Here is a 288,358-nt window from a genome sequence, read left to right as displayed (position 1 = left end):
TTGATGGCTTCCATTATACCAGTTGGTAGAGAACTCCTGTTGTGATATTCTTCGCCACCAGCAATAGCCACACTATGATTCACTTCCTTTCGGGCACAATTTGTAGATTGGGTTATTGTCTATGGACATTTTGTGGAAGTGTAAGGCCCAAAATGCTTGCTTCATATTTTTCGAGTCCCCTGTGTTCCTTGTTATTGTCAAGCCATAATGTGTCTGTAGCTTGTCAATTTCTGCATCTGTCAGTTGCTCTCTCCCTTTTAGTTCCTTCCCATCAGATAATTTTTTTCCTGACAAATCAACCTTCTAAGTCTAGTGCCAAATCTTTTCTGTACACGTCCCACACATTGTAACTACTGCATAATAGTCTCAGCTCCATATATATCACATTTTTGAACCTCAAAGAAAGCTTTACTATCACCATCATCAGGGTGCTTCATGTATCACAGGCCACAGAAAGCAACAGATCTGGTAAACAAGCTGATAACTCCTTGCACTTCCATACCTGCACTTGAACCTTTATAGTTCATATTACATTCATGATCTGGAATCCATTTTACACAACCATGACAAAATTTGCTCAACACTTCAACATTTACTACTTTGCCGGTGTCAAGAGATGTTGTTGTAACAACACCATTCAATTAAGTGTGCCCTCTTTTTTGCCAGGTACCATCGAAAGCGGCCACTATGTCTTTGTCACCATTGTTTGCGATAATAGATTCTTCTGCAGCACTTTTCATTGATGATTCTGCAACTTCTTTTACAGCCCCAAGTAGTAAGCCACAATATCTCTCAAATTTTGATGGAGGAGGTGGAAGAATCATCACTGCACAAAGGGTTCCTGCTGCCTTCTCTCCCCTACCAATATAGCAAATGCCATATGCTACCCTCAAATACACATCATAGCCTTTGTTTACAATTTTAGATGTCATACAAGATGCACCAGCGTTGCATTTGCTCCATATCACAGATAATTACGTACCAAGGCCTTTCCTGGGACTCCCATCTTTCACCACAGAAACACACTGCACACCAAAGCTGCGCTTGCACACAACGTTGTCCAATATTAATTGTGACACTATGTTAACATCAACAATAATATTACGTGAAGCTTCAGATTTACATCCATCATTATCATTAGCATCAAAAACAGGTTTCCTTCTTGAAGCAATCGGCGGTGGTTTGTTTACCAGCTCTGAAAGGTTGCAGTCTTGAGCCACTGGTGTAACATTTGTTGTAGCACCGTTTACTGTATATCTGTTGCCCTGGTGACGTTGTTTACGGTTGAAGCAAAGAATCTAGGCATCTTGTGCTATAATATGCCACAAGCGAACACAAAACAACACAGCCAAATGAAAATCATTTCGGAATTCGCAACACCACACTGCAAGCCTTCCAAAACAGAGAACAAATAAAATCAGCGATCGAAACAATGCACGGCGATAGTAGCAGGGAAAGTATCGATATCAATAGTCCCTTGCAGTGATCTCCATACTAAGTTAGTATAGAGATCACTGGTCCCTTGTTTCACGTATGACAATCTCTAGTGCAAATATGAACATTCGAATTCTACAGAGCGAAATACACTTATGTATGCCAGAAAACTGCTGTACAGAGGGGTGTGGCGCTGCATCATGGAACACTTAAGACTAAATAACGTGCCTTATAATCTCTCGAATATATATGTTTTATACACTCCTGGAAATTGAAATAAGAACACCGTGAATTCATTGTCCCAGGAAGGGGAAACTTTATTGACACATTCCTGGGGTCAGATACATCACATGATCACACTGACAGAACCACAGGCACATAGACACAGGCAACAGAGCATGCACAATGTCGGCACTAGTACAGTGTATATCCACCTTTCGCAGCAATGCAGGCTGCTATTCTCCCATGGAGACGATCGTAGAGATGCTGGATGTAGTCCTGTGGAACGGCTTGCCATGCCATTTCCACCTGGCGCCTCAGTTGGTCCAGCGTTCTTGCTGGACGTGCAGACCGCGTGAGACGACGCTTCATCCAGTCCCAAACATGCTCAATGGGGGACAGATCCGGAGATCTTGCTGGCCAGGGTAGTTGACTTACACCTTCTAGAGCACGTTGAGTGGCACGGGATACATGTGGACGTGCATTGTCCTGTTGGAACAGCAAGTTCCCTTGCCGGTCTAGGAATGGTAGAACGATGGGTTCGATGACGGTTTGGATGTACCGTGCACTATTCAGTGTCCCCTCGACGATCACCAGTGGTGTACGGCCAGTGTAGGAGATCGCTCCCCACACCATGATGCCGGGTGTTGGCCCTGTGTGCCTCGGTCGTATGCAGTCCTGATTGTGGCGCTCACCTGCACGGCGCCAAACACGCATACGACCATCATTGGCACCAAGGCAGAAGCGACTCTCATCGCTGAAGACGACACGTCTCCATTCGTCCCTCCATTCACGCCTGTCGCGACACCACTGGAGGCGGGCTGCACGATGTTGGGGCGTGAGCGGAAGACGGCCTAACGGTGTGCGGGACCGTAGCCCAGCTTCATGGAGACGGTTGCGAATGGTCCTCGCCGATACCCCAGGAGCAACAGTGTCCCTAATTTGCTGGGAAGTGGCGGTGCGGTCCCCTATGGCACTGCGTAGGATCCTACGGTCTTGGCGTGCATCCGTGCGTCGCTGCGGTTCGGTCCCAGGTCGACGGGCACGTGTACCTTCCGCCGACCACTGGCGACAACATCGATGTACTGTGGAGACCTCACGCCCCACGTGTTGAGCAATTCGGCGGTACGTCCACCCGGCCTCCCGCATGCCCACTATATGCCCTCGCTCAAAGTCCGTCAACTGCACATACGGTTCACGTCCACGCTGTCGCGGCTTGCTACCAGTGTTAAAGACTGCGATGGAGCTCCGTATGCCACGGCAAACTGGCTGACACTGACGGCGGCGGTGCACAAATGCTGCGCAGCTAGCGCCATTCGACGGCCAACACCGCGGTTCCTGGTGTGTCCGCTGTGACGTGCGTTTGATCATTGCTTGTACAGCCCTCTCGCAGTGTCCGGAGCAAGTATGGTGGGTCTGACACACCGGTGTCAATGTGTTCTTTTTTCCATATCCAGGAGTGTACATCAAACTACTTAGGAACATGAGCGCTACAAAATAAGCATATGTTTGAAGAATCGAATTTTTTTAAAATTCTTGACATCCTCCCCCCCTCTCCCCTTTGAGGTGTATTTGAAGAACTAGTGAAGTTCAATAATTGTGTCGCACTTTAAAGAAACCGAAAATTTTCTGTGTTATTTATCAACATGCTCTACTCACCAGACTTACCTACTAAAGTGCACTTGTCACCAATAATAGTTTGACCTTTGTGTCATATTTTAAAGAAACCAAATATTGTCTGTATTATTTCTCAAAACACATGACTCGCTAATTGGTACTACTTTCAGGTTGTATTGCACTTGTCAATATGGAATCTTGTATATGGAATCTTCGTACCACAATTTAAGTAACAACTAGTCCAAAATTAAACTGTAACACATTGTTCTTTGCACTGTAACCTCCCCACAAAATTGCATTCTTTCACATTTGTAACCTCCCTACAGAAATTCATTCACATTTAACCTCCACACAAAATTTCTTTCCCATTTAATGTACCCACAAAATTCTTTTCTCATTTAATGTAAGCTCGAAACACAAAAATTCCTAAACCTGGTAACAAAAAATAAATAAATTCGGTAACCTGGTAATAAAACAATGTAACTAACCTCTCAATTGAATTGTCGCTCACTTATGACTTTTCAATAATTCACTGTGAATTTAACCTGTTAAATTTTGGACGACAGCAGAGTTGCGTCATGGCCCTGTAAGATCATTCTGAATAAAAAAAAGGAAAAATTCTTACCTCAATAAAATTGCCGAATATATCTGCTCTTGCAATAAATTTTTCCGGCACAGCTCTGTGCAATGCTGGCCGATAGATTTGTCATTTATGAAAGGAAGCAACTGATTTTTCTTTTGCAACAATCGGAATGATCATGGATTGGAGAAATTAGTAAATTCTTTATATTGAAATGAATGCTTGTTAAAAATTACTTTACATGACAAAGATTATTATTAGGACATTTTTGAAACATTTACATGGGAGTTCAGATAACATTACTAGATATGCGCGACACTGCTTTTTACCTTATACAATAATACTCAGGCTCTGGCATCGCTGCACTGCAACCGGCCAGCCAACACGATACACCATACCAGACCAGAGCAGACTGCAGACTAGCCACTAGCAACAACTTACTGCTACAGCTGCACAGTACCTACTCAGTCAACACTGCTCTCTGGTCAGCGATTCTCTTATACCTTGCATATCGCAGGCAGCGCATGAGCAGTACATCGAAATTACATCTGCTCGGACCTCTTACATAACCCTCCACGGGGGGGCAAAAATTTGGCAGCGATGGTGAATCAATTGGACTTGCCAAGAGCAACAAATTTTTCTTAATTAACTAAGTTTACAGTCACAGAGTATATACATATATATAAGTGCAGAACATAAAATGAAATAGAGTGCACATGCACTGAGTACAGAACATATCAAGAAATTACAAAATGTATATGCAACGAGTACAAAACATATTAACAAATGACATAAAGTGCACACGCACTGTATATATTTTTACCATTTTACAAGAACTAGGATAAGAAATGGAAGGATTGCACCATGTTGTAGCATAGTAGGTTGCATGTAGCTGCACTGAAAGTCCATATCTTTCTACAGAAGCACAACACCAAGTGAGACGACCTGAAGTTCTCTTCCCTGAAGTATTAATCAGTGTAGCCAAGACACTGAAATGTCGTATTAATATTCAATGTCATCATTTTGGTAGTACATTAGGTATAACAAACAGTGGGACCATAATAACATCTCCATCGTTCAAGGTGGTGGACAGCATGATGTGTCAACACTACACTCTTTCGCCAACGTAGAATTAGTGCAAAAACCAAATATGGTGCTCCATGATCCTAAGGATGGACAGGACAAACGGATATTGCAGTATTTTCTGGTAATTAGGTCAGAAGGTGAAGGACATTAAGTCTTATGCTAGTCATCATTGAGAATTACACTAGTCTATCAACCGATTTGAGTAATTGGTGGCACTCATTGCCTAGTTACTAAACATTTCTGTACTATGTATGAAGTATTACAGAATATTATTCATAAGTCATCTGATTACAGTGAACATTGGCACTCAATGGCCAGTTACAAACCATTTTTATGCATTATTCAAAAGTGATCTTTGAAAGCAAGAGTTAATTAATGGCATACCATTTACATAATTCATCTAGTTATAGTAATCATTGGCACTCATTGGCCAGTTACAAACCATCAGAAGTCATCATTCAAAACAAGAGCTAATTAATGGCATAGCATTAACATAATTCATCTAGTTATAGTAATCATTGGCACTCATTGGCCAGTTACAAACCATCAGAAGTCATCATTCAAAACAGGAGCTAATGAGTGTAGCATCAAGCTACTGGTATTCATATATAATAGCATGTAAATGACATAAGACAAATTTAAAATATAAGAAACAGTGGCATTCATTGGCCAGTTACTAAACATATAGCAAGTATTGAATATTACAAAACATTTTTCATCATTCAAGTGACATAAGACATATATAAAATGTAACACACTGTAACTATTACTCAAGGTCTGTGGTTAGAAATCATTCAGTATTACTCAGAACTCTCTTAAACTGGTAGCATTATTTGGGACCGGTAATACATTTTTTTGTGCTAGCAATGCATTGCGTTGGGATCGATAATTAATTGCTGGGGCTTGAAAATATTTGCTTTTGACTTATTGCTGCAAATAAGGATTAGTAACGTCATTCGGCATGAGTCAGCTGTAGCAAGGTTACGAAACAAGTAGAGTATATGTGATCACATTCATGAATGACACACACAAATGGGTAAAAAAAATGCAATTACTAGAACAGGTTTAGTGACTAACTGCTTATAGCACATTAATTTCATGAATAGCTTCTCCTGGAAAAAAATACGAAATGGATTATTCAGCTGAAAGAAGAAACGCATATTATGCTGAAAAGTAGTGAACTTCAAATTAACAGGTAATGAAACGTGTACTCAACATTTATGTACTCTAGCTGTCCTCTCCAAAACATTCAGTCATTATACCATGCGACATAAGACATACTGTCAAAACTAACTGCAACAAATACTGAAATAACTACATAGCATTTCTTAACTAACAGTAAATATATAAACTTCATCATTATTCTCATTTGCAAAGAAAAACTTAAAAGTGCTGCGTTTAGTGGCCATATCAAATTTATCACTATCATCACCTGCAAAGAAAAACTTCATTATTCATATTAGCATATTCTTCATATAACTATTCATCACCATTCATTCTCATCTGCAAAAAAGACACTTCGTTATTCATATTACCATTTACTTCATACAACAATTCATAGTATAGAGTTTTTTATTTCTAGCATATTTCATCACTAAAACTAAGATGTGTAGTTCTGTCTGACAGCCTGCATCAATCGCCTCGTATTCTGAAAGAAAAAAATAGTTAAGACTGCTATCATACGATGTGTATAGTATATTCTAGTTAATGCTTGTTAATTCTGATCCATTTACTCTTCATGACGAGGTATTGCATCTTCTTTCGTTCATTCCGAAGGTGAAATTCCCATTTCATAGTAATCCACAGTGGTTTGTTTAATTTATTTCTTTTACACATTATTGCTTTCTGAAAATGATGAATAGGGATTAATATATTGCATTTATATCATATACTTATTAAATAAAAACTTGTTTCTAGTGATCTAATTAAGCATACAGCATAGCATGACAGAAAACGTATTATGTCAAAAACATAGACAGTGTTCAGGTGCAAAAATGTACACAGAGTATCATAATGTAGTAGCAAAAAAAAATGTAAAATAGTCACGATGTTGAGATATCATAAGGCAAAATGTCAAAGTCAACTGGTGTTTGCTATACCTTAAAGATTTCGTAGTGCATACAAACAAAACAGGAAAACATACATACACGAAAAATGGAAAATGTGCACGGTCTGATATATAACGACAAGAAATGACTTTCTTTGTGTTCATTTTGTATGTTGTGTAGTTGATAAAGGCGAGTGTTGAAGACTTTAATGGAGAAATAATTTGATAAAATTAATATGTCACTAGATAGAATTGCATAATTGGTCATAAAATATCTAAGTTTATCTGAAAAAATGTGCACGGTCTGATGTATAACGACAAGAAAAGCGACCTGCTAACCTTATTTTGCCGGACACTTACCAAGAAAAAATATGACAATCATCAGTAAGTAGTCACATAAATATAATTGCATAAGTGGTCATAAAATATGTAAGCTTATCTGGAAAAATGTGTACGGTCTGATGTGTAACGACATGAAAAGCGACCTGCTAACCTTACCTTGCCGGGCACTTCCCAAGAAAAAATATGATAATCATCGGTAAGTAGTTTCATAAATATAATTGCATCATTGGTCATATAAAAATCGGAAAATGGCATTACAATGTGATAAATCATAAAGTATGTTCATTCAATAAAGGGTTTAAGATTGGATACATGGTGATTGCCTTTACTTTTTCTGGTTCTCACAGTTTCGACGTGTACTACATTGGGATGAGGAATGCTGCGAATTCTGTATGGACCTGCGTATAGAAGCTCAAATTTACTGCATCTATTCTTTCCTCTGTTGGATAAATAATGTGTGCGTACTAATATCTCCTGTCCAAGGTGAAAGTCACGGCGTGTACAAACCTGTTTTTGCTGTCTTCTCCGGCGCTCTGCGGCACGTTTGATGTTGTTCAGCGCAATGTCAATTATTTCATGGTGTCGTAGTCGACGAGATGTAGGAAAGGATATTAATTCTTTAATTTTGTTAGGTGGTTCAACATTTTTCATTATAACAGCCGGAGATAGCATAGTAGATTCATTTGGTATCGAGTTAATTACATCCTGGAATGAGAGTATGTGTGTATCCCAATCAATATGTTTTTTATGGCAGTATATTCTACATAGTTTACCAATTTCTTTCATTAGTCGTTCACAAGGGTTCGAAGAAGCGTGGTACCTGGATATATAGATCGGAGAAATGTTTCTAGCTCGTAACATACGTGTCCATATAGCAGATCGAAACTGTGATCCATTGTCGGAAATTACTTTCAATACATGCCCTACATGAAATAAAAAATGTTTTACAAATGCATTTGAAATCGATTTAGCAGTAGCTTTGCGTAACGGAGTGAAGGTAACAAATTTTGAAGTGAGTTCAACAGCGACAAAGATGTAGCAAAAACCTCTATTAGTTCTGGGAATCGGACCAAAAATGTCTACAGCGGCCATGTGTCTCAATTTAACAGGTACAATGGGATGTAATGGAGGAATATGTGAAGTCGTATCTGACTTAGCTTTCTGGCAGATTTTACATGACGCTAAAACTCGTCGAATACGTTTCTCCATATTGGCAAAATAACAGTTCTGTCTCAGTATAAGAAAACATTTTCTGGCTCCATAATGTGCGTAACTTAAATGAGTATACCAAATTAATTTGTTAACAAGTTCGTCAGGAATGCATAGTAACCAATTGTTGCTGTCGGCGTGAGAGCGGCGAAACAGAATATTATTGCGTACAGTGTAATGGTTTCTTATGGTAACATTATTCCTATCTTGCCAAAGGTGTTTAATTTCTTTCCATACGTTGTCTTTACTCTGCTCTTGTGCTATGTCTCGTAATGACAACGAAATGAAATTTTCAAATGCAACTTCTTGAATATACATGACGCTGAAATTTGCTTTCCAGAAGTTGGTTGCGATGTCTTGCTGATTGTTGCTGAGAGAACGGGATAGTGCGTCTGCTACAATATTTTGTGTACCGGGAATGTGAACAATTGTAAAATTAAATTCCTGTAAATAAAGTTTCCATCTGCTTAACCTGTCGTGTGTAATTTTTTTGGAAAGTAAAAACTGTATAGCTCTATGATCTGTGTAAACGGTAGTGTCTTCCATAAAGAAAATGCCTAAATCTCGTAAATGCCCATACAACACATAATGTTTCAAGTTCTGTAACAGAATAATTGCGTTCAGCAGGTGACAGAATGCGACTCGCAAAGGCGATGTTTTTAATTACTGTACAACCATCTTCTTCAATTTCCTGAAAAATGTGTACGCCTAAAGCGGTGTTAGAACTGTCGGTGGCAATGGAGAAATTCCTAGTAAGATCTGGATGTGATAAAAGTGGTGCATTCAACAAAGCTTGTTTCAAATTAACAAACTCAGACTGTGCTTGGCTGTCACAGGACCAAATAGTGTTTTTACCCGTCAATTGACATAATATAGGGGTGTCTAAAGCAGAGTAATGAATAAATTTACGAAAAAAGTTAATTAAACCCAAAAAGCTGCGCAGTTGTTTCTTCGTCGTAGGAACAGTAATGTCACGTAAAGCTTGAAGTTTCTCCGGTTCAGGGGCAATGCCTTCTGCCGTGTTGTACCAGAAAATTCGTACCTAAAATAACGTCTGTTGTCAATAAGGGAACAATCCAAAAATTTGAGTGAAACGTATGACCTGCAATACAAAATTATAAGTGTGTCTGTAACTTTACCAGATACTGCTCCTTTTACTTTAGTTTTGCCTAATGTTAAGGTAGGATAGGTATTCTCTTTGTTATATTCGTTGAAAGTTTCCTCATTTATAACTGAGATAGGTGATCCAGAATCTATTACTGCTGAAAATTTGGATGATCCAATCTTTACTTCAATGACAGGGTGGGAAATGGTTTTTTGAATAACTGGTTTTTCCTTTTAAAGAGTGTCTCGGATGTCGTCAAAAGTAATAACATTTTCGTCAACAAGATTCTCTGTGTCAAAGTATTGCTTGCGTTGCTGGAAGATTCATTCTGCACTGTATCTAGTCAAATTCTTTCTGACGTACTGTCATTTTCGGGAGGATGCTGTGGCATTTCAACTATTTGTACTGTTCTGTTATTTCTTCCTGACGTATTACGTTCGGGATGATACCGACTGTCTGGTTCATTCATGATAATCTGTTGCGGATGATTCTGATGCTGGTAAGACCGACTGTTACGCTGAAAACTGTGCTCACTACTTTTACGTCTGTCATAATAATCATTGCTATACGGCCCGTTGCGATACGAGTTGAAATGATGTGTCTTCTGTACGTAGTGATTTCCTTGTTGCTGTGCGTTACTGTTTGGTGTGACCGACGCTATACGTGTAGGCGGCGAAACATTAAAGCTTGGTTGACCTTGCACATTACATTGTTGGTTAGGTATGCTAACCGGCTGGTTTTGTTGCTGTTGTGGGGAAAAACCTCTATTGTTGCCAAAATGTGTCTGCGATTGCTGAGAATTCGTAGATACTGATGATTAAAATTTTGACAGTTATTAAAATTATGCTGGTATTTCTTGTCATTTCGGGAGTGTCTAATGGAAACTATCACTTTCGGTAAAACTTGTCATATCAGGTTTTCTTTACTAATTCCTAATTATAGATAGATCGATAGTCGAAGAGCTGTTCTGATAGATATAAAGGATAGTAGAAGAGAAGGCAGCAGTGCAGAAAACTAAAGATGAAATAGCACTACTACGGCTCGGGGCCCTGTGCACGCTACGGCACATATTCATCGAAGTGTAATGAATCCCCTGAGGTCTCTTACGCGCTGCAAATAAATTTTAGTTTCTGCGTTACAGGTAATACCGGTAAAAATTCAAAAACAAATTGTTGTATCCAGGCCAATTCTAATTTCTGCATCACAGGCCAAGCTGGTGAAAATACGAAAGCAAATTGTCGTATCCAGTCCAAAGCGTGAATCTGTGTTCTGTCATTATTAAATACTTTAAATTTTTTCACGGATAGAAAGTGCTTGTAATCAAAATTTTCGGCTCTGAATGTCTGAACAGGTTCAGGATTGTATGCTAGTCTGTTTGTCTGTGACTGTTCGGAATCTATAAGTCACGTACTCTCTGTAAATTACCTAAATTATACTGGCTGTGTGAGTCTGACAAATGTTCGGAAAGTGGCGTATGCTGTGATGTGTTAAAGACTGAAATATGTTTCATCTTTGTCACTTCTTGCTGTAAAGTTGACAATTTTCTTCGTAATGTATTATTGGACGAACCTATCTCACTGATCGTCTGCTGTAAATTTTGGAATTCGGGTGTTTGATTAAGCGAAACTGGTGACGTATCGTGTGATTTGGTGTCATTATTACTTTCGATAACGTCAATACGACTGGCCAATTCATCATATTTTTCAGTCAGTACTTTTACCTGATCATCGTTTTTAGTATCACAAGCATTAATTTGTTTTTGTATTTTACGTTCAATTCTTTAACGTCTGCTTTGATGGCATCGGGATCCTGTATTAGTTCCAACTTTTCAAGTCTGTTGGTCATTGTCTGAAAGTCTAATGTGTGTGTATCTGTTTTTGTTTTAAGATCGGAGATTTCATCAAGCAATTCGGTGTCCAACTGTTTGATTTCCTCCGATACTGTAGCAATATTGTTGTCTACGTATGTTTTTGCTTTCGTAAACAATTTACGCTTATCTTCCTGTCTCTGTGCAGTGATTGTTTCCATGACATGTTGCTTTACTTTATTCTGTTCCTGAATAAATTTACTGTAACGCGTTTCACTGTTTTGTAGGTGGTGATTAAAACATTCGTCAATTTGGCTGTTATGTTGGACAAATTTCGCGTCTACTTTCGCATCCAGTGTGCGTGAAAGTTCTGCTGACATTAAATTAAACTCGTTGCGTAACTGTGTTGCGTTCTCAGAACATTGTTTAGCGACTGCACTAATTTCGTCTCTAAGTAATTTAGTTGTGGCTGCGTGAGTATTACTTAATTCTTGAGCCACAGATCTAATTTCTTCACTACTGTTCCTAGCACAAGCCTTAATTTCCTCACGTAATTGTTCTTTAGTATCATGACATTGCGCGGCAACGGCTGTAATCTGTTCACTAACTTGTTTGAAATTGTTGTCTTGTTATTTCTTCGACTGTTTGGAATTGCTGTCTACTTTTTCATTAAGTTGTTTGTGCTGGTTGTCGTATTTTTCATTGAGTTGTAGTAATAATGCCATTAACTTGATCCATGCCAAAATTAGCTGCTGTATTTTCTGTGCAGTGTGATAGTGTATGTGCATTTGTCACGTTTTGTGTAACCATTAGCACATCCTCTGATTGTTGAAAATGTTTACTAATCGGATGTGCATTGTTAGTCACTACACCGGAATCAAATAAACTTGACGTGTTTTTTGTATATTGTTCACCTTCGTTAGAAACAGTTATCTGTTCGTTACGTAAATTTTGCAAATCGGGTGTGTCAAGCTGGGCAGCGTTCATTGTAACGGAACGTGCCGCGTCATCAATTGTTGCATTTAATCTGGACATAATTGAATTCGTTTGCTCATCATTAGGATTTGACTCAATACTAGTGATCGGCAGGCATTGATTATCTGTAATTAGGGGATTATCATTATTACACTGAGTGTCGCAAGTATTATCAGTCAAATTATTCGAGTCGGCTATTTCACTCATTGCACATCGAGATGTACTGATAAGAGTTTTTCGCGGCATTTTTCACAAATCAAAATTAAGCACAAAATGAAACAAAGACAAAGCGAAATGGAACAAACAGTTACAACAAAGAGCAATAAATTGCCGATGATCTGTGAAAGAAAGAGTGACAAATTAATAAATGCGTTGCGCCAGATGCAAACTACATTTAAGTAAATAAGAGCAGCTATATGATTACTTCTCAGAGATTCACAAAGAAATACGATCCTGGCCGGTTGTCGCCAAGTGTAACCTCCCCACAAAATTGCATTCTTTCACATTTGTAACCTCCCTACAGAAATTCATTCACATTTAACCTCCACACAAAATTTCTTTCCCATTTAATGTACCCACAAAATTCTTTTCTCATTTAATGTAAGCTCGAAACACAAAAATTCCTAAACCTGGTAACAAAAAAAAAAATAAATTCAGTAACCTGGTAATAAAACAATGTAACTAACCTCTCAATTGAATTGTCGCTCACTTATGACTTTTCAATAATTCACTGTGAATTTAACCTGTTAAATTTTGGACGACAGCAGAGTTGCGTCATGGCCCTGTAAGATCATTCTGAATAAAAAAAAGGAAAAATTCTTACCTCAATAAAATTGCTGAATATATCTGCTCTTGCAATAAATTTTTCCGGCACAGCTCTGTGCAATGCTGGCCGATAGATTTGTCATTTATGAAAGGAAGCAACTGATTTTTCTTTTGCAACAATCGGAATGATCATGGATTGGAGAAATTAGTAAATTCTTTATATTGAAATGAATGCTTGTTAAAAAATTACTTTACATGACAAAGATTATTATTAGGACATTTTTAAAACATTTACATATGAGTTCAGATAACATTACTAGATATGCGCGACGCTGCTTTTTACCTTATACAATAATACTCAGGCTCTGGCATCGCTGCACCGCGACCGGCCAGCGAACACGATACACCATACCAGACCAGAGCAGACTGCAGACTAGCCACTAGCAACAACTTACTGCTACAGCTACACAGTACCTACTCAGTCAACACTGCTCTCTGGTCAGCGATTCTCTTATACCTTGCATATAGCAGGCAGCGCATGAGCAGTACATCGAAATTACATCTGCTCGGACCTCTTACAGCATCACCAGCTAGAGTTAAGCATCAAATGAAACTGCAACAAATTGCCCCATATGCTGCCAGTCACAAATAAACACCAAACGAAATACTGTAACAGATTGCGCCCTATGTCGCCATTTTACACTCAAATTATCATTTCTACGTGTTGAACTGCAACTTTTCCGAAATTTCATGCTGTGATGCTATAATGAATTTCTGATAATGAAAAAATAATATAAAATGGGTACCATTGGGCTTAATGAGTGCCAGCTGACATGATGAATATCATTACCCCAATCATACTGACTGTCATTTACCCAATGATGCTGACTATTATTGCCCAAATCTTAAATTGTATTCTAACACTAGAAACTTGCAGTCAAGGAAGAAGATAGAAGAATTTATCATGGATGCAACCTGTGATATGACATATAAATAAATTTGTTATACCAGTGTATCTTCATTCCACTATTGGAACTACTACACATTAAACTGTCTGTTACTACTCTTTATTCTTTTGACAGTCTTCACAGTCACATTGCTGTTTCCTTTGTAGTCTTCTTGTACACAGATATCGTACATCTCTGTGCCAGTATTATTATAAATAAGACAGATGAAAGTTTAAAAGTGGCAACAAGTCTCGACTTCTTTGACAACTTGCTGATTAAGCATATGTGTGAATCTTATGACTATCCACCTACCATAATCATGATATTCGCTTCTGGCTATGTCTCCTAAATTTAGAATGAGTCTTGAGTCATATGAGAGCTTGCTGACTTAGCACCCATACACATGTCAGCACAGTCTCATCTGAGGTACATATTTGCAGCGGTGAGGGAGGGGGAGAGTAGGGTAGTTGGGAAGGGCCACATGAGTGTGGTGTCAGAAAGACTGTACTAAAACATGTACATAATCTTAATCAGCAAGCTCTCAGATGAGTCAAGACTTGTTCTAAATCTAATTATAACAATATTGCCAATATCCTCACATACTTTTGACAGTCATTATAAGCAGTATGTAAGCACACACACACACACACACACACACACACACACACACACACACACACACACACATATATATATATATATATATATATATATACACTGATTTTTAAACACATATATACAATCAGTGTGTGTGGCTGTGTGTGTGTGCTTACATATTGCAGTAAATAATATAGACCTTTTAGATGTGTAAATACTGTAACATCCCTTACATATGACATGGAAAAACATATATATAATCAGAGTGTGTGCGATTACATATTGCAATAAATAATACAGACATCTAAGATGTGGAAATACTGCAAGGACATTCCTTTACATATAACACAGAAAGAGCGTAGATGCAATCAATGTGTGTGCTTACATATTTGCAACTAATAATATAGAAATTTTAGATGTGGAAATACTACAACTAACATACTTTACATATTTTTGACAGACAGTTTACATGTGGAAATGACATATACATAAACATTGTGTGCATATGTACGTATTTTTGATAATATACTCAGATATTTGAGACATGGGAATATTCCAGAATGAGATTTTCACTCTGCAGTGGAGTGTGCACTGATATGAAACTTCCTGGCTGAATCTGCCAGAAAGTTTCAAGGAAATATTGTAAGTTACACCATTTATGTATTTTTGACACAGATTTTAGGTGTGGAAATAATATTGAGACAAACATCATCAGTATGCTTACATATTTTTGCTAAATAATACAGAAATTTTAGTCATGGAAATATTATAAGTTACAGAAGTATTGTCAACATCTTAACACATATTTTACAGACATTTTATATGTGAAAGTAACATTGATATAAACACTGGGTGTTGCTGATGAAGCTTGTGTATTTTTGATAAATCATGCAAATATTTGAGACATGGAAATACACTAAGTTGTAGCAGTATTGTCAATATCTTGAAGTGTTTTTGATAAATAATTCAGGCTGTTCCAATATTTTTGAACATGATGCCAGCTGATACGTTTCAGCTAATCTGCATACTTTTGGCATTGTGCCAATTTGAATCGTAACATCAGAGGGATTACAATATGTAACAGGGTTAGTTCCACCATGCTAAACTTTTTAAATTTCCTACATGCACAAATGGGTTAAATCCACCATTTTGAATATTTCTGAATTTCCCACCATCATGATGCCATGGAGTCTACCATCTTGGATTGTGATATCATTGTCCTGCCCTTACAGCTAGGCAATCTGCAAGTGTGATGTCATGCAGTTAGCGTCAGTGACTGTGTCCAAGGTCAATGTGCATGGGAGAGAGTATATTCTGTTGCAACAGCTATGAGGGCTCCTCCAGTTGTATTCGTGTATGAAGCACAGGAAGAACGACTGTTTAAATTCCTTTGTGTGTGCAGTAATTAATCTAATTTTGTCCTCACAATCCCTATGGGAGTGATATGCAGGCGGCTGTAAAATATTCTTACAGTCATAACTTAAAACAGGTTCCTGATGCTCTGTAAGTAGGCTTCGTCAGGCGTTTGCCAGTTCAGTTTCTTCATCATCTCTGTGAATCTTCCCCATGGATCAAACAAACCCATCACCATTCATGCTGCTCTTCTCAGTAAACGTTCAATATCACCTGCCAGTGCCACTTGGTACGGATCCCACAAACGTAAACAATATTTTAGCATGGGCCACACAAGTGATTGTAAACAATCTCCTATGTACATTGACTGCATGTCCCTAGTATTCTGTCAATAAACGGAAGTCTGCTAACTGCTTTACCCACGACTAAGCCTATGTGATCGTTCCATTTCATATTCCTGCAAGCTATTACACCCAGGTATTTGTATTAGTTGACTAATTCCAATCGTGAATTGTTGATACTGTAACCAAGGATACTACATTGTTTACATTTTGTGAAGTGCACAGTTGTACATTTCTGGACAGTTAAAGCAAGTTGCCAGTCTTTGCTCCTCTTTGAAATTTTGTCAAGACCTTAATAAATATTTGTGCTACTTCTGCCAGAGACTACTTCATTATAGATAACCGCACCGTCTGTAAACAGTCTGAGGTTACTATTGATATTGTCTGCAAGATCATTTATATACAACATAAACAGGAAGGAACCCAACAAACTTCCCTGAGGTACACCCAAAGTTACTTCTACATCTGTCGATGACTCTCGATCCAAGGTAACATTCTGCTTCCTCTCTGCCAAAAAATCCTCAACCCAGCCATCAATTTCGTATGATACCCTGTACGACCATAATTTTGATAATAAGTTTAGCTGTGGTACTGAGTCAAACGCTTTTTGGAATTCGAGAGATACTGCATCTACCTGACTGCCTTGATCCACGGCTTTCGAAATTCGTGCTGCTTGGCATGGAGAAGGTCGTACTGTTCGAGATACTGCATTATATTTGAGCCCATACTATGGTCCAAAATTCTACAGCAAATGGATGTCAAGGATATTGGAAGATAGTTTTGTGAATCACTTCTGCTACTCTTCTCGTAGACGAGTGTGACGTGTACTTTCTTCCAACTATTGGGCACAGTTTCTTGTTTGACGGATGTGGTTCACCACCTCCTCCAAGAACCACAGAATCATAACACTCCCGGACCTGCAACAAAATCCACAAATGTAGATCTAAATCTCCGCCAAACATATCAGAGATGCTCCCGTTCTAGGAGTCAGTGGACACCGCTTATGATCGAAGATGTGATTAACTTTGCCACTCTTTATGAATGACCTCATCGTCGACGGTGCTTGAAACCCTAATTTTCCTTCCTTTTCACTTCTCAGTTTGCACAGTTGTTCAGATTCGTCGGTTACAAGCTCTGGTGTACTTCCACTTGTATTGCCTTTTCGAAAGGAAAGCACGAAAAACGTTAATGCTCATAGACTCGAAAGTGGCTCATATAATCATATGCTACAGGAAGCAATAAAACCAATACAAGGGAATGTAGCAACCACATGTTTGGTAACATACAGGCCTACCGCATTTCACCGTTCAGACTCCTATCTTCCAACCCGCATGCGACGCCACAGTTACACCGTAAATAATCAAATGGTTCAAATGGCTCTGAGCACTGTGGGACTTAACATCTATGGTCATCAGTCCCCTAGAACTTAGAACTACTTAAACCTAACTAACCTAAGGACATCACACAACACCCAGTCATCACGAGGAGGCAGAGAAAATCCCTGACCCCGTAAATAATCAATACTACCCAAGTACGACTCACGCCCCGTCCTCACAGCCTCACTTCTGCCAGTACCTCATCTCCTACCTTCCAAACTTCACAGAAGCTCTACTGCGAACCTTGTAGAACAAGCACTCCTGGAAGAAAGGATATTTCGGAGACAAGGCTTAGCCATAGCCTGACGGATGCTCCCAGAATGAGATATTCACTCTGCAGCGGAGTGTGCGCTGATATGAAACTTCATGGCAGAACCTTGCAGAACAAGGACTCCTGGAAGAAAGGAGTGCTTGTTCTGCAAAGTTCACAGGGGAGCTACTGTGAAGTTTCGAAGGTAGGAGACAAGATATTGGCAGAAGTGAAGATGTGAGGACTGCCCGTGAGTCGTGCTTGGGTAGTTCATAAAAAACTGAGTGAACGGATCATCGATGAACCTGAATGGGTGTCATCGGACGTCCGCCCCGAACAAATACAACGAACAATATGGAAAAAAAAGATGGTAGAGCAATTGCCCGGGAGTGGCAAAGGACTCGAGTTCGAGTCTCGGTCCAGCACACAGTTTTAACCTGCCAGGAAGTTTCATATCAGCGCACACTCCGCTGCAGAGTGAAAATCTCATTCTGTGTAGTTATTTTCCTCTGAAGTCACACATACCTATTCGAAAGATTTAAAACCATTTCAAAACATCTCCTTGCTTAAGATTTGCTTAACCGTGTTTCATTCTTTTAAAATACCTATCAGTACACTAAAAGTTTACTTGCTTGAAAAGAAGGTCACTCAGAATGAAAAAAATTGAAAAGACCTCGTATTGTCTCATAAACTTCTGATATACTGTATAAGACGTAAACTAAACTCAGTACTAAAGGTGTAATTTTTAACAGCACTTGTATTTTTTTGAAGCTATGGAATAGTGATCTGATACTGAAGTTCGGTGATTGAAATTCAGGTTTTCTTGGTTTCACAAAATATCTTAAGCCAACTGACAGAGTTATTTCCTTGGAAAGGGCGACGATGATTTTCCTGCCCATCCCCCTCTAATCCGAGTCTGACTTCGTCTTGTCGATATTGTGTCGAAGAACGTTAAACCCTAATTTTCCTTTTAAATCCACAAAACGGGAAGCGAGCGCATGATAGAAAGTCCTTCCAAAGAAACTCCATTTTATGTAAGAACAAATACACAACTATGGTTTGGACGAACCTACAAAAACAATAAAATAAATCACTCGCTGCAACAGCGTAGAAGACTCTTTCTGCATCGTCATGCGCATGGACAAAGGATAATTGCCATAAAAAAAACTTCATGCAACCAGTATTTTAAAAAATATGATCGTGACAACTGAGGAAACTGCAGAGGAATTAAAACACTAGATGCAACGTATGACGGATGTAATAGAATTATGAATAAAAACACTGATGAAAAACAAATAGCAACACCAAGAAATAATTAATGTAGAGTAATGAAATTGAGGGAATATGTTTGCCTAGGTAACATATTTAAGTAATCAACAATGCAAGATCACACAATAACGTAAGTGGCAGATAAGCCACTGCAAATGTGAAATGCTGGTAGATTAATAGTCGATATGACTGCCATAATGTTAAATCTCAGCATGCAAATGTGCTTGCACTGTGTTGTACAAGTGGGACGGAGTTTCATGCCTGTTGCACTTGGTCGGCCAATACAGGGATGGTTTAATGCTGTTTGTGGATGATACTGATAGATCTGGTGACCGAGCAGATCCAGGCAACATGTCGACACTCTGTAGAGCATATTTGATTACAACAGCGGCATGTGGGCGAGCGTTATCCTGTTGGAAACCTCCGCCCGCCTCCCCCCCCCCCCTGTAGTGCTGTTTGGGAATGGCGGCACAACAGGTCCAATCATCAAATTGACCTACAAATTTGCAGTCAGGGTGCGTGGGATAACCACGAGAGTGCTCTTGCTGTCATACGAACACCAGGTATAAATGTAGTGTGCCTAGCAAGCAGACAGGTTGTTACAGGCCTTCAACTGGCCTCCCTCTAACTAACACACCGACATCACTGGCATCGAACCAGAAGCACCTTTCAGCAGTGGCCGCGAGGTTCTAGGCGCTACGGTCGCAGGTTCGAATCCTGCCTCGGGCATGGATGTGTATGATGTCCTTAGGTTAGTTAGGTTTGAGTAGTTCTAAGTTCTAGGGGACTGATGACCTCAGAAATTAAGTCCCATAGTGCTCAGAGCCATTTGAACCATTTGAACCACCCTGCCCTCCAACGAGCTCTCACTTGACAGCATGGCGGTGGTTTCGGAATCAGTGGAATGCACGCTACAGAGCGTCTGGCTCGGAGCTTTCGTTGAAATAACCGATCTGTAACAGTTCGTTATGACACTGTGGTGCCAACTGCTGCTCATATTGCTGCTTCAAATGCAGTTACGATGCCATACGCCGAAAGAATGGACATCCCTCTCGGTAATGTCACGTGGCCGTCCGGAGCTCGGTCTTCTTGCGCCCGTACGATTCTCGTGACCACCGCTGCCAGAAATCATGTACAATGGCTACATTCCTGTCAAGTCTTTCTGCAAATCGCAGGAGGAAGATCCAGCTTTTCGCAGCCCTGCTACACGACACCGTTCAAACTCGGTATGCTTTTGATAATGGCATCTTTCTCGCCTTAAAGGAAATCTTGACTAACATCAGCTCACTACATTCAGTCTTAAAGGTAACTAACACTCACGACCGTCACAGCGTGTATTTAAAGCAAACCTGATTTTCATCCTCATTGTATGTATTGTACTGTATGTTAATTGGAGGCCTAGAAACGGCGGAGAGGCTCCGTCCCCGCCGCAGCCGCAATGGACCACAAGCCCACGACGACTACCGCAGTCCTCTTCACCCCTCCACCGGCCCACACCGTACCACTCTTGTAGGGTTATTGTGCGGTTCGGCCCCCAGTGGATCCCTCCAAGGAACGTCTCACACCAGAAGAGTGTAACCCCTATGTTTGCGTGGTAGAGTAATGGCGGTGTACGTGTACGTGGAGAACTCGTCTGCGCAGCAATCGCCGACATAGTATAGCTGAGGTGGAATAAGGGGAACCAGCCCGCATTCGCCGAAGCAGATGGAAAACTGCCTAAAAACCATCCACAGACTGGCCGGTTCACCTGACCTCGACACATGTCCGCCGGGCGGCTTCGTGCTGGGGACCAGGTGCTCCTTCCCAGTCCGGAAAGCCGTGCGTTAGACCGTTCGGCTAACCGGGCGTGCTTCCATCCTCATAGTGGCTAGTTACTAGTGCCACTCTTATGCGACTGGAGCGAAATATGAATAGACATCGTTTTTCAGATGTAGCAACACGGCTACTAGCTTTCTTTTATGTCGCACAAGTGCTTCTTGATGTGATTTTTTTCCGTCAGTGTAGTTAAAAGTCATATCAGGGAGACAACGGGAATGAGACTAACGTTTTGGGAGGGTCAGATAAACAATGGATTTTGCTTGAATAAAATTTGTACTATTAAAATATGCCGTGAACTTATTTAGCATCGGTAGCTCGAAGAAGAAAAAAATGGCTCTGAACATTATGGGACTTAACTTCTGAGGTCATCAGTCCCCAAGAACATAGAACTACTTAAACCTAACTAACCTAAGGACATCACACACATCGATGCCCGAGGCAGGATTCGAACCTGCGACCACAGCGCTGCAGTCTGGAACCGCAAGACCGCTACGGTCGCAGGTTCGAATCCTGCCTCGGGCATGGATGTTTGTGATGTCCTTTGGTTAGTTAGGTTTAACTAGTTCTAAGTTCTAGGGGACTAATGACCTCAGCAGTTGAGTCCCATAGTGCTCAGAGCCATTTTAACCATTTTTTTGCGACCATAGCGGTCGCGCTGTTCCACACTGTAGCGCCTAGAACCGCTCGGCCACCCCTGCCGGCTTCGAAGAAGAGTCTGATAATATTAGAATTGAGACATTTTGTATAATTATGAGTAACAGGTCTTACATAGAAAAAATAACAGTTGTTTTAAGGATTTGAGCTCTCAAGAAACAACAACAGCTCGGCAGAACACCCGGATTATTAATTCACACAATCATTACAAGCAATCGCTTCACACCTAGGCCGGCCGGGGTGGCCGAGCGGTTCTAGGCGCTACAGTCTGGAACCGCGCGACCGCTACGGTCGCAAGTTCGAATCCTGCCTCGGGCATGGATGTGTGTGATGTCCTTAGGTTAGTTAGGTTTAAGTACTTCTAAGTTCTAGGGGACTGATGACCTCAGAAGTTAAGTCCCGTAGTGCTCAGAGCCATTTGAACCATTTTTTTCACACAAGGATGTGGTGCCTTTTACTAAATAACTCCTGTAAACGAGTAATTTATAAATGAAATACTGATATTACTATCCACAACACCTGTTTTCTACATCTACATTCTGCAAATCATTTTGAAGTGCTTGGCAGAGGGTACGCCCTATTGTACCAGCCATTAGGGTTCTTACCTGTATCATTCACGTATGGAGCGGAGGAAGAAAGATTCATTGAATGCCTCCGTGCATGCTCTAATCATTCTAATCTTATCCTCACGACCCCTATGTGAGCGATTAATTGGAGGCTGTAGTATATTCCTAGAGTTTTCATTTAAAGCCTGTTCTTGAAACTTTGTTAATTGATTTTCGCAAGATAGTTTTCCATCTTCACAAGTCTGATAGTTCAGTTTCTTCAGTATCTCTGTGAAATTCTCCCACGGATCCAACAAACCTGTGACCATTCGTGTGCCTTTCTCTGTATACTTTCAACATACTCCGTTAGTTCCATCTGGTACGAGTTCCACACTTTTCAGCAATGTTCTAGAACCGGTCGCACAAGTAATTTCGGAACAATCTCCTTTGTAGACTGACTTCACAGTTAGAAGAGGGGCTAAGTCAGCCGGAAATTCAGTATAGAATCTGACAGGGATTCCATTGGGGTCCTGGAACTTCGTTCAGTTTTAATGATATCAGCTATTTCTCAACACCACTGACATTATTACTTCTTTCACGCTTCTTCTCAGTGACACGAGGACTAAATTGGGGCAATTATCCTGGGTTCTCCTTTATAAAGGAACATTTGAAACTGGAGTTAAACCTTTCAGTTTTTGCTTTGCTATCCTCAATTTCATTCCTGTCTTATTCGCTAGGGACTGGCTAGCTTTGATGCCAGTAATAGCCTTTATACACGGCCAGAATTTCTTTGGGTTTTGTAAAAGTTCGTGTGACAACATCCTGCTGCGGTAATCACTGAAGGCATCACGCACTACACTCTTCACAGCCAAACGCGTTTCGTTCAGCATCTCTCTATCTGCAGCCCTACGATTTGTTTTATACGCATTATGTGGTAATCTCTCTTCCTTGTTTTAAACTTGAGCGGTATTTCCTATAGATGCTCCTGCCCTGTGGTGAAAGTTTCTGGTTCCTAATTGAGATATGACACTATCGATTTTTTATCTAGTTTGCTGAAGATATATACCCTCATACTTGTTTTAATTGTTCTTTGTCCTTTGCTAAACATTGTTGCCACAATCGCGTCATGGACTCTGATACCAGTTTCGGTGTGGACATCCTCAAAGAGGTCAGGTCTGTTTGTTGCCATTAGATCCAATACATTTCCATCATGAGTGGGGTTCCGAACTACACATCAGAAAAAGTTTTGCATCACCGCAGTTCCCTGAACTCTAGATAGACGGTGACTGTGGATACTGTATCACAGACACACTAAACCCGCCCAAAAATGTAAAAAACCATGCATGAGCAGCGCCTATTAGACGGAGGGGGTCCGACACCCGATCATTTCAGTTCATTCCACCAGGAGGGAAGTACACGGCTCGTGTTGTCTGTAGTTCAACCATGCCTAGACGATCAATACCGAGGTTCAAACACGTCCGCATTGTTACTTTGTGTCAGGAAGGACTCTCAACAAGGGAAGTTCCAGGCGTCTCTATAGGAACCAAAGCAATGTTATTCGATCATGGAGGAGATACAGAGAGACAGGAACTGTCGATGACATGCCTCGCTCAGGCCGTCTAAGGGCTACTACAGCAGTGGATGACCGCTACCTACGGATTATGGCTCGGAGGAACCCTGACAGCAACGGCACCATATTGAATAATGCTTTTCGTGCAGCCAAAGGACGTCGTGTTACGACTCAAACTGTGCGCAATAGGCTGCATGATGCGCAACTTCACTCCCGACGTCCATGGCGAGGTCCTTCTTTGCAACCACGACACAACGCAGCGCGGTACAGATGAGCCCAACAACATGCCGAATGGACAGCTGAGGATTGGCATCATGTTCTCTTCACCGATGAGTGTCGCATATGCCTTCAAGCAGACAATCGTTGGAGACGTGTTTGGAGGCAACCCAGTCAGGCTGAACGCCGTAGACACGTTGTCTAGCGAATGCAGCAAGGTGGAGGTTCCGTGTGTTTTGGGATGGCATTATGTGGGGCCGAAGTACGCCGCTGGTGGTCACGGAAGGCGCCGTAACGACTGTACGATACGTGAATGCTATCCTCCGACTGATAGTGCAACCATATTGGCAGCATATTGGCGAGGCATTCGTCTTCATGGACGACAATTCGCGCCCCCATCGTGCACATCTTGTGAATAACTTCCTTCAGGATAACGACATCGCTCGAGTAGGGTGGCCAACATGTTCTCCAGACATTAACCGTATCGAATATGTCTGGGATGGATTGAAAAGGGCTGTTTATGCACGACGTGACCTATCAGACAAAAAAAAAGGTTCAAATGGCTCTGAGCACTATGGGACTTAACTTCTGAGGTCATCAGTCCCCTAGAACTTAGAACTACTTAAACCTAACTAACCTAAGGACAGCACACACATCTATGCCCGAGGAAGGATTTGAACCTGCGACCGTAGCGGTCGCGCGGTTGCAGACTGTAGCGTCTAGAACCGCTCGGCCATTCAGTCCGGCCCTACCAGATACTCTGAGGCTCCTATGCCGAGTCGCCGTTGAGGAGTGGGACAATCTTGACCGACAGTGCCTTGATGAACTTGTGGATAGTGTGCCACGAGGAATGCAAGCATGTATCAATGCAAGAGGACGTTGTACTGGGTATTAGAGGTAACGTTGTGTACAGCAATGTGGACCATCTCCTCTGACGGTGTCGCTGTATGGTGGTACAACACGCAATGTGTGGTTTTCATGAGCAATAAAAAGGGAGTAAATGATGTTTATGTTGATCTCTATTCCAGTTTTCTGTACAGTTTCCGGATCTCTGGGAACCGAGTCAATGCAAAACTTTTTTTGATGTGTGTACATGTTCTAGGTAGTTCTAGGTAGAAGGCATTTAGTAATGTTTCGCAGGCTGTCTCATAACGCCCGCTTTTAACAGAACTGTAATTTTCCCAGTTGATTGTTAGATGTTTAATGTCTCCACTGATGGTTACAGAATGATTGGGGAACTTGTGTACAAGTGAACTGAGGTTTTCTTTAAAGTTTTTGGTTACGTCAGGAGGTGAGTTTGGTGCGCGATAGAAGGATCCAATCACCATTTTACGCCCACCCCTGATACTGTGTCTTGCCCAAACAATCTCACATACAGCTTCAATTTCGATCTCGATGGATTCGTGTTTCTTGTCTATTGCGACAAATACACGACCTCAATTTCCCATTTGGTATCCTTTCGCTGTACACTTAGATTTTCTCCAGAAATCTCACTGCTGTCAATTCCATGTTTCAACCTGCTTCCTGTACCTTGTATTATGTGAACTTCACTGCTTTTCATGAGCGATTCAAACTATGGCACGTTGTTGCTAATGCTTGGGCAGTTAACAATTAGGATTTTAATACTCTCACCTGTGGAAGGCATTGTTTTTCGATCTTACAGTGATACTTCTGGGCTTCCTACAGCTATCGTTATGTGGACTGGATGGAGAGCCACCTAATCTAAAAGAATAATAACCATTGTATGCCCCTCCCCCTCCCCTAACTGATGTGTCGTGCACATATGATCCATTTAAGGGGACCCTACAGTTCTCACCCTATCGCGCAAGCCCAGGAAGTCGCAGCTTAGTATGTTACAGAACCTTCGAAATCTCCGGTCAGTCCTTCCACTCGACTCAAAACCAAAGGACCACAATCAGTTCTGGGGACAATGCTCCAAACTGTGAGCTTCGTTGAAACTCCTTGCCCAAGTTTGGTCTTCTTAACTTTCTCTGCCAGTCGTTGGAATGACCCAAGTAAGGTGTCGGAGCCCTGACGGCAGGTGTAATTTGTTCCAACGTGTACCACACTCTGCAGTTGGTTGCACGCTCTTCTCTCGATGGCTGCTGGAATATCCTCTTCAACATGTTGAATGTGGCCCCTGTCATACACACTGGGTGTACCTAGTGTCCATCCCTTTTTCTTGCTGCCACTTTCCTGGCGGGTACCATCATTCGCCACACGTTTGAACTGCCGACGATTAATGGACCACTATCCTTTTGTATTTGCCTCATCTTGACACAAGGCAAAACAGATTTCCACAAAATAGGGAAAGTGAGGCACACTTACTCAATTTCAGTTTCAGTGAATGACAGCACCTCAAACTATTTGGTTAGGGAGATCGGTACAACACCCTGAATCCTAACCTGTACATGATGCGTACTCTACCAATGAGATGCCACCAGCAGTCAAATGGACGAGTAATGAGAGACCCGTAGTTTCTGCAGAGGAGACAGGGTCCACAGGAGTGGACAGCACCCGAGGTACCTTTGGCACTGGTACCACAGGTAAACAACTCTCAGCAGCTCTTCTAACACAACTCGTCTGACGGTAGTCAGACCAATTTCCAACTGCTTACGAATATTAACCAACTCGTCCCGTATTCGACAACAGCATTCACATTGGGGCTAAGTGTAGGCGTGTGCACGGTATTACAGGATACTGAACACATAAATTTATATTAAGCCCGCTGTTTATCTTTTAATCTGTTGAGCTTAAAGGTTAATAGTTCCACACAGCAATGGAAGCAAATACGCTAAACGAGGTTTCTGTTAAGGCAACACCATGAACTGTGGTAAGAATTAGCAGTTATCTGAGGTCGACTATAGTTGTTAGCAAACTCGAAAACAAAGCTAATTTTCGATAAATATATAAAACATATTGGGATACTCCTCTTTAAGGGAAACTAGATGTATCACAATATGTTAGTTAGAAAATCTGCTACAGTCACAAAATTACAAATGACGATTTACTACAAATTATTCGTAGATTACGCACAGGAGAATGGTAGCTTCCGTAAATTCTCAGAAACGCACATTTATTTGCATTGATATACAATGAAGTTCAGGGGTGATATATTTCTTGCCAGTAACTGTGAACCACAAATACTGGTTTGCTAATGTTTTCATGTGAATATTTATAATGATGCATATCCGTTGGTAAATTATCTTTCATACGCATGTGGTATCATTTACTTGACAAAAAATGAAAACTCCGTGAATGGAGAAACCGTATCAGGGACAAGTCTGTAAACAATATAACTGCGAAATTGCATTCGTTGGACATCTCACTTTGTATTAACGTGTGACTTTACTTGAGAATATGAAAATGATTGATAACAAACTGTCATATTTCAGAAACGCTTGGGAAAGAGAAACTGCTAGTTAATGTACAAAAGAAGAGGACGATTTATGGCTGCTCGAATGCTGTTATACCGGAAACGGATTGTGGGTTACAAACAGACGACAAAAAACATCACACCGGACCAATTCAAAAGCTCTTCCTCCTTCCTTTCAAACTCTACAGGAAGTGCGCTGAAAGGAACCGTACAACGGTACATTTAGCTTATTCATCTCTGGTACACAGTTTTAACTTGTTACATACAATCATTGCAGTAAATATTACACTTAGAATAAAAGACCTAATTCTAAGCGCGCACTTAGTTGCTGTAACGCCGAACCAAACGGAGAGGAATGAAATGGGAATAAAATGTGGTAACAAAGAAATTGACATTTAGAATCACGTATTGCTCTGTATGCGCGTTCTTCCAGTTAACATAAGAAAAACCAGGGCGGTGTAAGCTTCCTCTCACCATTTACTATTATAGTTCAAATTCAGGTAGCGGACTCACATTGGTAGACTGCATTCGTTCCAATAATTACCGTGTGTCCAAACAAATACGACCACGGTTACGTTTTCAGTCAAACTATATTTTATACTGATCGTGAGAGAAACTTCCAGAGTTAAGTTTCACCATTCCTTTGATTTTAGTTACAGAACAGTAACTGTACCTATGAAGTCAGAGTGACACACATTCATTTTAGAAATCGCAACCCTGCATTGTTTGAGGGTAAGTCCGTTATCAGAGACATAAATTTATTAGTTCTCCCAACGTGGATAATGTGAGCTCGGCATCTTGAATAAGTCACTTGCGGTTACAAAATCTTCTGTTAAAGGTTCTAAGCTTCCTCGACAATTACTTATTGTCGTTGGGGCGCGCACATCGGCGAAAATCTTAATTGAATCCAACAAAGTTCGATTCGTCCGAAATAATTCGCGATACTTCAGATTGTTCGTATAGTTGACATCATGGATGAAGAACTTCGTCAAAAGTCACCTTTTAGGGAATCTTCACTATTTTGTTACTGGTCGTTATACCGACGGCAGTGCTCGAACCCATTGAGACCACGCATTGTGGTTCGGCGCTGCGACAATGTTAATGACACAGCAGCCCAAAGAGAACGTCTGGCTGAAAGCACAGGTACGCTTGCAACGGCAATTAATGTTTAACTACGAGATTTCATTTACTCTCCGTATCTTAATATTGTCAAATATTTTCACTTGGCTTTCGCCATGTTGCATAAACTTCTGCCCGATATAATTACTTACTTTAGCAAGACATTCAAATTGTTTCTCAGAAATGAATGCTCAAGTGACGAGACAACCTTTGCGAGGCATTGAGTAGTCTTCGTAATATGACCTCAGTATACGTAACGAGCAAGCGGCGTTCACTTTCTAATGACCTTAGCTGCAGACGTTGACTACCAGTTTCCTCCTAAAACTTTTGTTCTTCAACATACTGTGGTGAGCGGAATTTAAGGACGAAAGTAACTTCCGCATGTATCGCTGTCTGTAACAGACCTCGATGAAACTTGGGCCATGCGTAAAAAGACCTGCTACGGTATAGTACAGAAGGTAACACAAAATTTTGCAATGAGACGAATAGGTATGAAACATTTAAGCAATTGCACAGAAACCAGATGGCAGTAATAAGAGTCGAGGGACATGAAAGGGAAGCAGTGGTAGGGAAGCAGTGGTTGGGAAGGGAGTGAGACAGGGTTGTAACCTCTCCCCGATGTTATTCAATCTGTATATTGAGCAAGCAGTAAAGGAAACAAAAGAAAAATTCGGAGTAGGTATTAAAATCCATGGAGAAGAAATAAAAACTTTGAGGTTCGCCGATGACGTTATAATTCTGTCAGAGACAGCAAAGGACTTGGAAGAACAGTTGAATGGAATGGATAGTGTCTTGAAAGGAGGATATAAGACAAACATCAACAAAACAAAACGAGGATAATGGAATGTAGTCGAATTAAGTCGGATGATACTGAGGGAATTAGATTAGGAAATGAGACACTTAAAGTAGTAAAGGAGTTTTGCTATTTGGGGAGCAAAATAACTGATGATGGTCGAAGTAGAGAGGATATAAAATGTAGACTGGCAATGGCAAGGAAAGCGTTTCTGAAGAAGAGAAATTTGTTAACATCGAGTATAGATTTAAGTGTCAGGAAGTCCTTTCTGAAAGTATTTGTATGGAGTGTAGCCATGTATGGAAGTGAAACATGGACGATAAATAGTTTGGACAAAAAGAGAATAGAAGCTTTCGAAATGTGGTGCTACCGAAGAATGCTGAAGATTAGATGGGTAGATCACATAACTAATGAGGAGGTATTGAACAGAATTGGGGAGAAGAGGAGTTTGTGGCACAACTTAACAAGAAGAAGGGACCAGTTGGTAGGACATGTTCTGGGGCATCAAGGGATCACAAATTTAGCATTGAAGGGCAGCGTGGAGGGTAAAAATCGCAGAGGGAGACCAAGAGATGAATACATTAAGCAGATTCAGAAGGATGTAGGATGCAGTAAGTACTGGGAGATGAAGAAGCTTCCACAGGATAGGGTAGCATGGAGAGCTGCATCAAACCAGTCTCAGGACTGAAGACCACAACAACAACAACAATAATTACGCTGAAGTCATCGCGATTTAGAGTACGATGGTCCCCTGGACATTATAAACGACGGGACATGGTTCTTAACAGGTGAAACTTCTGAATAAAAATTTTTACTTTTACTGAAATAACAGAGAAGCTGAAACTTTTTACTTAAATTGCTTAATGCAACTGAACCTTCTAAAACTGCTCAGTGAAACTGAACGTGCTGCCACTTTGCTTGTCTTTATCGTTTCAACACTGACCTACAGAATTTTCCCCTGACAAATACAGCTCAAACTTATTCATTTATTACCCTCAATATACAAGGATAACACAGTCTAACTGCTCAAATAATTAACACAAAAGAATGGTCCTGAATCAGAAGAAATCCTAACAATAACCTACACATTTCATAAGTCACTTACCTCACAGAAAATCTTCATAACACAAACTACAGCAAATACAGAAAGTCTACAGTCAGCTAAATAAAAAGATTCTAACTGCTGTAGGCTCTAACTGCTAATAGGCAGATGATTAGCAAAGGAAAAACTTTGTTGCAGAGCAAACAATATATTTAGCAGATTTTACGTCAGTTATGTGACATTCAGTTCCAGAAATTATGTAATCGTCCGTGACATCCAGCTCCAAAAATTATATAATCGTCAATAATTCCATTACCCAAATTTTACAAGCCATGTCCAACCAATATTAAATCTCCGTGATGAACACATGTGCAGACCGTCCGCTCGTGCCAACACTGCAAACATCAATCACTGCTAACTATTAACTTCTAACTGCCATCACTGCTAACAATTAACTTCTCACCGCGAGTACGACCAGCCACAGAGCCTATTACAGAGAGCGCACAGCGCTGTCAGCGAAATTAATGCGGTCTAAAGCGCTGCCAACGTACAGACAAGCTACTTAAACAGTGTGTGTGATTGCCACAGATTGCTACGTCCCCCATGGTGGTTACAAGATTGTTAATGAGCTTGCAAGATCCCCCCACTCGTACTAAGTCTTCAGAAAGGTGTCAGTCTAGCCGGCGAGTCCGTAAATGGTGTTATAAGGGGTTACGGTGTAACGCTACGCTTTCCCATCCGAGTTTTGTGGTAATGAAGCCAGTCCGTCCTTGGACTGACATACAAGGAGAGGATGCATACTCGTCTTTGCCGAATTCATCCAAATTTATGGTACATGTAGGGTGTGGTGAGACAAGAAAGTGCTCCAAGTGGAAACTCCAGATGGCCAAACGTTTAGGAAATAACAGGAATTTTGATATGGATCTATCACCTGTCCCTGTGAGAGTGGGCCCAGCAAGCGGTGTTTGGCGCAGCGGTAACAGGTCGGATTCGCATTGAAAGGGGCTCAGGTTCGATTCTGCCTGGTGGTAAATATTTTTGTGCTCCTTGGCAGTGCATACACTACTGACATCACAATTAACCGCAGCATCACATACGTCAATTTATTAATTTATATAAGCACAGAAAGTATAGGCGTACGATGAAATGCGGGTTAATTGTGACGTCAGTAGTGAACACATTGCCAAGGAGCTCAAAAATATTTACCGCTGGGCGGAGTCAAACCCGCGACCCATTGAAGTTCGCTGGTGATCCTTTCACATAGTTTTTTTTATTACAGAGACCAGCCAGGTCTCTGACTGAACACGCTAAGCTACCATGCCGGGTAACCTTTCAACACCAATCCGTTCTCTTACCGCTGAGCCAATCACCGCTTCCTAAGCGCATTGTCACCGCGACAACTGATAAGGTGCACATGGTGACAGATCTGTATCAACATTCCTTTTATTTCCTAAATGCTTGGCCATCTGAAGTTCCCACTTGGGGTACTTTCATGTCTCACCACGCCCTATATGTACAATGAATTTGGACGATTTCGGCGATGACGAGTAGGCGTCCTCTCCTTGTTAGTGAGTCGCCGCGTAGTAATCCTCCCCATCTGTAATGCAGATATTCTCTCGTAGTTTTATGTCCCCTTGAAGAGCCGTAGCAGCGCCGTCGGATTCTGTAAGTGCACAAATTATGTCAGTGTTTTACACAATGAAGAAGGAAGAAGTTTTTTATGCAAATAATTTTTTACGGAATACCATTATGTTGCATTTATTTAAGAAGCTCTGTAAAATGAATTTATTCACACTGATTATAAGCTGACTATTAACGGTACAAGAGTATGTTCTACCACATGACTAGATCGACAGGTACCCTATCGACAACTGCCGACCGTAGCTAAAGTCTATAACTTGAGCATGCAATCGGTATAGTTCGTATGAGTTCGTACATCTTTCGCTATCCTAAAGTTATTCATTTATAGTATTTATGACCCGTAGACTCCTCCTAATCTCTGAACAGCAACAGGCAACTTTTTTACAAATATTTATTAATAAAAATTACTTGTTTCGTGCCAGAAATGTACTTAGCCTACATAGCTCTTTTCTGACGTCACGAGCAATTTCTGCATCGGCACCTCATCCGACTGGCTCTGAAAGCCTCAGATGGCCAACCACCTCTGCTAGCCAGCATGGGAACCTACTGCTTGCTCCTTACTCTCTACTTACTGCAGCAGAGATACATTTACTTCACGTATGTTAAATAGAAAACCTAGAAATAAAGTAAAATGCTCTCTTATCTGCAAGTAAGGGGTACCTTACAAGTCCTTTTGGTAATATAATGGTTCAAATGGCTCTGAGCACTATGGGACTTAACTTCTAAGGTCATCAGTCCCCTAGAACTTAGAACTACTTAAACCTAACTAACCTAAGGACATCACACACATCCATGCCCGAGGCAGGATTCGAACCTGCGACCGTAGCGGTCACGCGGTTCCAGACTGAAGCGCCTAGAACCGCACGGCCACATCGGCCGGCTTTGGTAATATATTCCATTCCTCCACAAGCACAGTTTGCAACTGCTTGATTGTCGTCGGTGCATGTGGGCGTGCCGAAATACATCTCCCCACCACATCTCATACGTGTTTGATGGGATTTAAGTGGGGTGAAGGTACATGCCAGCCAATTCGACAAATGTCCTGTAGTTCTAAGAGCTCCTCCTCCCTGTGTGGTTGGTTGTTGTCATGCATTGCCATCCATAAAAGTGAAGTCAGCGCTGAAAGCACTCCTGAAGAGCCACTCATGGGGAAGGAGTACAGTGTCACTATAATGTTGAACAATTAGTGCACCATGTTAAAAGATCTGGGTTCATTACACTCAAACAGTATTATGCCTTCCCACACCATAACACTTGGACCACCAAAACGGTCGTGTTCGACAGTGTTCCTGGGTCCATAATGTGTTCCCATCTCTCGTCATGTAAGGATATGTCCAGCATTGCTGAATATGATCGTTTTGGCCTTCCATGAGTTATAGTGTGGAGAGACATAGAGTTGCATGGGGCGTACTGGTCTCCAAATCTTCGAACGTGGTACACTCAATGATCGACACTGTATTCCTTCCCCCACATGCATGTTTTCAGGGTTCATTCGGCTCTGCCTTCATTTTTATGGATAACAATGCACGATGCATCGAACTGTGCAGGTGAAGGAACTCCTGGAATGAGAGGATATTCGGCGAATGGACTGACCTGCTTTTTTTTTTTTCTTTGTTGTAATCTCTTGGGGCAGGCGAGGGTTGGTAGTGCCGGCACAGTCCACCACTCTTCAGCCAAAGGATTTTACAACATACATGAAAGGGGAACGCTTACAAAAGAACAGGTGATAAAAGGGAAACATAAAAAACACAGCAAATGGAGATGATGGGAATTAAGATATACACTAATATGGGGACATGCACAGGGGAGACAGTTAAAAAGTCGACATAAAGTTAAAATAAGACAGCTGGCAATTCGATGTGCACTTAAAATCACAAGAGTCAAACACAAGTTAAAAGTCGGCCACAGTACAAAAATCACACAGAGCGAGACACTTAAAAAAACAAAACAACTGGAAACGACGGAACACTCACAAAGAATAAAAACCGCTGGTAGGGACCTGCAGAGGGACTGGAGGTCAGAGAGGAGGGAAAAAGAGGGGAGGGGGAATGGGGGTGGGAGGAAGAGGAAAAGGGGGGGGGACAGGGGGCGCACCAAGAGGCAGGAGACGGGCAGTGCGGGAGTTGAAGAGGGAAGACAGGACAGGACAAAGTGCAGAGACACTGAAGGGGAGCACGGGAGAGGCTGGCTTGCCAATTACCCCGACTTAAATTCAATCAAGCACATGTGGGGTACGTTGGGGGTGGCCAGAGAATACGTCGCCGTCCGCGTTGATCACACACTTTACTATGAACCATGTTGCGTCTTTTGTAATGTTCAGGAGACCACCTTACTCGTAAATCGCGGTGACTTCAGTGTAATTATTATCTTTGAATAAAAGTGTCATTGATATTCATCGCGTTACATATTTCTTTGAGTTGTCTTCCGTACTACACCACAGCAGTTCTTATTATATGTGATCCAAGTTTCATTGGGCTATTTTACTTGGCAATGTCACATCAGTGTAGAGCTGAAGCCTTCTGAGGGGAGGTCTTGTTTCGTAGCACATAGTTATGTCACTTCCATTGACAGACCATGTTGAGGGAAGAATTTCCTTTCAGGGGCTGATCTAACAGCACAATTAAACTTGCTTCTCATTGGACATCGATAGAAGAAAGCGCCACCGTCAAATCGTGGCGCGTTGACACTAGATGGAACGTCGAAACAATGTCATGAGTGACATAAAAGTAGATATCTTAGGTGTTCCGAAACAACTCAAATCACTTAAGAAAGGCAAGTCTTCCAGTCTAGATGGTATACCAATCAGATTACTTTCGGAGTATGCAGACACAATAGTGCCTTTCTTAGCAATCATATATAACCGCTCACTTGACGAAAGGTCTGCTCCTAAAGACTGGATAGTAGCACAGGTCACACCAGTATTCAAGAAAGGAAATAGGAGTAACCCATTGAATTACAGACCCGTATCACTGACCTCAATTTGCAGTAGGATTTTGGAGCATATACTGTACTCGAACATTATGAATCACAGTGAAGAAAATGACTTATTGATGCATAACCAACACGGATTCAGAAAATATCGTTCTTCTGCAACACAGCCTTATTCCCATGAAGTAATGAGTGCTGTCGGCAAGGGATCTCAGATCGATTCTAGATTCCTAGATTTCCAGAAGGCTTTTGATACAGTTCCTCACAAGCGACTATTAATCAAATTGCATGGATATGGAGTATCGTCTCAGTTGTGTGACTGTATTCGTGATTACCTATCAGAGAGGTCACAGTTCGTAGTGATAGACGGTAAAATCATCAAGTAGAACAGAAGTGATATCTGGCGTTCCGCAAGGTAGTGTGATAGGCCCTCTTTTGTTCCTGATTTACATAAATGATCTATGTGATAATCCGAGCAGTCCCCTTTGATTGTTTGCAGATGATACTGTAATTTACCGTCTAGTAAAATCATCAGGCGATCAATTCCAATTACAAAATGCTCTAGAGAGAATTTCTGTATAGTGATAAAAGTGGCAATTGGCACTAAACAAAGAAAAGTGCGAGGTCATCCACTTGGGTACTAAAACAAATCCGATAAATTTTGGGTATACGATAAATCGCACAAAGCTAAGGACTGTCACTTCCACTAAATACCTAAGTATTACAATTACGAGCAGCTTAAATTGGAAAAACCACCTAGATAATATTGTGGGGAAGGCGAAACAAAGGCTGCGCTTTGTTGGCAGAACACTTAGAAGATGCGACAAACCCATTAAAGAGACAGCCTACATTACACTTGGCCGTCCTTTGCTGGAATACTGCTGCGCGGTGTGGTATCCTTACCAGGAAGGAGTGACGGAGGGCATCGAAAAAGTGCAAAGAAGGGCAGCTCGTTTCGTGTTATCGCGCAACAGGGGTGAGAGTGTCACTGATATGATACGCGAGTTGGGGTGGCAGTCACTGAAACAAATGGGGTTTTCTTTGCGGCAAGATCTATTTTCGATATTTCAATCGCGAACTTTCTCTTCCGAATGCGAAAATATTTTGTTGACACCCACCTACGTAGGGAGAAATGATCGTCATAATAAAATAAAAGAAATCAGAGCTCGAACGGAAAGATTTAGGTGTTCCTATTTCCCACGCGCCATTTGAGAGTGGAATGGTAGAGAAGTAGTATGAAAATGGTTCGATGAACCCTCTGCCAGGCTTATAAGTGTGAATTGCAGAGTAACCATGTAGGTGTAGATGTAGATGTCACTTCGCTTAGACCATACTGAACGATGAAAGTCAGTTTAATTCGATGTTGTAAGTAAGATTTTACGTACTGTCGATAAGTGAAAGAATAGGAAAAGAGACGTTCAAACGTTTCAGAACATCGACGTTTATTTTCTCGAGAACATGTATACATCTATACACTCAAAAGATATCTAGGAAGAGATACATCTTATTCATTGTTTTTTTCTTCTTATAAGGACCAAATGCCGTGCAAAAAAGGAAACCTGTGATCATTCCCTGAGGACCACGCGATAGATCACCAACTGCCGTGTCATCCTCAGTCAATTGTCATCGGAAAATAGCGTGAAAGCAACTGTAATTTCTCCTTCAGTAGAGCTGTCTTTTTCACTGTTAATCAAGATTCGTCGTAGGATATCGCTACATCAATTTATGTCCTTTTTAATTCAGGCTTTTTCTTTTGTCAGGTACTGTAAAACCAAAACAGTTTTTCGCTTTCAGATATCTGGCCTGTTTTGTGGCAGAAATAGAAAAAAAATTGTCAAAATCTTCACAAAACCTGCGCAATTTCACAAAAAAGAAGCAAACAATAAAATAACGTTTAAAAGCAAAAATTCCACTACTATATAATGAGTGAACACGGCAAAAATGTGATTACTTTTTATGTCCGCAAACGACGTCACTCTTCCCCATGAACGACGTCAGAACTTTGTTCCCGAGAACCCTTGACATTGACGTTCCGTTCCGTCCTGTCACGCTCAGTTCCTTTGGCAGCCCGTGTGAATGCCGCCATTTGAAATGCTCTGTGCGTTTCTTTGAAGTTCCGTGACGTCGTGTGAGAATCGACCTTAATACGCATGGGACGTCGACGGCACTCTTGAGGGCGTTCACCTGGAGGGACCTCACGGCTGCCTTCCTCTCGCATCTACTGTGAGTCTGCGGTTTTCTCCAGGACTCCTAACGGCTTTTCCTCTCGCACGTATACCAGCCTTGCATTTTGATCATCAGGATGCATCCTGACGGTATTAGTATGAAGCTTTACGTTTCGAGCAAGTCACTGGCTTTGTTACACGCGCTAAAAGACCCACACGAACGCAGACCACAAGTTCATATTCATGTTCGGGAACAATGTTTCATAAACTAATTATAAAAATGTGCTGCTTGCGAAGTTTCCAGTGCAGCAACTCTGGGTTCCGTAAACGGCACCACGGACTAAGCAGACCAGGAATACACTAGATCTCAATTCAGTGTGGGAAAATCAGACATAGCCAGAAGCGTCGCACTGTTAAAGGCCAACTCGATGAACATTGACTTATCGCCGTAGTAAGTCAGCCAGAAAAATTTGCGATTTTTTTTACTAAATTTATTTGCCTTTATCTTGCACCATACAGCAAGTTCACGCATAAAATATACAGGTACTAGTGTAGCTCGCGTAGACTGTATGACCTGCAGAAATTTTTTTATTTAATGGAATTTTTAAGTTGTTCACAGATTGCTTTTAAGGCTAAATAAGGCCATATAAGCATGGTATTTTCCGAGTCTACTTCTGACCAAAAAGCGATTCTGGTAGCTGGAGTCGAAAGTTTTTGTTAATGAGCCTTTTGCGTTCTTGTGGAAATATTTCCATAGTAACTTTCATCCTTTAATAAATATTTCTTTATATGTAACGGAGAAGTGAAGTGAAACACCATTTTTCATAAATTTAGCTTTAAAATTTTTTTAATGTAATGAAATATTTTCTTAAAAATTTACATCTTGTTTTGCATACCTTTCGGGGTTGAATTTCCAGAAACACTGAAACACATGTTTTTTTTAATTGCCAACCGAGTAGTCAATTACTAATTGTAACAGATGTAGCATTAAAAATCCTTTAGTAGTTCTTCAGTAATTACTTATACTCAAAAAACCGTTCACCCACTATTTTTCCCCCTTAGTGGTGGAATTTCCAAAATTGCTGAAAGACGCATTTTTTTTTTTTGTTTTCTGACTCAGAAACCAAATACCAGTTTTCGTAGTTCTAGCTTCAAAATTCCCACAATAGCAAAAAACTTTCAAAAAGCGTTTGATCCCCTATTTCACCCTCTTAGGAACGTACACTGAAGCACCAGAGACACTGGTGTAGGCATGCGATTTCAAATACAGAGATATGTAAACAGCCAGAATACGGCGTTGAGGTCGGCAGTGCCTATAAGAGACAGCAAGGGTCTGGCGCAGTTGTTAGATCGGTTACTGCTGCTACAATGGCAGGTTGTCAAGATTTAAGTGAGTTGGAACGTGGTGTTATAGTCGAAGCACGAGCGATGGAACACAGCATCTTCGAGGTAGCGACGAAGAGTGGAATTTCCCGTACGACCAGTTCACGAGTATACCGTGAATATCAGGAATCCGGTAAAACACCAAATCTCCGACGTCGCTGTGGCTGGAAAAAGATCTTGCAACAACGGAACCAACGACGACTGAAGAGAATCGTTCAACGCGACAGAAGTGCAACCCTTCCGGAAATTGCTACAGATTTCAATGCTGGGCCATCAACAAGTGTAGGCGTGCGAACCATTCAACGAAACATAAGCGATATGTGCCTTCGGAGCCGAAGGCCCACTCGTGTACCCTTGATGACTGCACGACACAAAGCTTTACGCCTCGCCTGGGCCGTCAAGTTTGAGTTTTGGCGGGAAAGTGCCATGCCCCCCTCCTCCAGAAAAATGGCGCGGAGTTCAAATTCCAACATTATAATGCGTCACACCCCAGATATCTGTACTAAGCAAGGAAAATGGCGGGAAAAAATGACTTCTCTTTATTATGTAACCAATTTCAAGCATGTGTGTTCGCCACTGGGTCTGGACTCCAACTGGCTTAGTTCATATCGTCGCCACCAGAGAGCGCCAACATGACGTCATCCAAGTACTAGGGAAGCAATGTCATCCTGTTCTTTCTTTCTACAGACGCTGCTACACTCAACGGTAATAAACTATTTTACACTGATCACCATTTTGCACCGACAGGTCATCAAATACGTACCAGACTCGCAGGAATATTGGCGCTTCAAACCGATCTCCATCCAGGGAATATATCACCGAGTACCGTCTCGATCTAGTAAGCATGCAAGTCATATCCCCCACCATACCAAATCATCCCCTTTACATCAGCGAACAGAAGTCACTCTCGGAACTGATGCGCAACGAGAGGCTCATCTCTACTCGGCACAAACATGTTACTGTTTCCGCTTTCTTGCACGCATTTCTACAGACATCTCCAGACTCTTCGATTACAAGAACATCTATACTTTCGCTATAATATTATACCATTTTAGCTGTACTTCTCGATATCAGGCACCAGGCAGCATACTACCGATCATTCTTCCCGGGTTCGATTCCCCGCGGGGTCAGGTATTTTATCTGCCTCGTGATGACTGGGTGTTGTGTGATGTCCTTAGGTTAGTTAGGTTTAAGTAGTTCTAAGTTCTAGAGGATTGGTGACCATAGATGTTTAGTCCCATAGTGCTCAGAGCCATTTGAATTTGAACCGATCACTCACGCAACAATTCCGAACATATAGACTGGGAATTATTTCCTTACAAATCCGAAACTTTAGCTGAGTGGGGCCTGCTCTAGACAGCTCAATAACAAGAAACAAACAGACGTTGCAACCTCGTGATAAAATCGGTGAATTTTGAAAGCCATTCGGCTAAGGAACGCGGTATGTGATTGGTATCTGCAACTCCCTCACGCCGCTAGATATTTATCCAGTATGTGTAACGTATTCTGTCTCGATACCATGTCAGAGGTTCCGTTATACACTCCTGGAAATGGAAAAAAGAACACATTGACACCGGTGTGTCAGACCCACCATACTTGCTCCGGACACTGCGAGAGGGCTGTACACACGCACGGCACAGCGGACACACCAGGAACCGCGGTGTTGGCCGTCGAATGGCGCTAGCTGCGCAGCATTTGTGCACCGCCGCCGTCAGTGTCAGCCAGTTTGCCGTGGCATACGGAGCTCCATCGCAGTCTTTAACACTGGTAGCATGCCGCGACAGCGTGGACGTGAACCGTATGTGCAGTTGACGGACTTTGAGCGAGGGCGTATAGTGGGCATGCGGGAGGCCGGGTGGACGTACCGCCGAATTGCTCAACACGTGGGGCGTGAGGTCTCCACAGTACATCGATGTTGTCGCCAGTGGTCGGCGGAAGGTGCACGTGCCCGTCGACCTGGGACCGGACCGCAGCGACGCACGGATGCACGCCAAGACCGTAGGATCCTACGCAGTGCCGTAGGGGACCGCACCGCCACTTCCCAGCAAATTAGGGACACTGTTGCTCCTGGGGTATCGGCGAGGACCATTCGCAACCGTCTCCATGAAGCTGGGCTACGGTCCCGCACACCGTTAGGCCGTCTTCCGCTCACGCCCCAACATCGTGCAGCCCGCCTCCAGTGGTGTCGCGACAGGCGTGCATGGAGGGACGAATGGAGACGTGTCGTCTTCAGCGATGAGAGTCGCTTCTGCCTTGGTGCCAATGATGGTCGTATGCGTGTTTGGCGCCGTGCAGGTGAGCGCCACAATCAGGACTGCATACGACCGAGGCACACAGGGCCAACACCCGGCATCATGGTGTGGGGAGCGATCTCCTACACTGGCCGTACACCACTGGTGATCGTCGAGGGGACACTGAATAGTGCACGGTACATCCAAACCGTCATCGAACCCATCGTTCTACCATTCCTAGACCGGCAAGGGAACTTGCTGTTCCAACAGGACAATGCACGTCCGCATGTATCCCGTGCCACCCAACGTGCTCTAGAAGGTGTAAGTCAACTACCCTGGCCAGCAAGATCTCCGGATCTGTCCCCCATTGAGCATGTTTGGGACTGGATGAAGCGTCGTCTCACGCGGTCTGCACGTCCAGCACGAACGCTGGTCCAACTGAGGCGCCAGGTGGAAATGGCATGGCAAGCCGTTCCACAGGACTACATCCAGCATCTCTACGATCGTCTCCATGGGAGAATAGCAGCCTGCATTGCTGCGAAAGGTGGATATACACTGTACTAGTGCCGACATTGTGCATGCTCTGTTGCCTGTGTCTATGTGCCTGTGGTTCTGTCAGTGTGATCATGTGATGTATCTGACCCCAGGAATGTATCAATAAAGTTTCCCCTTCCTGGGACAATGAATTCACGGTGTTCTTATTTCAATTTCCAGGAGTGTATATCCACTGAGTTAACGGCGATGACTGACTGACAAGGATCACAGACAGTAGTAAAACGTATGCTTATTAAGGTCGTAAAAATGTACACTAGCTTTTCACACCTCTAGTGTTACGCTAACCGCTAGAAATGATGTCTATGATTTGGAATCAGGTCCTCCCATTCAGCCACATACCTGCGCTGGATTACAGCCACAAGTTAATCATATTTCTGGCGCTCTCGTATCTCGAAACGAGTCACCTTTCTCGAGCCTATCTGCTACAGTAAAAATCCAACATGGTCTTAGTCAGTCCCTACACACCCTGCAACTGCTTCCATTTCTACAGCTTTGCGCATGTGACCATTCCATTTTAAGTCGCAACTGAGCAGAAGTCGGATAAAACCATATCCACCACCTTCTGCAACCCATCTAGAAACAGAGCGAACTGAGTTAGTGCGACAGGACCGTGTTTTGACCATTCGGCGGAGATGCACTAATTGTGGTGCGTTCCCAAACTACGTACAAGTAATACAGATCCACGTCCATTCAAATCTGTCAACCCAACATGCTATCATCGTGATTCTCTACCCCTCCAGCAGAGAAAAATTAACAACTATAGAAGCTCAAATAACTTCATCCGATGTAGAACTCACATAGACGCCATTACTCGTGTGATGACACAAAGCTGTGCTGGGGGTCCAGCACGGAGAGAGAGACAGAGAGAGAGATTTCGCAATGCTTCAAAGAATAGCACAGCGTGCAGCCCTCCAAGCATTCCTAACGGCATACTTCGTCCCTCAGTGAATTTACCTGTCAAACTGCTGCTGCTACTGCTCCCTGTGTGGAACGAACCTATTAAATACACACGTATTGATACACTACAGATGGTAGTTTAAGGTTTCATCACCTCTACCCTAGGAGAATGATCGTATCCCACGTACTATACTGTAAATCGCAAGAAACGCCCACTGTGGCCCCGTTTAGTTGTTTGAAACACTGTTTTCTAACACGCTTTGTACACTGCCAAACTGCCAAACATTTCGTTTATCTGCCACGACTTTTAGGCCTACGCCAGGTTCTAAACTGACTTAAAAAAGTTCTGATCCAGGGGCTTTCGCAGGAAACTAGACGTTGTACGGTGTAAATCATGTTCTTAGGGCTGATACCATAACATGCCACACATCGGATGATTTTAAATAAAAGGCAGCTACAATGTAATGAAACCGGAAGAGTTTGCTCGCGTTGTGTAGTCTCCAAATTATAGTCTGAAGGTGATTCACAAGCTCTAAATTTAGACTCATCTCTCACACTGACGGAATAGCTGATAACTGTACGTTCCGTTTCCACTCATTCATCATACTGCACTCATGTACGTGGTCACTGTTTCGGTGCTATCCACACCAGAAGGTATAGCCCAGCCGCCAAAACTCTCCCTCCAACTCAAACAAGCATTGTCACTCAAACATTATTTCGTAACCAACAGCATGTCAGCAAACGGATGGGATGGAAAAGACGGCACCGATATAGTCTAATAATAAGCATCATAGTTGATAGTGTGAACAATTTTAGCACTTTTACACTAATTTCAACACCAACCGATGATGTGACAGCATGGCCCCCAATTTCAGTATCACAGCTAAACCACCCCTTTTACATCACTTTGCCAGTATGATTGAGAATGTGGATAGATTACGGTGCAGTACGTCCATTCATTGTTAATTCTCGAACAGCATACATGATCAAAGTACATCAGACAATGCTCTACATATTTGTAACGCCTCGAGCATAGTACTTAATTTACGATCTATCTCTAAGCTGATGGTAGTCACAGAGCATTCTCACAGTCTTAGGGTAAAATTAGACACTGAAAGACCCCCCCCCCCCCCTCACAATGTCATTAACCACCTGCCCTGCAGCACGGTTACTGATTTAATCTGCAACCGATCAAAAGTAGACCGCTAGATTCAACGTCTCGTGAATGAATGAAGCTTACCGAGTCCTCACCCATCCAAATGCACAATATTTGTCGAGATGCCCCCATGTCGAGGAGGTTAGCACTCCTTATCGATGTATATTAACATATTTTAAAGTGTCGTCTTGTAATAGCAGACAGTTAAGAAGAACAAGAAATGCATGATTTTTATGCACGATGGAGCTCCAGATGGATGGAGTTCGACGCATTTTTACCTGAATCAACCAAGCTATCAATTTTAAAGTATTACCCCAGAGTCTAGGATCATTACCTGGAGGGTATCAGTAAGAGAGAACATAAACAGACACACTCCTAAGGTTACAACGTTCTGCACTTAAAACGGGCTACAATGTTAGATCACTTCCGTTTCTGACCTATCGCTCGTATGGAATTTAGCGCTGTTAACACTCCAATGTAAGAAATATGTTTAAAGCGCATGGCATACATCCCCCTTCCAGGTTTCTCCACGATAAACTATGTTATCAAACCGTAAAATGAAATGAGTACTCCCTTTGGCTCTACGAACACAATATAGCTTTCCTGAGATGTATAGTGTCCACTGTTCACTTCTGATCACAGTTCAGAAATTATACTATGCATCCCTCAGCCCTATATATAAAACGAACGTCAGTAACGGGGAATACCTCTTGGCTCTTACAAGGAAACAGATAAACGCATAGCAGCAGCGTCCGACATGTGTAGATTACAAGTAATTCCACCACTAACTCCGTAAACAACACATCTGTCAGGTAAATGTATACACGAGAACTGTAGTGCCTCACAAGCACCTATCGCTAACTTAGTTAAGAAGCTGTAGTCGCGATTTTACACCCAAGATGCGACAGGGGCATGAAGTTCACTGCATAAATCAAAGTTCGTTTAGAGGAATGTGTCACGCTTCATCACACATGAGATGGAAGTCCTCTGATGACGGGGAGGTTTACCGTTAAAGTTCGCAAGTAGACAGTGTCAAATTAGATACAGAACACGTGGCTGTATACGAGTCGAACGCAGGCTATTTCATGCGACTGATGCATCCTGACAGAACAGTGGGAAAATTGACCTGCAGCAACTTCTTCCTCACTCTCTAGAATGCATCATCAGTCTACCATTAAATCGTACATCGTTACAGCTCCATCTCAATCGATCTCCCTGTCCACTCTATGTTATCCTTTAACGCAGATGGATGTAAGTTTAGAGGCGGATGGTTCTATGTCTTCCTGAAAAGCGTGAAATACGGTAGTCAACTTGCGTGTATCACTGTTACCTCAATAGACATACAGTAGAATGCTTCCTCGACGGAGAAACAAGTGACTGCTTGCCTGATTACCTTCGTTTCCATGTCAACGAGTTCTCGAATTCCTCCTGCTGCCGCATACTTGCCCTCACGTACAAATGATTTTGCGTGAAGCAGGAGATACGCAAGTACTTCCTCAAATTCCCCGTGTTTCGGTGTACATTCGGTCAAGTTATACCTATTCCCGGTAATTTATCGCAATTCTATCGATTTTTTTATATCAGGTCTATCCAGGCGCTCATGACATAACCTATCAAATGGTTCAAATGGCTCTGAGCACTATGGGACTTAACATCTTAGGTTATCAGTCCCCTAGACCTTAGAACTACTTAAACCTAACTAACCTAAGGACATCACACACATCCATGCCCGAGGCAGGATTCGAACCTGCGACCGTAGCAGTCCCGCGGTTCCGGACTGAAGCGCCTAGAACCGCACGGCCACCGCGGCCGGCGACATAACCTATCATTCAGTGTTCCAAAACTGCTTGTAAATGCAACACAACTGTCAACACCTGGCCCAAATGCACTGATCTGGAGCCTCAGAACAGATATTCCTCCGCTGTGGTTGCACTTAGAGTACAGCTATCTGTATCGCTGAGGTGCATGAGCCTCACAACCAACGGCAAGGTCCATGGCTCGTGGGTGAGTGTGTGGGTGGGTGGGGAATGGAGGAGGGGTTAGAACATAGTATGCAGCACTTAAATGTATGTAGCTTATAATACACTCTAAGAGAAAAGAAAGGGATTATTCGAATGGGACGAAAATCGGTAGAGTGGTGTATATGTACAGGCAAACAAAGGATGGTAATTTCAGAAAAGTTGATGATTTATTCAAGAGACAGAGTTTCGGAAATTGAGAAAATAACGTGTTGGTTCACTTCTGGCCTTAGGCAAACAGTTATTCGGCTTAGCATTGATTAATAGATTTGTTGGCTGAGGGATATCGTGTCAAATTCTCGTTTGAGAATCCTGCCAGTAACGCTCCAAAAGTTATCACATAGGTAGAGATTTGGTAAGGCTGAGATGGTTTGCCACGAAGGACAACAAAACAGAGCACTGAATGTTGTCCACGTGCCGCTGTGCTGTAAGGGTGCTGCGGCTGACAACCAAAAGGGTCCGGCTATGGAATGAAAGGCTGGCCAGACCATCACCCCTGGTTGTCGGGCTGTACGGCGGACGATAGTCATATTGGTATTCGACTGATGCCCAGGCCGTTTCCAGACGTCTTCGGCCTGGAATCTCATTGACTTGAGTAGAATTTTCTTTAGTGATAAGTTCCGCTTTGAACTGAGCCCCGATGACCAGCAAATATCTACCTGGAGATGCCCGAGATAGCAATGGGATACCAAACTGAATGTCGCCCAGCATGCGACCCGATATCCAGGAGACATTGCTCCTAGTCTGGGGTGCTATTTCATTTCATAGCAGGACCAATTTGGTTGTCATCCGCGGCATCCTTACATCGTATGCCATGATGGGCGTACATTTAAGCTAGATAATGGCCGCCCGCGCATGCCGAGATTTCCTGCTGCTTGTCTTCGTGCTTGTCATACCCTCCCTTCGCCAGAAAGGAAGCTTGATCTCTCCCCAGTTGAGAACGTCTAGCTCTAGAGCATTATGGGCAAGCCCTCAAACCAACTCGGGACACCCATCGCAGAAACGGTCTATCTGAGGACCTTGGTGCGTCGATCGTAAGCCATTCCAGACGCTGAAAGCCTGTCGAAGTAAGTGAGCCGCTTACGGAAAGTATTCAAGGAAAACGGCTACAACAACATACACATTTCGCAAGCCGTCTCTCCGAAGGCACGTAAGCAGCAGGCTTCCGACGAGGACACGAAGAGGCTCGCCTTTTGTCATTCTGTAGCTTAGTAACAGGAAAGATAGCCGGCTCCCAAAGCGAACTTCAGGTCTCCAGTAAAAATTTGAGAACACGTGAGGCCTGTGAAAGAATATAAAGGTCTCAGAAGGGCAGGAGAATGTAAAATATCCTGAGTTTGTGGACAGTTTTATGGTGGACAGACTCTGCGTACTATTGAACAGACCAGTGTAGAACACGATAACTGTTTCCGCCTACGATATCGTGAGAAATCAACGTTAGCAGAGCATGCTCTGGAAAACGGACAGCAAAATGCATTAGCTGAGATATCTGTCATTAAACGTACCAGTTATTTCTGTTATGGCATCATAAAAGAAGCTATCGAGTTAAAATTTTTTGATATCACTCCCCGGCGGTCTGCAGCAAAGGACAGCTTGGGGCGCGGTCATCGGAAGGGTGAAGCGGTCGCGGCGCTTGCGTAACAAAAACTTTACCATATATGGCGCTGGAGCGAGCACCAGTGACGTCACAGAGAACATCGCAGCTCCATAAGGACGGCAGCAGCAATTACACGACAGTTACAACTTACCACTTGGCAATCAATGGCCTAGGAGTACAAGGCCGATAGCTTGTAGATTTTAAACTCCTGCTGGAAGCCCGAGAGAATTTTATCAGTCTGTATCGCTGGGAAGCCAATCAGTCGTATATAACTATTCCCCAATTCAACAGATATCTGTCATTAAACGGACTAATTATTTCTGTTATGGCATCATAAAAGAAGCTATCGAGTTAAAAATTTTTGATATCACTCCCCGGCGGTCTGCAGCAAAGGACAGCTTGGGGCGCGGTCATCGGAAGGGTGAAGCGGTCGCGGCGCTTGCGTAACAAAAACTTTACCATATATGGCGCTGAAGCGAGCACCAGTGACGTCACAGAGAACATCGCAGCTCCATAAGGACGGCAGCAGCAATTACACGACAGTTACAACTTACCACTTGGCAATCAATGGCCTAGGAGCACAAGGCCGAAAGCTTGTAGATTTTAAACTCCTGCTGGAAGCCCGAGAGAATTTTATCAGTCTGTATCGCTGGGAAGCCAATCAGTCGTATATAACTATTCCCCAATTCAACACATGAAGAAGGCGAGCAATTGTGTCACCGGCATATTGTGCAGTTTTCACTGCACCATTCAACGAAGACAACAATTAGGGCAAAACAGAACATCTTCGGAGTGCGTCCTTTCATTTTAAAGCACATGTAAGAATTTTTATTCCTGTCATCTCAAACAGCCCTTCTTACCTTAGAATAGTGACTGAAGGCTATAAAAAGTCACCTTGAATTATGGCTGTCTTGGACGCTACTGACACGAAACATGCTCCAAGATTGTGATATTTACCCTACACAGCAATCACAGCGTCTGCTTTTTATGGATCGCAGCAGCATGAGGAATATAGATGGCTGTAACACATGTGTTACAGGCCTGTCAGGCTCCGCATTTACTGACAGGTAAATCAATGGCCTAGGAGCACAAGGCCGAAAGCTTGTAGATTTTAAACTTCTGTGCAGTCCATTTATAGGCCTGTTACAGCTGTAATGCGGTCTCCTTGTTGTTCTGATCTTCAGTACAAACGCTGATTTGATGTAGCTTTCCACACTAGTCTATTCCGTGAAAGCCGCTTTATCTATACTATTACAACTTACATTCCCTTTAACCTCCTTACTGTAGTCAAACCTTAATCTCTCTCTTCAGTTTTTAACCCCACACCTCCTCCATTATCGATTTAATCAGCTCTTAATGTCTCATAATCTTTCTTAATTGTTTCTTTAAACCAGTCATAAATTTATTTCTTTGCTACCTGATTCCATTCAGTACCTCGTCTCTAGTTCTCTGATCTGCCTCACTGATCTTCGAAATTTTTCTGTTCAATCTCATTATGGAAGCTTCAATTTTATTGTGGTCTGTACCTTTTATCGCTCTCGTTTCAGTTTCGTACAAGGCTACACCCAAAACACTTCCACAGAGCCGGCCGGAGTGCCCGAGCGGTTTTAGGCGCTACAGTCTGGAACCGCGCCACCGCTACAGTCGTAGGTTCGAATCCTGCCTCGAGCATGGATGTATGTGATGTCCTTAGGTTAGTTAGGTTTAAGTAGTTCTAAGTTCTAGGGGACTGATGACCTCAGAAGTAAAATACCATAGTGCTCAGATCCATTTGAACCAACTTCCACAGAAGACTTCCTAACACCTAAATTTATATTAGATGGCAGGCCGGAGTGGCCGAGCGGTTCTAGACGCTACAGTCTGGAACCACGCGACCGCTACGGTCGCAGGTTCGAATCCTGCCTCGGGCATGGATGTGTGTGATGTCCTTAGGTTATTTAGGTTTGAGTAGTTCTAAGTTCTAGGGGACTGATGACCTCAGATGTTAAGTCCCATAGTGCTCAGAGCCATTTGAACCATTTTTTATATTAGATGTTAAAATATATTTCTTTCTCGGAAACAAAGTACTCTGTTAACTGCAAGTCTACATTTTATGTGCTCTGTATTTAAGACATCTCCAGATAATTTTCTGGTTAAACAGCAAAACTCATCTCGGTCCTAATACTTTTAGTGTCTCATTACCTAATCTAATTCTCTGTATCGTCTGATTTAATTCGGCTGCATTCCACTATTCTTGTTTTTCTTTGTTGATGTTCATCTTATACCGGTAACGTCTTTTCAAGATCGTCCATTTCGTTCATCTCATCTTTCAAACCCTTGCAATATCATCGGTAAATCCCAAAGTTTATATTTCTGCTATCTATACGGGAATTTCCCTTTAAGTTATTAAAATGCGATTATGTAGGATATACAAATGACAGAAACTTTGTTACACAGATACGTAAACAATTCTGAAGACTATGCAAGTTGACTGGGGCATAATGGATTTCGTAATATTAGAAGCACTGATGTATCTTTCGTGTAAGCGCAAGAGCGCGCGAAATTTTGTAGCTTAATAATTAATATACCATTTGACTATACTAAATATATACGAAAATCATAGGACAATATCTATAAGGTAAAATTTAGATGTGGTTGTATCGTTCTCGAAACCACATTGCATTAGACCATAGATGGCAAAATACAGCGTTAACCATGGAGGTATATTGTACCTCCATGATGTTAACTATCTGTTAAATATCTAGGATCTTTGAAGTAAATTCCTTGCAATATTCCGTAGAGAGCGGTGTGCTCGTTGACAAGAAATTTTTGATTGTCAGCCCGGCGCAGAAATGTTACAATTGTCTCAGACTGTATTTTGGTGAGTGAAACATTCATTTCGAAAAATGTAAACGTATAGTAAAGAAGTAGAAAATAGTTGTGATCGCTGATAATGAGACAGGGAAGATTTGTTGAAGGAATCGGTTGCTTCCAGAAAGATCGACTCGTTGTGTGCGGCTATTATTGGTTTAAGGCTACTTATTGTCTCTCCCTACCTCTTTTCCTTTACCTACAATTCGTATTATAATTCGGATGAAATGGGCTGTGTGATCTGATAGTTGACCTTAAACGGTTACGATAGGAACTGGCTTGTGAGAAGCAGTAGCAAACCACGAAACAAATGTCAGCGAATTTCAAAAATTTCTTTACTTCGGCGTCTATGTTTTTTGACATCATATGTCTATATCAAATAAGGCTGATGCGTATTGATCTAACTTCCCGCTTCGAGAATTCGAGCGTTCGATGTACATCGCTCGCGGTGGGGCCGCGACTGAGACGTGTAAAGTTTCTAGGAAATTACCTCGTTTGAATTTTCGGTAAAACCGGAAATAAGATATACGATGAGAAATGCGTATATCGTACTACGCTATTTATCAGTCTGCTATGACAATCTTCAGTGCTGAGATTCGTTGGCTTCACCATCTCACAAATAAATTGTCATTCCAACCTAACCTAGACCTCCGTCTAAGATATAGATCATTCCGCTCACGCAACCACGTTTCTTTTTTTTCACATTCATTGGCTTCGCCAACTAACAACCAGACTGCCACATTCCAATCTAGCGTACATCTACGGCTGCGCTACAGCTCAGTCTGTCACTTCAACCAGTTTTTTTTTTTCACATTCGTTGGTTTCATCGACTCAACTAGCAAACTGTATTGTCACATGCAACGTAACCTACTACTCAGGTCTCGCTAACGGTCAGTCTCTTTTCGTTTCAGTCACCAAAGAAATAAGAAAATCAGTAAACGACCTTAAAATTCGTAATAACCAGATCTGTGAACGTTTTTCTGGTACTCTCCATATCGAAAACAAATGTAGTCATTTTGCATCTTATGCTGAAAGGACTCATTAGTTTCGACGATTCTCTTTGTCTACCATATACAATTGGCTACACGAATTGCCAACATCCTCACACAGCGCAAGAACTGTAGAAACAGTAAATGCACTTTTGCCTAATTCTACGTACTATCTTCCTTGCATTTCACAGTGGTTTCCAGAATATGTGCTGATCTGTATATAGTTAACTGTTAATCAGAATTTTTTTCTTTTCTTTTTAGTCTTATTACAATTACTTCTCAGGTCTACTTTTAAACTTCCTCCATTAATTTGTTTAATTACTTGTCGAAGTTTATCTGTGATGCTCAAAACGGAAGTGTTAACAGATATGTGGCCACTAATACGTAGTACCGCCTAGTTTCCCCAGCCTAGGAATCTAGACTTGCTGTGGGGCTTCTGAGAGTTGTTTCCGTAGTATGAAATCCGCTCACTGACTCCTTTCTTTGTTCAGAATTTCCCACTATGCTGATGAAAGCTAGACAAAACTGTAGAAAATACACTGCACAAAAAAAAAAATTGTACACCCTTTTAGAGGTTTCGAATTCACTCAAGATTTATTGTTGTAACAATGCATATGGTACATGACATGGTAATTTCCAAGAATGATTGCCTATCGAAGTCGCGGGGTCCAAACAATACATATAGAAAGTGCGATCCTAAGTCGATCATGCGACTCCAGTGGTGGGCGTTATGATCAATTATTTGTTATCGTCATTTTTATCTGTTTTCCGTCGTTCCCACAGATGCTCTAGATTTCATACCTCCGCGAATTATTTGTGAGTTGCAAGGGAAACCCAGACGATTTATGTCGGTAGTGAGTGGGATGTCTGGTATTCTTGACGTATCTTCGGCGGATTCTCTCACATGGAAAAATCTAATTCCATGCTTATCCAGCGTAGAAAATTATTTGACTTTTTGTCGCAAATATGGAGTACTATCGGACGAGGAATCGAGGGGCTGTGTAGACTGTAGTGGCCATCGTAAACATACTCATAACGCCCGCCACAAGAGTCGCATGATCGTTTAGGATCGCAAGTTCGATATGTATCGTTTGGACTTCGATAGGCATCATTCTTGGAAATTACCCATGAAATGATCACATCTACAGATCAATAGCACAAGCGATTCTGAGGTACAAGATATCGATCCATGCTGAAACACCCATATCAGCAGTTCGTGCAGCTTCCACGGGTGGCAATGCAAGCGCTGACTCTGTCATCCAGTCGATCGCACAGATGGCGAATACTGTCTTCGGATATGTTATGCCACACCTGTTCGACCTGTTCATCGTTCGGTAACAGTTGTTGGTTGACGAGTCGCGCGAATCACTTCTCGTCCTGTCGTACCTCACACGTCCTCGATAGGAGACAAATCCGGAGATCGCGTTGGCCAGGGAAGTTGCTGCACGTCTTGCACAGCACATTGAGTTTCACCGGCAGTGGGTTGGCGAGCATTATCCTGTTGGAACAACACATCTTCCTGCTGCAAGGACGGCAAAAAATCGTGTCTAACAATGTTCTGAACGTACCGAGCACTGGTTAGCGTCTGCTTCAGAAACACCAAAGGTGAATGTGAGTTGTAGCTTGTCGCATCCCAGACCATTAGGTTTGGGCTGGGACCAGTGTGCCTTGAACAAATGCGCTCTACGAGATAGCACTCAGCAAGTGTATGTCCTACCCGCAAATGACCATCACTTGCGTGCAGGCAGAATCTGCTTTCGTCGCCGAAGACCACGGCGCGCTATTCCAAATTGGTTCAAATGGCTCTGAGCACTATGGGACTTAACTTCTGAGATCATCAGTCTCCTAGAACTTAGAACTACTTAAACCTAACTAACCTAAGGACATCACAAACATCCATGCCTGAGGCAGGATTCGAACCTGCGACCGTAGCCGTCGCGCGGTTAGAGACTGTAACGCCTAGAACCGCTCGGGCACTCCGGCCGGCGCGCCATTCCATCTTCCAAATAATACTCTCACGGCATCAGTCGAGCCGTGCACGTCGATGTTGTGGCACGAGTGGAAGACGAGCTACAGGTGTGCATGTCCATAGTCCCATTGCTAATAACCGGTTCGCAGTATCTGGTGTTTACATTAATGGGCACACAAGCCCTCTTATCTGCGCTGTGGTAGCTGCACGACCTGCCACTGCTGTCCTTACAATACGACGATCCTGGCGAGCATCTATACTGCGTGGACGTCCAGAGCCTCATCTATGCGTGTGAAATGTTCACGTGATAACTGACACCACACTTTGTAAGTCGGCTGTTTAGGTTTTTATATTGGTAACGCCACGTAGCGCTCTGTATGAAAATCACTGGCTGTGCTGTGAGCAGTCTGTGGCTGGTTGGCATTGTTGTAATATTCGCTATTGTAGTGTTGGGCAGTTGGCTGTTAAGAGCGTGTAGCGTTGCGCAGTTGGAGGTGAGCCGCCAGCAGTGGTGGATGTGGGGAGAGAGATGGCGGAATTTTGAGAGCGGACGACCTGGACGTGTGTCCATCAGAAAGAGTAATTTGTAATATTGGAGATCATGGATTGATATATATATATATATATATATTATGACCTTTGAACACTGTTAAGGTAAATACATTGCTTGTTCTCTATCAAAATCTTTCATTTGCTAACTATGCCTATCAGTAGTTAGTGCCTTCAGAAGTTAGAATCTTTTATTTAGCTGGCAGTAGTGGCGCTCACTGTATTGCAGTAGTTCGAGTAACGAAGATTTTTGTGAGGTAAGTGAATTGTGAAACGTATAGGTTAATGTTAGTCAGGGCCATTCTTTTGTAAGGATTATTGAAACTCAGATTGCGTTGCGCTAAAAAATATTGTGTGTCAGTTTAGTGTTGATCAGACTAGGTAAAGAGCGAAATGTCTGAGTACGTTCAGTTCTGCTCAGCTGTTTAAAAATCAAATAATGTAAGAGGTTTATCAGCACAGTAAATCATTAATTTTTCTAAGGGGACGTTTCAACTTGTGCAGCAATTCTGAGAAAAGACCATCCCGCCACTCGGAAGGCCACAATTTGACCCCTTTCAAACTCGCTCAGTTGGCTATAGGGAGCTCGAGTGCGTCTCCGTGGTTCGGATGCCTGCGTGCTTAACACATTTGCACCACACTGAGACTTCTGGCTGTGAACATTCTGGCTGTGAACATTCCCTATAAAAGGGTAGGAGCAGGTGGCGCTCTCGTAGCTATGTTACTATGTGGCGGAAGTCTATGAAACCATTACCAGTACTTCTACCATCCCACAGGTGGCGTATGCCATCATCTGATCAAAATCGACATCATTTTTCCTGGTGTACTAATTTTTTTCCGGCAGTGTATATGTATTCTCTAATACAGCAAAGTACATTGGATCATTTATAGTTGCTCTACGATTCACAGTTTCCATTTTATCAAAATTTAACAGAAAACTTTCTCAAAAACAATGAAACCATGGCAATGCTCTATGTCTTACTCATAGTTGGATTTTACAATTTTTTTCAGGACTTGCTAATGGTCCATTGCACTATATACACTTCTAAAACCTTCTTGTTCCTTTGTCTGACTAAAATCTCTTTTTCTCCAAACTCGAATAATGACAGTTTTGGTCCTTGTACATTGCGGAAAAGAGCCTGACAAGTCTACATATACTGCATATGGGCTAGCGCACCACATTTTGCTACAAAAACTGATGATGTTTTACGAATAGACTGACTGTATAGCTAACAGATAGGTGGCACCGTACATGTAAAAAATGCAGAAATTTGTAAATTATAATTCAACTACAGAAGGGACATTTTTGAGGAGTAGAAATCATTATCAGAATTCCACAAGGCTCAATATTCAATCCTCTGTTGTTTCTCATGTATGATAATGATCATACATTTAATACACATCAACCAGAATTAACTTTTTGTAGATAACCTAAGTATTCTAATCAAAACAGGAGAGAAAATTGTAAATTGTGTCTGATTGGTTTTCTCCAAATGGTCTCTTTGTTAGAAAAAGAAGTATATTCAATTCTGTAAATCAAATGGTAGAGTACCAATGATAAATTTAAAGCGTGAGCAGGCGTTAGAAAGAAAGTCAGCAGTTTCAAAATTTTCAGGTGTTCATGTTGATAAGAATTTAAATTGGAATTAATCAACTTAATTCAGCCACTTTTGCACGTCATGTTATTGTAAGACTTGAAGAGGGACTCATCAAAGAGTCAAAATGCTTTGTTTGCTCCTACTTTCATTCATAAATGACATTGGGATAACTCATCTTTAAGAAACAAGAAGCCTTCATTTCTCTAAGCGTGTCATAATAATAATACACTCCTGGAAATTGAAATAAGAACACCGTGAATTCATTGTCCCAGGAAGGGGAAACTTTATTGACACATTCCTGGGGTCAGAGACATCACATGATCACACTGACAGAACCACAGGCACATAGACACAGGCAACAGAGCATGCACAATGTCGGCACTAGTACAGTGTATATCCACCTTTCGCAGCAATGCAGGCTGCTATTCTCCCATGGAGACGATCGTAGAGATGCTGGATGTAGTCCTGTGGAACGGCTTGCCATGCCATTTCCACCTGGCGCCTCAGTTGGACCAGCGTTCGTGCTGGACGTGCAGACCGCGTGAGACGACGCTTCATCCAGTCCCAAACATGCTCAATGTGGGACAGATCCGGAGATCTTGCTGGCCAGGGTAGTTGACTTACACCTTCTAGAGCACGTTGGGTGGCACGGGATACATGCGGACGTGCATTGTCCTGTTGGAACAGCAAGTTCCCTTGCCGGTCTAGGAATGGTAGAACGATGGGTTCGATGACGGTTTGGATGTACCGTGCACTATTCAGTGTCCCCTCGACGATCACCAGTGGTGTACGGCCAGTGTAGGAGATCGCTCCCACACCATGATGCCGGGTGTTGGCCCTGTGTGCCTCGGTCGTATGCAGTCCTGATTGTGGCGCTCACCTGCACGGCGCCAAACACGCATACGACCATCATTGGCACCAAGGCAGAAGCGACTCTCATCGCTGAAGACGACACGTCTCCATTCGTCCCTCCATTCACGCCTGTCGCGACACCACTGGAGGCGGGCTGCACGATGTTGGGGCGTGAGCGGAAGACGGCCTAACGGTGTGCGGGACCGTAGCCCAGCTTCATGGAGACGGTTGCGAATGGTCCTCGCCGATACCCCAGGAGCAACAGTGTCCCTAATTTGCTGGGAAGTGGCGGTGCGGTCCCCTACGGCACTGCGTAGGATCCTACGGTCTTGGCGTGCATCCGTGCGTCGCTGCGGTCCGGTCCCAGGTCGACGGGCACGTGCACCTTCCGCCGACCACTGGCGACAACATCGATGTACTGTGGAGACCTCACGCCCCACGTGTTGAGCAATTCGGCGGTACGTCCACCCGGCCTCCCGCATGCCCACTATACGCCTTCGCTCAAAGTCCGTCAACTGCACATACGGTTCATGTCCACGCTGTCGCGGCATGCTACCAGTGTTAAAGACTGCGATGGAGCTCCGTATGCCACGGCAAACTGGCTGACACTCTGACACTGACGGCGGCGGTGCACAAATGCTGCGCAGCTAGCGCCATTCGACGGCCAACACCGCGGTCCCTGGTGTGTCCGCTGTGCCGTGCGTGTGATCATTGCTTGTACAGCCCTCTCGCAGTGTCCGGAGCAAGTATGGTGGGTCTGACATACCGGTGTCAATGTGTTCTTTTTTCCATTTCCAGGAGTGTATGTGGTGCTCACCCTCTGTCACCTTGTGGACAACTTCTTAAGCGCTAGGTACTTAACTACATTATATATAACTACAGGATATAATTATTGTAAATAATCCGTTAATGATCAGATGGAATAATTACGGTACTACAAGAAAATTAACGTTAATTACTACTCATTAAAATTCATTTTAGCTCATAAATGAGTGAATAATGCTGCTACCTATGTCATTTTTACTGATTGATATTAAATACCTAACAGATAGCAAAGTTAAGTATGAAAGTGAGCTGAACAAGTTTCTTCTGGCCAAGAGCTTCTATTCTGCAGAAGAATTTTTGTTTAGAAACGTTTAGCTTACTTGCTGGAAAAGCGTGACATACTTCCTTGACGGATTTAACTCAATATTATTTTCTGTTATGTGAATCCATCAGTTAATGACCAGCACGCAGCCGCATTTAAAAAGCAATTAAATTAACATTCTGTAAACTGACCCGTTCCATGCCATTACAGTATATCGCGTAAAGTGAAACACGCAACATGTTTCTTATTAACTAACTCATTTACTCCTTTCTTTTAAAATAGAACACCCAGTTTTTTGGAGATTGTCTATTTTGCAGACATTCTGCATATAATTTTCCTTGGTATTTTGTATTAATATTCTTTTGGCCTTAATCATTACTGTTGAAACACAATCATCTTCAGGTGCCTTTCCTTTATTTATACCTCGTACGACTGTGTGCATCTTATCAGGTGTTACTGTAGAAGTATCATTATCAACCTACTTACTATCAATGTGACCTTCGAACAAAATTGTTTTATACATGAAGTGACTGTTACAGAACGCGAAACTCAACAAACAAACGAAATGGGAATGCACGTTTTACGAGTACCTGAAGTTACTCAACGAGAGAAACATACCGTTTGACGTACCTGCGTATCTCCCCGATGAGGCTCCCTTAAGTGTGGTAGTTTAATTTTACCGCTGCATTGCTTGTGTATTTACAGGCCATGATAAATTACTTGTCTCAACAAACTTTGAACGTTTAAAAAAAACGAGTAGTGTTTAATGTCTTTATTTACGTATGAAATCAAAACACTGTTGCACTCACGTGTTTTATTCCCCGAAGAGGAATAGAAAAGACATAACGTTACGTACTGTTTCTTACAATCTTACAGCAGTTTTCGTCGGTACGAGTTTAGAGGACTTATGGTGAAAAAGAAGAGTGCAAATAAAGTGAGCGTTGTTTTCGGAAAAAGTTTCTAACACAAACGCAAACCATTATACTCATTTCGTCAAACGTTGGCCTTAAAAGCAGAACACGAGAAATTCATTAAAAAAAATTCTGCCAGTTTACGTAGTTAGCCGTTTTCAGATCAAAGTTAAAAACATTACTCTTGCTGGCACAAAACACCAGGACTTGCTGTTCAACTCGACAGTGGTGCACGCCGGTCAACAATACTGTAATTGCATCTACGCCTGAGCTCACTCAATGAACAAAACCATTTTGACCCCACATATGAAGACTGCACGAAAAAACAGCGTTAGTATGTAATATGTGCACGAGCAGTGATATGACGCTGCCCCCTTCTCCCTCCATACCATACCTATCCAGTCATGCATTGTTTGAGTTCAAGTGGTTCAAGTGGCTCTGAGCACTATAGGACTTAACTTCTGAGGTCATCAGTCCCCTAGAACTTAGAACTAATTAAACCTAACTAACCTAAGAACATCACACACATCCAGGCCCGAGGCAGAATTCGAACCTGCGACCGTAGCGGTCGCTCGGCTCCAGACTGTAGCGCCTAGAACCGCACGGCCACTCCGGCCGGCTGCATTGTTTGAAAGTCAGTTGCACTCCACCCAATAATTTTTTTTGCAATTTTTTTACTGATAAGAACATAGTGACGTGTGGCTTGCAATGTGAAGTAGATACCTACGATTTTTTTTTTTTTTTTGGTTAAGGATGAGTAATTATACAAAGTTATACAGTTATTAGATACCATTTATTTTTATATATAGCAGGGGCAGAGAGCCAGTTTACAGATTGTACACCTACTCTAGCAATCAGACTATTCTGTTCTCTCCAGTAACACAGCAAAGGGAGTTGTACAGTCACTGTCAGGTGCCTCTCTGTTGCTACGTCAGCTGCGCAAAGCATTGTGCCAGCGAGTTCTCAGTAAGAATAGTTTACGGGCGTGAAACATTCTTCTATTTCAAGCAAAATCATAACTCTAGAACAAATTAAAATTAAGAACACATTCAGAAACACAGTTGAGAGCTATATTGCATGAGAATTTCGGAAGTTTTTGTTTATAATAATATTGGAGATTCAGGGATGGAGCAATACATATTAGGTCTTGAAACGTCCCCTTTGAACAATTTTACATGTGAAACGTCCACTTAGAACAATTATACAAGCCTTTGCTTAACCTGACACACAATATTATTTAGCGCAACGCAATCTGACTTTCAATAACCCCTACAAAACAATGGCCCTGACTAACTTTAACGTATACCTTTTACAAATCACTTACCTCACAAAAATCTTCGCTACTCAAGCTACTGCAAAACAGCGAGCGCCACTACTGCCAGCTAAATAAAAGATTCAAACCACTGAAGGTACTAACTACTGATAGGGATAGTTAGCAAATAAAAGATATTAATAGAGAACAAACAATGTATTTACCTTAATATTCATAATTGACATTCAGTCTTACAGATTATCAAAACTCCGCCATCTCTCTCCCCACGTCCACCACTGCTGGCGGCTTACCTCCAACTGCCCAACGCTATCTGCTGTTCACATCCAGCTATAGCAGTTCATGACAACAATGGCAGGCAACAATGCAAACTAGCCACATACTGCACACAGCACAGCCAGTGATTTTCATACAGAGAGCGCTACGTAACGTTGCCAATAAGAAAACATAAACATCAAACTTACATAAAGAAAACATAAACAGCCTACTTACATAGCCCCCATGCTCCCCACAAAAAATTTTACAAAATGTTTTTGGCCGGTGGCCAATAATGATTTGATAAAATTTTTCATAATTACACTAACAAAGATATCCAATGCACACACTTATTGATACAATGTTGGTCAAAAGCTAAAATTTTCTCACAGTCCATAAAGACAGTCCAGATTGTTCATCATAATAGTAATTACAGGTGTTTGTTCACAAAGTCTCATTAGTAAAAAAAATTGCACACAGAAGTAGTGGATTTCCATGCAGTCTTGAAGAAGTAGTGTTGTCCTTACAACGGAAAGACAGTGCTGACTCTTGACATGCTGACAAGTAATGGGCCACAACAGAGCAAACCCACAGCAGAGTCATTCGACGATTTGAAGAAGATTGGTAGGTAGGTCATCACAGAGCAGACCCACTGTAGTCCTGGTAGAGAGTATGGTATTGGTGGGCCACCAGAGGAGCAGACCCACTGTTGTCCTTGTAGAGATGGCCAGCAGCCATCTGTTGCGACTGTGCAGGTGCACAATCACCATTGAAGAGTCTTGCGGATAATAGAGCAAGTCCATAACCACCACTTGTGCACTCACAAAGTTTTTGGAATTGTCCTTAGAACCAGCAATGCTGTTATCCAGTCCCTTGCTGAATTATTAACACACGTGCAAACACTAACAGTCCCTACTTCTCACCTATTGTCCATATACTATGACCAACAGAAATGTGTGCAGTGAAATGAATGCTTACAAGTTACTTAATTTGAGTAACTGGTGTCAATTACAATTATATAACATAAGAATACAATTACAAAGATACAAAATACATCATTAAAAACATAACAATACAGATAATATTTGTAGTGCAGGCTTTACAAAACAATAGAAATAAACATATACATCAGTGTTACAGGAATGATGACATGAGTACATACATAAAAGATCAGAATCACTTTTAAAAATTCAACTTCACACATGAGCATTAAAACAACACAGAATAAATAATGTCTAAGCATCTTTACAAAGTAAATAACATATTATTAGAAAAAGTCTACAACAGAGCTCTCATCAGCTAAACACATAAAGACAGGAAAAACACAAATACACAAGGGTACCCAAACACATAGTGGGATAACACAAAAGGAAAGGACAGGGTTTGTTTTCAGTGTAACATTTGGTACTGCAGTCCACCCCACAACTTCATTCGATAGATCTTTCGTCTTATTTCAACATTTGTTTCCACCAAAAAAATCCTATCCAAGCATGCTTTCTGTATTTATATGTTCACACATTGCTTACCTCATCATTTATTTCCAAGAAAATCCTACCTATACCTCGTTCCTGTATTCTATCCATATTTCTTTCAAAATAATTATTTCTGATTGTACAATACTCATTGGGGCCCAAATCTTTCTTCGCAATGCATTCTTTACCTATTCTCCATAGTCAGTTTCTTATATAGTCTACCCCCTCTTAAGCTAACTTAAATCTACTGAGCTCAGATATATATACCAAAGGACGAGGCAATGCAGCATCACAACAAATCAACACAAACAGAAATGACAAAGAAATGCAAATTGGCAAAGCTAGCAGCATAAATTAGCAAAAGTCAAATTCAATAACACTATGCCTTGCAAACAGCAGCAACTTATACCTAAACATGACATAGCGCAAGCAGAAAAAATATTACAGTAAAAACAACAATGCAGACAAGGGAAATGCATATTCACATCTTAATGTCTATGTAATTAAAGTGGTCATCTTAATGTCTATGTAATTAAAGTGGTGCACCATAACAACTTATTGTAAAAAAAATATTACCATGTACCTGAAAAGAAAATTAAGTGTTACTGTTACGAGTTACTTCTTATTGTTCTTTCCTTTCCAAGTGCTCCTTTTTTAAAGAATGTGGATTACAAAATTATCATTTAATAGATCTGTTGACAGAAAGAGTTCACATTAGCAAATGCATCTCATTTTATAAAAGCAATGCTGCAACACAGCTGGAAACCAGACATCAAATGAAATAAGCAATTACACAAACCAAAGCATAAAAATGTCATTCAGTAGTCATGTGACATTTCATTTCATAAGTTAATTGCTCTCAACTCTCGTACAAAGACTCTTGTCATAATCAGGTGTGCAGATGTAAAAATATTTCTTGTCATTTTGTTAGGCATTTCAGTAAATATCATAAATTTTTAAGTAACGAGGGTGTCGCATTAGCGATGAAAGGCACATCCTAATGGTTTATTCTCCAGGTGTTTGACACAGCTGTGTGCCCACAACGCATTACAAAAATCATATGTTTTCAAGTAACGAGCGTGTCGCATTAGCGATGAAAGGCACATCCTAATGGCTTTCTTTTCTACCTGAGCGTCTGAAAAGGCTTGTTCTCCAGGTGTCTGACACACCTGGGTGCCCACGTCGCATTATGTGCAGGTGGTCACTTAACTTTCTTACGGAAATATTTACGACAGCAGTTTCCGCTACAGTGACAGTCTCATATAAAAACATTTCATAGGTCAAGAATTTTATTGACATAAACATACCTCAACAGCATAATACACATCGTCGTCGTAAAAATAACATCATAACACCTCAGTCAAATGTCAAAAACGTCGTAGCTTCCTCCAATGATTTCAAAACCTAAAGAAAATTCTCTGCTCATTTCAGTAGTGTCATCTACCTCAAACGTACTTTAAAAATTATACTCCCTTACCAAATACATCATTCAAAGTTCTCATAGTATCACAATGGTTCCAAAAAAATATGAACAGTGCACAAAGTACAGACAAAGTACAATTTCTTAAGTGTGAAGTAATCCAACTCTGTAATTGCGTAAACATGTGTCACTGACGTAGTAAAAGGATGTTTGTTTCTCTGTTAAATGATCAGATAGGTGTGTAATTTATGTGTTAGAGAAATATGGTACCGATGTGTAAAGTTGTATAAGCAAATACCATATTAGCTAGGGCTCCTTGTGCTTGCCAAACACATGGTACACAAAGTAGGTGTGTACCCCCCTGAGGTTTATTGTAATTGTATCCTCAGGTATTACAGCTTACAGCAATGAAATGAAATGTGTCACGAAAAACTTTCTTTGTAATTCAAAAATCTCTAAAAATAAATGTCTTAAGTACAAAATTAATCACTCAAATACGTGTCCAGTAGCGCTAAATGTGCGTCTTGCTCTAAGATAATCTCTGGGGAGTGTCGTAGTTATTGTCCTCCGAAAGCTAAGTTCTGCAGAAGTCAATGTACTTACCTCATGATACACAAAAGTGAAATGCTTTGCGTATAGATATCATACTTATTACGCTTATTGCCGTGATGAGGAAAGTACTGTGCTGTAACGTATTGTTGTCCTACGGAAAAGGCTGTCTCCTTGTAGAAATAGCACAAAAGTCACCACTAAAACATGTTTTACTTTACAGAAGAATTCAGAAAAACTGTGCAGATATCAAACAGATACACCGCAAAAGCAACATTGTAAATTGTCACTCATTAGTAACGTCGTGATATAATCGTGTAGCTGTCACACAAACCAACCACTGTGTCATCTGGCATTTCACAGAAAGCACCTCAAATCCAGAATCCACTCGTAAGCAAACCAAAATGTTGCATGTTAACAGTTTCTTAACTCTGACAAATTGTACAAGTAGCGTGAAGTGAAAATTGCAAAGACTAAGTTAAAAAGCAAATTATCTGTCAATAAATGGTTTGACATGAGAAATGTGGTGTAAACCTTTACTCTTCCTAGTACGCAGAGTTTCAACTTCAACGCAATTATCATGTGGTATACGTCGGATTCTGTAAGGTCCATTGTAAACTAGAAAGAATTTGTGACTCAAGTGTTTCTTCTTATGTGACAATGAATGAGCTTTAATGAGAACTTTCTGACCAATATATAATTTCTTTGCATTTGCTTTACCGTGTAGTTTTCTCCTTTTCTCTGCTGCAGATTTTATATTTTTAAGAGCCAAATCAATTATGTCTTTGTGTCGCAGTTTACGTGTATTCGGGAAAGGTACAAGCTCTCTGATTCTGTTCGGTGGTTCTACATTCTTCAGTACAAGAGTAGGTGGTAAAGCAGTGGAATCATGAGGCATTTCATTCAGCACATTTTGAAATAAGTGTAAATATCTGTCCCAATGCTGATGCTTTCTGTGACAATAAAGTCTGCAAAGCTTATTGATTTCTTTCATAATCCGTTCAGACGGGTTACAATGTGGTGAATACAATGAAATAAAAACAGGTTTGATTTTATGATTCCGAAGCATGCGTGACCAAACAGCAGATCTGAATTGCGGTCCGTTATCTGAAATGACTTTACTAACGTGTCCAACTTCACGTAAGAAATTTTTAACAAAGGCGTTGGATACAGACCGTCCAGTGGCTTTACGTAACGGAGTGAAAGAAACAAATTTTGAAGTAAGTTCAACAGCGACTAGAACGTATGCAAATCCATTAGATGTTCTGACAAGCGGTCCCAAGAGATCAACAGCAGCAAATTCTTTTAATTTAGAAGGAATGATAGGAAACAGCGGAGCACGATGTGAGATAGTAGACGGTTTCGCCTTTTGACAAAGTTTACAAATAGACAAGACTCTTCGAATTCGCTTTTCCATATTGTTAAAATAACAAGTCGTTCGAAGAATATGAAAACATTTTCGTGGGCCAAAATGTGCATAGCTGAAATGAATGTACCAAATGAGCTTATTAACAAAATCGTCTGGAATGCAAAGTACCCATAGCTTGTCATCAACAGTGCAGCGTTTGAAGAGTATGTTGTTTCTAACCAGGTAATAATGCCGAATCTGAGTGTGTGTCTTTTCATGCCATTTACTTTTTATGTCTTTCCAAATCGGATCTTTATCTTGTTCATGAGCAATGTCCTTTAAAGATGTGGTGATGAAGTTTTCAAAGGCGACTTTCTGAATGTAAAGAATACTGAAATTTTTCTCGAGGTTGCCTTCTGTGTTACTTTTCTCAAGCCCAGCCGGTGCGCGTGACAGTGCGTCCGCAACAATGTTCTCCTTGCCGGGAATGTAGACTATTGTGAAGCGGAATTCTTGCAGAAACAATGCCCAACGTTTTAACCTATCATGATTTAATTTTGAAGACATAAGAAATTGTAATGCACGGTGATCACTGTATACTTTTACGTGCTTACCAGAAAGAAAGAAACGGAATTTGTTAAATGCCCAAACGATAGCTAAAGCTTCTAATTCAGTAACGGAATAATTTTTTTCAGATTTTGTTAGCACTCGGCTAGCAAAAGCAATGGTTTTCTGAACAGTAATGTCATCTTCTATGGCTTCTTGAAATAAATGGGCACCAAGACCAACTTTGGAAGAATCAGATCTGGATGAGCTAGTATTGGCGCGTGAAGTAACGCTTCTTTCAAAGAATTGAATTCCAACTGTGCTTGTTCGTCCCAGTTCCAAATAGTATTTTTTCCAGTGAGAGAACAAAGTTTTGGTGTAACTAGAATTTGCATATTCAGAAAACGACGGTAAAAATTTACGAGACCTAGAAAACTGCGGACTTGTCTTTTTGTGGATGGAACTGGAATGGCTCTGATTGCTTCTAACTTTTCAGGATCCGGCTGAATGCCTTCAGAAGAAATAATATGTCCTAAAAACTTCACCTTTGACCTACCGAATTCAGACTTTTCCAAGTTAACTGTAATTCCAGATTCTGCAAAAATACGTAACAAACTGTTGAGGATGCGGTTATGTTGTTCCCATGAGGCTTCTGCCATTAGAATATCGTCCACATATAAGGTGATGTGACGTTTTAAGAACTCAGGTAATATGGAATTTAACCCGCGAATGAATGCTGCTGAAGAAATGTTCAAACCAAAAGGAAGTTTCCGAAACTGATAACAAACGCCGAAACAAAGGAAAGCTGTGTATTTTCTACATTCTGGATGTAGTTCGATCTGATAAAAGCTGGATCTGAGATCAATGGAAGACAACACTTTTACACCATTAAAATTTTGAAGAAGTTCTTCCATCGTCTGCGGCCTGTCTGTTTCAGGAATAATGATAGTATTGATTTGTCTCGAATCTAAGACAAGTCTGATCGATCCATTTTTCTTCTCAACAACATGTAACGGATTGTTGTATGAGCTTACTGCAGGCTCAATAATGCCCTCGTCAAGCATAGATTGTATTTCTGTTCTAACACGGTCCCTATAATGTGCTGGAATGACGTATGGTCTTACACAAAATTTAGTATGCTCACGAACACGAAATTGGTATTGAAATCCCTTGATTGTTCCTGTTTTGTGAGTAAAAACTGTGGAATGTGCTTGTAAAATCTCAAAAAGGTCCTGCCTATCAGTGTCATTACAATTCTCAATTGTTTGAATTTTATTCTGAATTAACTCATTAATTTCAAATATGCCGTCGATGTCATCCCTGTCAGTACTTGCAGAGTGATTGTTAGTGTCTAGTTCCGTAGAAAATTCCGAACTGTTATCTAACAGAAGGTAAAGCCGATTAATTTCCTCATCATGGTTTGAGAGCCAGTCTTCAAATTTCAAAGCTATTGACTTACCTTCTTTCTCTAAACTTATTTCAGCATCGTGAAAGCTTAAGATTGCTTTATATTCATTCAAAAAGTCTACTCCCAGTATAATTTCCGTCGACAATAATGGAACAATAAGGAAGTTCATAGAGAAGCTGTGGCTTTGACAAAAGAATTCTAAGTTGGTTTGCTGGCGTACATCTACACTTTTTCCAAAGATTGCACCTTGTAATTTAATCTTACGTAACGGAAGTGTGGGGCAATCGTTCGCTTTGTTGCATTTGCTAAAAGCTGTTTCGCTAATTACTGAAATGGGACTGCCAGAGTCAAGTACTGCCGTAAATTTTACGTCATTTACAGTAATATGAATCACAGGATATGCAATGTTGTTATGTTTTACGTCGTGTTCCTGGAGTAAGATGTCCCTAATGTCTTCCATCTTTACGTAATTACTAGCTACGGCAGCTGCGTCGTCAGTTTCATAAGTACGTCTTGTGGCTGCCAGTGGTGTGAGTCATCGCCTATTGTCTCTTTGTTGGCGCGCGTCGTTATTGGGATTTGGAGACCTAACTTCTACAAATTCATCGTGACGAGAGTGCTCTGCTCTGTTTAAATCTCGCCAGTTCTGATGCAATTCAGGTCTGTCGTTACGATCATATCGTCTGTCGTCATGTCGGTAGATTCCATAGTTTCTTTCTTGTCGGTCACGTGGTGGAGAATTTCTCCTTGAATCGTAACTACGCGCTGGACCGTTGCATCTAAAGTTATTCTGTCTCCCTTGATAATAGTTATTTTGGTTCCCATATTGTCTGTTTCTCTGATTGTCTCTGTGATAGTCATTACTGCGGAGAGGTGATCTTTCCCTGTAATTATTACTACTCTGCCAACGGTTGTCATACGGGTGGTGTCTGTTTTGGTCACGATTTGCGTTGTAAGAATAGACTTGTCGTGTCCAGTTATTATTTCTGTCGTCACGGAATTGTGACGGATGTGACCTGTAGTGATTGATTTCCTGTTTTCGCATCCCACGACTGTCTGTGTCAATTTCCAGTTCTTGTAACAGTCCCTGAAAAGCTTCAATGTCGTCTTTGCAACGTCCTGCTAAAATAATATGTCTCAAATGTTCAGGCAGTTTGATTAAGCAAATGCGGATGAGTTCTGAGGGGCTGTATGGGTTTGACAGGTACTGATTCTTGTGCAACATGTCTTCAAAATATTTCACAAGACTGGAAAATTCAGATTGTTCGAAATGTTTCATCATTATGATGTTATGTTTTACACGGTCTTGTGTAGCTTGAGACCAATATGCTGAGAGGAAGGCATGATAAAAATCTCCTTCACTGTGACAATCGTGAATGACCGATCGCATTCTTACAGCTGGTTCATTCTCCAAGTAGCCACACATAAATTCTAATCTGTGTTCTAATGACCAGTTGGGAGGAAAACAATGAGAGAATTGATGGAGCCACGCTTGTGGATGAATGTCGTTGCCAGAATTCTTAAATGTTTTGAATTTACGTGTAGTAATGAACAGCTTATAGTCAAAATCATCATGTCGGCGAGTAGCATGTCGGTCATTGTCACGTCGTTTCGGCGGTTCCATCTCAAAATTCGGTGTACCTTGCCAATTTCTTTCATAATTACCGAAATGCCCTGTGCTATTATTTTGTGGCTTTTCCGTATTTCTAAGTTCCTCTTCCCGTGTTGGAGCGCGAGTATCCTCTGAAATATGTAATTCTTGTATTACCTGTGTCAGCTGATCTTGTACTTCCCGGATTTCTCTTTTATACTGTGTATTAATTTGATTTTGATTTTGTTTGAATTTTCTTATTTGTTCATAGTCTTCTGTGTCAGTGAAGGCTACGGGTCTTGTGTCATTCAGATCATCATCTACCTTTGTAGATAAGTTAGTGACCTGATCCGAAAGTTCAGCTACTTTCTCCGATAGTGAACACATTTCCTCAGTGTGTTTTTCTGAACCAAGTTTCAGAGTGTCCATTTGTGTTGAAATCGAATCTACTGTGTTCTTTAAGTTTTCCTGAGTTTTTGCCAGTTGCGTAACCGAATCGGTAGATGCAACTGAGTCAATTTTAGCCCACAAGGTCTCATGATTTTCATGAACAATGGTTTGCAGTTCTTTTATGGCTGCTTCGTGATTCTGTAATACATTCTCATGACGCGAAAAAATAGGTTGGAAATGCTCACAAATTTGTGTTTTTACGTCATTACAGACTTTCTGACATTTCGATTCTATTTTATGTAACTCAGTAGTTAAATCTTCACGTGTTTGTTCAAGCATATGTTCCACTGAGTCTAACTTTTGAAGCTTTTGTTCCATTGTGTCTAACTTTTGAAGATTCTGTCCCATTTGTTTCTGATTTTGTTCAAGCGTTGTGTCTAACTTTTGTAGCCTTTGTCCCATTTGTTGCATTAACTGTAATAACAATGCACTGGTGTCTGAAACATGTTCCTCAGTGCTTTTCGGCAGTGAATTTGCACCGGCAACATTCACATTTTGACAAGCGGAAAATGTGTCTTGACTCATTTGAGAAAACGGTGAGGACGCAAAACCTGAATCTACAGTATTTGCAAAATTGTGTCCTATCATTTCAGATTCCTGAGGCGAGCTGTTGCCGACCGATCGATCGACAATGCTTCCCTGTTCACTACCTGTTTCACTGCCTACGCCATTGTCTGACGCCCGCTCCATTTCCCTATGCACAGTTACCAAATTACTACTTTGAATATTAGTTAATTCACTACCCAGTGGTGCTGATAAGCTACGCTCGTCGTCACTATTATTTCTCAATTTAGTTTGGAGCCTAGTGTTACGTTTTTCACACGCCATTATTGTCACAATATTTCACACGACAACACAGAAAAGCACAACTTGAATAGCAAAAACAAGAGAACACATTAACATAGCACTGAAAATAATATCTAGTTAATTGCAGCAGCGAAATACTTGGCGCAAAGCTACATGCATGCCACAACTGTTTTACTGTACAACAATGAAAGACTGCAACTACAAAAGAGATTCTCTCTACAATTACGCACTAGCAATAAACAAAAGCTACACTAAATACACAAACTACAAGAAAAAAATCAGAAGATTCCAGTGAGGTATCCTAGGCTAAGTGTCGACATATGAAACGTCCCCTTTGAACAATTTTACATGTGAAACGTCCACTTAGAACAATTATACAAGCCTGTGCTTAACCTGACACACAATATTATTTAGCGCAACGCAATCTGACTTTCAATAACCCCTACAAAACAATGGCCCTGACTAACTTTAACGTATACCTTTTACAAATCACTTACCTCACAAAAATCTTCGCTACTCAAGCTACTGCAAAACAGCGAGCGCCACTACTGCCAGCTAAATAAAAGATTCAAACCACTGAAGGTACTAACTACTGATAGGGATAGTTAGCAAATGAAAGATATTAATAGAGAACAAACAATGTATTTACCTTAATATTCATAATTGACATTCAGTCTTACAGATTATCAAAACTCCGCCATCTCTCTCCCCACGTCCACCACTGCTGGCGGCTCACCTCCAACTGCCCAACGCTATCTGCTGTTCACATCCAGCTATAGCAGTTCATGACAACAATGGCAGGCAACAATGCAAACTAGCCACATACTGCACACAGCACAGCCAGTGATTTTCATACAGAGAGCGCTACGTAACGTTGCCAATAAGAAAACATAAACATCAAACTTACATAAAGAAAACATAAACAGCCTACTTACAGTCTGTTCAAAAGGAAGCAAAAGAGTATGTGGTACGCAAATAGAATAGCCAATTCAGATGATAAAATTAAAACCGTATGGTCAGTTGTGAAGGAAGTGTCTGGTCAGCAGCACAAGGTTGACGATATAAAGTCATTCGTAGTAAAAATATTTCTGTTACTGATAAATCAGATATATGTGCAGTATTTAACAATCATTTTCTGAGAATTGCTGTTGGGTTAAATAAAAACTTAGTTTCCACAGGATATCATATTTCTCTATTGGCAAATGCCTCTCCGAGACTGATGTCTGTGATACAGACAAGGAGAAGATTGAGTCAATAATTAAATCACTGAAGACTAAGGACTCTCATGGATATGACGGAGTGCCTAGCAGAATATTAAAGTACTGTTCTGCATATGTTAGCCTTGTACTTAGCCATATTTGTAATTTTTCCTTTAGGAATAGTCAGTTTCCTGAACGATTAAAGTACTCAGTAGTAAAGCCGCTTTATAAAAAGGGAGAAAGGTATAATGTAGACAATTTTAGACCTATTTCTATGCCATCAGTGTTGGTTAAAGTTATTGAAAAGTCTGTATATGTAAGGATAATTGATCATTTTATGTCACGTTATTTGCTAGCAAATGTACTGTTTGGCTTTGGAAGTCGTTTAACAACTGAAAATGCTATAGTCTCTTTTCTCTGTGAGGTATTGGATTGGTTAAACAAAACGTGTCGAACGCTATGCATATTATTTTATTTAACTAAGGCATTTGATTGTGTTGATCACAAAATATTGCTCCAGAAGTTGGATCATTACGGAATACGGGGAGCAGCTCACAATTGGTTCACCTCTTACTTTAACAACAGACAGCAAAAGGTTATTATTCACAATGTTGAGAATGGCTGTGATGCTTGGTCTGAGTGGGTTGCGGTCAAGTAGGGGGTGCCCCAGGGATCAGTGTTGGGCCACTCCTGTTCCTTACTTATGTAAATGATATGCGCTCTATTATTACGGGTAACTCTAAAATAGTTCTGTTTGCTGATGATACTGGCTTGGTAGTAAAGAATGTTGTGTGTAACACTGGCTCGGTTTCAAATAGTGCAGTTCACGACATAAATTCATGGCCTGTAGAAAATACAGTAACGCTAAATCACAGTAAGACTCAGTTTTTACAGTTTCTAACACACAATTCAACAAAACACTATGTTTTAATTTCACAGAATGGGTATGTGATTAGTAAAACTGAGCAGTTCAAATTTCTATGTGTTCAGGTCCCGAGTTCGAGTCTCGGTCCGGCACACAGTTTTAATCTGCCAGGAAGTTTCATATCAGCGCACACTCCGCTGCAGAGTGAAAATCTCATTCTGTAAACATCCCCCAGGCTGTGGTTAACCCATGTCTCCGCAATATCTTTTCTTTCAGGAGTGCTAGTTCTGCAAGGTTCGCAGAAGAGCTTCTGTAAAGTTTGGAAGGTAGGAGGCGAGGTACTGGTGGAAGTAAAGCTGTGAGGACGGGGCGTGAGTCGCGCTTGGGTAGCTCAGTTGGTAGAGCACTTGCCCGCGAAAGGCAAAGGTCCCGAGTTCGAGTCTCGGTCGGGCACACAGTTTTAATCTGCCAGGAAGTTTCATATCAGCGCACACTCCGCTGCAGAGTGAAAATCTTAGTGTGAAAGCTGTTTTCTATTATGCGTTACTGTGCTCCACGCATCGTTCCGCTATAGGAGGTTTTGCTTAGCTTTAATAGTAGATACATATACTTGTTACGAGTTAAATAGTGACAACAATGCAAGAAAAAAGAAAATCGCCGTTTTCTGAAGCTTATCCGTTGTAAGAGCAATACGATAGAAAACTTCGAAAGATCCGTTGCCGACCAAGGTATTTTGGTAATCAACGACGAAAAGTATACAATTAGCTTTCGAAACAGTTTGTGATAGGATCTAAATTGTTCCCAGCCGTTTCAAACAAATAAACGTAGCTCTAGCCCTAATTAAAACTAAGAGTAGATTTTTTTATTCTCGTAGAAACATTACAGACATCCATACTATAGATGGCGTTCAGAATTTGTACGGGATTTTTGAATGGGATAGAGATTTTGAAGCCATTATCTATCACTACTGCAGTTACAACTACTCTAATCCTCGCAGGAGTATTATTATTGAGCCTTCCTGGCAAATTACAACTGCGTGCCGGACCTTTGCCTCACGCGGGCATGTGCTTTACCGACTGAGCTACCCACGCACGACTCACGACCCGTCCTCACAGCTTTGCTTGCACCACCACCACCACCTCGTCTCCTACTTCACAAAGTACACAGACGTTCTCGTGCATACCTTACGATATGAGCGCTCCTGGAGGACGTCGATTCAATCCCGCGTCCATCCCGATTTAGGTTTTCCGTGATTTCCCTAAATCGCTCCAGGCAAATGCCGGGATGGTTCCTTTGAAAGGGCACGGCCGACTTCCTTACCCGTCCTTCCCTAATCCGATGAGATCGATGACCTCGCTGTTTGGTCTCTTCCCCCAAACAATCCAATCCACTCCTGAAGTGGTCACTGTGGCTGTGAAGACTGAAAGAACAGAGATTAGAAATATTAGGGTCTAACGTCCCATCGACAAGGATGTCATTAGAGACGGAGCCCAAGCTCCGATTCTTTTGAAGGATTGGACGTCTGCGCTCCATTTCAAACGGACCGTCGCATCATTTACCTGGAGCGATTTAGGAAAATCACGGAAACCTAAATCCAGATGGCCGGACGTCGATTTGAAACGTCATTCTTCTGAATGTGCTACATTTGTCAGAGAATGACACATTCCGGAAGCTTAGTTGCTATCCGATGCAGGCCCTCGTCAGAAAGACAGGGAAGTTATTAAAAGATTTTTGTATGCCAGACGAAGTGATGAAGAAATTATTGCCACCTGACGCTAGACCTCCCAGGCTTTGACACGCAAGAAATGTGACCTTCTAAGATCCATCGTTAGTGCAATCAGGTCGCTTACCTACAGGCTGGTAACACATCTCGCAGGGTTATTAGCAACTAAACTAGGACATTGTGAACAGCATGTTGTTAAGTCACCGACATTTGTTGAGACACTAAAGAAAATGTAGATAGAGCGTAGCGATGTAATGATTAACCGAATGCAGTGTCATTTTTTACGAAGGTGCCAGTACAAGAAACATTCGAACTTTTAGCCCAACAGATTCCACCTGGGATCATCAAGTTGTCCCGTATGGCCTAACGACAACGTACCCTCTGAGATCAAGGTATCCGGACACCCGGCTGAAAATGACTTGCAAGTTTGTGGCGCCCTCCATCGGTAATGCTGAAATTCAATATGGTGTTGGCCCACCCTTAGCCTTGATGACAGTTTCCATTCTCGCAGGCGTACGTTCATTTAGGTGCTGGACGGTTTCTTGGGGAATGGCAGTCCATTCTTCATGGAGTGCTACACTAAGGAGAGGTATCGATGTCGGTCGGTGAGGTCTGGCACGAAGTCGGCGTTCCAAAACATCTTAGAGGTATTCTATAGGGTTCAGGTCAGGACTTTGTGCAGGCCAGTCACTTACAGGGATGTTGTTGTAGTGTAACCACTCCGTCACAGGCCGTGCATTATGAACAGGTGCTCGATCGTGTTGAAAGATGCAGTCGCTATCCTAGAATTGCTCTTCAACAGTGGGAAGCAAGAAGGTGCTTAAAACATCTATGTAGGTCTGTCCTGAGATAGTGCCACGTAAAGCAACAAGGGGTGCAAGCCCCCTCCATGAAAATCACGACTCCGCCATAACACCAACACCTCCGAATTTTACTGCTGGCATTACACACGCTGGCAGATGTCGTTCACCGGGCATTCGCCATACCCACACCCTGCCATCGGATCGCCACATTGTGTACCGTGATTCGTCACTCCATACAACGTTTTTCCGCTGTTCAATGCTTCAATGTTTACACTCTTTATACCAAGCGAGGCGTCGTTTGGCATTTACCGGCGTGATGTGTGGCTTATGAGCAGTTTTCTCAACCTCCTGCATAACTGTCACAGATCTTGCAGTGGATACTGATGTAGTCTGGAATTCATGTTTATTGGTCCGGATAGATGTCTGCCTATTACACATTACGACCCTCTTCAACTGTCGGCAATCTCTTTCAGTCAACAGACGAGGTCGGTCTGTACGCTTTTGTGCTGTACGTGTCCCCTTCACGTTTCCACTTCATCATCACATCGGAAACATTGGCTCTAAGGATGTTTAGGAGTGTGGAAATCTCGCGTACAAACATATGACACAAGTGACACACAATCACCTGACCAGGTTCGAAGTCAGTGAGTTCCGCGGAGCGCCCCATTCTGCTCCCTCACGATGTCTAATGAGCACTGAGGTCTCTGATATGGAGTACCTGGCAGTAGGTGCCAGCACGATGCACCTAATAAGAAAAACGTATGTTTTTGGGGGATGTCCGGATACTTTTGATCATATAGTGTACTTTTTGCCCCGCTACGAACTTTATGAGACGACGGATGGCACAATAATGTAGTAATGGGATCACCTTTGTCTCTGGCACTCACGAGCCCCTTCATGGATCACTCTGAGCTGAAATGTGTGACGTTGCGTCCGGTTTGCTCCCTGCTGTAAGTCAATGGCACCTTCCTGAATGGGGTGGGGTCATCATGAAAATGCACTGTAGCAGTTCGTCGATCACACAAACCGTATCCATCCCAACATTAAGTGTTCTATCGAAATGGAGAGGAATGGCAAGCTACTGTTCTCGGATGTTTTAATTGCGGAAGGCAGGAGCCTGGCTTATTCATTCGATGTACAGGAAACCAGTGTACTTGAACGCAAACTGTTTTCACCACCCTGTGCACAAGAAAGCGGTCATGAATACGTTGGTACACACAGCAAAGATTATTTTGCCGACGACCATCTACAATCTCAATTCCAGAATTTGAAACACCGAGCGAGGTGGCGCAGTGGTTAAACACTGGACTCGCATTCGGGAGGACGACGGTTCAATCCCGCGTCCGGCCATCCGGATTTAGGTTTTCCGTGATTTCCCTAAATCGCCCCAGGCAAATGCCGGGATGGTTCCTTTCAAAGGGCACGGCCGACTTCCTTCCCTAATCCGATGAGACCGATGACCTCGCTGTCTGGTCTCCTTCCCCAAAACAACCCAATTTGAAACAAGTCTTCAGAGAGAATGGAATAAGCATGGGACGCATTGCAAATGCTTGCAGGTGCCACCGATGAAAGACGCCTTGGAATTGAGAGAAGAGGCCAAGCTGACTGCATTCCCGGGCATGGATGTGTGTGATGTCCTTAGGTTAGTTAGGTTTAAGTAGTTCTAAGTTCTAGGGGACTGATGACCTCAGATGTTAAGTTCCATAGTGCTCAGAGCCATTTTTGACTGCATTCCAGCTGTACTGCAAGACAACGAGCGGCGGCAGGTTAGGATGTGCGCTGCACAGACACAGACTGAAACCAATGTTCCAGTCACCCCCAAAATATGTGATATGTTATGCCCTGTCAAAGATGACATAGCTCATAGCTCTCCGAGTGCCCAGTGCACAGGGCGTCCCCTACAAATGCTGTGACATCTAAATATCTCAAACTATTCACACTGTTGCAGAGTGCTGTACAGAGTACAAGTAATATACTATGCAAAGGGAGTTTGGCATGTTGGCCGTAGCTGAGCATTCCCTGGAAAACGGACATGAAACACAATTTTAAAAGACGTCTTGGTTCGTGCGCTGTCATGTTGGGACTCGTTTATAAAGGAGGTGGTTGAGGTTAGAATAGTCCGCAGCTCGTGGTCGTGCGGTAGCGTTCTCGCTTCCCGCGCCCGGGTTCGATTCCCGGCGGGGTCAGGGATTTTCTCTGCCTCGTGATGACTGGGTGTTGTGTGATGTCCTTAGGTTAGTTAGGTTTAAGTAGTTCTAAGTTCTAGGGGACTGATGACCATAGATGTTAAGTCCCATAGTGCTCAGAGCCATTTGAACAATTTTATTGAGGTTAGAACAAACTGCTACAGTTTTAACAGAGACGAGAGGTACACACTTAGTACGGCACAGGGGCGCGTTTTGAATATCGATCGAGAGCAAAGACGGATGCTTGATGCTTGTTGAAAGGTGGAAGCTGCAGTTTCAAACGTGGCGCCAGCCCCTCACTTCCCCTGACGTCACTGGTCTTATGGCGGTCGGGAGCTACTATGAGCCGCACAACTCGGCTTGCGTGCATGAGTCACTCCGGCCCTCTCTGAATGGTTCCAGACGCTGCAGTCGGGCCTATGTAACCGGAACTCCTCGCCAGTCCCGGCAGTCAGTGGTTTTTACTACTGACGACTGTGGGGGAGACAGCTGTCGAAAGGTCGAGAGTTTTATTCGAAATGTCGCGGATTGCAAACAGAGAAGAGTTTATTCACAAAAAACATTCATACAAGATGGGCATGAAAGATCCTCTCTCTCTCTCCTCCAAAAGCAAGTCACCATAAAATACAGGTACCTTGTGGCCTTACTTGCAGGTAATGTTCACAGTGTGGGTATTTCTGTATGAAATGGTTCTAATGGATCTGTTTCACGGTTTTTATTTGCTAAATGTGTTCCAAATTTCACATGAAGCTTCTGGAGAACAGTCTGCTTCACTGGTGGCCCACGATGAGGCTTGGCATTGGATGTTACAATGATTAGCATTTAGCGCAAGCACATAAACTAGGTGGTAGTAGCGCCATCTGTATTCTGTGTATAAGGAAATATTAGGCAGATTCCTCATCCAGAAATCACATTGGAATTTTGTTAGTTTGTCAGAATATCGTGCTATACCTCATGCAAGAAGGAGAAATGTCCATAAGCATGAGTCGGAGGAATTCAACAGCAGCGGAAACAAGACCTGTCGAGAATGTAGTTTTGAAACGTCCCCTTAGAAAAATTGTACATGACTGTGCTTAAACTGACACACAATATTTTTAGCGCAACGCAATCTGACTTTCACAAATCCCTACAAAAGAATGGCCCTGACTAACATTAACCTATACGTTTCACAAATCACTTACCTCACAAAAATCTTGGTTACTCGAACTACTGCAATACAGCGAGCGCCACTACTGCCAGCTAAATAAAAGATTCAAACTACGGAGGGCACTAACTATTGATAGGCACAGTTAGCAAATGAAAGATTGTAATAGAGAACAAACAATGTATTTACCTTAATAGTCATCAAAAGTCATAATATAAGTAACAGTTCATGACATCCAGTCTTACAAATTTCAAAACTCCGCCATTTCTCTTCCCACATCCACCACTGCTGGCGGCTCACCTCCAACTGCCCAACGCTACGCGCTGTTCACATCCAGCTGCCCAACACTACAATGGCAGACAACAATGCAAACTAGCCACAGACTGCACACAGCACAGCCAGTGATTTTCATACAGAGCGCTACGTAACGTTGCCAATAAGAAAACCTAAACAGCCTACTTACAGTTTATAATTCAGCAATATTTCTGCTTGCGTTAGTCGCTATCTGTCGTGCGGATAGTCCGCAGCTTGTGGTCGTGCGGTAGCGTTCTCGCTTCCCACTCCCGGGTTCCCGGGTTCGATTCCCGGCGGGGTCAGGGATTTTCTCTGCCTCGTGATGACTGGGTGTTGTGTGATGTCCTTAGGTTTAAGTAGTTCTAAGTTCTAGGGGACTGATAACCATCGATGTTAAGTCCCATAGTGCTCAGAGCCATTTGAACCATTTTTTTGTCGTGCAGATACGGAATTAATGGGTTCAGGGACGCCAAGCTAAATGTCATGGAGCGTCTCAAGAGATGCACGAGACTAGTCTTCGAGACGAAAGATATATTATTAGCTCTGCCGTACAGCGTCATACAGCCACAGTACATACAGGGTGTTTCAAAAATGACCGGTATATTTGAAACGGCAATAAAAACTAAACGAGCAGCGATAGAAATACACCGTTTGTTGCAATATGCTTGGGACAACAGTACATTTTCAGGCAGACAAACTTTCGAAATTACAGTAGTTACAATTTGTTAACATCGAGTATAGATTTAAGTGTCAGGAAGTCATTTCTGAAAGTATTTGTATGGAGTGTAGCCTTGTATGGAAGTGAAACATGGACGGTAAATAGTTTGGACAAGAAGAAAATAGAAGCTTTCGAAATGTGGTGCTACAGAAGAATGCTGAAGATTAGATGGGTAGACTACATAACTAATGAGGAAGTATTGAATAGGATTGGGGAGAAGAGACGTTTGTGGCACAACTTGACCAGAAGAAGGGATCGGTTGGTAGGACAAGTTCTGAGGCATCAAGGGATCACCAATTTAGTATTGGAGGGCAGCATGGAGGGTAAAAATCGTAGGGGGAGACCAAGAGATGAATACACTAAGCAGATTCAGAAGGATGTAGGTTGCAGTAGGTACTGGGAGATGAAGAAGCTTGCACAGGATAGAGTAGCATGGAGAGCTGCATCAAACCAGTCTCAGGACTGAAGACCACAACAACAACAACAATTTTCAACAACAGATGGCGCTGCGGTCTGGGAAACTCTATAGTACGATATTTTCCACATATCCACCATGCGTAGCAATAATATGGCGTAGTCTCTGAATGAAATTACCCGAAACCTTTGACAACGTGTCTGGCGGAATGGCTTCACATGCAGATGAGATGTACTGCTTCAGCTGTTCAATTGTTTCTGGATTCTGGCGGTACACCTGGTCTTTCAAGTGTCCCCACAGAAAGAAGTCACAGGGGTTCATGTCTGGCGAATAGGGAGGCCAATCCATGCCGCCTCCTGTATGTTTCGAATAGCCCAAAGCAATCACACGATCATCGAAATATTCATTCACGAAATTAAAGACGTCGGCCGTGCGATGTGGCCGGGCACCATCTTGCATAAACCACGAGGTGTTCGCAGTGTCATCTAAGGCAGTTTGTACCGCCACAAAGTCACGAAGAATGTCCAGATAGCGTGATGCAGTAATCGTTTCGGATCTGAAAAATGGGCCAATGATTCCTTTGGAAGAAATGGCGGCCCAGACCAGTACTTTTTGAGGATGCAGGGACGATGGGACTGCAACATGGGGCTTTTCGGTTCTCCATATGCGCCAGTTATGTTTATTGACGAATCCGTCTAGGTAAAAATAAGCTTCGTCAGTAAACCAAATGCTGCCCACATGCATATCGCCGTCATCAATCCTGTGCACTATATCGTTAGCGAATGTCTCTCATGCAGCAATGGTAGCGGCGCTGAGGGGTTGCCGCGTTTGGATTTTGTATGGATAGAGGTGTAAACTCTGGCGCATGAGACGATACGTGGACGTTGGCGTCATTTGGACCGCAGCTGCAACACGGCGAACGGAAACCCGAAGCCGCTGTTGGATCACCTGCTCCACTAGCTGCGCGTTGCCCTCTGTGGTTGCCGTACGCGGTCGCCCTACCTTTCCAGCACGTTCATCCGTCACGTTCCCAGTCCGTTGAAATTTTTCAAACAGATCCTTTATTGTATCGCTTTTCGGTCCTTTGGTTACATTAAACCTCCGTTGAAAACTTCGTCTTGTTGCAACAACACTGTGTTCTAGGCGGTGGAATTCCAACACCAGAAAAATGCTCTGTTCTAAGGTATAAACCATGTTGTCTACAGCACACTTGCACGTTGTGAACAGCACACGCTTACAGCAGAAAGACGACGTACAGAATGGCGCACCCACAGACTGCGGTGTCTTCTATATCTTTCACATCACTTGCAGCGCCATCTGTTGTTGAAAATTGTAACTACTGTAATTTCGAAAGTTTGTCCGCCTGAAAATGTACTGTTGTCCCAAGCATATTGCAACAAACGGTGTATTTCTATCGCTGCTCGTTTAGTTTTTATTGCCGTTTCAAATATACCGGTCATTTTTGAAACACCCTGTACTTTCAATCAGGAAATTTATTTGTTTGCAGCAAGACAAGTATCAGGACGGACAACGTGATGGCATATGAATCACCAGTCAGTCAGCGATTACTGTTGTGGTTTTACATAACGTGGCAGCAGAGAGAGGCGAAGCGACAGTGGTAAGCTCGACGACATCACTAGACGCGGAAATGGAATCAAGTCGTCTTCTCTAGCGAGTCTTGACCGTGCATGTAGCTTCAGCATGCACATACTATTTGTGGAGGATCAGAGGACAATGTGCAGTGTCGGACTGCATTAGTCATCGTTATATACAGGGTTATTACAAATGATTGAAGCGATTTCTCAGCTCTACAATAACTTTATTATTTGAGATATTTTCACAATGCTTTGCACACACATACAAAAACTCAAAAAGTTTTTTTAGACATTCACAAATGTTCGATATGTGCCCCTTTAGTGATTCGGCAGACATCAAGCCGATAATCAAGTTCCTCCCACACTTGGCGCAGCATGTCCCCATCAATGAGTTCGAAAGCATTGTTGATGCGAGCTCGCAGTTCTGGCACGTTTCTTGGTAGAGGAGGTTTAAACACTGAATCTTTTACATAACCCCACAGAAAGAAATCGCATGGGGTTAAGTCGGGAGAGCGTGGAGGCCATGACATGAATTGCTGATCATGATCTCCACCACGACCGATCCATCGGTTTTCCAATCTCCTGTTTAAGAAACGCCGAACATCATGATGGAAGTGCGGTGGAACACCATCCTGTTGAAAGATGAAGTCGGCGCTGTCGGTCTCCAGTTGTGGCATGAGCCAATTTTCCAGCATGTCCAGATACACGCGTCCTGTAACGTTTTTTTCGCGGAAGAAAAAGGGGCCGTAAACTTTAAACCGTGAGATTGCACAAAACACGTTAACTTTTGGTGAATTGCGAATTTGCTGCACGAATGCGTGAGGGTTCTCTACCGCCCAGATTCGCACATTGTGTCTGTTCACTTCACCATTAAGAAAAAATGTTGCTTCATCACTGAAAACAAGTTTCGCACTGAACGCATCCTCTTCCATGAGCTGTTGCAACCGCGCCGAAAATTCAAAGCATTTGACTTTGTCATCGGGTGTCAGGGCTTGTAGCAATTGTAAACGGTAAGGCTTCACCGTCGGCTGTGGTACGTTTAGCTCTCTGCTTGCTTTATTCGTCGACTTCCGCGGGCTACGCGTGAAACTTGCCTGCACGCGTTCAACCGTTTCTTCGCTCACTGCAGGCCGACCCGTTGATTTCCCGTTACAGAGGCATCCAGAAGCTTTAAACTGCGCATACCATCGCCGAATGGAGTTAGCAGTTGGTGGATCTTTGTTGAACTTCGTCCTGAAGTGTCGTTGCACTATTATGACTGACTGATGTGAGTGCATTTCAAGCACGACATACGCTTTCTCGGCTCCTGTCGCCATTTTGTCTCACTGCGCTTTCGAGCGCTCTGGCGGCAGAAACCTGAAGTGTGGTTTCAGCCGAACAAAATTTTATGAGTTTTTCTACGTATCTGTAGTGTGTCGTGACCATATGTCAGTGAATGGAGCTACAGTGAATTTATGAAATCGCTTCAATCATTTGTAATAGCCCTGTACAGGATTCGGGCAAAATATGAGAAGACAATGAAATATGCGTGCCTGAAATGTAGATGCTAGGCAAACTTGAAGGATGTGCTGTTGTATTTGACCACGAAAGGCACCTGTGCAATGTCCTCAATACGTTGCAGGAGGCAGCTGTGGTCAGAAAAGTGTTGTGTGTGGTTGTGAGTGCATTATATCGGAGCTAAGCGAATTCAAACGTGGGAAAATTGTTAGTGCTCGTATGCTAGGTGCTTCTGTAACCAAGGGAAGTGTTTGAAGTTTTAGGAGGCACCATATTGAACATTTATACTATATACAGGGTGGTCCATTGATCGTGACCGGGCCAAATATCTCACGAGATATGTGTCAAACGAAAAAACTACAAAGAACGAAACTTGTCTAGCTTGAAGGGGGAAACCAGATGGCGCTATGGTTGGCCCGCTAGATGGCGCTGCCATAGGTCAAACGGATATCAACTGCGTTTTTTTTAAATAGGAACCCCCAGTTTTTGTTACATATTCGTGTAGTACGTAAAGAAATATGAATGTTTTAGTTGGCCCACTTTTTTCGCTTTGTGATAGATGGCGCTGTAATAGTCACAAACATATGGCTCACAATTTCAGACGAACAGTTCGTAACAGGTAGGTTTTTTAAATTAAAATACAGAACGTAGGTACGTTTAAACATTTTATTTCGGTTGTTCCAATCTGATACATGTACCTTTGTGAACTTATCATTTCTGAGAACGCATGCTGTTACAGCATGATTACCACATTAATGCAGTAAATGCTCAAAATGATGTCCGTCAACCTCAATGCATTTGGCAATACTTGTAACGACATTCCTCTCAACAGCGAGTAGTTCGCCTTCCGTAATGTTCGCACATGCATTGACATTGCGCTGACGCATATTGTCAGGCGTTGTCGGTGGATCACGATAGCAAATATCCTTCAACTTTCCCCATAGAAAGAGATCCGAGGACGTCAGATCCGGTGAACGTGCGGGCTATTGCTTCGACGACCAATCCACCTGTCAAGAAATATGCTATTCAATACCGCTCCAACCGCACGCGAGCTATGTGCCGGACATCCATCATGTTGGAAGTACATCGCCATTCTGTCATGCAGTGAAACATCTTGTAGTAACATCGGTAGAACATTACGTAGGAAATCAGCATACGTTACACTATTTAGATTGCCATCGATAAAATGGGGGCCAATTATCCTTCCTCCCATAGTGCCGCACCGTACATTAACCCGCCAAGGTCGCTGATGTTCCACTTGTCGCAGCCATCGTGGATTTTCCGTTGCCCAATAGTGCATATTAAGCCGGTTTACGTTACCGCTGTTGGTGAATGACGCTTCGTCGCTAAATAGAACGCGTGCAAATTTATTAGTCACCGTCCAGTAATTTCTCTTATGCCCAGTAGCAGAACTGTACACGACGTTCAAAGTCGTCGCCATGCAATTCCTGGTGCATAGAAATATGGCACGGGTGCAATCGATGTTGATGTAGCATTCTCAACACCGACGTTTTTGAGATTCCCGATTCTCGCACAATTTGTTTGTTGCTGATGTGCGGATTAGCCGCGACAGCAGCTAAAACACCTACTTGGGCATCATTTGTTGCAGGTCATGGTTGACGTTTCACATGTGGCTGAACACTTCCTGTTTCCTTAAATAACGTAACTAACTATCTGGTGAATGGTCCGGACACTTGGATGATGTCGTCCGGGATACCGAGCAGCATACATAGCACACTCCCGTTGGGCATTTTGAACACAATAGCCACACATCAACACGATATCGACCTTTTCCGCAATTGGTAAACGGTCCATTTTAACACGTGTAATGTATCACGAAGCAAATACTATCCGCACTGGCGGAATGTTACGTGATAACACGTACTTATACGTTTGTGACTATTACAGCGCCATCTATTACAAAGCGAAAAAAGTGGTCCAACTAAAACATTCATATTTCTTTACGTACTACACGAATATGTAATAAAAATGGGGGTTCCTTTTTAAATAAACGCAGTTGATATCCGTTTGACCTATGGCAGCGCCATCTAGCGGGCCAACCATAGCGTCATCTGGTTTCCCCCTTCATGCTAGACTAGTTTCATTCTTTGTAGTTTTTTCGTTTGATGCTTATTTCGCGAGATATTTGGCCCGGTCACTACCAATGGACCGCGCTGTATACTGGGAAGCGGAAAAACATCATCCACTAAGTCACATCGTGGCCGAATGTCGTGAAAGACGGTTACTGATGAGTGTTCGACGAAAAACAAGAGGACGACAGCTGCAAACGTCACTGCAGAACTGAATGTCACATTTGCGAACCTTGTCAGCATCAAAACAACACAACGGGAGCTCCGTTAACAGGGAATTGCAGTGGGAGCTGGAATTCCAGAACCACTCATCAGTGTTGTAAATGGCCGTAACAGAAAAACGGGATGCCGAAGCCATAAAACCTAAACTATGGAGCAATGGAAGAATGTCATTTGTTTGGGAAGTCTTTTTTTCGCACTGTTTCCAACTTCTGGCCGAGTTTAGTCCGAATAGTGAAACATTGCTTGGGCAGCCACTGCGCGGTACTCTATGTGCCCCAGGGTTATTCTGCAAGGTCACATAACTGTTAAGGATTATTTAACCATTTGGGCAAATCATTTCCATCCCACTGTACTGTATTTGTTCCCCAATAGTTATGCTGTGTTTCAAGAAGACAGGTACCCTGTTCACACAGCCCACGGATACCCTGGCTACCAGGGTCACCAGATCTCAATAGTAATGATCTTGTATAGTCTACTTTGGAGAGAAGGCGTGTCATCGCTATCTACCTTCATCATCTGTACCTGAACATGCCACTATTTTGAGGGAAGAATGGCACAAGACTCCCTCTAAAACCACATGCGACTTGTATTTATTCGTTCCGAGACGTCTGGAAGCTATTTTCAACGCAAGCGGTTTTCTTACTCCGTTTTAGGCACAGTAATGTGGTCTTTTTTTGGTGTTTTCATATTTTGCCGGTCTCTGTATTAGCACGAACACTGTGACGACATACGAGTTCCACAGTCCGCCGGCTTTATTGTTGCGCTTTCTCATAACGCGGAAGCAGACAGAATGGTAAACTTAACGACAGTGGAAACACGTCGTCTTCTCTGACGAGTCCTGGTCCTGGCTGTAGCATCATGATCGACGTATCCGTGTGTGGAGGCCCCGAGGAGATCGTACTGCCGAAACAACATTTCTGATCGTCGTACAGACGCAGCACCTGGCGCGAGGGTATGAGGTGCCGTTGGGTTCACAACAAAATCACCTCCGATTCGCATAACGCATAATGTGAATGGCTAAGATGTTAACGCCCATAACTGTGCCCTATTTTCGTGGTTTCTGTGATGTTGTCTTCCAACAAGAAAATGCAAGGCTCATTTTTTCCCGCCAGTCCTGACCTACCCCGATACAGAGTGTATCCGAGTGTTTCACGTGTTGCCCACAGGTTGGCACATCATCATTCTGACACAGAGCTGAAGCAGCATGGTATGATGTAGACGTGTCTGTCATCCAAGCTCAGTTCGACTGCCGGGTTACCACCAGGGGTGCCAACTGTGTGCAGTAAGAGGGCGTGCTGAAATGTAATCTTTTATTGTGTTCTCAATATCGGTTGAGGTATTACATGTCACGCATATTACTTGGCTGACTTTCCCGCTTTGCTGAACTAAGTTGCAACCTTTCCCGCTAGAGGGCTCCGAATCGTAGTGTGTAACATGGCGCTGTGTAACGTCACTGTGTCCTTGCTTGAGAAACAGTCTGCTGTAATAGAGTTTCTAATTGCAGCAAACGTTCGCCCACACATAGAGCCCCTCCTTCAGCATGGCAATGCCATATCATACACGAAAAAATGGTTCCTATGGCTCTGAGCACTATGGGACTTAACATCCGAGGTCATCAGTCCCCTAGAACTTAGGACTACTTAAACCTAACCAACCTAAGGACATCACACAAATCCATGCTCGAGGCAGGATTCGAACTTGCGACCTTAGCGGCCGCTCGGTTCAAGATTGAAGCGCCTAGAACCGCTCGGCCACAGCGGCCGGCGACACCTTGGGTTCACTGTCATCGATCATCCTCCATACAGGGACGACTTGGCTCCTTCCGATTTTCATCTTCTTCCAAAACTTGAAAGATCTACTTCGAGACCTCACATTGGCAGTCATGAAGCGGTACAAACAGAGGTGAGGTAGTGGCTGCGTCAACAAAGTCAGATCTACAGTGACAGTGTCAACAAACTGGTCTCCAGTTGGAAGAGATTTGCTCGTCGCCAGTATGACTGTGTTGAGAAATAAATATATATACATGAAGAATAAAGATGTAGAATGTTAATAACGTATGCCACTTCAAGGCAAATATCTAAACCAAGCAGCAGAGGCAGCCAGATAGTCTCAAAGATGTCTTGGATAAAATGAATTTGTCGCAAGACATGGACTCGCACGGTTCTTCTCACGACCCTCCAGCTACAAACTTTGCATCGGTCAACAAGATACGTCAAATCAACACTGAAGGCGTAAGTAGATCAAAATGCCAAGTCTTACAGAAGATTTTATCAAAATATAACATTGATATTGTTGTTCAGAAAACTCATACAGAAAATGAATTTTTTTTTATTTTAGAAATTTGTGGTAAGTTCCTATGGGACCAAACTTCTGAGGTCATCGGTCGCTAGGCTTACACACTACTAAATCTAACTTAAACTAACTTACGCTGAGGACAACACAGACACCCATACCCGAGGGAGGACTCGAACCTCCGACGGGGGAGCTGCGCGAACCGTGGCAAGGCGCCCCCGACCGTGAGGCTACCCCGCCCGGCCAGAAAATGAAGAGCAAATGAGTCAGAGAGGAAAAATTCCTGGCTTTGAATCACTAGGAGCAGGGTACCACCGTGGTTACGAAGTGACAACTACGTACGATCGTCAGTCAAGAATGCATATCTGTGCTCTGTATCTTATCTCAATGACATCCACGAAGGTACAGTAAAAATAGGAGAACTAAAGGCAATTAATGTATACAAATTCCCAGCTATCTCTTGGCCTCCACAGGTCATCCAGGTATGATAACACCCCGCCACATACCTCGCAGGTTTCAGCTGCCATCATACTCAACGGAAGTGATGGAAATTGTGAAGCCATTGTAAACTGAACAGAAAACAATAGTTTATATTTGGTGTTTCATAGAAAGGATAAAGGAAGGTTCGCATCAGCAGCTTGGAGACAGGAGTATAATCCTGATATATGCTTTGTAACAACTAATGAAAATAAATTATCTCTCCACAGTTCGCGGTCCATATTTCAAAACTTACCACACAGCCAATACCGCCCAACCTTAATTGAAACAGGGACAAATATACCACTCGTTTCATCCTTTCCACGACCTAGATTGAACTTAAGAAAAGCAAAGTGGGATGTATTTGCTAAAAATCTGAACAAATGTCGTGGTTAGATTCCCCCAAAAGCAAAAAAGTATGAGAGCCTTGTTGGAGTTATGATAAGTGCAGCAAAGAAGGCCATGCCTAGTGGCTACCGGAAGCAATATACTCCAGATTTGAATGAAACTACTGAGAAACAGTATGATGAATTTCTAAGAAACGGGGACACGGAAATAGCGGATAACCTACTTCATAACCTCAATACAGCCAGACGAATTAGGTGGACGGAGACTGATGGCCGGCCAGGGTGGCCGAGCGGTTCTAGGTGCTACAGCCTGGAACCACGCGACCGCTACGGTCGCTGGTTCGAATCCTGCCTCGGGCATGGATGTGTGTGATGTCCTTAGGTTAGTTAGGTTTAAGTAGTTCTAAGTTCTAGGGGACTGATGAACTCAGAAGTTAAGTCCCATAGGGCTCAGAACCATTTGAACCATTTTTTGAGACTGATGGGTCATCCAGTTTTCAAACATCAAGTAGAAAAGTATGGTCATTACTAAGGAAGTCAGATGGAATCAAAGTTAAAATAAGGAATAACACTAATATATCAGCTAACAGGATTGCGTCACATCTACTGTCCACATCAAGAGCAGTAAAGGATGAAACTCATACAAGATAGATCAGACGCAAAATTACATTGCTCAATAATAATAATAATAATCATCATCATCATTTAAGACCAGTTATGCCTTTCAGCGTTCAGTCTGGAGCATAGTCCTCCTTATAAAATTCCTCCATGATCTCCTATTCAGTGTTAACGTTGGTACCTCTTCTGATGTTAAGCCTATTACTTCAAAATCATTCTTAACCGAATCCAGGTACCTTCTCCTTGGTCTACCCCGACTCCTACCCTCAACTGATAAACCCATGAGTCTCTTGGGTAACCTTGCTTCTCCCATGCGTGTAACATGACCCCACCATCTAAGCCTGTTCGTCCTGACTGCTACATCTATAGAGTTCATTCCCAGTTTTTCTTTGATTTCCTCATTGTGGACACCCTCCTGCCATTGTTCCCATCTACTAGTACCTGCAATCATCCTAGCTACTTTCACATCCGTAACCTCAACCTTATTGATAAGGTAACCTGAATCCACCCAGCTTTCGTTCCCATACAACAAAGTTGGTCGAAAGATTGAACGGTGCACAGATAACTTAGTCTTGGTACTGACTTCCTTCTTGCAGAAGAGAGTAGATTGTAGCTGAGCGCTCACTGCATTAGCTTTGCTACACCTCGCTTCCAGTTCGTTCACTATGTTGCCTTCCTGTGAGAATATGCATCATAAGTACTTGAAACCGTCCACCTGTTCTAACTTTGTTCCTCCTATTTGGCACACAATCCGTTTATATCTCTTTCCCACTGTCATTACTTTCGTTTTGGAGATGCTAATCTTCATACCATAGTCCTTACATTTCTGATCTAGCTCTGAAATATTACTTTGCAAACTTTCAATCGAATCTGCCATCACTACTAAGTCATCCGCATACGCGAGACTGCTTATTTTGTGTTCACATATCTTAATCTCACCCAGCCAGTCTATTGTTTTCAACATATGATCCATAAATTATATGAACAACAGTGAAGACAAGCTGCAGCCTTGTCTTACCCCTGAAACTACTCTGAACCATGAACTCAATTTACCGTCAACTCTAACTGCTGCCTGACTATCTATGTAAAGACCTTTAATTGCTTGCAAAAGTTTGCCTCCTATTCCATAATCTCGTAGAACAGACAATAACTTCATCCTAGGAACCCGGTCATATGCCTTTTCTAGATCTATAAAGCATAGATACTATTCCATGTTCCACTCATAACACTTCTCCATTACTTGCCGTAAACTGAAGATCTGGTCCTGACAACCTATAAGAGGCTTCAACCCACACTGATTATTATCCAATTTGTCCTCGACTAATACTCGTACTTTCCTTTCAGCAATACCTGAGAAGATTTTACCCACAACGCTCAAAAGTAACACAAATTAACAATCTGATTTCTCAAGAACTTCCCCTATAACTGAAATATCTGCTGCTCTTGAAACTCTCAAACCCGGAAAGGCACCGGGAATTGACGGAATCCACCCAGAATTTCTTCTGCATAGTGGAAACTAAGCAAAAAGATGGCCGGCGGATTTCGTTCAAAGTTCCTTGAAAGTATTCTATGCAATCGGATTAGTCCAGTAATCTTTCAGAACCTTCCTCTTGAGCGAGCTGGATTCTGTCCAGGACGGAGCTGCTCTGATCAAGTCTTATCTTTAACAACAATTATTGAAGCACAATACCAAATGAGACAGAAAACATCAGTTGCTTTCGTCGATCTAAGTGCAGCATATGACACAGTTTGGGGGCATTGACTCCTTTATAAATTATTGCAACTTGTCCCACGCAAACGGGCAACAAAACTCGACAACATGTTAACTGGAAGAACATTTACTGTAACTACAGGAAAAAGATACTAGCTGCCCAAAGTATTGAACAATGGCTTACCACAGGGATGCGTCCTTGTTCCTCTTTTGTTTAATCTATACATGCCGGATATCCCCCCCCCCCCCCCCTCCAAACACAGTCCAAAAAGTTTGGCTATGCAGACGACTGGGCAATAACTGCCCAACACAAAACTTTTGGAAGAACTGAAGAAATCCGCACTTCTCATCTGTAAATCATAAGCCACTGTTTCCACAAATGAAGGTTACAACCATACTCAAATAAAACAGAAGTTTCATGTTTTCGTCTGTCCAATAGATTGGCACACAGTGCCCTCGATGTCTGTTTTGAAGGAGACAAACTTCATCATAATACGCACCCAAAATACCTTGGGGTCACGTTAGATAGGACTCTTTCTTTTAAGGAGCACTTGACATCTGCTAAGCTCAAAACCAGAACCAACATTCTCCATAAACTCTGCGGCTCTCGCTTGGGATCGTCAGCAGAACTCTCTGGTAAACAGCACTCGGCTTGGTATAGCAGAGTACTGTGCACCTGTCTGGCTTAATAGTCCAGAGGTAAAAAAGATAACTTAACGAGGCCATGCGCATTGTTAGTGGGTCAATATGATCTACTCCCACACACTGGCTACCTATATTCAGTCACATTCCACCTCTTGATATCAGACGGAAGAGCGCGCTGCTGCGTGAATACCAGAAGACTGTTAATCCAATAATGGACGACGTATTCCCTGCGGAGCGAAAAAGACTAAGATCAAGACACGCCACTCTCATCACAGTCAGGAGTCTCAGGGGAACTTAATTCAATCCCATCGATGAATGGAATCGCTGATGGCAACAAAACTTTTCCCCAGAATGCCTGGAGCCGCCTTGCGTCCAGAAGAAACCCCTGGATTCTATCAGTCTCAGGCAGTTTGGACTATCTCGAACCGCATCCGAACGGGCCATGGACGATGTGCAGACACACTGCACAAGTGGGGCAGATCTTCATCACCATCGTGTGACTGTGGTGCGGAACGACAGAAGTTGCTCACGTTGTATCGCCACATCCCGCACGTGCCTACAAGGGTCCTTTCGAAGATTTCCTCACAGCGACGAGTGATGTTATAAAATACATAAAAGACCTTGATATCCATCTATAGCTGTTGTTATTTGTGTTATTTCATGCTGGAGAGCTGTGCTTAAATGTTGACGTGGAGTAGTTTTGTGATCTTTGCATATGTATTGCCATACAATAAATAAATAAACGTATGTTTTATTAAAGAAGCGTCAAGGATTTTCACATAAAAAGTTCGGAAGCATTACTTTTCAGCACGCCCTCATACATTTCGCACCTCGTATACCCTAACGCCACATGCAAATGTAATCGCGTCCTCTTCCTCCTACACTGTATTCGCACAAAAAGTAAAATTTCGCTATTTGCCATCCTTCGATGTATTGCAATTATAATGTCCGCTGTGTAGGAAATTAGTAGCGTAATGTCTGAATTTTACAGTGCATGTATAGTTCGATGCAATGTTCCCTCTGACATGTATGCATGTTCGAGTGAAGAAACATGATTGACTGTGACAGCTGTGTTAAATTATGAAGTGCGTCTGCAAATTGCGAATATGATTGCACAGCACCTAGACGATGTACTAGAAACATATGAAAATTTGTGCCAGACCGGGACTCGAACCCAGATTTACGCTTTACGCAAGCGGTCGCCTTAACCGCCTCTTTTGTGCCGGAATGAGATTCGAATCCGGAATGTCCTGCTTTATTTTTTTGAATCGCAGTATGCACTTTTTTCTTTTTTAAATTGGTACAAAACATCGTTCTGTTTACCTGTTCGCATGTCATTTCAAGAGAACATCTGTCAGACGCTTTTACTTAAACTAGAGACAGAGGTTTTAATCATCTGCAAGAAATTTCACTTTTCTTCTTCGGAGAATTACATCATCATTTAAACAAGAACAAAAGATAATAATAAAACTGCCTTTATGTAGCAGTTTACAGAATGAGATTAACAATTTTTATATAAGCTGAACAGTATTACAAAAAAACCAGACAGACACAAGACCAACATTGTAATAAATACTTTGGAAAGTTACACAGACAGAAATAATTGAAAAACACAATAAACTTATATTAGCAAAACAGTTCTGCAACCGTGCTTCAAATTTTAATGAATATCTTTCACATATTAAAGCAAATCATTTTACACATATAGCAGTTAAGTAAAGTTAAATTTCAGTAATAACCACTTCATTGTCTTACTACAAATCAAATTCGGACTGCTCACGATCTTCAGATGTCGTTCCTGTAAAAAGGTCCAAAAGTCCATCACGTTATTTGGATCATCTCTGAACGAATAGAGCACCGTCTGGCCTCGAAACAACATTAGTATGCATTCGTTTTAGTACATGGATAGTAAGTTTTGTCCGGGAAGAATACAATCCCCAGTCCAGTGGTGTGTTGTCCCATTCGAAGAAAGAAAGCGGTCATTTGTGTCGCCAAACGCCACATTTCACCTGAAGGGCCGCATAGGAGGCGGTATCATTGTTGTCCATAGTTTCACAATGAGTGCATAGTAGTGAATACGTCATATGAATCGCATGGAATCTGGATCGGGTGACATTTTTAATGTTAACTGTGGGGTACCACATTGCATGTGTCTCTGTGCCTAAGGAAACATCGTGTATCAATTGCCATACTACATGCCAATTGATATGTAGAAGCTTCCTCTCGATAGGATTGCTCTGTCATCCGGTCGTTTGTGTTCGATAGATGTCTCGCGCTGTCGCGGGTCTGGTTTCCTGCACAGCCGTCCGAACGTAGCTGTATTAAACAAAAAAGCGCGTGTATGGTGAAGTGACTGGGAAATGTACTGGACCTCCACTGGTGCCATTCATGAAACTGGTGACATGTCTTCTGTTAATATTCCCGTCAGACTTATCTGATGTCTTCTTCACAGTTTTAACATCGTTCTGATATACGAGGGGCATTTGAAAAGTCAGTGCAAAAATAAAAACTACTTACGTCTTTCGGGTAAACCTTTTTTGTTTTTCGACATATCCTCCTTTTAGACTTATACACTTCGTCCAACGCTATTCTAATTTGTTGAACCCTTCCGAATAGTAGGAATTGTCCAAGTCTGCAAAATAGCTATAAGTTGCTGCAATCACCTCCTCGTGTGAATAAAATCTTTGTCCCTCCAGCCATTTCTTCAGCCATTTCTTCAAATTGGAGAACAAGTAGTAGTCCAAGGGAGCCAAGTCTGGAGAATAGGGGGAATGTGAAACGAGTTGGAATCCTATTTCCATTAATTTTGCGACCACAACTGCTGAGGTGTGTGCTAGTGCGTTGTCATGATGAAAAAGGACTTTTTTGCGGTCCAATCGCCGGCGGTTTTCTTGCAGCTAGGTTTTCAAACGGTTCAATAACGATGAATAATATTCACCTGTAATAGTTTTACTCTTTTCCAGATAGTCAATGAGGATTATCCCTTGCGAATCCCAAAAGACTGTCGCCATAACATTTCCAGCTGAAGGAATGGTCTTCGCCTTTTTTGGTGCTGATTCTCCCGTGGTAACCCATTGTTTAGATTGTTGTTTGGTCTCAGGAGTATAGTAATGTATCCATGTTTCATCCACAGTGACGAAACGACGTTTTAAGTCCTGGAGATTCTTCCTGAACAGCTGCAAACCATCCTTGCAACACTTCACACTTCCGTTTTTGGTCAAGCATGAGCAATAGCGGAACCCATCTTGCAAAATGTTATGTACCCGTTCATTCGAGATGCCCATAGCACTAGCAATCTCACGCATCTTAACTCTTCTGTCATCCATTATCATATCAAGGATTTTATCAACGATTTCTGGAGTTGTAACCTCCACAGGGCGTCCAGAACGTTCAGCATCACTTGTGCCCATATGGCCACTCCCAAAATTTTGAAACCACTTATAAACTGTTCTAATCGAAGGTGCAGAGTCACGGTAATGTTTATCAAGCTCCTCTTTATTCTCCTGAGGCGTTTTGGCTTTCATAAAGTAATGTTTAAGCACCACACGAAATTCTTTTTCGTCCATTTTTTTTACAATCACTCGACTTCTTGATTCACACGAATGCCAAACACAAAGAAATAGACCAATATGGCTGAAACTTGGTATGTGTTCTTTCCAAAGATGCTACTAATTAAACATGTCTTCGATATGCGCCGGTGGTGCCGTCTCTCGGACTTTTCAAATGCCCCTCGTACAGCTCCCCTGCGCGACCGTGAACATGCACAAGACCCAGTCCAGTCGCCCTGGCCATCCGAACCCACCTGCAGGAACGACCCAAACTTCTGTTTGTCTACTTCCCATAGTATTCGCACACAAATCGTGTGATTCCCGCACATGGAGGGACTTTGGCATGAAATACAGGGCAGTGTCTGTACCTTACAATGTCTATAGTTCAATGCAATGTTCTTTCGTACATGCATTCCATCACACTGTCGAATACAGACACTGCATCATTGCACTTCGCGCCTGAGCCAAGGCAACCTCATCTACGACGCTTGTTCGGATGGCCGAGGCTCACTTAAAGTGGGAAACCCGGCTTCGAGTTCCGGTCTGTCACAAATTTTCATATTTTTCTACTAAATTGTATAGCTTTGTGCAATCGTATTCGCAATTTGTGAATGAATTTCATTAAAAAAATTAAGATTGCTTGGATCTCAAAAATTAGTGTAATACACCTTCGCATCAGTACAGAGAACATATCGTGATGTACAACACAGACCGGACAAGTTTTGTTTTTCAAATTATTCTAAGTCTTAAGAAGAAGATAAGGTACTCTTTATTCGGGCTTCAGACGTATCGCTTATGAGTAACTTAAATTGTGACTACTTCTTTTCTTCTGAAGTTACGTAACCGTTGATGAAGTAACAAGGGTAAGGAATTCATTAGCTTCCGCAAAGCAACTGACTCACACAGAGTATGATTCAGAGATGTGATTCACATGCCGTATTTCTGCTTAGGAGCACTGATATTCGTTCCCAGTAGTACATAGAAACAGATATCAGAGAAAGTAATAGCCTCTAGAACTGACATCGCTATGAGCTCTCTTTGTTTGTCATGTTCTGGTAAAAAGATATATCATCAACCCATCCTGGAATACGAGGCCGCCTGCAAGCGTGTTCTCGAACACGTCCAAGGACCTTCTTTCTGTTTCTCTGCCAAAACGTTCGGTAGTTATCGGCAACCTACTTTTCCGTTCTATAGCGTAAATACAATAGTCAGGAATAAAAATATATAATTCCTTTCCCTTTAGAGGACTGTAAGAAATCGATAGTGGAAAACATCTACACGACGGAAGAATCTTGAAGCAAGGTGAATTGGGACTCAATAGTTGTAAATAATTTTATTTCGAAGCAGAGACTTTCCAAAGACTTTGAAGATAATATTCACACACTACAGTCGACATAAAATAATATTTCATAAGTTAATATGCGTTGCACGTTGGTGTCCTGTTCCAAGAGTCATTTGCACGACATACGTATGTAAGAACGATGTGGAACGAGTTACTTTGCATTTTATTAATCAAAATTCTATTTAAATGTAGCTTGATGCTGATTATGTCCAGGTGAGTCCTCGAGCTATCAATTTCAATATAGAGCTGTGGAGATCACCTTTTATTCTAATGTTATAATTATGGCCATCATTAACCAAAGGATTATTTACAACAAGGGCAATCAGGGAAATTATTTATTGTGATATTATAGTTGAGTTTATAGTGTGACCGGTATTTACGATGTCTTGCCTTCGCCTGGTGAGTTTAAATTGGTGAGAAATATGTAGTTAGTATTGTATAAGAAATGCGAGAGTGATTTGAAAAGTTCTCGGAACAGGAAAAAGTACTTAAATCACTGAAACATTTTTTTTTATTTTTCAATCTAGTCTCCTTGTAGATTAATGCACTTGGTCCAACGATGTTCCAGTGTCTTGATCCCATCTCGAAAATAAGTTTCCTCCAGGCCTACAAAATAGTTGTCAACCTGGCTATCAGTTCTTCGTTTGAACAGAATCTTCATCCACCAAGAAAAATTTTCACTTTTGGGAAGAGATGGAAGTCTGACGGTGCCATATCACGTGAATAAGTCGGGTGTGGCAACAATTCATATCTTAGTTCGTGTAATTTTGCCTTGGCGACGGCACATGTGTGCAGGCTCGCATTGTCTTGGTGGAAGATAACTTTCTTCCTTGCTAAACCTGGCCTTTTTTCGCGTATCTTTTGTTGCAATTTGTCCAGGAGGTTAGCATAGTACTCTCCAGTAATTTTTTGCCCTGTGGGGAGATAATCTACAAACAGAATCCTCTTCGCATCCAAGAACACTGATGCCATGACCTTTCCCGCAGAAGGAATTTTCTTTGCTTTCTTTGGTGGCTGAGAAACAGCATGTTTCCACTGCTTTGACTGTTGTTTTGTCTCTGAAATATAGCAGTGCACCCAATTTTCATCTGTGGTCACTAACCGGAGCAAAAAATCTTGTTCGTTTCTCCTAAAACGGGCCAAACATTGTTCCGATATGTCCATTCTCATGCGTTTTTGATCCAGCGTCAAGAGTCGCGGCATCCATCTTGCAGATAATTTTTTCATTTCTAATTCTTCAGTTAAAATGTGATGACATCTGGCAAGCGTGAGCAATTTCACGCACTTCCAATCGGCGATCCTCCATGACCATTTTGTGCACTTTCGTAATGATTCCTGGAGCAGTGATAAATCTTGGCCGACCACTACGCGGATCATCATCTAAGCTCTCCCGACCAAATTTAAATTCATTTGTCCACTTGGCAACAGTTGATTATGAAGAAGCAGAGTCCCCCAGTGTATTCTGGAAATCGGCATGAATGTCCTTTGCTTTCATACCTTTCTTTTCGAAGTACTTAATCACTGCTCTAATCTCGGTTCTTTCCATCTTCGCAAATCACTATGCGGGAACAGCAACAGAGCCAAGTCACCGCCACAGCTCTCTTCTAAGAGCACTTGACGTGGCACGTGTTTACAGGCAACAGTCCAGTGAATATCACCTGAACAACTCGTTGCGCTAGCGCTGACCACTCGTGGTGATTACGAGAACTTTTCAAACCACCTTCGTAGCTGTAGCCTATGAATTTTCGAATGCCGAGAAGAGATTCGTCTCCGTCATGGCCATAGGCACTGATCTAGTGTTCAGTCTTGTCAGGATTGTCTTTTTATAAAAATACATACCTGGGTAACTTATTTCGTTTCATCGCTAGAGGATTGTGCACCTGTATCTATAAATGTCAACATTTGAGCTCTCAGGGGATTGTATGAATTCCAGTACCTAAAGGAATCAACGATCAACTTGAACGGATGTCTTGTGACGTCCGCCCCGACCAAACGCAACGAACGATATGAAAAAAAGTGCCGAATCCTGTTCGTTGTATTTTTTGCAGTAAGAGAACCTTTTCAGCGCAAATGTTGCAACAAACGCCATATCAGTGAAATATTGTCAACTACACGACAGTTATGTTAGCGACTTACTGATGCCAAAGTATTATACAGAAAATGCAACGCATTGTATGAGAGATTAAGTAATAGACATGGATTAAGAAAACGTCTCTAAGTGAAAAAGACTACTTCTAAACCTCTTTCCTTGAGAAAACTTTGTAGATGAGAAAACAATTTATGGTAACTTTGCAGTCAGTCACAAAGATTCTGCAGTCCATTTACATGACTGACGCTGGCAAATCGCGACACGCCATTCAAGTTCATTCTCAGTGTTACCCATGAGCCATACCGAGAACGTAACGCTGGAGAAATTACCGGTGCGCTCTTCATCCAACGCCTCCTCGTCTTCCCATTTCTAACTTTTATACACGAACAATTAGGAGGCTGAAAAATGTTTTCAGATTATTGAATAAAAACCTGCTCTCAGTATTTTCTAATCAAGCTTTTTCGAGAGTTTTGGCGTCTTTATTCTAGTGCCTGCTGGTTAAGGATCTTCAGTCCTTCCATCAAAAGCCTCTGATTATTTTGGGACCCTTCTTTATATTTGTTAGCTGTTCCGTGGTACTTCAACATGATACGAATCCGATCGACATAGAAGATTTTTACTTTACGCATGTCGCTTGAAGATGGTACGGTAAAGGCATTCGTCAAAAAAGGACGTTTTCTTCTTTTACATTAGCGAAAGTTTCTACTCAGACATGTCAACTTTGCAGCTGTTCTCAGTAAACTTTCCTGAAATTATATATCTACAATGAGTTGCTAAATTTGTCTAAATCCAGCTGCTAAGTTCTAAGGGGCGAAGCTACTGATGTAACGAAAAATCGACGAAACTCTGTCGATAAGAAATATATAGAAGGCGTAATATGGATACTTGTGAACAAGATTTATTTAAGGATTTCATATCTTTAAGATATCCTTCAATATACTGCAGCTTTGTGAACGTCCACAATTCCAGGTAAGACCAGATGGCATTCGGATAGTCATTTCCTGCACGCAAACAATGTGTGATTAGCGCCTCCAAATATAACATTCTCACAGTTGCAGTAAGGGGTGTCTTTAAATCTCATACTATAAACACAGGAGAGGGATTATCGTAGTAATTAAGTTTCACGCAATTGATAGTTGTGATGAAACGTATACTTGTTCTGACCTTTTTGAAGTGTGGCTGGCTCGGAATATGTGGTTACATGAGGGCTCCATGGTATAAATTTTATAATGTATTTAGAATTTCAGATAGATTGCTGTATTATTTATCTGGACATAAAAGCTAGAGCAAAGAACTTTTTCATTTACGTCGATCCTGCCAACAGTGGGTTGTCAGTGTCTGCTTAGACACAGCGTAGCGAAGTTTAAAGCCTGTGAGTTGGTCAACAGTTTCATTCTGCAACCATATCAGGTGAAAATGTCGTATTAATTGCCAGTGAATTAGCCTGTCACACAAATATTATCGCATTTGCTTTTGACAAACATGGTTTATATGACCGGACACGTATTTTGACGATAACTTGTGTCCTACTGAAGTCTAATGACTTTTTATACTTTAATACTTGATAGATTGTGAAGGGAGACGAAAATTTAATAGTCATGGGTGACTGGAATTCGGCAGTAGGAAAAGGGAGAGAAGGAAATGCAGTAGGTGAATATGGATTGGGGGTAAGAAATGAAAGAGGAAGCCGCCTGGTAGAATTTTGCACAGAGCACAACATAATCATAGCTAACACTTGGTTTAAGAATCATGAACGAAGGTTGTATACATGGAAGAAGCCTGGAGACATTGACAGGTTTCAGATAGATTATATAATGGTAAGACAGAGATTTAGGAACCAGGTTTTAAATTGTAAGACATTTCCAGGGGCAGATGTGGACTCTGGCCACAATCTATTGGTTATGAACTGTAGATTAAAACTGAAGAAACTGCAAAAAGGTGGCAATTTAAGGAGATGGGTCCTTGATAAACTGAAAGAACCACAGGTTGTAGAGAGTTTCAGGGAGAACAAAAGGGGACAATTGACAGGAATGGGGGAAAGAAATACACTAGAAGAAGAATGGGTAGCTTTGAGGGAGGAAGTAGTGAAGGCAGCAGAGGATCAAGTAGGTAAAAAGACGAGGGCTAGTAGAAATCCTTGGGTAACAGAAGAAATATTGAATTTAATTGATGAAAGGAGAAAATATAAAACTGCAGTAAATGAAGCAGGCAAAAAGGAATACAAACGTCTCAAAAATGAGATCAACAGGAAGTGCAAAATGGCTAAACAGGGATGGATAGAGGACAAATGTAAGGATGTAGAGGCTTATCTCACTAGGGGTAAGATAGATACTGCCTACAGGAAAATTAAAGAGACCTTTGGAGATAAGAGAACCACTTGTATGAACATCAACAGCTCAGATGGAAACCCAGTTCTAAGCAAAGAAGGGAAAGCAGAAAGGTGGAAGGAGTATATAGAGCGTCTATACAAGGGCGATGTACTTGAGGACAATATTATGGAAATGGAAGAGGATGTAGATGATGATGAAATGGGAGATATAATACTGCGTGAAGAGTTTGACAGAGCACTGAAAGACCTGAGTCGAAGCAAGGCCCCGGGAGTAGACAACATTCCATTAGAACTACTGACAGCCTTGGGAGAGCCAGTCCTGACGAAACTCTACCATCTGGTGAGCAAGATGTATGAAACAGGCGAAATACCCTCAGACTTCAAGAAGAATATAATAATCCCAACCCCAAAGAAAGCAGGTGTTGACAAATGTGAAAATTACCGAACTATCAGTTTTATAAGTCACGGCTGCAAAATACTAACGCGAATTCATTACAGACGAATGGAAAAAGTAGAAGAAGCCGACCTCGGTGAAGATCAGTTTGGATTCCGTAGAAATGTTGGAACACGTGAGGCAATACTGACCCTACGACTTATCTTAGAAGCTAGATTAAGGACAGGCTAACCTACGTTTCTAGCATTTGTAGACTTAGAGAAAGCTTTTGACAATGTTGATTGGAATACTTTCTTTCAAATTCTGAAGGTGGCAGGGGTAAAATACAGGGAGCGAAAGGCTATTTACAATTTGTACAGAAACCAGATGGCAGTTATAAGAGTCGAGGGACATGAAAGGGAAGCAGAGGTTGGGAAGGGAGTGAGACAGGGTTGTAGTCTCTCCCCGATGTTATTCAATCTGTATATAGAGCAAGCAGTGAAGGAAACAAAAGAAAAATTCGGAGTAGGTATTAAAATCCATGGAGAAGAAATAAAAACGTTGAGGTTCGCCGATGACATTGTAATTCTGTCAGAGACAGCAAAGGACTTGGAAGAGCAGTTGAATGCAATGGATAGTGTCTTGAAAGGAGGGTATAAGATGAACATCAACAAAAGCAAAACGAGGATAATGGAATGTAGTCGAATTAAGTCGGGTGATGCTGAGGGAATTAGATTAGGAAATGAGACACTTAAAGTAGTAAAGGAATTTTGCTATTTGGGGAGCAAAATAACTGATGATGGTCGAAGTAGAGAGAATATAAAATGTAGACTGGCAATAGGAAGGAAAGCGTTTCTGAAGAAGAGAAATTTGTTAACATCGAGTATTGATTTAAGTGTCAGGAAGTCATTTCTGAAAGTATTTGTATGGAGTATAGCCATGTATGGAAGTGAAACATGGACGATAAATAGTTTGGACAAGAAGAGAATAGAAGCTTTTGAAATGTGGTGCTACAGAAGAATGCTGAAGATTAGATGGGTACATCACGTAACTAATGAGGAAGTATTGAATAGGATTGGGGAGAAGAGAAGTTTGAGGCACAACTTGACTAGAAGAAGGGATCGGTTGGTAGGACATGTTCTGAGGCATCAAGGGATCACCAATTTAGTATTGCAGGGCAGCGTGGAGGGTAAAAATCGTGTAGGGAGACCAAGAGATGAGTACACTAAGCAGATTCAGAAGGATGTAGGTTGCAGGAGGTACTGGGAGATGAAGCAGCTTGCACAGGATAGAGTAGCATGGAGAGCTGCATCAAACCAGTCTCAGGACTGAAGACCACAACAACAACAACAGTAGCCTAAGGTCGAATTGTGGAATAAAACCTGTTGTACAGTCTATAAAATCTTTCAAATGTTTTCTATGACTGTGGCTCCACACCAAAGTAAAATCATTATTTATTAAAGAAGACTCCCATGTGCTAGGGTATCCAAATGAAGCGAGTCTTCTGTTGTAGTTGATGATTTGCAAGGTCTTCTGTAATAACACAAACAGGGAAAGGCGAAATTCTGCCGAGTAACACGTCATGGAAGACGCGGCGGACACGATAGACAAGGAGGCGTCGGCAGTACCTGTTCTGTACCAGCCGCCTCCGTGCAGTGACCTCGCTCTTCAGGCACTGGGTCGTGCGTCATCGAAGGAAAAGTGGCTGGAAATGAGGGTACACAACTGTAGTGGGGAAGACATGGCGCAGTTTCTTCCAAAAACACCGAGGCGAACAAACTTCTTGTTACTCGACTTCGGACTCGGCACTCCTCTCTGACGCAAAGTTTCCTTCTCCAACTGGATGAGCCACCAGCGCTTCGTGTTAATGTGGCAAGAACAGGGGTTGGATAAAAATATGAAAAAACCATGAGAAATGCATGCCTGAACATAACATGCTAGACAGGCCTGTTGTATACTGTACATGGTTATTGCAAATGATTGAAGCGATTTCACAGCTCTACAATAACTTTATTATTTGAGATATTTTCACAATGATTTGCACACACGTACAAAAACTCAAAAAGTTTTTTTAGGCATTCACAAATGTTCGATATGTGCCCCTTTAGTGATTCGGCAGACATCAAGCCGATAATCAAGTTCCTCCGACACTCGGCGCAGCATGTCCCCATCAATGAGTTCGAAAGCATCGTTGATGCGAGCTCGCAGTTCTGGCACGTTTCTTGGTAGAGTAGGTTTAAACACTGAATCTTTCACATAACCCCATCACTTCATCACTGAAAACAAGTTTCGCACTGAACGCATCCTCTTCCATGAGCTGTTGCAACCGCGCCGAAAATTCAAAGCGTTTGACTTTGTCATCGGGTGTCAGGGCTTGTAGCAATTGTAAACGGTAAGACTTCTGCTTTAGCCTTTTCCGTAAGATTTTCCAAACCGTCGGCTGTGGTACGTTTAGCTCCCTGCTTGCTTTATTCGTCGACTTCCGCGGGCTACGCGTGAAACTTGCCCGCACGCGTTCAACCGTTTCTTCGCTCACTGCAGGCTGACCCGTTGATTTCCCCTTACAGAGGCATCCAGAAGCTTTAAACTGCGCATACCATCGCCGAATGGAGTTAGCAGTTGGTGGATCTTTGTTGAACTTCGTCCTGAAGTGTCGTTGCACTGTTATGACTGAGTGATGTGAATGTATTTCAAGCACGACATACGCTTTCTCGGCTCCTGTCGTCATTTTGTCTCACTGCGCTCTCGAGCGCTCTGGCGGCAGAAACCTGAAGTGCGGCTTCAGCCGAACAAAACTTTATGAGTTTTTCTACGTATCTGTAGTGTGTCGTGACCATATGTCAATGAATGGAGCTACAGTGAATTTATGAAATCGCTTCAATCATTTGTAATAGCCCTGTATAACCACGAACGTCACTTATGCGATGTCCTCAGTGAGTCGTGGTCAGAACAGCGTTCAGTATAGTTGCGAGTGCATTATGTCAGTGCTAAGTGAATTAGAAAACGGGCAAATTGTTGGTGGTTGAACGGTCAGTGCTTCCGTACCAAGGGAGCCGAACTGTTTGGTGTTTCGAGAGTCACCACATCCAAAATTTATGCGGTATACAGGGAAAGCGGAGAAACATCATCCGCTATGTTACAATGTGGACGAAAGTGGTGTTGAGTGATCGTGAAGGACGGTTACTGAAGAGTATCCGACGAAAAGGAAGATGACGACAGCTGCAAACGTCACTGCAGAACTGAACGTCGTACTCGCGAATCCTGTCAGCAACGAAACAACACGAAGGGAGCTCCATTAACAGGGAATTGCAGTGCAAACTGCAATTCCAAAACCATACATAAGTGATGCAAAGGCAGATGACAGGAAAACGTGGTGCCGAAGTCAAAAATCTGGACTGTCAAGCGAGAGAAGAAAGCCATCTGGTCGGATGGATCTTGATTCACACTAACTTCTGGCCGAGGTTACGTCCCACCAGTGAAATATGGCAGGGGGTTCGGTTATGATTTGGGTAGCCATATCGTGATATTCCATGGGCCCCATGGATGCTCTGCAAGATCATATTACTACCAAGGATTATATGACAATTTTTACTGATCAGGTCCATCCCGTCGTACAATATTAGTTCCTCAATGATGATGCTGTGTCCCATGACGACAGGCCGCTGTTTACACAGCTCGCATCTTCCTGGACGTGTTTTGTGAGTTGCATATCTCACCGCATTCAACAGATCTCAATATTATCGAGGCTTTGTGGCCTACTTTGAAGAGAAGGGTGAGTAGTTGCTATCCGTCTCCGTCATTGTTACCTAAACTTACCACTGTTGTGCAGAAAGACTGGAATAAGAGTCCCTTGAAAACAATACAGGACCTGTATTTATCCATTTGGAGACGACTGTAAGTTTGTTTTAATGCAAACGGTTTTCCAGCCCCAATATCTGTACAGCATACACAGCAAGAGTGTATGATCTTTTCCAATTAGAGTGTAGCGTTTCATCTGGCTGGGGACTTCCTTAACGTCTAAACTAGGTTTCATCTGGGCCCAGTTATGCAATATGGAACCAACTCCAGATTTATAGTTTTGAGCTACATCATGTTTTGCAAAACATTAAAAATTAAATTCTGCAAGTACAATATAGACAAGGTGAGAATGCTATTACAGTGTACGCTTTAGATATCAACGTTTAAAATAAAGAAAGGTATAAAATATAGATTTCTCCAGGTGTAAAGGGCCTAAATGGGAGTTGGCACCTTATTGCTTACATCAATAAGTTAAAATGGCACTTGGATCTTTTGTGTTGTATTTTGAGGGACTGGGTAGTGTGCGTCAGCAGCTTGAAAAACCTGGCAGTAGTGATGTTTGCATGTATTAGTATATTGAACATCAATTATTTACCAAACAAAATGAACATAATACAATGAAATAGCAAGAAAAATAATTCATTTTGCACAATGAATCTGATGTTATTCCAAGGTGAATTCCAGCTCTCCATCAACCCCATCAATATCATCCACAATACCACAATCTACTGAAAGATTACTGTAAAACGTGGTAGCATCATTCAGAACGAGATGCATAATGTAGGCAATGTCGTCCAATTTTGACTGTGATGTAAGTTTTTCATTAGGGCACAAAGGTAACAGGAGCGATGATAAGTCTATTGCAGACTTTGGGCGATCAGCTCTTCTTTTCTTGACATCAATTCCAACAAAATTCTCATCTAATTCTGTATTCATAAATACAGAGAAGGGTTTGCTCTTTAAGATTCTAATCTGACGGACTTGCAGCTAGATTACTTTGTTCTGATGTATGTCTTGTTTCCTATTAACAATACTCTTTTCAAGTCGTGCGGAGCCTTTAAAGTCATGTTTTTGCATCCTATGGACCTGTAGGGGATTCTTCTTCCTTGCCCTCTGCATTACGCGGATATAGTCTTCTGGCGTATAGAGTCTATCCTGCATCTTCAGAGCGCGTTCTATATCGCCAAAGTCACTATCTTTGGGCAAAAAAGGATAGCTTCAGATAAGATATTTCAATGTAATTGTCTCCAAATAACTATGCTCTTCTAGAGATGGTCTTAACAGTAAAACTACTTTTATATTGCGGTTTTGTCCCTCACATAAATCGGACCACAAAACGAATTCCTTCACTCCATAATTTACATTGTTCAGTATGTGGCGCCGAAGGCATGACCCAACTTCTTGAGCCCTACGGCCGTCAGTGCCTTCAATCCAGGTATAGCAGTGCGCTTCATTACATTTGCCAGTATGGATTCCACAGTTGTACATCCAGAGATATCTTTTGTAAAAGATATTTGTTGGTATCCGTGGTAATGGCAATGATTTTTCTAGATCACAAGTGAATGTTTCAATCTGATCTTCCTCCTGAGCTCTAATCGTATCTTCTTTCAGCATTTTCCGAGCTTGTTCTGCTCTGTATATGTGTTTGTCATACTGATCTTTGAGCATTGCCTTATCCATTGCAGCATTTTCTGATACAACTTGTGCCTTACATTTGTCGCAAACATTACGTGTGTCTTTTGGTTCAAATGGCTCTGAGCACTATGGGACTTAACATCTATGGTCATCAGTCCCCTAGAACTTAGAACTACTTAAACCTAACTAACCTAAGGACAGCACACAACACCCAGCCATCACGAGGCAGAGAAAATCCCTGACCCCGCCGGGAATCGAACCCAGGAACCCGGGTGTGGGAAGCGAGAACGCTACCGCACGACCACGAGATGCGGGCAAATGTGTCTTTTCGAACTGTCTTTATTCTTAAATTAAACTCTTTCAGAAATGAAACTTCCTGGCAGAATAAAACTGTGTGCCGGGCCGAGACTCGAACTCGGGACCTTTGCCCTTTGCGGGCAAGTGTTCTACCAACTGAGCTACCCAAGCACGACTCAGACCCCGTCCTCACAGCTTTACTTCTGCCAGTACCTTTCAGGAGTGCTAGTTCTGCAAGGTTCGCAGGAGAGCTTCTGTAAAGTTTGGAAGGTAGGAGACGAGGCACTGGCAGTAGTAAAGCTGTGTAAACGGGGCCTGAGTCGTGCCTGGGTAGCTCAGTTGGTAGAGCACTTACCCGCGAAAGGCAAAGGTCCCGAGTTCCAGTCTCGGTCCGGCACACAGTTTTAATTTGCCAGGAAGTTTCATATCAGCGCACACTCCGCTGCAGATTGAAACTCTCATTCTTTCAGAAATACTTTCTTATACTTGGAAAATGTGTTTTGCATCAGTAGTGACTTACATATTGTGGAAACTTACTAATATGCTGTATAATGTCCCGTTTTTACTGATCTGTAATCTTCCTATGACCCCCACTACATCCCCTTTTATCTAACAATGCATTGTTAACTTTGGATCTGCTCTTCTCCATTGCTGTATTCACCCTCTTAGTTGAAATACGCAATGTCTGACAGAACAAATCCCTGCAAACTCTAATATCATTAATTGCGTAAATCCTACAGTAAGTATGTTCATTATTGTCTGTATTTCCTCTGTGACGGTAGACTTCATGTTATCTAATCATTCTACTTAACACTGCAGTTTGTATATTATAATCTCCACTTTTCCAATAATTATAAAAGCACAGTTTTCTCTCCAGTATGCATATTTTATCACTACATTTTCTTGAACAGTTGCAGTTGTGATCTCTAGGCAGTTTTGGCTCCACTGATTTCTTTGCAACGTTAACATATTTTTTGTTACTACTACTTAGGATCTTCCGCTGCTCTCTTGTCAGACCTCCGGATTTTCTCTTCCTTCCTTTTGTGCGCCTCCCTTAATGTTTACCTCTGCTACCATCGTCACCACTATAGCTGTCTTCTGCACCATGTTCCGTAACTGAATTTTCTGTATCTATAGATCCATTAATATCCACGACACCTTTTCCTAACCCACATATGATAATTCCATCTTCTTCCTGTAATACACAAAAGATAGGCTCTTGTTAGTATGCAGTACCATGAATATATCACCCAGTTCAATATCAATGACAGTCATAAAAAATAAGTGAGTTAAAACGTTATACAAACCTGACATTCTCTTGATTCGTTTTGGGCCCGTGGAAATTGTTCCGTAACATTCCCTTCGTGCAACAATAACAAGCAAGCCCTTGTAAGTAATATCATCTACAAAATACTGTGCTTCAGATGTGCACAAAGTATTAAATATATTATTTATTCCACTAACCTGCAAACTCACATCTTCATGTAAACACAAAGAGACCGGGTGCACAAAGTATTAAATATATTATTTATTCCACTAACCTGCAAACTCACATCGTCATGTAAACACAGAGACCGGGTATTTTCCTCTAGACGACTTGTTCGTTGTCATTGGTTTCTACTCAGGAAGTGTTTTAATATGAATAATATAAACCAAAAACACAATATTTTGTTTAATTCAGTCGTAACAAAAACACATACACATAGACGGCTCATGAAGACACGACTTGGTTCCGTACTGAAAATCACTGCACCTTTGATTCTAATGCTGGCAGTTGGTTCTTCACTCTCTAGATAACAGCGCGTTACAGAAAGGAGTTGGTTCTATTTTGCATAACATGTTACACACCTTCAAGCACATTTTGCAATATAAATCCAAAAATCCAGGAAATGGTGGCTGTATCCTTATTGCATAAGTAGGCCCAACTGTCCTGCCGGTTTATAGTGCATGCCAGATTTCTGTCGTTCATTGCCAACTAGTTATTTAGTTTATTATTATTCCATAATTTGCTTCCTGTGATGTCCTCTACTTCATCCACGTTTCCTTTACAGAGACGTAGCACAAACCTTCTGACGATTGGTCATACGAGGTACAGGTCCAGGGTAGCTAATAGAAATTTTGCAGGCAAGTTTTGTAGGCCCAAGTGAACCTTAATAGTACTCCCCAATGACTGACAACTCTTGTAAACGCTTAAGTCGTCACGCTGTTCCTCCAAAACGCGCTACTGTTATCGTAAGACGTTCATTTATTTTAGCCGTCACAGTTAATCGACCTCTGCAGCCGATGTCTCTAATGCACACTTTTGTGGTGGCACTCGACTCAGCAGTAATCAATTCAAATCTTGATGGCGGAAGAAATGAGCTCCACCAGGGAAGGTATTGTGTCGTCAAGTTTCGGATCGTCAGACTTTGTGGTGGTGTACTAGCTTAGATCGCAAACGTCTCCGCCGTGTCTGTTGGGGGTCGACATGTGACGTTGTTGGTAACGATCCCTACGTCGGATGTTGTTCGAGAAGAGTGGGCTATGAGCTGGCACCAGATTTCGCCCTCTCCCTTCTATCCACATATATAACAGCATAAACACATCAGTACATAGTATACAGTTTTATTATAGATAGGAGGAAGACAACGGCAAACCAGTTCCACTTTGACCTTGTCCAGGACTGCAGTTCGCTGTTTCCGCTCGCTGTCTGTCATTTCGTGAGAATGGGGCCAACTCTGGCAATTTTGAGTTTATAGTTAGATAGTGTCTTGAAAAGACGTTATAAAATGAACATCCAAAAAAGTAAAAGAAGTACAATGGAATTTAGTCGAATTAAGGGGGACCAAAAATGCGGATTTTTTTTAATTTGATCTTCATTTACTATATGGAACTGAAATTTCAATTCCCGAATATTACGTTCCAATTCCACTCCTAAGTGTGATAGAAATAATAACCGCCAGAAGCTTGCCCGGAGCCAAGCCACTTTCTTGTTCTGTATTTCTTCATATTATTTATTCCTGCTGTGTTTTATTCCAGTTTCCTACACTCACAATATGGGGAATATTTCGGTGTTTAGCAGATCCAGAACTTCTACAGAAGTATGTGCATGGAAAAACTCAAAATCCTAATGAAAATTACAACTCTTCGATAGGAAAACCATTCCTCAACACAAGATTTGTTTCTACAACTCCTGATAAGGTTGCAGCGTATGATGCTTGTTTAGACCCTCGGCTAATCGGCAGACTACGAACGCTGCAGAGGTTAGCATTTGCCCAGGAGCTTTCACAATGTCGATATTGATAACAGGAGAATTGATGCAGCTGACATTTTGGAAACATTATATACTTTTTCCTCACAAGCCACTGACGTTATAGTACTTAAGTTTGGCGTGAAAAATTCTGTGGAAATAATTTTTGTTTAATACAATAGTAAGACCTTTATGTAAGAGAAAACACCTAAAATTCGGCAATTTTTTTCACCGATATTTGAAGAGATGTAAAAAGATAGCAAAAGAAGATACCGAAATTCTGTCCCACAGATTTTTGTAATAATGCAATATAAAACTTTGTACAAAAATACATTACATTCGTCCTGATATATTTTTTAAAAATGGAACATTTGTACTCACCTTGCTGAAAAATTTCCATTGTTTATAATTAAAAGTATTCAATGTTAATAAGTGTGAAAACTTACGTATGTATGCTTATAACATTTCCAAACAACTGTGCCAAGTTAAGTTACATTCTCTCGAGAACTTTGAACTTTATAAGTTTTTGCAAAGTATTTCAATTTCACAATCGTCCCCCTTTAAATGAGATGATGTTGAAGGATTTAAATTAAGAAATGAGACACTAAAAGTAAGAGAAGGGTTTCGTTACCTGAACAGCAAAATTTCTGATGACGGCCGAAGTAGAGAGGATATACGAGGATTGGAACTTTAATAGTGACAACTATTTATTTTCAGCTCGTACAAAATAGATACGTTTCAAAGTTTTACTTACCTTCAAAGTAGTCACCAGAATTGTGTATAACCCGTTGCCAGCGCTGTGGAAGTCGTAGGATACTCTTAGCAGTGCCAGTTGTGTTGAAAGTTCGAGCGGAGCGCTCTATTGCCCGACGAATTTGTAGTACTTTTGAAGCGAAAGGCGTGAAGTGTTACCTTCAGTTTAGAAATCAAGTTGAACTCACGAGGGCTTTAGTCAGGGGATTGCAGTAGGTGGTATAGCCCTCAGCAGCCCCATCAGTCAAACAATCAGTAACTGTACGTGCTTGAGCATTGTCATGCGAAATGATGGTCAGGTCCTGCCGAAAGTGGCATCATTTCTGTCTCTATGCTGTTCATTTTTGGAACTCAACCTACGATCAGCTTAGAGACAGACGTAATGACACTTTCTGCAGGATCTGACCATCATTTTGCAGGACAATGGTCAAGCACGTACAGTGCAAGTTGTAACTGATTTGTTTAACTGATGGGGCTGCTAAGTGCTGTACCACCTATTGCACGCCCCCTGACTTAAGCCCTCATGGGTTAAACTCGATTTCTAAACTGAAGGAAACACTTCACGGCATTCGCTTCAGAACTGCTACAAATTCGCCGGGCAATAGAGCGCGCCGCTCGAACTGTCAACGCAACTGGCACTGCTAAGAGTATCCTACGACTTCCACACCGCTGGCAACGGGTTATACACAATGCTGGTGACTACTTTGAAGGTCAGTAAAACTTTGAAACGTATCTATTTTGTACGAGCTGTAAATAAATAGTTGCCACTATTAAAGTTCCAACCCTCGTCGAATGATGGCAGCTTATTCAACAGAAAACATTTTTGAAAAAAAGAAAGTTGTTGATACGTTTTGTAAACTGAAGTGTTAACAAATCTTTTCTGGAGGTAATTGTCTGCAGTGCAGGCTTGCATGGAAGTAAAACGTGGATGATAAGCGGTCCAGACAAGAAGAGATGGAAGCAGTTCAAGAAAAAAGAGAGTGGAAGCTTTTTAAATGGGGTACTATAGAAGATCGCAAAGCTCAGATAGGTGCATCGAGTGATTAAGGAAGTGGTACTGAATCAAACCGGGAAAGAAATTGTCAAATAATTATCTTGAGGCTGAAGCTCTTCTGTCCGTCTTTGCTTACAAACAGATTTGTTTTTGGAGGGGTCTGTGTTACAAAAACACAGTTTTATCTTTTCTTTATTTTACAGACATGTTTCGCTGAAGTTTCGGCCGCATCAGAGAACTTTTATTTTCTTTCTTGTTCGCACATGTTGTGGTTTTCCTGGGTTCTTATGTCTTTTATTGCACTTGTTTTCTTCCACAGTTTGCCATTTTTTGTGGTTTCCCAATTATCTTCACTGTGGAGCAAAGTTTGCAAATAGTGACAGTGAAAGTTACATTATGCAGATCTTCACAGTGAAGATACAAAGATAATGGGGAAACCAGAATAACGGCAAACTGTGAAAGGAAACAAGAGCAATAAAAACATTAAAACCCAGGAACACCACGGCATGTGGTAACAACAAAGAAAATAAAAGTCCACTGATGGTGCTGAAACTTCAGCGAAACATGTCTGGGAAATAGAGGAAAAGATAACAGTGTTTTGCTCGGGGGACGGGGGGGGGGGGGGGGTCGTCCGAAAACGAATGTATCTGCTCGGAAGTATCCTGGACACCTGTTAGCGTACATTAGTATGAAGTGTCTCCACCCTTCGCCTTTAGGATGACATGATATGTGCTGTGGACATTTTGAATGAGATACCTTGAATGTCTGTGGTTAAATGGCAACCTATTCTTCCTCAGGAGCCGAAACCAGAGAAGGTAGTCATGTAGGACGCTAGGGTCTGAAGAGAATTTGACGGTCTAATTCATCCCAAAAGCGTTCCACAGGGTTCATGTCTGGTCTCAGGGCTGGCCATACATTTCAGGAATGTTATTGTCCACAAACCATTGCATCATTGATGCAGCTTGATGATAGGGTGCATAGTCATGTCGACACAAGTAACCACTGTCTATGAACTGTACATCTACTCTACGATGTACACAATATTGTAAAATGTGTTCATAACCTTCTGTGTTTAGCGTTTTCATAAGCGCAACAGGGGGACCACTTCCCAACCATGGAAAACGCTCCAACACTGTAATACCATATCCGCACTTCACTACTGCCACTACGCATAATGGCATGCAACGTTCTCCTTCCATCGGACTGCCGAAAGACATAGCACGATTCATCACTCCAAATCATTCGTTTCTAGTCATCCACTGTCCAGTGCCATCGCCCTTTACACCACCTTAAGCGTCACTTCGCATTGGCTACAGAAAGGCCAGCCGTTGTGGTCGAGCGGTTCTAGGTGCTTCAGTCTGGAACCGCGCGAACCCTACGGTCGCAGGTTCGAATCCTGCTTCGGGCATGGATGTGATGTCCTTAGGTTAGTTAGGTTTAAGTAGTTCTAGGGGACTGATGACCTCAGATGTTAAGTCCCATAGTGCTCAGAGCCATTTGAACCATTTGGCTACAGAGATACCTGGCTTATGAAGAGCTGCTCGATCGTTCTACCCATTGTTTTTTAAGTCCCTAATCACAGTTATTGCACTATCACGACTGTGGTAGCATTTTGGAACTCACGAGTGATTTATTCCGCTGATTTCATGCCATTTTTATAACTACTTTCAGCAATGCTCGACCCTTGTTGCTGGGTCTTGGTTTAGCTATGATTGTTCCTCCGCGTTTCCACTTCACAATAAAATCACCAAAGGTCAACTCGGACGGCTTTAAAATGTTTTAAGTAGCCCTGGTGGATTTGTTACTCAGGTGACATCCAATGGCTACCTCAATCTGAAGTGACTGAGCTCTCCTGACCGAACAATTCTGCTCTTACCGCTTCTCTTCTGACAACACAATACTCCAGGCCTACTGTTACCCTGTCGGGGCCGCCTCACGTGAGCAGACTTACATATCGCACCCAAACAAAATACGAAGGGAGGGTGATGGATGGTAGCTACGTATCAGTGACAATTTAATTTGTGTGCACGCTCCCGGAAGAGCGACGCGTAATAACAGGTTCATAGTCTGTTTTGCAAACAGCGATGGTAATATAGTCGATGCTCTGTGTTTATAGAACATTATACGCTACGTTTCATTATTACTTTCCTCACAAAACGAGGGGAGAGCATCCGCGACAGTGTCAGAAGCAAAATTACATTCCGTGAGTAAATACTGAAAGATGAAACTCAGCGTAGCTGTTACATGGTTGTCAGCCATACATCCGGCGACAAAAATGGAGTGCGGATGATGGATAGCAGCAGCAGGTCTCAGTAACGACAGCTTGCGAGAAGAGCAGGAGAAACGAGAGACGGGTGTAATCCATCAGCCACGCTACCCCACCTGTCTCTAATTGCGAGCTGTTACACTGTGGATGCCCGCTTTTCGCGTAATTGTGATACTTTTCTTTTCGCGTCATCAGTCTTCGATTGGTTTAAGGCCGTCCACCTCCATTCCACTCCTATCCCGGCCCCCCTACCTCACAAGGAGATGTCCCCAGTGATTGGGTCGACTTTTTGAAAACGTCTATATCGAGATCTAGGCTGAAGTCTCAGTTACCACACCTACTAGCTATTCATCCTAGTGGCCCCTCGTTTGTGAGTAATCGTCAAAAAAAGTTTGGGTACTTTGCGTGATCCTCTGCAGCTTTAAAGAAGAAATGCTTAACAGAGTGGTTGCACAGTGTAATGAGTGAGGTACTGGCTTCATTATACCCAAACTGAAGGTGGAAGTGATGGGGAGAGAGAGATAGAGATAGAGAGAGAGAGAGAGAAAGCAAAGAAAGGGAAGAGATTACCGATGTCAGCTGCATCGGGACATTACGCGGAATCTGTGGGACGAGTGAAAATATGTACCGGACTGGGATTCGAACCCAGGATCTCCTGCTTAGTAGACACGCGCGTTTACCACTGCGTCATCCGAGACACAGTGTCACGGCACCTGTGCGGACTATTTCTGCACGCCTCAAGCCCGATCAACATTCCCACCGAGCGCCACGTATCCGAAATCCCTGTACATATACTGGTTTCACATGCAAAAGGTTTTGATTCAAGTTAGGTGCTTTAAAAATTTTTATTTTTAAATATTTCAAAAAATGTTCAAATGTGTGTGAAATCTTATGGGACTTAACTGCTAAGGTCATCAGTCCCTAAGCTTACACACTACTTAACCTAAATTATCCTAAGGGCAAACACACACACCCATGCCCGAGGAAGGGCTCGAACCTCCGCCGGGACCAGCCGCACAGTCCATGACTGCAGCACCTCAGACCGCTCGGCTAATCCCGCGCGGCTTTTAAATATTTATTGGAATGACTTTCGTCATTATTTTTATTCTGTAATTTGGGTTAAATATATTTCTCTGCATTTATATTCCTTAGTCACATCAGTTTCATCACCGTATTAAATTTTTAATTTGCTCTCATGTTTTCTTCTACAATTCAGTCTCCACATGGAATCTTTGTATATAATCTTTAATAGTTATGTATTAACTTCGATTTAATCTCTTCTCTTTTATCATCTTATGTTTTTGACTACGTTATTGCATTCATTATTTTAGCCGCGCGGTCTCAGGCACTTTGTCAAGGCCTGCGCGGCTTCCTCCGTCGGAGGTTCGAGTCCTCCCTCGGGCATGGGTGTGTGTGTATTGTCCTTAGGGTAAGTTAAAGTTAGATTAAGAGTTGCGTAAGCTTAGGGACCGATGACCTCAGGAGTTTGGTCCCATAAGACCTTACCACAAATTTCCAATTTAGTTTCTCACTTTGATTGAATTACATTTTATTTACAATTTTGCTCAATTAAACCCTCATCGGCATTCCTTTACCCACAGCGCAATAGGGATTTAGTTTTTAAATGTCTGTATGACAATGACCATCCAAACAAATCTACATCTTGTAAAAAAATAATAATAAAATAATTTCGACACCACTGCACATTCAATACAAATAGAGTATTTCGTTTTGTTTTTTAACAGATATATCGACAGTTTCAAATGGTTAAATGTTATGACAGGTGAAATAAGAAGAATTAAATTCACGTCCATAAAGATCCAAGCGAAAAATGAATGATAGGAAGAAAAAATGAGAGCAACTGAACAAGTTAACACAGTGATTAAAATAATGTGCCAAAGGTATAGAAATTAAAAAATTACTTTCAATCCAAGTAATGGAATAAAAATAATGACCAGAGCTGTTCCGTTTAAAATTTAAAAATGAAAAATTCGAAAACACCTAATAAGGTTCGCACCCGGAGTATTTTGTATGTTAGGCTTGTTCCTTAATTGTTACATAGCGCAACCATTCTGTTAAACATCCTTTTTATAAAGCTGTATAACATGGGACCACCAGGGTGAATGGCTACCTTAGCTACCTTAGCCTATACCACCGTGGAGACGATTTCAAAAAGTTGATCCCACTGCTGGGGACTTCTCCTAGTCAGTATAACACCTACGCAGAAGACGTGTCTCCGGTGGCATAAAGTTTGCCGAGGGCCTCTGGTTGCTTCTGGCCGGGGCAATTCCGCCACCTTCACTCTTTCACCCCTCTCCCACTTCTGCTTGCTTTTCTCTCTCAGTTTACTTGATTCTCGGATACAATAGAGTCCACTGGGATTGGTCTTTTGTGTCCTTTCTTTCTGGGGACTATTTCCGACTTGACACACAAAGGATCAAGCAACCGACGACCTCGTAGTTTGGGCCCTTTAACCCCATCAATCCATCCATCCATAATCGACAGGCGAAATACCCTCAAACTGGAAGAAGAGTGTAATAATTCGAATTCCAATGAGAGCAGGTTACCACAGGTGTGAATATGACTGGACCACCAGTTTAATAGGTCATTATTGCAAAATTAAGACACGAATTATTTGCGGAATAATGGAAAAACTGATGGAAGTCACCCTTGGGGAAGAGCATTCTGGATTCCGGAGAAATGAAGAAACATGCGAGGCAATTTTGGTCCTATGACTTGTCTTAGAAGACGAGTTGAATAAAGGCAAACCAACATTTATGGCAATTGTAGATTTGGAGGTTTTTTGAAAATTTTAACTAGACTGCGCTCTTTGGAATTTTAATTGTGGAGTCGGTGAGGTGTGGGGAGCGAAACATTATTTACGACTTGTACAGAAACCAGACGGCAGTTATAGGTGTCGAAGGACATGAAAGGGAAGCAGTCACTGAGAAGGAAGTGACAGGATTATAGCTTAACCCCAATGTTCTTCAGTCCGTACACGGAGCAAGCAGCAAGGGAAACCAAGGACACATTGGGAAAGAAATTGGGATATAGAGGAATGTTCAGTACGAGTCGTCGGCTTTGACCAGTGACATAGGAAACATGCGACAAACGCCGTAAACATATGGCGGCTATAACGTGATGTGATTGGCGATTTTTTCAAATGGGCTAAGCTACACATCAGTCTGTCATCACAACAGGTTTCTGTAGTATCATATTCGCTGGCTTCGCCAACTCACAATCAAACTGCCACCGTTCAACCTAACTAGATCTCGGGCACAGCTACAGATCAGTCTGTGTTACCTCAACCAGTTTTGTTTTACTGTCACATTCGTTGGCTTCGCCAACTTACAACCAAACTGCTACCTTCCAACCCAACCTATACCTCGGGCAAAGCAACGCGTTTTGGAGTGAGACCTAGTCATGAACACTGTAAGCAGATTCAAAAAGATGTAGCTTGCAGCAGTTATGCGTGGTGAAGAAACTTCCAGAAGATACAATACCATGGAAAGCTGCCTCGAACCATTCTTTGCTCTGAAAACCACAAAACAATTCGAGTATCTTCCAATCTTTGTCGCCCCCTGCAATTTTTACCATCTATGGTTCCCATAGTACCACGGAAATTACTACCGGTATTTTAACTCATATCCTGTCACCATGTCTTTTATTCTTATTAGTTTTTTCTACATATTCCTTTCCTCGCTGATACTATGGAGAACTTCCTAAGTTCTTATCAATCTATTTAATCGTCAGCATCCTTCTATAACAACACATGCCCAACGCTTCCATTATTTTCTTTTTTTGTTTTCCAGTAATGTTACGAGAACGAAAGAAAGGAGGAAGGAAGAAAGATTAGGGTTAAACGTTCCGTCGACGACGAGGTCATTTCAAAAGAAAACCTACATCTGAATGGCCGGAGGCAGATGTGAACTGGCGTTTTTCCACGTACGAGTCCACTGTTTCACCACAGCGTTACCTCGCAGTTGAATAAAAGATGCATTGCTGTTAGAAATGGTGTTCCGATCCGGGTCTCCAAAATAACTCCTTTGGATCAATGTTCTACTTTAGAAATATACTGAGCTTCCACTGCATTTATTATGATTGTGGTTTTGTTTGATGTACTGTAATATTGGGCCTTATGAGAGTAGATTGCGGTGCCCGCTTAGTATTTGTAACTATGGCAAGAATCGCAAGTCTGCTAGCTGAATCTAAAGTTGCTGTATTTGGTAGAAGTCCTCGTTATTATGAAGGATTGTTGTTCAGCGGGATTACCGATCTCCTGAATGGATCTATAATGGCGTTTTCTCCCACTATTTCTGAATTCTCATGCTGCTGACCACGATCGGTAGATGTGATACAGAAGCAATTCCCATACACCCAGTACGAGGGGCGCCTGAAAAGTCCGTGCAAAAATAAAAACTACTTACGTGTTTGTGGTAAACCTTTTTTCATTTTTCGACATAGTCTCCTTTTAGACGCATATACTTCGTCCAACGCTGTTCTAATTTGTTGATCCCTTCCCAATAATAGGAATTGTCCAAGTCTGCGAAATAGCTATTAGTTGCTGCAATCACTTCCTCGTTTGAATAAAATCTTTGTTCCACCAGCCATTTCTTCAAATTGGGTTCAAATGGCTCTGAGCACTATGGGACTTAACATCTATGGTCATCAGTCCCCTAGAACTTAGAACTACTTAAACCTAACTAACCTAAGGGCATCACACAACACCCAGTCATCACGAGGCAGAGAAAATCCCTGACCCCGCCGGGTCTTCAAATTGGGGAACAAATAGCAGTCCAAGGGAGCCAAGTCTGGAGAACAGGGGGATGTGAAAGGAGATGGAATCCTATTTCTATTAATTTTGTGACCACAACTGCTGAGTTGTGTGCTGGTGCATTGTCGTGATGGAAAAGGACTTTTTGCTGTCCAATCGCCGGCGTATTTCTTGCAGCTCGATTTTCAAACGGTCCAGTAACGATGAATAATATTCACGTGTAAAAGTTTTACGCTTTTCCATATAGTCGATGAGGATTATCCCTTGTGAATCCCAAAAGACAGTCGACATAACCTTTCTGGCCGAAGGAACGGCCTTCGCCTTTTTCGGTGCAGATTCTCCCTTGGTAACCCATTGTTTGGATTGTTGTTTGATCTCAGGAGTATAGTAATGTATCCATGTTGAAACGACGCTTAAAGTCCTGCAGATTCTTCCTGAACAGCTTCTAACCATCCTTACAACACTTCACACGATTCCGTTTTTGGTCAAGCGTGAGCAATCGTGGAACCCATCTTGCGGATGGCTTTATCATGTCCAAATGTTTATGCAAAATATTATATACCCGTTCATTAGAGATTACCATAGCACTAGCAATCTCATTCACCTTAACTCTTCTGTCATCCATCACCATATCATGGATTTTACCAATGATTTCTGGAGTCGTAACCTCCACAGGGTGTTCAGAACGTTCAGCATCACTTGTGCCCATATGGCCACTCCGAAAATTTGGAAACCACTTACAAACTGTTCTAATCGAAGGTGCAGAGTGACCGTAATGTTTATCAAGCTTCTCTTTATTCTCCTGAGGCGTTTTGCCTTTCATGAAGTAATGTTTAATCACCAACCGAAATTCTTTTTCGTCCATTTTTTTACAATCACTCGACTTCCTTGATTCACACGAATACCAAATACAAAGAAATAGACCAATATGGCTATAAATTGGTGTGCATTCTTTCCAAAGATGCTACTAACTAAATATGACCTCGATATGCGCCGGTGGTGCCATCTCTCGGACTTTGCATGGACTTTTCAAACGGCCCTCGTACAAGAGGGAGCCCTACTTCATCTCAGTAAAAACCTTATTACTCATGCCGGCAATCATTAGGTCCCAAACTATGAAGGCTGTCTTTGTGGGAGAGGTGTAGGTTATGTTCCTTCTTTGGGAAGGGATCTTAAAAGCATCCCCCATATACCTACGGTACGAAAGGCTAAATTCTAATTATATATACTAGGAAGAGAAACCATATTGGACATATTAAAAAAAAATCTGATTGCTACAAACCTAGAAGAGAAAAGAAGCAGAGTTATAAGGCGATAGAGAATCCTGACCGATATGAGAGAGGCAAGGAGTATTCTACCAAACCTTAAGAAAACAGCACACTGTGGAGAGCAAAGTTCAGCTCCAACCTGCCTTCTGACAGATTTATATATAATGATAATAATAATAATAACAAGTTACTCTTCGATTGGTTATTTGTACAATGATGGAGACAAGAAATTTTATAAAGAGGTACACAATTAGGCTCATAGATCTGAGATAATATTATAGGGAAACAAATGTAAGTATCTTAAATACGCATAAACAAACAAAAACAAACACCATCCGAAGTGGCCTTGCTGAGCGGGATTAGCTGAGCGGTCTAAGGTGCTGCAGTCATGGACTGTGCGGCTGGTCCCCTCGGAGGTTCGAGTCCTCCCTCGGGCATGGGTGTGTGTGTTTGTTCTTAGGATAATTTAGGTTAAGTAGTGTGTAAGCTTAGGGACTGATGACCTTAGCAGTAAAGTCCCATAAGATTTCACACACACACACACACACACAACTGGCCTAGAATGCCCAATGGCGGTGGACCGGCCACAGTGTCATGCCCACCCCTTAAGCCTAGTTTACACGACGACACTAGGTTGCAGGCAACTGCGCTACCTGCCAATGCGCATGCGCGCCGTGTGTTTGCGCAACTCGTTGGTGAAACTTAACACTTTCGGCATGTTCCAACTTTGGCGACACTAGTTGCGTGAGTTTTGAGGTTATGTGTGTTCGTAGAGTGTAGAAAACTGAAATATGAAGTGGGGAACGGAGAATAATGTTGGCTTTTTGGATATCTATGCTTTGCACAGGTGTTTGTGGGATTTCAGTGATGCTGATTACAAAAATAAGCAATATATTGCTGCTCCTGAGACCATCATGTGCGATTATAACATAGATGGTTTGACAATATCTGAGCTGTAGGGCAAAATTTATTGAGTTAGGAGCACGTATACAACTGAATTAAGAAAAATACAAGCAAGTGTAATTCTAGCTATGGCAATGCTCTCATCTACAAGACTAAAATCCCATCATTCGAGTTAACCAACTCTTTGTTAAGGAATATTGTTGACAGGAGGGAAGACTATACCAATTCAAGAAGCTGCATTCTTTATTCAATATTCATCTATTTAAAACGCCGCTGCAGTGCTCCTCAATCACATAATGTTAGAATTTTGAAATATTGCCATTGTAAAGATCTCTCTTCAAGAGAGTAGTTTGCAAACCATTCTCTTCTTAATGCGGCCTGCTTCGGGTAATTATTGTTGCTAATGTTAATAATTATTACTGTTAATGTTAATAATTATTGGTGTTAATGAAATAGCGTCATCGCCAACTAAAATCGCATCTTACAGCATGGCGAGTGTTCTCGATTCTAATGCACGCAATGTGATATGTAATTTCAGTTATGGCGACAGTGCTTCATGCATTACAGTACCTTTAGTCCTTATCGCATAACTAACTCTATTTAGAAGAAACGTGAACAGTTCTGGTGACATTCTAAGATAATTAAAAGAACTACTTGGATCTTCCGTTATAAATTATTTCAGCAAAGATGCTGAGCAACCGAGCTGACGTCTTTTCTTCAACCAGTCACGAATCGAAACACGTTTCTTATTTTTTTCTTATGCAGCGATTCCACACAACAATCTTTAACTCCATCACAACTCGTGCGACGTGCAGCTGCCAAAACTTTCATTTCAGACACGACTCAGGGACCCACAAAATGACAAAACTGAAGTGTACACTAGTGTCGCCGTGTCTCGAGTGGCGCAACCCAATGTCGTCGTGTAAACTAGGCTTTAGGCGTCACCGGATGCGGGTACGGGCAGAGGGGAGGGAGGGCCATGTGGTCAGCACACCGCTCTTCCGGCCGTTGTCTGTTTTCGTTACCGGAGCCGCTATTTCTCGGTCAAGTAGCTCCTCAGTTTGCCTCACAAGGGCTGAGTGCATCCCGCTTGCCAACAGCGCTCAGCATCCCGGACGGTGATCCATCCGAGTCATGGCCAACCAAGCGCGACAGCCTTCAACTTCGGTGATCAGATGCGAACTGGTATTACCACTGCTACAAGGCCGTTGGATTTCATTATGCATAAGGACAATAAAAACTCTTACGTTATAATCCTTTCACACATCTCAACACTTCTAGAGTCTGACATGTACCCGCAACAGTCCAAAATCTTTCGAGGCCGAATTAATAGAAAACAGATGAAAGTTAAGATGGTAGTTTTAATGCTTCAGGTATTCTATAAAGTCCCTCCCCCCACCCCCGGCTTGAGTACAACGCATAAAACATCCACGTGAAACTGTCAGAAAAGTCCATCTCTGGGATGTTATTCAACTCATACGTCACATTGGCACCTTCTTCGGTTTTGGCTAACCATCAGAGACCGTTGTCCAGTTTGTCATTTTGTGGTAGGTTCATGTTGATAACACCAAGTCTTTCCCAGAAAAGAACTGTACGCATTTTGGATTTCACTTAAGTCGGTGTAGGTGTCTACGAATCGTCGTTCTTTGTTCAGAGTGAAGGTGCGGGTGCCAAACTTGCACATTTTTTTGTCTACTTGAAAACATTCTAGGGACTGTCTTGAAAAATTTAGGAGATTTTCAGTTCGTCGCTCCATTGCGATCTGTGACACAACACTGACATGCTACGTTCACACGTCCACTACTTAACACTACCTGCACACAAGTGACTGGTCGAATGCACCTCTGTTGTTTACAATCGTTAGTCCCAGTTGCCTCGTCGCTTGTACACCTGGGATAAAATTAGTCTCGGAACATTTTTGGACGGACTGTGTATACACATAAATCTACAACACACACTTAGCTTCAGTTACACAATCGTTAGTGTTCTTCCAGAGGCAAGCAGAGTACCCTACCGCGCTGAAATACAGAAAACAGAGAAACAGCAGCAGAAATATTTGTTCTTTTTAAATCAAAAGTTGTAGGAACTATGTCTCACCTACAAAGGGCGTTCATAAAGTTTTGCACAGTCGTCTCTAATTTTTTTTTTATTTTTTGCAGGAGGACAATGAAATTTTTTGTGAACATACTTGGGACATTTATCTATACGTTGAGCTTACTCAATGTAGCCTCCATCAGCTGTGACGCATCTGGCCCAACGTTCTTTTCATGATGTAAATGCACTTTGGTAAAATTCTTGGGATTGACTTTCACACCATCGCTTGACACAGGAAACTAGATCTTTCTCACTATCAAATGTTTTACCGCCCAGGTGTGCCTTCGGACGATCAAAGAGGTAAAAATCAGACGGAACCAAGTCCGGAGTGTAGGGAGGATGAGGAACAATTTTACAACCTATTTTCCTGATTTTCTCCTGCGTCATAAGGGCTGCATGGGATTTGGCATTGTCATGGTGTAGTCTGATGAGCTGACCCTGAAGCTGTGGTCTGTGGGTCTTGATGGCACGTCGCAGCTTGTCCAATGACAAACAGTAACTGTCCCAGCTAACTGTGGAGCCATGTTGCAAAAAGTCAATGAAAATAACACCAGACTGATCCCAGAAGAAGGAGCCCATCACCTTTCGGCCTGCTGTTCGTGAAAGCCTTGGTTTCTTCTTCTGGGGGAAACCTGGATGACGCCACTCCATGTATTGGGTTTTGCTCACAGGTTCGAACAAAAACAACCATGGTTCATCCTGGATAATGACGCCGTCAAAACACTATATCCACTCTTCAGTAAAGGTCTCCATGAGACCCTCGCACACATTCTTCATCATCGTTTTCATTTTTCTTGTCAATAATCTAGACACCCAACGTGCACAGATTTTTCTGTACCCTAGTGACTGTACCAGTGATACCACACTACCCAATGAGAAACGAATCATTTCAGCAAGCTCTCGTGTCTTCACACATCTGTCATTTTGGATGATTTGAACAATGGTCTCCTTATTCACGTCACTCACTGCCGTCGATGGTCTACCGCATCGTGGATGATCCGGTAGAGAGAAATCACCATCTTTAAACTCTGAAACCACCGCTGGATACTGCTGCGATCCACTGTGTCCTCCCCATAAACAGGGAGCACCTTCCTGTGAATCGATGTGGCAGGGTCATCGCCGGTCTTGAAGAGGAACTCCATCACCGACAGTTGTCGCAAACTGCCTACTTCACGGTCCATTATGGCTCACGTGTAAATAAAAGAAAATACTTTTATATACCAACTTTTTGCTAAATGCTCCACATATGTTAACAAAAAATTTCATTCTCCTCCTGTAAAAAATAAAAAATTAGAGACGACTGTGCAAAACTTTTTGAACGCCCTTTGTATTATTCAACAAAGTGGCAGGCCCTTGTCAGTGAGAACAATTGGTACATTCTCCGGTGACTATGATGTTTCTGTGTCACAATAGCACACAGAGTTCAAGGGAAAACTTTCTATTCAAAATTTCGATATGCCAGAATTAGTAAACTTATTAATGGTGACAGGGAGGATTAAACAGAATTGTCAACGCTATTACAACTAAGGCAACAAAAGCGCCTTCGGCTAGGAGACAGATATTTCAAAAACTATCCAAGATATCGAGATAGTCTTGACGAGCGACGATACACCAAGATACGAGTAGTTACCTGTGTGGTTAATAACCTTGGGTTCATAATTGATCGACATACTTAAGAAATCATTTGTTTTGAAGTATTTCCTTGCGTTTTTTTAGGGGGGAATGGACAATCACTGGAAAGAGGAAGGCAATGAGACACAAATGCCAGTAATTGAGAACTATGCAGGATATGAAGCCGGCATTTCCCGGCACGATGATATTGTACTTCCTTCGCTCGTAAACATTACATAAGGGAGCGGAAGTACGTCGGTATTACGTTTAGCGTATTTTCCAACTGTTTGTAAAAAGAGAGAGCTATCGAAAACTGTTTAGGAAAGTACAAAGCTGCGCATTAAAACTGTAACACCACCAAAGCGGCAAGTAACAAACGGCAAATTGGCACAAAGTGCATTACGTGCTTGGATATACAAATGATTTAAGAGTTCAGCGCAACAGCACAAAGCAAATAGCAGTGATGCCATCTACATTCTGCTCATAAGGAAGCATACGTAGCGGGTATCTCATTCAGAAATGGCTACTGAATGTTCGTTCTTTTATGAAAGTATAGTGTATGTTTCGCGGGAGAAGGACTAACACCAGACGTTTTGAGGATAATGCAATTATCTAAAGGGCTTTTCCGTGATGATTTTACAAACTTTCAGCGATGGTGGAGAGGGATACATGCATCAACCTGAGGTAAGGGACCGCGAAAATTTCTGAGACATCTGACTGCGGAATACATGTATCGGTACTTTTATTGCGAACGCTGTAGGTTGGGGAACTTTCAGAGGCGGTAGAATGAAACAAAACAAGAAAAAAGTTTCCAGTAAACATGGGTTCTGTTGTTCGTGCCTTAAGAGCTATGAGCTCTTTTGCTAATTTGCTAATAAAAAAAAAGTTCAAATGTGTGTGAAATCTTGTGGTACTTTCATGCTAAGGTCATCAGTCCCTAAGCTTACACACTACTTAACCTAAGTTATTCTAAGAACAAACATACACACCCATGCCCGAGGGAGGACTCGAACCTCCGCCGAAATCAGCTGCACAGTCCATGTCTGCAGCCCCTAGACAGCTCGGCTAATCCTGCGCGGCAATCTGCTAATCTCTTCTACTGGACAAGTGACCCTAACTCTTAAGATATGCATTTTAAGGGCCGTTTTTAGAGGACATTTTTTCTTGTTTTGGTCCATACTACCTCCTCCAAAAATGTGGAAACCAAAGAGCTTGCAGTAGGAGAGATGTGTTTCACAGGAGCGAAGATGAACAAATGCTCATAGATCTTAAGCCACATATGTTTGAGATCCCATGTTTCTAGACATTGTTTTCTTGTTTTAGTCCATACTACCACCTCTGAAAGTTGCCTACCCTACAATCTCAGCAACGTCAGTACCGGTGCATGTATTCCACTTTATGAAATATCAGAACGACTTTTGTTTATAACTTTCGTGTCGGTCGTTTCCGGACCAGGCTCCTTTGCCTAAAATTGATACATATACCTTTCGCCATAATTCCTGAAAGCTTGTAACAGCATCATGGGATCACCCTGTACAAGGAAGTACTGTGTGAAAAAGTTGCACAAATACTCAGTCGGGTTATCCTATGGTTGCAGTATCAGTGAGTCACAGATGGAATCAATCATCTACACAAATACCTGTCTGTAACAATTTGTGGCGAAATGAAATGCTAACATAGAGGGTCCTTTGCCTAAAATTGATACATGTACCTTTCGCCATCATTCCTGAAAGCTTGTAACATCATGGGATCACCCTGTACAAGGAAGTACTGTGTGAAAAAGTTGCACAAATACTCAGTCGGGTTATCCTATGGTTGCAGTATCAGTGAGTCACAGATGGAATCAATCATCTACACAAATACCTGTCTGTAACAATTTGTGGCGAAATGAAATGCTAACATAGGCTCAGTCGTAGGTAAAGAAGTTGCCACACTTTAGTTCGTTAATAGAATACCAGCGAACTGCATTCAATCTGCAAATGACATTGTTTAAAAAACACTCGTGCAACCCATCCTTGAATACTATTCAAGTGTGTGAGACTCGTACCAAGTGTGTGGGACTCGTACCAAACAGGACAAACAGGGGATATTGAATATTCACAGAAAAGGGAACTACGAATGGTCAAAGATTTGTCTGACTCAGAGTGACACAGAAATACTGAAAAACTTGAACTGGCAGATGCTTGAAAGACGTCATCTATCCAGTGAAATAGTTACAAAGTTTCAAGAAACAGTATAAAGTGAAAAATATAGATATGTACTACAAATTCCTGGATATTTCTCTCGTAAATACATTAAACTACACAGAGCCACTTAAGCAGTCGTTCTTTCTGTGCACCATACGCGAATGGAACCGGAACAAACGGAATGAAAAGCTAATAAGTGACACGACTTTACAGTGGTTTCCAGTGCGTGGATGCATCTACATTCACACCTACATGATTACTCTGAAAATTACAATTAAGTGCCTGGTAGGGGGTTCATCGAACGATCTTCGAGCTACTTCTCTACCGTTCCACTCTCGAACAACGCGCGAGAAAAGTGAACACTTAAATCTTTGCTTACGAGCTCTGATTTCACTTATTTTGTTATCATGATCATTTCTCTCCATTTAGCTGGCGCCAACAAAAAATCATCACCGTTTGAGAAGAACGTTACTGATTGAAAATTTCACAAGAAGGTTCTGCAGCAAATTAAAACGCCTTTATTCTAATGATTGCCACTCCAATTCATGTTTCATATCCGTGGCATTCTTTCCCGTTCTTCGCGATAATACAAAACGAACTGTCCTTTTTTGAACTGTTTCCTTCATCAATACTATCTGATGCGAATCTCAAACTGCACAGCAAACTCCAGAACGGTGCGGACAGGCTAGAGCAGTTTACACTTTACCACACCTGTTGCATTTTCTTGACTGCTCTGAAACAAATCGCAGTCTTTGGTTTACTTTACCCACAACATTATGTGTGTAAAATTATTGTTATCCGTTACTAAAATATTGCAGACATCACATGCATATAGCTCGTACAAGACGGGTTAAAATGAATGTTTGTCACCAAAAATGCTCTGGTGTGAACTAATGCTCAACAAAGTTTGTTGGTGAAGCTGTGCAATGCTCTATATTTTGTTTGCTTCAACATATTTAATCGCTTCATCTATTTTTCTGTAAATACCCCTGTTCTTAAAATTTTCATTATTCAGTCACATCCCCAGCTACCAAGAATAATTGTAAAACAAAAGGCATGCGTGCTTTCTATTTTATCGCTAGTCATCACAAGTTTAGAGTGGTTATTACTGCATTCAAAATCAAAGATGCACATTTTGTTGAAATGTAGTACTACCGAATGAATTACTTTGTACAAAATATTATGGAGCTATAGGCAAAGAATATTAATGAAACTTTAAAACAGTTGTTCCAAAACTAATACCAGATATAATTTTTATCTCGCGCTTCTGGGTTCTGAAACTCCTATCGCCATACATCTACCTTTGTCTACAAAATGAATCGATAATTAATTAGTGATATGCGAAACTGAACTAACGTATCATAATTATAATAATATTTGCTGAAAAATATATTTGAGCTAGGAATCATCAGTAATTCTAGGACGTCGGTTTTCCAGTTCAGGCTTCTAACCTCAAAAATGTAGCCAATGAGCTTATTTTATTTCAGTGTTTTTGTAGACTATAGGACAGGTTCTTTTATACCAGAAGTAGAACTGAAATGTTTGTAATGAGTCTTATCAAAATTTACAAAAAATTATTTGCCTAAAATAATGTGTTGATATTTTCAGATCTTTCCATTAGCTGCGGTTTGAGTAGGAGAACTGGTACTACTTTATATTCCAATGTTTATATCATGTGCAAAAAATAGAAATTTTCATTTCTTGACTGCGTAAGTAGAATATCATTAATGTATGTAAATCACACCTCAAGACCAAAAATATTATCGAAGACTGATACCAGAACGCACTGCAATGTTCTGGAAATCGCTGCTAATGGCATTTAGTTGTCTGCAATGAAGTGACCTGTACAGAAACTTTTTAATTCCTGGCATTTGTCAGAGGAAAAAACGTTACGATTCCGATGTTCCAAATAGTAGAGATTTTTATTTTATTCACAAATAGAGAACATTGCTGTGAACACAAGTAACAAAACTGTTGTTCTAGTTTTCAAAGATTTTAGGTTTAAAATAACAGCTGTAAAAGAAAATCAAATAATAAAATTACGAGGCATGCATGTTTAACCTCATGTGTCTTTTAATGCTTTTACACATCTGCATTAAAATTTCTCGTTAGCAAAGGCATCCTGCTAGATCATTTTGTGAACTATGTAACGAGTGAGAAGAAAATTTAGAACTCGGTAACCAATTGATCAGTATGCCATTTAGGTCAAACATTTAGCGTGAATTTCAGTTTCATCCCAAGCTTAAGATTACCGGTAGATGAAACATCATTTCGTATAATGCTTTAAAATCCGTAGTTCACTTCATCCTAGCTAGAAGTAGTGAGAGACTGCACTGCTCTATTGTGCGATATCTGTGTCAACTCTAGCAGGGGCTTTTAGCAATTTACTAAAAAGAGCGGCACGAATGGTCACCGATTTAACTTGTTAGATAGTGTAATAGGGACACTGAAAGATATCCACTTATGGATACTAGAAGAAAGACGCGGAATAACGTCGCAAAAACAAGATTATACTACTCCAAACAACCGTTTTTGAACATGTGTATATTATATATCCTGTTAACGAATTTCTCCTGTAGGGGCTATGAAGCTAAATCTTATGGCAATGAAACTGGAGAACATTTCCGAAATCTTTGAACACCGAGAGAATTTTCTACAAAACGCTACCCGACAAAATAAAAATTTCACAAAGCACTTTTCGCAGAGCGGAGATTTAGATGTACAGGAGGTTCAAGCCAGATCAAGCAACGTGGAATAAAAAACACCTCGGTTTGTACTGCTTTACTTTTCTTTAAACTATGAAGCAGTAAAGGAATAACTTATTCTCGAATGTGCTCGCTTCTTTAAACTTGTTCAAAATACTAAACAATTATTTACATTCAACACTTATTGCTTCTGTATATCATATACACATAAATCTTTTTTCAGTATGTAAATTCCGTAAATAGTGCTACATATCATGAAGAGACAGCTTTCATCCTAAAAAAGGCCACTTCAAATTTTACATAGGGTATGTAATACAAACTGCTTTTCTTCACCTCTCTTCTTCATAATGCTGTACATCTCGTCTAAGTACAATCCGAGTAGCATGTATAACGCCCACCTACTAATGTTACTTGTAATATCCGCATATTAATGATTGTTATAACTTTTATTTTCGTATATGTTTGAGAAATAATAGGAGCGGGATGTATCTGTGTTTGCGGAACACAGAGTGTTCTTGTCATCCTTGTCCGAAGTCGTTTTACACCACACAAAACGTTTTTGCTATTGTCAGCGAGACCTTATTTTTATTACAAATCTGGAAATACTGATGTTTAAACAATAATAGTGATGACTCAAAAGTAGAATTACGTACTTCTACTTTTTCATTTCTAACCTATGTATTGCACCTTAAATTCTACTTTATCGCGTCGGTAGATCATTTAGCAGTTTCTGGGGCAGCCAGTCGGTGAAAGCTAGCCAAATAAAACATATGAATAATTTGCACATCAAACGAATTAACAATTAATGCTAAAATAATTGCAACAATATAAATACCGGTAGTGCTCTACACTAATTTCTAATCTTCGCTGTCATTTTTCAACGTATTAATATTTTCAGGTATATAATAAAAATTAAGAACTCACTGATGATGCCACAGACATTCTGAACGTGTAAGGACAAAGAAATCGAGTAGAATTTGTGTTTCATTCAGAAGTGGAAGGCGCTCCCGTGATCTCTTTATGCTAACCCGGCCACTTCCCTCATTGCAAACCAAAACTGAAACTCTTCCTTCTGCAACGCAAAGCGTATTTTCATATTTTCGGATACTCATACATGTTTCGGCACCTATGTGACACAGTCCATGGGTATCCACTTCTTTATTTTTGAATGTGCGCGTTATAGGCGTTACTGCCGGCCGCGGTGGCCGTGCGGTTCTGGCGCTGCAGTCCGGAACCGCGGGACTGCTACGGTCGCAGGTTCGAATCCTGCCTCGGGCATGGGTGTGTGTGATGTCCTTAGGTTAGTTAGGTTTAAGTAGTTCTAAGTTCTAGGGGACTTATGACCTAAGATGTTGAGTCCCATAGTGCTCAGAGCCATTTGAACCATTTTTTTTTATAGGCGTTACTGATTGGTACACTTAAGATCTAAACAAGCATATGCACCTCTGCTGTCGTTGCTTAACAAATGCCGTTAACGTCTTGGTATGTAGGGTTACAGTATAGGACGTTATAGCTGTTTTTACTAATTTTTGTCGGCAACTGTCATGTTTATTTGCTTTCACTTGTCATAGTATCTTTCCCTGCCGCCTCCTATTATTTTCTGCAACAAAAAGACAAGAAAATAGCTTTCACAATACAAAAGAAAAGAGAAAACATACCAGCAGAAGATATGACAAAACACAGCTTTTACCAACAAACATACAAGTCGATGTGACAAAAAATTGAAATATTTATGCAGAAAGGAGAGTTCGAAAAAAAGTTAATTTATGTATGCTGTCACCACTCGCGATTTAGCGAGAAGTAATTAATTACAAACAACATGCTGTACTGTGAACTATATGCGTGGCATATGATGTATAAGAACGCAACTGGCCATCTGCGCACAAGATGAACAGCGTGTTAGTTCTCCGCAGGTCGCCAGATAGCGTTGAATGTCGGCCAATGGGGCAAAGGCGAAGTTTCTGGAGTTCGCCGTTGCAGCGGCCGGCCGCCGTGGCGCTACAGTCGCCTACAGCCTATGTATATAACGTACGCCAGCGGCGCGTCAGTCATAGTTTGTTGTTAGCCAGCGCTCGTTGAAGAGGTTTCGAGGCATTAATTGCAGATTCTGTTAACCATGTCATTTAGGAGCTTGCGATTAAGCTTCCTGGGGGTGGCGGTATGCGCCCTGCTGCTGCCCCTCGCGGCTTCTGGGGCAGCGGGCGGCGATCGGCAGGAACGAGACATGAGCGGCTTCTTCGGACACGACTTCTGGAAACAGTTCGAGCGAGGGTAAGTGTCACATTAATAAATTGATAAACTAATTCGTAACAACTAAATGCTAGAATTTCAGTGCGTTGCTGTCCATATATAAGGTTAATTGTCTGCTACTGTAGTAAACTCTTTACTCTTCGTTGAAATTTAATCGTTATCTGCGATTGTTTTGCAGATCTTTTTTTTTTTTTTCTCCAATAAGACAGGAATTTTTAACCTCTGAACTATGTAAAACTAAAAAAAAAATAATTTTCTGGAAAAATTGAAGTATATTATCATCTGCAATGCATTTAGCAATAAACAAGTTCAAATTAGTGTATTGTTGACAAGTTTGCACATTGCTTCAATGGTTGACTAATTTCTTATTTGTGCTTGCAGCAAAGCTCATATTTTCGAACTTTTTTCACTCATATGTGATAGTGTTTCATCTTTGTAATTGCTAAGAAAAGACAACAAACAGCTCGTTACAGTCTACAGCGCAAAAGAGTAGAACTTGGTACAGAATGAAAAGAGTGGAACTTTGTTCAGAATGATTTTGGCGCTGTATTTATGTACAAGTTCGCTAGTGGTTGACGTCTTCGTACTCAGAGCGCAAGTAAAAATAAATTCTATAAATGTTCCACGAGTCGCTTCTCTCATACTGCCGTAAATAAATGTATTTAACAGTGCACTGCGTAAACGAAGACAACTTGGGTAGCTACAACACATATGATCTATGTTAACAGGCTTCGTTAATGAAACCAGATACTTTGCTGAGAGCCGTATTTACTGCAATTTTTGCATTAACTGATTACGCGTTTTCGATATACCAAAAGGTAACCGGGCTAACCGATCAAACATGTTACAATACCGATTCTCGTAAACATTTTCACATGTCATTGGTTTCTTTGTTCCCACATCCGTAGTTTCCATCCCGTCTGCTTCCTCTGAATTGTGTTTTTAAATTTTCAGATTTCAGTTTTACCGTAATTTGGTTGACGTGAATAATTCATGTCTAAATCTCGCAAATGAAAACAATGAAATAATTAGTTCGGCTGTGAAAATGTGGTTGTATACGGTTATCGCCGTGCCTACAGTCACACCTCAGATGCGAGTAACTGCAATTAGCGAGGTTGAAGGGGAATGTTGAAGCTGTTCCCGCCCACGTTATTATAGAGCGAAAATCGCAACACTAGCATGCAATTGTGAATTGAAGTCACCAGCGCAATCATTTTAAAATGCAATGAGTCTGTAACTACGAAATACAATCGTGACAGGGTTTTATGCCAATTATATGAGATAAGAAGCTAATATTTCGCCAAGCCATGGTTTCAGCACTGCGTGACATCTTAACATCGCAGGGACCACATAATGAGCAGAGTACAGGTTTCTTAGACGCCGACTTCGTTGAAAGCGACTGCAAAGCTGATACTCGAAATACAGGGAAAAGAATTAACAGTGGATCAGTTGTAGGCACAAAAACTGGTTGAATATCAGACATTTCGTGGCTATTACGGGCTATCTCTCTGCTCGTTCAAGAAATCCAGTAAGCAGTACATAGTATAGGTCAAGTCGTCGCTGTGTTACTTTTGGCTTTTGAGAACAAGTGCATGCGAAATATCCAGACATACTTGACTGAATTTGTCAAACTAACAGTGTTTTTCTCAAACGGCGAGGCAGCCTAAGAATCAAAGGTAGCATCCAACGTGCCTAAAAGTAGTGTGATAGGACTACTGCTGTTCACGATATAGGTAAATGACTGGGAGAATAACGTAGTAGCCATGTGAGCTCGTTCACAGGCTAAGTGGTTGGCTAAGGGAGGTGATATCATTAGAAAGTGTCTAAATGCAAAGATACTTGCAGATGATCAGCACCTACAGCAAAGATTGACAGCTTACTCCAAGCATGTGTAAACGTAATGAGACGCGTGTAAATAGGCTAAAGGATCAGATTTCAGAATGATTCTTTCATTCTGCAGCGGAATATGCGCGGTTTTTAGAAAATTCGTGGCCGCGGTTAAAATTTGTGCCGGACCGGGGCATTAATACGAGCATTTTCCACGAAAGGGAAGATGGTGGTTTTGTGTCCATGTTCGGCACTCTATTTAAATCTCCCAGGAGGATTCGACCCCTTATCATTTTACTACATGATCATCGAGCAGTCACTGGAATCAGTACAACCTTGAAGTAGCTCAGAGTTTCTGTCAGAGCGATATAAGGTGAAGCGACCACATACACTTTCTCATTAAAAGTATCCGACCTCCTATTAGCATTAATATAGGGTATGTGGACTCTTAGCCTTTATGACGGCTTGACCTCTGTTGGTGACATTTTCAGTGAGGTGTCTGAATGTCTGTGTACGAATGGCGGCCCATTTTTCCTCGAGAGCCGAAACCAAGAAGGTATTGATGTTGGACGCCGGGGTCTTGAGTGAAGTCAACGTACTAACTCATCCCTGGGCCGGAACTCGTGGCAGGTCACTCCATTTCAGGAATGTTATTGTCCACAAATCATTGCCTCTTAGATGCTGCTATAAGGTAGGGCGGACTGTCATGTTGATCCATACAATCAGCGTCTCCGAACTGTTACTGTACTGTATGCTGTACAGTTCTGCAAAAGGCATTCATAGCCTTCTGCATTTAGCATTTCTTAAACGCGATAGGGGATCAATCCCAAACACGGAAAAGAGCACATTCCATAACACCACCTCCTTTGTTCTTCACTGCTGGCACTACGCATGATGGCAGTTAATGTTCTTCAGGAATTCGCCAAACCCAAACCATTCAATTGGACTGGCACAGGGTTCATCATATAACATGATTCATCATTCCAAATCGCTCTTTTCCACTCATTCACTGCCCATTGGCGGCACTCTTTACACCACCACAAGCATCACTTACCAACAGTGACCACATAAATGTGTGGCTAATGAGGAGATGCTCCATCATTGAACTTCATTCTTTTTAAGTGCGTATGGACAGTCATTGTGCTAGCTGGGCTGCTGATAGCACTCTGCTGCTGCCGATTTTATACGATTCTTTTACAACGATCCTTCGGAGCACTCGATGGTCCCTGTCTGTCATTTCATAAGTTTGCTAGGCTTGGTTTAGCTGTGTTTGTTGCTTCGCATTGTCACTTCAGTCACATCACAAGCAGTCGACTTGGGCATATTTAGCAGAGTTGGAACATCACCGCTCGATTTGTTACCTAGGTGATATCCAATGACTAGTCCAAGTTCTAAGTCACTGATCTCTCCTGATCGACCCATTGTGCTGTTGATGCTTCTCTACCGCAACGCAATACTCCCCACGTCGTTTCATACTTGCGGCCCGATCCTCATGACATGTAGAGATCTATTCCACAATACGTAGGGGTTTTCACATACTTTTGATCAGACACTATAAATCTAGCCCTGGATAGAGACAGATGCCAGATGTAATTTTTTTGGAAAGATACTTTGGATGTGCCACTGGCGCGCGAAAGAATGTTTACAAATCCCACATGCGATCTATTCCAGAGTGTTGTTAGTCATTTGGCACCCTCTTGAGTCGTATTAAAGAAAGAGGTAAAACTGATTCAAAGAAGAGCCACACAGAAATGTACAACAAACTTTAGTGCGAAAATTTACAAGAAAGAAGTTGTGCATTGCGGAAAAATTACTCACTTTAATTCCGAGAGGCCACGTTCCGACGACGACACTAAGGTAGAGAAATTCTACGCGTAGATGAATTGTGGGGAGTTGGTATCGTGCCACGTACCGTTCGGTGACTTTGAATTCAGATGTAGTTGTAGAAGAATATTAATTTTGTTGTCATTTTAAATTGACGTAGTTATGTAGGGCTCATAGCAAATAAAGTTAACAGGGGTTATTGGAATTATACCAAGAAGGGAAGCAGGAGTGGTGATAGTTTTGTTGACTTACGTGTCACTGTGATGGAAATGTTGAAAAACCAGAATTGGCTCTCTCTTGAAGACAGATGCCTATCATCCCGTGAAGACCTCCAAACAAAGTTTATAAATTGGAAATTTGTGGCAAGGACTTATGGGACCAAACTGCTGAGGTCATCGGTCCCTAAGCTCACATACTACTTAATTTAACTAACTTACGCTAAGGAACGACACACACTCATGCCCGAGGGAGGACTCGAACCTCCGACGGGGGAAGTCCAAAGTTTATAAAACCAACATCAAGTCAAGAAAACAGGAACACACTTCGGCCCCCCATGTACCACTCTTGTAATAACGGCGAAGACAAGGTTCAAATGGCTCTGAGCACTATGGGACTCAACTGCCGTGGTCATAAGTCCCCTAGAACTTAGAACTACTTAAACCTAACTAACCTAAGGACAGCACACAACACCCAGCCATCACGAGGCAGAGAAAATCCCTGACCCCGCCGGGACTCGAACCCGGGCGTGGGAAGCGAGAACGCTACCGCACGACCACGAGATGCGGGCAAGCGAAGACAAGGTTAGACCAATTGCCCAGCCAAGCCGCGATGTTCATTTATTTCATTTTTATTTATTTATCTTTATTCATCTAAGGATCATCTCGGAATGATGTAGATCAAGATATACAACACACAGCATATATTACGTGTTTTTTTTTTTTCAGGATAGTACAGGTAATGTAAGAGGATAAGACATGTGATTCCAGACACATTTCGTCAAAGCATCGGGACAGCAGGGTCTCATTCCTTATGTCTGCGTGTAATGGCACGAAAAGGAGGTTTTAGGAGACTTTGCAGTATTTGATTGCATGTTGATGAGTATGACTACAACAGTGAGGGATAGTGATGTTCGTGGAGTAACTCATATCTCCTCCACTACCTGGGAGGGGATCAATGTTCCAAACGAGATGACACCACCACCTGAACTTACTACACGGGATAATACTGATCAGGCAATCCAAGCTCTCACTGACATCATTATGGAATGCTGTACAGTGGCTACATCTTCAGTTTAAGGGTGCACATGAAAAACATTCTGAGTGTCGAAACAATCAAGACAATGTATGCCTTTTTTACGCATAAAGTATTAGTATAAATGAGTTGGTCACAGGATTATATTGCTCCTCCAAAGCACTGCAAAAAATAGTGAGACAAATAGTAAATAAATAATAATTGAACATGTTTTTAAGTGCCGTAATAGGAAACTGGTTCTAAGTGCCAATAAGAAAGCTTTTTGTTCAAAGCGCCATTATTACAAAGACACTGTATTTGGGATAACACAAGTACAGAAATACAACAGAGATATTTTAACTAGTAGAACTTGCAGTGTTACGTGGCTTTATGCTTAGTTACATACTTATTATTTTATCAGTTCATTTGTTTTCACCACGTAACGCCCGCTGTTTACGTCCTTCTTCGTTGCTGAGCGATGTATCACTTTTCGTTGTGACGCCGCAACTCTTCCTTTCCTGTATCTTTACTACTTTTTGTCTATATAAATGATGAACTATTAGTTTTGCCGTTTAACAACTTTTGAATAACTGTGGAAGTATTACAGGCATCGGGTCCCACCTAATGAGTCACCCGCCTGTACGTTCTACATGAACCTTGAAAGACTCTATCGATCTGTTTACAAAGAGAAGGCAGAATATCTCTTCCTTTGACGTTGTCCAGCAACGACCTAGGAAGCTCGACGCCCTCGCGGCTCAGGTTTTTCCATGGCTCGCGGTAGTTTGCAGCATTCGTTTTATTCCTTGCCCACTTGTCGCTACGTCGAACTTTCGTGGTGATCGTTGGGAAACGTCTTCCACGTTATCTGCAACATAAATAAACTTTGTTCCCACAGTATTTCTGAAAACCCAAAAACAAACTTAAAGAACATAATAATAATAACAACTGTTCTTACAATTATTCGTATAAGTCTTGGTCTATTTAATAAGGGGTGAGACAGGCATAAGCCTTGTGACACCACAAACTGTAATCAACAAAATCAGTTTCTCATTTCTTTTACGTTAATGAAAAAATCTCTCAATTACACAATTCCATTTTGAATAAAAAGGCACTTAGAATGTTTTCTATTTCCACTCTTCAACTGTCCACCAGTCTGCCCGACAACTACTACGGCAACATAGCCGACGGTGGCAAACCTGTAGTGATCCGAAACACCTGCGTCGTATGGATAGATTAAGCCACAACGTCAGGCATCAATTACAGCACTGATGACCGTGAGGACATGGTCATCAGGTCCATTTTTTGAGCACTTCGAACCCGCTTGACAGCTTCATTCCCATGGATCACGTCGGCCATTGTGTGTGGACACATTAGACATGAGAAACAAAAATGCCCCTGAGTCTGATATTACTCCACTGAAACTGAAATATTTGCTGCCACACAGCGTCGTCTTTCTGAAGAATGTTTATAACACCTGTCTTCAGACACCTGTCTGTGGTGTTAATGCAGTCTTCCTTCCTGCGCCCAATACACGACTAGAACGGAAGCAACCCTGACTCGTGTTAGGATCCGAAGTATCCTCCGCCATACACTTCAAAGTGGTTTGCAGCGTACGTATGCAGATGTTGACGAAACTTCATTCTCTAACATTATCCACAAAGCGCCCTCAACTGCAGGCCTAACAGCTGTCCTAGGTTTATACGAGGTGCATTCAAGTTCTAAGGCCTCCGATTTTTTTCTAATTAACTACTCGCCCGAAATCGATGAAACTGGCGTTACTTCTCGACGTAATCGCCCTGCAGATGTACACATTTTTCACAACGCTGACGCCATGATTCCATGGCAGCGGCGAAGGCTTCTTTAGGAGTCTGTTTTGACCACTGGAAAATCGCTGAGGCAATAGCAGCACGGCTGGTGAATGTGCGGCCACGGAGAGTGTCTTTCATTGTTGGAAAAAGCCAAAAGTCACTAGGAGCCGGGTCAGGTGAGTAGGAATTGATTGAGCATAAGGAATCACTTCAAAGTTGTTATCACGAAGAAAGTGTTGGGTAACGTTAGCTCGATGTGCGGGTGCGTTGTCTTGGTGAAACAGCACACGCGCAGCCCTTCCCGGACGTTTTTGTTGCAGTGCAGGAAGGAATTTGTTCTTCAAAACATTTTCGTAGGATGCACCTGTTACCGTAGTGCCCTTTGGAACGCAATGGGTAAGGATTACGCCCTCGCTGTCCCAGAACATGGACACCATTTTTTCAGCACTGGCGGTTACCCGAAATTTTTTTGGTGGGGGTGAATCTGTGTGCTTCCATTGAGCTGACTGGTGCTTTTTTTCTGGATTGAAAAATGGCACCCACGTCTCATCCATTGTCACAACCGACAAAAAGAAAGTCCCATTCATGCTGTCGTTGCGCATCAACATTGCTTGGCAACATGCCACATGGGCAGCCATGTGGTTGTCCGTCAGCATTCGTGGCACCCACCTGGATAACACTTTTCGCATTTTCAGGTCATCATGCAGGATTGTGTGCACAGAACCCACCCACGAACACACTTTCGACACATCCATAACTCCATCACCACATGTCTCCTTCAACTGTCGATGAATTTCAATTGGTTTCACACCACGCAAATTCAGAAAACGAATGATTGCACGCTGTTCAAGTAAGCAAAACGTCGCCATTTTAAGTATTGAAAACAGTTCTCATTCTCACCGCTGGCGGTAAAATTCCATCTGCCGTACGGTGCTGCCATCTCTGGGACGTATTGACAATGGGACGTATTGACAATGAACGCGGCCTCATTTTAAAACAATGCGCATGTTTCTCTCTCTTTCCAGTCTGGAGAGAAAAAAAATTGGAGGCCTTAGAAAATGGCTCTGAGCACTATGGGACTCAACATCTTAGGTCATAAGTCCCCTAGAACTTAGAACTACTTAAATCTAACTAACCTAAGGACATCACACACACTCATGCCCGAGGCAGGATTCGAACCTGCGACCGTAGCAGTCCCGCGGTTCCGGACTGCAGCGCCAGAACCGCTAGACCACCGCGGCCGGCGGAGGCCTTAGAACTTGAATGCACATCTTAACATATCACGAAGACGGTTTCCTGTTAGTGATAAAGAAACGGAAATACGACACGGTTATAAGGCTAGACAAATTTGAGAAACCTCGTAGCCGCGATACAAGACTAACGGACTTTAATCCAGATCTCGGGATTTGGTTCATCTTCGCGTAAAAATTAACGTAGTCTAAAGGCTTTTAGGTCCCATTTGTCAGGATTTCGCAACCTTGATAGCTCACACACACACACACACACACACACACACACACACACACACACACATGCGGCCAGGAAGCACAATAAAAGGGTCGTTATGAGCTAGTACAACGTGCGAGAAGCTACCGATGTATTGTCCAAAAGCTAAAAGATCTCCAGCGTTGCGGCACTTAACGCTATTGTGTCAATTTTTGCTTCATGAAGTAGCTTCATCTGTGAGCAAGGGCTCCAGTTTTTACACCGGGGCATATGTTTTTTTTCCGGAACCGGTTGTTGCAACATGTGGGTTTGACAAGCATAGAGCACAATAGGGCAGAGAGAGCGTAGTGGCAGGTCGGCGGATGTGTCGATTACAGCTATCACGCTGCGGAAGTAGCGCACGGGGATCGCGCCCACCGAACTGCCCGCTGATCTGCGGGCGGCGAATGATAAGCTCCATACGGACGTCCGAGTGTGTCCAGTGATAGTGACGACGATCGATACTCAGCCCTCTGTCACTCTGTGACAAAAGTACTGCGCAGCAGGGGCTGACATAGCTGACTCGTAATGAAGCCATGTGAAGCTCGACTAGAGATTGAAGCCTCGCTGTTGCTGTTTCTGAAACCACTGCTACTCGTTCAGACGAGTAATTCGACAGAAGAACATTCGTAAGTCCCATACTAAAAACCGATACTAGGAATCCTGAGAAGGCTTTCGCGAGAAATTAGGAGTATTTTTTGTAGGCTTCCTTCCGGCTGAATTTTTTAGCACTTCCTATAAGAGTTTTTCCCGCACGTTTTCAGCATGAGACAATGCGTGCCGTCGCACTTCGTATCTGCTCGTTGCCCTGTGTTAATTCGATATAATCGTAGCTTAATCTTGGGTTGTACAAGTAGTGGGCTGGGCATCGGCAGAATTTTATTTGGAGATCTATCCAAACATTTGCTCGACACATTTAAGTAAACCGAAATTAACTGCACTGGTGTGAATGCACTTAGACTATTGCGCTTCCGAATACTAGTGCACTATCTCAACGTCTGTGGGCCTTATTGTGAACACAGCGGTCCTTTTCATGTGTGTGTGTGTGTGTGTGTGTGTGTGTGTGTGTGTGTGTGTGTGTGTGTGTGTGTGTGTGACAGTTGTGTTTGAAGTGTCTGTTGAGTGTAGATGGCTATTTGGAATTTGGATATGTCGTGTGTCATGTTTGTGTTGCGTGATGATGGGAGAAGAGAGAGTTTGAATCTGGTGCCGACACGTATTCTACTGCTCTCGAATAGCACCAGAGGGATCGCCGGACTTAACGACACTACCCGACGGTCAGGTCAGAACCAACATTAATCACATGCCTCCACGCCACAACAAATTGCGGAGAGGTTAGAAATTTAATACAGAACATTTGCGCAACTTCAGGTGATCGGGAACTGTAAGCCACCCACCTCCTTTTCTCCCATTACCTGGCAATGGTTGGCGATGGAAACTTTTTCTACCATCAAGATTCGAATCGTCCTGCCTCCACGATGAGCGCCACTGTACAGGCGTTACGGAGGTGGGAATCAACTTCTGTCTTTCTCTGGGATAACATGTTGTGGAATGCCCGTTTGACAATCTCACAATCTAACCGAAAATCTGGCTTTTAGGGCCTAATTAGGTGATAAAGTGGGGATTTCGCTTAATCTATATTGCCACTGCGTGGTGAATTCGCGTCTTAGAGGGTAGAGGTTAAAATTCCCGTCCGGGCAGATGAAGGTTGCCTGTTGGTTGTCGAAATGAGTTAAGGCAACAGCCGTGATTGTTCCTCTGAGAAAGACAATGCCGATTTCTATCAACCTTCCTTGCCCATTCCGAACTTTCGTTAAGTCTCCAATGACCTCGCCGTCTATGGGACTCTAAACCCTAATTATCATTTTTCTTTAGTTTTCACCACGTTCTCGTAGCTACATTTTACCAATAATATTTCCGCCCTGATAGCTGAGTGGTCAGCGTGACGGATTGCCGTCCTACGGCCCCGGGTTCGATTCCCGGCTGGGTCGGAGAATTTTCTCCGCTCAGGGACTGAGTGTTGTGTTGTCTTCATCATCATTTCATCCCCATCCGGCGCGCAGGTCGCCCAATGTGGCATCGAATGTAATAAGACCTGCACCACGGCGGCCGGACCTGCTCCGCAAGGGGCCTCCCGGTCAATGACGCCAAACGCTCATTTCATTTCCATTACCAATAATATGTCTTAGAATTCTGCTAAATGGATAATTCAACCGATAAGTAACACTACAACCGACTGAGTCGATAGTTTTCCAAAAACTGACTGCATGGATTGTTATCATCCGCTTGTTTCCCATCAGTCACCATGACGCCATAAGTAACGCAGCTGTGCCTCTGCAAAACATTGAAAGAATGAATCCTCTCTCCATATCGCCGCCGTACTCGCTGACGCAGGCCATGCTTTCCAATCACGGCAGCAATCCAATCTCAGCGGTTTATGTCGTGATGATAACGGCATTCAATGCGTGGAACGGTAAATCCCTAGTCCGGCTGCTGCTAGTCTCCGACCAATGATGACGCGGAATGTTGCAGGGAGTCCATTGCTTGACGTTCTACGTCAGTGCAGATATGGAGGGGCTACGATGTGGTTAGTGCACAATGTGCTGTTCCTCCCTTGTGACAGTTGGACGTGGTAGACAGAATCTCGACGACGAGTTTGCCTGCCCTCATGTTCCTATGCAGTCCAACATCGGGCCGTTGTCGTAGCCGAATGCCCCACAGATGTGGGTATTGCACGATCCGACCAGCAGGCCAAATGGAACCCCTTTCAAACTTCGTCAGCTGCTGTTAACACTGTCTCACCCAAGTCCGGAGCATCTTCGTATCCTTCACACTTGCACTCAACATCTCTGTTCACGCCAATTATACAGGGGGTTACAAAAAGGTACGGCCAAATTTCCAGGAAACATTCCTCACACACAAAGAAAGAAAATATGTTATGTGGACATGTGTCCGGAAACGCTTACTTTCCATGTTAGAGCTCATTTTATTACTTCTCTTCAAATCATGTTAATCATGGAATGGAAACACACAGCAACAGCGTGACTTCAAACACTTACAGGAAATGTTCAAAATGTTCTCCGTTAGCGAGGATACATGCTTCCACCCTCCGTCGCGTGGAATCCCTGATGCGCTGATGCAGTCCTCGAGAATGGCGTATTGTATCACAGCTGTCCACAATACGAGCACGAAGAGTCTCTACGTTTGGTACCAGGGTTCCGTAGACAAGAGCTTTCAAATGCCCCCATAAATGAAAATAAAGAGGGTTGAGGTCAAGAGAGCTTGGAGGCCATGGAATTGGTCCGCCTCTACCAATCCATCGGTCACCGAATCTGTTGTTGAGAAGCGTACGAACACTTCGACTGAAATGTGCAGGAGCTCCATCGTGCATGAACCACATGTTGTGTCGTACTTGTAAAGGCACATGTTCTAGCAGCACAGGTAGAGTACCCCGTATGAAATCATGATAACGTGCTCCATTGAGCGTAGGTGGAAGAACATGGGGCCCAATCAAGACATCACCATCAATGCATGCCCAAACGTTCACAGAAAGTCTGTGTTGATGACGTGATTGCACAATTGCGTGCGGATTCTCGTCAGTTGATTGTGAAAATTTACAATTTGATCACGTTGGAATGAAGCCTCATCCGTAAAGAGAACATTTGCACTGAAATGAGGATTGACACATTGTTGGATGAACCATTCGCAGAAGTTTACCCGTGGAGGCCAATCAGCTGCTGATAGTGCCTGCACACGCTGTACATAGTACGGAAACTGGTTCTCCCGTAGCACTCTACATACATTGACGTGGTCAACGTTACCTTGTACAGCAGCAACTTCTCTGACGCTGACATTAGGGTTATCGTCAACTGCACGAAGAATTGCCTCGTCCATTGCAGGTGTCCTCGTCGTTCTAGGTCTTCCCCAGTCGCGAGTCATAGGCTGGAATGTTCCGTGCTCCCTAAGACGCCGATCAATTGCTTCGAACGTCTTCCTGTCGGGACACCTTCTTTCTGGAAATCTGTCTCGATACAAACGTACCGCGTCACGGCTATTGCCCCGTGCTAATCCATACATCAAATGGGCATCGGCCAACACCGCATTTGTAAACATTGCTCTGACTGCAAAACCACGTTCGTGATGAACACTAACCTGTTGATGCTACGTACTGCTGTGCTTGACGCTAGTACTGTAGAGCAATGAGTCGCATGTCAACACAAGCACCGAAGTAAACATTACCTTCCTTCATTTGGGCCAACTGGCGGTGAATCGAGGAAGTAAAGTACATACTGACGAAACTAAAATGAGCTATAACATGGAAATTAAGCGTTTCCGGACACATGTCCACATAACATCTTTTCTTTATTTGTGTGTGAGGAATGTTTCCTGAAAGTTTGGCCGTACCTTTTTGTAACACCCTGTATACTCCGTGAGGCCTGGTAACAACACTAAACACAAACATCACTAAGGTACTCTGGTGACCTTCCAACCTGTCAGAGGGCCGGCCGTTGTGACCGAGCGGTTCTAGGCGCTTCAGTCCGGAACCGCGCTGCTGCTACGGTCGCAGGTTCGAATCCTGCCTCGGGCACGGATGTGTGCGACGTCCTTAGGTTAGTTAGGTTTAAGTAGTTCTAAGTTCTAGGGGACTGATGACCTCAGATCGTGTCCCAAAGTGCTCAGAGCCATTTGAACCATTTTGAACCTGTCAGAGGGCATTAAAACTTTTCACACACTCGCCGATAGTGTGTTCATGTAGAAAGTTACTTTGACATCCGATCATATCTGCTGGGTGATTGATGTCGGGCAGTGTATATTGTTCCTCGTGGGCCATTATTGTAGCAGGTGTGAGTGATGGCGGTGGAGTGCGCCAGCGTGTGGGGGTGACCTTGGTGCAAAGTGCAGCGCAGCCAGGGAAGCCGGACAAGAGCGGCTGCAGACGGAGCAGCTGCAGAGCTCGGCCTATCGACCGCAACAGCAGCCTGCTGCAGCACCGCTCTTCAATCTGTACCCAGCAAACCTCCCGCGCCCAGAGGCCTACAGCCGCGAATTTTCGGCGAACCTCTGAAGCATACCTGTCCTCATAAACCTTCCCTGTTCCACTGAAGCCTCCAGCAGCAACATCTACATCTACATCCATACTCCGCAAGCCACCTGACGGTGTATGGCGGAGGGTACCTCGAGTACCTCTATCGGTTCTCCCTTCTGTTCCAGTCTCGTATTGTTCGTGAAATGAAGGATTGTCGGTATGCCGGTATGCCTCTGTGTGGGCTCTACTCTCTGATTTTATCCTCGTGGTTTCTTCCTGAGATATACGTAGGAGGGAGCAATATACTGCTTGACTCTTCGGTGAAGGTATGTTCTCGAAACTTTGACAAAAGCCCGTACCGAGCTACTGAGCGTCTCTCCTGCAGAGTCTTCCACTGGAGTCTATCTATCATCTCCGTAACACTTTCGCGATTACTAAATGATCCTGTAACGATGCGCACTGCTCTCCGTTGGATCTTCTCTATCTCTTCTATCAACCCTATCTGGTACGGATCCCACACTGCTGAGCAGTATTCAAGCAGTGGGCGAACAAGCGTGCTGTAACCTACTTCCTTTGTTTTCGGATTGCATTTCCTTAGGATTCTTCCAATGAATCTGTCTGGCATCTGCTTTACCGACGATCAACTTTATCTGATCATTCCATTTTAAATCACTCCTAATGCGTACTCCCAGATAATTTATGGAATTAACTGCTTCCAGTTGCTGACCTGCTATATTGTAGCTAAATGATAAGGGATCTTTCTTTCTATGTATTCGCAGCACATTACACTTGTCTACATTGAGATTAAATTGCCATTCCCTGCATCATGCGTCAATTCGCTGCAGATCCTCCTGCATTTCAGTACAATTTTCCATTGTTACAACCTCTCGATATACCATAGCAGCATCCGCAAAAAGCCTCAGTTAACTTCCGATGTCATCCACAAGGTCATTTATGTATATTATGAATAGCAACGGTTCTACGACACTCCCCTGCGGCACACCTGAAATCACTGTTACTTCGGAAGACTTCTGTCCATTGAGAACGACATACTGCGTTCTGTTATCTAGGAACTCTTCAACCCAATCACACAATTGGTCTGATAGTCCATATGCTCTTACATCTGCGACTTTCTCATACACCATCTGATCAAAAATACCCGGACACGTATTAGCGGATATTAATGCAGCCACCCTTCGCCTTTATGACTGCTTGAACTCTGCTTTTGACACTTTCATTGAGGTTTCCGTATATCTGTATAGGAATGACAGCCTATTTTTCCTCAATAACCGAAACCAGAGAAAGTTGTGATGTTGGACACTGGGGTCTGGAGTGAAGTCACTGTTTTAACTCATCTGAAGGTGTCGGGTTCAGGTCGGGATCCTTGGCACGCGGGTCCATTTCAGGAATGTTATTGACCACTCATCATTTCCTCACTGATGTTACCTCATGACAGGGTGCGTCGTCGTGCTGCTACAGTTATCGTTTCCGAACTGTTCCTCTACTGTACGCAGTATATAAGGCTGTAAAGAGATCATGTCCTTCCCCACTAACAAGGGGAGGCCACTACGTTTGGAACGCGGATTTACTGCAAACTTCGTACACTCGTAGTACTCCATTAGGACAACAAAATGTGTAAGCAGTAGCGCGTACTTCTCAAGCGTTATTGAGAAAATCGCAAGATAATTTCGGTTGTCAAATATTTACCTGTGCGTGGCCGTTTCTACCAGGAAGAGGCGGCAGCCGAGTGGGTAACGTTCGAGCCCCGTAATTGCTGGATCGAGACCCGTTCGTCAGTTTTTTTATTTTGTTTTTAACGCAGTTATTTTCTTTACTATTTATATTACCATTGATATAATGGAAAAAAATACGTGTAATCGGATGAGCTGTTATTAAATTTACAAAGTTATTTGGCAGTCTACAAATTTTTACTATCACAAATAATATAATATTCATAACTATCGACTAGTAAACGACCAAACACATAAAGTGATACTGAAAATGTATGCTTGTCCGTGTCTTCAAAATTGTTCGTATTTAATTGAAAAAGAACGAGAAATTGTTTCTCGTGAAGACGCTGTTAAAATACACTCGATACTGCACGATCAATTATCAGCGCTGATATTTGCGTTATGCCTGGTTTGCTTCCAAATTATCGGCTGAAAGAGAGGTTTCTGAAAATGTTAACGAGGTTTGTTTTTCCACGGAAAACCTCAAAAGACCTTGTGTACACGGAAACAGCATTTATTCAATGCAGCTGGTGCCGTTTAACTTTGTTTTCCACGTTTTTACGAAAAATATCATCCTGCCATTGTACTCGTAATTTCGAAAGCGACGATTAATTGTACATTTTTCGAAAGCCATCTGTGCCGGTCAAAACTTGGAGGTAATAAGTCGTTTCGGGCTCCTTCCGGGTATAAGGAATTTCTCATAAATTTTTCAGTATCACTTTATGCATTTGGTCGTTTACTAGTCGATAGTTATGAATATTATATTATTTGTGGTAACAAAAATTTGTAGACTGCCAAATAACATTGTAAATTTAATAAAAGCTCATCCGATTACACGTATTTTTCCTATTATATCAATTGTAATATAAATAGTAAAGAAAAATGACTGTTAAAAAGAAAAAAAAACTAACGGGACTCGATCCAGCGATCTACCGATTGCGGGGCTTGAACGGTACCCACATGGCTGCCGTCGATTCATGGTAAAAACGGCCACGCGCAGGTATATATTTGACGACCGAAATTATCTCGCGATTTTCTCAATAACGCTCGAGAATTACGCGTTACTGTTTACACATTTTGTTGTCCTAATGTAGGACTAAGAGTGTACGAAGTTTGAAGTAAATCCTCGTTCGAAACGTCGTGGCCTCCCCTTGTAAGTATTTTCTTAAGCGCAGAGATGGGACCAGATGCTAACCGAAAAATACCCCCACACCGCAACATCAGCACCTCCGTTCTTCACAGTTAGCACTAAACATGATGGCAGGTGCGTTCTCTAACCAGTCGCTAAACTCAAACCATTCTCCCGGATTTCCACAGGGCATAGTGTGATTCATCTCTCTGCAGTGGGGTCCCTGCTTAGCCTCCTCAAGCGCCGCTTTGCATTGACTACAGAAATACGTGGCATATGAGGAGCCACTCGACTATTGTATCCTATTCTATTTAGCTCCCTGTGCAGTCATTATGTCAGCTGGATTCCTGGTAGCACTTTGGAACTCACGAGTGACGGCTTCCGTTGATTTTATGCTATTTTTTATAACCACCCCCCGCAGTCCTCGGCGGTCCCTGTCCGTTGGTACATGTCTTAGTAAAAGTACTGAAACATTCCTGAGGGATTTGACATCCAATGACTATTGAGCTTTCCTAACAAACCCATTGTGCTGTTACCACTTCTCTGCTGACAATAGAACTCTCACCGCCTCCTACAGCATCCGCCTACCGTGACATTTTGCTATCGCCGAAAGAACATCATGGCCTCCCTCAACCCCTGTAGTTTCATTTCGTTTCCTCTTCCCTTTCTGGTGCTTCGCTCTTCTTTTAAGGTAATGTATTTTGCAGAGTGTATGTGTAGATGTAGACATGAACAAGACAACTGAATTATAGACATGAACAAGACAACTGAATTATAGACATGAACAAGACAACTGAGTCCGCAGCTCGTGGTCGTGCGGTAGCGTTCTCGCTTCCCACGCCCGGGTTCCCGGGTTCGATTCCCGGCGGGGTCAGGGATTTTCTCTGCCTCGTGATGACTGGGTGTGGTGTGATGCCCTTAGGTTAGTTAGGTTTAAGTAGTTCTAAGTTCTAGGGGACTGATGACCATAGAAGTTAAGTCCCATAGTGCTCAGAGCCATTTGAACCAAGACAACTGAATTATAGACATGAACAAAACAACTGAATTAGTCTTCGGAATAGTATGTCCAAAAATCGAAAACGTTAACTTAGTTTTATACCCCTAATATTGCTATCCTTGCCTGGACAGCTCTCTTACCTACTCTTTCCACATATTTATCTGTTGAAGTGAGTAATGCGGTATGGTACAGGATATAGTTCGTAGTACTTAGCCAGAATACACGGATAGCTTCATCTGTTTGCCCCTAAGCACTGCTCAACACAATGTACGTACAGTCATGGGAAAAAATATTCATACCCCTTTGTTCGGATAGTTATAAATCAGAACTACAGAAGTTATTTGGTAAACTAATGGTATAGGATTTCCTTCTTAACCTGTATAAATAAAACGCTTAATTAATTGGCCATCTGCAAAAAGTAAAAAAAAAAGGTCTGTTCCGGCTGGCTTCACATAATGGGGGAAGAAGTATTCATGCACTGCTAAACATGTCAACATAGAAGTAACTTACTAACTCTTTGCAGCAAGGATCTCCTTCAGTGGCAAGCCGCATCTCGTGCATGTTAACTTCTGATACGGGGTGATTGAAGTGCAGCAGCAAAAAGGGCCGCAAAGGGAAGGAAACAACTGTAGACCAAAGGCAAATATACAGGGTCTTTATATATGAATATCGGGGGTTTAACGCTTTATAATATTTATTACATTAAACTTAAAGTTATAAATGATATGTCAAATGAAAGAGCAACTCAAACGTTTTACCAAGAACCTTATAAATGTTCAATGGGAGCTACATTAGTCACACGGCACACAAAGTCCTGAACTTCACTGTACCCAAGCGCTGGATAGGCCACAAGGGGCCCAATGACAGGGCTTGCTTTGCATGGCCTCCACGTTCACCAGACCTAACGCCATGCGATTTTTTCCTTTGGGGCTTCATCAAGGAACGTGTGTACGTGCCTCCGCTACCAGCAGACCTCCCTGAATTAAGAAACCGGATTGAAACAAAAATGGTTCAAATGGTTCTAGGCACTATGGGACTTAACATCTGAGATCATCAATCCCCTAGACCTAGAACTTCTTAAACCTAATTAACCTAAGGACATCACACACATCCATGCCCGAGCTAGGATTCGAACCCGCGACGGCAGCAGCAGCGCGATTCCGGACTGAAGCGCCGGATTGAAACAGCTGTTGCTACAATCACTGAAGACACACTTATCTACGTTTGGGAAGAACTCGGCTGTAGCCTTGATGTGTGCCGTGTGACAAATGGTGCTCGCGTTGAACATTTATAAGGTTCTTGGTAAAACTGTTTGAGTTGCTCTTTCATTTGACATATCATTTATAACTGTAAGTTTAATATAATAAATATAATAAAGCGTTATAACCCCGATATTCACATATAAACACCCTGTATATCTCCCTATGCGAAAAGGAAAATCGTTTTCGCAAATGTCTGATATTATTGCAAGAAGCCGGGCAACTGAAGTCTATAATATCCCCACTGAGAGAAAGAAATACTCTCATTAATAGCGAAATAGGATGTCGACTAAGAAGCTAACCCAAAGAGAACGCAATGTGTTAATAAGGATCGTCAAAGAAGATCCTTAATTGACAGTTTCTGCATTGTCTGCGCATATTAATGATCATTTCGGGATGAAAATCACAGCAACGGTTCTTCGCTACATTTTTAGTAGCATAGGTTATGGAGCTAGGGTACCTATAAGAAAACCAAACGTTAGCAAAAAGAATAAGAAATTGAGACTTAATTTGCTTGAGAACATATAAGCAAGAACGTAAGTTTCTGGGACAAGGTACTGTTATCAGATGGAAGTAAATGTAACATATTTGTAAATAATGACAGATGATATTGAGACGACCAAATACTGAGCTAGATGCCAAATACGTCCATTCCACAGTAAAGCACGATGGAGGAGGGATTATGGTTTGGGAATGTATGGCTACATCTGGTGAATGTCAACTTGTTTTTGTTGACGGTAATATGGATAAATTTCAGTATGTAAATATGCTAAAGAAAAATCTGCGAAAATGTGTTGATTGCTTGGTTTTAGGCACATGTTACTACTTTCAGTAAGACAATTACCCTAAGCACACAGCGGAAACTGTTCGTTGGTGGCTGTTCTACCATACTCCCCATGCACTCAAGTACCCAGCGCAGAGAGCAGACCGTAGTCTATTTGAATATCTTCAGAGAAAGCTCGAGAGAATGGCCAGAAAACATTAAATGTGAAGTAAGACTGCTCTGAAACAAATTCTGCAACAAGAATGGCAAAATATTGCCTCAGAGACTGCAGAAAAACGCGTTCATTCCATGCCAAAGACGTTAACAGAAGTGATACAAAGAAGATGAATGCCTACATGTTATTAATATTATCATTATATTTATGTTACATCGTAATTTTCTTTGAATTTGTGAATGCTTTTCCCTCCTGTGTGAAGTTAGCTGGTACAGAATTTTTATTTACTTTTTGCAAGAGGCTAATAAATTAGGTAATCCTTTTAGCAATACAGATTCTGAAGGAAATCCCATATTGTTAGTTTATCAAATAAGATCTTTAGTTGTAATAAATGAAGTCATGCTACATGATCAACTGTGCATGAATACTTTTTTCCCATGACTGTACGTCTTATACTATACTGGTATATGGGTCGGGTGATCCAACGTTGGCGCTGCACATAGCTGCTCCCCGACCTCCGCAACTGCTCGGCCTGTCGCCGCCGCTGTTGGCAACGCTGGCTTGGGGGCTTCGACCGCGTGCGCCAAACTCGCCGTTCTGTTAACGGCGTGCGAGTCCCTCTGTCCCTCTCCGCCGCCTGTCTCCAGACTCGAGAGGAAGTGCCCGAGTACTAGGCCGCTGACTCTGGTAAACGTAACGGTGCCGTCTTGTTCCCACTGTCACCGACTCACTCCTTCCCAGTTCGAGAAGTCTTGGACGGCGTTTCCATTTCCGGGATTTGCCTGATAAACAATTAAGATCTCCCGAAAACCTCGATCAGAACTAGAGAACTGGAAGTACTTATAATATATTTCTCGGATAGTATTGTCTGTTCTCCCAGACAGAAATTTAAAATGTGTCTTTGGCTGGGTGGCCTACAATGAGTTATTTTGTCTAACTATTTTTATTTCAAGCAATTGATTTTATTCAGCCGGCCCGTGTGGCCGTGCGGTTCAAGGCGCTTCAGTCTGGAGCCGCGTGGCCGCTACGGTCGCAGGTTCGAATCCTGCCTCGGGCATGGATGTGTGTGATGTCCTTAGGTTAGTTAGGTTTAAGTAGTTCTAAGTTCTAGGGGACTGATGACCTCAGCAGTTAAGTCCCATAGTGCTTAGAGCCATTTTAACCATTTGATTTAGTTTCCTTTTCACTTTACGTGTTTTTTTTAATTTGCTGTTTTTAATTATTTGTTAGCAATTTTTGTGATAGTAGGGCCAAATCTAAATTAGATGTGACTTATAGTACATTGGTTTGGCGTTATAGGTGATGGTACTTATGATTCACTACAATATGTTATGGTAATTTGTGATAAGATCACGTTACTTCAATCTGTGATGTGGTCTGTGTGTAAATGAGTGAGAGAATTTTGGCTGATGCCCTGGACATTAAGGATAAAGACAAACAAAACTAAAACGTTGGCAGTGAGTTAAATGGGCAGGGAACTGCGAGCAAACATTAAGAGAGCAATTACAACTTTATTCTGTTACTTAAATGGTGCGTTAAGTTAAGAGTTATGCTAACAGAAGCCTTAAGTCTGATGGCTGTTAAAAAAGAGAATCAAGATGGGCAAACAAGCCTTCAAGGGGGGGGGGGGGGGATATTAACAAACGACTACCTAGGTGTAATAATAAAAACGAAATTTAACGTATAGGTTTATTTGGATGTGAATGTCGCTTGTGGATCCATCGCAAACAGGCAAAAGTAATCGAACCGATAGAGAGTTGTTTATATGGGGGAGAATTAATAGAAAAATGCGAAATGATAATGCCGAAAGAATAAGGGATCTTAATTAAAATTTAACAGGAAAGAAAAATATACACTCCTGGAAATTGAAATAAGAACACCGTGAATTCATTGTCCCAGAAAGGGGAAACTTTATTGACACATTCCTGGGGTCAGATACATCACATGATCACACTGACAGAACCACAGGCACATAGGCACAGGCAACAGAGCATGCACAATGTCGGCACTAGTACAGTGTATATCCACCTTTCGCAGCAATGCAGGCTGCTATTCTCCCATGGAGACGATCGTAGAGATGCTGGATGTAGTCCTGTGGAACGGCTTGCCATGCCATTTCCACCTGGCGCCTCAGTTGGACCAGCGTTCGTGCTGGACGTGCAGACCGCGTGAGACGACGCTTCATCCAGTCCCAAACATGCTCAATGGGGGACAGATCCGGAGATCTTGCTGGCCAGGGTAGTTGACTTACACCTTCTAGAGCACGTTGGGTGGCACGGGATACATGCGGACGTGCATTGTCCTGTTGGAACAGCAAGTTCCCTTGCCGGTCTAGGAATGGTAGAACGATGGGTTCGATAACGGTTTGGATGTACCGTGCACTATTCAGTGTCCCCTCGACGATCAGCAGTGGTGTACGGCGAGTGTAGGAGATCGCTCCCCACACCATGATGCCGGGTGTTGGCCCTGTGTGCCTCGGTCGTATGCAGTCCTGATTGTGGCGCTCACCTGCACGGCGCCAAACACGCATACGACCATCATTGGCACCAAGGCAGAAGCGACTCTCATCGCTGAAGACGACACGTCTCCATTCGTCCCTCCATTCACGCCTGTCGCGACACCACTGGAGGCGGGCTGCACGATGTTGGGGCGTGAGCGGAAGACGGCCTAACGGTGTGCGGGACCGTAGCCCAGCTTCATGGAGACGGTTGCGAATGGTCCTCGCCGATACCCCAGGAGCAACAGTGTCCCTAATTTGCTGGGAAGTGGCGGTGCGGTCCCCTACGGCACTGCGTAGGATCCTATGGTCTTGGCGTGCATCCGTGCGTCGCTGCGGTCCGATCCCAGGTCGACGGGCACGTGCACCTTCCGCCGACCACTGGCGACAACATCGATGTACTGTGGAGACCTCACGCCCCACGTGTTGAGCAATTCGGCGGTACGTCCACCCGGCCTCCCGCATGCCCACTATACGCCCTCGCTCAAAGTCCGTCAACTGCACATACGGTTCACGTCCACGCTGTCGCGGCATGCTACCGGTGTTAAAGACTGCGATGGAGCTCCGTATGCCACGGCAAACTGGCTGACACTGACGGCGGCGGTGCACAAATGCTGCGCAGCTAGCGCCATTCGACGGCCAACACCGCGGTTCCTGGTGTGTCCGCTGTGCCGTGCGTGTGATCATTGCTTGTACAGCCCTCTCGCAGTGTCCGGAGCAAGTATGGTGGGTCTGACACACCGGTGTCAATGTGTTCTTTTTTCGATTTCCAGGAGTGTAACTAATTGGAGGTCAGTTTACCATAATAAATTGGGAAAGAGCATCATTAAAAGAAAAATCGTTGACAGTAAATCAGGAGCCAGAGCAATAACAATCACACTAACGAACGTGATAAATGAAATGAGACAATTATACCGAATGGTATGGATGGTGAGAGATAGAGAAGGGTGGTTTCGACAGTACGGTGGCACCTTTGGCGAGTATGATGATACAGCATCGCACATATTTTCATACGAAAACTTAGTGCGCACCATGTACCATGAAAAAGGTCGAATGCGTCTAACGAATTAGTATAGCGATCAGGGAGTCTGGAAAACTACGATGAGAGCAGGAAGGAGAACTAACACGTCATCGATGTCATTAGAGGAGCACCACTAATACAATTGAAGTAGTATTGGGAAGTTCTCATCAGTGTCTCGCTGAATGGTCAGTTCAAGCAAGAGCTCAGAATAATGTTGGAAAACCACCTTATTTATAGGTAGTCGGATAGGGACCATTCCTCCGTATATCTAGTGTCTTAAGCACTTTTTTGTTGGCGTAATAGGCCGGCCGGGGTGGCCGAGTGGTTCTAAGCGCTACAGTTTGGTACCGCGCAACCGCTACGGTCGCAGGTTCGAATCCTGCCTCGGACATGGATGTGTGTGACGTCCTTAGGTTATTTAGGTTTAAGCAGTTCTACGTTCTAGGGGACTGATGACCACAGATGTTAAGTCCCATAGTGCTCAGAGCCATTTGAACCATTTGCTGGCGTAATAACACTCGGATAAAACCGAAAACGGTTCAAATGGCTCTAAGCACTATGGGACTTAACATGTGAGGTCATAAGTCCCCTAGACTTAGAACTACTTAAAACTAACTAACCTAAGGACATCACACACAGCCATGCCCGAGGCAGGATTCGAACCTGCGACCGTAGCAGCAGTGCGGTTCCGGACTGAAGCGCCTAGAACCGCTCGCCACAGAGGCCAGCGGATAAAACCGAAGCCTGAGTATGACTGCATCGTCAAAGACTCATTCTGCAGGATGCTTTATGAGTCGAACTTTCATCTGCAAGAATGATCATCTATGTTTATCACCTAGCTGTCTGATTTGCTTTTCTCTCTTTGCAATCTTTCCAATTTCTCTTTTCCTTTTCCTCCCTATGTATACGTACGTACTGAGACATAACTTCTCCTCTGTCGTTTCAGCTGTATAGCGCTCGAGACCTTCACGTTACATTTGAAATTCTAACAGCTGGCGCACATTTGGTAGTCCAGGCTCCGTACAATGGAATCCAGCTGTGTGCAGTCGCATCTTTTGTTTACTTATCGCACGCACGATCGCGCTCTTCTGTGACGCGCTGTGCACACGATGACATGCACCACATACCAGATGCCACAGAGAAGATTATAGTTTCTGCAAGGTAGCATATCCACTGAAAAACTTCGTTTCTCTCCTAGCCAAACAGTTTATCATCATGCCGCTTATCTCTATCGCTTGCTGTTAACCGGTTTTTATCGGCTTCATCTTCCTTTGTACTTTAGGACACTTCATTATCGCGTCTGCCGTTAGATACATACAGGATGAGTTAGATGAGCAGGGCACCCCAAATATATCCACAAAGAGTAAACATATGGAGGTGGGTTTTGTGGGTTGTTGGATTGAAGGGACCGTACTGCTAGGGCCATCGGTCAGGTGGGTTGTGCGCTAAGTTATGAGAGACTGTGGCGTACACAAGTATTTTTTAACTGTTGTAGCTGCTGAGTTATGACATCGAATTCGTTATTACAATGGAACTATGTACTTTTTATGTTGCATTCGGAGGAGCCTTCAGGAAGAGGACTTAAACGACATAACATATGTGGAACAACAATAACAGTGCTGAAGACTACACCTTGATGTACCCTCTCGGATCAGAAGTATCCAGGCACCTACTAGTGGACATCAATGTAGGGTGTGTCCACTCTTTACTTTTATGAGAGCTTGAACTCTGTTGGGTACACTTTCAGTTAGGTGTCTGAATGTCTTTAGAGGAATGGCAGTCCAATCTTCCTCAAGAGCCAACATCAGAGAGAGTGGCGATGTTGGACGCTGGATTCTGGAGTGAAGTCGACGTTCTACCTCATCCCAAAGGCATTCCATTGGGTTCAGGTCGGGACTCTGGGCAAGTCAGTCAATTTCAGGAATGTTGCTGTTTGTTGTCCACAAACCGAATACGATCAGTCATCATCTCCAAACTATTCCTTTGCTGTACACAGCACACAAATTCTAAAATGTGTTCATATCCTTCCGCATTTAGCGTTTTCTTAAATGCGATAAGGGGATCACACCCTAACCACGAAAACAACCCCATACTGTAACATCAGCTCCTCCATACTTCACTTCAGGCAGACACTCGCCAAATCCAAACCGTTCCATTGGATTTCTACAGAGTATAGCGCGATTCACCAACCCAGATCACCCATTTCCAGTCGTGTGCTGTCCAGTGGCGTTGCTATTTACACCATCTCAGATATACGAGGTGTGACAATAAAGTAATGAGACTGATTTTCTTTGCAAGATGTGGCAACCCTGCAGGTTTGCGTAGGCACAGTATCTTTGACCTTGGTCTACAAGCGGCTTCTAGTCCAAGTGGCACTTCGATGCAACTGCTCAGTCGTGAGTTGTGCTGTAGTAAGTTAACACGTGTTTGTGTCTCTCGTCATGGAATGGAACCACGTAATATTGTGCAACAGTATGCCATTTCTTTTTGCGTTAAATTGGGTGAAAACGCGACTACAACTTATGGTAAGATTCAGAAGGCTTTCGGAGTGGAGGTTATGTCAAGAGCTCAAGTTTTTCGTTTTCATAAAATGTTCAGTGAAGGCAGAACGAATGTTGAAGATGAAGAGTGTAGTGGATGACCATGCATGCTTGTGTGCTTCTTTGATTCCAAGGGAATTGTTCATAAAGAGTTGGTGCCTCCTGGACAGTTTCCAAGGGAATTGTTCACAAAGAATAGGTGCCTCCTGGACAAACAGTTAACCAATATTACTACAAAGAAATTTTAGGACTTCATAAAAGAGTTCTTCGCATCCATGCCAACATTGCTGATGATTGGATTCTGCATCACGATAATGCGCCATCGCATACTGCTCTGTCTGTACAGCAATTTTTAACCTCAAAACACATTTCAGTACTACCACAGCCACCTTATACACCAGATATCGCTCTGTGTGACTTTTTTCTATTTCCAAGAGTCAAAACTGTGGTCAAGGGACACAATTTTCAAACAACACAAGATGTCCAAAAAGCTGTGACGAGGGTCTTGGAGGATATTACAGAAGATGAATTCCTGAAATGTTACCATCAATGGCAGAAGCGCTGGAAAAAGTGTGTGCAATCAAAAGAAAAAAAAGGAGACAACACTTAACTTGACTAAGACGGTAAGCAAATTTTTTTTTCACATCAGTCTCATTACTTTATTGTCGCACCTCGTAGCTTAGCACTGAGTATAGAAATGTATGGCTTATGAGGAGCTGCTCCACCATAGTACCTCGTACTTTTTAACTCCCTACGCATGGTCACTGTGCTAGGTGGACTTCTAGTAGCGCTTTGGAAGTCCCGAGTGATTTTTTACAACCACGCTTTGCAATGCTCAATGGTCCCTGTCCGTCAGTTTGTGAGATCTCCCTGGTGTTGGTTTAGCTTTGCTTTCCCATTTCGTGATCACTAACAGTGGACTTTGAGTGCTTTATAAGAGTGGAAATGCCCCTGTTGAATTTGTAACTGAGGTGACATCGGATGACTAGTCCACTGCCTTAAGTCACAGAGCTCTCCTAACCGACCCATTCTATTGACAACACAATACTCCCTATCTCCTTGTACACTGGCGTGTCTGGCTCTCGTTACATCTGGTGTACAATCCCGCATTACAAAGGTGTGTGCAGTTGTTTTTGGTCACATTGTGTATTTACACATTCTGAATATCCAGGGTGGAGCAGAGGAAATGCATGTTTTTCACTATTGAATGACTGGGACACGGTTTGATAAAAATAATAAAAACGAGCATTAAATGATAGATCTTTAATGCAGTTTTGAAATATACATACTTTAATTAGGCTCGAAAAATGTCTTGGAGATGACGTCCTTCTTGCTGGATACAAGTTTGGATCCTCACCCGAAAGTTACGCATGGCTCTCTCCAACATTTCATTCGGCACGGCTTCAATTTCCTGACGAATGGAATTAGTCGGCTCATCGATTGCGCGAGGGTTGTTCATGTAGACTTTTGATTTTAAACAGCACCATATCTCGAAATAACATGTCCTGGGAACACTTGTCGAACCACTTCCAAGGCTGCTCTCGCCGTGTGTGCTGTGGCACCATACAGTTGAAACCATATTTCTGTCATGTTCACTTGACGCCTTTCAAGTTCTGGAAGAAGAAAGTAGTTTAACATTTTAACGTAGTGTGCTGATGACACAGGAGCTGCAGTTCATTCCTCTTCAAAAAATAGGGTCCAACAATCCCCATCTTTGAAATGCAGCACAACACTGTTACTTTTAAACTGTGGAGAGGTCTTTGGTGTAACTCATATGGGTTCTCCAGCGCCCAATACCGACAATTTTGAACAGTGCTTCGTCACGAAGACTGTAGCATCTACATCTTCCGTAAAAATTTCGTCCATTACGCGACAAAACTCTCTGCGCTGCACAAAATTCCAGTCACTAAGCTGCTGGACGATCATTATCTTGTACGGGTGAAACTTAAGATCATCATGTAAGATGCAGTGAAGCGAACGACGTGACATACCCAGCGCCACAGCCTGTCGTCCAGCCGATCGTTTCGGACTAGCAAGAACTGCCGTTCTCACTCGATCTACATTTTCCCTTAGTACGAACTGTGTGACTATGTAATCATTGTTTCTAAAGTACAGGGTTATTACAAATGATTGAAGCGATTTCACAGCTCTACAATAACTTTATTATTTGAGATATTTTCACAATGCTTTGCACACACATACAAAAACTCAGTTTTTTTCAGGCATTCACAAATGTTCGATATGTGCCCCTTTAGTGATTCGGCAGACATCAAGCCTCCCACACTCGGCGCAGCATGTCCCCATCAATGAGTTCGAAAGCATCGTTGATGCGAGCTCGCAGTTCTGGCACGTTTCTTGGTAGAGGAGGTTTAAACACTGAATCTTTCACATAACCCCACAGAAAGAAATTGCATGGGGTTAAGTTGGGAGTGCGTGGAGGCCATGACATGAATTGCTGATCATGATCTCCACCATGACCGATCCATCGGTTTTCCAATCTCCTGTTTAAGGAATGCCGAACATCATGATGGAAGTGTGGTGGAGCACCATACTGTTGAAAGATGAAGTTGGCGCTGTCGGTCTCCAGTTGTGGCATGAGCCAATTTTCCAGCATGTCCAGATACACGTGTCCTGTAACGTTTTTTTCGCAGAAGAAAAAGGGCCATAAACTTTAAACTGTGAGATTGCACAAAACACGTTAACTTTTGGTGAATTGCGAATTTGCTGCACGAATGCGTGAGAATTCTCTACCGCCCAGATTCGCACATTGTGTCTGTTCACTTCACCATTAAGAAAAAATGTTGCTTCATCACTGAAAACAAGTTTCACGCTGAACGCATCCTCTTCCATGAGCTGTTGCAACCGCGCCGAAAATTCAAAGCGTTAAACTTTGTCATCGGGTGTCAGGGCTTGTGGCAATTGTAAACGGTAAGGCTTCTGCTTTAGCCTTTTCCGTAAGATTTTCCAAACTGTCGGCTGTGGTACGTTTAGCTCCCTGCTAGCTTTATTCGTCGACTTCCGCGGGCTACGCGTGAAACTTGCCCGCACGCGTTCAACCGTTTCTTCGCTCACTGCAGGCCGACCCGTTGATTTCCCCTTACAGAGGCATCCAGAAGCTTTAAACTGCGCATACCATCGCCGAATGGAGTTAGCAAGCCGAACAAAACTTTGAGTTTTTCTACGTATCTGTAGTGTGTCGTGACCATATGTCAATGAATGGAGCTACAGTGAATTTATGAAATCGCTTCAATCATTTGTAATAGCCCTGTACTACTCGACAACGAACACACGATGCTCTACGCTCCAACGCTCCATAGCGACTGAAACTGCATTGTATGGGCAGTCTGCCAACATCAATTCAAGGTCAATACCCCCTCTCCTCGCCGCGTACTAGCGGTTCAAAAAACATGCATTTCCTCTGCTCCACCCTGTATTTGTGGTGACCTGACATAGTTGCTTCACCCTGTATAACAATAATACAAAGGTGGATCCGTCTGTTGGCAAATTCCGTGCACTTGAGGTACAGTCTTTAATTATGTTAGTGTTGCACGCGTCTCATGGAACACCATGGATGTCGCCAAGCTAAATATGAGAAACAGCTACAGCGCACTGTATATACAGGTGCACCCTCTGCAAAAGCTCCTTCCATTGATGACATGTAACGCCGCATACGAGGCTCTTCGCCTCGCATACAGAGCACCTTCACGAAGCCTTGATGGTATCATATTTCCGGTGGCTGCAGCGAGGGCGTTCCATATTTGGGGTGGGGTCGTATTCGTATTACTTAGAGTACGCAATTGCAAATAGCCACCGACGCCGTGCATCCTGTACCCGGATCAGAATAACAAGTGATTGACAGCTTGTTGTTTGTAAGATGGCTACCACGTCAACAATCAGAGAATGAGCTTGCTCTTGCCTCCTATTATGTTCAACTGTCATTTCGCGTTACTACCTAAGATGCCAGTTGTCACAGTCAGCTACAGAAGACGCTGCAGCCCGTAGCGCAACAATTACTATTCCTTCTTGTTAATTGCATTTTTTTCTCCGAGCATCGTGTTTATTTTACTCGACACACTGCCTTAAACTAGTTGCGAAAGAGCGTGGAAAAGTTACTACGATGATAAGCAAACCTATTAGTGGACGTTAACGGGCAGCGAGTGAAATATTTCCAGAACGGAAACGCCCAGCTATTGCTGCCGCAGATAAACGTAAACCGAGAACATGTACCCTTGTTCGACTGTAACTGCCTTCGTTATTTTGATAACTCTATAGTTAGTGGATCTCATTGAATGGTGAACCTGTGGTTAAAATTTATTTCCACAGCCTATGAACAACTATTTGGCCCTCTGTATCCGACGGTTATATGGTTTCAATGCGGCAAAGATGTGTGTCCAACACGTGATACCTTGACGACATTCTACCAGTATATCTGCCCAAGCTGTAGTCTATGTTTGAGAGAAACTGCTAACTTCTTACTCCGAAATATGTAGTTGCCGATTATAGAGGGCAAAATTGGATAGCACAGCCACTGCCCTGAATGAGATAGCTGGTTCAGCCATATATTTTGGGTGAATACCTCGTATGTGCAAAGTTTACAGACTTCCGTAATTCAGTGTCGGTCCAACTAAAAACAATTAGTCCGTCTATGTCTGATAACCTATCTTTAGTAGTTGAGAAAAATGGTTCAAATGGCTCTGAGCACTATGGGACTTAACATCTGAGGTCATCAGTCCCCTAGACTTAGAACTACTTAAACCTAACTAACCTAAGGACGTCACACACATCCATGTCCGAGGCAGGATTCAACCTGCGACTATAGCAGCAGCGCGGTTCCGGACTGAAGCGCCTAAAACCGCTCGGCCACAACGGCCGGCTTTAGTAGTATTGCTGTTATTTATACAACTATGATTTCGCGCAAATTAAGAATTTTTCTGTGGATCGCTCCCCTGACATACGAATAGTTCCGTTAGGTTTTGGGGCAAAAGACACGATATTTACATCGAATGAATACATTAGTCATGGAGGTATAAGTATAACCTATTTCAAATACATCTCTGCAACTACAAAAAACGTGTACGTATTGGACTATACAGTTTGGTTTTAGATCATTTGAAAACTCGTCAGTGGTGGGGAATCATATTTACAGTTTTGGTTTTGATTCCCAAAATTGTAAGTATGTTTGATTCCGGGTCACCCACGATGTTTTAAATGAATAAAACGAAACTTATGTGGTACAATAAATAGAAATTTTTAGTGGCTGTAAAGACGAATTTGAAACACCTTTAATAACTAGATAGCAACTACGGACGCCATGGTCAAACAGATGACGAATATAAATTACGTACATAGGTCAGGTCATGATAAAATAGATGACACGTACAAAACAGATTGGCCAAAGTTTTCCTATCATATAAGATATGGTAAAAACATGTTAATCTGTGAAGCAATGACCCAACATAAGGTAATGCTACAATTCTATAGAAGTAATGAACTTCCCAACTTCAATTAACATGGTTGTCACAAAATAGGTGAATCCCTTTTCGAAAGACGAGCTACGTTTTCATTCGGGTCACGAGGTTTGCTTCCAAGCCTCAAGTATTTCTGAGCTGCCAATACAAAAAACCCTATCAAATGTGTTGGTACACAGTTAACCACATACTCTAAGCACTTCGTAGCACCAGTGGCCTACCCACTGGAGGAATGCGTTGAGTTGTATTACCTTTCGGTGTGGCCTTTTTGTAAAATATGTATTACTGTCACGTCTGTCTTTGCCGAGGCGAACAGAATAGCGTTGGCAGTATGAAATTCTTATTTTAGCACGTAAATCTGTCACTGAAAATTATTATTGCAGCTTTAAATATAATAAAACAGTAATTAAGTAAATTAATCTCCCTCGAGTACTCTACCGCATTCGTTGCACAGAAATCCGTACACATTGGCGGTGTTTAAATCAAATATTGTAAAAGTATTGACCGTTTGGCGCTGAGGCATTCATTCTTGTTGCTGACAGGGCTGCTTATTGTCAACACTGCTACTTTTGATGAAGTTGCCGCATTATTGTGTTCTTTTTGCTGTTTGGGATCTTCCTTTCTTCGTATGCTGATATGACGTTACGTGCCACCAAGTTTCTCTCTTCGAAAGAGCTACAAACATCGCTCTAAGCGTACTCGTTAACTTTTAAGTTGTATTTTTTTTATTGGGCCCAGAAATTCAGTAACTTAATATGTACAATAATGATAAACTAAAAATAGTCAACAATCAGTGTTAAAAAGTGATGTTAACCACATGAAATCAGAGAAATCAGCTTTTCAAATCTCACTGGAGAACATAACATACAAAATACTGGATTTTCCTGCAAAGATGTAATATCGCGGGAATAGTATTTTTGATTTGGAGCAATAGAAAGCACCACGTGTATTGCGTTTAGTCTGCTTTTCCTGGACGGATAAGATATTAAATAACAAAGTTTCATGAGATATGATGTGAAAACATAATTTTTTTATTAACTGTGTAGATACCACGTTCTCATTAGGCGGCAATACTAAGAGCACATTCAACTATCGTATGATTAACCGTCATGGTTTTCTAGTTGTTTTTGTGATTTATCACCAATTTGTGACCGAGCGAGGTGGCGCAGTGGTAAGACACTGGACTCGCATTCGGAAGGACGACGGTTCAATCCCGCGTCCGGCCATCCTGATTTAGGTTTTCCGTGATTTCCCTAAATCACTCCAGGCAAATGCCGGGATGGTTCCTATGAAAGGGCACGGCCGACTTCCTTCCCCATCCTTCCCTAATCCGATGAGACCGATGACCACGCTGTCTGGTCTCCTTCCCCAAAACCAACCAACCAACCAATTTGTGGCAACTAGCGCGTGAGGAATGTTTTCTAGTGTCCTAAGGCTGGGTGTAGAACTTCATTTCTATTTGTGGCCGATAGCGATCGCGCGGTTTCTCTGCTACGAAAAGTAAATAAAATAAATAAAAAAATAAATGAACCGCCAATGTTTTACGTTTCAAATTTGCTGTCGTTCTATTTCAGGACTCACATTTCAATATTTATGCGAAATTTGTGTTTCTTGCTCTCTTGGGAAGTAGTCGAACACGTACATATGGCGGAATACTAATGTAGCTATCATTTTGCTAACATAATATAGATCGTGCCTAAAATGTAAAGAAGCCTGTACACAAGCATCCTTACAGCAGCTGTCTACATCTACATCTAGCCTTGAAAATAATTCATTGACACCGTAAAAGTGATCGTAAATGAAGTTACATCTACAATTATACACGTTTTGCCACATTTGTTTTTCATACGTTCATCACCTATATTCTTCCTCCTCCGATATTCTAATTCACTTATGTGAGGAGTTTGCTAAATTCCTGTCTTTTGATTTTTGATGCTAAATGATGAGACTGTTTGTTAACGTTAGAAATAATCCCCAAAAGCAAAGCATTCCTGAATCATGTAAAGCAAAATCTTTGCGGCGCCTTCGATTTTTACAGAGTTAGATGGCACAGAGGTGTTGGCAGGAGCATGGTTCAGAACTCATTCTGGCCATCCAAAATTATAGGTTTTTTTCCAAATTACTTAGACTGAATACTGTGATGTTTCCTTCGAAAACGTTACGACCTATTTTTCTCTCGATTCTTCCCCAGCCAGTGTGTGTGCACCGCTTCTGTTAATCTCGTCGTCGTTGGGATGTTAAACGCTTAATTCTTCTTTTCTATTTTTAATGCGTTTGCGGAAATACCTTGTAGAAAAGCGGGAGAAACCTGTTTTACATTCGGAAGTGTCAGGAGGAAACATCAGTGATGAAAGTTTGAATGCGGGCTAGAGGCGTATTCAGATAGCATATATGGTCAAGACTACAGCTCGCGGAAAGCAGGAAATGCGGGTTCGTGTCTCGGTATGGCACAAAGTTTCATTTGACATGATTTGGTGGTGGTAAGTTCCTATGGGACCAAAATGCTGCGGTCATCGGTCCCTAGTCTTACACACTACTTATTCTAACTTAAACTAACTTACGCTAGACCCATGCCCGAGGGAGGACTCGAACCTCCGCCGGGGGAGCTGCGCGAACTGTGGCAAGGCGCCTAGACTGCGCAGCTGACATGTATTCAGTGCTTTGCAGCTCCAGAATTTCTGAATAGTTTTCACTGATATAATTTCATTCATTGCATCTTTATTGATTTCATGTGCATTGCCTCCATTCATTTGATTTCAGTGAGTTTAAATAAAATCAAATAAATTTCTTCTCCGAGGTATGAAAGAACCAAACTATAATATCGTTGGACCAGAAGTATTGAGCGCAACGGAAGTATCTTCTTAGTGTATCAGCTTTTTGTTTGCCTGCCATACATATTTCGTTTCATACATTTTGAAGGATTTTCAGTGGCCTGTAATACACGCTTTGTTTCTTACGATAGGTGCATAGTAGATAGAATAATTTTAAAAGTATTTCTTTACCGCTGTTTTTTTGCTTTAGCCTTGTATTATTGCAAGGCACAAAAGTTACTCGTGGTTTTAACATTTCCTTGATTTAATTTACGGTTCTGCATGAATCTTCCATAACATATGTGCGCTACAGAACTGATTTAGTTATCCTATACAGCTCAGATTGCCTTATTATACATAGTTGCAGGATCTTTTAGGTACATAGACATTTCGTTTACACTTTTTTTTACGTATATTGGCAATTTGCTTAATGTTTGTCGTGTTAACCAAATACAGCACTGCGTCCTTCTTTGTCGCCTTTCCTTTGTGCTGTGGTGGTTATATGCACTTCACGTTCATTTGTAGTGTATGTTTGTTTTCTTTTAATGAGGGTCAAAGCATAGGTACACGTGGTGGCAAATATCAAAACACTGCTTACAAAGCTTTTAAACGTCCCATAGCGGAATGTTGCTCAGATGTGCTGAACCCAAACCAAATAGGACTAACAAAGGTTACTGAAGTAGGGCAGCACGAACGGTCAAAAGTTTGTGTGACGGAAAGAAACCCTTATGGTTCAAATGGCTCTGAGCACTATAGGACTTAACATCTATGGTCATCAATCGCCCAGAACTTAAAACTACTTAAACCTAAAACTAACCTAAGGACATCGCACAACATCCAGTCATCACGAGGCAGAGAAAATCTCTGACCCCTAATTCCAAAGACAATTTTGTCGACTGTTAATATTACGAAGACTCAGCACAATGTGACTGCGGGAGAGAAAAGACAATGGATCACATGGGCCTCTGTTTATGCCGTCCTGAGTCATGCAGTGATGAACTGATGAGGGCAGGAGGCACTGCAGTTGTCGTTGCCCAATTCTTGGCGAAGATCATTTAGTTTTCTCGTCTTTTGTACAATTATGTTGTTGTTGTTGTTGTCTTCAGTCCTGAGACAGGTTTGATGCAGCTCTCCATGCTACTCTATCCTGTGCAAGCTTCTTCATCTCCCAGTACCTACTGCAACCTACATCCTTCTGAATCTGCTTAGTGTATTCATCTCTTGGTCTCCCCCTACGATTTTTACCCTCCACGCTGCCTTCCAATACTAAATTGGTGATCCCTTGATGCCTCAGAACATGTCCTACCAACCGATCCCTTCTTCTGGTCAAGTTGTGCCACAAACTTCTCTTCTCCCCAATCCTATTCAATACTTCCTCATTAGTTATGTGATCTACCCATCTGATCTTCACCATTCTTCTGTAGCACCACATTTCAAAAGCTTGTATTCTCTTCTTGTCCAAACTATTTACCGTCCATGTTTCACTTCCATACATGGCTACACTCCATACAAATACTTTCAGAAATGACTTCCTGACACTTAAATCTATACTCGATGTTAACAAATTTCTCTTCTTCAGAAACGCTTTCCTTGCCATTGCCAGTCTACATTTTATATCCTCTCTACTTCGACCATCATCACTTATTTTGCTCCCCAAATAGCAAAACTCCTTTACTACTTTAAGTGTCTCATTTCCTAATCTAATTCCCTCAGCATCACTCAACTTAATTCGACTACATTCCATTATCCTCGTTTTGCTTTTGTTGATGTTCATCTTATATCCTCCCTTCAAGACACCATCCATTCCGTTCAACTGCTCTTCCAAGTCCTTTGCTGTCTCTGACAGAATTACAATGTCATCGGCGAACCTCAAAGTTTTTATTTCTTCTCCATGGATTTTAATACCTACTCCAAATTTTTCTTTTGTTTCCTTTACTGCTTGCTCAATATACAGATTGAATAACAATGGGGAGAGGCTACAACCCTGTCTCACTCCCTTCCCAACCGCTGCTTCCCTCTCATGCCCCTCGACTCTTATAACTGCCATCTGGTTTCTGTACAAATTGTAAATAGCCTTTCGCTCCCTGTATTTTACCCCTGCCACCTTTAGAATTTGAAAGAGAGTATTCCAGTCAACATTGTCAAAAGCTTTCTCTAAGTCTACAAATGCTAGAAACGTAGGTTTGCCTTTCCTTAATCTTTCTTCTAAGATAAGTCGTAAGGTCAGTATTGCCTCACGTGTTCCAGTATTTCTACGGAATCCAAACTGATCTTCCCCGAGGTCGGCTTCTACTAGTTTTTCCATGCGTCTGTAAAGAATTCGTGTTAATATTTTGCAGCTGTGGCTTATTAAACTGTTATGTAAGCTACTTAAATTGTAAATCGCTTATGTTGTATTAGCAGTATCCCATGACACTGCAGTTGTGCAATGTAGAGTTTTGTACAGTTTCTAACTCGAGTGAATAAATTCTCAGTGGTTTGCAGACTACGTACCGGCATATAGGTGAAGATGAGGCAGGGAGAGTGGGTGAGTTATTGTTAAGTATGGCACTGGCCTATATTTCAATTCGTCATTGTTTCAGTAGCTAGCAAAATCATTGTATTATTACTTATATCACTTTGGTCAGTAATTGCTTTTTCTAGAAGTCAGGTGCTTTCTTAGGTTCCTCTTCTCACTATTTAATCGAAATTAGTAACTGGCTCGCAAGAAAACGCCCAAATTCGGAGTCTCCTCGCAAGTTAGGTGGGCGCCGTTGGAGCGTGACGGGTTCCATTGTGCGTTGGTTGTTGGTGTCCTGCCAGGGCGGAAACCCGTCCAAGGGCGGAGGCGAGGCGCATGCCAGATGAGCGTGCTCTGCGTCTGGGGATATCCCAGCAGCTCGAGAGTTCCGCCCATCTTCGACGTCCTGACCATATACAGATCGATGGAGACTAAGCTCTAGTTTAAAAGCAAATCACACAGGACGTCACCGGAACGGAACTGGTGACGTCATTGTCAAATGTAGGTGTGTTCATAAGACAGGATGCCAGACCCAGGATCTGAACTGGGGGGGGGGGGGGTGCGGGGAGGTCATACTAGTCTCAACTGAAGGGAGATTTTGGGTCTACCTTTATCGATTAATATGTTGTGAAAGAAGGAGATGTACTGAATAGCAGTGTCTTCGTGTTCTAAAGGAGTTTTTTTTTTTTTCTTTTGGAGAATATGCAACTTGCTCGTCAAAAAATCCGAACGTGCATTCCACTAGCACTCTAGCCGCCGATAATTTCTTGGTAAATAATCTTTCTTCGTCACTTAGTAACAATCCAGAAAATGGAGTCATTAAATTATGCAAGTGAGGAAGGGCTTCAGGCAGCCCTAATGGGGCTTTTACTGAAGTGCCCTGTAGTTTTTTCCGTGATGGCCAGTTTTGTGGAACGTTCTAAAAATTATTTTATAAATCACTTGCACTAAATGTCTCACCATCTACTGCTTGTCATAGCCTGCACGTCAACTGCTATTAATCTACAGTTAGCGTCAGCTGTAACTAAAAAATTCATAGTTTAGGAGCAGAAAAGCATTTGACATTTAAATATGGTAGGAGAAACGATGTTGTTCGTTAGAAACTTCACATAGACATAACCCCTTACTGCCTACAAGTGAATACGCTGTTCCTTGGCGACGTAACATGCCTGCGAATAGCAGAGCGGATCGCTTATCGCTAAATTTATTATTTCTATTAACTTCCCTGCCGACAGTAACGTGCCGAAGACTAAAAAATTACTCCCAGATCTGCGCGAACGAGTTCGAATATCTTCTGGGGGAGGGGGTGGGGCAGCTGCCCCCCCCCCCCCTGCCCCTCGCTGGGTACGCCCATGTATACAAAAAGTCAGAATACAGTATCAGAATAAAAGGACTACCAATGATATTTATTAATACGAAAGCAAAATGCATAACTAATGTTTTTGAAAATGGTTGTAAGGTACATTTTCCGCACTGCTGACAAGTGAAAGAATAGGAAACATCTACATTTACATGCCTGAAAATATCGCATACAAACACACCAAACAAGGCAAATCAGACAGCCTTTTTATATTATCCATTGCGATGTTTTTCCAGTTACCAAATAACGCCACAAGTATATTTTTCTCCTTCAATAAAGCTGACTTTTTCACAGTTAAAGTCTTTTTAATGAAAACTGATTAATCTGTTTACGAGGCGTATTCCGAGAGTAAGGTCCGATCGGTCGCGAAATGGAAACCACAGTGAAAATCCGATAAAGCTTTGCATAGGTGTGTTGGACAGTGTCTCTAGTATGCTCATTGGTCGCGTCACCTCTGTCTTTTCAGTTCTGAGCGCACGGTGAGCACGTAAAGATGCCTATAAAACAGTGTCTCCTGCCAAGTATGAGTGCCCGTCAGATTGCGCCTGATTTGATGCAGCCCACACAACATAACTGTCACGCATTTCCTTTTCATGAAGTTATCGGCCGTACTCTGCAGGGGCAATGAGGGCGATTTGGCACATACAACGAACTGCAGATCAGCGCAGAGAATCAGCGAAAAGTGCAGGTGGCTGCCTTCTATGACGAGGGTATTGGAAAGATGGTACAACGCTACGACAAATGTCTTAGACGGATCGACGATTATGTAGGGACGTTGCTGGAAAGTGTGGCAAACTATTGCAAATGAAACACTTTTGATTTTCATTGTGGTATCCATTTCGCTAGCGATTGAACCTTTCTTTCGTAATACGCCTCGTATGTTCTTACTTGTGCACAATTTGGATATATATTCGTAAAAATATTCAGGTCCTCATGGAACGTTTGCAGTGTGTCACGATAAAGAAGCAAAACTAAAGTAAAGCTAAGAAAACACACACACACACACACACACACACACACACACACACACACACACACACACACACACGAATCACTACCGGAAAGAGAAAAAGATGATTTTTAGTACTTCAGGTCTTCTGCATGGTCTCCCCACAATTGAGACTTCGCACTGAACCTTCATATAGTCAAGTGAAACTGCCAGAAAAGTCTTTTGTTCAAATGTGTGTGAAATCTTATGGGACTTGACTGCTAAGGTCATCACTCCCTAAGCTTACACTACATAACCTAAATTATCCTAAGGACAAACACACACACACACACACACACACACACACACACACACACACACACATGCCCGAGGGAGGACTCGAACCTCCGCCGGGACCAGCCGCACAGTCCATGACTGCAGCGCCTTAGACCGGGAAAAGTCTTTTCTTTGGTGGGATGTTCTTGAACTCGCACCTCACATTGGCTTGAATGTCGACTACGTTGTCAAACCGTTGAACTTCCATGTGAAATTTCTGCGTTTTGTTGTATTTTGGTAGGTTCGTATTGATGACTTTTTTCGGGAAGAACTGTCCGCGTTTGGCATTTCAATCAAGTCGCGGCAGGCGTCAACGCGTCGCTGTTTTTCTTCGGGAGTCAAGGAGTGCGAAACAAACTTTGCGCCATTTTTCTATTTTTCAAAAAATTCTGCAGGATGTCTTGAACACTTGATGTAGAGACGTTGCTCAATTTCCGATTTGTGACACAACAACGCTGACACAGTACGGCCGCACGTGCACCGCTTAACACTGCCTGCTCACAATTGCTGGTGAAATGCACATCTGTAACAACAGCGCTGGCATCACTTATACGCCAAGAATAAAATCAGTTGGAACTTTTTGGACAGACGGTGTGTATATACGGCACAACTCCTCTCACACTCCCCCGGCCAATTTCAGCGTCAAAATTTTCTCCCCGAGAAGCATTGACATTGTCCCGTACGAGCCTTCGAGTGCCTGCGTGAATGCCGCCATTTGAAATCTATCTTGCAATATATTGACGTTCCGTTCCGTTTCGTCAAGTATGTGACCTTTAGTGAGACGAGAATTGTGGGGGGGGGGGGGGGGGGTGGAAGAAATCGATCGTGCCCTGAAGAAAGCACAGCTGAGCCCGAAGCAAGTTTTTCTTTGTGATCCATTTACTATCTGTCACAACAGTAATAAGCGAAGTTCGTTGACGCTACTGACACAAACAGCATACTTGCCGACAAATGAATTCATGTGGTGAACTGATAACAGATTCTGATACTAAAGGCTACAATCAGTGAAACCACAAACACAATAGTAGTGTCGGTAAACAAGTGATCTGGTGGCAAGACACGGACAGCTTTCGTGCCATATCAGTATGCGCCGGCATAGACGCGGCGGGCTTGTGTCCTAAACTGCAAAAATTAATGAATGTGTGTTAATAGAACCACATTCATTTTGCATATGACATTTTTTCTTTCTGTCCACCCAGATAAACTTCAACAACAAATGGAGAGCTCAATAGATAAAGCTTGAAAGCAGGCGGAAAATCAATTACAATAGAAGTGGGATGAGGCGTTATCAACACATCACAAAAATAGAGCAAATCGACAATCAAGCTTGACGATGAGGAAAGAAAGAAATAGATGCTAAATAATAGACTGAAGTGCAACAGGTATATATGGTTTTCAAAACAGTTTCCGGTGTGTCCGAAAGGGAAAGTTTGCAATCAGTGAATAGTTATAGTGTTGACGTATGTTCGTGAGACGTGAACTTTCATTCAGAAAATCTTTGAAAAACGCTGGAGACTTGCTTAGCATGTAATGGAGAGTTTTCATGTCTGGGATCAATAGGCGAGACAAGGAAACAATCAGGGCTGAAGTGGGGTTTGTATTAATTTTTCACACAAAGAAGGACCTCGCCACCTTGCTGACGAGAGTAGCTGTTTCGATAGAACTCATAAGATGGCGTATGGCATGTAACGTCGGACCGATATTCACTTGTTTGCGCTCTCTACCAACCTTACAACCAATAAGCCCACGAATCTTTAAAGAATCGAACTCCCACGTATGAAACATCTTTAAACGTCTAATTTATTTACAGTTGAGTTAATTTGTTAAATATTTGGCGTTAAGCGTGAAGCGAGAAAAGGTTTAGAAAAGGTTCGAGATTGTTTTAAGTTTGTTGTAAGTCGCGAAGTGCTCTCATGACATTGTACGATGCTGGATGAATATAGTCTGGGTAATTGTCGCGCAGTGGCTCCAGACATATACAGTTTCTAACCGTAATACCTGACTTCTTGTGTTAATCTTTTAACGTGAGATTATATCTCGTAATGAGTAGATTATGACAGCATATTAAATTTTTAAATTCGGTCAATACCTGTACGGGATATTGAAAATAAAACTTTTGTTGCATCTTCAATCCTTTAGATAGGTAACTGAAACTGTGACACGGTGACCGTGTCCTGGGTTATCCGGTAAATAGATAGATACTGACATAGTTGTAGCTATATTGTTTATGTGGTTATGTTCACGTTGTTATTATTATCAACACATCCACTTCCAACAGTATAATATAGTTCAGTTTGTGAGAAACTAGACGCACTGAACAGTGTCGTCTGCTAGCTTATGTAGACTAGGTTGGATACGCCGAGAAAGTTGCCATTATCGACCGAGAACATTTTATTTCAATCGATGAAGCTACTACAATCGTCCATCGAACCGAGAGGCCTTTTAGCGTGAATAATTAACAATTCTGTCGTTGGTGAAGCTGAAATGGAGGTGGACAAGGCTTGTAACCAGGCGAATGGGTCGTAGAAGCGCAAAGAAGTTCTTTGCTGGAATCCGAACCGTTAGAGAAGATAGTGACGTCGTCTAATGGGTATGGGTACATGGCAGTAGATAAAGGTCCCCGTACACGAACAGTATGTTAAACTTGACTACGTTTGTGAACTAATTGACCGTTTTACAGTGCTGTTTGACATGTTTGTCAACATAGACGCTGTTTGGCTTGGTTCAAATGGCTCTGAGCACTATGGGGCTTAACATCTGAGGTCATCAGTCCCCTAGAACTTGGAACTACTTAAACCTAACTAACCTAAGGACATCACACACATCCATGCCCGAGGCAGGATTCGAACCTGCGACCGTAGCGGTCGCGCGGTTCCAGACTGAAGCGCCTAGAACCGCTCGGCCACATCGGCCGGCGCTGTTTGGCTTGTTTGAGAAAAATTTTGAATGGCGGTAGATTTGACAAGATAGCTGACGTTTTTGTATCTTTTTATTTCCACCACAACAGTGAAAGATACGACAGTGTGTTTGACAATTCGGGAAATTCATTAGGGCCAAGCTGTATCCTCGTATGAAGGTACATATGCTTAGATTTTTCACATTTGACTCATGCAGGCGATTTTCGTGTCACTTATGACGGTATGAAATTAGGACGACATAACACCTAATCCCCGAGCGGAGAAAATCTCCAACCCGGCCGGGTTAATCGAAACCGGCCCCTTCGGTTAGCAGCCTACCGAGCTGACGTCGATGTTTCGCCGGGCACGTTTAGCGAAAAGGAATTGTTTACAATTTATCTCACTGTATTGTGAGTTTCCACAACTGTGGAAAATGTGCCATCAAGATTAAAAACGAAGTAGCTCTGTCGTTTACCAGCATGGCAGATGCATTGCGTCTTTCCCAGCCATAGTTTACACAGCAAGAGGTTAAGAAGAAAATCAATATTCTACCCAAAACGTACAAGCGGAAGTGCAACAAAATAAAATAAATGGAAGCTCTGCGGCTCTTCCCTGGACGATGTGTATGTTCTCACATTGTGGTATTGTGAAGAACTGTCATTAAAAGACGAAGTGCCGGCCTCTGTGGCCGAACGGTTCTAGGCGCTCCAGTCCGGAACCGTACTGCTGCTACGGTCGCAGGTTCGAATCCTGCCACGGGCATGGATGCGTGTGATGTCCTTAGGTTAATTAGGTTTAAGTAGTTTTAAGTCTAGGAGATTGATGACCTCAGATGTTAGTCCCATAGTGCTTAGAGCCATTTGAACCATTTTTAGAAGACGAAATAGTAGAGAAAATATTTTCGTATATTTTTGTTCTTTTCAATGTTAAAGCGAAGTAACTCAGTCATTAAAAGTTTGACTATCTATTCAGAGAGACTTGCTGTAACCATCAGGTTCTACTTAATATTTCCTTTAGCAGAATTTCGTGGTTATATCAACCATTCCATGGAGAGCTGCATCAAACCAGTCTCTGGACTGAAGACCACAACAACAACAACAACAACAACAACAACAACATAAACCATTCCCTGGAGCTGCGGCTTGTTTTCTTCTTTTTCGTTAAACACAGTGCCAGAGTCAATCTTAGAAACGCTTTACCTACATTTGTAGTGATTGCCATTAGTGTCAAAATACTACACGACACGAAAAGCGTCCGCTTCAGAAGTGATGTTAAATTGACAGACATTGTTAATACATGTACGGACGCGTTTGACAAACCCATGGGTAGATAGTAACGAGTTTGACAAACACGTTTGATTGTGTACGGGCTGCTTAGAGTGGGTGCTATAAGGATTGCTATAGCTGAAGACATTAATGCGTGGAAAAGTCTAGATTAGATTAGTGCTTATTCCATAGATCATGAATACGGCACTTCGTAATGATGTGGAACGTGTCAGCTTAATAAAAGGTGTCTATACAAGATATTACATTACACAAAATATTACATGACACTTAATATTTTTTTTTTTTGTGGGGGTTGGGGAAATTACCCACTTACTATATCCAAAAATTCATGTAATGAGTAGGAGGAGTTGCCATTAATAAATTCTTTTAATTTCCTTTTAAATGCTGTATGGCTATCTGTCACTTTTGATGCTATTAGGTAAGTGACCAAAGACTTTCGTGGCAGCATAATTTACCCCCTTCTGAGCCAAAGTTAGATTTAACCTTGAGTAGTGAGGATCATCCTTTCTCCTAGTGTTGTAGCCATGTACACTGCTATTACTTATGAATTCGTTCGGATTGTTAATAACAAATTTTATAAGTGAAAATATATATATATATATATATATATATATATAGTGGGTGGACTATATATATATTGTGAGGTTACAGTGAAGATCCCTAGGTCTTTAAATAAGTGTCTGCAGGATGATCTTGGATGAGCTCCAGCAATTATTCTGATTACAAGCTTTTGTGCAATGAACACTCTTTTACTCTATGATGAGTTACCCCAGAATATGATGCAGAGAATGAAAATAGGTGTGATAAGCTAATTTACTGAGATTTATATCGCTAAAATTTGCAATGGCCCTAATAGCATAAGTAGCTGAACTCAAACGTTTCAACAGATCCTCATTGTGTTTTTTCCAGTTCAACCCCTCATCAATGCATACACCTAGAAATTTTGAATATTTACCTTAGCTACCGATTTCTGATCGAAGTCTATATTTATTAATGGTGTCATTCCATTTACTGTGTGGAACTGTATATACTGTGTTTTGTCAGAGTTTGAGAGCCCATTTGCAGAGAACCACTTAATGATTTTCTGATAAACATCGTTTACAATTTCACCAGTTAATTCTTGTCTGTCGGGTGTGATAGCTATACTTGTATCATCGGCAAAAAGTACCAGCTTTGCGTCTTCGTGAATATAGAATGGCAAGTCATTAATATACATTAAGAACAGCAGAAGACCGAAGACCGAACCTTGCGGCACCCCATTCTTGATTGTTCCCCAGTTTGAGAAATCACCAGTTTTTTGCATATGATTATCCGACAGTGCATCGCAGTGATGATGATGATGATGATGATATTCTGTGTGCAGGCTACCCATGTAAAGCCTCAGCGAGCGATAGATTTGAAGCAAATGCGTGCTCTTCGGTCTGACGCTGCACCGTATTAGCACAGTCTAACATAACAGTCGCGACACTCACTGCTGTAAAAGTTGTTGCCGTTTGACAGATGGAGCGTCACTAGCGCTCCAAGCGGCAGGTTAGGTGAACATCAGACGCGTTGCAGGCATAATGTTTGTTTACATCCATTTCCTACGTAATTTCCGAATTATTCGAGTTATTTTCTTGCCTCCAAGAGTTTGTTTAGTATCGGAAGGCATATATGTTTCTATTAATGATTCTAAAATAAGCGCAAGTATGGACAAAAACCATGAATAGAGTGGCAGGCTACAACACATTCGTGAAGAAACACTTGTGACATTGGACAGAATTGCAGCTTACCACGTTGATATCAAAAGAATATAAACACACAGATTCACATGTAAGAAGCACAGACATGTACCTCTACATGCATAAGCGATCGACAGCTCGTTTATCGTTCTGTAGGCCTACTGTGTGTGTGTCATTGTTTCCTGTTGCCACAAGTACGACCTTAATCTTTATATTATTCAAAGTGGGTAAAGCAACTGCCAAATAGTGGCAGAAATATGCTGAAAACATTATAATGAGCTGATTACATTACATTTCACGAAAAACCAAATATTTGAATAATTTTCAAACAATCTGTCTGTTGGCACTTTCCTCGTCCCGTAATAGTTTCGCTCGATCTGCACATTCTGACGCTTCACACGCTTTTGTAAGACATGAACAGCTGCACTTAATCTAACCACTTTATCGTCAAAGCACGTCTGTGGTGACGATTCGCACGAATCTGGCACTGATACATGGAGAGCTGAACTGGCTGCTTCTGTGTCATACGACAGTTTTACAGCTTTAGATTGACTGTCGAATCTTTGTGGCAGTTTCCTCTTCATCGTCAGTTGAGGTGGCTTATTTAGGATGTCAAACAGTGTGGGTACTGCATTCCACAAGAGTTTGTTATTGTCTGCGTTCATGAACTGGTTTTCTTCGAAACCTAACATTATTATACAGGTAAACTGGGTTTTTCTTCATCAGGTCTTCTCGTCTGCTATTAACAAGCCATTTTCTGCTCCTAAAACGATACATTAATCATTTATACACATATAGTTTGCAAGTGAATCCTAACGATACAGTTTAGTAACATGATGGTATATACCTCTCAGGATCCTTAGGAAACCTAAAAAAGAGACAGCTGTGGTGTCTTCTTCCTGTTGTTGCTGCAATTTATTGCGCTACAAACGCTCCCGATGGTAAAAACCATTGTATAAATCAAAATAATCAATCACTATTCGCTTTCACGATCGCGCCGAACTCACAGTTCAACCTACCAGCCGCTCGGGGCGCTGTAGGCAACAAAATCGAGGCGAAGTGTCGCGACTGTTATGTTAGACTGTGGTATTAGCGTGTTATGGCGTGACGTAAAGGCAGTCAGACGGTGGGTGACGTGGCTGAAGTGCGCGGGCGTCCCCAGGGTCGCTGCTAGCAGCTGGCCGCTTCCGGAGCCGCCAGAACAAAGCCTCTCTCTTCTGTGGGCGGTGCTGTTTGTTGTCCCAGGCTCTGTCGCTCCTGTGCCTTCGTTACCCAGCGCCCGCCGTCCCGTCCTGCGCCTTCACGTAGCTTGCTCACAGATTTTTGTGGAGGACACAACTTGAACACACAGGGGCCACTTCGTTAGGAAATTGTTGCGAAATCAGGGAAGACTTATGCACCTACATGTTCATGTATACACCGCAAGCCACGTTATGCTATGTGGCGGAGGGTAGTTTATCATAGTCACTTCTCTCCTTTTTTGTTCCAATTCCGAAAGCTGCACTGGGGGTACGAATGTTAAGTCTACGTCTTTTAATTTTGCTGTCGAGATCTTTTCCAAAACTATACTTACAAGGAAGCAATATCTTGATCGACCTTTAAGGAACGTACTTTTTTAGGAATTTTAACAGTTAACCACACCGTGATGCATAAAACCTCTCTTGTAGCGCCTGGCACTTATATTGGGCGAATATCTTCCGCTCCTGCTAAACGAAGTTGTCACAGAACGTGCTGCTCTTCTTTGGATCTTCTCCTTTTCCTCTATCGTTACTACCTCGTAAACGTCTTAGAAAGATGAGGAAAATTCAAATATCGGCCGGCTGGTCCCGGCGGAGGTTCGAGTCCTCCCTCGGGCATGGGTGTGTGTGTGTTTGTCCTTAGGATAATTTAGGTTAAGTAGTGTGTAAGCTTAGGGACTGATGACCTTAGCAGTTACGTCCCCTAAGATTTCATACACATTTGAACGTTTTTTTGAAATATCGGCCGAATGAGTGTTTTGTAAGCTGTCTCCTTCGTGGGTGGACTATACTTCCTATACTTTCTGAGGATTCTTCCAAGGATTGAGTCTGGTATCTGCCTCTACTGTGATTATTTTCGTGAGGTCGTCCCAGTTCAGATCGCTTCGTGTGCATATTCCAAGTTATTTAGCGGGTGTGACTGTTTCTGCGGGTTTTCCTACATTTCGCTAGTTTTCTAACGACTCATTCGATACGGCGGTCCCTTATTGGTCTAGTGCGGTATTCGTTTTATCGATATGTATTTGCAGGGAGAGTAGAACACGAAGAATAAGCAGCAAGCAGCGACTGACCCATAAGCCTCCAGATCTCAGACACTGAGACAGATACCAAACGTTGTGTGTCGATGAAGCATCGACCAGAAAACAGATTTAGTTCGTGCTGTGCACTGTCGTCCACTAGAACTTGCGTGAATGGTAATTAAAAGTAACACTAGAATTACACGGAGTGTATGAAAAGCCTATCTGTGAGATGTGAATATGATCTCTGGTAGGTGAGTTCGCAGAGCGTATCATTGTACTAATGTTCCCAAGTTCGAAACCCACAGATGGCGATTTTTTTTAACAGTTAACGCGTGAAATAGGTATATGCGAGAACGTTTTTCTGATATGTAGAAAGTCGTTTCGGAGTTTGTAGGAATGTTCTTTTGGCAGCAGCAAACCTATAACGTAAATTTCTACAGCTAACACCACACCTGTCTATACAAATGTACGCTATAGGTTTGCTACTTTCACATAACGAAGCGAAAGCAGACTGCCAAAAGAACATTGCTACAAACTCCGAAATGTCCCTTTGCCCGTCAGAAAAATGTTTTCGCATATAACAGTTCCACGCGTAAACTGTTAAAAAAATCGCCGTCAGTGGGTTTCGAACTCGGGACCCTTAGTACAACAATAGGCTCTGCCAGCTCACCTACTAGAGATCTTCACATTTACATCTCAGAGATACGCTTTTCATACACTCCGTAGTTTTAGTGTTACTTTTAATTACCATTTACACATGTTCTGCTAGATGACAGCATACAGCACGAACTAAGCGATTTTTGGTTGGTACTCTATCGACATACAACGTTTGGTACTGATCTGAGTGTCTGACATCTGGACGTTTGGGGTGTGAGGAGCGCTGTTGCAAGGCGGTAGCAGGCCAGGGCGGTGTCGTTACTGTTGGAGTACAGTCTGTTCTTCGTTTTTTTACTGCCCCTGTTAATACATATCGATGAAACTAATATCGGACTAGACTAATCTGGGAGCACTCTATCGAATGAGCACGTAAAATTCCGTTTTTTTTTTTTTTTAATAATTTTGTTTATAGCGGAAAACAAGCCGATGCTCCCCGTCGACACTGTGTGTCGCATGGAGGACGTGAAAAGCAGTATTTGCTCTGATTTCAGCTTAACGTTGCAAAAACGAAATTGCGAGTATCTGTCGAAGCACCACAAAAAGTGGTCGTGACGATTCTTATGAGGGACACCCTGAATAAATGGCAAAGCGGATAACTTATGTAGCCGTATTAGCAAGTCAACGGGAAGTTGACATCATTAGAAACTAATTACGAAGTTCAGAGAGATTTTCAGATGGTCAGCGTCTAAGATTGACAGCTGACGTTAGACGTAAACAGATATAGCTGTTGGAGAAGGCTAGTTCCATGTTTCTTCATCAAACGGTTTCGACTATGACAGATACACCTCTGTACTCCATGATGTGGATCCAAGAAGCGAGAGCGAGCCGACTTTCATTTAAAGAAGTTGTTCCAGTGGGAACATTATGAGATAGTTTGGCGGCCAAAAGTGGCCGTTGCTTACCTGATATCCAACTGAACGCAGACGTAGACAAAAAAGGCGGAGTCGGGTAACGATCACCGCCATGTTGATAAGATTACTAAATCCATGACCTGGGCGACATCCATGTGCAAGATTACCTATTCATGATATAAGACCAAAAATGGTATGTTGTTACAGTTGATGGGACGCATTTAGTAATAGCATGAAAGGCGGGCAACACGTCTCACAGAAAGTAATTGGTATGAGTGTGCAGATTAGGAGCAGTTTACCACGAGAGGAACTACATGAAATGTATAGCAGCGTCTGACGAAGTGTTCGGTCTTTCGACTCACTTTGTTTGTATTATCTTTTCATTATCATATTCAAAGAAAAAAGTTCCTCTTCTCTTCTAAAACACCTGAATGATGCGATCTATCACTCGAACACTTGAGAGTATTCAACTTTTGTATGGGGTATGTGTCTCCTAGGACCGTGGTCAATTGTGGAGTGTATATGGGAAGAAAGAGCATTTGCTAGTGTTTTTTAGAGCGTGGGTGTAGATGTAGAATTTATTTATACGTGAAAATGTTATTGGCAGATTTAGTGATGCTGACTTGTATTTGCAGATTCCGACACATGGAGGATTCCGTCCGTGACGATGCGACACGACTGGAAGGCATGTTCGACTCGTGGTTGTCACCCCGCCAGCAAGCATCCCAGAAGCACCACCACAGCGATGTCGAAATGCTGCCAACAGCTGAAGAACGCGATACCGGTATGTATCTGAGTGGTTTGCAACGAAACACCATAATTCATTCTGCTGTCAATCTTATTTTCGATATACAGCGCTTGGACAAAAATATGGAAACTCCGCGAGAAATGCGTGCATTAGCATAAATGCTGCTGCTAGACAAGCTTGCAGGTTGCGCTGTTATATATCACGACCAACGGCTCCTGTGCAATGTGCTCAATAAGTTGCAAGTTTCATTCGTGGTCAGAACAGTGTCCTGTTTAGTTGTGAGTGCATTATCTCGGACCTAAGTGAATTCGAATGCGGGAAAATTGTTGGTGCTTATATGGTCGGTTCTTCCGTAACCAAGGAGGCCGAATTGTTCGTTGTTCCAGTAGGTACCATATCGAAGATTTATGACGCATACATGGAAAGCTGAAAATCAAGACGACTTAGAAAAAATTTCCAGTTGGTGTGATGAATAGTAGCTAACCCTTAAATGTGGAAAAATGTAAGTTAATGCGGATGAATAGGAATATCAAACCTGTAATGTTCGGATACATTATTGCTAGTGTCCTGCTTGACACAGTCAAGCCTTTAAATACCTGGGCATAAGGTTGGAAAGCGAGCATGCGAGAACAGTGGTAGAGAAGGCGAATGGTCGATTTCAGTTTATTGGGAGAATTTTTGGAAAGAGTGGTTCACCTGTAAAGGAGACCGCATATAGGACGCTGGTGCGACCTATTCTTGAGTGTTGTTCGAGTGTTTGGGGCTCGTACCAGGTCGGATTGAAGGAAGACATCGGAGCAATTCAGAGGCGGGCTGCTAAATTTGATACTGGTATGTTCAAACAACACGGAAGTGTTACGGAGATGCTTCGGGAACTCAAATGGGAATTCCTGGAGGGAAGACGACGTTCTTTTCAAGAAACATTATTAAGGAAATTTGGAGAACCGGCATTTGAAGCTGTCTGCCGGACCATTCTACTGCCGCCGACATACATTGAGCGCAAGGACCACTAAGATACGATGTGAGAAATTAGGGCTCATACTGAGGCATATGGACAGTCGTTTTTCCCTTGCTCTATTTGCTAGTGGAACAGGAAAGGAATTGACAAGTAGTGGTGCAGTATACCCTCCGCCACGCACCGTATCTATGTAGATGTAAATGTACACTACTGACCATTAAAACTGCTACATCAAGAAGAAATGCAGATGATAAACGGGTATTCATTGGACAAATATATTACACTAGAACTGACACGTGATTACATTTTCACGGAATTTGGGTGCATAGATCCTGAGAAATCAGTACCCATAACAACCACCTCTGGCCGTAATAACGGACTTGATACGCCTGGGCATTTACGCAAACAGGTTGGATGGCGTGTACAGGTACAGCTGCCCATGCAGCTTCAACACGACTCCACAGTTCATAAAGAGTAATGACAGGCGTGTTGTGACGAGTTAGTTGCTCGGCCACCATTGACCAGACGTTTTCAATTGGAGAATGAGCGGGCCAGGGCAGCAGTCGAACATTTTCTGTATGCAGAAAGGCCCGTACAGGACCTGCAACATGCGGTCGTGCATTCCCTGCTGAAATGTAGGGTTTCACAGGAATCTAATGAATGGTAGAGCCACGGGTCGTAACACATCTGAAATGTAACGTCCACTGTTCAAAGTGCCGTCAATGCGAACAAGAGGTCACCGAGACGTGTAACCAATGGCACCCCATACCATCACGGTGATACGCCAGTATGGCGATGACGAATACACGCTTCCAATGTGCGTTCACCGCAATGTCGCCAAACACGGATGCCACCATCATGATGCTGTAAACAGAACCTGGATTCATCCGAAAAAATGACGTTTTGCCATTCGTGCACCCAGGTTCGTCGTTGAGTACTCCATTGCAGGAGCTCCTGTCTGTGATGCAGCGTCAAGGGTAACCGCAGCCATGGTCTCCGAGCTGATAGTCCACGCTGCTGCAAACGTCGTCGAACTGTTCGTGCAGATGGTTGTCTTGCAAACGCCCCATCTGTTGACTCAGGGTTCGAGACGTGGCTGCACGACCCGTTACAGCCATGCGGATAAGATGCCTGTCATCTCGACTGCTAGTGATATGAGGCCATTGGGATCCAGCACGGCGTTCCGTATTACCCTCCTGAACCCTTCGATTCCATACTCTGCTAACAGTCATTGGATCTCGACCAACGTGAGCAGCAATGTCGCGACACGATAAACCGCAATCGCGATAGGCTACAATGCGACCTTTATCAAAGTCGGAAACGTGCTGGTACGCATTTCTCCTCCTTACACGAGGCATCACAACAACGTTACACCAGGCAACGCCGATCAACTGCTGTTTGTGTATGAGAAATTGGTTGGAAACTTTCCTCATGTCAGCACGTTGTAGGTGTAGCCACAGGCGCCAACCTTGTGTGAATGCTCTGAAAAGCTAATCATTTGCATATCACAGCATCCTCTTCCTGTCGGTTAAATTTCACGTCTGTAGCATGTCATCTTCATGGTGTAGCAATTTAATGGCCAGTAGTGTAGTTCAGCCGCTAATTTACACGCGTCCGAGTGTGTGTTGAGGTCACTGAAGAATATTTAACGGAAAACGAGAGGACGACCGCTGCAAAAGTCACTGCAGATCTGTATGTCACACTCACAAACCTTGTCAACACCAAAACAACACTAAGGAAGCTCCATAAGCAGGGAACTGCAAGGCGAGCTGGATTTCCAAAAACATGCATCAGTGATAAAAATGCACATAACAGGAAATCGTGATGCCGAAGCCATAAAGCCTGGACTTTGAAACAATGAAGGAATGTCATTTGGTCGGATGAGTCTTCTTTCACTCTTCCTCCAACTTCTGGCAGAGTTTACATTCCAAGAGTGGAACATGGCGGAGGTTCGGTGATGATTTTGGCAGCAATAACGTGGTATTCCATGGGCTCCCATGGTTGCTCTGTAAGCTCGCGTTACCTGCCAAGGATTATGTGACCGTTTTGGCCGAGCAGGCCCATACGAAGGTACAATGTTTGTTCCCCAATGGCGATGCTGTGTTCCAAGAGTACAGGCTGCACGGTGACACAGCTCGAATCTTCCATGACTGCTTTTGTGAGAATGAAGACGAACTGTCGCATCCCCCTCGCCACCACAGTCACAATACGAGTGAGTCTTTGTGGATTACTTTGCAGGGAGTCCGCAGCTCGTGGTCTTGTGGTAGCGTTCTCTGCCTCGAGATGACTGGGTGTTGTGTGCATTTCATCATCATTGACTCGCAAGTCGCCGGAGTGGCGTCAGCTAAAAAGGACTTGCAATTTCGCCGGCCGAACACCCCGCATTGGGTCTCCCGACCAGCAATGTCGTACGATCATTTCATTTCACTTTGGAGAGAAGTGTCCGTGATTGCTATCCACCTTCACCATCGTTATCTGAATCTACGACTATTTTGCAGGAAGAATGGCATAAGAATAACTTCAAAGCCACACAAGATCTTCCTATCCATTCCGAGATGACTGGACCCTGTTTTGAATGCCAATCGTTCACCTACACTGTATTAGACGTGTTAATGTGTTGTGTTTTTGGTGTTCCGTATCTTTGTTCACCCCCTGTGATATTCTGCCGTCTGTCGTACCTCTACCAATTGTTTCACCGAGTTAATTATACTAGTTGACAGATTATAATGATGAATCATTCGTAGCGTATCCATAGGATACCTAGTTTTCTCATTTTGTGAAGTGCGCGGTTTTACATACCTCATCATTTCAAGCTAGTGATCACTCTGCACCACATTGAAAGCTTACCAAGGTCCACATATTTTTTCAGTCAGTACTTCATTACAAATAACTTTATAATCTGCGAGAAGTCTGACGCTTTTGTTTGCCCGATCTCTACTGTGCATCACGAGCAACAAGGGTCCCGACACACGTCTTCAGTAATAAACAAGAGTGATTCGATGTATAAGTCTGGTTGCACGGATGTTTTCAGAGCCTGTGGAGATAGATGGCGACATTGATGACATCGACGGCGATGTAGATGACGTGACCGACGACTTCCCAGGGAACTTCTTCAACATCTTCCATGGACCGACAACGAGATCGTGGTGGTCAGGGTGAGTACACGATAACCACTCATTTTACGTCCTCCACATTACAGATTCGGATTTGTTGAGAATAGATTGCTTCATTATTTAGTAATCTTCTCGGCAAATAATCAACTCCTGCCTTATTTTCCTTCTTACGTTCTACCTGGAGTGGTTTTTTGGATCTCTGTGGTCAGACGCAACAATTACGAGACTGGGATATTAGCTGTTTCAAAATGCACGAGTGTAGGGACAAAACAGCTGAAAATGAGATTATTTTGGCATTATCTTATCCGTACAGAGAGGTTTCATTGTTACACAATTGTTTGTCAAAAATAGTGTCGGTTGCCTCGTATCTATTTTTGAATCATATGCCATGCATGGAGGACTGTTGTTCCTTTCTTTGTCTATGCCAAAAACATGTGGTCCACAACTACTTAATCTTTCGCGTAGCTGCGAATGGGGCGACATGGTTATGTAGCTCTGCAAGTTATGAGTGTCGGTGTTTGGCCTCTGTCATGTGCTCCATTTGTCATATCAGGCTATTGAGTAATGTGGTATAATTTGTCTCCTTTACACTTGGCGTGGCCTTCTTCAATAAAAACTGACCTCGCCGACTATCATACTGTAAGAGTTTCCTGTTGTGTCGACCTTCCCCGTAGTGCTTTATGTATTGATTTTAAACTCTTCCAATATTTATACAGATATCAGATAATTTTCCACTGACTGCCCTAATTAAATACTCTTACTCCACGGTAGCTCTTCAAAATTTCAGTGTTCTCGCACTCGGTATGGTAACACATGGTACGGAAACAAATTATTTTTAAAATTCGCGAAGTTAAACGCCTGTTTCTTGCTGCAACTTATGTTCTAGGTGCGTTTCGCCTTTTACATTGAAGCATCTTTTAGTGTGTTTAATCTCGAACAATAGTTTTATTTTAGTACACGATATTTATAGATTTGAAAACGGTTCACGTCAGAATTTTTACATGAACAAATTTTTACTTAGTTATTCCTTTTCCGGCCGAAATGTGCGTTTCCTCTCATCTGGTCACAGGCCAGAGGTTGCACATCGTCTCATTTTCACGTCGAGGTCTTTCTGTTTTTTAGCTTACGAAAAATGGCAACTTCAAAACAAAAAACCAAACTGCTCTATTCCAGATTAAATCCACTGAAGATGCCTTAACGTAAAAGACGAAACGCGTCAGGAGCATAAATAAATGTATATTGGAGCAATAAAAAGGTTGTTCATGTTATAAAATAAATGAAGGTTTTAAACATGGCTGAAACAGCAACTGTTGAAATTCTTCACGGTAAATGATGACAGCCAAAAGTTGCAGGATAAAGATTTATTAAAATTCTTGACCACGGTTTCGGTATATATAAATAAATACTTCATCAGAAGTAAAATACCTAAAATTACATCCTGCAATGGAGATTAGTAAAACAATTGTGCCAAAGGCGTCGTCAGTAGTTAAAACATCATCTCCATTTATACAACATGAGGGTCGATGCGAACGCAGCTTAGCATCAGTACTTCGCCTATTCTTATAAATGGAGATGATGTTTTAACTACTGACGACGCCTTTGGCACAATTGTTCTTAGTGAACCATTCCAGAACGGTGGTTTTCAAATGGCTCTGAGCACTATGGGACTTAACAGCTGTGGTCATCAGTCCCCTAGAACTTAGAACTACTTAAACCTAACTAACCTAAGGACATCACACACATCCATGCCCGAGGCAGGATTCGAACCTGCGACCGTAGCAGTCGCGCGGTTCCTGACTGCGCGCCTAGAACCGCGAGACCACCGCGGCCGGCAACGGTGGTTTTCGACAGACATGCTGTCCAATACACATTCTTCATTCTCTGATGGGTGTGGATATGTACTGGTGTTTGTTCTTCGGCAGCCAATAAAAGAATAACAGCGCGTTGATCCTGTTTGGGCGCATTTGGTAATAACACCGCCGTAGCTCACGTTTCCGCATTTACCGCAAGCACGTCGGAAAGACACGAATGCAACACTAATCCCTTGCCTACATGGCGGTGCTTATATTCCCGCATCGTAGACGCTTTACGTTGCTTATACGATGCAGCAACGCCCTCAGATGAAAACTTTTCTTATACTTGACACAGATAATAGGTACACCGACAGACTTGTAATTTTTGAAATCCTTCTGAAGCGAAAACCTTGCGTTCGTAAGTAAAGCGAAAAACTGCTGTTTAAGGCAGGTAAGTATTTGTGTAGAATTCGCTCATAGAAACGCATCGCACATTTTATTTTCCCAAATTATAAACAAATACTCTACAACAAAGAGTGATTGAAAGGAGCGCCTGGGACAGTGAACTTGCGCTGACCTATCAGGTTTTCCGGACGCCGCATAGCAATTGTGCTCTGCGCTGCTAGCTCCTATCTGTGATCCGAAATGACGAAAAGACGTTCGTTCCATTTCCTTGCCATTCACAAAAGTTTATTTGTTTTCACATAATACGCGTATAAAAGATGCCTGTCACTGTCACATACCTCGCTATAAGTACGTGTGTTTCTCTTCATGCCAGTTAGAAGACTTCTAAAATTCGTTTTGTGTGTGTCGCACATGCGTGTGCGCACATGTCATGATAAACTAGTTTGCCCTTGCCACTCTACGCCATGAGAGATGCAGGCTCCAGAAGAGAAACGCAAGTGGGAGGAAGATTAGTACAGCAAATGTTGAGATACACTGGACTCCGATGCAACACTCACTGCAGACTAAACAAATGAAACGTAAACAAACACTCAGAGAAGGTCAATCTGTTTTAAGATACAGTGCATTTTCTATTTCGTAGCCAAATGTGTTTTGGTTACGTACCATCTTCGGCGAGCATTACAGTTAATTTTGAAAATGATACTTACATGCATATATACGAAATAGGTCATGGTCTGTGAGAGTTAGGATCACACATTAGAGCCGATTTTTTATTATTTTTTATCAGCTATTATGTCCAATATAGCTCCCTCATAGCCGGCCGGAGTGGCCGAGCGGTTCTAGGCGCTACAGTCTGGAGCCGAGAGACCGCTACGGTCACAGGTTCGATTCCTGCTTCGGGCATGGATGTGTGTGATGTCCTTAGGTTACTTCGGTTTAAGTAGTTCTAAGTTCTAGCGGACTGATGACCTCAGAAGTTAAGTCCCATAGTGCTCAGAGCCATTTGAACTCCCTCATAAACAAGGATTCTCTAGGTTCTAGAGGAAGTGTACATTTCTTCATTTTGTTCAAAGGATACGTTACTCTGTAACTCAGGTTTTATTGAGTTTAGGCATACATGCCATCCTTTTGTAATATTTAATAGAAACGTGACTGAAAACAGATTTAACTGTTCTTGCATATAGCTTTGGGTTTCTCCTCTTGCACTTGCTAGGAACGTATCAATAGCACTTGTAGATCAGAAAATAGAAGTATTGTTACTCACTTTCGAACTGAAGCGAGTTTCACACGCTAATGTACCAACGGTTTTGTTTTGAGCCTTTATCACGCTTATAGAGTTCTCTTTGGAAGTTTTACACCCTATTCAATGGCGACATTTCGTGCAAACCCGTTATTTTTCTCCTTTTTAGTGGTTAGCAGTAACACTGAGATGTAGCTGTGATATTCCACTACATAGTATCCAGAGATATGTTGAAAAATACTTGCTTTTAGGAACACGAGATTAATAAACTACAACTTAGCCTAGGCGATGTTATAAGCAGTTTCGATTAAAGGACCGATTTCCTAGTTAGCTCCCGGCGATGCGGTGGCTCATTACAAAATCTTGTTTGCTGAAGCGGAAGAAAACAATACCAAAATTTATCTCCTCTTTTGGGATCGGATGACATCGGAAATTAATCTGGGGACTGGGAATTAGACGGGGAGCCATCGCGAGATACTTATTAGCAGACCAGTCTGCCGTCGCTCCTGCTTTGGGGCGTTTTATCGACTCTGCTGTTACCGTGCCACACCCTGGGCGCTATCGATTACCGGCAACGACGTTGTCGACCACACCCTCGACCAACGATGACTATACTGTAGAAATGTAACGCGTTTTCGTTTGCGTTAAGTCCTTGCAGACAAAGAAACCAATTCGAACTTTGTGTGGAATATCGCAGTTACCCATTCTCCGGCTACTGAACGAATTTCTCAGACATTTAAGGGGGACATTCATTTGACGTGGTACGGCCACCAAGTAAGAACTGTCGATTTTTCACGTATGGAAATTATTGATGGGAGTGGAAACCGGATCTACAACACTTGGCTCTACTTGGGACTGAACGTAGCAAAACTACAGAACAGTATTGTGGATCAACGCTTAATTACGAGGGGGTATCCAAACGAAGCCGAATTATTTTTTAAAAACTATGTATTTTCAAATCGTTTGCAAGACAACCTTATCCCTTCCAAAATACTCGCCATTGCAACTAATACATTTGTCCCACAGGTGCTTCCACTGTTCGAAGCATTTGTTGTAGTCATCTGTAGAAATTGCTGACAGCTTCCTGCTTGTTTTTTCTTGACTTCTTCAATATGTCAATCAGTGTCCTTTCAAACCCCTTTTCATGTGTGGAAACACGAAAAAGTAGCACTGAGCCAGGTCAGGCCTGTACGGTGCGTTGGTCAGCGGAACCATCCCATTTTAGCTAAAAACTGTCTAATAGAGACGGCTGCGTGTGCAGGTGAGTTGTCGTGGTGGAAGAATCAGTCTCCTGTCTGCCACAAATATATTACGAACACTGTTGCGCAGTCTTCTTAAAACTTCAAAATAAAAGGTTTGATTGACACGTGGTGAAACAAGCTCTGAATGAACTAAGCCCTTGGCATAAAAAAGCATTGTTTTGATGTTTGATTTGAGTTTTTTTTTTGACCGAGTGACAATGACGTCTTATGTTGATTAGACTGTTGTTTTCTTTCTGGGTCGTAACTGTAGCGCCATGACTCGTCATCAATAATGAGATTTGACAGAAAATCTGGATCAGTTTCAGGCTGTTGTTTCAGAGCATGACACGTTTCAACTCGTCGTTTCTTTTGCTTACTAGTCAGAACCCGAAGAACAAACTTGGCAGCAACCCTTTTCATTCCCAGATATTCTGTTAAAATTCGCCGAACCGAGCTCCAAGGTAACCCACTAATCTCTGACAGCTGATCAATTTTCTGTCGTCGGTCTGTGAGCACAAGCTCTCGAATTTTTTCAATATTTTCGTAGACTCGGGCAGTTGATGAACGCCAATGCGAGGTTTGTCATCAATCAAAATGTCGCCATTTTTAAATCCAGCAAATCACTCGTACACTTGAGTTTTTCCCAAAGTGTCATTTTGCCAAGCTGTTTCCAACATTAAAACCTTATCGGCAGCACTTTTAACCGTGTAGGAAACAAAATTTCACAGCTGCACATTGTTCACGTAAACGTGCTGGCATGAAAAAAGGAACAAGAACAAAACAGCGTTAGCAATAACAGTGAACAGAACAAGCCAGGTCGACAACACAGGCGCAACTGAACCAGGGTTGTGATATCCAGACAGCGCGATTCTCGTACCAACCTCATGAAATTCTCGTATTTTAGTAAAAATTCTCGTACGTTTTGAAAATTTTTTATTCGTAGTAATATATATATATATATATATATATATATATATATATATATATATATATATATATATATATATATATATATATATATATAATCTTTACAAAACCTTATTTACAAATGAATAAAACTATGAATAAGAATTTGTAATTATGAAACAAATTCGATGTCTACATCTTCTTCTTCCTGTTTCGTTTTATAAAGTGTGTCTGACGTCATTTTCTCATACATTTCGTGTGTTGGCTCAAACGTTACACATGTTCCGTTGTTTCCTGGTCGTTCTTTAATGCATTCAGAGGCAAGAAGTGCTCCGTTCAGTGTACTGGTTTGGAGTCTGTTCCTAATTTTGGTTTTCATGAGGTTTACCTGAAGTTGAACATGAAACTTCAATAACCTGACAAGTATGAAATCATATTATTAACTAGTTATTAGGTTCATTGCTTTACATACCTTAGAAAAAAACTCTTTCGCAGTCTGCATTTGAATGAGGTAAACTCAGAATTGAGAGAGCGAAAACGCTCAATTCCTTAAATTCTTCAGATTCGTTATTTAATATATTCCACATTTTATCCGGTGATTGTTCCTTTTGTAGTGAGTCTGGGAGACATGCCATGTATAGAAAACAATAAAACACAAATTATATATGATTTCAGGCAAACGAGGTGTACTCACCACAAGAAAGTTCCTGCATCGATGATAAAAATCCTTGATAAGATGTGGGTGATTCTTTATCCCTGGTGTGCCAACGTTCTTCAGAATTTCCACACCCAAATACAGTTGTGAATCTTCCAGATGATGAGCTGCATTTTTTTGGGTCAACATCACTGAGATTTTTTCCCATGACACAAGTGCGTTTCATGAAATACAGACGTATTTCTGTATAGAGAACTCTAATCTTGTCATGAAGGTCAACAATTACTACTGCTCTAGACTGAAAATACTCGTTAAAAGTAGTAAATTTTGGTAGAATCCACTCTAAGAACATATAATACATTTTGCAAAGGAGTCATGTAAACAGTTAAAAACTTGTTCAGCACTTAGAACGCGCTCAGAAAGACATTTTTGGTTAAAAAGTAGAATTAGAGCATCCCAGTTTTCCAGCACTGTCCTAACAACCGCGATTATTGACAGCCAACGTGTCTGTGAAAGATGTAGTAATTTGTGTGGTTCCAAGTTTAAAAATACCTGGAATAAAACATAATGTTTAGCCTGTTTCCACACGATCGGACGTAAAATAAAGTCTGTGAGATATAAAATGCTACAATACCTGAAATTCCTTGAACTCTGCCTGCCTCTTCGCACTGAGTTTGAAAAAACCATAAATATTCCTCGCGAGGTCCTCACAAGCTCTTGGAAGGTTCTTGCAAACACACTTCATTACAAAAATTCCCGGGCAGCTATCTAGGAATCTGCTTGCTACAGAATTACGAACTCCCATCATAGTATTACAACTATCTGCCCCAAAGCCAATAATATTGGCAAATGGAATGTTATGCTGTTGAAACGATTTTACTACACCATTGTAGAGATTTTCTTCCAAGAGCTTGTGAGGACCTCGCGAGGAATATTTATGATTTTTTCAAACTCAGTGCGAAGAGGCAGGCAGAGTGGGGACTGGTCCCAAACTTCAGTAGTAGACTATGTACTAGTGGATAGGCAGATGATGAGCAGCCTCACAGATGTTAAGGTCGTTCCATCTGAGGCCTTAGACAGTGACCATCGGCTGTTGGTAGCCACCCTGAGAGAGAAAAAAGATAGGAGGGCAACAGATATACAGGAGAAAAGGTTGAAGACATGGATGCTGAAAGAGGATGAACGGAGGACCCAGTACCAGACACTGATCAGGAAGAAGCTGCCAAAGGAAGATCAGAGAACAGTGGAAGAAGAATGGGGAGATTTTAAGAGGGCCCTAGTTGAGGCAGCTGAGATTGTGTGCGGAAGAACTAGCACAAAGAGGAGAAGTAAGGAAACCCCATGGTGGAACAACATATGTAAAGAGGCAGTACTTCGAAAGAACAAAGCCTTCAGAGAATGGTTCCAGACCCGAACAGAGGAAGCTAGGGTAAAATATAAGGAAAGCAAGAAAGCGGCACAGACCATAGTAAGGGCGGAGAAGAAGAAGTGGATGGAAAAATGGACAAGAATGTTAGAAGAGGACAGTGAAGGGAACAAAAAAGTACTTTACACCATGGTAAGAAATAAGAGGAAGGACAGAAGCGAGTGCCTGAGGATCATGGATAATAATGGAAGAGTTGTGGAGGAAATGCATGAGCTCAAAAAGATTTGGAAGGAGTACTTTGAAGATCTGTTGAATGCCGCCAAGCGGGTAACTAACAGCGATGGAGAGCCTAAGGCAGCAGACGATGATAATAGTGGGGAAATTGATGATCTAACTTGGAATGAAGTGGAAGAAGCCATAAAGAGGATGAAAGGGGGCAAGGCACCAGGTTGGGACGAAGTAACAGTGGATATGATACGAGCAGCAGGAGAAGTAGGAACCCAGTGGCTATACAGAGTGCTGAGGGTGGTGTGGAAGGAGAACAGAATTCCTGAGGATTGGAAGAAAGGAATTATAGTCCCGATCTTCAAGAAAGGGGATAAAAGGAGATGTGAGAACTACAGAGGAATCACCCTGCTATGCCACTGTGGAAAAATCTATGAAAAGATCCTGGAGAAGAGAATAAGAAGCAGTATTGAAAGTAGACTGCAAGAGGAGCAGTATGGTTTCAGACCGGGAAGATCAACAACGGACCTCATATTTGCGGTAAGGCAACTGCAGGAAAGGCACTATGAGTACGGGAAGGACTTAATCATGGCCTTTTTAGATATTGAGAAGGCGTATGACAGTATCTGTAGGGACAAGCTCTGGGATGTGCTGAACGCAAAAGGGATAGATGAAGAGATAACACGAAAAGTCAGAAAAATGTATGAGGGAAGTGAGAGTTGTGTGAAAGTGGGGAGGGAATGTACTGCATGGTTCAAGCTGGAAAATGGGCTGCGACATGGAAGTGCACTTTCGCCTTTATTGTTTATTATTGTTATGGATGAAATCCTACAGCAAGTGTCAGATGCAATTGGAGATCATAAAATGAAAGCAGTGCTTTTTGCCGATGACCTGATGTTATGGGGAAATTGCGAGAAGGAGGTGCAAGAGCAGTTAGATGCATGGGAGGCAACGGCAGTACAGTATGGAATGCATTTCTCTGCAAAGAAAAGTGAAATAATTGTCACAACAAGGAAGACGAATAGGCCAAATGTGGATATAACTTGTGGAGGGGAAAAACTACAAGTGGTAGAGAACTTCAAGTACCTGGGAAGCGTGATTGAAAGTAAGGGGGGAAACGCAATGGAAATAAATGAAAGGTGCAGAAAAGCAGGGCAGTTCTACAAATGCATTAGGGGGCTTATTTGGAGCAAGGAGGTGCCACAGAAATCCAAGGGAATTATATACCGAACTTACTTTGTCCCCATATTGGCATACGGAAGTGAGACATGGGTAATGCACAAAAGCGACAAAAGTAGAATACAGGCTAGCGAAATGAAGTTCCAGAGGAGCAGGTTGGGTGTAACAAGACGAGACAGATTGCGAAATGAGTATGTGAGGGAAAGACTAAAGGAGGAAGGACAGGATAGAAAAATCAAGACTGCAGTGGTATGGACACATGAAGAGAATGGATGAGGGAAGAATTCCAAAGAGGATGTTTGATCTGCAACTGGAGGGGAAGAGGCCCAGAGGAAGACCAAGAGATAGATGGGTGAAGGGAGTGAAGGAATGTGTGACGAGAAGAGGAGAGAACTGGACGAAGGTGGAAGAGGGGGAATGGTGGAAAGACAGAACACGATGGAGAGGCTTGTGTTCCCGACAGACCCAGCCAGTGGCTGGAAACTGTCCAAGATGATGATGATTGTAGAGATTTTCTGCAGTAGAAGCTTTCTCAACATTTAAGTCTCCATCTTCATAAACTTTATATAGCTCCCAAAACTTACTTTCAATATAACCTGTAAAAGGAGAAGTGATACAAAGTGGTAACCTTTCAGGAAAATTTATTTTAGAATTTATTTGGTTATTATTTCAAAACTAGCTCCTATTATTACTCACCTGAATCTTTGTCATAAAAGAGGATCGCCAAGCAGGAATTTTTCACAGTTGCGATATCGGTGGACTCGTCCGTCATTATGCTAAATTTGGCGTGTTGTAGTTTTTTCGCCAACACTTCTTTGTGTAACGTCCCAATAACATTAGAAACAATGGCACGTACTTTGTGCCGTTTAAGAGTCATTGCCCTTGCAATATCCGAACTGGAAAAATATCTTTTAACAAACCGGATAAATGGTCAGCAGCTAAAAATGCCACATTATGTTCTGTTAAGAATGCTGATAATTTGATTTCAGCTTTAGCAGCCTTCCTCTTATGCGTTTGTGATAAATTGAGCAACTGAAGGCTGTCGCACGGTAGCAGACTGCACCATGTTTAGGTGCTTCTTACTTCTGGAATGGTTTTTAATATTCTGGATTTCGGAAACCATGCTAGTATTGCAATATCTGCATCGCGCCCTGAGCGGATCACTATCGCGCACCAGCCAATTATGTAAACCTGGCATATGTAGCCACTCATCACGAAATTTTAGTTGTCGATGGACAGGACGTTCTGTCTTCGAGATTTCACCTCTTTTTAGACGTTTTTTCTCCGGCGTGCACGAAAGTTTCGTGCTTGTGTTTCCATATTAACTGTCACTTTCCATTTCTCCACTCACAGTAACACACAGTAACCCGAAACACTTACAAAAAGAAACTACACAGTAAATGAATTCAGCTAAACGTACTCGTAATGACTATATGAGAAATACGCATTGTTAAGAGTATCGTTTGTTGAAGACAAAACAATACCGTCTGATGAAATGTCTTTCGTTTGTACTTAACAGTTCCACAATATTGTAAAGTAATTAGGTCTACTGTTAATTGTTTTCCGATAATATTCGATTAAAGTTCCATTTAGTGCTTTGAGATTCATTGGCTGCTCTATTTATGAAACTTAACAATTCGAACTGAGTGAAATATGTCATGCAAAGCAAAGTGATTCGTTATTGTTAGCTTATTTAATTTATTTTCCAGGGCCCGGCTTTGAACTAAACCTCATTCTCGACTTTAATCGTTTTGTCAGGTCGGTAGTTTGGCGCGCTCTCTCTCCTGCCTGAAATTTGCTGATTGCCAGAGACTGCATGGATTCGTAACAGTTTCTAATCATTTTAAAAATATAACAGATGAACTGATTATTTTCCAAACAAATGTGTATAATGTACGAGGTGCATTCAAGTTCTAAGGCCTCCGATTTTTTTTCTCTGGACTGTAAAGAGATAGAAACATGCGCATTGTTTTAAAATGACGCCGCGTTCATTGTCAATGTCCGAGAGATGGCAGCACCGTACGGCAGATGGAATTTTACTGCCACCGGCGAGAATGAGAACGGTTTTAAATACTTAAAATGGCGACGTTTTCGTTACTTGAACAGCGTGCAATCATTCGTTTTCTGAGTTTGCGTGGTGTGAAACCAATTGAAATTCATCAACAGTTGAAGGAGACATGTGGTGATGGAGTTATGGATGTGTCGAAAGTGCGTTCGTGGGTGCGACAGTTTAATGAAGGCAGAACATCATGTGACAACAAACTGAAACAACCTCGGGCTCGCACAAGCTGGTCTGACGACATGATCGAGAAAGTGGAGAGAATTGTTTTGGGTGATCGCCGAATGACTGTTGAATAGATTGCCTCCAGAGTTGGCATTTCTGTGGGTTCTGTGCACACAATCCTGCATGATGACCTGAAAATGCGAAAAGTGTTATCCAGGTGGGTGCCACGAATGCTGACGGACGACCACATGGCTGCCCGTATGGCATGTTGCCAAGCAATGTTGATGCGCAACGACAGCATGAATGAGACTTTCTTTTCGTCGGTTGTGACAATGGATGAGACGTGGATGTCATTTTTCAATCCAGAAACAAAGTGCCAGTCAGCTCAATGGAAGCACACAGATTCACCGCCACCAAAACAATTTCGGGTAACCACCAGTGCTGAAAAAATGGTGTCCATGTTCTGGGACAGCGAGGGCGTAATCCTTACCCATTGCGTTCCAAAGGGCACTATGGTAACAGGTGCATCCTACGAAAATGTTTTGAAGAACAAATTCCTTCCTGCACTGCAACAAAAACGTCCGGGAAGGGCTGCGCTTGTGCTGTTTCACCAAGACAACACACCCGCACATCGAGCTAATGTTACGCAACAGTTTCTTCGTGATAACAACTTTGAAGTGATTCCTCATGCTCCCTACTCACCTGACCTGGCTCCTAGTGACCATTGGCTTTTTTCAACAATGAAAGACACTCTCCGTGGCCGCACATTCACCAGCCGTGCTGCTATTGCCTCAGCGATTTTCCAGTGGTCAAAACAGACTCCTAAAGAAGCCTTCGCCACTGCCATGGAATCATGGCGTCAGCGTTGTGAAAAATGTGTACGTCTGCAGGGCGATTACGTCGAGAAGTAACGCCAGTTTCATCGATTTCGGGCGAGTAGTTAATTAGAAAAAAAATCGGAGGCCTTAGAACTTGAATGCACCTCGTATATTGGTAAAAAAATTGGATCCGCCTCCATACCCTCACGACTTGGTGTGGTGTCACGAGCCCGCAACTACTAAGGTTCGAGTTCCTCTGTGGGCATGTATGTCTCTGTGATGTCTGTAGACTAAGTTAGGATAGGATAGGGTAGAGTAAGTCGTCTGTAACGACTCCAGTTATCGATCGGATTAAACGCAAAAAAAAAAAAAAAATAAAAATAAAAAGTTTTAGGCAAAATTCTCGTATGTTCGTGTACGATATCCACTTTTGCCTCGTACATCGTACAAATGACGAAATTCTCGTATGCGTACGAGAATTCTCGTACATATCACAACCCTGCAGTGAACGGGCAATGAGTTGCGTTATACACGTCTAGCGGCAGAAATGCGTACTACACAAGCTCCGCCCACGGCTGTATTATTCCGTTTTTTTCCCTTTTTTTTTTTTTTTGAACCCCCTTGTATGTTCTCACTCCTTTACAAAAGTGTGAAATTTTGATTCTCTATAAATCTCGGTGGTTCAGCAGTTAAATCTCAGCTTATGAATCAGAAGTTCCGGTGTTGGATCTCCAGTCAGTAGCAGTATTTTTATCTGTCATCTATCGTTCCTTTCGCCTTTGGCAATGTATTTCGATATGAAAAACGCAGAGTTGCACCGTGATTCGAATCACGGATCGATTACACTTCCCGAGGATTCCCCCAGTGATTGAGTCTGGGTATCTGCCTCTCCTGTGATTGTTTTCATGTGATTGTTCTACTCCAAATCGCTCTGTATGCTTATTCCAATGTTTGTTTCATATTTTTCGGGCTTGTATCCGGGATATTTTTAATTCATGTGTATGAGGATTCACTGATTCATCAAGTTTAGTGTATGACTGACGCCCTTGTTACCAGTAGTTCTCTTTGGAGGACCTCTGAAGCGTTTACTCCAGAGTGTGTAAAGTGATTAAAAACTTGCAAACTAATCACCTTGAGAATGGCTGAAAGTTTGTCAGTCGAAATATCGGAACATGAGTTACAAATTTGCCGGCTGCACATCCGAAAATTGTTGAATATTCGATCCGCCTGGAAAACTTCAAGAAACTCGTAATCCTAGGTATTTAGAGGATGTGACTGTTTTCAGTAGTTGTTCAGCATTTGTGAAATGAAAGAAAAGTATCAGGTTTTTCCGCGTGTTAAACTTGCTTATGCTGGCAATCCCTGCACCAAGAGTCGATTCGTCGCAAGTATTCATACATTTCGGTACAATTTTCTATCGCAGCGAATTCTTCGTATGCAGTAGCATTATCCGCTAACATCCTCATCGATCTCTGCCGTTACCCGCTACGTGATGTATTTGTAGTGAATAGTAATGATTCTGTAATATTTCCTTGCGGTGCGCTCGAAGTTACTCTTACGTCTGAAGATTTCTCATCGTTAACAATGGCGTGCTGTATTTTATTTGCCAGAGACTCTTCAGTCCACCCTGAAACGTGACGTAATAATACGTACGACCGTATTTTCTTCACTGGGCGACAGCTCGGAACTGTATCGAATGCCACCGGTAAATCAAAGAACACATCAACCTCACCTCCGGCATTACTGCCTTGTGCGTCTCGTTCACGTCCAGAATGAGCTGGGTTTCACACTACTATTGTTTTTCGCAATCCTTGTTTATTTCCAGAGAGGATCTCCAGAAAGTGAACACGTAAGTCTTAAGAAATAACAAATCTAAAACTTAAGAGGAACACAAATTACAACGAAGCACATGGTAACACAACGGGACGAAACAATTGCGAAAATTACAAGAGAAACAACGAATAGAAAATTTTAAGCTCTATGGGAATGGACAAATGACGAAATATGACGAGTCATTATTAAATTATTGCTTAGCCACGAATTTTAAGTAGATATCCACGTAAAATGGGAAAATATGAATAAAAAGTAGGGCAACTATGACAAAGAGAAGGAACCTGAAAGTATGAAATTACAAAGTCAGTGGCGGACACCTGGACCACGTCACAACGTTTAAATATTTGGGGGTAGGCCTGATAAGCGGTATGAACTGGAACGAGCACCTAAAATCTGTAATAGACAAAGGAAATGGACGACTTATTGGAAAGATTCGGGGAAAGCGCAGTGATCTATAAAGGAAACATCATAAAGGCTGGAGCGACGAGTTGAAGAGTATTGCTCCTGCGTTAGGAGTCCTTATCAACTAGGCTTGACGACAGGATTGGAAGAATTTAAGGACACTTTGTTAGGCTCGTAACGTGTCAGTATTGGCCAGACGAAAGTATAAAAGAGATGCTTGCGGGACTTTTCTTCAATCATTGACTATTTTGGACCAGTTTTTATGTCCCACTTGGGAAAAAAATCTGGGTATCCAAGGTCGCAGTATCAAACAGAATCAACAAAATTTATCAGAAGGATCCCGATTTTTCTAGGTTATTTTCTGCGTACTTTCACCAATAATGATCGATAACAGATTAAATGTGCAGGTACAACCAGACGCTACTAAAGACAGGATTCTAACATGACTGCAAGGCAGTTATTTGTAAGGGATTTTCCCAACGTACTTCGAAGAAAGTCGGGTTCTGAATGAAGCTTTTATGAGCCTGTACTTTCCAGAAGATGATAGACGGATGTCCCCTTCAGTAATCATGTAGGAGACACCACGTAGATGGTACACGCTCCCTGCAATTACTAACAGGACACACGGAACGGAACGACACGCAAGGGGCGTCTATGCCTGTAATTGTTGTTTGCGGAAACGACGGAAGGTTCCATCTGGTTAATTTTCCTCTGTTATGCCCCGACATAGCGTGAGTTTACAGTCTTCAGATAATATGCCAAAGGTCTGCGCAATCAGGGTGACATTGACAGCTCGTGCTTTCCTTCTGAAGACACGAATTGTCTGGTACGTCCTCTGAAGCCAACTCTGATTCAACTGGAAAATGTAAGAATTGACACGAAATTGATCATTTACGCCATCCAGCATTACACCATGTAATTCTAGCTCAACAATGTTATTGCGAGAATCACTCCATAAGTCATGGCAACAATGATATATCGTGCGAACGTGTGGCATCACCGTTATCGCAATAAATACATTCGAGCCAGTGGCAGACATTACCGAAAGTAACTGACAGATTGCGACGGCATGCGAGGATGGATCGGTACCGCCTGAAACTGTGAGAGATTGGCCGTGCTGCATCACGTATCCTCCGGACCCTCCACTCCTCCGCCCCCCCCCCCCCTCCCCACCGCCCTACTCACCAGACCTCAGTTGATGGGAGTTCGACCTAATTCCACAATCGAGGAAACCATTACATGCCGGGGGCTTTGCAAAGGGGTCGAATGTCTCACGGCAATTTGGCGGCAGGTGGCACATATTGATGGCAATGCCAGTGGCATTCAACGCATTTTTCAACTTTGGTAACGCTTTCTGTGTGCACTGGCGGACTGTTTTGATGCACAGCAGTTGATTTTGATTAACTTTTGTTCCATTTTTACTCGTGCACAATAAATTTACACAGAATTCCAACTTGTGTGTTTCATTTGAAACTTTACCGTAACCTCAACTCTTATCTTCTGCTGGCATTCACATAATACACTGCCGTATCGGTTGAGTGCAATCGCGAAATTCTGATGTTGCCGCATTATCACGAGGTATACCACAGTTGCATGACGTACGGAATGACCCTCATGTAAATGATAGGTGTCGGCGTGTTAATTTTAGTATTAGTGTCTCTGTTTTCGAATTAATCACTTTTAAGAGGATTTTTTTAAATTTTTAACAAAATACAGGAATTGTGTAGACGATTTTTGCACTGGCTTCTGGTAGCATATGTCAACGCGAGTGACATATACGCATGGTTTTTTGCACTCTTATGTTGGCAGGCTGTAAGATATTTTGGCAGCTTCTGCTGACAAACAATGAAGCTCAGAGAAGGAGGAGTAGGAGATTAGCGTTTAACGTCCCGTCGACAGCGAAATCATTAGAGGCGGCGCACAAACTCGGATTAGGGAAAGATGAGGAAGCAAAGCGCCCGTGCCCTTTCGAAGGAACGACCTTCAGCGATTTAATGAAATCACGGAAAACCTAAATCAGGACGGCCAGACGCGGGTTTGAACTGTCGTTCTCCCGAATAAAACATTAAGTTTTACAAAAGTTCTCGAAACTGAGATAGCTTAGTGGTCAAGACTTTTTATGTGTTCATCGAAAGCACTACTGGAGAAAGATAGTATCAGTTTCTTCTCCCGTATTTTTGCAACAAAGAAAGCATCCTGACTATAATCACATTGTAAGAACATAAGAGGCCGGCCGGTGTGGCTGTGCGGTTAAAGGCGCTTCAGTCTGGAACCGCGTGACCGCTACGGTCGCAGGTTCGAATCCTGCCTCGGGCATGGGTGTGTGTGATGTCCTTAGGTTAGTTAGGTTTAAGTAGTTCTAAGTTCTAGGGGACTTATGACCACAGATGTTGAGTCCCATAGTGCTCAGAGCCATTATGAACATAAGATTCCAATCTTCTATCGATCCTTAGGCCATAAAAATAAGTTGTAGCAGAATTCGTGATGCACCACTTGTCGTAATGTTCCATAAACGTGTTTATTTGTACGGTTCGCCGACCGGGGTGATCGAGCGGTTCTAGGCGCTACAGTCTGGAACCGCGCGACCGCTATGGTCGCAGGTTCGAATACTGCCTCGGGCATGGATGTGTGTGATGTCCTTAGGTTAGTTAGGTTTAAGTAGTTCTAATTTCTAGGGGACTGATGACCTCAGATGTTAAGTCCCATAGTGCTCAGAGCTATTTTTGACTACGAGAAACCGAAATTAGGATAACCAGAAAGGGGATTTTAATGTGAGTCCAGTGCGTCACCTCTCATGGAGGAGTAATAAGGTACACAAATGTTGCAGCGAACTACTTCCCAAGAGTGCTGATACTAATATTCATCAGATCGGGAAATACTACACTATGATAAAACTACACAAGTTTGCCGTAATTTTCTTGGCTGATTGTCTGCCTGTTTATCCAGACATAAGCTTTTGGTTTTGTTAGGTGTTGCGTTATTTGCGACTTTTAACGACTAATACTCTTAGACATTTACAGTAATGTGATCAATCTGCCAACAGTTTAGAATATCAGATACGCTTTCGTCAACTAGCAATAGATTGAAGAAGTAAGTAAATGTAAAACAAACTGAGAAAATGCGGATGTTTTTAGTGAAAATCACGTACGTATACGCATTGCTTCAGCTTTTTCCATAGCGTCACGGTTTCAATCCCGTGCAGCTAGTTTGCAGAAGGTCTCACAAAGAATGCCAAATCAGAAGATTCTGCAAAAACGAAGTGGTACAAGTACCCAAGCACTTGTAGCATCATCGACAACAGTGTAAACGTACGTTGTTATTAAATAATAATTTTTGTTTGCTTCTTGCGCATTTTTGGCGACTATGAGAAAACCGCAATACACTCTCGGATTATTGCTACCTTTGTAATACAGTAGTAAATATTGCGTACATAGATTTCGATAAACAGCTGAGTAAAGATAGCGAGGTTCACAGTCATGTAGATTTTTTTGTAACACATTATATTTGCCATTGGCCGTAGAAAATATTTATTTTCACAATTACAGTTCCGACCTTAAGGCCATTATCAAGTGATACATAATCAAACTTTAAAAATCCACCGACATATAAACACGTGATCTTCGTATCTGAGCCTTTTAACAGTGTTAGCATCAGAATGAAATTTTCGCTCTGCAGAGGAGTGTGCGCTGATATGAAACTTCCTGGCAGATTAAAACTGTGTGCCGGACCGAGACTCAAACTCGGGACCTTTGCTTCTCAAGTAGAGCACTTGGCCGCGAAAGGCAAAGTTCCCGAGTCCGAGTGTCGGTCCGGCACGCAGTTTTATTCTGCCAGGAAGTTTCAATGTTAACATGCTTAATACAGATCTCAATAAAATACTGTTGTCGTTTACTGTTTACATGCGAACTACGATTTCGTAACTGACGTCCTTCGCGGATGAATTAAGTTCCTTGGATTTCTTCCGATGGAGTGTGCATCTTCATTCCTGAAGGCAATAGTTATTCCACCTTAAGCCGCTACCTATTGGCACACCTTGGCGTTTGTGGCTGACAAGTGAGTGATCACCAGTCGCGCTATCAAAGGTCATCGGGCCTTTTTGATTCCTTACCCGTACTTTATTACAGTTATTTGGGTCGTAGGACACATCTGTCAAGTCTTACCATCAAGCGCTTTTCATCTCCTAGCCTTTACGCAATTTATAACAACGTTGTTGACTTCGTAACCTCAGTGTGTGCAACTATGTTGTCTGCGAACGTTATCAGAGAGCTAAAAACGTTGTCTACTACGCTGTTAGTGTAAATGAATGTCTACAGTAACACTTGTGGAAGACTGCAGCCGCAGTCTGAGGGCTGCCTCGGCGCTGGCCTTGTTTGCTTCTAGAGAAAACAATAGTGGAAGTTCCCGGTTGTCCCTCACCCTTTTCTTACATGCTCGCCCCTTTGTGTACGGAAAAGGGGACGGTGTTTCTTTCCGAAACGTTACTCGCCCTTCTCCGAACTGCCCGCAGGGGTGGAATTTCTATGTTGCGAGCACAAAACAACCTGTTGTTTCTCATTCACGAAGTTACGTTTCAAACGAGAACTTATTAGGATTATAAAAGACCTTCGAAATTCTAATATAAATGATACATCCTCTGTACTGTAAGTTACATATTTTGAATACTGTAGTTTTTTTTCAATATATTTACAGTTTTCTGGCCTGTTACGTTGTGGTTTCATTAATTCCGTTGAAAATCCTAACGTTACGTTCGTGTTGACAGAGGACGTCGTAATGTGTATCGAGAGTCTTTGCTGTGTGATCCCCCATGAAGATTCCACGGATGGAGCAAAAAGTTGGGATTTCCTAGAGCAACAACGCAACCACGACGTTATAGCCAGTAAAAATATTAAAAGTTAAAAAAAAGTATATTCTCTGCCTTACTGCGAGCAAAATATGAATCTCTCAGCCGTACCTGTCTTTGAACTGAAGCTCGTATCAGCTTTTTGATACTTCTGTCGAATTCCATTGAATATTCTTGAACACTGACCCGTTCCATCCTTTTGCACACCGCTGGTGACAAACTGAGATCTTTAGTGTCCTCCATAACAAGCTCCATATATCAAATTTCAGTGCTACTGACCTTGACCACTCAAAAAATCACAACCAACGGGGTAGCTCAGTATGTAAGGCGGAAAACACTTTTTGGGAGGAAGTATGTTTTAAATACTTGACCAGACATTCAATTTTAAGTTCTTCACAGCTTCCTTTAAACCATATACTTGCGGATTTACTTTTAAAAGCCACGACCTGCTTCATTTGCCCAGTTTGTACATTCCAGGTTTGCGGCTCATCTCCAACGACTTTGTCGTTGACGGAAAGTTAATTCCTAATCATCTTCACTTACCGGAACTTCTGTGTGCGTCCACAGATCACTCAAACTCACTCCCAGAGGGCGGAGACTTTGAGGAGGGAGAATGAGGCTGGTTGAATCTTTGATTCAGTCTGTGAGGGCTCGCAGCCAACAGATTGTGGAAGTAGAGATTTATATTGCAGGCACGCTCCATTCAGGAATACAAAGCAAGAAAAGCTGGTGTCCAGAGTCAGACATCTTGATTCTTATAGCGTAAGGTTTATCTGGGGAAATCAACAGTTTCTGGATGATTTTGTACAATGAGAATGACGTTTTTGTCGGTCATTTGGACATGGCGCATTACACTATCCAGGGGGATTAGATTGGGAACAGAAAATGGTGCGTCAGTTAAAGTCTTGTCAGCGTAGAGGTGATTACGGACGGAGAGAACATTAGATAAGCTGGAATTGACAGACGAGGAAGACACTGTGACATTTTTTAATGGACAGTTGTTTTTGTTGTGGTCTTCGGTTCTGAGACTGGTTTGATGCAGCTCTCCATGCTACTGTATCCTGTGCAAGCTTCTTCATCTCCAGCCTACATCCTTCTGAATCTGCTTAGTGTATTCATCTCTTGGTCTCCCTCTGATTTTTACCCTCCACGCTGCCCTCCAATACTAAATTGGTGATCCCTCGATGTCTCAGAGCGTCCTACCAACCGATCCCTTCTAGTCAAATTGTGACACAAACTCCTCCCCAATTCTATTCAATACCTCCTCATTAGTTATGTGATTTACCCATCTAATCTTCAGCATTCTTCTATAACACCACATTTCAAAAGCTTCTATTCTCTTCTTGTCCAAACTATTTATCGTCCGTGTTTCACTTCCATACATGGCTAAACTCCATCAAATACTTTCAGAAACGACTTCCTGACATTTAAATCTATACTCGATGTTAACAAATTTTTCTTCTTCAGAAATGCTTTCCTTGCCATTGCCATTCTACATTTTATATCCTCTCTACTTCGACCATCATCAGTTATTTTGCTCCCCAAATAGCAAAACTCCTTTACTACTTTAAGTGTGCCAATTCCTAATCTAATTCCCTCAGCATCACCCGACTTTATTCGACTACATTCCATTATCCTCGTTTTGCTTTTGTTGATGTTCATATTACACCCTCCTTTCAAGACACTGTCCATTCCGTTCAGCTGCTCTTCCAAGTCCTTTGCTGTCTCTGACAAAATTAAAATGTCGTCGGCAAACCTCAAAGTTATTATTTCTTCTCCATGTATTTTAATACCTACTCCGAACTTTTCTTTTGTTTCCTTTATTGCTTGCTCAATATACAGATTGAATAATATCGGGGATAGGCTTCAACCCTGTCTCACTCCCTTCCCAACCACTGCTTAACTTTCATGTCCCTCGACTCTTATAACTGCCATCTGGTTTCTGTACAAATTGTAAATAGCCTTTCGCTCCCCGTATTTTACCCCTGCCACCTTCAGAATTTGAAAGAAAGTATTCCAATCAACATTGTCAAAAGACTTTCTCTAAGTCTACAAATGCTAGAAACGTAGGTTAGCCTTTCCTTAATCTAGCTTCTAAGATAAGTCGTAGGGTCAGTATTGCCTCACATGTTCCAACATTTCTACGGAATCCAAACTGATCTTCCCCGAGGTCAGCTTCTACCAGTTTTTTCATTTGTCTGTAAAGAATTCGCGTTAGTATTTTGCAGCTGTTACTTATTAAACTGATAGTTCGGTAATTTTCACATCTGTCAACATCTGCTTTCTTTGGGATTGGAATTATTATATTCTTCTTAAAGTCTGAGGGTATTTCGCCTGTCTCATACATCTTGCTCACCAGATGGTACAGTTTTGTCAGGACTGGCTCTCCCAAGGCTGTCAGTAGTTCTAATGGATTGTTGTCTACTCCCGGGGCCTGGCTTCGACTCAGGTCTTTCAGTGCTCTGTCCCATTTCATCTTCATCTACATCCTCTTCCATTTCCATAAAATTGTCCTCAAGTACATCGCCCTTGTATAGACCCTCTATATTCTCCTTCCACCTTTCTGCTTTCCCTTCTTTGCTTAGAACTGGGTTTTCATGAAAGCTCTTGATATTCATGCAAGTGGTTCTCCTTTCTCCAAAGGTCTCTTTAATTTTCCTGTAGGCAGTATCTATCTTACCCCTAGTGAGATAAGCCTCTACGTCCTTACATTTGTCCTCTAGCCATGCCTGCTTAGCCATTTTGCACTTCCTGTCGATCTCAGTTTTGAGACGTTTGTATTCCTTTTTGCCTGCTTCATTTACTGCATTTTTATATTTTCTGCTTTAATCAATTAAATTCAATATTTCCTCTGTTACCCAAGGGTTTCCACTAGCCCTCGTCTTTTTACCTATTTGATCCTCTGCTGCCTTCACTATTTCATCCCTCATAGCTACCCATTCTTCTTCTAGTGTATTTCTTTCCCCCATTCCTGTCAATTGTTCCATTATGCTCTCCCTGAAACTCTGTACAACCTGTGGTTCTTTCAGTTTATCAAGGTCCCATCTCCTTAAATTCCCACCTTTTTGCAGTTTCTTCAGTTTTAATCTACAGTTCATAACCAATAGATTGTGGTCAGAGTCCACATCTGCCCGGGATATAATAGTTGAAAGAATATTGGTATTGGACTGGAGAGGTTATGATAACAATGGGAAACCTACATTACGATAGCTGGACGGAATTAGGATGCTGTATCTAGCTAATAAGACCTATTGAGATGACAGTCATTAAGGCACTGGTCTCGTAGACGGAGTTCAGATTCTCTTTCGACTGTCTAGATTTAGGATTTGAGCGAAAGAGGATTACTGGACTGGCCTTCATCGACCTGACAGCCGCATATGACACTGTCAGCTGCAGAAATTGCTGATTAACTGTGAAGTCTGACGAGAGGCCATCGTCTGAAATTCATGGTTTGCATAACTCTCCACAGAAGATCCTGTGTTAGCTTCTATGGATAAAAAAGTAGGCGAAGGAAACAGAAGAACGACTCGCCACAAAGGAGCGTCCTGGCACCACTACTGTAAAAGATGTACATATATGACCAAGCAGTACCAAATAACACCAGGTAGTTCGCGTACTCGACGATACAGTACTGGTAGCTCAAAGTTCGACCTCGTCAGAGGCAGAAGGGATACTGACATAACCTTCGATCACTCTCTCTCCTACGGTACTACCACCTGAAGCGAAACCCCAGCAAGATACAGCTCTTTCGCTTTCCTCACCAATAACACACAACTGCAAATTTATCCTTTGCAGTTTCGTTCTTAATCATTTTAGGTGGTTTTAATAATTTTTGGAATGCTAAGTTCAAAAATGATAAGGGTTTCCCTCTATCACATAAGTTTTTTTCTCAAAGTAATGATGAAGATCCAGAAAATTCGTTCAAAACATACATTCAAAAACGCTCTTTAAGAAAACACGATAAAATAAGATACTCCTAACGCTATAATGAAGTACCATATTCTTCAGGTCTAGTAGAAAGGCATGAATCTTAATGTCCCTCGTCTGGAACCGCGCGACCGCTACGGTCGCAGGTTCGAATCCTGCCTCGGGCATGGATGTGTGTGATGTCCTTAGGTTTGTTAGGTTTAAGTAGTTCTAAGTTCTAGGGGACTGATGACCTCAGAAGTTAAGTCCCATAGTGCTCAGAGCCATTTGAACCATTAATGTCCCTCGCTTTCCTCTCAAGTCTCCGTTGCGTATTCTGACTGAAGACACTCCCCGTCATCCAGCAGTAGTCAGCTTCCATACTGACGTCCCGTCGGTCCTGGTACACCCGCTCTGTTTAATGTCCTAATGAGACCTTTCTTCTTGTTCCTCACACGCAACACCTAGATTTTCTAGAAAATAGCTGACGTGGAAATCCATAAAGTGCAAATACAAATACGTTGAGGCGTCCAATGCTTTGAGGTTGCCCAGCATGTTTTTTTTACTAATTGTTGTACTCAAGGTCTTTCCATTTGCCAAGAAACTTGACAGATTCTTTAAAGGATCTCCAAGAAGGTATTTAAATTTCATTCATTTTGTCTTCAAATGTGGCGTCTTTCATTAGTTTCCGATCGTCAGGCGAGAACATAGGACCTGTCGAGGCGAACGATTCCGGTGTTCTTCACAGACGAAAGATGTGGTCCTGACCCTGGACCGCACCCTCGCGTTTAAATAGCATTACATCGCCATCAAAGCCTAGGTCTACGCCAGGAATAACATTATCACGTTTCTCGCGAGCAGGGCATGGAGTGCCGATCCGGTACTGCTGCGGATGTCTGTTAGTCTGGCACTGTGTATGTTTGTGTGTGTTTCATGGCACGCACATTGATCGACACTTCCCAATAATAAATTGCGGGACGTGAAAGCTCTTCCCTGTGCTCGGACCTCTTCCTCCCGAACGCGTCGTCGGGAGGAGGTAATTTTAACTAGACTCCGGATAGGGCACTGTCTTTGTAGCCATCGACATCTTTTAAGCGGCGATCCTCCCCCACTCTGTCCCCACTGCTCTCAACTGTGGACGGTGAGACACCTTTTACTTGAGTGCCCCTATTTAACTCCGTTACGCGCCCGTCTACAGCTGTCGCCTGATATACAGGGCTATTACAAATGATTGAAGCGATTTCATTAATTCATTGTAGCTCCATTCATTGACATATGGTCACGACACACTACAGATACGTAGAAAAACTCATAAAGTTTTATTCGGCTGAAGCCGCACTTCAGGTTTCTGCCGCCAGAGCGCTCGAGAGCGCAGTGAGACAAAATGGCGACAGGAGCCGAGAAAGCGTATGTCGTGCTTGAAATGCACTCACATCAGACAGTCATAACAGTGCAACGACACTTCAGGACGAAGTTCAACAAAGATCCACCAACTGCTAACTCCATTCGGCGATAGTATGCGCAGTTTAAAAGCTTTGGGATGCCTCTGTAAGGGGAAATCAACGGGTCGGCCTGCAGTGAGCGAAGAAACGGTTGAACGCGTGCGGGCAAGTTTCACGCGTGGCTCATGCCACAACTGGAGACCGACAGCGCCGACTTCATCTTTCAACAGGATGGTGCTCCACCGCACTTCCATCATGATGTTCGGCATTTCTTAAACATGAGATTGGAAAACCGATGGATCGGTCGTGGTGGAGATCATGATCAGCAATTCATGTCATTACCTCCACGCTCTCACGACTTAACCCCATGCGATTTCTTTCTGTGGGGTTATGTGAAAGATTCAGTGTTTAAACCTCCTCTACCAAGAAACGTGCCATAACTGCGAGCTCGCATCAACGATGCTTTCGAACTCATTGATGGGAACATGGTGCGCCGAGTGTGGGAGGAACTTGATTATCGGCTCGATGTCTGCCGAATCACTAAAGGGCCACATATCGAACATTTGTGAATGTCTAAAAAAACTTTTTGAGTTTTTGTTTGTGTGTGCAAAGCATTGTGAAAATATCTCAAATAATAAAGTTATTGTAGAGCTGTGAAATCGCTTCAATCATTTGTAATAACCCTGTATCTTCCATTTTAGCAGATGACACGCGATCAGCTGATCGTGTTCTCGAGTTCATTAATGCCAGTGAGATGACGTCAGTAATTTGAAGTTCTTTTTGGGGACAAACAACCCCCCTTCTATAGTGGTTTTTTAAGCTTTCCCTCTGTTTTTGGTTTCCCCACTTTTTTTTAGTTTTGCTCCCATTGCTGCTGGTTTCCAGTTTCGTTTTTTTAGCTTTTCCTAAGCCACGTACCGGGCGCTAATGACCGTAGCAGTTTTGCGCCGTAAAACCATAGCAAAAAAAACTGTATGTTTGCTGCTGAGTACGCTACTCCTATGTGGAGTCATCTGCATGTCCGAAGAAGGTGGACATCGCAGCGAACGAGTCAGTGCGGACTGCAACAGGGTGCCTGAAGCTAACACCACTGTAGAAACTCTGTCCGCTCATTGGCACTGTAGCCTCTCATGTAGGCTAGGACATAGCGTCAGATATGGAAAGGACGAAGATGAATACACATTTCTCCAGCCAGTGCGTGGATCGCAATCCAGGAAAAGCTTCTTGCAAAGAAGGGAAAGATGGAGGAGGCAACTGGGGAACCCCGACATCCTCCAACGAGAATAGCCAGACTCTGGCAGTGAGCTGCCCCACCTGTGTGGCGAGCTTGGAGCGGTGTGGGGATAGGAGTGCCGTTCTGTAAGAAGAACATGCAGAAGTGGGGCCTCCTTCCGGATGCAGATCTTCTGTGTGAATGAGGCGAGGTGCAAGATCCAGGCCACCTGCTGCAGTGCCGTCTCCTAGGTGAACCCTAGCACGCTAAGCTACCGTTCTGAAGTTAATAAAAAGGCCATTTCGGCCGCGATTTTCCGGAAACGTGTTTAGACGTGCACGAAAAAGTAAAGTAAATTAGTTGCATATGAGACTAAGTATTTGTCGCATTGCGATTATGTGGCGAAAGGAGAGAAAAAAATTGACTAATGGGGAGAACCAGAACTGAATCAAATTAAAATTTACGATCTGTGCAACTGCAACTGGTTCTGTGTAGAAGGCACCTCTTACCGCTTCGTTCCCGCTCAGCAGTGATGCAGGTACCAGGAACTGGTTTGCGCTTCGACCTAAGGTTTCGCTTCCTCCTTGCCCCTGTTCGGCAGACATCAAACTCAGGCAACAACATATTCGGTTGGTGGCGACACAGATAGCTTCCTTTTCTGGTGCGAGGCGTGCTTACATACGTTTTCAGTTCTGTGAACGCCTGACTTTTTCGTATTTTAAGCACCTAAAGCTGCAAACAGCTGTCTCTTATTTGAAGAGGAGCTGACTTTCCTTATCCATCGACGGGTAGGATCTGAATAGAGGTGATCATCCAAGTCATTAGAAGTGCTCCATTAACGCCGAAAAATACCAACATCCACTTCAGTGGTTTAGGGCATCCACGGAAAGCGTAAATGAAGGGAGTTGGTCTGGGTATCAAGACCTTCGTCCTGAATATAAATTCCGTCTCGTTATCGCTGCACCACCATAATCGCTCCGGAAGACGAGCGACGGATCTCGTCCCGTGTTTTACTTGGCATGCTGAGGTCGCGATTTGTCTTCTGACTGAACTTCGTCGTTCTGTGAGAAGATGTTCTCGTATATAATATAATATCGGAATTAAGTGTTAACAGATGTGGATCTTTTCTTATGCATCTGACTGACTGGTAGCTTAGTCCACCTGGCAAAAGTATCGGGAAACCCCTAAGTGATGCGGAATTGACCGCTAGATGTCGCGAGAGGCGGATCCACGATTATAAAGTGAGACGAGAATTATTGTAGTGTGTTGTTAGTAGAGAAGCAGTAACGGCGGAATTGACCATAGGATGTCGCGAAAGGCGGATCCACGATTATAAAATGAGACGAGAATTAGTGTAGTGTGTTGTCAGTAGAGAAGCAGTAGCAAAAGAATGGGTCGGCCAGGAGAGCTCAGTGACTTCGAACGTGTAGTCACTGGATGTCAGCTGAGAACAAATCCATGTGGGACATTTCAACCCTTCTAAAGCTGTTAAAGTCCGCTGTTAGTAATCTGATTGTGAAGTGGAAACGGAAGGAGCAACCAGCAGCTAAACAAGGCCAGGCGGACTTCATGTACTGACGCAGAGGGATCGTCGAACATTGTGGAGTGTGGTTGTAGAAAATCGCATGAAATCAGCGGAAGCAGTCACTCGTGAGTTCCAGTCCAGCCAGCACAATGGGTATGCGTAGAAAGTTAAAAAGGAGGTGCAGCGGTCGGGCAGCTTCTCATAAGCTATACGTTCCTGTAGTCACTACGAAGAGACACTTTGACGTGGTGTAAATGGCGACGCCACTGGAAAGTGGCTGACGGGAAGCGCGTCATTCGCAGTGAAGAGTCACGCTATACCGTGTGGCAATCCGATTAAAGAGTTTCAGTTTGGCTAATGCCTGAAGAGTTACCTGTAGTGACAACAGTCCACTGTAGGGAGAAAGTGGTGTTAAGGTATGTATGAGAGTGCTCTTCAAGGGTAGGTACTGGTCCCTTATTGCGCTTGACAAAACAAAGAACTCGGAAAGATATGAACACATTTTACTGCATTGTGACCTGCATGCAATGGAGGAACAGTTCGGAGACTATGGTTGTTTGTAGCAGAAGGACAATGAGCGCAGTCGTAAAGCAGTCATGTGTGAGTGAGTGGTTTGTAGATAACATTCCTGACGTGTACCGCCCTGCTCAGATTCCTGACCTCTGGAACGCCATTGGGATGAGTTCAGTCCAGGCTACAGCGTCCAACATCACTACCTTCACTGGTTTCGGCGCTTGAGAAAGAATGGGCTGTCATTCCTCCACAGACATTTAGACACCTCACTGAATGTGTCCTGAGCAAATTTCAAGGCGTCATATAGGTGAAGGGTGGAGACCTGTACAGTGGGATCGATCTTTACATCACTTCTAATGTCGCTTAGCATTGACTACACAAGTGTGTGGCTTATGAGGACTTGCTCCATCACTGTACCCCAATTTTGAATTGTCTACACGAGGTCATTGTGATAGCTGAACAGTTTGTAGCACTTTGGAACTCACTACTGATTCTATCTGCTGATTTCGTGCGACATTTTACAAGTACACTCCGCAATATTCTGTCTGTCAGTACATTAGGTCTTGGTCTTGGTTTAGTTGCGATTGTTCCCTTGCGTTTCCAACTCAATCACCGAGCGAGGTAGTGCAGAGGTTAGCAGACTGGACTCAAATTCGGGAAGATGACGCGACGGTTAAAACCCGCGTCCGGCCATCCTGATTTAAGTTTCCCATGATTTCCCTAAATCGCTTGAGGCAAATGCCTGGATGGTTCCTTTGAAAGGTCACGGCCGATTTCCTTCCCCAATCCAATGGGACCGATGACCTCCCTGTTTCGTCCTCACCCAAATCTACCAATCGACCAACCTCACAATCACATGACCAACAGTCATCTCGGACAGTTCCAGAAGAGTTGAAATGTCGCTGATGGATTTCTTACTCAGGTGACATCCAGTGACGAGTCCACACTCGGAGTCATTGAGCTTTCCTGACTGACCCATTTTGCCGTTACTGATACTCTACTGACAACACAATAATTCCCCGCCTCCCTTTACACTCATGTGTACACGTTTCGTGACATCCAGTGGCAAATTCCGCATTACAATAGGAGCAACTTTTGACCAGATAGTGTGCTCAGAAAATATTCCTGTATAACCTCCGAAATTTTGTCTGTGGAGTTCGGAAATACCCTGAAGATGACTTGCCGCGGAATCCTGAATTCGCACATACTTTTAACTTCTTTGGCAGCGGTCGGATCCTACTTGTTAACACAGTAATTTCAAGGAATCCGTAGACCCACCTTTCCCGCTCATTATTGTCGTGGTGACATGACGCTTCTCTAGTGATTTGCTGGTGGGAGTGTATTCTCCTCCTGATGCGTATCCACGTAGTCGTGAGTCGCGGGGCATTATCATTACCGTGAATGCGGGTCAGCTGCAGAGGAGCGTGCGGCGGTAACGGTGGCGAGATTACCAAAGGCAGCGAGCGGGAAACTCCGCCGGGAGGTAACGGGGCTGACGGCCGCAATGTGGCGCGGGTGAACGCACCGAGGACGGGACAACCGCGCTCCTCTTACGCCAGTCTGCACGTCTCGGAGGCGTGCGGTGCCTCAGGCTCTTAGCACTTACAAAGAAACCTCCCCGTCGCACCCCCCTCAGATTTAGTTATAAGTTGGCACAGTCGATAGGTCTTGAAAAACTGAACACAGATCAATCGAGAAAACAGGAAGAAGTTGTGTGGAACTATGAAAAAATTAATAAAACATACAAACTGAGTAATCCATGCGAACATAGGCAACATCAAGGAGAATGTGAGCTCAGGAGCGTCGTGGTCTCGTGGTTAGCGTGAGTATCTGCAGAGCGAGAGGACCTTGGTTCTAGTCCTCCGATGACCGAAAATTTTACTTTCTTTATTTTCGCAAAGTTATGATTTGTCCGTTCGTTCATTGACGTCTCTGTTCACTGTAATAAGTTTAGTGTCTGTGTTTTGCGACCGCACCGCAAAACAGTGCGATTAGTAGACGAAAGGACGTGCCTCTCCAATGGGAACCGAAAACATTTGATCGCAAGGTCAACCGATTCCTCCACAGGAAAACACGTCTGATATATTCTATACGACACTGATGACGCCATGTGCGTCACATGACAGGAATATGTTGTCGGCCCACCTAACTTGTACACTTAGCGAATGGGTAAAAAGATTCTTCTACCTTGCCCGATTTAGGTTTCCTTGTGGATGTGATAATCACTCCCAAAAAAGTGATGAAAACATAAGAGTTTGTCACATAAACTGAAAATAAAAAATTAAACTCATTCACTCGAGGGAAGACTTGAACCTAGGACCTCTCGTTCCGTAACTGCTCTCGCTAACCACGGGACCACGTCGTTCCTTCACTCCTACTGTCCTTGATGTTGCCTATCTTCGAATGGACTACTCAGTTTGTATATTTTACTAATTCTTTTCATAGTTCCACACAACTTCTTCCCGTTTTCTCGATTGATCTGTGTTCAGTTTTTCAAGGCCTATCCACTGTGCCAACTTATAACTAAATCTGAGGGGGGTGCGATGGGGAGGTTCCCTTGTTAGTCACTAGTCTGTCTGTGGACTGGGAGCCTGAATTAATTCTCGCTGCTGACGAAGAGAGGGCAGCAGTTCTACGTCGGAAATTCTTTGGAGGATTTTCGTGTATAATGCTGTTGTGTACGGAGAAGTCGCGACGCTAGAGAACTGTAGGGAAATGCAGGAGAGACTGCAGAGCATTGACTCTTGGCAATTGACTCTCAGCGTAGATAAATGTAACCTTTTGCGAGTACGTGGACAGAAAGGCTGATTATTGTGTTATTAGATGACCGCAGAAAAATAAGTGGTAACAATTACTTCTATGAAATGTCTAGGGACGATTTTAAGTGGAATGAGCAGGCAAAAGTAATCACATAAAAGGCAGATGCCAGACAGGTTCATTGGAAGAAATGTAGGCTGTCAGCGAAGGAGATAGCTGCAAAACCTTTGTTCGACCGCTACTTGAATATTGATCTACAGTATGGGATCCGTACCAGATACAGTTGATAGAGGGAAGAAGAGCATCGCGTTTCGTTACAGGTACATTTAATAAGCCCAAAAACGTCACCGAGATGGTCAACCAACACTGGTGGTAGACGGAGAAAGAGACCGCGTTCTGCATCACGGTGTAGTTTACTGTTATAGTTCCGAGAGCGTCCTTTCCTAGAAGAGTATAGCTTCCTCCTACGCACATCTCGCGAAAATACCGTGAAGATAAAATTAAAGAGATTTGAGCCCACACGGATCGTTCATCCCGCGAACCGTTCGCGACTGGAACAGGGGAGGCGGGATGTGACAGGACCCTCCTCCACACACTGCAAGGTGACTTGCGGAGTGAAGATGCAGCGAAGGATAGCGGACGACACGAAACCGATTTAAACATCAGACTTTCAGATCGGTATGTGACCTAGCGAAAAGAACGTACTTGTTAGCCCGTTGAACAGGTCAAGTTTTGTATCTACTACGAAGCACTTGCGGGAAGTGTTATTCTACTTCCATCTCAAAAAATCTTGGAAGGCATCGTTTGCTACTGGAAGCGTATGGAGATAATTGTCTGCCGGAAACAATATGCAGAGATTGATTTCGACGATTCCAAGACGACGAGTTTGAGGGGCGTGAAAAATGCGTCCTGGTCGCCGTGCTGTAGCATGAGTTGCTGCAAGCCGCTCCAACGGTGAATGCTCAACCCTGCGAAGCTTCCGTAGCATTACACTGTGTCCTCCCATCTGCTGCCGCAGCCAATGGTTACCCAATTTTTTTTCCCTTTACTTGTACAGTGAAACCTTGCTTCTTGCCAAATTTCATGATTCTACATAATATATGACATAAATTACCGTATCCTTTGATTGAACTCACTTAGACGTTAACGTTTATTATACCGTCGTGGGACCACCCACCTCAGAATGTGACTTAATTTTCACCTTGGTACGTCTAGCCGTTCATGAGAAGCGGGGTTTTAGCAGACAGATGTGACAGTCTGATAACGAATAAAAAAAATTTTTTTTCGCGTGAGATAATTCCAAATTAAAAATTTTCGGCCTTTTTCCTTTGATTGTACTGTGAAATGTTGCTTCTTTCCAAATTTCATGATTCTAGACCAACGGGAATACCGTACAGGTTTTGATTAGTGAGTTGAGAATCAAAATATGACGTAAATGACCGTATCTTTTGGTCGCATTCAGTTAGAAGCTTACATTTATTTCGCCATCAAAGGTGCATGGCCTTAGTATGTGACATATATTTCAGCTTGATACGTATAACCGTTTCTGAGAAAAGGGTTCTGACGGACGGACACGTTTGATGTAATTACTACTTAACGATTATCGGATTTTTTTCCTTTGGTTGTACTGTGATACCTTCTTGCCAAATTTCATGATTCTAGGTTAACGAGAGGTACCCTATAGGTACTATGAGTGAGTTTGCGGGTATCGAAATATGTGGCGTAAGTGGCCGTATCTCTTGAATGCGTTGACTTACAAGCTATAGTGTTTTGCACCGGCAAGGGACCATAGCTCTTTGTAAGTGACTTAAATTTGAACTTGATAGGTGTAGCCATCCCTGAGAGTAAAGGGTTTTTAACAGTCGGACAGACAGACAGACGGACAACCAAGTGATCCTATAGGAGTTACGTTTTACCGATCGAGGCACGGAAAAAGTCTGAGCAGAATTCGAAGCCCGCACACAGTAATGCACTTCCGAATGCTTGGTAAGATTCCCGTACCATAAAAGCAATCTCGTTGATAATCTACATCTACGTGATTACTTTGCTATCCACAGTAAAGTTCCTGGCATAGGGTTCAATGAACCACCTTCAAGCTGTCACTCTACCGTTCCACTCTCGAACGGCACGCGGGAGAAACGAGCACTTAAATTTTTCTGTGCGAGCCCTGATTTCTTTTATTTTATCGTGATGATCATTTCTCCCTATGTAGGTGGGTGCCAACAGAATGTTTTCGCAATCGGAGGAGAAAACTGGTGATTGAAATTTCACTATAAGATCCCGTCGCAACGAAAAACGCCTTAGTTTTAGTGATTGCCACTCCAATTCACGTATTATGTCTGTGACACTATCACCCCTATTTCGCGATAATACAAAACGAGCTGCCCTTCTTTGTACTTTTTCGATGTCATCCGTCAGTCCCACCTGATGCGGATCCCACACAGCACAGCAATACTCCAGAATAGGGCGGACAAACGTGGTGTAAGCAGTCTAGTAAGTAGACCTGTTGCACCTTCTAAGTGTTCTTCCAATGAATCGCAGTCTTTGGTTTGCTCTACCCACAACATTATCTATGTGATCGTTCCAATTTACGTTATTTGCAATTTTAATCCCTAAGTATTTAGTTGAATTTACAGCCTTCAGATTTGTGTGACTTATCGCGTAATCGAAATTTAACTGATTTCTTTTAGTACTCATGTGAATAACTTCACACTTTTCCTTATTCAGGGTCAATTGCCACTTTTCGCACCAGGGGGCGGGAGGGGCCACTGACTCCTGATCCCCGAAATCATCACCGCTTTAAAGCACGAACTCCACAACCCCAAGAGCCCACTACTTGCGTTAAAAACCCCACGAAAGTTGCGAGATCACAATGTTTCAAAAAACTATTTTACTATTACGATTTCTTTATTCTCAAATTGCAAATCCAAATGTACTTCAGCTGCACTATTTATTAGTGACACATGAAAATTTGTGCCGTAACTGCACTCGAACATCAATTGCCCGCTTATCGCGAGTGTTCGCCGTAACTACTTCGGCCACCCGTGCACGCCTTCGGGACTGACCCGAACCTCCATATGCCAAACTTCTCCACATCTCCTAACGCTCTCACACATTATGTGACTCTCGCAACAGGGAGGTATATTCATTATGATTGTCGTTTTAACTCTTAGAGACATGTAATACTTATTATTTTAATTGTAGAATGTCTGTGCTTACAATTCATATTAATAAGTATTTCATGCCTAAACGGGTTAAAACAACGATCACAACGAATGTTCCTCCCTGTTCTAGTTCTATGACTTCACTCTTAATTTGTACTATTTTTGATAGATGTGTTGGGAATCACATAATGTGAGTGTGAGCATTAGGAAAAGTCGACAAGTATGACATATAGAGGTTTCGGTCGGTCTGGGAGGTGTGCACAGATAGCAAAAGTGGTCAAGGTGACCGCTCGTGATAAGCTGGAAATCTGGGTTCGAGTCCCGGCCAGGCACAGATTTTCATTTGTCACTAATACCTAGTGCAGCTGAAGTCAATTTGGATTTGCAATTTGTGAATACAGTTTCGTAATATTTAAGGAGCAGCCGTGGAACGTCAGCTTGGATAATGTGAATTGTAAACACAGACGCTGTACAGTTAATTATTTAGTTCTGGCTGTCCAGCCAACCCCAGTCTGGAACTGAATGTATGTACGCCTTCTCAATGTGTAGTTCCTACTGCTGTTTACAGCGCTTCTTTAAGGTGTTGTCTTCTGGAAGAACTCTGAAAATTTTTGCTGCAGACGTTGGAAACACCGGCCTTACAGAGAAATTACTTTCCTTGTAAGCCACTCATGTAGGTTCCGACCGCAGTCCACGTAGGAGGATTCGAGAAGATCCATCAGCTGCACGCTGAAGAAAAATTCCCTTCCCTATGTAGCCAGATAGTGCTCCATGCGATTACTAAACCGAGCTGGGCACGCTACGGTCGCAGGTTCGAATCCTGCCTCGGGCATGGATGTGCGTGATGTCCTTAGGTTAGTTTAACTAGTTCTAAGTTCTAGGGGACTGATGACCTCAGATGTTAAGTCCCATAGTGCTCAGAGCCATTTTTGAACGAGCTGGGCTAGCACACATGACCGGCTAGGAAACGATAAGGTACGATCCATCCATTCTTGTATGGTTTTAGAATTAATGTTCCATGTCTTAAACTGCCCTTAGTCAAAAGCAGCAATACACACTAACTGCGAACTTTCGTTTTCAGACACATGGGAAGCTTCGTTTTGAAAACCCTGTTTGCTTTAACCAAAACCACTCTAGGGTAGTTTTACTACAGTGTTTATTTCCTTTTGCTCTACAATCAATATTCATTATTTTCAGCTGCTACACATGCAGAAACTGGTTCTATGACTTCATTCTTAATTTGTACTATTTCTTCCTCGGTATGTTGGTAATTGTGTGAAAGGAGTAAAAAGAGAAGACCATTCTTGGACACAGCAACTTCACTACCATCTACTTATCTCGCTGTTAAACACCTGAATGCACGAGAAAGTAGGTGGGCTACCATGTTGTAAGTAGGCCCTTCCGCGAACTGAGGTCTGACCTACTGTGCCCTTCCTGTTTGGCCTGCAGTTTGCTGGACGTCAGAAACCTTTCCCATGTCGGCAGAACCGTGTTTGGTTGATTGTGAATCACGATGGTACTGATGTATCGTTCACTTGCACCTACATAGTATCAAAATTGTTTCGAGAAGGTAGGTTCTGATATTTCAAACGAAAAGATATCAATTTTCGCTATTGATCTACACTGAAGCGCCAAAAAAACTGGTATTGGCATGCGTATTAAAATACAGATATATGTCGAGCGGTCTAAGGCACAGCAGTCATGGACTATGCGGCTGATCCCGGCGGAGGTTCGAGTCCTCCCTCGGGCATGGGTGTGTGTGTTTGTCGTTAGGATAATTTAGGTTAAGTAGTGTGTAAGCTTAGGGACTGATGACCTTAGCAGTTAAGTCCCATAAGATTTCACACATGTTTGAACATTTGTTGAACAGATATATGTAAACAGGCAGAAAACGGCGCTGCGGTCGGCAACGCCTATATGACAAAAAGTGTTTGGCGCAGTTGTTAGATCGGTTACTGCTGCTACAGTGGCAGATTATCAAGATTTAAGTGAGTTTTAACGTGGTGTTATAGCCGGCGCACGGGCGATGGGACACAGAGTGTAGCGTGAATATCAGGAATCCGGTAAAACATCAAATCTCCGGCATCGGTGCGGCCGGAGAAAGATCCTGCAAGAACGGACCAACGATGACTGAAGAGAATCGTTCAACGTGACAGAAGTGCAACCCTTCCGCAAATTGCTGCAGATTTCAGTGCTGAACCATCAGCAAGTGTCAGCGTGCGAACCATTCAGTGAAACATCATCGATATGGGCTTTCGGAGTCGAAAGCCCACTCGTATATCCTTGATGACTGCTCGACACAAGGCTTTACGCCTCGCCTGGGCCAGTCAACACCGACATTGGATTGTTGATGACTGGAAACATGTTGCCTGGCCGGACAAGTCTCGTTTCAAATTGTATCGAGCGAATGGAAGTGTACGGGTATGGAGACAACCTCATGAATCCATGGACCCTGCATGTCAGAAGGGGACTGTTCAAGCCGGTGGAGGCTCTGTAATAGTGTTGGACGTGTGTAATTGGAGTGATATGGAGTGCCTGATACGTCTAGATACGACTCTGACAGGTGACATGTACGTAAGCATCATGTCTGATGACCTGCATCTATTGTGCATTCCGACAGACTTGGGAAATTTCAATAGGACAATGCGACATCCCACACGTCCAGAATTGCAAAATAGTGGCTCCAGGAGCATTCTTCTGAGTTTAAACACTTCCGCTGGCAACCAAATTCTCCAGACTTGAACGTTATTGAGCATATTTTGGACGACTTTGAATGTGCTGTTCAGAAGAGGTCTCCACCCCCTCGTACTCTTACGGATTTATGGACAGCCCTGCAGGATTCATGGTGTCAGTTCCTTCCAGGACTACTTTAGACATTAGTCGAGTCCATGGACACGTCGTGCTGTGGCACTTCTGGGTGCTCGCTGGGGCTCTACTCGATATTAGACAGGTGTACCAGTTTCTTTGGCTCTTCAGTGGCTATCACGGGAAGAACTACCACCAGGAGACATATAGGAGTGGGGCATATGGAGATTTTGGAAATACTATGTTCCAGAGTTACAAGAACCATAAGCAACGTGAACAGATGTTGATTATCAGACGAAGTGGTTTTATAGATTGTGAACAAAAGCATATGCAGTGCGAGCTATGCCCAAGCACCTGGATTGTTGAGGAGCTCATGAAGGGTACCCCAGATGCGCTACATGTGGGAGGCTTCTGATCCAAAATTTCGTAGCCCTATAGTGTTACATTTTTGTTTATACACACCTGTTAGTTTACAAATTTCATCCATTATTTGTTGTTGCATACAGTGTTTGGTGCGTCTGACACGATTAAATTAACAAATAAAACCATTTTTGTCATTGACATGCGTGTTATATGTGTAGAAAACATGAAGATAGGATACTCGCGTGAAATTTTGACGTGACAGGTCAGTGTGCATACAATCTGATTTAAGTTGTGCACTTCTATAACTGAGTACTTTTAGTTTTTAGAGCATAAGGGGGCTGGATTGAGAGGGCAGACTGAAGGAGTTCGGTGGCGCGCAGCTAACTTTCCGATTGAGTTGTCCAATCAGTACGACCGTAGTTCTTATATGCTTTGGGAGAAACAAGACATTACTTTTCACGAAATGCTATTAGGGAAGTTTTATGAATTGGAATTTGAACCTGGCTGTAAAACGGTTCTACTACCTCCGTCGTATACCTCCAGCAATGACTCCATAAGTTCAGATAAGAGATTACGGCTACGGCTCAAGCGGAGGCGTAAAACAGTACGTACTTTTCTCCGCGCGTCGTTAGCGACTGGAAAAGGTGGAGGGACAAATAACTTCGGTGAAGGTGAAAATAAATAACCACCTTGAAGGTGAAAATAAATAACTGCAAAGTGCTCACCACTGTGCGCATTATTGTGGATTGCAGCTTACGTATCCAAGGATATCGCATTTACCCCACAGGCGTAGGATACTAATTCACCGAGGTGGGTGAAAAAAAAATCCTGTCTAATAAGCAGTTGGGCTTTTTATGAATTGGATTCTTGATGAAGGGAATGTATGATGTGGCGTTCCAGTTCTTTCGTATGAGAGATAAGGTAACGACTTCAGTCATGTAGATGTATGGTAAAATGCGTGGCAGTCTTGCTGCACAATAGTTTTTCGCCGAATTCTCTTTCATTCTGCCTGTGATTTTAGTCAGTTCTGTTTTACCTTCATCACTCAGGGATTTTCGTCTTAACGACTTTTAGCGAGCCGGAGTGAACGGAAATGACAGACGTAGCGAGAAACAACGCATTTCCTACGCTTTTTTCACGAGACTGTAGGGATTCGCTGCGGATTTGCCACAGTGGCCAAGGTCACTACGCAAACTGCAATGGTGGTGACCTTTTCTTTTTGCGGCTGCTGCTTCAGTCACTTCTTTTGTGAGTACAAGAAATAGTCAAAGGTAGGTTTTAAAATCAGAGTGCCCTGTCTGACGTTATATTAGAAGTGACACGGTTTTGACTTCCTCGGAGATGAGTACTGGCTCACCAGTCCCGTCGCAAGTGCATGCACTGCTTAATGTGAAATACGAATCGCGGAGCAACGTATACAAAGTATGGTTAAACGTAAAAAAAAGCATAAACTATCAGAAAATGATGATGATGTCCCATACTCCGAGTAGCATAGAGGACGATGCGGGAGATCCGCACCGCCGACTAGGCAAGGTTATCAGAAAATTGATACTTGATGAGAATGGCAGAGCGAAGATGGTCTCAAATGTATGAAACTGGAAACCATCAAAAGATGAAAGAGACTGAGAAGAACACGGGGCAAAGCAAGCATAATGATAAGCCAAGAAAGAAGACAGGAGAGAAGGTAGTTAGAGACAGAATACAACTCACTTTGCGGAAAGTATGGTGAGAAAAAACAATTTTTAGCAGTTTCGGAAAAATAGCGACGTGGCATCAGAAAGCTGGGGCGGTAATGGTTTCACCTGCCGGTGTCACTTTCTCCGACATTTTTGTACCATGGACATCATGAGAAATGACTCGCTTTCGAGCGTTCGTTAGTTCCTACACCTCCTCAAGCACCGAGAACATCTTCGTCTCTCCTAAATCTTCTGTAAACCTGAGTGTATTCTCCGCCATCTTTGAGAACCCTCGAGTGCTGTTGCCTCTCTGTCAACACGTCCCACCTTTCCTCCGTATCCAAGCACTCCATGTCCTTTCCCAGCGTAATTTCAATCACCTGTCCCTTCCAAAAGAAGAAATCATCCACTTCCTTGCAGTCATAAGCTACTGTACTCATCCTATTCCAAATGAAGGCTCCACTCTATCCTTTCGTTGCCCAGCTCGCATCTCCTAACAGAGACATCCCACCTATCAGCACCTTCTCCTGTAGACATCTCACATCCTTCTCCATACAACATACGCTCCAGTACTTCCCGCATCACAGTACATACCTAAAGGTACCATGAGCCCCAATCATATCATCCTCATAATGAAGAAAATGTACTTAAAATGGCCACCGTCTTAGCATAGACATAATTATTTTAACTTCTATTAAATTTTTAAATTATATAAGCCATGACTGAAGAACGGCAGTTTGGACCCTACCCCCCGCCCCCAAGAAAAGAGGATAAGGACTTAACTTCCCGTCGATGATGAGGTAATTACAGTCGGAATACATGTTCGGTTCGGGGACGGACGGGATAGGTGACTCTTCAAAGGAACCAGTATGAATCGTCAGACGGGAATTCATATCGCCGTCCTCCCAAAAGGGTAGTCCAGGGTCTTAGCACAGGATCATCTCGCTTGGACTTTTTAGGTGGGAGCGGGGTTCGAATCCAGAGCAACCATAATGGTATAAGTTTCACGTTGTTCTACTATTTTCTGTCGAATGCAAGCTCGATTGCTTCGTCAGTGACGAAGTCAGGATGTTCCAATAAAAATGTTGCAACTTCTTCGTGACGTGACGTTCAGTAGCCTTATCGTTTTCTCCTTTAAAATCTGAACCACCGTGATGGTGTAATGAGGCGTGTCCCAATGTAAATGTGCTCATTGCACGGAGTTCAAAAATGGTTCAAATGGCTCTGAGCACTATGCGACTTAACTTCTGGGGTCATCAGTCGCCGAGAACCTAGAACTAATTAAACCTAACTAACCTAAGGACATCACACACATCCATGGCCGAGGCAGGATTCGAACCTGCGACCGTAGCGGTCGTTCGGTTCCAGACTGTAGCGCCTAGAACCGCACGGCTACTTCGGCCGGCATTGCACGGAGTAAATTCAAATTCTTTGTAGTGAAACCGAATATTTTAGTAGCACGCAAGTTTAAAAGCTAAAACCATCAATTACGGCACTTAAGCTACACAAAATTGTAAATCATATATGAGGGGCGTTCAGTAAGTAACGCAAGACTTTTTTTCTCGACCAGTTTCGGTTGAAAAATGAGGAATTTGTTGTGGTACAGAGTGGAATAATATTCCTGCATCAGCCCCTGTAGTCCCATGAAGTTCGGGCAAATGGCGCCGTTACAAGTAGCCTCCAAAATGGCGTCTCTAACGAAGGTGCTTTCCAAATAGAGAGTTATCATCGACTTTCTTTTGGCGAAAAACCGGAGGATTCCAGACATTCATAAGCACCTGGAGAATGTCTACGGAGAGTGAACAAAAGCACGGTGAGTCGTTGGGCAACAAGGTCGCGCAAACTTGTCCGATCTCCCGCTTGCAGGCCGGCAGCATACAGCTGTGACTCCTGTAGTGTTGGGACGTGCGGACACTCTCATTCGAGATTATCGACGGATCACAATCAAACACCTTCCTGCTCAACTGGACGTCCCTGTTGGTAGTGCTGACACACTTGTCCATCATTTGCAATTCTCAAAGGTGTGTGTCTGCTGGGTTTCTCGCCGCCTAACGGAAGACCGTAGAGCAGTGAAGGACCAACTGTGCAGAATTGCTTGCGCATTACGAGGCTGATCGTGGCATCATTTTGTCGAACATTGTCACAGGCGATAAAATATTATGGGTTCATCACTTCGAACTGGAAACAAAACGTCGATCCACGGAGTGGCGCCACGCCACCTCTACTCTGACGAAAAAGTCCAAAGCCGCACCCTCGGCCGATAAAGTCATGGCGACGGTCGTCTGGGACTCTGAAGGGATTATTCTGTTCGATGAGCTCACAAAACTTCATTGGATTGTCTTTCCTCATCCACCCTACAGCCAGGATCTCACACCTTCCGACTTCCATGTGTTGGGCTCAATGGAGGATGCACTCCGCGGGAAGCAGTGCGTAGATGATGGTGACGTTATTAATGCAGCAAGATGTTGGTTCCGACGCTGACCAGTAGAAAAAAATAGTTCAAATGGCTCTGAGCACTATGGGACTGAAGTCATCAGTCCCCTAGATTTAGAACTACAGGGCTATTACAAATGATTGAAGCGATTTCATAAATTCACTGTAGCTCCATTCATTGACATGTGGTCACGACACACTACAGATACGTAGAAAAACTCATAAAGTTTTGTTCGGCTGAAGCCGCACTTCAGCTTTCTGCCGCCAGAGCGCTCGAGAGCGCAGTGAGACAAAATGGCAACAGGAGCCGAGAAAGCGTATGTCGTGCTTGAAATGCACTCATATCAGTCAGTCATAACAGTGCAACGACACTTCAGGACAAAGTTCAACAAAGATCCACCAACTGATAACTCCATTCGGCGATTGTATGCGCAGTTTAAAGCTTCTGGATGTCTCTGTAAGGGGAAATCAACGAGTCGGCCTGCAGTGAGCGAAGAAACGGTTGAACACGTGTATCTGGACATGCTGCAAAATTGGCTCATGCCACAACTGGAGACCGACAGCGCCGACTTCATCTTTCAACAGGATGGTGCTCCACCGCACTTCCATCATAATGTTCCGCAGTTCTTAAACAGGAGATTGGAAAACCGATGGATCGGTCGTGGTGGAGATCATGATCAGCAATTCATGTCACGGCCTCCACGCTCTCCCGACTTAACCCCACGCGATTTCTTTCTGTGTGGTTATGTGAAAGATTCAGTGTTTAAACCTCCTCTAACAAGAAACGTGCCAGAACTGCGAGCTCGCATCAACGATGCTTTCGAACTCATTGATGGGGACATGCTGCGCCGAGTGTGGGAGGAACTTGATTATCGGCTTGATGTCTGCCGAATCACTAAAGTGGCACATATCGAACTTTTGCGAATGCCTAAAAAAACTTTTTGAGTTTTTGTATGTGTGTGCAAAGCATTGTGAAAATATCTCAAATAATAAAGTTATTGTAAAGCTGTGAAATCGATTCAATCATTTGTAATAACCCTGTACTTATATCTAACTAACCTAAGGACATCACACACAGCCGGCCGATGTGGCTGAACGGTTCTAGGCTCTTCAGTCTCTAACCACTCGACCGCTATGGTCGCAGGTTCGAATCCTGCCTGGGGCATGGATGTTTGTGGTGTGCTTAGGATAGTTAGGTTTAAATAGTTCTAAGTTCTAGTGGACTGATGACCTCCGATGTTAAGTCCCATAGGGCTCAGAGCCATTTTGAACATCACACACATCCATGCCCGAAGCAGGGTTCGAACCTGCGGCCGTAGCAGCAGCGCGGTTCTGGACTGAAGCTCCTAGAACCGCTCGGTCACAACGGCCGGCGCTGACCAGTAGAGTGGTATCATGTAACGTGACGTAATGCCGTCACATTGAACGGAGAGTATGTTGAAAAATAGGGTTTTGTAGCCAAAAGAGTAGGAAATAATATGGTGTATTGGAAACCCGACTAAAACCAACCTGCTTTCAGGAAAAAAAGGTGTTGCGTTACTTATTGAACGCCCGTCTTTCTTAACATTTTGCGTCTATCAGCCAACACACACCACAGGACGTGTGCTTTCATATCCTACCGTTCAAACTTTTGGCAGTAGTGCTGCGACTAAGGAATCCATTGTGGCGTCGGTGTTTATTTTTGCGGAGAGCAGAGACCTCCGAGATAGCATTGAGGCGCCGCGAACCGTTGTGGCGCGTGGCGTAGGCCAAGCGACCAAGCGATCGACCGCCTCACTGAGAGGTCACGTTATCCATGTTCTTCACCGCCCTGGGCGGTGGAAGAGGGCAAGTCGGAACATTAGATGCGAAGTTCGCGTTTCACGCGCCGATAATGTGCGAACGTGGATCTGCTTTTAATACGGTTATGAAACCGTCATCAACTTCGAAAACTTTACACCAAATGTGTTTGTTGGTCACTTTCTAACCTCCCAAGACAAACTGTAGGTGGTAAAACCAGTGATGACAAATAGACAAGACTAGTCACTGGCCAGCCGGCCGGGATGGCCGAGCGGTTTTAGGCGCTACAGTCTGGAACCGCGCGACTGCTACAATCGCAGGTTCGAATCCTGCCTCAGGCATGGATGTGTGATGTCCTTAGGTTAGTTAGGTTTAAGTAGTTCTAAGTTCTAGGGGACTGATGACCTCAGAAGTTGAGTCCCATAATACTCAGCCATTTGAACCATTTTAAACTAGTCATTGAAGAAAAAACTATACAAATGTCGCCTTCTGCACAGAGGTAGAAGTATAAAAATCTATACTAATAATAAAACTGAAAAACTATGCTGTCTCTCTGAACAAGCTTCTCCAAAACTAGTAGAGGAATTATCATGCGGTGTTCAAAGACAATTTGAGGCCAGCCTGGGACACTGTATAGGCTGATTTTATCAAAAGCGAATCACGGAAAAAAGATATCCGTATATACAAAAATGTTTGTATTTAGGTTTGTATGTACTGGTATGTACTAAGTACACTCTTTACTTGGCTTCCGAATGAAGGATGCCGGGAACTGAAGCCTGCGATCGACTCGTAGCTTGTTGGCTGCTGAGACAAGCCCTGCCCCCTTTTCCCAGAGCAGCCAGCTCACAACGTACAAAAGAAACGAACATGTAATGGATGCATCGCAGAAGTGACACGGAAGCTTATGGCGAGTCGCTAGAAGGATCAGGTGCAGCGTCTTTCTTTATTTTTGTAGATAATATTAACAGTCAGTACGCACAGCAGCGCACACGGTTCAACACTGCAATTACTCAAAACAGCTACTTATGGTTACGGCGCACAATACTGTTGCGTAACGAAGTTTGATGATTAGCGTAAACATTCCGGAGCGACACGAAGTCAACCGATTTCTACAGATCACAGAGGCCAACTGAAAATGTGCGACCAGTATGTATGTTTGTTCCACACCTCTTCCGAAACTTCTGGGCCGATTTCAATCAGACTTGGTGCAAATATCAGTACTTACTGTCTGGAAAGAATCGCTGTGGGGATAAGAACTGTCTATCAATCAAAGGAATTGGGGTGGGGACGAAAAAAAAGTGCAGACCACGACGCGCGAATACCCTGATCTTATTCAGTCAGTATTTGATAATCAGAGCATTTGGTGACTTGCAGTAAACTGTACACATAATTTCAAACCTTTACACACTTTTCCTCGCAAACAATTCCCACAAAATAATGGAAGGAAAAAGGTTTATCACCTACTAAATTTTCGCTGTTCATGCAGGAAAACTTCGCGTCAGGTACGGCGTTTTAATTAATTACTTCTTCAGTTCTAACTGTATTTGCACCACATTTTGCAGACAGTGTCTACGTATAACACTGAAAGTAGCTGCAAAATTATGCCATTGTACGATACAAAGTTGACGACATATGACGTCATAAAAAAAACACTGATGTGCGCGAGAAATTGCCGCATTATGCATTACATTTAAATTTATTATTTGTTTGCTATTAACTAAATACGCAACACATTTCGCAGACAGTATCCACACATGCCGTTGAATGTACCTACAGTACTGTATCATCGTACGACTCATAGCTCAGGAGATACGACTTTATAAACACTGAACTGCGTGAAAACGCAACTGTAAGGACGATAAATGATGAGTTACAGATAGAAAATGTATTTTAATAACAATTTCTTAAATTTAGTAGAAAGAATAAGGAAAAACAGTTAAAGAGTAAAAACAAAGCAGTGCGTTGAAAAAGTAACTCTCATAAAATTCAGTCATATGAATGTATCACCAACTTCTCCTTCCGAAATTAAGAAAATCGTACATTCTCTCAAAAATAAAAGGTCATTTGGTTTTGATGGTGTTTACAACAGAGTACTAAAGATTTGTACCCCATAATAAGCCCAGTCTTTACGGAGATATGTAATGCATCATTAAATCAAGCTATTTTTCGAGAGGGACTGAATTATGCCATTGTTAGACCCTTATTTAAGAAAGGTTATAAGAGAAATGCCAATAACTACCGATCTACGGCAGACATCGTTTTCGAAAACTTTTGAGAAGAAGTATTCTAGAATAGTATCTCACCTTAGCAATAGTAATATCTCAGCAAATGACATTTTTGGGTTTCAGAAGGGTTGCTCAACTGAGAATGCCATTTACATATTCACTCACCAGATTTTACAAGCATGAAATAGTAAAATAGCGCCAAATGCTTTTTTTTCTTCAACCTAAGGCATTTGACTGCATGGATCACAGTATTCTCCTAGATGAATTAAAGCTTTATGGGATTACCGTTATAAGCCAACCAGTGGATAATGTCACATGTAAGCAAAAGAATGCCGAAAATTGTAATTAGTAATTCAAGCAATATAGGCCGCAAACCCTAATTCTGACTGAAGAGGAATCGTGTATGGGGTCACCCAAGGCTCAATCTTAGGTCCACTACTGTTCCTCATACACGTAAATGATATTCTGTGTAATATACAACAAGCAGAATTAGTTCTTTTTGCAGCTAACATTAGTATTGTAATCAATCTAAGCATACATACAGAAAGAGAAGAAATGGTAAAGAAAGTTCTTAGAAGTATTGTTGGCTGGATTTCTGTGAATGGCCTCACCATCAGTTTCAAAAAAGAAGCAATATATTCAGTTCTGCACATCTAGGTGTATTACACCAATAAGTGTAACACATGCTGAGGAAATAATAAATGGGTTGGAAACTTCAAAATTCTTAGGTCTCATTAGTGATGAGAATTTAAATTGGAAAAAGCATGTTTTGGAACTCAAAAGACAACTTAGTCCTTCCACATTTTCACTTAGAATCATTGCAAATCTTGGGGAGAGACAAATCAGTAAGTTGATACATTTTTGCAGATTTTCTTTAAATAATGTCGTATGGAATAATGTTTTGAGATGACTCATTAATAATAAAGAATGTTTATTGTGCAAAAACGTGCTGTAAGAATAATATGTGGTGCTCAACCAAGACCATCTAGTAGACATCCGTTTAAGGAGTTGCGCATTCTGACTACTATTCAGTGTATTTATTTCCTCATGAAGTTTGTTGTAAATAATCCACTAAAGTTCAGAAAGAACGATGATGTACATAATTTCAATAAAAAAAACCACATGAGAAAGCTTTTATTCCCTAGAGTAATTTCTTTTATTGTAATGTCTAAGAAATGGTGGGCAGGAACTATTGACTCACATTTGTATATTTTATTTAAAGTCCACTTAGATACGTCCAGAAAGTAACCCTATGTAAAAATTAATTTGCCATGTGACTGTAAAATAACTCATTCCGCATAATTACGATCTACCAGGCAAAATGATTCATGGACTATGTAACTGACTAACCAACTAAATAACTAACTAACTGTAGAATGAAATTCATTAGAGATACAGGTGAAGTTTGTATACACTCTTTGCATGAAATTTGGTATGGAGATAGTTTGAAAAATGAGGATGAATATAGGCTACTTTAAAAAGTGTGCAGTACAAGACACTTATTGATTTGAAGAATAGTATGCAAATTAGGGAAAATGATCTGAATGGCATCAAACCATGTGACACTATTTTTGTTTGATGGATATGATAAAGACTTTCCTTTCAAAAATATGGGATGCAAATAATTATGCCACAGAGAACCATCTAGCCCAAAACTAAATCACTATTCACTAGATGCAGCTTGCCTCAATGGAAAGAGAAAAGCAAAGAAAAAATATGTTTAGAGTCAAATTTCTGTCATTTTGCAGTGGATCTCGAATGAGATCAGGATTCATATGGAGGAGTCATGGCTGGTTGACAGAGGCAAAGCCCCTTTGTCTCTCTAAGCAAGAGATGACACACTTGAAAGATTTTGATGCCTCTGTACTAAGGGATGGTGTCAAATGAAAGTATGACTTCAGTGGGGAGAATGCCACAGGGGGTCAAAGATATTTCTCAACGACAAAAACCACACCTCATCCCTTCCCTGCATAGCAAGTTGAGCAAGTTGCAAGTTATGGCTGTAGTAGTGAACAAGCAATGTTAGGTGACTGTATGATCTCTGTACCTGCCTTCCTGAATGGAGCTGTACATAGCAAGACTCCAACCAGCCTTATCATAAAGCTTTCCTGAACATTTCTACTTTGTGGATATTTTACTGCACACAGCAGTTATGGCTGTCTGCAGAGATATTGAGAACTTCATCAAAGGTAAGAATTATGTCTTCTGAAAGTGGGACTGAGCACACATCTCTGTACTGCTACAGGATACATTTTAACCTTTGATCTCTTAATGATCTCTCATGAACACTGCTCAATGGGAAGTGGTGGACTATTTGCTCTCAGATGTCCACTTCTCAACCAGGATATATCCTGCATATTGAACACTGGCCAAAATAATAATTTCAAAATGGATGCTTAGCAATGCTAACAGGACACTACACAACTAACTGACTGTGTTTGAAAATTGTTAACAGTGTTCAGAAATAGGTGTAGCCTGTGTATCACATCTTGTAAAAATTCTTCTGCTGAATAGAAAGTGATCTAATAAGATGCCCAAGGGTGTTACAAAAAAGTGAGACTGATGAAATAATTTGCATCTTATGTTACACCATTTGTAGTAATCAAACAATGGAAAATCCAGGATGGAATGGAACAATATTAGAGAAGGAAAGTTGCTACTCACCACATAGCAGAGATGCTAAGTCACAATAGGCACAACAAAAAGAATCACACAGTTATAGCTTTTGGCCATTAAGGCCTTTGTCAGCAGTAGACACACATACACATACGCACTCACACAAAAACAACTTGCACACATGTGTGCAGTCTGACAGCAGTGTGGTTTCAGTTGTCTGAGACTGCAGACATGTGTGGAAGTTGCGTTTGCATGAGTGTGTGTGTATTGGTGTGTGTATGTGTGTCTACTGCTGACAAAGGCCTTAATGGCCGAAAGCTATAATTGTGTGAATCTTTTTGTTGTGTCTATTGCAACTCAGTATTTCCACCATTTGTAGCAAGTTTTAAAAGGTACACCCAGTAGTCTTACTGACGTGCTGTGGAACTTTTCTTTTGCCATGGATCATACTCATTGATATAAAAATTTTTTACTTATGTCTTTTAAATTCCTTCTCACATATTTCAAGTTTCTAGTGTATCTGATACACTCAGTTTAATAGCTTTGTCTGGTGAAGCCATAACCTCCTTCATTGTGGAACTTAACCTCTTGTTTCATTCCGAATGTTGTGAAGCACTTGAAGCTTTCCATTCTTGCTAGGACTGAAATTTCTACATAATTGTGACCAATTATAAAAAACATATTGATGATGTTTACATTGGAAAAACTTTTCAACCAGAATTTTCTAGATGGTAGTAAAACAACCTTCTCTTTTGCAGACCTAATGTGTGTGTGGACAGGGAGGAGATTAATGAAAGTCAGCGACACAATGACACTGAGTCAACAGATGAAGATGATGACAGCATCCTCGGCAGCTTCCAGTTCTCCAGCTGCCGCCAAAGTGAAACTAAATACACATGCACAACAAAGTAAGTGCTGTAAATAAATGAATTGTGAATTAAAATGTGTTACTGTCGATTTTTTTCTCTGTACTGTTGAAATTGTGTGTGTCTGTGTCTGTGGAGCATTATAGTGACAGGCAAGAAAAGTTAATAATAGCAGTACACAAACCAAGAGAATACAAAAGAGTTATTTTGTGCACTAGGAGGTTTATTCGTGACTATGGGAGTGTGTAAGTAATGTATTGCACAAGGTGTCTTTGCACCAAACATCTGGGGGTGATGGTCACATCATGGGGAACAACTTGTTTTAGAGACAAAATGTTCATTTACACTTCCAGCAAGCTAATTGTCCTTTTGTACTGGTTATACCTCTGAAAGGCAGCATGGTGAAGGCATTCTGTGATGTGCGTATGCTTTGTATCACCTATAATCCAGTTAACTGCTCTGTATGAAAGGGAATAGAAACAGCAATCTTGAAAGTTACAGATTCTCTTCTAAAATATCTTTCTCCGCTTAGAGACACTGACTCTTATGATTTTATTGTCGAAAATCACTCTATCAATTTACTGGGGTAGGTAGTATGCAGCACACATTGTTATAGATCCTGCTAGTTCAGTGAAATCTCTTCATCTAAGGGCTGGTGAATACTAATATCGAGTGTCTCCAGGAAGCATCCACAAACATATTGTCTCTAACAAAAGTTGTTCCCCATCACATGGTTTATCATCCCTAAACATTTGTTGCAAAGTCTGTACACCCTATATCTCCAGGACAAAACTCAATGTGAAAATAAGAATTACATTGGTGATAGACATCAATAAAGAGTCGTACAAAAGCTTGTTGGTAAAAGTGACAAAGACATTTGTTTGAAAGTTTGTTTGCATGACCATAATCCATAGAGAGGATATAAATATTTGCTTTATAAGTTTAAACAGCTTTATCTTGCTGCAGTCTATTTTATTTGCTCTGGATACATTTCACCTTTTGTAGTAAAAAACTAATCTTAAAGGAATTTAATCTAGAATTTTACATTTTTATTTTTGTATGCAATATTTGTAGATTAGAAGACAGTTCACACCCTAATTTTTATATAAATAAATTACTACTTTCGGCTGGACAAACAAATAACTGTAAGTAGTAATGTATTTGTAAAAAATTCTGACTTGAACTGTTTCTCAGTCTACAAATATTGCATATAAAACCAAAACTTTATCATTATACATTAAGTCCACTGAAGATGCTATAAAGGAAAAGCTGAAATGCATCTGAGCAAACATCTGGGGGTAAAGGCATTTATATTTATAAAACGAACATATGTGTTATTATTGATGTACTTTGTGGTTATCTCATTATTCTTCATACTGGAGGAGAACATGATTGCATTTTAGTACTCTCCCAGCTTTAGACAATACTAACAGCACATTATTAAAATAATTTATTGCTAACAGGATTCGCAGTCATGGGATTCGAAAGACCTTCATTGTGAGGTACCAGTGCTGTCATGGTTACAGGAGAATTCCAGGAAAACCAGGCTGTACAGAAGGTCTGTATTAATTTTATCTTAAGGATTAGACTGCTGTATGGATTTTACTTTCTTGTTTATATTGCTTCCTTCTAATTGCCATGACTGTTACAAGGCAAGGTGGCTTAGTGAAGAGACACAGAAAACGCATTCGGGAGGTTTAGGGAACATATCCCTATTCGGCCATCCAGAGATAATTTTTCCAAAGTTTTCTTAAATTCCTGGAGACAAAGGAAGGAATAGTTCCATAGTAAAGGATAAAGCCAATTTCTTTCCTCATATCTGTTCAATCTGAGCTTGAACTCTCTTTCTAACGACCACTTTGATGACAGAACTTTAAACACTGATTGTCCTCCTTTTGTCATAGTTGTACTAATATTGTGCCCATCATGTTTCTAAATTTTATTTCATTATTTTAGTTGTGTTCTTTTAGATCAAAGTGAAAAAATGAATTTCAGATTTGAGCATTTTCTTTATCTTTATAGATATATGGTTGTAGGGATATAGTTTTATGCCGAATATAGTATTCTTGCCCATAAGTCATGCAATTTTGGAGAAACAATGTCCCCTGATCAAACAAAGTAAAAATGTTAATTGTCTTACAGTGAACTTGAAGCCAATGGTGCAAACAATGGAAGAATTAGGAGCAAAGGTCTTCCCAGAGATGGCCCGTGCAACAGGTGTTGCTGAAAAGTTATCGTCTGAGAATCTGACAGTATTTACTCCTACTGATGAAGCTGTACGTGATTTCTCAGAGAGTCTTCAGGCTGCCAACCAAGTAAGTAGTGTCTCTTGTACCAGATGTTCTAACACTGTCTTGGGTGGAACCAGTTACATTCGTTGTTCTCCTATATATTTGTTTTTATAAACACTTCATGAATGGTTAACTGCAAACATTCTCTTTGTGATGTAGGTGGATTTTTACATCCCCCCGGGGCGCAGCCGACGAGATACAACAAACTGGGAAAATGAAGCGGCATCTGGTGTCAATATGAAAGAGGTGGTTCTAGGCCACATGGTTCCAGGTTTCCAGGACATTGGAGATCTTGTTGATGAGCAGGTAAGCATAATAATGGAGAAGTGTATCTGAAGGAGTATCTTGCTTAGGATTGTCAGTGTTAATGGGTAAAGCATTAGTACTTGAAAGAAACCAATAAATACATCATTCATTTTATTTGATTCTATTACAGCTGATTTTTGTGGCTGTTACTGCCATATAATGTGTAGCTGGATTGATGAACATTATATGACTGATTAGCAGAGGTGTTGGGGTAAAGTCTGAGGTACCAAGGAAAAATGACACCTGAAGTTACTGGCATGCTCATGTAAAGTGCAAAGAAATGCAGCTACATTTTTTTTTTTTCTTTTACGTGCCTACGGATGAGTACTGAGTGCAGCTCACAAGGAGCTGCTGGGTGTTTAAATGGAAGACCCATATGAACCAAAGCAGTAACTTCATATGAAGCAGTCTTCAAAGACTGTTTTGTCTGGTGTCAGAGGAGGCAAATGTAAAAGAATAGGGTCTGTTAATCGTTGACAGTTCAAACGTAAGGCGAATGATGCCCTTAGGGAAACGGTAGCAAGGGGCAGGAAAGGACACCAGGTACACTCAGTGTATATGCCTGGGGTCCTCATTCAACTTGCATAAGAGACTATTCTACCAGCTATTGAAGGAACAGGGTGCAACCAACTGCAGATTGTGGCACATGTTGGAACAAATGATGTGTGTTGTCTGGGCTCTGAGGTCATTCTTGGGTCATTCCAATGATTGGAAGAGGAGATTGAGAAGACGAGCCTTGTGCATGGAGTTCCAGTAAAGCTGGCAATCTGCAGCACTGTTCCCGGAACTAATTGTGGACCTTGGTTCTGAGTCAAGTGGAAGGACTGAGAGGCTTCAAAAGCTCTGTGACAAGCTAGGCTGTGTCTACCTGGGCATGTGCCATAGGGTTGAGAACTGTAGGGTCCCTCTAAATGGGTCAGGTGTGCACTACAAATCAGGGGCTGCTACTCTGGTAGCTGACTGTGTGTGGGGTGCATACAAGGGTCTTTTTGGATTAGGTGACTCTCCATCCATTCCACATAACGATAACTGTCTGATACCCAGAAGTATCAGTGTAAAATCGAAAGAAAGGCCTCCCACAGGAGAGAGTATTAAAATCCTAAAGGTTAAGTGCCAAAGCATTCGCAACAAAGTGCCAAAGTGTGAAGTGCTCATGAAAAACAGTGAAGCTCGCATAACACTAGGTACAGGAAGGTGGTTGAAACCTGAAATTGACAGCAGTGAGATTTGTAGAGAAAATCTGAGTGTATATCGAAAGGATAGACAAATGGGAAATGGAGGTGCTGTGTTTGTCGCAGAGACAAGAAACTCAAATCCACTGGTAAAAACTGAAGCTGCATGTGAAATTGTTTGGGCAAGACTCAGTGTCAGCAGTGGGCATAAAAAGACAATTGGATCCTTCTATCGCCCACTAGACTTATCTCGTGATATAACAAAAAACTTTACAGAAAACCTCAGTTAATTTGTACAAAAGTTCCTCAATCGTACTGTAATCATTGGTGAAGACTTTAAGCATCAAACAATGAATTGGGAAAATTGCAGTTTTCTTAGTGGTGGACATGGTGAGACCTCCTGTGAAATTTTACCAAATGCCTTCTCTGGAGACTACCTAGTACATATAGTTAGGAGCCCCACTCATGATGGAAATATATGGGATCTAATGGCAAAAAAGGTAGACATAATCTCTTTGAGGATATCCATGTCGAAACTTGTATCAGTGACCATAACGTGATTGTGACAACAATGATTAGCAAAGTACAAAGGACAAGTAAAACAAGCAGAAAGATGTGTTTGGTAAACTAGATAAGAAAACAGTAGTATTATATCTCAGCGAGGAACATGAAACTTTCAGCACAGGGAAGGGGCATGTATAGGAACTCTGGCTCAAGTTTAAAATAATAGTTGTCCAGTCAACTGATCATTCATAGAACCAATATGTAAAGGCTGCTAGTAGAACCAAAGTTAGTGTCTAGTCCCTAATGAATGAGATGGATGAGACAGGAACTGAAGTTGAGTGTAGCAAAGCAAAAGCTGAAATGCTTAACTCTTGTTTTCATATGTTCCTATACAAAGGAAGACCTAGGAGAATTGCCCCAGTTTAGTCGTTGTACCACTGAAAAGATGAATGAAATAAGTATTAGTGTTAGTGGTGCTGAGAAAAAGCTGAAATTTTTAAAATTTAACAAAGCTCCAGGGCCTGATGGAATCCCTGTCAGATTCTATACTGAATTTGCCACTGAGTTAGCTCCTCTTCTAACTATAATCTATTATAGATATCTTGAACAAAGAACTGTGCCCAGTTCTTGTAAAAAGGCACAGGTCACACCCATCTGCAGGAAGGGTAGTAGAAGTGATCCACAAAACTACCGTCCATTATCGTTGACATCAATTTGTTGTAGAACCTTAGAATATATTCTGAGCTCAAACATAATGAGGTATCTTGAACTAAATGACCTCCTCAATGCCAACCAGCATGGATTTAAAAAACGTTGATCATGTGAAACCCAGCTCGCTCTTTTCTCACATGGCACACTGAAAGCTTTGGATCAAGGCCAATACTGCATTCCTTTATTTCTGAAAAGCATTTGACTCAGTATTATACCTACACTTATTGTCAAAATTACGATCATATGGCATATCAAGTGAAATTTGTGACTGGATTGAGGACTTTTTGGTAGGGAGGACACAGCATATTGTCTTGGATGGAGAGTCATTGTCAGATGTAGAAGTAACTTTGGCTGTGCCCCAGGGAACAATATTGGGACCCTTGCTGTCTGTTTTATGTTAATGACTTTGCTGACAATATTAATAGTAAAATCAGACTTTTTACAGATGATGCAATTATATATAACGATGTACTATCTGAAAGAAGTTGCATAAATATTCAGTCAGATCTTGATGAGATTTAAAAGTGGTGCAGAGATTGGCAACTTGCTTTAAATTTTCATAAATGTAAAATTTTGCACTTCACAAAATGAAAAAAACGTGGTATCCTATGAGTCACTATTGGAATCTGCGAACTCATTCAAATATATGGGTGTAACAATTTCTAGAGATATGAAATGGAATGACCATATAGGTTCAGTCATGGGTAAAGCAGGTGGTAGACTTTGGTTTATTGATAGAATACTGTAGCTTGTAGTATATAGTATACTTGGCTCTTCTGTTAAGTCTATATACTATAATTAGTTATTGATCTGCTCTTATAATAATAGTCTTGGTCTTATAGTATGAACTATAATATGCAAGAAATGAAAAATTAATACTGCTGATAGAAATGTGGAAAAATACCCTATACTCTCCCACCATTTTGGAACCATTAGTTCTGTCATTGAGGTAAAGAGAGAGGGATAGGCCAAGGAAGGTTAGAAAAGAAGAGCATGTCACTCAGACCACAGGATGAGAGGGATCTACCTCTCTTAAGGATGAGGTGAATCATTTGCATACTGGGGTCCGAATAACTTTCTCTTCCTTTTTAACCATCCCCAACCTATCCTTCTCACATTCCCATGCAGGGACTAATAGTTTGGAATGGTAGGATAGTGTTCTGTATTTTTGTATGTACCTCTTGACAGCATCAATATTTTGCCTCCTGAAAATAACTGACCAGCAATTCTCTGTTATATTTTTTTTTTCCTTGAGTGAATTTTCCTTTTGATAAAAATATTGTTTTAAAGACAAGAAAGTGACAAATGATACGAAATGTATCACTTAAATATTACAATACAAATTTTAAAAATATATCACAGGTGCTCTACAGTGACAACAATAATTCAACACTGCGATTCAACATGTACGCTGCACCTGGTGAACGACTTCTGACTATCAACTGCGCTCGAGTCACATCTATCGACAATTATGCTGAGAATGGCATCGTGCACATCATTGACCGTGTCATCCGACCTGTCACTCGTACTATTGGACAACTCATTACAGAAGATGCCCAGTTTACTCGACTCAGAGAATGTGAGTATCCATATCACTTACAGGGGATTTCTTTCAGATACTAAGGTAATCATCTGTGTTATTTTGTACAGAGTATATGCGACAACCATGAGGCTGTGAAAAAACTAAAATCCCATGAAAGAAGCCTGTTAAATTTCCATTAAACAAGAAATCTCACAAATCTAAAGGCTGTCAATTCAACTAAATACCTAGGAATTACAATTACAAACAACTCAAATCGGAATTATTTCATAGATAATGATGTGGGGAAGGCAAACCAAAGAATGTGATTTATTGGCAGAATACTTAGAAAACGCAACAGGTCTACTAAAGGGACTGCCTGCAGTGTGCTTACCTGTCATCTGCTAGAGTATTGCTTTGCAATAGGGAATCCTTACCAGATAGGACTGACGGAGGACATAAAAAAGTCCAAAGAACAGCTCATTGTGCATTATTGTGAAGCAAGGGAGAGCGTGTCACAGATATGATAAACAAGTTGGGGTGACACCCATTAGAACAAAGTCATTTTCCATTGCAGCAAGATGTTTTCATGACATTTCAGTCACCATCTTTCTCCTCTGAATATGAAAATATTTTACTGTCACCAACCAACATAGCAGGAAATCATCCTCGTAATAAAATAAGCAAAATTTGAGCTCATATGGAAAGATTTAAGTGTTCATTTTTCCAACGCACTGTTAGAGAGTGGAACTGAAGAGAAATAGTTTGAAAGTGGTTCGAAGACCTTTCTGCTAGTCTTTTATATATGGATTGCAGAGTAGTCTTGTAGGTGTAGATCTTCCAACTTATTATCCATGATCCACATCTTTAATTATTCTTACAGGAAAGACACAGTTTGTGCAATAAATTGTATAATCTCAGTTTATTATTGGATATATTCACTTTATGTCAAAGCCTCAAGTGACATACAAAGTTATTTTATCCACAAAAATATATACACAATTATGATCATTCCATTTAGAATAACACAGAATGATTAAACGAATTAAAAACTTAAGATGAATTTTTTTTTTTACCACACATCAATTTTATATGTAACTAGCTGTGCCCAGTATGTGTTGCAATGCCTCTTTTACTTTCTAAGTAGGTACACATAAACAAAGCAGACACATTTACATGTTGTTGCTGGCAACTGATTTCTCCATTGTTTTATACCGTGGGACTCTTAAAGAGGACGTTAAATGTATCTATAGCACTGAGTCATGTGGCATGATCTTTGACCCTGAAACATGATTTTGCTGATGCAGTGAGCAATGAAAATTAGAGACTGAGGGCACTTCATACTTTTAAAATAATCCAAATCAACCAATCACAGGAAAGCCATTCCAACAGATCACATTTGGATGTTTCTACATGTCACCACTTCTCATCATCATCTTTTGAGGCTGAATTAGCCCCTCTTTAACACTAATATACTGTAGATCCCTTGAACAGAAAATTGTGCCCAGTAGTTATAGAAAAGCACAGGTCATATCTGTGTATAAGCAGGGTAGCACAAATGATCCACATAACTGTCATTCAGTATCCTCAACATCCATTTCTTGTAGAAACTAGAATATAGTTAAAAGGTTGTGAGGAATCTCAAACAGAATCACCAACATAGATTGTGAAAACATCATGTGGAACCCAACTTGTGCTATTCTCACATGGTATCCTCAAACCCATGGTTCACGGCTGTGAGGTAGATGTAGCATTTCTTGAAGGCCAAAAAGCATTTGTCTCTTCAATGGTTGTTACCAAAAATATGTTCATATGAGATATCGATCAACATTTCCTTGGTAGGGAGGACACAGCATGTTATCTTGGATGTCGAGTTGATGGCAGACAAAGTAACTTCTGGTGTGGCCCTGGAAGTCTGCTCGACTCTTGCTGGTCATGTTGTATATTAATGACCTTACAGTCAATGTTAACAGTAACCTCAAATTTTTCACAAATGATGTGGTTATCGACAAATTAAGTGCTGTCTGAAAGAAGCCATACAAATACAGTCAAATTTTGATATGATTTTAAAATGGTGCAGCGATTGCCATCTTGCTTAAGTTGTTCTGAAATTTAAAATTGTGCATTTCTCAAAATGAAAAATCTGCATCCTTTGACTACAATATCAATGAGTCACAACTGAAATCGAAGAAATGCATTTAACCTACTAGTGCAACCAATCCTAGAATTTTGTTCAGTGTGTGGGGCATATATCAAATAAAACTAACAAGGAATATTAAATGAATAAGTAGACAGGCATGAATAGTCACAGGTTTGTTTGAGCCATAGGAGAATGTCGTGGAGATGCTGAGGACAGTTGAAGGTAGATGGAAACTATCCTGTGAAAGCTTGCTTACAAAGCTTCAATAACTAGCTTTAAGTGATGAGTGTATAGATATACTGGAAGCCTCTGTATAACCATCTTGGATTGTTATATTGTAATTAATGACATTTGTCCAAGTTTATTTTATTATTATTATTATTATTATTGTGTTAACACTAACAACACTAATTGTTTGTAAATATGCTTAAAGGTGGAATAAAACATTTGTAATATCATTCCCATAGGAATCACTAAGGCAAGATTAGACTAATTACAACATTAGACTAATTACAACATTTATCTTACCATAAAATAAATTGCAGCTACTGTGGAATAAGTGTATGTCCCTAAAATTTACAGATGTTGCAAAAATCAGCATACAGAAATCATTAACTATATTGTATTAATTCCATGTGAAGTGCTGTAGTTGACAGAATGCGTATTTTCAGTCAAATTGACATCACTAACAGAAATATTTGTCCAACCACTAAGAAGGAGGCTGATCTACAAAGAACTCAGAATAGCGATAACATCAAGAAATTAATGTTGTTGTTCTATTGGAAGTCCACCTTGTGAAGTGCTGTAGTTGTCAGACTGTGCATGTTCAGTCGAAGTGACATCACTAACAGAAACATTTGTCCAAACATTGTTCTTTCCAAGAAGGAGGCTGATCTACAAAGAACTCAGAATAGATATAACATCAAGAAATTAATGTTATACTACATATAAAAAATGAATATTTGTTTGTTTGTCTTCCACACATTCCCAAACTATTCATGTTTTGTTTTGTTGTTTTTTTGTGAGTTGTTGCCCTCTTGCCTGCAAAGTTTTCTGTTGGGGTAAGAACTACCTACCCCACCTGTAGGGGTGGGTGTGAAAAGGGGTGATACAGAAGCTTAATTCTGGATATTTGGAGAAATTTAAATCAGATTCTGTATATACATGCCTCATTATTTGTATAAAAATAACATACAGTTAATTTACCGCAAACTCTCCTTGTGGTGAGAGTGATGCTGAGAAGATAAAATGTGTAAAACATATTTAAATATTTGATATTGACAGTCATGATGACATATAACTCCTAGAGTTGGTGTGGGAGGGAGAAGGGGTTGGGGGGGGGGGGGCAGTGGTGGTGGTTTGGATGTGAAGTCAGAGACATACCAGCATATTTCTATAAAGCATGAAGGAATTTCTACCAAAACTGTTGCCCGTTTCACTTGCCATCTGGAAAAATTTACTATTATAGTAAGACACCCTTGGCATTCCTATGGCTGTGGGTTTCGGGTGAAAAGGTGCAACAGAAAAGCATAAGTCAGGAATGTCTGGAACAATCCCAATCACATTTAGTATATACATGACTCATTATTTCATTGAAATACTGTGGGAGTAAGATACCCCTACTACTGGTGACTGTACCTTTTTGTAAAATGTGATCCACATCCAGTATTAGTTTATTCATGAGTGATATGTATACAAGGTGCTATTGGGAAACGGTGCAAGCTATTTTAGTCTGTATTCCAAGCAGAGTCCAGTCCAAGTCATATGCTTGTATATAGTTGAGACAACTAAATACCTCCAAAACAATATATCATATGAAAAAAAGGTTCTAGGTGAAAAGTTAAAATAGTAAAGGGGACATCTGTCTATGCTACAACTGACCACCTCCTAACTACCTGCCCTGCGTTGGTGGGATCAACCTTGTATTTTCAAATGGATCACCCCATTTTTATTGCATATTTGAATTCTGCTCCAAAGAATACATACGGTTTACTGAAAGAGCTGTTTTTCATTCATGATAGAAGACACTGTAATCGACAAATATCAAGGGTGCCTGTTTTTGCAAATAAGAACTGATGCATTTGATTCTATTCATTTATGATGTAAATGTAAACCTTTGTGTTCAGATGGTTGATATTTATGTTTGACATTTAGTTTAGTGTTGCTGTTTGATTGTGCAGTACAATATGGGTAGCTGTTTCGATGTCTGGTTAGAAACTGTAGCATTATTCAGGAATGACATGGATGTAATAGTTTTCTATTCCCATCGGGAAGATTGATTCCTGTGAGTTCCTATGCCTCTCACTGCTGGTGTGCTTCATTTTGGTGAGTATCCATGGCAGGTGCACCTGTTACTATCACTTCATGGACATTTTACGTTATCGTAATGGTTGCGGGTTGTATTCTGCCAGTAGTCATGTAGCAGTGAGTTCAGGAGTTTGGCTGTTGGATGAAAATGTACCAAAATTAATCACCCTGATTGTGGGATTTAACAATGCCCACCAAAATGAAGCATTCCATTGGTCAGGGCTCATCACAATCGACCCCATAGGAAACAGCAGTCTAAAGCAAGTAGCTTATTTGCCAGAAATGTCACATTTGCAACACTCAAGTAATTTTTTTAATATTGATATAAACCACTAGAACACAAAGATTTGCATTTAAAACATAAATAAAATTTAGTCAAATCAAATTTGTCAGTTCTTAATTGCTAAACAGCCACACTTGATATTTGTTGATTAGTCTGTCCACCATGATTTGAGTAAACCATATGTATTTTTTGGCATAGAGTTCCAATATTCAATAAAAATAAGGGTTTGCCATTTGAAAATACGAAGTTGACTCCATCCAAGCATGAGGGGTGGTTAGGAGGTGGCCATTTGTAGCACAGACAGATGTCCCCTTTATTGGTATTAACTTTACTCGTAGAACTTTTTTTTTTATATATACAGTACATTGTTTTCAAGATATTTAACTGTCTCATGTTAAAACAAACTGCCTGTATTACAAATGGAATCCACCACAACAGCACCATCGCCAATACAACAGCACTAGGAATGTGCAGTCCACTTCTTGCAGCATACACACAGGAAAGAGAGTCAGAGCTGCCGTGCGCCACTTTATTTGCTTAAGTCTGGCATGATCCCATCGGAGCGTGTGCATGAGCATCAGAGTAGAGGTGCCACAGTGGTTGATAGCAAAGTTGCATCAGTTTCTCGGTTTCCATGGAACATCAGGTGGTGTCACAACCCCCCCCCTCCCCCCCTCCCCCTCTTCGTCCCCACTCCTCGATCATTGACCACAGGGAGAGAACAATGTAGATAGTGCAGGGTCCAGAGGAGCTGCCACTGGGAAAGATAGTGGGTCGATGTCCGTGGGTGTCTCTGCAAAAAGCCAGGGCAGGATGACACTCAGTAGGAGCTTTGAGTCATTCCAGCACTAGAGGGTCCACCAGGTACGGGGAAACTGGCAGCCACTTACCAGGATGGTGGAAGCAAAGTTGATGTTGCTGGTGCCACAGAAATCTGTAGGCAGAGGGAAGGCCATGGGATATGTCATGGACTCATAGTGGCTGGTGGTTGTACCACAGATAAAACTCAGGGGCATCTGAGCTTGTGGGCCCACGCAGGGATGCCCAGCTGGAAGGGAGAAGCATCAGCGGCAGACACAAAATATTCAAGGGACAGCCATGAAGCTGCTATAGTGTCTTATGAGTTCCCAGAAGACCACATTGGGTGTTAGGCATGCATTGTCAGACATCATTTTATTGCATGTGGTGGTCATGACATAATATTTCATATGTTTGAGTCCATTGGCCGAGTGGCCAAAAATCAAGTATATCCCTAGTTGTTGGCTGTAAGAACACTTGTACAAGTTGCATTTTAGTCCTTTGCTGCTTTACAAACTGTAAATCCAGAACTGTGAAGAGAGTCCATCCCAAAAACACTGTCCACTGTGGGATCAGCTATAACAAGGAAATTTACTGGACAAGTGACTTTGTTGTAGGTGAGTGAAACCAGAATTTTCCTAACAAGGGCCTCTGATAATGTCCATAGCTCCACAGGTTTGTCTCAATTCCCTGACACCACTACAATATCTATATTGTGCATGGTCACTGTTCTTTCAAGTGTGATAACTTCTATATGTTCCTGTCCAGAACTAAATATTAAGAGTTCCTCTTTGATATATCCCGCTACTGGCTCTATTCCTAGTTTCCACAGACATTGAAGAATAAAGAATTTGCTTTCTTTGTATTAATCGCATTTATTTTTGTTAAATTACTTTACTGTTGAGTAATGAAAGTCCTTTTGTTCAGACTCTTGGGTACACTGTTCATTACAATGTGTATTTATTTTCTCTTCTCTTCTCCACAGTCCTGGAGCGTACAGGTCAAATGCAGATTTTGAATGAACCTGGTCATCTGACACTGTTTGCACCTATTGATGTAGCTTTTGACAATATGGATCCTGCCATTCGTGACAGGCTGCTTTCCTCAGCATCCAATACCTGCCTGAAGAGTAAGTAACCGTGTTCATTGTTATTTCAATTGGAGTAGTTCTGTGGGTCTAAGTACAAGAATTTAAAGCTATTATCCTGTTGCAGAACAGTGTATTACTTACAGAACCAATAACAGTATCTAGAAATTTATACATTCCATTGTATTAAGAGAACCTTCTCCTTTCCCTTATTCACATGTTTTCTTTGATGTTTGTCAAGTGCTAATTATATTAGGGGATGATTTTCTGAAAAAGCACTGTCTTATTCTTAATATGAATATTGATTCAAATGAAAATGTCAAACTATTGACTGAGAAATCTAATGACTTTTTTTAGATGTCTTGGGTCACCATTTGCTGACACACACGCTGTGTTCATGTGCTGTAACACAGCGAGTAGCAACACACACTTCTGTTGGAACTCCTTTGATGTTAGAACGTTCTGAGGATGGAAAGCTATTTGTGGGTTCTGGAACTCAAGTTGTGGCTCGTGATATAATGGGTACAAATGGAATTATACATGTTATTGAAGAAGTTCTTCTTCCTGACTCAGGTATGACAAGAAATTGTAAATACATCTTACATTATATATAGATGGTAGTATATGCTCCCTATTGAGTAATAGTATACTGATCATATGACACTGTAAATTCATAAATTTAATTACTTTGTATAGTGACTATTACTTGTGACTAATACAAACAAAGTTTACTATTTATGTGTGTTGAACCATTATAAATGAAGAGTTGTTGAAATAAATCTGATAAAATGGCGGTGGAGTTATAAATGTAGAAAACACTTTGTGGATGCATTGTATAACTTAATTTCCCAGGCACTAGGCCATATAAGAGATTTATTGTGAATTAAGTTTTTGAGTGAGAGTGAATAGGATAGTATGGAATGAAGTACTATTTCTGGTGAGTTCAGCAACTTATATCATTTTGTGTTTGTGTTCAGGACTGCCAGTTACAACAGTTTTGGAGCGACAGAACCTAACACAGTTTGCTGGCCTGCTGAAGGAAGCTAGTCTGGCTGGTGTAATTGATTCAGCAGACAATGTGACTGTATTTGCACCAAGTGATGATGCCCTGCGACGTCCTGAAGCAGTTGCTGCAATTGAATTAGCAAGGAAAAGTCCTGAGGATCTGCGTAACTTGCTCCTCTTCCACACAGCGAAGCCTGAGGTGCATTCATGTGATATCACAAACAATAAAGAAATTGCATCTGGTTTGGAAGGCCATAGCCTCAGGATAAACCTGTATGCTACTGTGAGTACTCATATTAATATTGTGCTTTCTGCAAAATTAGCTTGCATATTTTTTTGCTTTTATTTTATGAAAGTTGTATACTAGAATATGCTTGAGCAGGATATTGCTGCAGTCGGTGGGTGTTTATTTCTCTTTAAATGGGCTTAGGTATTTACATCAATTATCAAACTGCTGTCATGATATGGGGTTCCTTTGTTGTTCAATTTTTGCCTTGACTTCGGGGGATGGTTCTTTATAGTATTTTTTTTTTTTTTTTTGTGTTTAGTCAGTCATTGTACAAGAAGAATTAATTTACTGTTTTCTAAATACTGACCAACTGAAATGAGCATATTGGATCTGGTGGGACAGTGGTTAAGAACTAGATAGATGGAGGATTTGCAGCTTCATCTGATTATCCTACTTTAGGTTTTTCCTAAATCACTTCAAGCACATTCTTGATTAATTATCATGACTGCACCATCAGTGGCTTCATCATTTTTTATACTGTGTTCATCATAAAAACAAACCTGATGTAAACATTACAATATGTAGTCTTCTATGTTCGCTAGATTTCATTTCACGTAGAAACCAAACTATCTCAAGTATGGTAAAGAACATTTTATGGTATGTGTTATGCACACGTTGACTGCAGGAGAATATGGAACAACAGCTTTACCACCTCATTTAACTAACCTGCTGTGATGTGAACAGCTCCAATTAAGATGTAAAAGAAATGAGCAGAGAAACAATATAGCTTCAGATGTTATTTAATTTTAAACAGAATGTGGCAAAACTCCAGCAATATGCTTCTTGGGGGACCAGACAGAAAACATAACGTGCCCTCGTTCCTAGCTAACATAGTATTGTAATTAAAAACAAGAGTGATGAAAATTCCTAATTGAAACACAAGATAATTTTTCTGTGTGAGCTATGTGTGATGTAAAATCATGTTGCAGGGATTTTATTGTATAGTGAAATATTGAAGCCACTGAAGGTATTACTTACAGTATGGAATTCCTTTCATATGCAATTCTGAGGAATACAGCACTGGAACTGTCATCTGTTATGTTGATAATGAGGTGGTTACTAATAGAACCCATGAAGCCATGAAAGCACTAAATTTTCTCCTCTTCTTTTATGACGTGATGTTGTATTATTCTTATACCTAATAGTGATACAGTCAGAAATGAAGCACGGCAATTGACTAGATTTTTAAATCTAAGATGACTCTAATTTCCGTGCAGAATGTAATGTACTAAAGAGGGGTCTGCAAAGATTTTCAAACAAAGAAAAATTTTTGCTAAACTCTCGTTCAGAACATCTTCTAACATTCGCAGTCTATTATTTGGTTCTTGTTGATCATTATCAAAGAAAGCAGCAGTGTAAGTAACAACAAATAGCAGTCTCTTGCAATTGTTTCGCTTATGAGACAATTCCTCTTTTTTTTTTATTTTTTTTATTTATTTTTTTTTTTTTTATTGTAAGCGGCAGCAGCGTGCACAAAAGCAAGCCATGCGACGAGCGGCAACAGGCCGTAAACACTCATTATCAGAATACGACAAACAATGCATGACACAGTATAGTAATGCATTTTCAGCATAGAGTGACGGAAACACCTATAACAAAGAGAACGGCACTAATCGGATCAAAGAAAAATAATCAATCAATTCAAACCAGACGAAGCACGTGAAAAAGGAAGGGTACCCGAATAAATACGGACGGAGCGCTTGACGCATAGCAATGGCTACCTGCTAAGCTTAAGACTCTAACCAAACTGCTGTAGCTGTATCGTCATTCATTCGACCTAAATTGTGTCTCATATTACAATGGACCAACTTTGTTTCGATTTGGAGGTGCGGCCAAAAACTTTTCTCTCCCCTTGAATTTCGAGTCTCAAATTTCAGGTGCAGCTTAGATTACGGAAATTTTCTTTTTCCTTGATTTCGAGTCTCATTTTTCAGGTGCGGCTTAGATTCAAGTGTGGCTTAGATTCGAGTAAATAAGGTACTTACAGAAAACCTTTGATTAAGGAAGATGAGCAGTTCTGAACTGATTATATCGATGAAAATAATCAACTCACCAAGCAGTGGCTAGAGAAACTCACTCAAAAGGTATTATGTGTACAAGCTTTTGGAGCCAGTGGCTTCTTCTTCTGGCAGAAAGGTTGAAGGGGAAGGAAGAGGGGTGAAGGATAAGGACTGGTAAGGTTTAGGAAAAGGGGCTCACCATTCCTTTTCATCAACCCTTCTGTCAGAAAAAGGAGCCAATGGCTCTGAAAGCTTGCATATGTAATATCTTTTATGTATGTGTTTACCTGCTGCTGCATGGCAAGTAGATTTTTGATTAGTATTTCTGACAAACATTCTTGCTAGTTGAGAAATATTTCTTTGTAAATATTGAGTTTTACAGAAGCAGATTGAAACCATTAATTTTGTAAATATGATTTTATAATGATGTGAAGGCGCTTGTGATGCTATATTTATTAATTTTTTCCCATGAAAGAAATTAACAATTTTTGTGACAGCTTTGAACCATGTAAAATGGTCATCTTCAGGTCAGGAACAGTGCACAGGTCTTAGCCTTGTTATGGATCACACATTGTCACTCACACAGTGCGTGACAGTACACTGTCCTCAACAAGACTAAGACTGGCCATTTGATACGGTTGAAACTGGTAGTTTAAAAATTTAAATGTGAATGTGTCAAGAAGTAATTTTTGAACTTTTTAAAACATTGTATAACAAATGACCTCCTGATAGATGGGAATCGAAGCTGTAACTGGAATATAAATAATGTAAGGCACCCGGAAAATATGGCTGCTTTCAAAAATTTGATGAAACTGTTGTAAATACTTTGGGTAATAGAAGAAATTTCAAAAGAAATGAAGAATGTGCTCTTTTGCTATGCAAAGGTGGTAGAAAAGATGCTACTGATAATGCAGATACCTCATTCTGGCCCTTGCCTTGAGAGATTTTGTAATAACTCTTCATTCTACAATGCAGACTGAGCTTGATAACCAGCTGTATGAATATTAGACTGGGCCCAGAAAGGACATACAGGCATAGTACAGTTTTCCAGCTTAAAGTCGTCAGGCCAGAAGAGATTGATAATTCCATAGCATTCGAGGTGATATTATTTGGTGAACCATAATCCTAGCTAGAGTCCAACAAATATTAACAAGAACAAGAACATACTCCAAAAATATTTAGTCATAAAAAATGGCATTGAGACAGAGGTAGTGTTTCTTCACTCTTATTAATTTTGACATATCCCTAAAACACATCAATCTCTCTCAAACATTGTATTCTTATTTCTTCCACTGTCCTTCAAGAGAGCTACTACTGATGATATCACTGTTGATGGAAATTGAAGATAACATTCAAATTAATGTGTATTGGGTAAATAAGAACTGATTTCATTTGATTATGATCACCAGTTAGGTTGTTCATTTTTAAGATGATCCTGAAACAAATTCATACCCTGTGACATGTATCTTTAAATCCCAGTGTAAGCATCTCATTAAAGAATAGAGTACACAGACTCGGAGAACAAAAAGAAAAAAATAATAATAATGTGATGTATCTAAAAGACCGACACTGCACCTGTTACTGATTGGAAGTTAAATAGCTAGATGATATGTTCACACCCGGTATCCAATTCCTTTCTCCATGCTTCTCCAACTGGCCTAATTTTTTCCTCCAGTGATCTCACTGTCAATGAAATGCTTCACCCTCAATGCGGCATTGCTTCTAAGTTTCATTTTCCTAGCAGCAGTGACAATGGAACATTGACTGAAGATGGAAGTGACATTCAAGCTTTTACAATACACACAAATCTAGATGCATCTTTTTCCATGTATAATTAAGTTTCTTCTGTATCATAGTTAGTTATTGATAAATTCAACATTATTTGTATTTCATTTGATAAAATAGAAATACATGGGTTTACCTCCTGTCTGAGTTATCACAAGGAACTGTATGAGAGAAATGTCACTACCATGCAAAATCTGCTGACTATTGATAGAATGGTACACAGAAGAAATGTTAATCCCCTTCCTACTGATTGGATGAATGCTGGGAGAATGAATGTATGTCTTATTAAATCAAGATATTTTAAGGTGTAGCAAATTAAGCACAAAGAAGAGGCACAGAAAGGAGGGGGGGGGGGGGGGGGTTGGACTGACAACTATGTATTTTAATGCATCAATTACAGAAGAAGAGTGAAGAAGTGAAAATTCATTGATAAAGGTTTAAGCTTCTCACTGACAAAAGTTAACTGTTAGTTTGGCTTACAGCTTACATTTTTGTTTAATATAAAACAATACTGATGATAAAGGAAGAAGAAATATATGCTCACATGTCTGTACTAAAAATCAGTTTAGAATCATTGTTGTCTGATGATAAAACATATTTCAGATGCCACATTTCACATTGCTGGGGAAGCGAGCCACGGTTCAATGTGCACGCATAACAAACCTTGATGAACATGCATGTGGAGGACTGATTCACCAGGTGGACCGTCTTCTGGTACCACCTGCAGGTGATGCAGTACAGCTTCTTGAAGCTAGTGGAAATTTCAGCACATTTTTGAGACTACTGCAGGTATGTTTAGTAAATATTAAATTTATGATAACTTACAGTATATGAAGATGTTTTTATTTTTTGTAGTAGTGTGGTTATGCTGGTTGTGCCAGCTGAGGATGAACTGGAAACCTAAACTAAATTACTTAACAGTTGCTAGGAAATGAAGATTTCTCCACTTTTTTTCTATGTTGCAACAATGTATCTGTATCAAGTTAGATGTAGCAGACACCAAGCAAGTAGTCTGTTCCGATGCTTTGTTAGATGTAGTGAGTAATTCTGGTGCAGGATGGCTGAAATGTGAGGTCTGGGTGTTATCAAAGCATTGTCCATTGACTTAACATAAGAGAAAGTGTCACTACCATTGCGCATGTGAGAGAAAAGGCAAAAGGCATCATCTTACCACTAAAGAAGGGTGCTGTCCCACATTAACTGCTGTGCATGGCTTCCCTAAAGTTGCGGAAGATGCTCAGTAGGCTAAGAAGATATGACATTTGGTGGACAGGGTCATATCTGCTACTTGTATGCAGATTGCTTCATATCTTGATAATGCTTCAGATATCCACATTTTTTCCAAAACAGATATCCACATTTTTTTCCAAAACTGTTTCCCAACTGGACATAGGTAGAGCATATTGTTGAAAGCCTATGCAGAGTCATATTGAATGTTATAAATGGGACCTGTGTTATAGAGCTGGGGCAGTCTATATCAGAATTAGTAATATGCAAATGCCCATATGGTGTGTGATTCAGTGTATATAACATATCATACATATTTTTACCCTTCCTGTTCTATCTCTCAAAGAAAGATTATCTGTGTTCCATCTCCAGCATTGTTTAAATCCAATTTTTATGTAATTTTTTCGTGTTACCATTAGCAGAGATTATTATTGGAAGAATTAGTTCTTTGATTTATTAGAATTTTTATTAGATGTTTTAGGATAAAGCTCTCCACATCACCACATGACACCTTTCTTGTAGCATCTTCCATTGGAGTGCTAATTTTTGCACTAAATGCTTACCAACTGATGAAGTACCATCATATCATAACACTTTTCTAATCATGGCCTCTCATTTACACTACAGATTGATATGTAAAAGTCTTAAAGGACTGAAAATGACATTTATTTTAATTGTGAGCAGTAACAGTCCTGTCACATTTCCTTTATATGTGCCGGGTACTACTTTCCCTTATGACCGTGTTCTCCCAGTGGGAGTGAATGGGAACTGCTTGTTAAGAAGTCTTCAGTTTAGTTTTCAGTATAACTGTGGCATATTCCTATATCTATTTTTCCTGCATCCATTTGAAGAGATAATTAGGATCTTTGAACAAGCATTTTTTCAAGTATGGTATCATATTCCAGTGATGGATTTTTGTAGGACCAAATTCTTTGTGCTTTGTGACAATTCTGCAGGAAAATTATTGCTTTGAAATTCAGTGAATTTTTCTCTTCTACAGGTTTGTATTGATTTAGTTTAGCTTTTGTTTGTCAGCAAAGATTGACTTCATCTTAATCTGACATTATGTCTGCTTTAATAATCACAGTCCAATTCCTTTCTCCATGCTTCTGCAACTGGCCTAATTTTTTGCCTCCAGTGATCTCACTGTCAATGAAATGCTTCACTGTCAATGCGGCATTGCTTCTAAGTTTCATTATTCTAGCAGCAGTGACAACAGAAAATTGACTGAAAGAATTCAAAAGACGGAAGTGACATTCAAGCTTTTACAATACACACAAATCTAGACGCACCTTTTTCCATGTATAATTAAGTTTGAAAAAATGATTTTGGGTGATGCCTAGAGTGAGGATGGTGCAATACATGTTAAGACTGCCAAATCCATACTGGAATATTCTAGTTGTAGTAACTACGGAGGTGGCCATGAAGTCACACTGTGGCTGGTTATCATGGTCAGTGATAGTAAATACTGGCTATCATTGCAGCTGTATTGCACATAGTGGTAATGGAAGAATATGCTTGGCGTTGTGCTGCAATGGACATTGACTACATGCACAAGGATGACATACTTGCTACCCAAGAATACTTTCTATTGCTGAATATTGGAGAGCAAGGACAAGACTTCATCCTAATGGCTTGTAAATATAGCGAATCTGAACTGTACAGAGCAAGAATGGAATGCTGTCGGGGCCTGCAGAGGGTGTCAGGGTGCTAGCACTTCAGATAATTTGGGATTTAAAAATTACACTACAGAATTCTGGAACAGCTTTGTGGAAACTGAGTGAGATACACAAAGCACTCATTGTTGGCCTTACTTGCATTTGTTCAGTTGCACACATGGCTAACCTCAAAATTATTAGGATAACATTAGTAATTACCAAGAATTTACAGAGGAGAAACATTAATTTCTTATAATACATGGCGTAATTTTTCTTGGATTTTGAAGAATTTATTGTATAGATATGGAGGCTTACTCATTTTTAACTACAACATAATGAGCGTAAGTTGAATATTGTCTTTTGTCGTTTGCATTTGTTATTGAATTAAGCTCTAAATAAATATTTCTATTGTTATTGATAATTGCTGGCTCATTTATGTGCTCCAAGTTAGAAGCAGATGTTAAACAAGTCATATTTTAAATTTTGAGTAGTGTTAGTACTTTGCAAACATTAAACAAATAATTTTGGCTTACAAATTTGGTATTTTTTTAAGTGAAACATTTTGTTTGATTTATAATAATAGCAACTGAAATGTGTATTTCTTGTATATTGATAGCTAATTCAAGTATATCCCCATATTACAGGAAACTGGCCTGATATCTGAACTGAAAGAAAACAGTCCATTTACTCTCCTAGCACCATCAGATGAGGTTTTTGCTCGCATTCCAGAGCCACAGATGGACACACTGACATCAGACAAGGAGCTGCTAACTCATGTTCTACGCAAGCACATTTTACCAGGTATGTAGACCCTTTTGGGCAATTTTTGAGTGGCTGTCTCTGGGATGAATGGAAGTGAATGTGTGGTTAATTCCTTTTTTATTCCTCAGAGGTGCTTTGCTGCTCTGGAGTAAGTGTAGCTACATGGCCCTTCTCCAGTCGAGCAGAATCACTTGGTGGGCCTCTTCCCCTCCGCCGAGACTATGAGGGTCGCATTCATATGGGAGGAGCTGCCATTACCAGTTGTGATCATGTGTCCAATGATGGTGTGGTTCACTTTGTCAACAAGGTATGTAGGTTTTGTTGTATACAACCATTTTATGAAGGCTGATTACAATTTCACAGTCATGGGGAATACATAAAGGTAATCAGTCGTAAGTATATTGAAAGTATTGTTGTTATTTAGTGGTCCGTTCTATTCACTGATGGTTGTGGGAAAGAAGATTCTGATGTGAACCATTTGCTTGATAGCATTGCCTACCTTTCTCTTAGCAAATGACAGTCACATTAAGATAAAACTTAGTATGAGAAAGCTTGAAGGTTATTTTGATCCATTCTAGAAACTGTTTTTGTGTCACTAGCTTGCTATGTATTGTAGCCACTATGTTACACTCAATATTCACTAACAGATAACCTAAAAGAACGATAGGTCACACTGTTGTGATCCTCAACTGGGCCACAAAATTTGTCAGTCCTCAAACGAAACAATAATAGTTCTAGCCAAAATATTAATCTGAGCCACAAATAAATTACTCTGAGGTCATTCCAGAATAGAAGAATAAGTTCAAAGTACGATTTACCTGGATAGCATGTGTTTCGTAATCAAACTTCCATATAGGTAGGAGGTGATGGAAACCACAAGTTCAGTGATCATTGCACAAAACACACAGTAAATAGTTGTGTCAATGCAGAACCCACATGTACAGGCAAGTCAAAGAACAGTAGTTGAGGAAGCGACTGTCAGTAGGCATCTTACATTTGCCTGCTGTTTGATTAGCCTGCGATATTGGTTGTTTCTGCTGGAGTTGCCCTCACCGTGCACGTGTAATATTACACATACTGATACATTTGTATCATCCATTTGCATGTTCAGCAAAGTTACTAAATCCCTCTCATCTTGAATGAGGATGTAGAGCCAGTATCTGTCTGGTTAGTGTGTGGGAGGATGAGATGATAGAAATAGTCGTGAGGTAGATAATGTCCTGACGGGAGGCTCTGGGAAGATGTCTGGGACCAAAAGCTATGCTGGTGCTGGATCTAGTGTTTCTTGCTTAAACCTGGATATTTTTGGAAGCAGAGGCACTCGTTTGAGACATGGCATGGTAGGTGATTTAACTGTTGGTGAAGCCAGATTGACGTCAAAGAGTGCATCCCACAGTTCATGGGAAAGAAGGACCAGGTGGCCGTCTATTGGGACCTCGTTATACAGAGACTACAATGTGACTGTGTCGGTGGTATTGCTGGACTCCCTGATCAGGGAGGCCATTGACCTGGGTGCTGCTGCCACAGTTTGTGGCAGTGTCGATGCTATATCCGATATGTTATAGCCACCAACACCAGCTTGTGTCCCTGCTGTTCCATGGCCGACCCTGGATCCACCCCGAATGTATGTATTTACCCCAGAACTTGTTGTTGTTGTTGTTGTTGTTGTTGTTGTTGTTGTTGTTGTCATCAGTCCTGAGACTGGTTTGATGCAGCTCTCCATGCTACTCCATCCTGTGCAAGCTTCTTCATCTCCCAGTACCTACTGCAACCTACATCCTTCTGAATCTGCTTAGTGTATTCATCTCTTGGTCTCCCCCTACGATTTTTACCCTCCACGCTGCCCTCCAATATTAAATTGGTGATCCCTTGATGCCTCAGAACATGTCCTACCAACCGATCCCTTCTTCTGGTCAAGTTGTGCCACAAACTTCTCTTCTCCCCAATCCTATTCAATACTTCCTCATTAGTTATGTGATCTGCCCATCTAATCTTCAGCATTCTTCTGTAGCACCACATTTCGAAAGCTTCTATTCTCTTCTTGTCCAAACTATTTACCGTCCATGTTTCACTTCCATACATGGCTACACTCCATACAAATACTTTCAGAAATGACTTCCTGACACTTAAATCTATACTCGATGTTAACAAATTTCTCTTCTTCAGAAACGCTTTCCTTGCCATTGCCAGTCTACATTTTATATCCTCTCTACTTCGACCATCATCAGTTATTTTGCTCCCCAAATAGCAAAACTCCTTTACTACTTCAAGTGTCTCATTTCCTAATCTAATTCCCACAGCATCACCCGACTTAATTCGACTACATTCCATTATCCTCATTTTGCTTTTGTTGATGTTCATCTTATATCCTCCTTTCAAGACACTGTCCATTCCGTTCAACTGCTCTTCCAGGTCCTTTGCTGTTTCTGACAGAATTACAATGTCATCGGCAAACCTTAAGGTTTTTATTTCTTCTCCATGGATTTTAATACCTACTCCGAATTTTTCTTTTGCTTCCTTTACTGCTTGCTCAATATACAGATTGAATGGCATCGGGGAGAGGCTACAACCCTGTCTCACTCCCTTCCCAACCACTGCTTCCCTTCCATACCCCTTGACTCTTATAACTGCAATCTGCTTTCTGTACAAATTGTAAATAGCCTTTCGCTCCCTGTATTTTACCCCTGCCACCTTTAGAATTTGAAAGAGTATTCCAGTCAACATTGTCAAAAGCTTTCTCTAAGTCTACAAATGCTAGAAACGTAGGTTTGCCTTTCCTTAATCTTTTTTCTAAGATAAGTCGTAAGGTCAGTATTGCCTCACGTGTTCCAGTGTTTCTACGGAATCCAAACTGATCTTCCCCGAGGTCGGCTTCTACTAGTATTTCCATTCGTCTGTAAAGAATTCGTGTTAGTATTTTGCAGCTGTGGCTTCTTAAACTGATTGTTCGGTAATTTTCACATCTGTCAACACCTGCTTTCTTTGGGATTGGAATTATTATATTCTTCTTGAAGTCTGAGGGTATTTCACCTGTGTCGTACATCTTGCTCACCAGATGGTAGAGTTTTGTCAGGACTGGCTCTCCCAAGGCCGTCAGTAGTTCCAATGGAATGTTGTCTACTCCGGGGGCCTTGTTTCGACTCAGGTCTTTCAGTGCTCTGTCAAACTCTTCACGCAGTATCGTATCTCCCATTTCATCTTCATCTACATCCTCTTCCATTTCCATAATATTGTCCTCAAGTACATCGCCCTTGTATAGACCCTCTATATACTCCTTCCACCTTTCTGCTTTCTTTTCTTTGCTTAGAACTGGGTTTCCATCTGAGCTCTTGATGTTCATACAAGTGGTTCTCTTATCTCCAAAGGTCTCTTTAATTTTCCTGTAGGCAGTATCTATCTTACCCCTAGTGAGATAAGCCTCTACATCCTTACATTTGTCCTCTAGCCATCCCTGCTTAGCCATTTTGCACTTCCTGTCGATCTCATTTTTGAGACGTTTGTATTCCTTTTTGCCTGCTTCATTAACTGCATTTTTATATTTTCTCCTTTCATCAATTAAATTCAATATTTCTTCTGTTACCCACGGATTTCTAAGAGCCCTGGTCTTTTTACCTACTTGATCCTCTGCTGCCTTCACTACTTCATCCCTCAAAGCTACCCATTCTTCTTCTACTGTATTTCTTTCCCCCATTCCTGTCAATTGTGCCCTTATGCTCTCCCTAAAACTCTGTACAACCTCTGGTTCTTTCAGTTTATCCAGGTCCCATCTCCTTAAATTCCCACCTTTTTGCAGTTTCTTCAGTTTTAATCTACAGGTCATAACACAATAGATTGTGGTCAGAGTCCACATCTGCCCCTGGAAATGTCTTACAATTTAAAACCTGGTTCCTAAATCTCTGTCTTACCATTATATAATCTATCTGATACCTTTTAGTATCTCCAGGGTTCTTCCATGTATACAACCTTCTATCATGATTCTTAAACCAAGTGTTAGCTATAATTAAGTTGTGCTCTGTGCAAAATTCTACCAGGCGGCTTCCTCTTTCATTTCTTAGCCCCAATCCATATTCACCTACTACGTATCCTTTTCTCCCTTTTCCTACACTCGAATTCCAGTCACCCATGACTATTAAATTTTCGTCTCCCTTCACTATCTGAATAATTTCTTTTATATCATCATACATTTCTTCAATTTCTTCGTCATCTGCAGAGCTAGTTGGCATATAAACTTGTACTACTGTAGTAGGCGCGGGCTTCGTGTCTATCTTGGCCACAATAATGCGTTCACTATGCTGTTTGTAGTAGCTTACCAGCATTCCTATTTTCCTATTCATTATTAAACCTACTCCTGCATTACCCCTATTTGACTTTGTGTTTATAACCCTGTAGTCACCTGACCAGAAGTCTTGTTCCTCCTGCCACCGAACTTCACTAATTCCCACTATATCTAACTTTAACCTATCCATTTCCCTTTTTAAATTTTCTAACCTACCTGCCCGATTAAGGGATCTGACATTCCACGCTCCGATCCGTAGGACGCCAGTTTTCTTTCTTCTGATAACGACATCCTCTTGAGTAGTCCCCGCCCGGAGATCTGAATGGGGGACTATTTTACCTCCGGAATATTTTACCCAAGAGGACGCCATCATCATTTAATCATACAGTAAAGCTGCATGCCCTCGGGAAAAATTACGGCTGTAGTTTCCCCTTGCTTTCAGCCGTTCGCAGTACCAGCACAGCAACGCCGTTTTGGTTATTGTTACAAGGCCAGATTAGTCAATCATCCAGACTGTTGCCCTTGCAACTACTGAAAAGGCTGCTGCCCCTCTTCAGGAACCACACGTTTGTCTGGCCCCTCAACAGATACCCCTCCGTTGTGGTTGTACCTACGGTACGGCCATCTGTATCGCTGAGGCACGCAAGCCTCCCCACCAACGGCAAGGTCCATGGTTCATGGGGGGGGCAGAACTTATTATTTATTATTTATTATTTATTATTTATTATTTATTATTTATTATTTATTATTATTATTATTATTATTATTATTATTATTATTATTATTATTATTATTATTATTATGTTGCTTAATAAATTGATTTGGTCACAGGAGTTTCAGACATCCTGTGAGGATGCCCATAAAGGAGCACCTCTGGGCTTCAACCATTGATGGGTGTGGACCTCTAAGAAGACAGGATAGAGCTTAGCACAGAAGTTGATTTTATCTTCTGAAAAGCGTGATTACTCTTCAGACCATTGAAAAGAAAATTACGTTTTGTGGAAAGGATTTAGTGGGTCTGCTACTGAGGTTGTCTGGGGAATAAATTTCACATAGTGATTCACTTTTCTGAGAAATAATTGAAGGCTGTTGATCGATTTGGGTACAGACATATTTTGAATAATCTCTGCATCTTTTGTGGTGGGCTGAAGTGCTCTTCATTGAGAATACACCCTAACTGAGTAACCACTGACTGAAAGAAGGTGCATAAGCTACACACAAGTCCTCTGTGTGTAAGGACCACATAAACCAGGTGGTGATTGCACAAAACTTCAGCTGTTGTACAAACAGTAACTAGAATAGTATCAAGGGACTTTACACAAAGTGTGAATTCATGCAGTTGTCTGCTTAATAAAACTTTGTAATATGGTGCAGGCACTAACCATTTCAAAATGGTACTTATTAAAGCAATGCTTTCAGACTGGCATGTTCAAGACATAATATTTTATGTGAGTGTTCATCAGTATGTAACTGAAAATATGTATCTGTGAGATCTGTTTTGGAAAGCAGTTTACCTCCTGAAAGTTTTGAAAAAAGTTTGTCTGAATGAGTCAAGGGTTTGCTTTAAGATTTTATGACCAAAGAGAGCCCCCCAGAATTCCTGACTACCACTAATAATGACTCCCATTGACTAGAGGAAATGAGAGACAAAATCTGTTGTTCTAGTTAATCTAGCTCCATTTTAATCTCATCTGCAATGGCCAATGGAATAGTCAGGCTTTGCTAAATGTAGGGCATGCTGTTGGCTTTTGAGAGAATATGGGCCTGAAAATAAACTTGCTTATCCCAAAGCAGGTTCAAAAAGGGGTGCGAGGTCTGTAAAAATTATCTGTGGCAGCACAGGATACAGATGAACTTGAGGGAATGCACTGTATGATGTAATTAAAATCCAAAAGCGGAATATGAAGGGCAAAATATTTTTGACTGATGGATCCTGGCACAGTCAAAGTTGACAATGTTTGCGGACAACTGACTATAAGTGCCCATGAGTTTCTATAAGCATTCATGAATTTCACACATTATAGATGTGGCACTTCATGGTGGCTGCACGCCCATAATGTTAACTGCACTTACTGAGAGAGGGTGTACTCAACCTAAAGTATGTAGATTGGCTTATAACTGAGACTGGTGTGCCAGTATCAAAAATAAAAGTCATTGAAATGTTAATTTGCATCAGATGAGGCCACTGGCGGATGTCTGCTGTGGTAAAACTGTTCCACAGTGTGATCTTTGTGAAGACACTTATGACACTCATCTTCATAATGTGGACATTCCCATTTAGAATGCAAAGAAAAACAGCCCAGGCTATTCAGTAACAAAGGGTGTCATTGTGAGTGATGTCCAATAGATGCACTACATCATGAATTAAACTTTCCACATATACTATACCACACTCACATAATAATTTATATTTTCAACTCAACTCTTGCAGTTTCACAGTTCAAACGGAATAACTTACAGCTTCTGACTTGAGATGTTGTAAGAGTTATAGATTTACTGATACCACATGCAATTTTTTCGAAAAATACTCATAAAATAGAAAGAAAATGCCAGATAATGGCACAGAGAGGCTAACTCTTGAACCTACTGAGGATTTGTAGACAGAAAAAAGACTTTGTAATCTGGACATTTCACCTCACTTGCCTAAAGATGTTGCATGAGGCATTACTGATATACTTCCCAGTCCTTTTGAGTTTCATTAAATGGCTGGAGAGCTGGGATAGCTGCTAGCAACTGTGACTACTGCAATGACGAAACAGTTAAGTGCATGATCAAGTACAATTAATGCTGCTGCTGTTCCTGTTCCTCTGAATGAATTAAGAGCTCAATCAGGTTCTGTTGCTGCTATTGTGTGTTGTGACTGCTGTTGCTACCAAAGGTCAGTAAATCTGGCATCCATGGTAGATCTTGGTGAACCAAAACTGCGACTGCCTTCTTGTGAAGGTTGGGACCCTCACTTCAGGTCACGATGTTTTTGAACATAAGTAACTTGTGTGACAACGATGGAAATTATCAATTAGTCATGAATCAAACAAAAATAGTTCGTTGTGAAATATTCATCTGAGCATCAAAGAAACTGAAACGGTCTACAGAAGAGAGTGCCAACTGCCAGTAGCATATTTCAAGTTATTGTGTGTTAGGAGTTAGATTAAATGGAAAGACAAGAACAAAGATGCAGTAAGATGAAGCAATTTGTATAGCAGACAGAGATTTTTATTGGCGCCCAGGGAACTACTTGTCCCCAGTATGTAGTGCATCTAAAACACAACAGACAACACAATCACTAAACTGAAGGTCAGCACGTTGACATGTATTTCATAATCTGTATGGGCAAGAGGTGGTGGAAAGTACAAGTATAGTATTCATATCACAAAAACACAGGAAACAGTCCAGATGTGTCAGATAGCAGCAACTGAGGAAGGGACCACCACCGCATAGTCTTACATTTGCTTGCTGTGGAAGCTCATGTGACTGGCCTGCAAGAATGGCTTTGTTTTGCTGCACACACCTTCAATGAATGTGTGCAACATTACACATATTAGGACTGTTCAAAAAATTCCAGAACTATGTCCACAAAATTTACCTTTTACTTAATGTTCATGGCCTCCTTCGAGATACTCTCCTCCAAAATAGATACACTGCTTCCAATGCCTTTCCACTTCCAGAATCAGTCTTGGTATGCCTCTTGCTGGATTTGTGAAGCACCGTCTGTGAATTTTCTTTTATCACATCTATTGTTGCAAATCTTTGTCCTTTCAATGGGGTTTTCATCCTTGGAAATAAAAAAAGGATCACAGGGGCCAGGTATGGAGTGATTTCATTTTTTGTGCAATGGTCATGCACCAACAGGGATGAATGTGTGGGTGTATTATAGTGATGCAAGAGGCATGAATTGTCTCGTCACATTTCAGGCCATTTCCTTCTCACTTTTTCTCACAGGTGTTGCAACACGTCCCAAGAGTACCATTGATTAACAGTTTTTGACTGTGGCACAAATTCATTATGAACGAATCAGTCAAAGAAAACTATCAGCATGGCTTTGACATTTGACCTGACTTGTCAAGCATTACAAGCCTTTGTCACTGTCTTTTTTTTCTCATAAAGTGGGGTACACGCTGAAGCAGGCATCAATATTCATTGCAACTGAAGGAAAGTGCATTGTGTTTTAGAAACTCTTAGAAACATATATTAAATACATCACAGTAGGAGTACTAAGAATGCTACACACTGAGTACGTTTGGTAGATTATTGAGAAAGTGCAAAGTAAGCAGGATTTGAGATTGGAGAACACTAAAATATGGCTTAGATCTGTGATGAGAATAATTGGAAATTGGAATTTGAAAAGATATAATTTATCTTTGTATCAACAATGTTATCTATTCCATGTCAGGCTTGGTAGTCTTATGATGAAAATGTATTCCTTGGAACCAAAAGATCGTCGGATTGAATCCCAGTTGGATGATAGAATATTTCAGTCTGCTTTTAATGTAGCCATCATCTCAATGCTGTGAAGAGTTACTAGGATTCAACATTAAACTGTAGATACTATTTCCCCGATAGGATTACTGAGACAGGTTAGAGACACGCAAATCACGAAAGTCAATTCTGACTGGAAGACTTGGATCCGCCTGTTTAATCATTATTATTATTATTATTATTATTATTATTATTATTATTATTATTATTATTAGCATCATCCCTTTGATGGGCAAACTAAGTGCCATGTGCTAGCTTCAATTCCATGTTTATTGCTCATTTGTTCCATTCCTTCCTGTCTCCTGGCCTTTTCAGACCAGTTTCTTTTTCTCTCTTCTACCCTGGAGTGTGTATATGTTCTTGAAGTGGATGTAAATGTCCAAAAAATACCAGTCTCCATTTCTGGTTACTTTTGATATGTTTTCTGTGTTTCAATAAATGGTGTCATAAAATACACAATTTCCAACCTTACCTAGTTTTTTGTGAGCATAATGTTTTCCTAATGATTTGTCTTTCTTGTATTTCTAATTTACCTAAATGTTAGTTTAATGCTAGACATTTTGGTTGCACTACTGTATTATAATGCCTTATTTTTGCATTTTTAGACTTTTAGAACAAAAAGTTTTTGGTTATGCTATATGCCTTCCCATTCTATGTAGCCTTTCCTCTGTAGCAGGTTTTTCCAAACCATTTTCTTGGATAATGTCCCAAAGATATTTAAATTTTTAAAAGTTTTCAATTTGGCTAATGTCTGTTTTCAGAAATTTTGTTGTATTTTTAAAAGTTTTCTGCACAGAAATTCTTAAGCTGGCCCTGCTTGCTATTTATTCTAAAAGATTACTTTGTGTTACAGCAGATGTAACATTTTTCAGAAAGTATAGCAAAGTCATCTACAAATGTGAAACAATTTATTCCATTTTTTTCTCCTCTTCCCAACTTGATTGGTGATATCTTACCCTTCATTCAGTTTTTCATTCCAAATTCTCACTATTTTTGTATAACAGATTATTATTATTATTTTCCATTATCAAAACAACTATGCCACTTTATTATGTTAAAGTTTTCATGACTGTTTGTTGCAGGTGATGATGCCATCAAACCCCAAATATAGGAGAGTTATTGGCCACCGATCCAGGAATCCTAATGTAGAAGTATTCCTTTATGGTCTCTAGTTTCATTTGCAGAAGCTACAACTGTATTTACAATGCTTATGTTTGTCACTTTTTATTTTCCTAGTTTGAAGATGAAAAAAAGAGGACAAAATCTTTGTAATAGTGTGTTAAGTTATAAGAAATGTACTGACATATCAGAGCAGTATTGTACTGCAAAAGTCACATTGTGACTAAAGACTGGATACAATTTTTTGTTTGTTTTCATTGTTTGTAATCATCTCAGATCCAGAGTAGTTTCTGATACATGATTACCATATTTTTAGAAGCTGTATTAGTGACAATGGCACACTAATTTGTATTAGGCTTTCTTTCAAAAGCAAAAACAAGGCCTTTACACAAAAATATTATTCCTGTTGGTTGTTTTATGAAGCTACGATCTTTAGCAATTATTTATTCTTGAATGCACATGTTACAACACTTTTGTACTGAAATTTGTGAAAATAAAGTTAATTAAAAATGATTTTGTAGTCCAATCATTTAATGCGTGAAATAAGAAGAAATGAAATATGATCAATGAGATTGTTGGTCTTTCCCTAGAAGCTTTGAATTTCAAGGTATCATTGCCAGCTGATGTTATAGAAAATAATGTTAAGAATGGGTTATGATCTAACAAAGTTATAGGAAAGTAAATTGGTATTATTTTTATTTTATTGCTGGGGATAGGTAAATTAAATACATTAGTTATGTACATGTATTTTCATCAAATGCCTGCCTCATATCATACCAGTAGAGGTTAATCACTTCTTTTATAAACCATCAGAATAATGTACTGAAGTTGTGTGAAATACTTCACTACAAAACAAGAAATATTTCAAATGGAGAACAGAATTAAATGTAACTGGCCATAGTCCACCCACTGGTTCTGTGACTTCATTTTCAAAAATTCAACGCTGTCTGGTTTGGCAGTGTGTGTGGGAACTAGATGGAACATGACAAGGTTGCCACCAAAGTGCAGTATCAGGAGGCTGTGGGGCAGGGAGTTAGGGAAAGGGAGTGGGGGATGGGAGGAGAGGAGCAAGGAATGCCAGAAACTGGCGGCTAGTCTGTTGACAAAGGCAGCACACAATGAGTGTGAGGGGATGTGAACAGTGATGAGGTGATAGGACAGAGGTGGCAGAAACTGTTGGGTGGAGGGAGTGGGGACAGTAGGTTACCATAGGTTGAGGCTGGAATAATTACAGGAGTGGAGAATGTGTTTTAAGGATAACTCCAATCTGTGCACTTCAGAAAAGCTGGTGGTGGAGGGGAGGATCCATATGGCAAGGATTGTGAAGCAGCAATTAAAATCAAGCACATTATGTTCAGCTGCATGTTGTGTCATGGAGTGTTGCTATTGGCAACAGTTTGATGTTGGCCATTAATCCTGGTGGGCAGCTAGTTGGTAGTCATACCAATATAAAAAGCTGAGCAATGTTTGCAGCAGAGCAGCAGGGTGACATGGCTGCTTTCACAGGTGGCCTGGGCTTTGATGGGATAAGCCTGTCACAGGACTGGACTAGGAAGCTATGGGTATGTGGATAGGGCAGGTGTTGCTCAACATCATAGTCCATCCCTACGCCACTCTCAATTCCAACCACTTGCCACAAGGATCCAGACCTGGGTGCAAGACCTACATGCAAGATTTGTCCCATACATTCTCCCACCAGTCCAGTCCAATCTGGTCACAAGCTGCGTGTCTGAATGGCCACTGGCAAACTGTCGTCAAGAAACAAGTGCTGAGCACAACGGCCCAACATGACGTTCATTTAAATGACAACCTCACAGCCTGTGCCACCTGTATCCTTCCTCCCACTGAATTGTGTGGATAGAAACTCTCCCTGGAATATATCATATGTTCCTGTAACTCTCCTGCTCTTAAACTTTGTTAGTTACTGTGCTTTATCCACCTATCACCTTCCCTGTTCCAACTCCAAGACTACACAGCCTTCTAATCCCCCAACACCCCCACTGTCATTCTACTTCTCTCCTTTTCTGCTCCTCCTCCCCCCTCCCTCTCCCATACCCTGCCCTCCAACAACCTCCAGACTGAACCACCTGCCGTACCCTCTCTCCACCTCATCTCTGTTAACATCCACAAGCAGCACTTTACTGCCCACACACTACACTGCTATCCCTCCCACTCCCTGCCCCAGCTTCCTCCTTACCCCAACCACCCAGATTGCTTCTCCCATCGTGCATGATTGCTCACAGTCTGACCTTGGCAGCTGAGACAGTGATCATGTGATTATAAGATGTGTTTGTCTGTACTTGGATGTGTACGTTGTCTAATTCAAAAGAAGGCCTTTTGCCTTAAAGTTTACTTGTTTAGCAGTCTTTTTGTTCTGCCTGTCTGCAACTCAACATCTCCACTATTAATTAAAATTAATGACTCACTTGCTCTTCCCCCCCTTCCCCCCCCCCCCCCCCCCCTCAGTCTTCTGACTGGTTTGCAACCTATGTCCTCAATTATTTGCTGGATGCCCTCTGGTACCATGGAAGTCTTTCCCTCATCTCTTAAGAGATGCCCTATCATCCTGTCCCTTCTCCTTATCATTGTTTTCCACATCTACATCTACATCTACATTTATACTCCGCAAGCCACCCAACGGTGTGTGGCGGAGGGCACTTTACATGCCACTGTCATTACCTCCCTTTCCTGTTCCAGTCGCGTATGGTTCGCAGGAAGAACGACTGTCTGAAAGCCTCCGTGCGCGCTCTAATCTCTCTAATTTTACATTCGTGATCTCCTCGGGAGGTATAAGTAGGGGGAAGCAATATATTCGATACCTCATCCAGAAACGCACCCTCTTGAAACCTGACGAGCAAGCTACACCGCGATGCAGAGTGCCTCTCTTGCAGAGTCTGCCACTTGTTTGTTAAACATCTCCGTAACGCTATCACGGTTACCAAATAACCCTGTGACGAAATGCGCCGCTCTTCTTTGGATCTTCTCTATCTCTTCCGTCAACCCGATCTGTATCTCCTCCGTCAACCCGATCTGGTACGGATCCCACACTGATGAGCAATACTCAAGTATAGGTCGAACGAGTGTTTCGTAAGCCACCTCCTTTGTTGATGGACTACATTTTCTAAGGACTCTCCCAATGAATCTCAACCTGGTACCCGCCTTACCAACAATTAATTTTATATGATCATTCCACTTCAAATCGTTCCGCACGCATACTCCCAGATACAGATATTTTACAGAAGTAACTGCTACCAGTGTTTGTTCCGCTATCATATAATCATATAACAAAGGATCCTTCTTTCTATGTATTTGCAATACATTACATTTGTCTATGTTAAGGGTCAGTTGCCACTCCCTGCACCAAGTGCCTATCCGCTGCAGATCTTCCTGCATTTCGCTACAATTTTCTAATGCTGCAACTTCTCTGTATACTACAGCATCATCCGCGAAAAGCCGCATGGAACTTCCGACACTATCTACTAGGTCATTTATATATATTGTGAAAAGCAATGGTCCCATAACACTCCCCTGTGGCACGCCAGAGGTTACTTTAACGTCTGTAGATGTCTCTCCATTGATAACAACATGCTGTGTTCTGTTTGCTAAAAACTCTTCAATCCAGCCACACAGCTGGTCTGATATTCCGTAGGCTCTTATTTTGTTTATCAGGCGACAGTGCGGAACTGTATCGAACGCCTTCCGGAAGTCAAGAAAAATAGCATCTACCTGGGAGCCTGTATCTAATATTTTCTGGGTCTCATGAACAAATAAAGCGAGTTGGGTCTCACACGATCGCTGTTTCCGGAATCCATGTTGATTCCTACATAGTAGATTCTGGGTTTCCAAAAACGACATGATACTCGAACAAAAAACATGTTCTAAAATTCTACAACACATCGACGTCAGAGATATAGGTCTATAGTTTTGCGCATCTGCTCGACGACCCTTCTTGAAGACTGGGACTACCTGTGCTCTTTTCCAATCATTTGGAACCTTCCGTTCCTCTAGAGACTTGCGGTACACGGCTGTTAGAAGGGGGGCAAGTTCTTTCGCGTACTCTGTGTAGAATCGAATTGGTATCCCGTCAGGTCCAGTGGACTTTCCTCTGTTGAGTGATTCCAGTTGCTTTTCTATTCCTTGGACACTTATTTCGATGTCAGCCATTTTTTTGTTTGTGCGAGGATTTAGAGAAGGAACTGCAGTGCAGTCTTCCTCTGTGAAACAGCTTTGGAAAAAGGTGTTTAGTATTTCAGCTTTACACGTGTCATCCTCTGTTTCAATGCCTTCATCATCCCGGAGTGTCTGGATATGCTGTTTCGAGCCACTTACTGATTTAACATAAGACCAGAACTTCCTAGGATTTTCTGTCAAGTCGGTACATAGAATTTTACTTTCGAATTCACTGAACGCTTCACGTATAGCCCTCCTTACGCTAACTTTGACATCGTTTAGCTTCTGTTTGTCTGAGAGGTTTTGGCTGCGTTTAAACTTGCAGTGAAGCTCTCTTTGCTTTCGCAGTAGTTTCCTAACTTTGTTGTTGTACCACAGTGGGTTTTTCCCGTCCCTCACAGTTTTACTCGGCACGTACCTGTCTAAAACGCATTTTACGATTGCCTTGAACTTTTTCCATAAACACTCAACATTGTCACCGAGCGAGGTGGCGCAGTGGTTAGACACTGGACTCGCATTCGGGAGGACGACGGTTCAATCCCGCGTCCGGCCATTCTGATTTAGGTTTTCCGTGATTTCCCAAAATCGCTCCAGGCAAATGCCGGGATGGTTCCTTTCAAAGGGCACGGCCGAATTCCTTCCCCGTCCTTCCCTAATCCGATGAGACCGATGACCTCGCTGTCTGGTCTCCTTCCCCAAACCAACCAACCAACCAACTCAACATTATCAGTGTCGGAACAGAAATTTTCGCTTTGATCTGTTAGGTAGTCTGAAATCTGCCTTCTATTACTCTTGCTAAACAGATAAACCTTCCTCCCTTTTTTTATATTCCTATTAACTTCCATATTCAGGGATGCTGCAACGGCCTTATGATCACTGATTCCCTGTTCTGCACATACAGAGTTGAAAAGTTCGGGTCTGTTTGTTATCAGTAGGTCCAAGATGTTATCTCCACGAGTCGGTTCTCTGTTTAATTGCTCGAGGTAATTTTCGGATAGTGCACTCAGTATAATGTCACTCAATGCTCTGTCCCTACCACCTGTCCTAAACATCTGAGTGTCCCAGTCTATATCTGGTAAATTGAAATCTCCACCTAAGGCTATAACATGCTGAGAAAATTTATGTGAAATGTATTCCAAATTTTCTCTCAGTTGTTCTGCCACTAATGCTGCTGAGTCGGGAGGTCGGTAAAAGGAGCCAATTAATAACCTAGCTCGGTTGTTGAGTGTAACCTCCACCCATAATAATTCACAGGAACTATCCACTTCTACTTCACTACAGGATAAACTACTACTGACAGCGACGAACACTCCACCACCGGTTGCATGCAATCTATCCTTTCTAAACACTGCCTGTGCCTTTGTAAAAATTTCGTCAGAATTTATCTCTGGCTTCAGCCAGCTTTCTCTACCTATAACGATTTCAGCTTTGGTGCTTTCTATCAGCGCTTGAAGTTCCGGTACTTTACCAACGCAGCTTCGACAGTTTACAATTACAATACCGATTGCTGCTTGGTCCCTGCATGTCCTGACTTTGCCCCGCACCCGTTGAGGCTGTTGCCCTTTCTGTACTTGCCCAAGGCCATCTAACCTAAAAAACCGCTCAGCCCACGCCACACGACCCCTGCTACCCGTGTAGCCGCTTGTTGCGTGTAGTGGACTCCTGACCTATCCAGCGGAACCCGAAACCCCACCACCCTATGGCGCAAGTCGAGGAATCTGCAGCCCACACCGTCGCAGAACCGTCTCAACCTCTGATTCAGACCCTCCACTCAGCTCTGTACCAAAGGTCCGCAGTCAGTCCTGTCGACGATGCTGCAGATGGTGAGCCATCTTTCCTTTCCTCTGCGATTCTGTGGAGAACTTCCTCATTCCTTACCTTATCAGTCCACCTAATTTTCAACATTCGTCTGTAGCACCACATCTCAAATGCTTCGATTCTCTTCAGTTCGTTTTCCCGCAGTCCATGCTTCACTACCATACAATGCTGTACATCAGACATACATTCTCAGAAATTTCTTCCTCAAATTAAAGCTGATATTTGATATTAGTAGGCGTCTCCTGACCAGGAAAGCCTTTTTTGCCATAGCTAGTCTGCTTTTAATGTCCTCCTTGCTCTGTCTGACATTGGTTATTGTACTACCTAGGTAGCAGAATTCCTTAACTTCATCTACTTTGTGACCATCAATCCTGATGTTAAGTTTCTCTCCGTTCTCATTTATACTACTTCTCATTACCTTCATCTTTCTTTGATTTACTTTCAATCCATACTGTGTACTCATTAGACTGTTCATTCCATTCAGCAGATCATGTGATTCTTCTTCACTTTCACTCAACATAGCAATGTCATCAACGAATCATATCATCATCATTCATATCCTTTCACTTTGAATTTTAATTCCACTGCTGAATTTTTCTTTTATTTCCATCATTGCTTCCTTGGCGTACAGATGGAACAGTAGGGGAGAAAGGCTACATCCTTGTCTTACACTCTTTTTAATATGAGCACTTCATTCTTGGTCGTCCACTCTTATTATTCCCTCTTGGCTATTGTACGTATTGTATATGACCCAACGCTCCCTATAGGTTATACCTACATTTTTCAGAATTTCGAACATCTTGCACCATTTTACATTGTCGAACGCTTTTTCCAGGTGACAAATCCTATGAATGTGTCTCGATTTTTCTTTAGTCTTGCTTCCATTATTAACCGCAGTGTCAGAATTGCCTCTCTCATGCCTTTACATTTCCTAAAGCCAAACTGATCTCCATTATTCTTGTAAGAAACTTGGATGCATGAGCTGTTAAGCTGATTGTGTGATAATTCTTGCACTTGTCAGCTCTTGCTGTCTTCGGAATTGTGTGGATGATGCTTTTCTGAAAGTCAAATGTTATGCCACCAGACTCATACATTCTACACACCGGCATGAATATTTGTTTTGTTGCCACTTCCCCCAATGATTTTAGAAGTTCTGATGGAATGTTATCTATCCCTTCTGCCTTATTTGATCTTAAGTCCTCTACAGTTCTTTTAAATTCTGATTCTAATACTGGATCCCCTATCTCTTCAAAATCAACTCCTGTTTCTTCTTCTATCACATCAGACAAATCTTACTCCTCATAGAGGCTTTGAATGTATTTTTTCCACCTATCCACTCTCTCCTCTTCATTTAACAGTAGAATTCCTGCTGCACTCTTAATGTTACCACCCTTGCTTTTAATGTTGCCGAAGGTTGTTTTGGCTTTCCTGTATGCTGAGTCTGTCCTTCCAACAATCATTCCTGTTTCAATGTCTTCACATTTTTCCTGCAGCCATTTCATCATAGCTTCCCTGCACTTCCTATTTATTTCATTTCTCAGCAATTTGTATTTCTGTATTTCTGAGTTTCCCAGAAAATTTTTGTACTTCCTCCTTTCATCAATCAACTGAAGTATTTCTTCTGTTACCCATGGTTTCTTCACAGTTACCTCCTTTGTACCTATGTTTTCCTTCCCAACTTCTGTGTTGGCCCTTGTTAGAGATGTCCAGTCCTCTTAAACTGTACTGCCTACTGAGCTATTCCTTATTGCTGTGTCTATAGCCTTAGAGAACTTCAAGTGTATCTCATCATTCCTTAGTGCTTCTGTATCCCACTTCTTTGCGTATTGATTCTTCCTAACTAATCTCTTAAACTTCAGCCTACTCTTCATCACTACTATATTGTGATCTGAGTCTATATCTGCTCCTGGGTACACCTTACAATCCAGTATTGGATTTCAGAATGTCTGCCTGACCATGATATAATATAACTGAAATCTTCCCATATAAACCGGCCTTTTCCAAGTATACCACCTCCTCTTCTGATTCTTGAACAGGGTATTCGCTGTTACTAGCTGAAACTTGTTACAGAACTCAACTAGTCTTTCTCCTCTTTCATTCCTTGTCCCAAGTCCATATTCTCATGTAACCTTTTCTTCTACTCCTTCCCCTACAACTGCATTCCAGTCCCCCATGACTATTAGATTTTCATTCCCCTTTACATACTGTATTACCCTTTCAATATCCTCATACACTTTCTCTATCTCTTCATCTTCAGCATGCGACGTCGGCATGTATACCTGAACTATCATTGTCGGTGTAGTTCCTTCTCTAGATTGTCGCACAGATGACAAAATGGTAGATATCGAAATAGATGACAGAGGGATAGAAAAACAAAATCACTCAAAAGAGTAGAGGCCGCTGGACCTGATGGGATACCAGTTCAATTTTACACAGAGTATGCAAAGAAACTTGCCCCCCTTCTTGCAGCGGTGTACTGTAGGTCTCTAGAAGAGCGTAGCATTCCAAAAGATTGGAAAAGGGCACAGGTCATCCCCATTTTCAAGAAGGGACGTCGAGCAGATGTGCAGAACTGTAGACCTATATCTCTAATGTCAATTAGTTGTAGAATTCTGAAACACGTATTATGTTAGAGTATAATGACTTTTCTGAAGACTAGAAATCTACTCTGTAAGAATCAGCATGGGTTTTGAAAAAGACGATCATGTGAAACTCAGCTCACCCTATTCGTCCATGAGACTCAGAGGGCCATAGACATGGGTTCCCAGGTAGATGCCATGTTTCTTGACTTCCACAAGGCGTTTGATACAGTTCTCCACAGTTGTTTAATGAACAAAGTAAGAGCATATGGACTATCAGACCAATTGCGTGATTGGATTAAAGAGTTCCTAGATAACAGGACGCAGCATGTCATTCTCAATGGAGAGAAGTCTTCCAAAGTAAAAGTGATTTCAATCACATTATTGTTCGTCAGGATAGAGGTCAGGATCGGTGGGCATTGTGATAATTAAAAGTAATCAAGCTGGAATGGACCCTGTTTATTCATGTAATGATGGTACATAGGTGCCTATGTAGGGATGAGCAGCCCCAAGAGGGATTGCCATCTGTTCATCAGGAGGTGCGAGGAGAGAGGCAGAGGCTAGAGGAGCGACTACTCGGGGCCGAGGTCTGAAGCTAAGAGCGCGGAGCTATTTCCAAGCTGCCCTCACCGCTCCCGGCCGCGTCCCCATGTAATCACAAGAATAGTCTTTGATTGGAGGGTTGATTCTGCCAACGCGCCTTGCTAGTAGCGTACCCTTGTCAGCGCAACCAACCCATGGGACTAGAGTCTGACCAAGGAGCACGTGGCAGGAATGTGGCGACAATTACATTATGAATGGAAAAATTATTTAATAAAATTTTATCGTCAATGATCCCTCTTGGGGGGGGGGGGTCTCCTCCCAGCACAATATATATAAATGACCTTGTGGATAATATCATAAGTTCACTGAGGCTTTTTGCGGATGATGCTGTGTTATATTGAGAGGTTGTAACAATGGAAAATCTGCAACAAATTGACACATGGTGCAGGGAATGGCAATTGAATCTTAATGTAGACAAGTGTAATGTGCTGCGAACACATAGAAAGAAAGATCCTTTATCATTTAGCTACAATATAGCAGGCCAGAAACTGGAAGCAGTTAATTCGAAAAATTATCTGGTAGTGGGCATTAGGAGTGATTTAAAATAGAATGACCATATAAAATTAATTGTCGGTAAAGCAAATGCCAGACTGAGATTCACTGGAAGAATCCTAAGGAAATGCAGTCCGAAAACTAAGGAAGTAAGTTACAGTACACTTGTTCACCCACTGCTTGAATACTGCTCACCAGTGTGGGAACTGTACCAGATAGGGTTGATAGAAGAGAGAGAGATGACCTAACGGGAACCGCGCGTCATTACAGGATCATTTAGTAATCGCGAAAGCATTACGGAGATGATAGATAAACTCCAGTTGAAGCCTGCAAGAGAGATGCTCAGTAGCTGGGCTTTACCATTATAATCCTTTATCTTTTGGAATCTTTTCAGCCCTTACCATATTTCTGTGTTTTATGTATCAATTACTATAAGGTATTTCCAACTGTGCTGCAGACATGGACAATATTTTGGTCACAATTTGTCCCCAGAGTATCACCTTCACAGCCCGAAACTTCTGTTCCAGAAGATGGTAACAAAAAGACTTACAAGCAACATGCACAGCAGTTCTTTCATGCAACCTTCCTTGACATATTTAGGGTTTAAACCCTCATTTAGGGTTTAAACTCTCTGGACTCAAACTGGCAAGAGGTTATATTTCAACAGCTAATAAAATAAAGCTTCCTGTGCATAAAAAGACTTGCAAGTGTTCCTGGGTAAGATCAACTACTAGGGCTGATTCATTGCAAGCCTAGCAGAACTCTCGTACAAAGTGAACCAGCTACAACACCTAGGCATAAATGGGTGGGCTGGCCCCTGGTCATAACAACTGAGATATATTTCTTGGTATTGGCACAGACCTGTCGCATAAATACTTGAATGGCATTGAGTAACCTATTGCTTATGGTTCTAAGACCTTATCTGCTTCTCAGTAATGCTGTTCTCAAATATGGGAGGAGGCCCTAGTTATCATTTATGCACTTCAGAAAGTTAAATCATCACTTTATGGCCAGAAATTCCATCTTGTCACAGATCATCATATACACTTACCTTCTTTGGCACTAAGAATTGGTTACCAGACCACTCAATGTACTGGATGCCACATGACATGTGATCAAAAATTAATGGGAATTTTTTCATTTTGCACATTTTATATATCTGATTTTCAATTTCTTTATCTTGTTGGTACACATGTTCCTGATGAATGTTTGCATTTTCAGCTGTTTTGAATATTTAGTGTATTGTTGACAGTAAAAAAGGTTATATACATTTTAAAATGCTCAGCAAATGGAATAAAGTGCAGCACCACATACGAAATGTTGACTGTGGCTTTGGGAAATCTGCTATGAGTAAGGCAAGAGTTTATTGAATGGTATAAACATTTCACTGCGGCGCTCGAGGTCACAGCACAAACTAATAACACCTGCAGATGGGAGTATAAGAGCCCGAAACCAGCCATGTTCTAAATAAAAGAACCTTACAACTGTAGCGGTATTTTCAGCCTCTGGTATTTCAAAGGGCTGCGAGAAGATACTGAAGACGATGACTGCCGTGAATGCCCTAGTACATCAATTACTGTTGACGATGTGGAAGACATAAAGAAAATGGTTCTGGAAAAACCACCGAATCACCACCAGAGAAGTTGCCAATGGTGTTTGGCATATCTTTTGGTTCACCCAAACAATTATTTTTGATGTTTTGGGCATGAAATATAAAGCAGCAAAGTTTGTTTGGAAATTGTTGAATTTCAACCAAACACTTCATGTAGACATCCTCAGGACTTGCTGAATGAAGTCGATAATAATCCAGAGCTTCTAAAGATTATAACAGGTTATGAAACATGGGTATACAGGTGTGACATTGAAGCCAAGGCTCAATCATCCCAATGGAAACTGCCTGAAGAGCTAAGATAGAAAAAAAATTCAACAAGTTCAATCACATGTGAAGGTTCTTCTCACTGTTTTCTTCAATTATAATGGGTAGTGCATCACAAAAAAAAAGTTCCCATTAACTTTGATCACAACTCATACTTGTCTAATATTCATTTCACTATGCAGCAGCAACATTACATGCAAATGTGGATGCACTGCTTGCTTCCCCAAGGGGGCCAATCTGGCCTTCGACCAACATGAATCAGTGTGTTATCAGCTGGCTTCAGGTGTGGATTCAGTTGTTTCAACTTTCCCACTATGTGTGACGTTGCCACTGTCACTCATAAGAACCCAACTTCACACCCTCTCACTCCCCTTGTATAGCACAGGTGGCTGGTGTAATCCAACAGATCAAGATTCACAAATAATGGTATAATATACAGGGTGATTCAAAAAGAATACTACAACTTTAAAAATGTGTATTTAATGAAAGAAACATAATAGAACCTTCTGTTATACATCATTACAAAGAGTATTTAAAAAGGTTTTTTTTCACTCAAAAACAAGTTCAGAGATGTTCAATATGGCCCCCTCCAGACACTCGAGCAATATCAACCCGATACTCCAACTCGTTCCACACTCTCTGTAGCATATCAGGCGTAACAGTTTGGATAGCTGCTGTTATTTCTCGTTTCAAATCATCAATGGTGGCTGGGAGAGGTGGCCGAAACACCATATCCTTAACATACCCCCATAAGAAAAAATCGCAGGGGGTAAGATCAGGGCTTCTTGGAGGCCAGTGATGAAGTGCTCTGTCACAGGCTGCCTGGCGGCCGATCCATCGCCTCGGGTAGTTGACGTTCAGGTAGTTACGGACAGATAAGTGCCAATGTGGTGGCGCTCCATCCTGCTGAAATATGAATTGTTGTGCTTCTTGTTCGAGCTGAGGGAACAGCCAATTCCAAATGCTTGCTGGATGCGTGCTACATTTTCGTCACTCGTTCTCGGCCGTCCAGAACTTTTCCCTTTGCACAAACACCCATTCTCTGTAAACTGTTTATACCAACGTTTAATACACCACCTATCAGGAGGTTTAACACCATACTTCGTTCGAAATGCACGCTGAACAACTGTCGTTGATTCACTTCTACCGTACTCAATAACACAAAAAGCTTTCTGTTGAGCGGTCGCCATCTTAGCATCAACTGACGCTGACGCCTAGTCAGCAGCGCCTCAAGCGAACATATGTACAACTAAATGAAACTTTATAGCTCCCTTAATTCGCCGACAGATAGTGCTTAGCTCTGCCTTTTGTCGTTGCAGAGTTTTAAATTCCTAAAGTTGTGGTATTCTTTTTGAATCACCCTGTATATCATTTTAGTATACTTCATGTTAGAAGAAAACTAAACTATATAAAAATATATGTATGACCATGTTCTAATTTTCAACTTACTCCAGTCATTGTAATAAGTCATGAAGAATAACAATTATACATCAAAGGGTAGAAAATCAGTATGTACTTATTACATGGTGAAATCATTTGTTCATACTAAAAACACATTTTAATTTACTAGTCTTCAACATTTTGCATAAAATGCTGAATATTTAGAATTAGCATTGTCACTGCTGCAGGCAAGTGGGTATCACCCGTGGTCTAGGGGTGGCGTCTTTAATTCATAATCAAAATGTTTTCGGTTCCTGATTTGAATCCTGCCACTGCTTAACTTTGGTTAATAATCAGCATTGGTGGCCGAAGACTACTGGCATAAAAAGTCACCCACATACTGCAAACAGCCTTGTCAAAGAGGGCAGAGGAGTGGACAGTGGTTCAGGGCTCTCTTTTGTCCTAGGGATGGGAAAATGCCCCTAAAAGGCGGAAGAATCAGCAATGATCAATGGCATGAGGATGCAGAATGCAATGGAAACCACTGCATTAAAGACATAAAGTGTATCCACATAAAGTGCATAAAGGACAGGTGGCCTGTAACTGAAGAAGTGTCATGATGATCTCTCCATTGGCAAAAGATTCCAGAATAGTCCCCTATTTGGCTCTCCGGGAGGGGACTGCCAAGGGGAAGGTTACCATGAGAAAAAGGTTTAATGATCAACGGAAGGATAACGTTCTATGAGTCGGGTTGTGGAATATCAGAAGCTTGAATGTGGTAGGAAAACTAGAAAATCTGAAAAGGGAAATGCAAAGGCTCAATCTAGACATAGTTAGGGTCAGTGAAGAGGAAAGAAGACAAGGATTTCTGGTCAGATGAGTATAGGGTAATATCAACAGCAGCACCAAATAGTATAACGGGAGTAGGATTCCTTATGAATAGGAAGATAGGGCAGAGAGTGTGTTTCTGTGAACAGTTCAATGACAGGGTCATTCTTATCAGAATCGACAGCAAACCAACATCTGCACCTACATCCATACTCCGCAAGCCACCTGACGGTGTGTGGCAGAGGGTACCTTGAGTACCTCTATTGGTTCTCTCTACTATTCCAGTCTTGTATTGTTCCTGGAAAGAAAGATTGTCGGTATTGAGCCGTGGCGCGGCTCTCAGGTGCAATACGCTATCGATCACTCCTCTGGTTCCGGTTGGCACTATGTGCGATCGCGAGCGCCTCCTGTCAGAGCAGTTCCTAATGGGGGAGTGAGTATGAGTAAGGAGAGTCTGGGGCAAATTGTGCACGGTCGAGAAGGGAGCGTTGAGCAAGGCGGCAGTCAGCATCGCTTTCCGGGGGACAGAGAGTTGCGGCAGTCCAGCGAGCAGACACCAGCTCTGGGAGCAGTGCTCCGGTTTGTGGACGTGACGTGGGTCGTATCTTGGTGCCGTATAGTTCGCTTCGTACGCATCGGCTGCTCCCTTATGCCCACGTGTGTTGTTCTGTCCGTATGTGGATTGAGAAGGTTACGCTCCGGCTGGAACAGTGGCTTGTGCTTTACATTCATGCACCATGACTCATTTGTTTTGCTGCAGGCAGCTGTAATTTCAGAGATTTTTTTTTTCGTCACGATTGTCTTAGCACGGTGGTGCCTAGTATTCGAGAACAAGGCAGCTAATGTGTGACCTGTTTTGGGTTTTGGAGTCCTGTTTGGGCAACCTAGTTATCATGCACACAAATGTATTGCTGCCGAGTGAGGTTAGCCCTAATCTTGTGAAACTGAGCTTTCAGTGACTGGCTCGTCTGCAAATTAATTAATTTAACCTTTGTGGTGTGTTTTTGCTTTCAATGGTGAATTTCTTGTCATTCATTTGTGTATGTTTTGCCGTTAATGATAACTGTAAGAGATAGCAAGGTCTTGAAGGGCTTGAGTATCGTGACTGTATTTTGGCTACTGTTTAATTTGATTTCTTGTTTATTGGTCTGGTGAAAACTTATGCCAAGTTTATTAATTTCCACCTGTGGTCTGGAAGTTGGTTTGAAGGTAAATCTTACTGGACCTAACTGTTAACTGATCTTGAGTTGAACTACTGCCATTGTTAAATCGTTTCTTGTGTGCTATAAATTGTATTGCCATAGACAAGGAGACAGGGCACATTCTGTGGTCAAGGGGTAGGCATGGTTGCTGCTTTGCACGTGGCGTCTTGTTGCTCGCTATCATTTCCCCCATCAGTACGGGCGGCGTGAGATTTGTTTGCTCGCGGTTGTATGGCCGCTAGTCAGCTGTGCCTGCTCCCGCTTCAGGGTGTGCCGTGTTTCGTAAGGCGTACGCTGACTTTCAGTCACTGTTACTCCTGTGTTGTTGTCGGTCGCTTACCGAAACATTAGTCTGTTTTAGCACGGTGGCCACTGGGCCATGATGATGTCGGTTGATGGCCAGCATTGGGGTGGTCGTTCGCTCTGAGTGGCTTTGGTCGTTTGGACTTGGCAGTTACTTTCTGATTAAACAGATCAAATTTATTTGCAGTAAATTCCTAAGTAGTTTGTGAGAATGGTTGTAACTGAGCTTTTCATGATTCTACACAATTCAAGAATTTTGGTAAGGCATTTTCCTATCTATGTTTTATTTAAATGAGAATTATTTATTGGGGTTATTCACCTGTTGAAGCTTAACATAAAATTTGTAACTTAGCTTTCATGATTGTATTTAATTGAAGCATTCTTGTAAAGCAGTACTTTATCTACGTTTTATTGATTGGTAATTCTTTATTGGTGTTATTCACTGGTTGAAGGTTAACATATGTTTGAACCAAGTTTATGTCCTTGCTTAATTGAGATTTGTTAAGAGCCTTTATTGCTGGAAGATCATTAAAGCTTGGGTGCTTGTAATCGTGAATACTGTTGTCTATGTTGTGGGCTACCTTCCACTTCCACAGCCAAGTTGTCCTATCAGCCAGTACAAATGGTAGCAGAGCTTGGTTGTGTCTGGTTTACATGTGCTGGCAGCACTATTCACAATTGCGAGGTTAGGTAGCTTTAAGTTTGAAATTTGTTTGGAGTGCATACTTTCTCTTGTAAAAATGTTTCAGCCTGAGCAGACGAGCCACTCGCAGCTGAGGAGTTGCCCGGGTATCGGTTATTTGCGCAGAGAGCAGTTAGCTTATGAGTTGGAGGTTCGTGGGGCTCCTTCTGATGGTACCGTGGCCGAGTTGAGTGCGTGGTTACGGGGCGTCTTGGACCAGCCGGTATATGTGCAACGTTAGAGCGCGTCGGTGAGGTAGGTGCCGTGCTTACGTTGTGTAGCACGTCCCTTTCAAGTGTACAAGACAATTTGGAGTTTATGGGTGGTAGTAATCCTTCTCGCAAACAGATCGGTCGTATTCAAGCCCATCTCAATCACTGGGCGGGTAGACTGCAGGATTTAGAATGAGTGCTGGTTACTCCGGAGCAATGTACTACTATTGGTCAGTTAGTCAGGAAGGTAATGCAGTTGCAGATTTCAACTTAATGCGGTAGGTTGCCTCAAAGAGGGCGTAGGGCATATTGAAGAGTTAGTTTACCGCAGGGGGGATGATCCTGATCGAGCAGGTGGTGGTGTTAGGACTAATCCTTGTCCCCCTGAGCCCTTTGCTAAGCTACCTAACCCTTTGCTTGTATTAGTGCATGGAATAAATAAACTGACCTTGGATGAGATGCCCGGAGTTGTCGAAGTTCTATGGTTATTAGTACGTTTGGAAATTCAAGCTGATATATTAGAGGTGACACATCGTACTATTTTGCAGTTTATTTATCCCTTGTGTGAAGGAATGTTGAGTTCTATCATTGGTCGAGTCTTGGAGCATGGAGAGGGCTTGTTGGACTTGTGTAGGAGGATTATTGATAGTCGCTTGACCGAACGCATGAGAGCAGATTTAGTTAACCAGTACTACCGCCGGGTTCAGAGGTCGACTGAGAAACTCCAGCAGTATATTGAGGATGTTAGGGTTGCCATACGAGCTCTGAATCTAGATGTTGTTGAAGGAGAGGCGATAGACATTATTTTGGAAGGTATTAGGCCCAAGGATAGGTTGTGAATAATATTTGCCAATAAGCCCACGTCCTTCCGGGATCTACATAGGCTCGTGTTGGCCATTGAAGGATTATGTTATGCTGACAGTAGGCATGGTGGGACAGGTCATGCGGGGGTGCAGACCTGTGTAGGAGAATGTGTTGGGAGTCGAAATGTAAGTTCCGGGAACCCCGTGGCCAATTTATCTAACCGTCAGCTTAACCGTAGTGGGGGATCGGGGATGGCAGGTACAAAAGGAGCTTGTTTCCATTGTGGTGCTTTGAATCATTTGGTGCGTGAATGTCCTGAGCAGAGGAAGCCGCGTCCAAGCAGCTGACGCCAAGTTTTGGGAGGTACTGGACGCGATAAACCACCTTTGAGGTTTTGCAAACGGATAAGGGCCGTGTTCGGTCAGTCCTTGCCGTTGATCTGTGCCTTCCTTAACCACGAACCAGTCTGCGCCTTGTTGGATTCAGGAAGTAGTGTTTCTTTGTTCGATTACCAGTGGTATCTGGATAATAAACAGAAGTGTCGCTTACCCTCCTTGCGATTTGCCCTACAGGGATGTCGTGCTGTCAATGGACAGGTGTTACCTCTAGTAGGCTGCTGTAGGGGGAGTGTGTCTGTAGGTGATTTTTCCTGGCCTATCGAATTGTTGGTGGTTAAGAATCTTGCTGTTCGTCTGTTGCTCGGATGTGATTGGATCCAGCGTACCGGAATGATTTTGAATTATGCTGCTAAGAAGTTTTCCTTTAATTTTTGTCCTAATAGGGAGTTTTCGTTGTGCTCTTGCCAGAGGGTATCAGGTGTTAATGAGGTTTTGGTGTCTGATTCCGGCTTTGGTGTTGGTCATCTGGAGAAGGTGGAGTGAGAAAGCATTTTGGGGCTCTTGAGCCAGTTCCCTGATGTGTTAACTGATGAGTTAGGGGTGACTGACCATATATGTTACAAGATACAGTTAACTGATGATGTTCCTGTTAGGCTGCTGCCTTATCGCCTGTCGCCCCCTAAGATGGATGCTTTGCGTCATATTATAGATAAAATGTTAGAACAGGGGGTAATTAGGCCATCCACTTCTGCCTATTCGTCACCCATGTTCCTGGTCCCCAAGGGGGATTCAGGCTACAGGCCAGTTGTTGATTATAGGCAGCTTAATCAGAAGGTAGTTTTGGAATTGGTGCCATTGCCAGACCTACATCACTGCTTTACTTGGTATGGGGGGGGGGCAAAGATCTTCACTGTACTTGACTTGAACCAGGCATACTACCAGATTCCTCTTGCTGAGCAGTCTAAACCAGTCACTGCATTTTGCACTGACTGGAACTTACTCGAATTCAATAGAGTCCCTTTTGGTTTGTCTAGCGGTGCTGCCGTCCTTTCTAGGTTGTTGTGTAATGTCTTAGGCGATGTTAAGTATAAATTTGTTTACAATTATCTTGATGACATGGTAATTTTCAGTGCGAGTTTTGAGGAGCATCTTCAACACCTTGAACAGGTCCTTCTACGCTTGCGTAGTGCGGGCCTTACCGTCAAACCATCTAAGATTAAGTTAGCATCCAAGGAGATTTCATTCCTGGGGCACTTGGTGCTGGCCGGCGGGGTCCGTATTGGTCAGGACAGGACTAAGGATCTTCAAAAATTTCCTCTTCCAAAGAATACACGGGCAATTGCTCGCTTTATTGGAATGGCGAACTTCTTTAGGAAGTTTGTACCCCAATTCGCTCAGTTGGCTGCGCCCTGGAATCTTCTGCACAAGAAAAATCAAGCATTTCAGTGGGGTGAGTCCCAGCAGTCAGCATTTGAGGCAATCAAGGCCGCTCTGGCGAACCCACCTGTTCTTGCTGTCCCCGATTTTCGTAAAGCCTTCGTAGTTCAAACTGAGGCTTCGAGTTCAGGCGTAGCCTCCGTTCTCCTGCAGGAAGGTGACGGTGAGAGGCGTCCTATTGCTTATGCTTCGTGTATGCTTTCTCCGGCGGAGCTCAAATATTCCGTGTATGAGTTGGAGGCGCTTGCCGTTCTATTCGCACTTGATAGGTTCAGGTTTTACCTTGAGCATAGGCTTTTCTTACTGGAGACAGACAAGCAGGCCTTGAGTTGGGTCTTGGCGTGCCCCAGGAAAACTGGTAGAATAGCTCAGTGGGCAGTTAGAATATCGGCCTTTAGATTCACGGTCCGACATATTTTAGGAACGGACAACTCTGTCGCCGATGCTCTAAGCAGGATGTTTGACAAAGGGACTACTAATGAGCAGGAAGCCGTTGGGGTCGAACCCTGTAGTTGGGCAATGGGTAACCTTCGTGAAAGGCAAGAGCAGGATGTACATAATGCTGCAATTAAAGGCCAGCTTGCCGAGGGGAAGGAGGTGCCAGGGTATTGTGTCCATAAAGGGATTGTCTGCTATCACTCTAAGAGAGATAACACTGAAAAGATTTGTCTTCCTACGGAGCTGGTTCCTGCTGTCTTCCATTTGCTCCATAATTCGGTTGTTGGTGGACACTTGGGTCGGGCAAAGACTTTAGCTAGAATCAGGGAACACCTTACTTGGCCAACCTTGTATAAGGATATTCGCGGATTGGTCAAGCAATGTTACCAGTGCAAAGTTTCTAAGCCAAATAGTAACACTCGCCGAGGTATGCTGCAGTCTATCAGGGAAACTAGGCTCATGGAAAGGCTATTTATTGATTATGTGGGGCCATTACCTAGAACCAAGGAGGACAACCGGTACGTTTTAGTTGTCGTGGACACCTTTTCACGTTTTTCCTGGCTTGTTCCTAGTAGTGGTGTTACGGCGGGCCTGACGATACACCATCTCTCCCGTATATTTTCTATATTTGGTCCTCCCAGGATGATGGATAGCGATAATGCGCCAGCCTTCCTGTCCAGACAGTTCAAGAGATTCTGCTTTGAGAATGCGATTTGCCACCAGACCACGATTCCTTACTATCCCCAACCTTGTTTTGCGGAACGCGTGAATAGGAACCTTAAGTCAGCCTTAATTGCTTATCACCAGCATTCTCAGAGGAAATGGGATGTCTCTCTTCCCTGGATAAACCTGGCCTTCAACTCAGCTCATCATGAGTCCAGTGGGACCACGCCGGCCTCCCTGATATTTTCCTATTCTACTAATTCACCACTGGCTAATCTGTTGTCTGTAGATGATATTCTGCCTGAAAAGCTCAACTCTGACAGTATTAAGGATAATTGGGATAGGGCGCGGCGGAATATCAGGGCCGCACATCAGAGGCAGGTACTGCATTATAATGAGGGGCGTTGTCCAGTCAACATCAGAGTGGGCCAGGAGGTCTTTGTTTGTAATTTTGCCGTAGGTCAGGGCAAGGGAGCCATTTCTGGCAAACTGACTGCTCGCTTTCAGGGACCGTATAGGGTAATGAATTTCCTCAACCCAGTCATTCTGTTGGTCAGGCATATGACGACTGGTAGGGAGCTGTGGGTCCATGTCTCCCAGGCGAAGACCTAACTCCCGACTTAGCCCTCTTAACAAAGAAAGGGGGGGGGGGGGCTCTTCAAGTTTTAGTGGGGGAGGATTGAGCTGTCGTGCAGCTCTCGGGTGCAAGATGCTATCGATTACTCCTCTGGTTCAGGTTGGCACTATGTGCGATCGTGAGCACCTCCTGTCGGAGCGGTTCCTAACGGGGGAGTGAAAACGAGTAAGGAGAGTCTGGGGTGGACAGCAGGGGAGAACGGACATTGCGGCTGCTCTCTGAGGTGAGAAGAGTTGTTGTGCACGGCCGAGAAGAGAGCGTTGAGCAAGGCAGCAGTCAGCATCGCTTTCCGGGGGACAGAGAGTTGCGGCAGTCCAGCGAGCAGACACCAGCCCTGGGAGCAGTGCTCCAGTTTGTGGACGTGATGTGGGTCGTATTTTGGTGCTGTATAGTTTGCTTGGTACGCATCTGCCGCTCCCTTGTGCCAACGTGTGTTGTTCTGTCCGTATGTGCATTGAGAGGGTTACGCTCTGGCTGGAACAGTGACTTGTGCTTTATGTTCATGCACCCTGACTCGTTTGTTTTGCTGCAGGCAGCTGTAATTTCAGAGATTTTTTTTTTTTCGTCACGATTGTCTTAGCATGGTGGTGCCTAGTATCCGAGAACAAGACAGCTAATGTGTGACCTGTTTTGGATTTTGGAGTCCTGTTTGGGCAACCTAGTTAACATGCACACAAATGTATTGCTGCCGAGTGAGGTTAGCCCTAATCTTGTGAAACTGAGCTTTCAGTGACTGGCTCATCTGCAAATTAATTAATTTAACCTTTGTGGTGTGTTTTTGCTTTCAATGGTGAATTTCTTGTCATTCATTTGTGTATGTTTTGCCGTTAATGATAAGTGTAAGATAGCAAGGTCTTGAAGGGCTTCAGTATCTTGACTGTATTTTGGCTACTGTTTAATTTGATTTCTTGTTTATTGGTCTGGTGAAAACTTATGCCAAGTTTACTAATTTCTGCCTGTGGTCTGGAAGTTGGTTTGAAGGTAAATCTTTACTGGACCTAACTGTTAACTGATCTTGAGTTGAACTACTGCCATTGTTAAATCGTTTCTTGTGTGCTATAAATTGTATTACCATAGACAAGGAGACAGGGCACATTCTGTGGTCGAGGGGTAGGCACAGTTGCTGCTTTGCGCGTGGCGTCTTGTCGCTTGCTATCATTTCCCGCGTTAGTACGGGCGGCGTGAGATTTGTTTGCTCGCGGTTGTATGGCCACTAGTCAGCTGTGCCTGCTCTCGCTTCAGGGTGTGCTGTGTTTCGTAAGGCGTACGTCGACTTTCAGTCACTGTTACTCCTGTGTTGTTGTCGGTAGCTTACCGAAACGTTAGTCTGTTTTAGCACGGTGGCCACTAGGCTATGACAATGTCGGTTGATGACCAGCATTGGGGTGGTCGTCCACTCTGAGTGGCTTTGGTTGCTTGGACTTGGCAGTTACCTTCTGATTTAACAGATCAAATTTATTTGCAGTAAATTCCTAAGTAGTTTGTGAGAAAGGTTGTAACTGAGCTTTTCGTGATTTTACACAATTCAAGCATTTTGGTAAGGCATTTTCCTATCAACCAGTACAGGTATGCCTCTGTGTAGGCTGTAATCTGATTTTATCCTCATGGTCTCTTCGCGAGATATATGTGGGAGGGAGCAATATGCTGCTTGACTCCTCAGTGAAGGTATGTTCTCAAAACTTCAACAAAAGCCCATACCGAGCTACTGAGCATCTCTCTTGCAGGCTTCAACTGGAGTTTATCTATCATCTCTGTAATGCTTTTGCGATTACTAAATGATCCTGTAATGAAGTGCGCTGCTCTCCGTTAGGTCTTCTCTCTCTCTTCTATCAACCCTATCTGGTACAGATCCCACAATGGTGAGCAGTATTCAAGCAGTGGGTGAAAAGTGTACTGTAACTTACTTCCTTTATTTTTGGACTGCATTTCCTTAGGATTCTTCCAATGAATCTCAGTCTGGCATTTGCTTTACCGACAATTAATTTTATATGGTCATTCCATTTTAAATCACTCCTAATGCCTACTCCCAGATAATTTTTGTAGTTAACTACTTCCAGTTTCTGACCTGCTGTATTGTAGCTAAATGATAAAGGATCTTTCTTTCTATGTATTCGCAGCACATTACACTTGTCTACATTGAGACTCAATTGCCATTCCCTGCACCATGTGTCAATTTGTTGCAGATTTTCCATTGTTACAACCTCTCAATATAATACAGCATCATCCGCAAAAAGCCTCAGTGAACTTCTGATATTATCCACTAGGCCATTTATATATATTGTGCTGGGAGGAGACTCCCCCAAGAGGGATCATTGCCGATAAAATTTTATTAAATAATTTTTTCATTCATAATGTGCAGCTGTAGCCGGCTTGGGCATACTGTGGTGGAAGGTGCTGGCTAGAAGACCGTAGTTGGCATATTCCTGCCATGTGCTCCTCGGTTAGACTCTAGTCCCACGGGTTGGTTGCGCTGACAAGGGTACGCTACTAGCAAGGCGTGTTGGCGGAATCAACCCTCCAATCAAAGAATAGTCGTGTGATTACATGGGGATGCGACCGCGAGTGGCAAGGGCAGCTTGGAAATAGCTCCGCGCTCTTAGCTTCAGACCTCGGCCCCGAGTAGTCGCTCCTCTAGCCTCTGCCTCTCTCCTCGCACCTCCTGATGAACAGATGGCAATCCCTCTTGGGGCTGCTCATCCCTACGTAGGCACCTATGTACCATCATTACATGAATAAACAGGGTCCATTCCAGCTTGATTACTTTTAATTATCACAATGCCCACCGATCCTGACCTCTATCCTGACGAACAATATTGTGATTGAAATCACTCTTACTTCGGAAGACTTCTCTCCATTGAGAATGACATGCAGCATTCTGTTATCTAGGAGCTCTTTAATCCAATCACTAGAAGATACTAGAACAGGAGGGGAAAATTGCCACCCTTCAGGCCGAGTTAGACAAGGCGAGGGGAGATCTTGTCAGGTTAAGGAGGGAGAAGGGTAAAGAGAGGTGGGAAGTGGCAACAGGCAGCAGGAGGAACAGGCCTAGAACTTTGTCTGACATCTTCATGGTGAATGTGGAAAATAGATTTAACCTGTTGCTTCAGTTAGAAGGTGTTGAGCCTCAAGCAGTTGCAGGTGTAGACATGGCACAACAAACTTTCAGCAGCAAACTGAAAAGCGAGAATGTATGGTAATCAGTAAAGAGAAAGAAAGCATTGTTGTTAGGTAGTTACCATGGCCAACTTTTGAAGGATGAACTAGGACCAGAATACCAGGTTACCAATTTTTTTAAACATAGTGCTGGTCCGTAGCATATGACAGAGGATTTAGGGTCACTTTGCAAAGATTTCACTAAGGAAGACACTGTGGTTATCGTGGGTGGGCCAGGTAGTACTATTGACAGAGATCCTGGGTACAGTATAGAGTGTGGCCTGGCAAAGATTGCATCAGCATCGAAGCATACTAGTGTTGAGTTTGGATCTGTTGTTGGGTGCCATGACTGACTTCATTTGAACTCTTCTGTCAGGGGAGTTAATTTGGAGTTGGAATGGTTGCTTACATCAGGTGTAGGGTCACACATTGGTGTAGTTCCTGTTGATTCTCTCAATAGGTGGGATTTACTAGGCATGGCCTTCACCTCAACAGGAAAGGGAAGGGTAAACTGGCTGGGAAAACAGCAGGAATGTTAAAGGGGGGAGACACTGTCGTGAGTGATAAAATACCAGTGGTTGTAGGGTTCAAAAAAGGCACTTTCTTAGTGTAGGTAGGGTAAGGAGGACAGAAAGAAACCAAGTTTTAAGAGAGGTTAGGAATGAGACAAGCCTTCAGTTTGAGAAAGAAATAAAAAAAAAACATAATTCTAGCTTATTACATCAGCATAAACAGCTGTTGGTTAAGAATTTTCATCAATCATCAGAAATTTCAAATCTACCCAATTTTAACTCAGTCAATGTGAAATGTCAGCTATCTTTATTGCATCAAACTATTTGAGGACTGAGAAATAAAATTAATGAATTAATTATCTGCATAGATTAATTAGAGTCCTCAAACCCAGCTGACATAATATGCCTCTCTGAGCATCATGTGACCACTGGTATAGAACTTTTAAGTTAGCATCTCACTTTTGTAGAGCAGAAATGGAGAAAGGAGGGATTGCCACATTCATCAGGAACTGTCATAAATTTAAGAACACAGACGTTCATAAATTTTACCTAGATTAGCATGTGCAACAGTAGTAGAATTTCATTAAAAAATCCTTCACAATATTAAGTGTATATTGAGCATCTGCAGGTAACTTTAATTTGTTCACAAACCACCTTGAAGCTGTACTGGCCCATT

General features: G+C 42.0%; 1 protein-coding gene across 1 annotated transcript; it reads left to right on the top strand.

The window, feature by feature from the left end:
* The first annotated feature begins 130,025 nt into the window (after positions 1 to 130,025).
* LOC126091933 (transforming growth factor-beta-induced protein ig-h3-like) lies at positions 130,026 to 264,068 on the top strand. The gene is made up of 15 exons (XM_049907255.1): positions 130,026 to 130,250; positions 179,247 to 179,395; positions 183,349 to 183,472; positions 231,733 to 231,882; positions 233,304 to 233,398; positions 233,983 to 234,155; positions 234,291 to 234,437; positions 238,187 to 238,403; positions 244,857 to 245,000; positions 245,316 to 245,531; positions 245,936 to 246,246; positions 250,641 to 250,826; positions 253,567 to 253,723; positions 253,813 to 253,991; positions 263,519 to 264,068. The coding sequence occupies exons 1-15, from the start codon at positions 130,096 to 130,098 to the stop codon at positions 263,606 to 263,608; spliced, it is 2,493 nt and encodes an 830-aa protein (XP_049763212.1). The 5' UTR covers positions 130,026 to 130,095; the 3' UTR covers positions 263,609 to 264,068.
* Positions 264,069 to 288,358: the final 24,290 nt, after the last annotated feature.

This window comes from Schistocerca cancellata, chromosome 7 (assembly GCF_023864275.1).
Source record: "Schistocerca cancellata isolate TAMUIC-IGC-003103 chromosome 7, iqSchCanc2.1, whole genome shotgun sequence".
Classification (NCBI taxonomy): domain Eukaryota; kingdom Metazoa; phylum Arthropoda; class Insecta; order Orthoptera; family Acrididae; genus Schistocerca; species Schistocerca cancellata.
This window is presented reverse-complemented; position numbering and strand designations above follow the sequence as displayed.

What these genes read in the sequence shown, in the direction of transcription:
- LOC126091933 (XM_049907255.1), top strand. Translation starts at nt 130,096, where the DNA reads ATGTCATTTAGGAGCTTGCGATTAAGCTTCCTGGGGGTGGCGGTATGC. An exon ending in AAATACACATGCACAACAAA is followed by an intron (nt 231,883 to 233,303) that starts GTAAGTGCTGTA and finishes TATTGCTAACAG; the next exon opens with GATTCGCAGTCATGGGATTC. An exon ending in ACGCAAGCACATTTTACCAG is followed by an intron (nt 253,724 to 253,812) that starts GTATGTAGACCC and finishes TTTATTCCTCAG; the next exon opens with AGGTGCTTTGCTGCTCTGGA.